Source organism: Pempheris klunzingeri, chromosome 24, assembly GCF_042242105.1.
Source record: "Pempheris klunzingeri isolate RE-2024b chromosome 24, fPemKlu1.hap1, whole genome shotgun sequence".
Classification (NCBI taxonomy): Eukaryota; Metazoa; Chordata; class Actinopteri; order Acropomatiformes; family Pempheridae; genus Pempheris; species Pempheris klunzingeri.
Window position 1 is genome coordinate 13608506 of NC_092035.1, and position 273188 is coordinate 13881693.

Consider the following 273188-nt stretch of genomic DNA (forward strand, 5'->3'; position numbering starts at 1 on the left):
TGTAATCTATTCTGGATTAAAATTCTCTGCAGACCCAATTAAGACTCCTGATAAATAAATACATTATTATTCACAATAATGAGACGTAGTATTTCACAGTACTCAGCGGAGAAAAAGCAGGAGGGGGAGGAGGAGGGGGGGTTATATGGTACAGCTGTTGACTCATTCAGATACATATCTTTGTCAGCCGATAATACAAACACAGTGTGCCTCTATATTTACATATCCAGTACATTCCTATCCCACCATAGCAGGCACAGTCGAGTAGTAATGACATACACGGGACGAAGGGCCGGGCCGTGGAGAGGCTGCCAGCAGCTACACTCAGAGTAATCCGATTACAGCTCACATCCAGATGCGTCGTCAGTCTGGTGCGCTTCTCCGTGCCCGGGGCCCTGCACGCCAGAGGGAGCCCGTCCTGCAGAGGAGGGCGAGGCGAGGCCCCTCTGGACGCGTTTCACAACAACACTGAGCAAGACAGAGGGTGTGGGGGCAATACGGTGACGGTGGGAGGGGAGAGAAAAGAGCTGGGAGAAGGAGGTGGCTGTGATGGAGGTGGAGTAAAAAGGGGATATTTAGAGCAAAGGCTGGCGCTTGGGAAGGAGGGGGGCAAGCAGACACAGGTTGAACACGCTGCACACATCATAGCCCTGGCCTGTGTTTCCCATAGACACACACGAGCCGCCAGGGGACCAGCTCACTGCTACCTGTTGGTGTAGCTAATGACAAAGGCACCCGCTTGTACCAGTTTACAGACAGCTTTCACTGTAAACAGCTGATCAAAGCACAGAACACATGTCTGGATCTAGTTCACAGGTGGTCTGAATATATACTGCATCTCAGAGTGGGCTGTGTATGTCCTCCGCTCGTCCCTGCCTTTCTGTGTGTGTCTATGGCCATCATAGTGCAAACATCATGTGCTACATGAACAAACATGATCAGAGCACTACGCTGGTTTAGCGAAACTGAGCGGTCTAAAATATCAGGCACATTTTTAACTTCTCCTTGTCGCGACCGTTCAAGTTTTGCTACGATATATCTGGCAGCACCAAAAGTAGCCTCCGTGGTCAAACTCTAGGTCGCCAAGGAAACCAGCGGCCTTTTTTTTTTTTTTTTTTTTTCGTAATGGAAGGCATATTTCATATCAAGAGAAATAACTACAGATAGAAAAAGAGATATGTCCGTGGAAAGGCGCCATGGTATAATACGATGAAATAAAAGAGTCTGTCCTTTCGCCACTTTTCCTCCCGACAAACAGGAACATAACCAGCACTAAAGGTGGGAGAAAGCGATGAAATGTTAGCTGCAAACGCCCGTGCGGGGCTGCAGGACTCTCACGTTGTAGTCGTCTGAGGAGGAGAGGCAGTGGGAAGCGCTTTTTCAACAAGATAAGGACATCAGAGAGAGCTTAGCTGGCATGCTGAAGGCATTTTTTTTTTTGGAGCAGAAGGGTTGTTGTTTCCTAGTTTCGAATGTGTGTGTGGGAGTGGGGGTCTTTTAGGGGCCGTGGGGACTTGAAGCCCTCGCGGGCCGTCAGAAGCTCTCGGGCTCCTCCAGGAGGCAGGGCTGGGTGGACAGAGGCACGAGGGACGGGGACAGGCTTCGGAGGCCCACCCCGGAGCGAAAGCTGAGGTCCGGGGCGGGGAGTAAGGGCTTGAGGATGCTGACGAGGCAGAAGGCAGAGCCGCTGTTGGGGATGAAGTTGACCTTGTTGCGGTCGGGACACAGGAAGGGAGGGATCTCCTGCAGAGGTTTGGGCCTGGAAACACGCACGCAAGGCCACATTTAGCCTTCATAACAGAGGCACTAACACCAGTACAAGTGCTTACATCACCTTTACAAGAAATGTTCACTGTAGTCATTTCATCCATTATTCATGTAAAAGTATTGATTAAAGCAGCTTCAAATGTGGTTTATTCATTTTAAGGTCATTTCGGCTGATGTGCTGCAGAATCTAAAACATTTCCAGTCTTGGGGGCTTTTCTACTCACATGGACTCCTCGAACACTTTGACCTTCTCGCAGCCCTCTGGAGGTTCTCTCTTGAACATGTAGCTGTTGTTGGGTCTGGGAGAGGCGGCGTATTTAGGCAGCGGGGAGTAGGGGCCCAGCTCTGAGGACAGGCAGAGGGGGGAGACTGGAGGTCAGAGGTCAGGGTCAGCTCCAGATCAGCCTCAGAGAGACTCTGGCGGCACGTGTACGATGTGTGTGTGTGTGTGTGTGTGTGTGTGTGTGTGTGTGCGTTGGTCACCTTTGTCCTCATAGGGGCTGCCTCCACCCGTGTCGTTGAGGACGGTGAGGTAGGAGGGCGAGATGGAGTCGGGGCGGCTGCTGCAGTTGCTGTGGTTACCACTCAGGCCGCCCCCTGAGGGAGTCTGTGTGTCGATGCTGCGGGTGCTGCTGCTGCGCTGCGGGGGGACGGGTGGGGGTGCACGGTGCCCATCTGGGACATCCTGTGGCTGTTGGACAAAACACACACACACACAAATGAGGTCACAATAACAACCCTGCACCGGGGGCTTAATGCCCGGCCAGTGGTGGGTGGGTGAGTCCTTAAAAAACCATGAATGTTAATTACTTCAGTGAAGAACAAAACGTCTTCAGGAAGGACAAAACATTGAACGGTATATTCTCCGTAACCCAAATCTCTTAGTTAAAACTCACAACGATGGTTTCTTCCTTCTCAGGGGTGTCCTGGATGGTGATGCGTTCAATCTCCTGGTTGAGACCCTCCACGCTGTTGCGGAAACGAGGCGCCGACGACTTGGATATAGGGATGGGGATCAGAATGGTCTTGGGCATAGGTGACTGTGAAACATGAGACACAGCACACACACACACACACACACACACACACACACACACACACACACACACACACACACACACACACACACACACACACGGCTGCGGTTAATACAGAGTCTGCACCACTCTGTTTCCAATGCAGCAGCGAGCAGGGAAACGCTGCCACACACAGAACAAATCTAAATATAAATACACTCTTCATATCTCTGCAGCTGTAGTTTTTCTTGTGCAGCAAACCCAAAGTATCCATTAATCATAAATATTGAAACAAGTCTAAGAAAGCAGAGACTTGGAATCATTAACTCAATGGTGCATTCCTTAGGACAGCCTACTTTGACAAATAACAGAACCATTACCTGATTCTCCTCCTCCCACACATTGACATAAACCTTTCAACACACATTTCACATTTCAAAAGCTCGGCACGTCACAGTTTTAAAGAGGAAGCTCTCGCAGCGTTCCACAGAATGATTTTCTCCTCAGTTATCGGCTTCTTATTTGTAAAGTAATGTTAGAGATCACAAGACGTCCCCCAGTGGGCGTCAACAAGGACTGGCATCCTGACCGGTCACAGTTTATTACTTGGAAAAGTGTGTGAGGAAATACTGCTCCATCCCAAAACTTTCATCCGTAAACGATCCGCTGTGGATTCATGGATGTTTATTCACAGCAGACACCGTGGACGATGATATCTCTGGGATGTGGATCCTGTTTGTGTGCTCAGACACCACTGTGTTGTGACTCAGACGGGGAATGTTTTCTTTTTTTCCCCCTCAGATTGCACAATTCACCTCACGCAGTATCTTTGCCTCTGGTCTCGCTCTCTGGGCCTCCCCTTCAACTCTCCCACCTCACAGTTTGTCTAAAGACTGAAGGGAGCGAGGAAGAGCTTCTCCTCTTCTGATTTATGGTCAGTAACATGTATTTGTAGAGGGACTTATGATGTGATATCTCAGTCTTTCTGTAACTACAAAACAGAAAATGGAAAGTCTTTATCTTCGTGTCACTCCAGGCACATACAGTGAGTGTGTTCCTGCTGTTCTTTGTATCGGTGAATGAGCCTGTGAGAATGAGGTTTTGTGAGAAGCGTTGCCTGACCATCAGCCAGACCTCCTTTCTCTTTGTCTCAGGAGGAGGCCCAGAAAGCAGGACAGCTGCACTCCAGCAGACTCCGCGGGGAGCGCACGGCCGCCTCCGCCGCTGTCGGCGACACACGCACAGCGCGGCAGGAGTGGGCATGGGGAGCGCGTGTGCGTGTGCGTGACTGTCCGCGGCATTCGAGGAACCCACTTTAACTGACTTTCTGTAAACCAGAGGCCGTTTAAAAGCCAACGTCACATTTCAAATTAACAAGAGACACGCGCGTCAGAGCCGAATAGGGACATGAGGAAAAGTGGAACGTCCTCAAAACTGTCAGGGAGCCAGCCTAGTTCCTCTCAGATACTCTCTCACACTCACTCACACACACACACACACACACACACACACACACACACACACACACACACACACACACACACACTCTCCAGCACCGCGTCTCTATTGATCACCTGCGACTGGATGATGGCGTGGCTGCCATTGAAAGGGGACTTGCGGTCTTTATCCCTCCGATGGCGGCTGCTGCGTTTGCTGCGCTGAAGCTGCTGACGCAATTTGGCAATCTGAAGAGTTTCACAGACAGACAGACACTGTAATGTAGATGTATACAGACATATGTTGTTAATGGTGGTGCCTGTGAAGGCTGCAGCACAGTTTACAACACAAGAGACATTTTGCTGTTCATTTTCTGGCTGTTTATGTGGGCTCTGAGTTCAGGAGAGAAACTGACCTCCTTGAGCTGGTCGGTGCTCCCACAGGAGGCCGAGCGTTTGTGAGAGCCCCTCCTCCTCTCATCTGCCCAGGCCCTGGGGGTCTGACACACACACACACACACACTGGTTAGAGCTAAATATCAAACATATGTAGCACAAAACAGTCAAATTAGAAGACGTGGGGAAAAAAAGCAACAAGAACATCAGACTTTGATTAAATAAGCTATAAATAATGCCAATCATAACCTCCTAGAACTCAGTTTCTAAAGTCTTTCTGTCATTTAACGTGACAATATTTTGTGTTATTGGGTTTAAAGTAACAAAAACCAAAGTGTACGCAGTAGGAATGAAGTCTGGTGGGCAAAGATAGGACAGATCCATTTCATTTCTGCAAGCAGCAGCCACTGATGCTGCTTCATGTCCTGATGCCTGCCAGACATCTAACATCCACATATCTGATAGGTGAGAGTAGTGCTTCCCAAACTGGGGGTCAGGGTGCCCTGAGGGCTCCCTAAGATAAATACAATGGGTCACAAGATTACTGCCAAAATGTGCTTCTTACTGAGTCCATTTGATTTGTAAGGGGAGTCTATAAAGTCTAATATTCTGTATTGTGCAATGAGAATATTTCAATTTTTTTTCTTAGATTTCTTGCAAAACATCCAACCTGCCTCGTTCTTTCTTGTTTTCAAGACCACAAGCTTCTATTTTTCACATGCTAAAGCAATATGAGCAGGGAAATGCAAAAGGAAATACTGTTACGGGTATAAAGTAAATGTAATAAAGATGTTAAAGATGTTAAAATGCTAAAGTATATATGGCACGGTGTGTTAGTGAATTATCACATCATATAAAATGCAGAATGTGTCAGAGATGTTAAACTATATGATAAAATGTGTCCATGCTCGGGTGCAAATATGTGTATGTAAATAACAAGACAATTGTCATTGTACTTTCAGTAAATGAGGTTTGTAAGATTTAATTATGAACAGAAAGACAGAGATTAAGATTATTAAAAACATATGCATGCATTATGTATGCAAAAATCCTTCAAATTAAATAATGCAAAGGAGAACTGCTCCTGATGTCCCCTGCACACGCTCTGCACCATAAGCTGTGAGGAGGGGCCACAAGGAGACATTGCTTCATCTTAGGAACCACAAGCCAAAGATGCTGGGAATCACTGCTCTACAGAGACCAAAACAGGCACTAGAATTGTGTCTACAAACAAGTACTGTCAGCAGCACCAAAGAGCCCCTGACACACTGTGAATGTGGTAGAGTATTGTGGGTTTTATATGACAGCAACAATGTGCGTGTACTACGAAATGTTCTCTTCCGCGGTGTAAGAACAGACCAGACCTGAGGCGATTTTGAAACGTCTGTTTCACCACACTAGTTGCTTGACTGAGTTGACCTGCTGTTAATCACATATCTTACAGCTACGGTTTGACCCGAGTCTGGTTCAAAGTCAGTTTGCGAGTGTCAGAGGCAACGCAGCGCGATGATGCAACCGCCTGCAATCTCTCTTCGCCTCTTTGCATTAACTGCCTGCTTTATAAACACAGATGCTTCTCGCAAGCATCTAGTATGGCTTGTAGAAAGCATGAACACACATAAAATAAAGACCTGTCTGACCTGCACAGCTTTGCCCAGCCTGATGGACAAAATCTCAGCAGTAATTTGTACCATATTTCTGGACCTTTTTTGAGGCATTTGATCACTATGATCAATATTTTAGTACAGAAAATGCAGAAATGTGAGCTACACAGCATTTGTGTGGTTAAAAATATATATATTTCAATTGCTAATCACATAAAGTACTATTACACTGTGGTGTGCCCCAGGACTCCATCCTTGGGCCACTATTATTCCTACTTTATTCAATTTACCAAATTTGTGAAACATAGTTGCTCTCATAAAGTTTACCACGTTTTTACTCACTGATTAAAGAAGCTAACTCCAGTTTGAATGTATATTTGTATTTCTATGCAATTTGTTTGATTTTAACCTGTGCATATCAATAAACCTCATGCACCACACACACAGCACACAGCACTCACCTGCGTCGCTTTGTCCCTCATGTAGGGAACGTGTTGGTGCTGGCTGTCGTCCTGAGGCCAGGGACCTGTCAGGTGAGAGCCAGCGAGCGCGCCCTGTGAGGGCCACAGCTGGACGCGATGGCGGGAGACCGAGAGGAGAATAGGGAGCAGAGAGCGCTCGGAGGGAGAAGAGGGGGACGCCGCCGGAGGACGTGGAGGAGAACCGCAGAGAGATGTGGGAGGTTAAGGCCACTGATGCAGTCTGAGGAGGAACAAGAGGGAGGAGTCTAGATGAGTTGGGTCTGCCAGGAGATGTAAACAAGTTATTTGTCAACACATGGTAAACACATCAACAAATCATCAGACACACAGCTGGCCTGCAGGATAAGCTCACGACTGTCTTGCTCTGTCTGTCTAGGCTTGTGTGTGTGTGTGTGTGTGTGTGTGTGAGAGTGCACGTTTGTGTCTATGAGTGTGTGTGTAGCGAGATTGATGTTAATCCGACCCGTGCTGGGCAGAGCGGATATGCCCCCGCCCCCCTAAGTCTCACACAACCCCCTGGTTAATGGCATTAAAACAGCTTAAAGCAAAGGGGGGGTGCAGGTGCTGGCTTTTGCCCGACTGACCCTGATTCAGAGATGCAGCAGCATGTTTTGCACGGGTGCACGGGTTCACCAACACCCATGAGCCCTTGCGGGCTTTCAGCCACCATCAGCAGATTCTGATTCCTAATTTCAAACACCAGTTTTTCACTGGACAACAAACATTTCACCATAGAGCTTTAATGCAAAAACACCCTGGTTTGGGCTTTATGAAGATTTGCTGCTTTTCTTTATTTGATGTGATAATAAATTGGACATTTTATAAAACACACAGAAAATTGATAAACCTTGAAAATAATCACTGGCTTAATAGATGATGAAATCATTGTTTGTTGCAGCCCTAATTCACTACATGAGGCTAATTTACATGTGATTATTAGCTGAGGGATGGCAGTTGTTTGTTTTATGTGAATTGTGGTGCTTAGAATAGAGTCTAAATGAGAGAATATACAGTGAAGATAGTCTGATCATAGGTACCCATAATTATCCATTTTATATCCACATGTACATGTATTTTACGCTAAATGATGCACATTGCATTCAACTGCACTGACATGTTAGCTCAAACAAAACACAACACATTTCAACATTGTTACTCATACGCTATGTACGAACACACAGCTTTGACTGGCACTGCTGGTCCTGGAGCTAAATTTGGCAGGGGCCTTGACCAGCGCACATCGCTGTTGCTAGGGAACGGGGGCCGACTGATCTTCACACAGCCGTGCTTGTATGTGTGTGTGTGTAAGTAAACAGGGGTTTGGGCATCAGCAGTCTGCTAGTGAAATGCTCAGCCTTCTATATTTTGACTGCTGCCTTTCCTGTCTCAGTCTGTGCACAGCGAGCCACTACGATGCACTGCAGGCTGACAGCAGTAGTAACTCTGCTAATAGTAGTAGTATAAAGTCAGGCTTTTGTGATGGTGCTACACCGATTACCACCTCAGGTCACGGACGTTATTGATCAGACAAGAGCATTAGTGGGACAGCGTGTTCAAACATAAAGCAACAAACACAAGATTTAAAAGCATTATTCTCTCTATTCATCCTTTGCTGTGTAAAATATCAGAAAATAGTGAACAATGCCACATTCCAGACCCCCAAAAGCCCAAAGTGATGCTTTCAAATTCGTTATTTTGTCCATCCAACGGCCCAACATCCAAAAGCAGCCAATTTACTGTTGTTGTACTACTTACAATATATCATAGAGGACTAAGAAAACTAGCAAACGTTCACATTTGAGGTCACAACCAGAGAGTTAGCTTTGCAAAATGACTTGAACCGCAATCAACAGAGTTGCCATTTCATTTTTTTGTTGACTAGCTGATCGATGAACTGTTCCACGTCTAGTTTATGTGACTGCATTTGCACATTACTTGCCTTTACTGCCTTATCTGTGCATTTTGGATGTAATGGAACAAAAATGAATGGAACAAGGAGACTTTACAACCACACACAAATACATTTATCTTGCACATTGGATTTATAATGTAAAAATTAGGCTATTATGCTTAAAATACACAATTTTTGGGCCTTAAAATTCTTCCCCACACTATATACTGTAGTTTCATTGGTGAGATTGCTCACTGCATGTCAGATCTCCATTCAGTCTCCTGTGCATTATTATATAGGCCAATTTTGTTTACTGGGACAAGCATGCACCCCCTCCCCGCGCATCACCACCATGATCACAACACACTCCACGCTGGTGCAGACCTCCATCCAAGCTCCACATGACAGAGGAGCATCACCCGGGCTAGTGATGGTGCGGTTATAAATATGTGTGTGTGTGTGTGAAAACAGGGGAAACACGCTCACCTGCAGAGATCGGGGTGATCTAGGTGCGCTGTGTGCAAATAGGCATGGAGCTCCTCAGCACCCCAGCTCCTGCTCATGGACTCGAGGATGCTACAGTGGATACAGGCGGTGCAGAGGGACCAGCGTGCAGGCTACAGGCGAGGACAGCCCTTTTGGATATAAACAAGCAGTCATAGAAAAGAGACTAAAGCGTCTTCGTGGGTGCCGTAGTGACACAGTAGGTGTCAAAATGGGCGTTGCTGTATTCGCACCCTGCCTCCTCCTCGTCGTCGTGGATGGATGTTTTTCTCTCCCGGCTGATGCGGCACGACGGCTGAAGCAGCTGCCGAAGCGCTCTCTGGTCGAAAGGGGGGAAACGAGTAAGAAAAAGGAAGAAAAGGCGTCGGGAAACGACGGGAAAAGATAACAGAAGGACAGAAAATACAGGAGGGGTAGAGAGAAGAAGGCGGTGATGCTGGGCTAGCCTCGGCTGACACGACGGGAGAGGGACCAGTGTGAAGACAGCCGGAATAAACAACTTCACTTCCGCTTGTCCTTTTCAAAGTACAAGCAAAAGCCCCGGATCTCCAAATTTTAACTGGACATTTGTTGGGGAGAATGCATCATTAAAACACATTAAACGATATAGTGGTGGTTTGCTATATTATCTTATCTTTAAATCAATTTGATATAATCAGTAAGTGTTAAAATCTAAATGTAAGACCTTTAGTATTTACATTTTGTTCCATATTGATGAATTAAAATGGTACAACTCAACAAATTTGGGACCATGGAGTATTCTAGCACAAACACAACAGATCACATTGCATGGATGTCGGGGGTAATGTGGGTGTGAGAGTTTACTAGAGGCTCTCCTGCAGGCTGGTGCAGTTACTGGCATCATGAAGCAACACAAAACACTTACCAATATTAATAGGTGTTCATTGTAAGCATACACTAGATTTTCCATTGCATGCAATTACTGCCACATAAACATCAGCTGCATTACTGATAAACAATATTCATCACAAGGTCGCATTTCAACTCTCCAACGACACTTTTATTTTGAAAGCACGTCGGCTAGTTTCCGGTGTCGCCATGGCTACCGCTCGCAAGCTTGACGCAGCAGTGGGAGAGCTGTGACGTAACGTGCCGACGCTGCGCCGCTCGCGCTGATGCTGCAGTTGCTAGGGCGCGTGGAGCAGACGGCGGAGAGGGGTGAGGTAAACAAGCGCGGGGGAGGAAATGTCTCCCTCATGTGTCGATTTCAGCGACTCACGGCGACTCCAGCAGGCTGGTTAAATATGAGGGGGCTCCAGAAATCTACAACGAAACATTTAGAACCATTTAGACTCATGCACAGGTATTAGTGGGAGCTTTTAAAGGAATAGTTCGACAACTATTACTGTTTTAAACTGCATTCAAAACACATTAGGTGCAGAATATAAGGCCTGCATGAGGCACGTCCTTCACTGATGTAACCAACAATTATTTCATACATTTATTGAGAATTTTTTCCTCCATATTGACTTGAAAATGTTTACAGAAACTGCACCGAGCAGACGCATAGCAATGGAATCAAAGGCCATGTCCATTGAATGCAAAACAGAATTCCATAAAAATGATGCAAATATCAATGCAATACACATACATATGTTTTTTTTTCATACAAATTACAGATTACAAAAACATAAATGAGATCTTGTCATATGCCCTGAAGCAGCGCTGAAAATACAGAATGAGTACAATGACATTTCAGCACGCCTGTACAGCGCTAGGCCCCGACAACTCTAATGCTTGCTGACGGAAAGAAACACAACACGTGCACCCTCACACACGCACGCACGCACACACAGAATCAGTCGTTTGAACATCAAGGGATGAGACAACAAGAAGCAGAAATAATATCCAGCGTGCTTCAGAGGGGTTTGGTTTTTTTTTTTTAGGTTTTTTTTTAGACTAGTTTCAGATTTCCAGCGGAGTTCAAAGAGCAGAATCTGGGCTTTGTTTAGTGTTTCTAGTCCTTCAGTCACATACAGACAGCTAAACACAGAGTCCACAGTGAGGTCAGGTGATAGTGGTACAGTGATTGCGTCGGCCACTGTAACAGATCCCTCCGTAGATTTGATTCTGGTGATTGTAGTTTTAAAAGACCCCAGACTTTGAGCTATTCCTGGTGTAATTGTGCAAGCAAGAGGAGTTCCATGAAAACCCACCTTTTCCAGTCAGCTGGGATTGATTGTTAGTGTTTGTGCCCCCTAAAAATAGTCCAGAGAAGAAGGAAAGAGAGGAGGATTGTCATCCATGTTCTCCTCTTGAGTGAGGGGGTGATAGCGCGTAGTGGATTGTTTACAAAAAGATTGTGACTATTCATAAGTGCAACAGAGATTAACATATCAAAATAATGACGGGATAAAACAATGACCAAAATAAAGGAAGCGATAAAAACATCGAAAGCATCTAAAAGCTACATCCTATTGCACAATTAAAAATTATGATACAAAAAATGGATACATAGTCAGAAAAGACAAAAAAAAAAAAAAAATGGTATTGCATACAAATCAAGGGAATAAAAGAAAAGTTAAAGTAGTTTGTTCTGTCTTTTAAGACCGTCAATTCTTTTACGGAGCCTACTCTCGAACGACGACGTACGAGAAAGAGAGCGCTCAAAGTGTTGATTGTTTTTCATCGCCTTTTTAAGTTTAGAGACCACTCCTCGCCGTAGTCACACCAGACAGGACTTCTAAACACTGATTTTAATCGGTTCAAAGTGCACAGAGACAAAAAAAAAAAAAGAAAAGAAATCTGTTCAGAACATTGCTATGCTTTTTGTGGGGGATGAAACGTGAAGCGAACCGACAAAGGGAGGTTAATAAAACGCGGAAACTGTAGCGGGTGAGAATGCTGCATAGCTGGATTCCATTTAAAGCAATGCCGTCATCAGAAAGACACACAGGAGCGAGACAGACCTAATTACTGTACATGATCAGACTCGACTGTTTGTTCACACGACACTCCATAGCTTCCTCTTGCTGATTGAGAGCTCACCAGACTAAACCCAAACGCTCTCTGGTTGTTTTTGTCAGTCCTGTCAGAGGGTCAGTGTTCACACGTGCGTGTCGCTTGGCTCGCTGGCCAAGCTCCCCCCCCTCAGGTAGATAGCTGAACTGGACTTGGGCCGGTTCTGACTGTGACCTTGGCCGCGGGTGGACCCGTTGTTGTTAACCTCTGGCCCCCTGGTGTCTGTGGAGATGACCCATGTGGTGGGTCGCCACTTCTTCAGGGAATACGGTGTTTTGACGCGCTTTTTGATCTTCTCTCCTGTCCCCAGGGCTCCGTCTGGCTGAACCAAGCCCCCCCCTGGAAAACACAGAAGGACACTGATCAGTATCATGTGTCGGTGCCTTAAAATGGGGTCGTGTTTACCATGTTCATGATAAGAGTCCACTTGAAGACCATGTGAGTTCATTATTTGGTGGACGGTAAAGTAATATATTAATATTTTAGTCGCACAGAGTTTTTCTTTTCTAGGAAAATATTCATCTCCTACATTAATGTACGTTACCAGAATAATTGGCCTCTGAACAAAGACTTTTGGCACCCGTGTTGCTTAACAGCGGTGTTCTCATCACATATAACCACCTGAACATGCATATCATGTACATGCATTCCCATGTCATGACTAAGAGCTAAGTGGCTCCATTTGAAGGCAGCAGGTACATTTTTAACACCAGAGAACATGGAACAAATTCAGCACCAGTCCCCTGTAGGGGGCCATGCAGACCACGTGTCCATGAAAAAGGTCTCAATAGCATTTAACTTACTTAAAAAGGAACTCCGGCAACTCTGTATTATGCCTCCAGAAAGTTTCTGGACCCACAAAAAGCAGAATGGTCTGAATGGAAGCAACAGAAGACAACATAATAGCCTTTTAGTCTGTTGCCAAGCTCCCAAAACACTGGAGCCTACATTTCCCATAATGCAACCAATATAATCTCATTAGACAGTCTGGTAATTGAGGGTTTCTGTTTTGTGTAAATTTGTTGTCTCCACGCCGAGATAACCCTGATGACATCACGATGACATGATGACATCAGGGTTATTTTCTTACAGGCTGAGTAGTAAATGGATGTTTCTCTGTAAAACTGGTGTAGTGTCCCTTTAAGGTTACATAGTTGAGTATAGTTGATCTATTTGACAATTAATAATAATGTCATTCAGCCACAGAGATCATAAATTGTCCAAAAACTATAAAAGCACATCAGTGAGCCACACTGTTGCACTGGGTGACATGCTCCTTCATTACCACAATCCCAAACACCGTAGTTTATTTTGACTTGATCCCACACACACCGACCAAATGTGGACTAATCCACCACTGAATATAGTCCCCAACAAATGCGCCATTTCCTCCTTTTTGAGTAGCGTTTGCTAAAAACAACAGTGAGCCACTGTTTTGGGATAATTACTGACCCCTTTTGAAAATAAAACCATATATTTGTGAGCTATTTTCATTTTCAGCAAGAGCCAGCGGGCTTAGGACAGGTCATAATGTGTTCAGAGCCCGATGCGTTTTGGGAGTTGGTCTTATTATAGGATGGTGATGAATAGAGAATATCGCAGACTTAAAATTTTGTTCAGACAGAATAGAAGTGAACTGAAATGTACATCTGACCAACAACAACCAACTGCTCTACTGTTAATTCAGGCAAATACGTTTGGATAGAAGGTTTCACACTCTTTAAATCTCACACTTTAAATGTAGGAATAAAAATGTCAACTAAAGGTTTCCCAGACAAATAAAGTGACCAAATGTGATTGAGCTGACATTAATAGATTCCTGCTGTGGAGTTCTGGACATGACAGCTACTCTTGTGTGAGGTGTGAGTGTATAAAGTCACCTAGTGAGGACAGGTCCTGTGTTGTGAAGGACAGGTCCAGGGAGTTGGGTCTCTCAGGCCTGCGGGCTCTGGGCTGCCTGAGCAGGGCCTCCCCTCTCATGGTGACTGCAGCTTCCCCCTGAGGGGCAGCGGTGCCGGATCCCGAACCCGAGCTTTCACCTGGGGCCCCCGTGGTTTCCCTGCTCCCTCCCTCCCCGCTCCCCTCCTCCTCTCCTCCGTCGCTCTCTCCTCCGCTCTCCCCTTCCCCCCGGCCGTGGCCCGTGTTGCTGTTGTTGTTGTTAGTGTTGGGTCGGGCTGAGCGGAGAGCGGCGACGCTGGAGGACGTGTCTCTTGGATCGGGCTGCTCTCGCTCGCGGCTCAGTAGTGGCTCATGTTCGTCGGGGCTGGCCGTGATGACGCCAAGGCTCAGACGGCTGTCGTCTGACCTCAGGGCTGCGGACCCATTCTGAGTTATGCTGGATCCTCCGAAACCCGTCGCTCCACCTGCAGCCATGGATGACATCCCGGCGCTGGCGTGCCCGTTAACTGCGCCGTTAACACTACCATTAACATGCGTGTCTCGTAGAACAGGTGTGTTGTTTGTGCCTGTGCCTCGATGAGCCTCTCCGGCTGTGTTTGTGCCTGTTACTACACCAATGTTCATCTTTGTTCCCTCCACCTGCCGCAGGTTGGACTTCCCTGAGCGTCCGAACTTGAACCTGAGCGAAGACGACGATGACTCCTTCTTGGTGGGCTTGGTGCGCAGGGGCAGACTGGACGGCCTCTTGGGCAGGTTCTGCTGCTTGGGCAGGGGGAAGATAGTGGTGGGCATGGGGGCAGCGGGGTCCGATGTCCCTGTGGCCTCACTGGCCATCTTGATGAGCGGGTAAAGGAGGCTGGAGCTGCCGGGGCTCAGTGGATCAGGAGAGCAGAACTGCTTCTGTGAGTGCTCCATCAGGTTCTCGTCCGAGCTCTCCTTCAGGTTCTTGTCCACCTCTTTCGGGTCAAGCTTGGTGGTTTCCAAGTCTTCCTGGGTCAGGTGGAGGCAGACGGGGACTGTGGCGACCCCTGCAGGCCCCTCAGACTCAGAGATGATAGTGGTTGTTGTGGTGGAGGCTGAGGGGCTGCCTCTCAGGCCCATGCTGTTGCTGCTGCCCTCTGGGCTGGGCAGCCGGGCGTTGGCTTGCTGCTGGCGCTCCTGGTTGATAGAATTTCTGTTTCTCTCACCGGTTCCGGCCCCAGCTCGACCGCTCACAGAGCTACTGGTGTCAGCCTGCGTGTTCTTGGCCACGCCTTCGTGCTCTTCAATGTAGGTGGAGGGATGGTCTGTGTACGGCCCAGACTTTGGCGTCATGCGATTTCTGGCAGAAAAAATATTGAGAGGCAAACAGTGTTAGAGAGAACGCTGGAGACAAGTACCGCAATGACAGAAGCGGCTCTGAGTGTTTGCCTACCTCTCGTTGTGCAGGGTGGTGGACATGGGGTTCAGAGTAGGGCTGACAGACTTGGAGCGGTCCCATATGAGGAGCAGCTCTGCCAGTCGTTCCTCGGCACACTGTGCCGTGAGACGGGCCTCTGCATCCTGGTCCCAACAGTCCTCCATCGTCTCTTTCAAAGAGCGAACCGCCTGCAGGAGACATCACGACATCACAAAACATTTCCTGGATCTAAATCACTTCTCGTCTGCCAGTATGGACAGAAGGAACAAATACAGTGACCAATAACTGCTTTAATGTGTGGCTGTATTGTTATAAGACAGACTTGAAAAAAGGCAAACGTGTTTCGAACAAAGGGAGCTGCTGTGTATAAATATAATATATATATATATAATATAAGATGTTGTGGCGGTACTTTGGATACTTAGACTTGAATTAATCTCATCCACTGTGTGTCCAACTGTGGCTCTGACATTTCTGGCCAATCACCTTCATTGCACTTTGTACTCCCTTTGCTCTCACTGTTTCCTGTATGAATAGTCACTATTAATAAAGGCAAAATGGCAACAAACTGATCTTTGACCAAAAAAGAAACTCCAGATGTTTCTCAGATAACTGAAAATAACTGAAGTTGTAGTGACTGTTTCCCAGTCTGCTGACATTATCTAACTCTTGGATATATTGTAAATTTCTCCGTCATGGGACTAATAAAGGAATATCTTATCTTATATTGCAGTGTTACAATCCGAACTCTGGCTTTGCTCACACACATACCAAACTGTTCTCTTTCCACGCCTCAGGGAATTTGGGCCGTTGCTTCTCCCTGGATACCAGGACCTGCATGTCCTCAAACGTCGGGTGGTTCCCGGCTTCCGCCTGAAAGGCCATCTGGTACTCTGGCACAGACTCTCCTAGAGGTAGGACAGGAAGAAGGGGGGTATGAGAGATCTTTCATGAGGCAGAAATATTCATGTCAACATTTCCGGCCCTTCTTCCCTCTATGATAAATGTCTATTTAATGGCTCTCTGCTGTATGTGGTGGGCTCGTTCTTGTCTTGATTGCGATGATGATGACACATTAAAACAATACTACAAGCATTTGTGTATTGGAAAAGATGCAGCTCATCTGATCCATACAACAGACTTCACACAGTCCTTCTTGTCTGTCCGTCTCACCAGGGAAAAGGTCGGTGCATCTCATGAAGGTCTCCCAGTAGATCAGGCCCAGGGCGTACATATCAACCTGCTTCAGCGCCGACTCACAGTCCCTCAGGTTCACCGCCCCCTCCAGCACCTCTGGAGCCATGTAGCGGATCGTCCCCACCTGGTAGACACAAGGATAAAAAGGAAGTGTGGTGGATTTAGGAGGGGTGGGTGATGAGAAACAGTATGTGACGAGAGATGAAGGATGAAAGTAAAAAGCGGGCAAGGAATGACTTGATAATACAGCATGCTAAGACCTTGCATTTCCACAGCAAGCTATATTCTCCTGCTTTATCTTTTTCCACATGTTGAGGACATCAGATAAGAGCTTTCCATGGTTTCTTTGAGATATCTACATAACAACACACCACGGATTGATTATGTGCTTAAAATCTATTACTGGGTGTGTAACAGCAAATGTAAGCGACAGATAAGAAATAAAATTAAAAGATAAACTAAATAGGAATCCTGTAGGCCTTCATTGAAAATTGACAGCAACAGTATGATTCTCTAATCCCCCCCCCCCCCCAAACAAACCAATTTCGCATTCTTTTGAGCTCATATTTAGATTCTAAAAGCTCAAATATCACTTCTGCTTCCTCCAGGACACTTACCTCACTTATAGCGGCGTTTTCCTCCTCCCCGTGACGCGCCGGCCTGTTCCCAGTCAGCTTCATGGACAGGCCGAAATCAATGATGACACATGTGCCGTCCGCCTTGACAAGAACATTGCGGCTGTTCAAGTCCCTGTGGGACACCGCAGGCTTGTACAAGTCTAGATGGAGGAAGAAAAGGAAAACAAAAAAGGGAGGCAAACAGATGATCAGAAGAAAACACAAGACAGAGCAATGCTAACTTATCTTCCACTAAAAATCTACATCACTCCCAAAATTCTCTGCTTCCCAGATACAATGTACTCAGGCACTTTTTGTGGTATTTGCTAATGAATGATAACATCCAGGAAATCCCTTCACATTGCTTTCCATTCCCCTCATTAGTCATTGTTCACCAAAGCATGCTGCACTGTCAACAGACAGCTAAACCCCCTAATCTAATCTACAACAATGGGATTAAGACCATATCAGAGTAGCCTCTGCCTGCAGTATTTTACTGGCCAGCAGAGGGCGCACTGAGGCAGAGGGCCACTGGAAATTATGGCAGCCACCACAGTTATCTGCTGCCTGCTATTGATGTGCAGGAGGAGTGGGGGAGGATGACGACTGTGTCAAAGCCTGAGAGATTCTGCTGTTAGCAGCTATGCACACAGCTGACAAACACCAGCCCTCTCCTTCTCTTGTGAGGCCCCGCTTTGCCTTTAGCAATCTTTACATACTACCGCAAGTGCACTTTCTTCCCTCCTCACTTCTCAGCCTGTTTGATGTGTATCTGTGCTGATGAAGAGAAAAGAGTTCAACCGCTGAGGCTGAGATTTGATGACATGAAAAAAGAAGGAAAAAAAAAGTTGCCGCTTGGTTCAGTAGTCACTCCTGCCTCCGAAGACTGATTTCATTGAGCCACAGGGATAGTCACATGTCATCTGAATCCCTAGCTTGCCTCCGCCTTCCTTCCCCTTACTTGTCCCCCTCGCCATTTTTTACTCTCTCTCAGGCTAGCTTGAGGCCAGTCTATAAATATCCCCGGCTGGGCGTGCACGCAGTGTGTACGTGTGTGTTTGTCAAAATGCAGGGATGCAAAGCGCTCCAAGCCAAACAGACCCACGTGGAGCTGCAGTGTGCAGGTCGTAAGAAGGCTCAAGTGCCAGGCAGGCAGACAGGATAGACACGCGCACACACACAAAGCCTTTCTAAACCATCTAACTGGGCTACACAAACACAAAATGTGTTCTAATTTACTACAACAATTCTTTGTATGTGTTTGTGTTTCAGTAACAGATGGAAGCAGCAGCCTTAGAACTTGAGCCTCAGTAAACTGTGAGCAGTTATGTAATTAAGTCTGTGTGTGTGTGTGTGTGTGTGTGTGTGTGTGTGTGTGTGTGTGCGTGCGTGTGTCCTCCAGCTCACCTCCTTTGAAGAGCTCTGTGTGCAGGTACGCCAGGCCACGGGTGACGGAGTGAGCGAGCCGACAGCTGCTGACCCAATCGTTGGTCTGGACGCTCAGGTACCGACTCAGAGAGCCCTGAGGAGGACATGAGGAAAGGGGACAGGGAAGGGAAGAGGGTGCAGAGAGTGAGGGGAAAAAACAGATGGAGAGGGAAGGTAGAGAGTCACTTTAAAGATCTGAAAAACAAGTATTGTAGCCTGTGGAGGGTTCTCTCAGCCAGCAGGCAACAAAAAGTCTCATCATGTCTAACTTATAGGACAAGGCCAGCGGTGATTAAGCTAGCTAACTTGTGCAAAGCCCCATCTCCAGACTGACTGGTCTGGCGATTACAATGATTCTACACATTATATGAAGTCCCTCCACAGCGCTGTGAGCTCAGCTCAACTGCTTCCCACTCCCCCGATGCCTCTGAGGCGTATCTGGTTCAGGAGATTGAAAGTCTGATGATAACTGACCTCTCTGTGGTGAATAATAAAGTAAGTCACCCCGCCAGCTTACAGTCATTCCCAGAGCAATCAGTGATTGATAAGGCAAGGTATCTGTGGGTCTATATTTTGCAATACAGCCTTTGTTGGGCAAATAGCCAATGGCCGGTCACCACTTGTTTAATAATCTACTGGGCATGAGTTAATGTAGTCTCTAAGCTTTGTAGCTTTCCATTTTACAGCTCTGCTCAGTGCTGTTCTGGTGTTACTATTAATAAAGGACTTTGTTTAGAACTACGGCTGTCTGCAAATATTGTCTTGTAATATGCACATGTTTATTTTCTGATTTGTTTTTTTAATTTAAGTACAATTTTGTGAGGATTTTAGTCTGGTGTGTGTGTGCTCAGATCAGTCTTAGTGTAATACCATAAAACCGTTTGTGTTAGTTTATATATATATTTAATAGGACAGCGCTGAGGCATCTTCCAGGATTATGCCAGACTTAATAGATTTACACGAGTACTCTACTGATTTAGTATCGCACTTCTATAACACTGTAAGACTCATAATGGACAGTTAGAGGTCTGGTAGGCTCACTTTTTTCTGACTCCACACCCCTTCATTTGATTCATCTTTAAACATGCACTCTTCAGACGTCACACAGCTCAACCCTACCTCACACACATTCAATTTCACCAGAAACAGAAATCTTTACTTTGGAAATTTAGATTAAATGGCATATTCACCATCAAAAGAGACAATTTGCAGAAAGATTATCTTCACAATCATAACTGGGAGCACTAAAATGTCCAGAAGTTATGAGGTTTTTGCAGGTGAAACACAATGTGGTATTTTGGCTGAAGAATTGTGAGTAAAGATAATGATGCCTTATGAGGAGTACCAACAACTCCACAAAAATGTTTACCAGAAATTACGCTAAATATTATTAATTTCCTTCCTCGATTATCTCCATCAGCCTTGATAATCCATTATAGGCCAGGCCTTGATGCACAAACACACACACAACCCAACACACACATACACACATGCACATACACTTAATCTTTTCTTCCAAAATCAATCACAAGGCAATTCGCGCATCCGCTACTAAAGAAAATTACATTAGCTCTCTTCGTTTTAAATAAATTATATTATCTTTTACTTGAATGCATTATGTGTCCCAGTCTCCTGTCCTGGCTTGCACCGCATTTCCATGACAACATGTATTAGAGAAATGGTTAGGATGCACAATAGGATCCTTTCATAGGCTGGCTGGGGGTCAGCTGACTTGTAATTACAAAGTTGAAGGTTTGGACAGATTAAACGACAAAAAAGGTAGTTAGCTGCAGCCCTATTTATTTTTTGTCTGTTGGCCTTCACCAAAATGTCAAGTGCTTGTTGCCACTGCTTTGCCATGTGCCTGTTCTCCCCCTTGACTACTTCTCTCCAAATCTCTGCGGCACTTGAGAATGACTGTCAGAGAAACTCCAGACACATAACGGCACCTGGAACATGCTCGCATCCTACAGGCACGAGACGAGATGGGGCTGCCCACGGAGCAAATGTGATAAAATTGCTGCTCTTCTGGAGAGTTGAAGTACGCCAAGATGCGACCAAGGTGTGAAAATATACAAAGAAATCACTAGAGGTGGCTATTTCTATGAACATCATACAGTGAAATTGCTCAGAGAGATTGAATAGGGCAGGGCTTTGTTCAAACAATGCATCATGGTCAGTGAATACCCACTGTCGCTGGGCCAAACAAAGCTAAAGTTGGCTCCCTTTGGTAAGTTTGGTACCATTTATGGTCAGTATTTTTTCACCAATGGCCATTTAGTGCATTTGCATGCTGTGATTGGCTCTCTATGTATGCTTGATGCTCTCTTGTTAGTCGTTTTTATTATTCCAGCACTGGATTCAAATTGCCTTCACATGCATGAGGGATTCACAAGAAATAATGCAGGATGTAATTCAGCATTGCTGTTTGTAATTTGATCTCATTGATATCTGCTGCACTGTTCACTGTCCTACCGCCGAAGCAGAGCTGGATTAAATTAGTGTTAATGCTAACCCTACTTTTCCCACTGTTGCTGCTTCACATTGAAAGCACTCAACTGGCTTTAAATGTGACGCAATCACAGGAAACGGGCAATGTATTAACTGCGATCATTCACAAGTCAGTGGATCAGTGTTGAACATTGCAAGGCGGAGAATAAGCAGTCACAGCGAGCTTCACCTCCACCTGCAACTCCTCAGTAAGGTAACAAACTCCTTTCACTGTGTCCTGCTTTGGTGTGCAGATCGAGGTTGCTTATTGCATGATGGGAAAAGGCCAATTGTTGGTTGACTACTTTATTAAAACAACATGAGTTTGTTTGGCTGCACTGTAAATTGATACACCAGTTGTTCATCTGTTTTATTTCTGACAACGTGGCTGCTCAAGGAATAATTGCTGCCACTAGAATTCTGGGACCTGTAGTTTAAACTGTACTTGTGGTCACCACGGTAACCACTGGAGTTGTCCTGTCAATCAGGACTTTAAACAGCAGTATTTCAAACACCAAAGGGCTGATTTGCCCTTTACCCCTGACCTCCCAAACTCATTCAAAGTTGCAAATTTTGCCAAACATTGGTCTGTATATTGAAACACACACTACATATAAAACTACCTTCGCTCCCCACTACTCACATGTGGGTAGTAGTCCATGACCAGCAGGTACTCTGTGCGCCCCTCTGGGCCAGTCCGCTCGTCAGCAGCCACAAACCGTGCGATGTTGTCATGCTCCAGCAGCGGTAGCCGGTAGATGGAGCATTCATTGAGGAAGTTTTGGCGGTTGGCTGCAGTGAACACCTTCACAGCCACAGGCCGCTCATCCAGAGAGCCACAGTAGACAGCGCCATATCTGCCACGCCCAATCAGCTGAAAGAGATAATGGTGGGACAGGGAAAACTATTTATAGACTTTTTTCTGTAACTCTAGACCTTTAGCTCTCGCTTGTTTAAAGAGAAACATTAAAACAGTGTGGATGAAATGATCATTCTGTTTGTGCTGCTTTGAAATGTCACAGGAAAACTGACAAGCCAAGATACAGAAAGAGTCCTTGCCAAATACAAAAACGAGAACCCAAACAGAAACACAAGAAGAGAGGTACAAACACAAAGACAGGGCGGACAGAAGAAAGATAGGAAATAAACTGAATTACAGGCAACCAGCAGGGTTAAACAGTTAAAATGGCTCAAAGTTAGCTGGAAATCATTCAATTAGATTCCTGAATTAGCCAGAGCACAGAGTGCCATTAAGGTCCAAACAGTCTGCTTTTAAAGTCAACAGCATGGGTATGAAATGAATTGAGGCATGCATTTCTTTCTGTGTGATTTCAACCTCCATGTCTGCTCAAAACATTTATCTCCGGCTATGAAATGTACTGTGAAAGCATTGGATTGTTTTGTCTGCGAGAAGCCCCCCTCCCCTCACAATGAGTCTGATGTGAAAGAACGTGTGCCTGCATATGATAACGCACAAGGACAGTGCTCTGAATTCAACTCCTGCCTGAAAAGATATTATTCTCTCACTCTGGTCTGAAATGCACTAAATAGATGCCAAAAGAGGGGAACAAAAACATTGCTGCGTCTCTGAGGTTGGATCATTATGTTCAGTACTGATTGGCTGGCTGGCGTTTTTGTGTTGTCATGAAGCGCAGCAGAGGCATCATTTTCTGAGACATCTAACGTTTCACATAGAAGACATCATACCACCGTAATGCATATTGAGCCAATTTGCTAGAAACCATGTATAGTTAATATTACTGCGAGTTATTTTAAAAGAAAACCAGAGTTTTTGATTTCTATCAGTTTTTCTCTCACTCAGCCAGCCACTGGCACTTGCTTCAGAGTTTTCATTATGATTATGATCATTCCTTATTTAGACAGACCACTCCGTGCTTGCTTCTTGGTTTTGTTAGTACAGTAAAACACCACCATGTTTCTTGAAAAATAAGAAGTAATAAGCAGAGCTTGGCTGTTTGTAAAGATGACACAGTTAGAGGGGAATTCACTCTTGCATGCCCTGATACATGCTATTTTGCTGCTCATACGCTGGTGGAAAAATCCCAGAATTTTCCTTTCAGCAAAAAGAGTCTTATAATGCTGTGGAGTCTTTCAATGATAGAAATCATTACATTATAAATACGTACATAACGTTTAGGAAAAATAGGAGTTAAATGAAAGTTAAATTGTACTTTAAAAAGTTACAGCTGCCATCGTGCCGTCTCCTGTGGCTGGATTTATTTAAATCTGTAGCTGCATTCATTTCCCCTGCTCGCCTTTTAATCCCTCCACCCCGCTTACTGTGGCTGAATATCATTCAGACTCCATTGACTTCCTATCACAATATGAACTCTTCCCACTTCCATATCAGGTTTTCAGGATTCTGTGTCAGTGTAAGCAAAATCCTATTTTCGTTCGCCCTGACCTGTCACTTAATGCATCCTGCCATGATCGGATGATAAAGGTCACATTGAAACGACAAATGTAACCGTAAACCTCAATGTATTTTCGGTGTATTTTTGCCTCTGTGCCTCTGGTTTCTCCTTTCTCTTTCTAACTCTTGTTTCCCAAACACACACACACACACACATCCTGCGTGCAGAGATGCGGAGGCCAGTGATAACACTTCACGTTTCAACCACTAATAGAAGCATTCATCTCCAAAAACAGGTGAGTAGAAATCCGCAGGATTAGAGGTATAAAAGATGCGGTGAGCCACGCTGTTAAGGGGGAATTAACTTTTTTGACATGACAATTAAAACCACATGCAAGTGTGGAACTGTGCCAATAATCTTACTAAATCTTGATTAGTCAAATTGCCGTAAAACAATTTACAATCATTGCTGTTCTGGCCTCCTGTTGGCTCACTTGGTCGGTAAATGTATTGTTACACGGTGTTGTGCTGGTACACTACACTAAATAAATTACACTAAATTTGGGCTCCTGGGCCAGAGCAGTGGTTCAATTGATGTAAAGATCAATGTTTAGTCCCAAATTAAAGATATTCCAAGTTGAAACTAGTCTAGACACAGAGATGGAGACAGACAGAGGAACAGAGAGAGACCCCTGTGGGCACTGACCTCCAGCAGTTTGAGATTGTCTAGGTCCAGGGAGCTCTCAGAGCCAGCAGCCTCCATCATATTCAGGTTGTGCAGGCCTTGCTTACCATCTCCTATTGTCACACAGAAACACATACAAACACAGAGCTCAGAATTTGGAAAATTGTAAAACATGCAGACGCATTCGCACAAAAGATCAGCCATTATCAAATTAATTGAAATTCTACAAAAAACAGTCTTGAATAATGAATGTTCTCTGCTCTTCCTCACAGCATGGCGCCATGGTAACTCACCGTGCATCATGCGATAACCGAAGAAGGCTGCTACAGCGAGCACGGCCAGCACGGAGACTGTTGCCAGGGTGATAATTACGGTCTCTTCGTAGCCCAGTGTGTGAGGGTCTATAAGGGGGGAAGGGGGGGTTGGGGGACATCAAAAACAAAAGTACAAATCAAACAGTGACCTTTATGTGGGAAGAGCAAATGGCTGAAACCATGCGCAGGCCTTTGATTTGTGAGCATGGTGGAAGGCCATGTACCACCGCTGATACACACCATACACTGAGTTTATTAGGTACACCTGTACAATCTGATGCAATCCTATACAATAGACTGGTAATACAGCCTTGTGTAGATTCAGTTCTGTTTATAATTCTGGTATATTCATATAGATAATCAACTTTTGTCGAGAGACACTTGGAATAAAGGTAGATAACCAGATGAACTAAAAAGCATATTATTATTGTGATGATTTTATGTAAAACAGCAAAAAAAAACAAAGGGATGACAGGCAACTTAAAATATATGCTGAAAGTTCAGGAGCAACTATCAAAAACACAGCACAACAGCATATTTAGCAAGTGGTTTGCTCCTGAAATGTGAAGTTTTAAAGGCACCCTGTAGAGGTTTTGACCACTTGTAGTCCCCATTTTGTTTGAATCGTGCATGCACAAAAAGGACACGTGTGGGCATGCAGACAACACGTTGCACGTTCCTGCCACCAGGGAGGGACGACTGCCAGCATTAAACAAGGACGGAGGCAATGTAGGACTTAAAATGCACTTTTAAAAAAGACCCAGCTTTGAAATTGACTTATTAATAAAGAAATTCAATCAATTCATTTGCTAGGCAGAACAAATGCAGTATACAGGAGAATACAAAACTGTAACTGGGGGTTAACACTGAATGTAAACAGAACTCCTTTAATTCTCACGGTGAGCTACACCTCTCAGCAGCTTGAGGCACAAAAGCCTCTTGGCTTTTTGGCACGTACAGTGTGTTGTCGCTGCATAACTCTTGTGTTTCTACTTGTTAAATTCTGCTCTGATTTTACACATTTTTTTCCTCCACTTTGCATTGTGCAAATAAACAAATATTTTTGAGGTCAGAGTGACTGCTGGATAATATTGAAAGGTGTTTCTAACACATTACTGCTGTTGGTCAGGTAAAAACTCCAGCAGCACATGAAAGCTCAAACACTTTTTGCATCTTACATAGACTGGCAAGTGTGCATACAGTATGTTGTAACTTCTTTTGTTTTCCTTCACATCAATAATTGTAGTCAACACCAGCTAACATACGCACAAACATTTAAATGTCTTGAGTGTGCAAGTATGTGTGTTTACGGACAATCAAGCAAGCTGTGACGCACGCGCCGAAGAAGAAAAATAAAACATCAATTAAGCCAAATGACCATGAAGCACGGTCAACAGACTGGAAAGCGGTGCAGGAAGAGAGAAACAGAGCATGTGTGGGAAGTGAGCGGAGAGAAATATGTAAAAACAGAGAAAAGAGAAGAAGCAACTAGCCGAGGAGGCTGCAGTTTTAGCTGTCTGGCCGATGTGATTAATGAAACTGCATCAGCTATAAGTGCTACTCTGGAGACAAACACACACACACCTTACAGTCTATATACCAACACAAGCCCTGCTCCTATATATCACTACTCTATATTCTGCAGAAATAGTATAAAAGTCCAGAGCAGCTGCACAAATGCACACAGAAACACTGCATCCGTTACATCAGTCAACACACTGGTGCTGCCGTGAGACACCAGCTTTATCAATAATTGATGGCTTCGAGAGCCTGAGGCCAACTTTGACTGACATGTTGGCATGAGCATGCATGCACACACGCTCTCGCACCCACGCGTACACACATGGGGGTTGACATAGCTCCCCTCAAATGCCAAGGTCAGCGAGTTCATAATCAACAAGAAGGTAGCGCGGGAAGCCATCTGACAAACACAGACGCACACACCAAGACACCCCAGCATACAGCAAGAAACTCAACTTTTACTAGCAGCTGCAACATAGAAAAGTCATAGTTACACATTCATACATCAATAATTAGTATCTGATTATATAATAAGTAATTCTGCTTAATGAGTACTTTTACTTTTGATACTTAAAGTATATTTTGACATGAATACTTGTGTACTTCTATTTACATAAAGGACTTTTAATTGCAACAGAATATCTGTACATTTTGGTATTGCTTCTTTTACTTCAGAGTACTTCTTTCACCACCTAGCCCTAAATGGCATCATCCATGGTTGACTTGGCTTCAGATCACTTGCACAGCCAAATGACTGAAACGATTTCCTACTGCTAATAACACTGGCATAAATCTGCCCAGACAAGCCAGGAATTAGCAAAACCAGGAACAGAAACAGGACTCCAAGTGAGAATGCAAGCCAAACTTGAACCTCACTGATTAATCAAGACTCCTTCTAACGCAAAATGGTTATTTCCCCCCTAAATCTCTCCTGTCTTTGTCTCGTCATCTGTCTGCTCGGTGGAACAGTCACCGGCACGCCCGCAGACGGGCAGATAGAGCAGACGCCTTGTAATCCATGGAATGCAGAAAGACGACATGGATGGCAGAGAGTGCCTGTTTGTGTTTATGTGTGGGCAGGAGAGATGATGAGCCGCCGCCATCCACCCCCCTCATTCTCCTCGCACCACACACATTGCTTTCATTCACAGCTAAACCTTAAGACGACGGAACAATTAACAATACATCTGTTAGCTTTGTTTGACGCCTTCCTAAGACAACACCATCAACTTGAAAACCGCAAGAACAGACGCACATTGATGCAGACAGAATTAGAAGTCAACCACTTTCCTGGCACTTTAGTGGATATAATCTATACCAGCAGACCAATTCATCTTTGCAATTCACTATTATCAGGGTTCATAATGGATGGCAATCAGGAAACTTAGTTCTAAAGCGTGTGGCTGAATGATGAAGCAGAGGAGGAGGATGTGGAGGATGTGGAGAGAGAAAGCAGCTACAAGTAGGTGTAGGTACAACAGCTCTGATGATATCAAACATCCTTTCATTCTTTTCTGTTAATAGCTTTGTGTTTCATGACTGTGTGGGCCTGCATTTGTACTCTCCCATTCTTTTCTTTGTTAGTCATTTTACTTTCATTCATTCCCCCGCCTAATGCAGCCAATTGTGTAAGAGATGATCGTGACCATGGCAGAAAAAGTTAGATTCTCTGGTGCAAGAAATTGCTCCGTGAGAAGCACAAAATGGTTCAGAGTTGATTTATCTCACCACTTAAAATTCAAATTAAATCACAGTGGCCTTCTTAATACAATACAAGTCCTCCTGGAGGTTAGCCTTGTTGTGGAACTGACATGATGACACAGGTGATCAGTGGTAAAGCGATTTCCTTCACTGTCTCTATTTTCAAAAAAAAAAAAAAAAAAAAAAGGTCTGCACAAAATTCAATACTGAAGTCATAAAAGTATTAGCGTAGGCTGAGATCTGGCTTTGAATCTATCTGGCTGCCTTGCCTCTGTCGGTTCGCTGACCACCAGTCATATAAAAGGAAGATGCATCATGACTAGAAAGGAATCTTTTGGCAAGAAATTAAGTGAAACTCACTGTAGAAAGAAGCATGTATTGGATATCATCAATTGTATATGACATATACAGAGCGTAGCAGTGGCTGATAAACTGTGATTCGACTTTGTGCATGTGCATCCTTACAGATGGGTTGTGCAGTGGTGGGGCTGGGCAGTGGGAAGTCCTCTGTGAAGTTGACATTGCACATGTCGCTGCCGCAGCAGCAGAAGTGGTACGTCCCGTTCTGGATCTGTGGAGGGAGGTTGGTCACCACGCAGCGGTCCACACGGCAACTCTGGTGGTCGCCCAGGTGAGTCCAGCAACCTGAAGAAATAGAAAACGGTTGTGTGTAGGGTTTGAGTCAGTCACCACAGCCTCTCCACGTTCAACAGCCTTCCATAAAACCAAGAGCACAACCAGTGCAGTTAGCAGTCTCCTTTTGATGGAACAAAGGGGTGCATTTTTCCTTTCCTGCTTTGCATCCACATTGCTGTATAATTGCCTAAAAATTCAAATTTAAGTTATATGTCAAGTAGCAACTTAATAGCATTTTAAAGCTCTCCACAGGTGTACACAGTACTGTTGGTGTCCTCTTAGTGAACCCTTAGAAAAGTACAAACGGGCCCATTTGAGCCTCTCCCTGACAGCTATGGCTCAAAAGGTGCATATGTGTGCACAGAAGAGCACTTAAGTGGACATTTATAGTAGCTGTGGAGATTTGTGCATCTTTCCTGTAAAACCATCAGATATGTCCTGCATATTACTGGGAAAAAGTCAGTTTAATAGCTAACAGACATCACTAAGCCAGTTTGCTGACTTTATGACTCTTTTTCACCACCCAATTTCACTACTGTTACAACAGTGAACGCTCAACAAATGGCACATAGTCTCACTTTGAAGGCAGGCTTAGTGTATCACAGGTGAAATTCAAGTGTCTATCAAAAAGACATTTGCTGACATTTGTATTCTTTAAACAAATGGACCTGTCTCTGAAGTTTTGTACCTTGTTTGACTAGTCGAACTTCGCCTGGAGGACTTTTCTCCCACAGGCCAAAACAGTGGCTCCCCTTGGCACATCGGATGGTGGTGTTCTCCGGGGAGACCCGGCCTTCGCCCCCGGCCACTCTCTCCATCTCCCACTGCTGCTGCTGGTCCGTGAAGGCACACTCCCTCTCCTCCCCCTGCGCTGCTGTGAAGATACAGAGGAGGTAGAGCCGAATCGAATTAAAATTTCTTTCAAAACAGAGCTGTGCTTTGCAATAGCAAGCACGAAAAAGGTATGAGATGGATGCAGTTTGTGAGTGTTAATGAGCATGTGTTGTGCTGCGAGAGGGATACAGACAGCGCAACAGCTTAATTAATTTATACCATTTCATCACATATCTTTATCGATTGTCTCATACCACAGACGCATATGCACATTTCAGATGAAAAAACAAACAAAAAAAAGAAGCTTGATGTAGATGAAAATTTCCCATCAACTTTTCACATTATATATTTATTAAAAATGCAGACATTTAGATGCTTCTGCTAAACCAGATAAAGATACAGATTGACACTAGTACTCAGTCAGGCTATACAGGAAGAATCCACAGCTGAAAAATAGCTGTCTGCCTGCGGAGCCCGCTGCCTCTCACAGGCCAAAGATCAATAGAAATACCAATCTAAACTCCAGCCTGGAGGACATAACATGAACCCATACAGAGATGCAGAGGAAAATAGGCATTTGGGCCCAAAACAACGCTCATTATACACATAAACAAAAAACGGCAAGATGACACATTGGTGAGAAAATTAAATGTCAGAAAATGAGAGATGAATGTTCAACACACAGTAAAGCTCCCACGCTGGGCTTAATACATTCAGATGATTTATAGCCTTTGGGCAAAGTTTGATTCCTATGTTGGGTTTACAGAAAATATGGATGAACTTCAGATGGTGTCAAACTGTGTGTTTTGAGTGAAAAGAAATCCAGAATGTGTCCAGTTGCGAAATGGACGGCGTGTTTGTTAACTGGTTTGAGCCAATGTCAGAGCGTGTGTTTGTGTACGTAGCCCGTATTGTGGGTAATAGCAGATAAGGGAAACATGATGTGCCAGTTTGTTTCCCTTACTCCCAGCTCCTCCCTTTCCTCCAGCGGGGAAGGGGGTGGGGGGGTGGGGAGTGTGTTATGGAGGGGTGGAGGGTGACTGTGCCCTGCCCAAGGTCAAGCTAGCCTGTGTGGGCAGAGGGTGACGCGATGGAGTGGTAGCTCTGCTGGGCATGATGCCAACTTTCCTCCTCTGCTCCCATCCACTGATAAAACTATCAACCCTGGCCTACTGTGGGCCTCGGCTGCCTTCAACCTGTGGGCCTTCACTGCCTACTGTTCTGTAGGACTGACTTTGCCTAGAGGGGGAGCGCGCTGTGTGCATACACAGTCGGAAAGCAGTTCAAACTAAGGGTTAAGTATGTGGAGGAATTTTTATTTTGATGAGGAAACTGAATTTCAATGAGCTAACGATGGTACTGCCAGGGTTAGATTCCCAACAGGGCAGACGATTCTCCACTTGAATGTATTTCCAGCACATTAACATTCTCTGAGTTAAAAAGATAACCAAATGGAACATGCGATACATAATACATGTCATACAGTACATGCTCTCATTGTATCAACTAAAAGCTTCAGAAAAACAATACTAACCCTACACAAAGCAGGAGGTACACCAGATAAAAACTGAGCAGATGAACAGACAGAGAGGCAGTCGTCTCCCAGAAATTATTTCAATTCAGCCCAAAGCCAACTCGAGCTTTTTACACAGATAACAGGAAAAATAATTTACTTCAGAGTACGACGATTTCCCCTAAAATGAGCACCAGCTCCACCATTAAACCAGACTATTACAGGGGAGACATAATGGTCAGACATTCAGACATATTTTACCACTTTTTTTTTACTGGTGCGGAGGGAAGATCAGCTCTGATCTATTAGAGTCTGGAAACTGATGATACATTTCAAAAAAGACACCCACAGTCACAACAGGAACTTATTTCAAATAATGAAAAATATCTAACTTCCATTTAAATTAGTTTAAATGAAATGAAATTTTAGTTTTTAGATGTATTGTTCTCTTTTACTTAATAATTTGAAGGGACAGTGGCTAATCTGCAGGAGAATAAGCAGAGCTTTTGTGTGCTCTCTTTATCTTTCTTTCCATTATCTACTTCGGAAAATAAATGTTTTAAGCTGTCCTTGCTACCAGAGGACATTTTAAGAGAAATACTGTAAGGAATTGCTTGAATTGTCGGTTTATCTGTTCTACTTAGGTTAGCATATCTGGCATTACTTCCAAGGCCAGGGCATTTTATGCTATATTATTCTGTGAAATAACAGGTTAAAGTCCAGTTCGTGACTAGCACATCCACTGTGAATGCAGCTTTATCAGAGATCTGAGTTTATCAACATTAGCAGCTCTGTTCTTCTCTTTGGATCAATTGGCTCTTTTGAATTTGGGGAAATTTATTCTCCAGCAAAACCAGCCAAATTAGTTACCCAGGACAGTTATGCTTGCCAAACATAAGGATCAATCCTCGTCCTGAAAGTTTTTTCTCGTGTAATGTTCAAAGTGACAAATATGAACAAGGACACATAAATCCAATGTCTGTCTCATTAGTCCTCATGTGTACGCTAAACAGCTAAACAAGGCAATGTTAGAGTGAAATAACACTAACCTTACAGTTTACCTTATCATACCTACAACAATAGGAATAACTAACTCTGTACAGCAATACGAGACCAATGCTGGTCTTTATTTCCATGTATTCATTTCATGCTGACTTTTTGTCTGCAACCTGTTAGTATCATATTATGTATGTAGCCATCAAGAGCATATGCAAAACTCCTTTCACAAGGTACTCGAGCTGGAAACATTACAAAGTCAGTTGAAGATGGTGTTTTTAAACCAACTCATGAAGCTACTGTTGGCTAGCAGCAGCTGATAAAATCTGCAAGCAACAGCCATCAAAACTGACAATCTGACAATCAGCAGAAGCCTGCTTCCACTGTTCAGACCACTGTCTGAAATCAAGGGATACTGTGCACTTTCCTTGACTATAGAACTTAATCTCTTGTGCTTTTTTTTCACAAATTACTTGATAGCAGCCATTTATAAAACATGTACAACCCAGAACAACTGAGGGCAGTGGGTGGGGGAGGACGGGACTTGAGTTGTAGAGGAGGAATTCTAGTAAAAGGAGGAGAAACATAAAGGAACAATAGAAGGAAGTGCTGAGCCTGTGACAACACCCATAGACAGTTAGACAAACAGATTGACCTTGTACACCAGGACTGGGAGAGCAGAAATCCATAAAGCAGAGTATCTCATGTCTTTCTTCCAAAGCTGGATAGATATTGTATGCCGACATGAATTATTAATACTTTTACTACAATTCAATGCTATGAAATGAAAAACTTATTAATGATCGGTCTACAAGAGCTCTTGGGCATTCAGAATCTGAAAAAGCAGATAAAAGACTGTTCAGAGTCCAATCCATTAATTGATTTGTGGTTTTCATTCACAATTCATATATTTATATTTTTTTGTAGCATTAATACAAAGCATGAACGCAGTGTCTCTATATAAACACTAATAAGCATGTAGGTACCACTATAAATGCAGAGCATGGACTGATCATATAGCAGCAGCAAAAAGGCTGAGACTATTCAGCCTCTAAAACATATATATTGGACTTCAATACACAAGAACATTTAGTTGTTGTTTTTTTTTTAATATTACCACTAATGTTTTACTTGCTCGATAGCCAAACGTACTAATTAACTAACTGAAACAGAAATGCAGGCTTATTCAAAAGAGGACAACAGGATTTGGACAATTATTATTAAGGGGATTGAAGTTGTTAGATGGTTAAATTAGAAACAATATACTTTTTGAGTGTTAGCAAGCTAACACTATGCCACCATCCACTGTCAGAGCAAAGGACGATTTTCCATTTCTGTTATGCTGTTTCTCTGTCATGTCTGACTCCAGCAGAGGCCATGTGTGAACGTAATTTAATCACATTACCCTTTTTTACCCTAACCACCTTCCATAACATGAAAAAAAACAGACTGTGGTGAGACAGGGAGCTCCGCTTCAGTGTTACAGTAGACTGGGCAGTCTAAGCTTAGATAACGTTACATTAAAGATCACATCAGGAAAAGTGATGCAGCAGTGATATAGTATGCAATTTATTTTCAGATGTTACAGCGGAGAGCACATTTATTTTTCTCTTGCTTGATCTGACAACTGCATGAGGCGTTCCACTTGCCTGAGCACAGAGTCAAGTTGCTCTGAGCGAGCAAGCAATGTCGAGCCCTGCAAAAGTGACCAGAAAAGACAGTGTAGCATTGGATGGAGCTCAAACCCCAGCAGTCACATCCAGGCTTTGCTCATTTGCAGTCTGAGCCATGGGAACACTCCTGCAGTCAGATTTCATTGGTTCATCTGCCGCTCATCTTGGCAGTGGTTGGTTGTTTCACTGAATTCTGTCTTTCTGAGCAGCGTTTCTGGTTGGGTGCCAATCTCTGTGTTTATCTGTGATTGGCCGTAGCAGGCTCTGTCCCGGGTTCTGCTCTGTGGAGCTTGCCGTCTGATCTTGGCTCTCACTGCAGTATTGGATTGTGGGTCAGAGTATGCAGGCAAGGCCAGTGGAGCGAGGCAGATGAGAGCGAGAGAGAGGGAAAGAAAGGGAGAGAGAGGGTAGTCATATCAAAAGGCTTCCGAGTAGTTTTCTGCTCCGAGCCTGTTCATTGGATGATGGCGAGCACTGCTGAGTGTTTACCCATGGCCCAGTTATTTGCTAATCTCTCCCCCCCTCTTGCCCTCCTCCCCCAATTGGCCTTCGCTGCACCCTCCCACCCACCCGGACTACCCCCTTCCCCTCAGCCTCGCTGCTAAAAAACAACAGCGATCTAATCTGGCTCTCTCCTTCCTACTGCCAAGGCCCATTGGAGCGATGTAAGACATGGCAGCCTGAGACTTGATTAAAAGTCACCAAGTGCACTGATGTGTTGGCTGTTTTCTCTCCACAACTGGTTCTGAGTTCACATCCACGATTAGAGACAGAAATAGGGGGTGGGAGGGGTGAAAAAAAAGCAGAGGCGGCTTTCTTGACTTAAGGCTGAAACGTACTTGATGCACTCGTGCACACAGCATCTCCTCTGCAGACATGCGTGCACTCTCCGCAGCCACTGAAGTACACAAGTTGTGCTCCCTGGCTCGGGTTTTCATGGGGTGACCTGGTATAATGCTGCCATGTGGAGCCTTTATGCAATACTGATTCTGTGTCGGTATGAAATATGTATGTTTAATATACGTTTAAAAACCTCCTCCTCTCTGTGGTGTTTACTTTTGCCACTGTGTGAAGCAGACGAGCACACCCCGAGAACCAATAATGTGCCATCATGCGTGGCTGGTGCATCCACAGCCAAATGTTTGAAAAGAGAAGGCACCGTCTATGCCCATGTGCACGCCGTTTTCATTATTGCAAAAGCTCCAGACGCTGCACGCCGGCAGCCATCATAATGTATCTGCCCTAATCGTACCTGCTGCTGCTGTTTGGGTGCATGCTTGTTGCTGAGGTAAGATGGATGGATTTCAGGGGCATTTGCTGACACCCCCAATTTTCCAAGTCCCCTGGTTGAGTTTAAAGATGTGGGGGTGGGGGTGAGAGGGCTTTAATCTGTCCCATCTGTTGCCTCGGGACTGCCCACCCCCCTCAAAAACACCACCACTCAGTCTGTGTCTGTCTGGGTCTGGTACAGTTATGCTAATCCTGGGGCTTATACTACCCTCAAAGCTTAGAGGCCTCCAATATTGACCACAATGCATTTATCCCAAAATTCACCCCCCTCCCTGTATACCTTAACTTTCCCGAATATGTGATGAAAACACAGATGACTGAGTGACTGAAGGGGTGTTTGCCACCACATCACGGGGGGTATAATCTCAGATTATTTATGAACAAGCAAAAGTTTGGTGTTAAGCTGCATCTGAATTTAGTCTGTTTGTAACAACAGCTTTTCCTTGTTGAATATATGAACAGCCATTGCAGGCTTGATGGGCTACCGACTAGCTCGACAGGCTGCTTTTCCCTACACTTCCACTCACCACTAGAGGCCTGTGGTTGTCTGGTATGATGGGGTTTTCACCTGCTCTGTGGCGGCTGACTGGTGCTGCAATATCCTCAAACTCAGATCTCATGTTGTTTTTTTCCTAATTGAGTAGTCGATCGAGACAAAATAAAAAATTTTGTGTGACAGTAAATTAAAACGGGCAAAACAAGATGATAAGGTGATACATTTGGTAAAGGTCTTTTTTTTTTAATAATAATTTCAGTTTACATACCAAACGATTACTTGAGAGAATAATCAGTAGATTAACTCAAAATGTCAGATGTCAATATCCAATATATAACAAGGAAATGAAGCCCAGAAAGGTCAAACTAGGCTTCATGTAATTTAGAAAACACCATCTCTGTTACAGTTTGCCTTTTACTGTAAAATGTCTTACTCAGTTTGCATCTTGGTTACAATTAAGAATAAACAGATACGATATAAAAATTGAACACCATTTGTTATACATTCATGTTCAAAAACATTTACTATTAGCTGAATACGCATTTGTTTTTTACACTCTCATATATCATTGTCAGTATAGGCCTCAAAAATCTAGTATCGGTTTGACTCTACTTATAAGCCATCTTCTGCTCTTCTCAGCTGTTTTTTTTTCTTCTTACTGGGATATTTCTCAGAGGAATGCTGTGAGTGCACAATTGGTCTAAAACCTCTACCACTGACCGATGACTGCTTGTAATAGAGGGACCTAATGACTGCACCGTGGATGGAAGCACATAAGACCTTAGGTATAAAGGGAGAGCTGCAGAGACTGAGTAATATCCACAGATGTGATATTTCAGCTATGTGAGATATGAAAAACAAGTCCAGTACCACCTTCAAGCCTTGCAATTGCTCACAAATACACTTATTTATGAAGCTTTTGTCCATTAAAATACCAAACCCCTTAAACTGTTCATCCATACACATTTTTGCGCGCTCTAGACTTATTGTCTCTGCCGGTCAAGAACAACGCTTCATGTTAATCATAGGCTGTCACTCTGAGTTACCATCTCAAGGCTGCACCTTTTGTTTTCTAAAACATCCACTAATTTCTCCTTTTTGCCAAACCAGAAGGTCGCCTGAACACTGTTCTATTGTATCTCACTTTGCTTTTACCTCTGCTCAGAACTTCAACCAAGGTACTAAGAGAGAGAAAGGCATTGATTTTTTCATCTAATAGAGAACAGGACTGGCTGTATTATAGACCAAATGGCCTCCCACCTCATCCATTCCCACTTTCATTGGTCTGTTTCTACCTGCAGTCAGTGTCATCTCCTCTAAAAAAAATGATGTGGACTGAGTGCAAAATGTTATACAGTGAAAGTAAGCACAGTGCTTTTACATCCTTCAGCCTCAGCAACCACTTCCTTATTTTCCTGTCTAAGTTGCATTGCTTCAGTTGTGCAAATACTGCTGCCAAACTGTTGGCTCAAAGCACATATCATTATATTGCCTCTATTTTTGCCTCTACGCACCGGCTGCCTTGCGGTTTTACAACTGATTTTACCATTTTATGATCTACTTTTACCCATTTACTATCCTTGCGTTTGCCTCCAGAGGGATCCTGCATCCACATCTTGAAAAGGACATAATGCACATTCAGCACGCTAGCTTGACAGCCAAAGGTGATGGAGCTTGGTAGCAAGGTCCCCTGGGCTTTGAGCAGAATCGGCGCCATTAATTGAAACACACATATTAACGTCACGCGCGTTTTCACATCACTGACGTGTAAAAATGCGTTTGCCTTGCTTTGTTCTAATTATTGTGCTGCTTTCTTACAGTCTCTGGCTTTCATTATAATAAACCTTTTATAGCAAATGTAAATTGCAGAAATGATTATAGAAATATAAATGTGGTATAAGCTTTAAGTCCTGAAACTATAAGTTGATTAACTGTTTTGCAAACCTAAATGCCAAAAAAGAAGAATAAGATCCCTGAATCTGCCACTTTGGACTTCGGGAAATTGTGATGAACATTTTTCACTATTTTCTGACACTTTATAAAACAAACCATTAACTGAGAGTAATAGTCCAAAGAGTGCTCCTCTGTTTCAGCATTACACTCTTATATCGTCATGATGGCGATGTTAGAAAAAAAAGATATGATATATAATATCACAAGAATCATTACATAAAAAACAGAGATAATTTTTTTTATTCCACACATTCTTCTTCCTTATCAAAACCTGGTGACTACATTACCCACAATGCAACTTTGACAATGATAGTTTGATCAGTTATTGGTGTGGGTTATGCTAGTAGTCTGTAGCCTCGAGGAGCCTCAAGCCTGCAGCAGAGATGAAGAGCGAACTGCAGAGATTGGTAAACTAATTTCTTTCTAAGCCCACTTTTTTTGTGGCCTTCACTGATGCTGACTCAAATGACATCACTTGAGGTCATTTATTAGACTTCCCACAGCTCCCTCTGGACACACTAAAGGCTTTTTAGAGCTTTTTTCTAACATGCAGCAGAACTCTCCAAGACCCTTTAACGTGTAAAGCTGGCAGAGTTCACCTTTTATCAATAATGAAAATAACTGTTAGATGCAGGCTATGAAACATCAACGAGATTTCTTGCATTCTCTCTGCATTCTCAGTCCTACCTATCCTTGTTTTTAAAATGTCTCTGCTGCTATGTCACCGAGGCAAATTGTACTTGGCATTTAAGCAACTCTGATTCATCCTCATTTTAGTCTTCTCCAACCAAACCAACCTTGCCATTAAAATCACCACTTAAATGCCAGAGCTGACACCAGTTCGTCCCTAGCTCAAAAAAATTCTCTAGGCTCCAATCTGAGCTAGCCTGCACGGCAAACAGACTTGCATCCATTCAGTGTCTGTAATCTCGAGCCAATAACTTCACTTTCTGTTGAGCCACTGATGTGACCGCGGGGCCGACAGCTTCAAGAGTCCCCCGTGGCCCGCAGAGGCTGGAGAGACGCGGCCTGGTTGGGGAACAGTGGGCCTGTCAACGCCACAGTATGGGGCCCATGAGACACAGCTACGGAGTTTGGACAAGCGGAGCAAATGAGCAGTCTTTTTTTATGCTATGGTATAATACTCCTGCTCTAATCCTCTTTGGGCCCTCAAACCTCCAGCTTACCTGGAACAACAGTAAAAACAGAGCCTGAATGTGGGTTGTGGCATACATTATGAGAATGCATGTGCTACAAGCTGCACTTAACTCGACAAGAATTTGGGCTAAAGTCTGTCCTGATCTATTGTCACTGCTTAAGAACACCTGTGGTCACGCCGTAGGTAGTGTCTGCAGGCTTTAGCCATGTTTGGAACGGTTTCTACTCCAGATTTTGGAGCAGCAGGCACACGCCCACACGCTGATTAGTCACAGGGGACAGGCAGCGGTAAGGACGACCCAAGCTCAGCTGCAAACAGGTTAAACACATGGCAGGTGGAAGGAAATGAATAATAATGTGAAAAAGAAGTAAAAGAGGTAATAGGTGAGCTGGGAAAAGGGGATGATGGGAGGTAATACTGTTGCAGAGACAGAGGGAACAAAGGGAAAGGCGTTGGGTCAGAGAGATGACTAACATGTTCCTGCAGACTATTAGGCCCACTGCTTCCTCTCTTCAACATCATTACAAGTATCATCCTAGGAAATGGATGCTGGGATATCTCTGTTTTGAATTCATGACCCAAACAGCAGCACAAAGGGAGAGATTGGTTTGTGTCCTATCTCTTCATGCCAACAAACTGACTGCTGCCCTAATTCATTCTGCACAGTGCAACGATTTGGATTTATTGGTTGTTTACATGGCACGCGTGCATATAAGTATCCATTAATCGTCCTTGTGCTGATTATTGAGTGAATATGTCAATCCTCTGCCAGACACTGTAGTCATTAAACAGCTCTAGGGGAATTCTAATTTGCATGTCATGTCTCATAACAGTATTTTGTGGTGATGAGAAATCTTTCAGTGTACATGCTGAAATCATAAATTACAGTTTTACATTTTGCTGAATATTATCATTTGGGACTTGGCTTCTTCCTCCCCCTCTTCCCTCCCGATCCTACGTCACAACTTGACAGCTCATCTCTTCAGGAAATGCTTCATGTCCTGCGCTCACCACTGAATCACCCCTCCTCTAAACCTTACTTATCTACTTACTCCACTGTTTCTTCATCTAAATTAATGCACCAAGCTTTTCTCCTCTATTTGTTTACATATGACCCCATAATCTGGGGATGTCAGCAACACTGTCTGGGCATTGCAACCATTAATTAGAGTCCTTGCCTGTCATTTTATTAAAGTGGCAGTATAAAAAAACAACACACTTAGACTACCACTTGTCTGTTAGATGCAAATGCAAACAGGGATATGGTCTCTGCACTACCAGCTTTCAGTAATAAACAGTCTCTGTGTATTCAACTTATGCTCCTCACTCACATATTTCCCTCTGCAACAGCAGTTATTATTCTAGGCTTCTGATAATACCCTGTCTATGAATGGATGGAGGAGCCTCAACAATAACACACCCTCACAAAAATGATGATACATTATCAAGAAGCTGTTTATACACACATTCACACCCATGCACTCGGCTGTAACATCGGATGAGCAAACCAGGCTGCAAGACCTCCTATTTTCAAACCCACTGCCAAAGCCTAAGCACCATGTTGAACTTCCACCACCCAAATTACCCATCTTGTAAAATACCTTTCCTCTCTTCCCACACATTCCACCTCCCCCCTCCTCCCCTTGCGTGCACTGTTCCCCCATCTCTGTGCAGCCCAGCTACTATCTTATCATGCTCAAGGTCTCACAGAAGCCTGGCTTCAGCCCAAAGTCTTGAACAGGGGGCACAACTTGGCAGACAAGGACTGCGGTATGTTTGGCAGTGTTTTTCCAGGCCTTTGTACACAGAATGATTAAAAGGAGCCAGGGGTGCATTCGCTGATCTGTTCAAGAGGAGATATCTATGAAGGTTTACTTGACTGCAATGAGATGAGCAGCACAGATCACCCCAGACATGAGCCTGGGCAGACAGCAAGATGGGGAAGATAGATAGGGGACAGACAGGCAGGCAGGTCTGCTAGACTCACTGGGAGGATATGATGGTTTAGGTAAATGATGGCTGTATATAAACAAGGTTGCCTGTATTAGAAATAGAAAATAACCACACAAATATAACAACACTTGAGCTGCCCCAGTCCAAAAGACTATAATGTTGGTAGAGGCTGAAGTAGCCTACATTATTCAAGCGAAAACATCTGCAGCAAACCGGCTATGTGGACGAAATACAGGCGGCAGAACCCAAAAGCACAGCATCAAATATTCATGAGAAGCACATTTCCCTCTTTCCAAAAAAATCAATTCATTAATAAGGCACTTACCAGCCACAGAAGTCAGGAGGATCGTCAGGCAAAACCCAAATTTAGCGAGTGATTTCATTGTGATACGGCCCACAGCCATGATGGTGTACATCGACTTTGGTCTCGTAATGTTAGTTGGAGCTCCTCCAAGTCCCGTAATATTTCTTCTGGTCCTCTTTCTTTTTGCAGATACCGCTTAGTTTTCACCCCCTTTTTTTCCTCACGTCAGCTCAATAACTTGAACTGATCTCTCAGGCATGGAGTACATTGAGAAACGCTGCGAAAAAGAGGCGCTGTTGTGTTGGGGGTCGGCTGACGTGATTTGATAACTGACGATCAGTGCCAATAAAAGTTAAGTTAGTCCTGCTATCGACTCCAAACACAGCCCGAGCGGATAAACTGAGCAGCTAACTTCTTTGGCGGATCTGCCATCTACAACTATCCAGCGAACAACGTCCATATCTGCTAGCTAACATGCTAGCTGCTTCGAGCGACTGTCTGGTACTCGAAAACTTAGGCGAAGAGGGTAAATATCGCAAAAATAGCCCACGCACGGCTAATTCGTGCAACTACAGACCATTCTCAGTCGTACACTTTGTAATATCATCCACCCTTTCGACACAACAAGAAACAATTTGGTATATAAACGTTAGCCAATTAGCTCGGTTAGGTTACAAACTGACTGCTATCGACGCTAACCGACGTTAGCCGACAGCTAGCCAGTTAGTTCTCCGCGTCCCGTCTCATTTCACGATCTTCACTGTAGGGAAAAAAAATTCACAAGTGTACAGCGCCCACGGAGAGCTTTTCAGGTTTGCGATAGACGGAGATTATAACTCCCGTGCTGGCAGACGACGGGCTGAAGGGAATGATATCTCTTGGTGTGATCCTCCCCGAGGCAGTCGGCAGCGTTTGGCATTGACGGGTTCGGAGCTCCGCTGGGCAGACAGACAGACAGACAGGGCGGCTGGGAACGCCTCGTTTGCAGGCTTGTCTGGACCGCTCGTCTCCGGTATCAGGTTGCTGTGGGTTGATGTTGGGGGTGGAGGACAGTCCTACACAGTCAGGAGGGGTGCTGCAGCGCCGCTGTGCCGCAGACTACCGGCACAACACCCTGGAAACACACGGTGCCTTCAGGCTCTCAATGCAGTCCTCAGAAATTTTAGTTCCTTTAAACGCTCGGTGTTGAACATATACAACGAAAACGCCCAAATGACAGACACTTAGTTGCACTTAACCCATAAGAACCTACGGTGACACAGGTGTCACAGACCTTTTAAATATTCTGGAAATTTCCCTTGAGTTTAACTCAAGAGGTCCCTCACTGACAGCTACTAAACATCCCGGTGCAGTCATGTGACCCAGTGTCAATTTGTGTTGCCAGGACACAAATTTCCAAAATGGCGGCCTGCCTGATTAACACCTGTGACACATCTAGCTAATTTTAAACAGCATGTTTTTGATGTTAAAAGGTAAGTTTCACACAATGTAACAATTCTAATACTGTACTGTCCTAGATCACAACTAACCTGTTCTCACCATATTATATGAAACAGCTTCTCAAATATAATGCTGTGACATGTATTTAACATTTCAGATCTTGGACAGGAGGGGTAGTAGCTTAAAAATAAGTTCATAAATGTGTTCCCTTTGGTCCATTTAGTCTGTTTTATACCCCCCCAATTTTCCTTAAAGAATAAATATGGCTCTTATGGGTAGATAATATCATTATTATTATTACTATTAAAATCCCCATAGAATCCCCATTTGTGTCAAGGTCTCATCCAATGGCCATCTATAGAAATATACTATTTCCGATGGCTGTTAAATGCATCCCAACTATTAATGTTACTTTACTGCCTCTGTGTGGTCAAATAACTTTATACAGAGTCTGAAGCCTAAAGCATTAGAGCAATAATTATTCCAGCAGATGGCAATGTTAGCTTGTGCCCAGGACAGACCAGTGCGCGGTTAATAGTTATATAACCTGGAAATAGTATTTAATGCCTTTCAAATGCTAAAAACTATTGCATCCGAGGCCTTTAATATCCCTGACTATATATAATAGATTATAGAAACATAATAGTAATGCTGAAGATGCCCTAAAGACACCAAAGTCACTCCTGAGTGTCCCACAGCCACACTAGAAATAATGCAGCCATGTTACACCCAGTGTAAATGCTACACAGTCACACTTATTCGTCCCCAAGCGTCTGAGTATGATGGATGAATTAGTTTACAATGCTGTCCCAAGGGCATTATTACACTGGGGGAGGGGGGCGTGTCAGTTTGCGTAAGGGACCGCCGCTGACGGGACAGGGCATAGCAGGATGTTGGATGTTGCTCACCGATTGCTGCTGACAGGAGAAGTCCCCTCCTACTACACCTGGATTCTGCTTCCACTGTGTGTATATATATATATACATATGATGTGTGTGATGTGTGAAGTTTGAGAGGAGCGCAATGGCAGGATAAAACGGCGCCAGTGCGCATTTACGCACAGCCTGGATCGCAGGATTTCAGCCTTCGCAGCGCCGCTTGGGACAGTTGTCACGGTCCGCCCGTCTCAGTGCCTGTCTGTCTGATGAAAGGTGGGATACGCCATGGCTTCTGCTCCACCTGAGGCGAGGAAGTTTACCAGGGGGCTCAACAAACCCGGCACCGCAGCGGAGCTGAGGCAGAGCGTCTCCGAGGCCGTCAGGACGTCGGTGTTGATGGTAAGATCACGGCTGATAGCACTACTCGCCATTTATGTGAACATTTCTGCAGCCTTGCTGTCACTTGCTTGTGTATGTTCCCCATTTTCGGCTCTGCATGGTGTCTTGTTCTAACTTTCTCAAAGGGGTTGCCAGGTAACTGAAATATACACCTCCAGCTCTAAAGGGACAAGAAAGACGACACATACACACTCACACACACACACACACACACACACACACACACACACACACGAAGGCATGTACACTTCTTTAGTGCATTCTGTCATCTGACCCCCCCCAGGTGCACCTTGCAACCAGATAGGTTAGAAAGAAACAGCTGAGTAATGACACAGGTACAGATTGCCAAAGACTACACATATGTTTTAACTTTGTGTGGCCTGTCTGGCACATGCACTCAGATAACATGTCTAGAATGAGGATGGTGATTGTATTATATAGGCATGACATCTTACCCTATGTTAACAGTCATATTATTTCCTCATAAGTCACTTCTTGAATGCAGATTGTGTTTTACCATGTCTGCAGACTGTACAGTTTGTGGATCAGGTTACTTTTTGCAGTGTCCTCATCTTGAGGGACTCCTCCACAGCACTGACCTGACTAACCCGGGTCTGTTGTTGCATAATGGCGATCAATATGCCATTTTTCTGCAACTAATGGCTTTTGCTGTCAATTATGGCCACTGCCTCTCTGCATGGTCCCAGTGTGCCTCCAGATCTTATAATAAAGTCATCAAAAGGGACAGGCAGTTGAGGTCTGGGTACTGATTTGTTTATTTGTACACATCAAACGCATTCATACATTTTCTCTCCGCTTGAAGCCATGAAATCAACATGAACCAGAGTCTGCACGCTGGAACTGAAGCATTTGCAAAATATGTTTGTATTTTCAGGCACCTACATCAAGCATAAATTCAGGAGCAATATGTTTCTATGGCTGGTATGTTTTCCAATTTTTGCTGAGACGTGCTAATGAGTTTGTATTAGGGTTGGGCATGGGTCATCATGTTACACTCACATACTGTGCATCACTGCCTTCATAGTACAGTGAGGCTATGATTTTTCCTGCCAAGGCACAGTGTGGACAGCACACAGTGTGGACAGAACAACCTGTAGGAATTGCCAGTTTTGTAAGAATCTTATAATCCCTCACCCACCTGCGAACAGTGCAAATTGTGTTCAATAGGGATAAGCTGGAAGCATTGCTAATGAAATACTTAAGTTTTGAGAAATACTTTTACTCACTGTCTTGAATGGAGTAAGTTAGTTCTGTCCAACAAAAAAAAATATGCCTCGTCTAACTTGAATTTGAAGTGAGTCAGTACATAGCACAAAATACCGAATTATTCCTTTAAAGGAGTGCTCCAGCAGTTCAGTATTGCAGTTCCACAAGAGATAGATTAAAAGGAGCAGAGGCCAAGATATTCAGATTTAGAGAGAACTATAGTGGTCAATGTCTAAAAACGCGGTAACCTACATTTCCCATAATGCAGTTAATCACAATGACGTCACCAGGGTTATCACACTAAACATTTGACAAAAACTCCTCCAGAGCCTATTTTCCTAGGCTGGGTAGCACCACCCATGGCAAGTAAGCATATACGCCTTTAACTAACTTTGGCAACTGTGCGTTGAGTTCAAGCTGAATTAGCAGAAATCTGTACTTTAAGGTATCCACTGGATCACAGGGTGTACATGCATCTGGGTCCCATTATGAGCCTATTATAGTACATCAGTGAAAAACACTCTTCTCCTGTACCTCTATTTTTGACTGTGTACTTATGGGGCAGCTGTTTCCACTGCCCATTTGGCATGGAGACTGACATGCTGGTATGGTAAAAGCAAATGTATATACATCTATATATATATGTATGTATAGTATACTGAACATCAAAGAATTTCCTCACCAGCTTAGATTTCACCCAGCGAAGAGGCAGGCCGGCCTTGGAGTGCGCTGTGATGCTTAACTGTAAACTTTGATCTGATCAAACTGTTTTTTTTTAAGTTCAAGCCAAAAGGATGCAGGGAATATTTTGTAGATGAAGCGAATGTGTTTGCATATAAATGTCCCATATCTCTCTTCCTGGTATATGTGGAACACAATCCATTATTTAGTCTTAATCTTCATCTCCACTCTTCACCGTTATGTCATAGTAGCCTATTAATTCTGTACTAGCCCACAGTGTGTAGAGTGGCATAATGGATGTCAGATCAGATCTCTGGGCTGTCTTTAATAATGGATGAGATGATGGTAGGTGTCCTGGCTATTTTTAAACCTGCCCTCTTTCTCCTCTGAAACTTGGTGTAACACTAAGCACCCAGGGGTCCATCAATTATAAATACCTGCATATGGGATAAATCATCTAGATTCAAAGCTGAGGTCAGACGTGGGATTAAGCGGGATGCTCGCACACAGCATAGTTAATGCAGGCGTGGCTGGTTTTCAGCTACACCTTGGTAAACAAAGTGGAGGCCAAGCAGTAGAGCAGTAAAGACAGCCCCTGCAGTTTTAATAATCACTTCCAACTGTGGGAAATGCTTGCTTAGAGCTTTTTATACCTCGTTCTATCCTCTCCTTGCCTTGCAGAATGACTGTCTTTCCATACATACTATAGAAAATACATACAAAGACTCAAATTCTGTCTTTTCATAGTTTTGTTTGTTTGTCGACTCTCTTTTTTCTTCTATCTTTTTTTCTGAGACTGAACTTCCTACTCCTGTACACTATTCCTGCTTAAAATAGACACCCAAACCTTTGAGCATGAGAAACACTGACTCTGTAACGTTGATCCTGATACCTAAACACCACCTCCCGTTTATAGTTGGTTCAGACCAGCAGTCTAAACTGTGGGATTCTACTTAAGAGTGAATTCCTCTCTAGAGGATTTGGTCTGATTAGTGCATAAAAAAACCTGGCAGAGATAATCTGCAGATTTGCAGATACTTTAGCACTGCTGACCTATATCGGAGTCATGATACAGGGGCTGTGATGGAGCGGGGCGTTGGGTCGTCTGCTGGGTTTGTGGTTGTGTCCCAAGTCGCCGTCGCTGATAGCTGAGGCCAGGGCTTTTCTGGCCATGTGGTTTCTTCTTTATTTAGGCTACCTCATACTCTGTGTCGTTACCACCCTTACACTGGCGTAAACACCCGCTGTCTTTCTGCTTTCCTGGCCAGTCTCGCATGTGTGCGTTTTTGTGTGTAGACGGTCTTATATGTCATTTGCCTGTCTGCAAAATTCCGCATCACCATAACACCAAAAACCTACTTCATGACAGTATTTTGAAGTGTTGCCAGTTTCCACCATATCCAGCAAACAAGGCTGTCATCATTCTTTAGAGCCCGCGGGCTCACAAGTGAAAAAGTCTGTTCTTGTTTGAGTGCCACATCATTTTTATTGGATGATTGCTGCATGTTTTTGTTTCTGCTACATGGCCCGCAGTGTTGATTCAAGAGAGCGTGTAAGGGAGATTTCAGCTTATTGCAACATCTTCAGTGAGATCTCATTTTTTCATTGTAGTAATCTGCCTAAGGTTTGACAGAGAATAGCTTTGTAATTCAAGTTAAGCAGACAGTTTCTCAAACTATCGCAATTCCTACAGATTCTTTGTTAATTATTGTCTTGTTGCTGCAGAAAAATGTCTGTCATTAATGTGGAAAAGTAAAGAAACCCAGGCATGATCAGTACTTTAGTGGTTGAATAAATTAAATGTTTGCTTAAAGAACAGTCTGCCAATTTAAATGATATATATTCATATATTCATGAAGTACTTACAATATTAGAGATGGGAACTACATCAGTATGGTGTATGATTGTGCCTGCCAGTATCTGATTTAAGAGCCCAGTTACTCTGGGTTAAAATGATTTAATTTACTGTATTAGTTTATCTTATTTGATTAGCTTCAAGCTTAACCTAAAACAGACCTCCATTCTCATTTTCTCCCTTGTTTGTATTATTATGCACACATTGCAAAGTCTGTGATTCCCACTAAGAGTATAAACTCGGGCATTTTATAAGGAAATGAAAAATAACCGAAAATGGACCGAAGTGGCGAACAGCCCGACAGATATACATTACCATCCACAGAGCCGTGCCGCTAGTGTGGCTAAGAAAGGACATTATATGTCAATAATCTCAGATGTGTTTCAGCTGAAATTACAGTGTATCCTGACCCTTTAGTGCATTCAGTTATGTGTGTGTGCCAGCATATGAAAACGTGCTTACATGCATGCAAATGTTGCCTTTGCGTGAGTCTTTGAATACACACATCGGGTACAAAGTACATGGTTTATTTATGGTCATTCTACAACAAAATCTAAGCTGTAGATCAATTTTAATATTTAAGAAAAATAAGTATATTACCAAGTGAGGGACTTCTACCTGGAATATTTGTGTAAACGTGGTCCAGCGTGTTTCCCCTGGTGGAGATGTGGATACGCTGATGGAATTTAGACGAAACAGTTCTGAGATTTGTTTGAATAAAGAAAACCATCGGTGAATTCTCTGAGCAGATAAAATCTTCTTAAACTTCACATATCCAGTTTGTAACGCAGGATTTTAGTCACAAATGTGTCTCCTCAAGCCGGAATAAACCTGGTGACATCATCCTGTCAGTGTGACATCATCAGGGTTATTTTCTCAGGCTCCCCATGACAAATTAAATTAAATTAAAAATTACCTTTAACTTAACCGAGTGCTCCTTTAACTTTGTGCCATTTATTTTTAACAGCTGTGCGTCTTTAACATTTCCATGAAACAGTTGCTATTTCAATCAGCAGTGCAGCCAGTCCTGTCTGCAAAAATTAGGCAGTGACCATAAAAAATCACTCTGACCCAGTTGACACAATTGCACTTCCAGTTCTCTAGCATGTGTAAAAATAGCCATTTCTCTTTAGTGCGGAAAACATCCACCATCCTTTGGCTGCCTGAGAATCCTTCCATGTGAAAGTTAGTCTGAGATAGGTAGAATTAGAGCACATTAACCAGTGGCCTAGTTACAATATAATACTGCTAAAAGCAACAGCTTTTTTGGTGGTTTCTCTCATTACTGGCTTGTTAGCAGCCATGAAGAGTGTTGAACACAGCCAAAACCTCATGTCAGGACAGACCTTTTTTTTTACTGTGCACAAGTCTGTCCTACCTGCAGGCCTTTCATGTGACACTCAATACCCAAATCACATGAGCATAACCCAGATTCTACGGTAGCATTCATTATTGTCAGTCTGAATTTAGGTCCCTGGTGGAACTATTGGCACGTTTGCCTGAGATGAAGAGAGTAACAGTTGCAACTTGCTCTCTATATATATTAAAACCACAATGAGAGCATGATCTGTGCCACTTTTGAATGAGACAGGGAAAGCAATCCATGAGTGAGAATGTAGCTCTTCTCCCTGTAGTAGACATGGGCTGGATTGAGCAGCATGCTAATTTAACAAAAGCCAATTATTCACAATATATCCAAATTTAGATCCTACTTGTGACAGATATAATTTGTCTGCTGGGGTTCCCTGAGCAATCATCGCAGCCCACTATTTATACCAACTATCCCGCCTTGCATCTCTCACAATCACAGCCTCAAAATCAGAATTTTTACAGCTGTGATTCACTAGTGAGGAATGTGGTGTCTGTCTAAATAGCAAACTTGTTTTTGTGTTAATGCTGTGCAATCGCTTTAGACACACATTCTCTTTATTTGCATTTATAGGGACAAAAAAGTACAAGCAAAAACAAAACCTGGAGCAGATAGAGCCTACCCTACATAGTTTTTCCATGCCCCTTACATCAGACCACTGCAGTGAAAGTTGGCTGTGGTGCCGTCTTGTGAATCATCGGTCTGCCGGCTCTCTGGGTCACATTACAGTACGTCTTGGGCAAGAGCTTTCATGGTTACATGTGCCTAGCCTTTTTGCACAGGCTTGCAGCTTGGCATCATTTTTGTTTGCTTTAATTCATGCGGATGCGGAGAGAGCGTCTTCCAAAATCTGAGGATGAGGTGAAATGCATCGTCCTTGCTTTTTTCCACCCCAGTGCATCAGGCTTCGGTGTTGTTGCAGGGCTAGGAGCGGCCTGTGGGAGGCAGCAGCGATGCACACAGTCTGTCCTAGAGGTGCTGTCAAGACGTGATCACACTGTAAGCATTCAAACATGTGAAGGCTTGTGCTTTCTCAGAGGAGTGAAGAGGAAGCTCCCGTGTGTGCCTTTTACAAAAGTCAGCATTTAGGCACTTTCACATTCAGAGTCATTAAAATAAGGGTCCTTCACCCTATAATTCTTTACACAAGTCTGGGTGGATTTATTAGGCCTGTGCAGCTTGTGCAGTTAGAAAAACGCTGACGTGTATTGGCATGAGTGATGGCTGTCCAACAAAAATATCCCTCATTAATTTCTTTACTTTGGCTAAAGTATCGGCGTCTCGTTGCCAGGAGACCAACCTTAATCTCTCACATTTACTTGTTGTCTAGTTTAGTGGTTGTTGTTCATGGAGTATGTTTATCGAAACAAAGGAAGGATGTACTACTATTCAAAGATGAGCATCTGAGAAGAGCATTATGTTTGCTTTGCTGACTGAGGGGGATTTCATCTTTTCCACTGTGCTCTGCTTTCATTACTACACACCACATGGAAACAACCGATGAATGGCTTTTGTGAACTCTGATAAAATAATTTCATGGTCTGCTACAATGTCTCCCTACTTTGCAGATGACTGTGTGAAAAGGTTATTGGGTGCACTGTGGGGTGTTGTTTGGATTTCATTAGATGAGTGCATCCCCTGAGGAACAGCCCTAATGCAGCGACATTGTAAGAATGCTGCTGAGGCTTTTTTAAAGAGCCTGAAAACACTGCAATGAAACAAACTGGTTAACAACTTTAAAGGGGCATTCCACCAGTTGTACACTTGAGGATCAACCGATGAAAACAGCCTTCTGTGGCTCTGAAGGGTGCACTCTAAAGTCCTAACCCCAAAATAACCCTTATGATGAGATCAGAGTTATCTTGCATTGAGTGCAACTTTTTAACATGAAGCTGTGTTGCAAACTTTAAAACGTGAAGTTTGTCAGATATCAGCATTTATGAGCTGGAGAGAATCTAACCGAAGGCTTTACTAAGTCGCATTGTGGGAATTGTAGGATCCGGTGTTCTTGAAGCTGGTCCATAGGGAGTAAAAGTACTAATGCCTCTACTGATTCGATTGGACACAGATGGACACACACAGGACTCCAAATGAATGATTAAGTCCTCCTTGGCTGCTGAATGTGTAAATAGGCAAAGGTTAGCAAGCAATATGAACTTCAAAGATGATAATATGTCAGTGTTGTGTTTACAGCTTGTTTCTGTTGCCCCATGTGGCCAAAGAAATCAGTTAATGCAAGTTTAATAAATCACTGCAGTGCCCCTGCATTTTCCGAAACTAAGAGATATTTTTTACAGTAGGTTGTCCAAAAAGAGATTTAAAAACTCCAAGTGTGGACCAGCATGCTGCATTATTTTTATGTGTGGTTTTGCATGAAAAACAATTCCTAGTTCTGAGTTTTAGGGGCCTTTTGTTATTTGGAAAGCATGTTCCCCCCAACATTTTCTGTTTGAATCTTAGTGAGACTTTATAACTTTTGAAAGAATAAACAACCTCTTCTTATTTAAAGCGATGAATCGAAGCGAAGACACCCATGATCAGTTTGGTACATGAAGGGCGTTTTGCTGCTGCAGCCTTGTTCCATCTGATATTGCCACTACAGGCTTCACCTCCTCAGCAGGAGATCTTCACAATGACTTCCACTTCAAAGGAGGTTTCAAGCGCTGTCATGACTCACACTCTGTCGCATCAACTGCTTTCATATTCGAGATATTCTCCAGCAGAAGTTTAAAGTACTTGTGTTACACACATGTCAACTGACATTTGAACTTCTTTCGTTTTTCACTTTTAAAACGGACAATTCAGCTGCTTTCATCTCTCGCTCTTCAAACGACACTTCAACTGCTTTCAGTGGCTGCACATGAACTTACAAATTCAGGTCCCAAATTACAGAAGTTCTGGAAATCAGTTATACAAACTTTGTCTAAGATTGTTGGTGTGAGGGTGCCTCTTCACGCAAGGATGTGTGTGTTGGGTATATTTCCAGAGAACTGTATTTTCACTTCAAGTCAGTCAACACTCATCGACTTTGGACTCCTGCAGGCCAGGAGGTCGATATCTTTATACTGGAAGAAAATTGACGTACCCTCAATACATATGTGGGTGGGGGAGTTGGTTGCATAGGCTCACTTTAATGCTAATAGTTTAGGAATCTCCTTAAGCATTCCTAAAACGATTCCCATGATTCCAAACACTGATTCCACTTTGTGCTCTCCCTTAATGTGATTCTCCTTCGTACCCATTTCGCTGCATCATCCACTTAAAAGTAGGTGAGTGTGTCATCAGCTGATGAAATATTTACACCAGCCACCGAAGAGAGGCTGAAGAAAATTCAGAGAATTGTTTGTATGTGCATTTAAATTAGCCTTACATAAACAGGCCTCTATCCTTGAGCTAATCTCCCTGCCTCTGGAGAGAAGATGTTAGAGATGCAGTTAATTACATGGTGATTTACAGAGGGTTGCCAGGTTTGTCCTGGTTGTCCTATGACGCAACCTGCATGATGGATCAGTCCAACTGAGTGTTAATGGCTGTGGGCTCTGCAACAAGGGTCAAGAGAAGTTAAATCATTCCTTTTCATGCCTTAGCGCGCATGTAAATGACATCAGAAAGATGACTGCATCTCTTGTAATTTCATTGCAAGTGGGAGAAAGAGGAAGGAGGGAAAGAGGCAGAGAGAAAGAGTAAAACATTGTCTGCAGCAGCTAGTTTGTGTGTGTGTGTGGGTGTGTGTGTGTGTGTCTTTGTTGGTAACAGTCTGCTTTTACTGTTGACAAAGCATGCAGAGTCAGAGAAATGACTAAGCTGCGAGAGAGAGGGAGGGAGGGAGGAGAGCCTGCTGGGAGAGAGAAGGAGAGGGAAGAGAGGCGAGGAGAAGTGAAAGTGACAGGCGAGGAGTGAGTGATAGAGGGAGATGACAAGGTTGAGAAAAGAGGGAGAGAAAGCAAGCCAGTGGAGAGGAGCCAGCGAGAGGGAGAGAGCAAAGTGAGAGCGTCTGAGCATCCTCGTCCCTCAGCAGAAGGAAGGAAGAGGAGTCGGAGAGTCGACGCCCTGCTCTGACTGAATGAGCAGCTCGGCTCCTCTCCTCCGCACACTCATCCCTCCATCCCCGCTGAGCTGCACACAGGAGGAGACGGCACTTGGGCTGAGATTTGCTTTCGAAGATAGTGGCTGTGTTTCAAGCGGAATGATTTGGAATCCCCCTCGGCTACAGGAGATAAACTGATACCTGAGTGAATTCTATAACCTGCGAGGGCACCTGTAAGTTTTTTCTTAGATGTGGATGAGATCAAGGTTGAGAGATCCAGTTGGGATTGCTGCATCTTACCTGGAGCTGAAATTAAGGCTTTGAGAATTTAGAAATTAGCCTCCAGCAGTGAGATAATTTTTCCCTGCATGGTGGTGGCGAGTGTTTGGTGGCACCATGGGATGCACCACAAGCGTGGTTCTGTTGGAGGGGCTGCGCTCCATCCTTGAGAGGAACTGTGGCTACATCAAGGGGGCGGTGGAGCTGGGGGCTCTGGAGGAGGAAGAGGAAACACTCAGTCTGAGGGGATCTCAACTCTGGATTCCCACCACCGCTCTGGTAAACCCCCTTTGAAATATTACGTCTTACGTTTTTAATTTAATTAAACACCAGCGTGCCTGCAGTGAAGACTTTTTTCCATAATTTCTACAAAATCAAAATTGATTTAAATTTGTAAGTAAGTAGATTTTAGACTCAATCTGATAAAGAGGATTTATCTCCAGAAACACAACACCCCCCAAGGCTTTTATCTCTGAACACAATAGTAATGCAATTAAGTGTTATGGAGAAGAATTCCTTTGCTTTTCTTTCTGTATTGATCAACATATGTACATTTTTTACATTTAACAACGTCTTTGTTGAGAACGGAAAGTAGGTGAAAAATGAATAATTTAAAGATAGAGCGGAGACATGTCGGATTAAATACAAGTTACCGCACAGATCAGCAGAATTTGGGCTAATAATCTTCCTAATAGACTCCCCTGAGGAACTAGATTTAGATGTTGAGTATATCTTTCAGTGCGCCATATCACGCAATTACTGTTGCAGCACATCAAAAGCTCGACATTTGGCTGCAAGGAAACACAAGCTACAGTCTCAGGATTTGCGCGAGTTTGCTTGTACTGAGCAAGGAAAGTGAAATCCCTTGGCCTTGGTCTGTAGCCTTGTTGTCTTCCACTTGGAAATGCACACTGCTACATGAAGCTACTTCTCTGAAGTTAGCTCCATTAGCCAGCATCCTGCCCTGTGTTAAGTCAAAGAGATTTAATGGACAATCAATAGCGAGGAGGTTAAGTAGGATTGCTAGTGCACACTGAGTCAAGGACGTTCGCCATAAACCATTATCACTTTTGGATGCAGCGTTTCCTTTACAACCATTATGCTGTGGTTGGCCTCCTGTAACCCTTCCTATGAAAACAACAGTTACATCTGCAGTTGCAGCGGAATATATCCTCCCATTAATATCCAAATTATAGTTCAGCTGGAAAACACAGGAAGCATCCAGGACCGATCCTCGTTTTCACAACCAATGCAGATTCTGAGCTTTTGAGTTAAAACACTGTATAAATGAAGTATGTGGACAAGATATAATGTCCCCAGTCCAGATCACTTGTATCTGGAAAACATATTATCTTGTTTTCTTCTGCCTTTTATTTCTCCGAGTTAGTAGAGACTCAACCCTCCCTTTGCAATGTTGCTTTCATTTATGTAAAGCCCCAGAAAACATGGTTTCAAACAAGATATCCATAATTTAAAACATTCTTGAATAAATAAGCATCAATTAAAGTTAAAGTTAGGAAAAACATCCTTAGGCATAATTTACTAAAGCTCTGGTCACACCAGCAGAATGAGTCCAACATGGAGGAAACTATCATTTCTTATTAGCTGTCTTGCACCATTTCTTTGTATTTAGCTTCTTCTGTCAAAGCTTAAACTACCCCACTAAATAGAAATGCATTGCAGATAATAAGACATACATTAATGGTACAAATACACCTTTTGAATAAACTGTGTGAATTCATTGTCCAGTTAGTAGTAGTAGTAGTAGTAATAGTAGTTAGTGTCCAGTAACCCTAATCTGAATTGAATGAAAGGATGAAAAATCCTGAAAACAAAATGCAAGTTTGCTAAAAGTTTAGAGAACTATGGGGACTAAGCCTGGCTGGCCACACAGCAGGTAGGAGTGAGTGGTGTTGAATTTGTCATCCATAACACATGAATTTTCACTTTCCCAGTAATGTGATTGTTTGCTGACTAATTTAACAGTAAAAACATTGTATACTGAAATGTCCTCCTTATACATGATCTGGTCCAGTGCAGGCTATGGATCCTAGTGAATGTGACGCTGTGTGTTTTGAATCTACATTTCTTTCCTATGGTCTAATCCCACGCAGGGACTCTGTGTGCCTCGCATGATGTTTCTGTAGAGTCTTGAGCCGAGCTCTCAGCACCTCTGAGAGCTCTGACATCATAGAGACTTAGGGAACTCCCCTCTCTCGTATCATATTTAACTTGTCCCACATGTTTTCCCCTGTACTACCTGGAGCCACATTAATATAATGTTGACCACAAGGCAGACCACTGAGCTGCTCTCTGATTAAGGGACATTCTGCATTTTTTTACTTTGTGTGACAGCCAATTTCTTGTGGCAGATGAGTGAGTTTTAGGTCGGGGATCTAACTTGCATGTGATTACTACGTGTGTGTGTGTGTGTGTGTGTGTGTTTAGGGGGGTGGCTATAGAAGTCAGTCTGGAGGGGAAGTTTCACTTCTTTTCAGGCAACACCCTCACACTTTCTCTCTCCAGGGCGCCGGTTGCGATGGTCGGCTCCCAAACATTATGTCAACCTCCTCTTTTGCAATTCTCCACAGGCTAGTGTGACTACGTCTATATACTGTGTGTGTGTCTGTGTCTGTGTGTCTGTGTGTGTGCAAGCCTCTTGGGAAGGGCGTGGAAGACTCACATGTCCTAATGGGTTCAAGCTGTGTGAAAACAAATGGACGCCATCCCTCTCTTCCTAAGTCTCTTTTTTTTTTACGTCAATCTCTGACGCAGATGGCCTTGTAAACTAATTTGCACTCCCATCACCCATCATGCACATATTCAGACAGAAACTCACACATCCCCGTGGTTGTTGGCATGGTACCAGCGATAACTCCAGGAAGCGTGATGGTGTGAGAGCGCTCCAGAGATGTGGGTGAATGAGGCGCGATGACCTCAGCGCAGCCAGAGTCTTTGACAAGAGGCTGATTATCACGCTGAGCTGGTGACGCCGTCACTGAGGCCTCCGCAGGACGATGGGGACACAGTAGTCAGCAGTCCATTACAGACTGGGGCCAGAGGAAAGTCAAGTCAGGAGCCTGCATTAGATTTGCTTTCAATACTTCACCCAAAATACCCCTGAGAGCACAACACCCTTGAGTTTCCCCATTTAGTTTAATCTGTCGGCTTTCTTCCAGCACTACTGAAATTAATAGGGCTGCTAAAAGGAGACATAAAATGTTTCCAACCAGCTTTGGCCTCAGGATCCATTATGTTGTGGTTTAATAAAACGTACCACCAGCATCTCCAGTATTTCCCACAGAATAGAGAAAACAAAGTGGACACTGACTATCATCTGAACTTACATTTTGGGGTGAGCTTTGCCTTCTGTTAGAGAGGTGCAATATGAATTCTTTTTGCCTTGGTCTGCTTTTTGTCCTTAAGATATTTCAGTCTGCACGGAAAGCGTTGGATCGACCTTGATTGCCATCCCGAGAGGCACGCTGCTAGCATCGCTCTAAAATGGCAAACATTTGCTGATTCCAGCTTTTCAGTGAGGATGAGTTTCCCTTTATTCTGTTATTTATCACATTAAATTGAATATTGTTGGGTTTTGAATGGTTTTGGATCAAATAAGATACTTAAAGACATCACCTTGAGCTCTGGGAAATTGTAATGGACATTTTTCAGTTTTCATTTCTTGGACTAAATGGTTAATTGGCATTAAGTGATGTGAAATGTATCATCAGTGCCGACCCGAGTTCATGATGGTTGTTCCTGTGGCTCATAAAGCTTTTTCCACCCCCCCTCACCTCGTGGATGCCCTGTTGGCTGGGTGGAACAACCTTATCCTACAGCCTCTGTGCTGTTTCCTGTGTTTTTAAAAGAACTTCTGTCTCTGAATGGTACATTTCAGCAAGTCCCTTTGAAGCGAGTTCAGGTAAAACAAGTTATGCTAATTACCCACTGTGCCTCACACATCAGAGAACTGTGCCGTACAAAAAGTGAAACTCATACACGCACACCCCCCGTGCTACATTTAGTTTGGAGTGATGGTGCTGAAACTGAGAGACGCCTTTGAAGTCATTTTGACCCGTGGCATGTCATCCCCTCTCTCTGACACCCTCCCAATCTGTGCGCGCAGGAGAGCCCAGCGTCTCCTCCCATAGATAGACTTGAATGGCTTATTAATCATAGTCATTAAGTCAGAAAGACTCAGTGGCTTGTAAACATCGGTGTGGTTTTGGAGTTGGGTGTAACACAGCATAAGAGAGAAAAGAAAAACTACAAAACAGAGGATTTGCATAAGCAGACCCAGAGTAATTCCTCCCCGAAAACTTTAAATGTCATCATTCTGAAACACACTCCCCGATAGAAAACAGCTGAGCCGAGGCGCCTCCGCTGCTTAAAGATTAAAGGCGAGCGCTTCTCCTCAGAGAGAAGTCTGACTGGATGGAGAAACAAGAGGCAACTCAAACTGTCCCCAGAAGCAGCAGGAGAGTGTGTGTGGTGTGTGTGTGTGTGCTGAGTCTGAGATCCGGATAAGGGGGAAGTGTGTTTTAACTGACCCTGCTGTGGGTGCCCGCAGCATCGGATACAGTGCAGGAACAGTTCAAAGCAGAGCAAAATATCAATGGGCAGTAGAAGTTTATCAGCGCAGACTGTTTAAATACTGTTTCTGTGGCTGGTCATAGTTATTTTTAGTCATTTCAATAGTCAGGCAGAATAGGATCCATCTGACAGTCTAGGCTGGTGTTAGAGAAGAACCTGGGCCATGTTTTCTGTCCCTGTCATCAGATCATGAACGCTTACAAAGCAGGTTATTGGTGTGGAGTCAAAAAAGTGAGCTTTCTAGTTTCAACACACACACACACACACACACACACACACACACACACACACACGTTAGGCAGGTGGAGCAGGCACATGACGACATGATCTCTGGGCCTCGTCTAAGTTTTTAATGGGGGAGTGGTTGGTTTCACCTCCCCTCCTCCTCACACAAATCCCATACTGTACATACACACACTCATATCCACACACACTCCCACAGCTGCACAGCTGTGAGGGTGGGAGGGGCCCTACCCCTCTGATGAGAGACAGAGCGGGAGAGAGGGGGAGAGAGAGGCTGGGCCATTGTGATTGAGCACAGAGGGAATCTCACCAGACGTCGGCAAAGCTCTCCGGACAGTCGCACGCTGCAGGAACTTTGTGCCATGGCAGTGTGTGTGCAGTGAGTCTCGCACCTGGTTTGAGGCTACGCACGGCACAGGCAGGACCGACCACCATGCAGGGCCGGGCCGGCAAAGCCCCCAAAAGGGAGATGGTGATAGAGTCTCCACAGCAGTACAAGAGCCTGGCTGAGATTGAGGCAGAGGTGGAGGCTGGGTCACAGGTGGCAGCGGTAAGTGTGCACTGTGCCATCTTTTACACAGCAGCAAAGTTTTCCTAAAATCCACTCTTGTTCTGGGAGTTGCTAGCTAAAAGGAACTGATGTTATCTGATTGTTTAACCAAGTTTTTTATCACTCGGGTTCCCTTTCAAGAGCAGCTTTGAAGATATTTTAAAAGGGTGAGACGGAAATGGGAAATAGCAGCTTCAGGGTACACCTCTCCAGGGGGCTGAATGCTGATCTTATTTTAGGAAATGGAGCACTTGTGGCTCCTTTTGTTCGTTAACCATCTCTGTGTGTCAGAGTCGGGGAGTTTGGCAAGTTGGCTGCAAAGTTGGTGCAAAGACGCAGGTTCACTAGTAAAAAGCAGCAGAGACTGTATTTTCTTTTTGAGTTTTTATAAAGAATGCTTTCATTTTGAAAGACGTGTATATTTCAGTGGGACTACCACTATTTGTAGTACTGTTTTACTAAATGCTAGAGGTCTTTACTGCTGTATGTCCCTAAATTTGGATTATTTTTGATCAGGGAAGATTATAAACTGTAGTTCTCTTGTTGGGTAAGAGTATTATTTAACTGACAGTATTTGACCTCATATAGCATAATAACTACTACATCTTCGTCAGGTTTGAAGTCGCTAATGTATTCATGTGGGATAATTTCTGACAAGTAACAGTTCACAGCTGCTTGGCGTTATCGTCTGTCTAAATGGCAGTTATCCAGTTGGACATCAAGGCAGACGATTTTCTGCTTATCAGATGATCTTTTACATCCAAAAGGCTGAGAGATATGGAGGGATATTTTCATTACGTCATCAGGAGGATTGGTTGGGCGAATCAACACAAAATCTATGGTCAGACATCTGTTTAATTGGCCTCAGTTTGTTATGTGTTCATTGGACCCAGACCAAGCAGCTAATCCAAATAATCTGGATCACAGCCACGCCAAGTGGCCACATTCACACCGGAAACCTACAGAAAAATGAATAGTTTTTAATATTTTGTCTGGAGGCTGATTTCCTTCAGATTTTTCTGTTTGTTAGTTAATAATTTAATCACAATTGTCACTGCCAGAATGGCTAACGTTCATTGGTTCCAGCCTCTCAGTTGTGAGGATTTTCTGCTTTTCTGTGTTTAACACTGTCGTGAACATCTTGAAGTTATAGTCTGCTGGTCAGAGAATAAGCAACTTGAAGATATCATCTTCAGAAAGTGAAGCAGTGTTGCTTTACTCATTTTTATTCAGAAGTCTGGCCTCTCTGTGATGCTTTGAAGCAAAAGGAAAAGGAGAAGGGAGGAAAGCATTAACAAGGCTGTGTTCAGCTCTCTCTCCATTCTCAGGTTTTGGCTCATAACTTCATGTGCGGTGTCCTCATCCAAACGCACAAAACAAGTCAAGATTTCAGTGTTTAATATCTAAACTATGTCTTAGTTCTGCTTTAAACCGACCGGAGCGTTGTCTCCTTCCCTAAAACCCTAATATGCAGATATATGTGTGTCATATGTGAAGAAGTGTCTCATAATATCCCAGTCAGGCTTGTGGTGGGAGGACATGCAGGAGGAATCCCTTGGGTGTTTTCTGTGGAATGTTAGAGCGAACGTCTGCAGCGCCAGGGGAGTTTAATCTCAGCAAGATCATGACCTAGGCTCCACTATCTCACCTGCTGCCAAGCGTCAACGCTCACAAAGCCCTCTCTGTTATAATGTAGCATAAGGATTTACTGTGGAATGAAGAAGCCTGTTTGGACTGTAGGTCTTCCTTCATTGGTATGAGGAGGTAGCGCTGCAGTGATCGCTACTGACTGATCTAGTTCAGGTTTTGAACATGAGCTCATGACACAGTGACTGGTACAGTGGCACACGCAGACTCGCGCTCATCCATCCATCCCTCGCCTCCCTCATCTGGCGTCTCCTCTTCTGTTAACCCACATTCATCTCTGTCTCTGTGCCAGATCCTGCTGCTGTAGCTGTCATCCAGTAACTCTGTGAGAGGACAATAGCAACTTGTTGTCCAGTCAGATTTCCTTCTGTAACTCACACTGATACCTTTATTATCTGGTCAAATGAAGACAGAACACAAACAAGCTGCCGGTAGTCTGCCTCGCCACATGTGAACACTTGTTGATCCGCTGCTGTAATCTGCTCTTTTAGGTGAAGCCGAAGATCATCGAGCCTCTGGACTACGAGAATGTGCTTCTACAGAGGAAGACTCAGATCATCAGTGACGTTCTGCGGGACATGCTCCAGTTCCCCACCGACGACTTCCAGGTAAGATGTGGAGAGAGCTACAGTGTCGACGGAGCCCTGGAGGGGTATTTTTGATCAGCTTCTCGAGGGTCAGACGTGGTTGCAGGGCAGTGACCTTGAATGTGGCAAACAGTTGTCTATTTATTCATCCAGAATATACAGAGCTCTCACTTAGAGGTGTGTTTTTGTCCCCCTGATTAACATAAGCCCTGTTTTTAGCTCTATTCTGCTCCTGAGAGCTCTGTAGCTGCTAAATTCTCCCACTACCTTCACCAGCTAGACTCTTTACTGAGTCTGCCTGCTGTTCGGTGCCAGGCAGGTGGTGCACAGTCGGGCCTATCAGAGCTCTCTCACCAAAAACAGCTGGCTGCTGCTGCTGCTGCTGAAAATGATGATTAGCGCGGTGAGAATGAAACAAAACGCTGAGTACAAATTGCTGGCCGTAACACCAAAACAATGAACTGAAAAAGGCTAAAACGCTTCATTGATCAGCGTTGGAGGTTATTTGGGTTCATTATTATGAGGAAACTCTAAATCATTTTTGAGTAAATGTACTTTATTACTTTCCTCCATCACTATGCTGCCTCTGTTGTTATCGCTGCCCTCCCCACTCACACCAGCAGCTGGAAACACCACCTGTTCTCAGCAGGTTGTTTGAAGTCATTCTGGGAAATGTAGAAAATCAGTAACTGAGACACAGGCGGGCGAGACATATTGAAATAAAGTAAGGATAGCAATATTTAATCACAAAATAACTCCTGGAATGCTCTGCTCTGCTCTCATATGCCACATGACGGTGGATTTGTGGATTTGGGCTTGTAGCCTCAAAGTTGCAGGTTTTAAATGCTGGGAAAGGTTAAAAGAAGCTGTGCTCAGGACCACAGCTGCACTGTGTGTTATTTTAGTGTCATGATTTGAATTTCCACAGTCAAACAAAGCAAGAGTGGAGTTCAGTAGCGCTGCCTCCATTGGGTGTTACTAGAGGAGACAAACAAATATGATGAGGACAACGGTCATGTGGCTGTGGGGTAGCTAAAGGCCCAGATCATTTCCATTGAAGTTACTCAGTATATTGATATGGATGAATGTGGATGACTGGAGTTGTGTGGCCCAGGATGTTGCTGAGTGAGGTCAAACACACTTGGACTAATTTAAGTTACCTAAATCCTCTCAACCAGTTCCATGGTTCAGCGCTCTTAACAACCAAATGCTCTCACGTGGAGTGGTTTTAAACCTCCCAGGTACCAGTTGCACTAACGGTTCCTGAGACTATGTATCCGTTAAGATGTCTAAATTTGAAGATGCCGTTTCCATTCACATTAGCGCTCCCTGGTCAGACCTTTGTACACGTAGAAACACCAAGCTGCCACATTCAGTGGCACATTCTGGAGTCTGTTTTGGTTCAAACCCCTGTCTTAGGACTGAAACAGACAACTTTAACTGACTCAAGTTCTGACACAAAAATAGTTTTTCACTTAATATTTACCAGCAGTACCTGCAAGGGGAGTTTCTTAGCACAGCTGATTATGGGGACGTAGGCAAATGATGATATAACTTGGTGAACACACGTGAAATCAGTTATAAATCTGACTTCTGCATACTGTATGTAATCACTAGCTCACGGTCGTATAAACATTTACACGCTACATAGATCTAATGCATGTGTTCAATGGAGCTCAAAGACTGTGTCAACATTACGTCAGCTTAGCGCTGAGATGGATCTCAGCGGGGTCCACTCCCTGTTTGAGAGAGGAAGAGAAAACAGGAACAGATTCATGCTCAAATGTTTGGCATTCCTCACGTCTCCTGAATCAGACTTGAAAAGTTGAGTCCGGTCATATTCATTTTTTTCGCTTTCATCAAATCCGGTGTGGTGACCCGAGCGAACAATAGCTGTGTCCTACTAACAACTGTTGTGTGTGTGTATCAAAACCTGATGTATCATCTTCCTCTGTGCCATGGCGCTCCACTTTTGTCCCAAAACTATCAACAAAAACAAATCAATAAGCCACACTGTTGCTCTGGTTTATTTTTTAAGAAATTTTAAACTATGTGTTTGTGACCAGTTTTATAAGATCTTCCCTTTGTCAGTGTGGTTTAGTTGTCGGTCAAATTAAGGCCACAAAACAAGAGAACAGAATACACACTTGTGACCTGAAGGTTATAGCAACAACAGAGTACAGTCTGTGGTGGGAAATCTTCGACGTACAGCCTGCCTCCAAACTATTTCACAATCAGTAGATGATGAGTGGTTTTCATTACAAGGCTGTCTGCAGCGCACAGCCATTAGCAACTGCCCAGGACTCTTTGTGTGAGTGTGTGTGAGTGTGTGTGTGTGTGTGTAAATGGTCCAACCCAGTCTGTCCATCTGTCTAACCTGCCATATGTTTTACATCACTGCACTTCGAGAGGAGAAGGGGGGAGCCCGCCAGACCTATGGGTCTAGCGTGTGCACGTGCTGCACAGACACACACACACACACACACACACACATGCATATGCACTGGGCATGCAGGAGAGAGCGTCAGTGTAGAAGGAGGTAAAGTGTTGAGTTATGGATGAGAAATCGCTGGATGGATATTCGACTAAATGCGATCAATGTGCTTCATAACCAACAAATTATAAGATTCTAATTCACAACATAAGTTCTTATGGATTTCTGATCCTGCACACATTTGACCGTACATATGCGCACATAAAACAGTCACCCAACAGTCTCTTTCATCTTTCAAAGTAGCAAGAGGACCTCAGAAGTCTCACTTCTCGCCTCCCGTCTTCACCCAATCTGCCCAGATAACTCCGCGCTAGAGAATTTAATTCCTGCCTGGCATCACACTATCTGCCCCGCAGTGCCACTGCCTGTGGGAACACGCTCCTCTGGCCCAGTGGAAGCCATCAAAGCTCTGGTGTAATGACTGTGAAAGGAATGTTGTTAATTGGCAGCCAGCAGCTCTTGCTAAAGGTTGACTGACAGCAGTGTGCTTTGGTCAAAGTCGCCCGTGAGTGGCTGGTCAAAGGGACAGGCTGTGTGTGTTGAATGGTTTGTTTTTAGTGAATCTGCAAAAAGTGCAGAGTGAGGAACAGGCTCTAAAGGTTGTGCTTGAGTATAACTGAAGTGTGTGTGAAGTGTCACATTTTTTTCACACTGGGGTATGCTAATTGGTTACGCATTTTAAAATTTGAATTCAGCCATTATCTGCTCACCCTTGAGTTTTTAAGATCACCAAATGCAGGGAAACTTAGCATGATGTGGTGAAACTACAGGGGCTCACATGATGATATGAGAGTGATATAAATCCTCCCATGTTCCTCTATGAAGAAAGTGAATAGACATACTTTAGAGGCTGCTGTGGCTCAAGAGTCCACTTACCTCAGGGTTGGCTTGGTTCGAAGTCAGTGTCCTTGAGCAAGACACTAATCCCTGAGTCACTCCTGATGGGCAGGCCGGCGCCATTGCTGTCCATTGAAAGTATACTTCTTTAAAATGCGATAAAACATGGGGTAGTAAATGCATATATCCTACCTTTTTGACTGAGACGGGCTAGCTGTTCCCTGATAACTCACCATAAGAAAGCAAATAATAGCATTTCCCGAAATGTCAAACATTTCTGTTAACAGGGTCTTATTTTTCCTTTTATGTGGCTAAAACAAAATAGTTCAACAGTTCAAGTGTTGTCGGCTTGAATGACCAATATTTTCCACACTGCAGATGTTAACATATCACTGGTGCCATTGGTTTTTACCACTTATAAGAACTTTATTTGATCTGCATACAGATTATACAGGACTGAAAGTGAACTAGACGAATGAGGGCAGAGGTACGTTGACTGTATATGCTTGCCAGTGTAAGAATGGGAGATTTATGACAAAACTAGGTCAATGTGCCACTGTTTCCTACTCATCTTTGTTGGTTGAGTAGAGAAGCAGAACACTGAGGGGGAGATATGGCGTCCAATAGCTTGGAAGGATTGCCAGCCCAACAGTCTAGGCGCCCCGAGGCGGCTTTTGCTCCTCTTCTATAGATCCTCGCTCTCTTCTCTCATCCATCTAATAAGGCAAGCAGGGGGAAGAATTAGGACTGCAATAATACAGGCTGCAGGACGGAGTTTTTTCCTTTCAGCAACTCAGAAGAACAAAAGTGCAAATTCCTTTCATCTAGTGAGAGGAAGATGATGATGTACTGTATGGATGTAAACATCCATTTGTCTTAACCTTATTTGATTTTTCTTTTCTTTCTGTCCTCACATTCCTCATCAATAATACAGCATGATTAGACAAGATGTATCATCCTAATACTCCGATATGATTTGATCATCTGGATCATCAGACCATCAGAGAGCGAGTCATGTTCCTCTGCTGAAGTGTTCTTGAGCAAAACACTAATCTCCACCAGCCCCAGGAGAAAGTCTGTGGCTCACTTTGATCTCTGATCTGGCATCGAAGGACAGTAACAAAGAGAAACGACCCTATGAGGATCAACACAATTTCATATTATCATGAGGAGCAGTAAAACCAACACTAAACATACACCCAAGACGGGAAATGGGTTTATATATAAACACCATCAGAGTGGATCTATTGTGCCAATCTCTTTTTCATGCCTACTTTCCCTTTTTCCCCTCAGATCTCCACCCTGAGGCGCCAGGGCAGGACTCTGTTCTCCACCGTGCCAGACACTGCTGAGAAAGAAGCTCACTCGCTGTTTGTCCAAGAGGTAAAACTAATACATACCTGGACATAAGCCTGCTTTGTCCATTCTTTATCCCTCCGTCTTGGCCAAAGCCTCGGCCTCTCTGTCGTGACTGAGGCCCCGCTCTATCCTTTAGTTTGGAGAGCGGCCACGTTTTCTCTCCTTTCACCCAAACACAGGTGCCTCGCCTCTGTCCAGATAATGCAACTGGCCCTCACACCCTGAAGACCCATCAGATACCAGAGCTCATGAGTTCAGACATAAAACGAGCCAAGGGTTCAGTCTGTTTTGTTCATGGTGGATGTATAAAGCAGGGCTGATTAGATTTCAGAGAAAGCTAGTGAAAAAGAAAAGCGTTTGTTGACCACTCGCATGATTTAGAGATAAGGGTAAACCGATACAGTGCATGTAAGAAATGTTGCCGTTAGCCTTTAAATGAACTTCTATTTGTGTTCCCCGCCCTCACGTTTCCTGACAATGCAGTGGATCGGCCGCAGATGGAGTCCACAGTTCACTGGTGGTTCACGTCATGTTGTTTCAGAGGAGCCATGTGCAGAGGATGGTTGGGGTGCGGCCTGATAGAGCCTGATAGGGGATAGTCCCCCATGGATGCAGCCAGAAATTACATCATAACCACATCTGGAGCAGCTGTGCAGCCTTACACCAACGGGATGATGTGTTTCTGAATTTATTTTTCCACTTTTTAGTGACCCTTTGCCTCAGTCAACATGTGTATTTTATAAATTCTTAGAATCGGTGAACACATTCATCGTAGTCTGTTCCAAAAGGTCCTGTAATCTACCAGTGACTTTTACTATGCAGAAGGAGCGGAAATGTTTTATTATCCAGCTCCCCCTGTAATATTAATCCTGTCCGAATGGGTCTTCTCATGTAAGGCTTACATGAAATTTGATTTTCTGTTGTGCTTTCCATGCTTGATTTGTGCCAGCATCATTCAGACAGAAACACAGCACTGTTCCAGCGCCTGACATGCAGGAAGATAAATGTTTGTCTTGCTAATTCAGTTGGATGTAATGCATTTTAGTGGTCTCACCATGTTGTGCCTATTAAAGCTCCTTAACATCTGCCTACAACATCCATCCAAGCTAGAAGCCTGAGCCTGTCCGTGCCTGGCCCATGTATTAAAGTACATGTCTTAAATCGCTCCTGTTGAAATGACCCCTCACCTCCCCTTCCCTCTCTGTCTCTGCAGTGTATCAAAACCTACAAGTCCGACTGGCACGTGGTCAATTACAAGTATGAGGAGTATTCTGGAGACTTCCGCCAGCTCCCAAAGTGAGTGAGCGTTATTGAGCTAACTGACCGATGCTGTGAGGTGTAGACATTTTTCCTGACAGGTCTGCCATCAGACTGCAGTCTCTATTACTGTAGAATACAGTCTACCAAGCTGCTTTCATGCATGAAGCAATAATTGAGCCGATGGTCTGAATCAAAGTCCAAAGAATTTAAGAGTATCATTTTTTTAACTGTGAAAAAACAAAGATTCTGGCAGCTAAAGCGAGACATCCGTGCTGCTTCGTCTTTGTGTTAAAGGGGCACTCCACTGATTTTACACATGAAGATCAGTTTATGAGCCTGTGAAATAATGTCGTCTGCGACCCTGAAGGAATCTTTGTCTAGACTGAGAAACTAACCCCGCTGATGTCACACTGAAGTCATCAGCATTAGCTCAGGAGAATACACACCTAGGGCTGAAAGCCTGGGCTAAATGTGTTCATTTTCAAAGCAGCATGCCGCCCAGTTGTTTATATGTAACTTTAAATTGTCTCTTTAGTTTTATATCCATAATTGCATGTGTTGCTTATAGTCTACTGCATAGCACACTATGCTGCAAAGCCCCCCAAGGAATATTGTGGATATTATTGTTGTTCAGTGAAACTGCCCTCTGTTTACAGCCCAGTGAATGTTTTAGCCAGATCTCTAGAAAGAAGGAAATCTGTGCCTTGGAGGCTACAAGCTCTTCCACAGCAACAATAGAGGGCTTCCTATGTTTTCGACCAAAGATAAGCAGAGCTATTCTCGGACTGCTGTTTATTGATATAATTAAAGCTTAAAGGAAATCCCACAATGCCGCATGTGTCCTTGGTTGAGCCACTTTCCTTAATGACAGGAATGTGCTTTGCAGATGTTGTGTGTCCATGTTTAAAGTATCGTAGAGTGAAAACCAGACAAGCCCTGGCCTTGGCCTTGACACTGTTTATGTTAGTAGCTCCCCAGAGCAAGCTGAGTCTTGTAAAGTTCAAAGGGCAAACGGTCCGTCTGGGGTTTGAGCTGTACTTAGAGAACAGCTGCAGTATTTTGAGCTACATCCTGTAATAAAAGCCCTGAAATAAAAAAAAATCTGTTGCTATTTTTTTATTCTAAAACATTGATATTTCTAGAGGTGAGTCAAGAATTTAGGAATAATGTTTGATCCTTCTCTTATCTTTGAACCACACCAGCCACACGCCTTTTTTAATGTATGTAAATAGCCAAGGTCCATCCAAATCTATCCAATAGAGATGCTGACGTCCTTGCACATGCTTTCATCACACTTAGAATGAATTATTCCATTTCATTGTACGTCTCTCTGGCCTGTCCATGACAGCAACATGGAGTCTTTATCAGGTCCAAATCACAGCTGCCAGAAACCTGTCTTGATCTAAGAAGGTTGATCTTATTACACCTGTCCTGATATTTGTGCACTGGCTACCAACACAAGCCAGAGAAGACTTCACAATCCTCTGTCTACTTACTGGGCTTTGCCTTCATCTTTTCAGGGGTAAGGTCTTTGTTCATAGAGCTCTTCTCCTTTAGAAAAAGCTCCCACTTCAAATTCAGGAAGTGAGCTCTGTTGACATTTTCACCACTAGGTTTAAAGCTCTAAAGTAAAACTTAAAACTGAAACTTTAAAGCACATCTTTTGTCGATGTGCTACGCTCCGGCTCTGTGTGTTTTTAAATGGGGTGGGTTATGTGCATCCAGGGTTACTGGTTTTGTGTTTGTGTGAGGTCTAAGCTAGCGTTTCCCTGTGCTTTTAGTAAAGTGTCGAGACCTGAGAAACTGGCAGCTCACCTGTTCGAAGTGGATGAAGACGTGGAAAAAGACGAGGCAAGTCCACCACTCCTGATTGTTCTTCCCTCTTCGTTCGGGGAACCCCATTTGTCCAAAGGTCTTCTCACAATTCACTTCTGCTCAGATGAGGAACACAGTTTGGCTCTTCAATAAACCCTTGAAACCCAGTGACTCTATGAAGGCAACAAGTTTAGCCTTTCTCTAGGCCTCACAAACAAACTGTTCAAACTCGATCACAAGGGAATGCTGCAGAAACATGATCTTTTAATTCATTGCACAACATAGTATTCAGTCCCCTCCTTTGTTACAATGTTCTCACCATTTCCTAGAATAGCTGACATCTTCGTGACATTTGTAGCATTTTAAGAGTACATCCCCTCCCAATAATTGCCTCGCTTCAGGTATTGATTTAACTGAAGGCCAGTGACCTTTAATGGACACGCCGTCATGGCTGAAATCCCCTGAGATGAAACAAGTGCAATGTCGATGTAAATGTTAATCTTAATGAAGAGCATTCTTCTTAAGACTGAACAGACAGTCAATGCAGGCCTCTCCTCCCTCTGGCCTTAAGGGCACTCAGCAGATTTTTAAGCTGTGTTTACTTTATTTTAACGGTAGAATATGTGTATTAATGTGTGTTCTTTGCTTTTCCTCCTGCAGGACACAGCCTCCCTCGGATCTCAGAAGGGAGGAGTGTCTAAACACGGCTGGCTGTACAAAGGCAACATGAACAGTGCAATCAGTGTTACTATGCGGGTGGGTACGGCAACAGCTTGAACCACTAAAGGCAGCGCGGCTTCTCACAACCCCTCCTAATGTTGTCTGTAGTGACTGTGGTGATTTTGACTGTAATTAAGTACACGGTTTTCAGCCAGCGCGGTCAAAGGGGCACGCCACTGAGGTTCAGTTTACTCAGCACGAGGACAAAACATGTGAAAACAGTTGTATAATGTCTTCCGAGGCTTCTGACAAAATAACACTGACGATGCCATAGTGGTGTCATCAGGGTTATATAAGGCTCTGTGCAAAAATATGAAAAAATAACAGTGAACGCACCCATTAAGGCATTAAAAATTACTCATTCATACATCAGAAAACCCTAATACAACATTTGACAAACTAAAATGAAATACATTTTTGTCTGATGAAGATCTGAGGACTGAAACATTGTAAATACACTGAGTGGGCGAAATGTTTCAGGGTTTCTATAAGGATTTACTAAGTGTCTTATTGGGTTAAAAGTGTTTCCAATCCATCATAATTAGACCTTATTTCTTCGTATAACATACTCATTAATGCTAGGTGAGTCATCTTCAGTCTATTTGTCTTTTTCTGTCAGCACATATGGACATCAAATTAGCCGTTACGTTACGGTAGCCCATAACTTGCCGTGCTTTCTCATTTTACCCTTGAGCTTTCCCATGCTCCATCTCCACCCTTGTGGTATTTTTAGAGAGAAAGAGGCCATTTGGGATGTTAGCGTTCTTTATTTTCATCCTCTAGTCCTTCAAGAGGAGGTACTTCCATCTGGCCCAGCTGGGAGATGGATCCTACAACCTCAACTTCTACAAGGATGAGAACACCTCCAAGGAACCCAAAGGAACCATCTTCCTTGACTCGTGCATGGGGGTTGTTCAGGTAAAGGGCTGCACGCAGTGAGGCCTTTAAAACCACTAAATGAATTTAGAACAAACACTCTTGTAGAAAATTGGCCCTGGATTGTAATTTAAAAGTTGAAAGGACCATTATGAATGGAATCAATGCTTTCGTTTGTGTTCTTTCAGAACAGCAAAGTGCGTCGGTTTGCATTTGAGCTGAAGATGCAGGATAAGAGCACGTTCCTGCTGGCTGCAGACAGTGAAGTCGAGATGGAGGAGTGGATCAGCACCCTCAACAAGATTCTCCACAGCAGCTTCGAACAGGCCATGCAGGAGAAGAGGAACGGAGACCTGCACGACGGTGTGTTTTTGTCCATTTTTTAAAATTTCTTTGACATCTTGTTTGTTCTCTCTCTGCAGGTCGGTTATTTTTGCATATATTCATTTATTGCCTGACAGTGCCTTCGTCTGCAGTCGTTTGTCTCCATGGCTTTTGATGCTCGCTGCACCTGTGGGCTTCTTCAATTCTCCTGTAACCCCTGGAATAATTACTGTCTAGGATGTTTCCCTAGGACACTCACTCATGCTTCATAAACAACTCTAACATCGATACTTTTTCTCATGCAATTCTTGTTTTCTCTCCAACAGAGAGGCACAGACCAACATATTACCATATTTTTATCCAGTTGCATCAACTAACAGAGCTCATGTTGATCTTTCCAACAGATGAGGAGCATGGAAAAACAGACCTCTCCTCTGGAAGTTTTCAAGACAGCTTTCAGGTAGCCTGTGTTTTCCATCTATAGTAACATGCTAAAACATTGCTTGCTCTGTTTGACCACACAACAAACCACACCATATGGATTAGTCCACGTATTGTAAAGGTGTTTTGGATGGCTGAAGGTGTGATGTGACTTCACTTGAAAGGACTCTGAACTGTAACTGGAGCTTTGCTTTCAGTGGAATTGCTAAACAGCTGTATTTCCTGTAAGCAGGTCCCCACATTTCCCTGTTGGTGCTAACCAAGCAAACATCTGGTATAGTGTGTATGGTCTCCAAATGTAGAGGCCAGATGAGGCCAACAGTGGTGCAGAACAGGAGTCCGGCAGTGGAACGTGGCAGTCTAAAATCAAACACTTAAAGGAGTAGTCTTTGATTGGCTGTGTTTACCAAGTCAAACATATAGAGGAAAACCTTATTTAACAGTATTTTTATATCAAAACACGATCAAATGTGACTGCATGTAATGTGAAGACCTCACAGATATTTATCAGCTCTACAGGGTTAGTGACCAGCTGATGAACATATTGGAACATTTAGCAGCTAAAGAACCAGATATTTTAATTAGCACTTGGTGGAGACCAAAAGAGAGTCAATACTGGACGTTTGTCATCATTCATCAAACATGGCTGTAAATTGAATGAATTCTAATATTGCTCTGCGACTGCTGGACATAGCCATAGCCATACTTTGAAGGTGATAATGGTTCAGTGTTGTGTTTACAGGTTGTTGTAGTGCCTCCAAGTGGTACAAACAGAGCATATAGAGCAACTAAAGAGTTTGACAAAATACATACTGGCATATAAATACAGTCCTTTAACTTGATAATGTATATCCAGCTAAGGCCTCCGACGTGGACAGCATGATCATATCCATCCCACTTCCTTTTCAAATAACTGGACATGTTTTTTCTTCACAGACTGCCAGAGATATTGAGTCCAAAATGAGGAGTGAAGCTCGCTTGAAGCTATTCACTTTGGACCCCGACACACAGGTGAGTATGATATCTAACCACGCAGCAGTGCATTTTGTATGAGAGCTGTTTTAATTCTCACTTGCACCGCAGTCAGTTTTGCTCCTGTCAGTCAGTGATTTCTTGACCAAAGGTTTCTGTTTTGGCGATTTTGACATCATCTACTGTTTTCACAGAAACTGGACTTCTCTGGCATTGAGCCAGACGTGCGGCAGTTTGAAGAGAAGTTCGGGAAGAGGGTCCTGGTCAGCTGTCACGACCTGTCATTCAACCTGCAGGGCTGTGTAGCAGAAAATGAAGAAGGACCAACAACGAATGTGTGTTTCACTGAAAAACAAACAGTGTCATATATACTTCCATATGTCAGAGGTGTTAATTAGAAACTGCCGAGTGTGTTTTTATTGATGTTGATATAGAAGGCACACTTCACATGCATTTCAAGTACGGACGCACACTTCCAGCATAATTCCAGGAAATGTCCTTCAGCAAACGAGGGCGAGGTTTAAATCAGTTAAGAAGATCACAGACAGTTCAGATGGCCCACTTGGCTGGCCCCTGTCAAAACTGGTGTTGCTGGCACAAGGAATGGCAGCTACCATGGCAACCGGCCTGGGCCTCCCACCATGCATTAGCACCAGTCTGAGGCTGGTTTCCTGCCGTCACTCCTCAAGGTCTCTGTCTCCGTAGGAGGACTCCTTCTACACTCAGCCCTCAGCTGAGAAACCACAGCTATTCGCTCTGCTACTCACACACACATACACACACATACACACACACACAAATGGGTTTGTGTAATGGAAATGCTTGGTGGAAAAAGTGAATGGGAAGATAAATCACATCAATGGTACATTTGGACTTGATGGAAAATGAGAAGTGCATTAGGAAGGATGTGCATCACCTAAATTGTCACTTTCTTTTTTCTTTCCTCCACTCTTTCTTTCTCTCATTTTACTACTCTCATGACAAAAATATTTTCCATCATCTCCTCTTTCATCAAAGGTGGAGCCTTTTTATGTAGTCCTGTCCCTCTTCGACGTCCAGAACAGTAGGAAGATCTCTGCCGACTTCCATGTGGATCTCAACCACCCTTTGGTCCGACAAATGACTTCTGGCTCTAGTAGCGGACAGGACTTGCTCATCAATGGCTGTGGTGATGGACCTGTGGCTGGCCACAGGCAGGCTAGTGGGCTTCCAGAGGGGGCTCTCCAGTACCCCAGACAAGGGGTGTTCTCTGTCACCTGCCCCCATCCAGAGATCTTCCTGGTGGCCAGGATTGAGAAGGTCCTGCAGGGGGGGATCACCCACTGCACCGAACCCTACATGAAGAGCTCAGACTCCACCAAGGTACAGAGATTAGCAGAGACAACAAGGATCAATTAAAGTGTGCTCAAGTCATCTCAAGTGATTAATTACTGAAACGAATCCCGCTCTCCTGCGTACGTGTAGATGGCTCAAAAGGTGCTGAAGAACGCTAAAACAGCCTGCAGCAGACTGGGACAGTACAGGATGCCATTCGCCTGGGCTGCAAGGTATGAAAAGCATTGTGTATTTCTTCATCTTTGTCTCAAAAAAGGTAGACACTTGCTTTGTGGCAGAGAGCTCAGTGAGACTACCACCAGCAGCTTGTTAGCTAAGCTTAGCATAAAGACAGGAAACAGCAGGAAGCAGCTAGCCTGGCTCTGTCCAAAAGCTGCAAAATCCATCTACCAGCACCTCTGGATCTCATTAGTTAACTCAATTCATTTCATTTCTAATCCATACAAAATTTAAAGTGTAAAAACCATTAGCCATTTTTGCTGTTTAGATTGCAAAAATGGCTGGCAGGCACTCCTTCTCTCGGCCCCATCGGACCCATAAATAGACTCATACACTTACTTACTGATGATTACTTGCAGCTTCTAAAGATCAAGGGGACTTATTCTTCTTTGCCACAGTACCACACAGTGATTCAGATTTTGGATACTGCACATAAACTGACTGAAAACTGTCAAAAAAAAAAAGTTAACCCGCTGGGAGTTACAAATCCTTAAACCACTAGAGTGGAACTGAAATGACCTCCTCCTCCAGTAGATTCAATGATTTTTCTTTCTGTCTCTGCAGGCCTGTGTTCAAAGATGCGTCAGGAACTTTGGACAAAAGCGCTCGTTTCTCGGCTCTCTACAGGCAGGACAGCAGCAAGCTGTCAGACGAGGACATGTTCAAACTGCTCACAGACTTCAGAAAGTACGCTTTGTTTCCTCTCTCCAAGATACCACTATTACTGGTTTTTAATACATTTTGTAATTGTTGTTTCTGTCTCTGTTTTCCCGACAGACCAGAGAAAATGGCCAAACTCCCTGTCCTCTTAGGGAACTTAGACGTAACTATTGACAATGTGGCCCCGGATGTAACCAGTAAACCCTCTAAATATTTACAAAATCACCTGTAACCATCTATTTATAATCGCCAGACTGTAACCCTGAACCCTGTAACTCCTCTTGTTTCCTGTCTGCAGACTGTGTCACGTCCTCCTACATCCCTGTGAGGAACTTTGAAGGCAACGGGCCAGGCAGCGCTCTTCTGGAAGTGGAGGAATTTGTCCCCTGCATCGCCAAGTGCTCCCAACCATTCACCATCTATAAAAACCACCTCTATGTGTACCCAAAACACCTCAAATATGACGGACAGAAATCCTTTGCTAAGGTACCGGCAGTATGGATGCTTTCCTGTTGGTGGATACATGATCAGTGTTTTATCCTTTACATGTGAGATACAGTAAAATCCCTCCAAAGCATATGACTTGTCCTATTTGGGAAGTGATGCTCTTGCTTGGCTTGTATTCTCTGATCATCAACATTATGTGCTCCTGTATAGCCAACAAGACAACTGGCAGCTGCCTCAGGCTCGTTCTGCCAAGCAGCAGAGCTGGATAGAATTATCCTTCACAGAGGAGCAGCTTCTGATTAATACATTAATACTGGGTTGATATTTTCGCTAGGTCAGCTCCTTACAGGAAACCAACCTGCCTTCTCTCTGTCCTCCTTATATTAAATGAGAGCTGGCAATCCTTCACCTGAAATATTTCCCCTCTCTTAATACAACTAATGGATATCTGGAATGGACGCAGTAGTCTCTGGCAAAAAGTGGTTCTGGGTCAGTAGAGAGATCTTTGAACTGGTTCTTGCTTTTATAACTGTCTTTAACTTTTGTCTCTCCTGCTCAGGCGAGGAATATCGCCGTTTCCATTGAATTCAAGGATTCTGATGAGGAGGAGGCCCAGCCGCTGAAGGTACGTTTGACTTGGACTCAACTCGAGACTCGAGTGTGGTGAATTCTGACTAAAAGACTTGCGACTCAGCTTTGACTTTAATGCCACTGACTTGTGAAATCACTTTGACTTTTTGATCTGGAACGACTTGATATCTTTCCCGAGCCCAAATAATGAAATTTAAAAGCATGTAGAATGGAAACTTCTGGCTGTTTGTCTGGTTAACGTGGTCTCTGCAGGCTGCAGGTTCACTAGATCATTTTGATTTGAAATGTTAGAAGAGATTTATTTGAAATTAATAAATACACATTTATTGTTTTTGTAAATGTACCTTTAGTGTAGGACGCGTCACTTGTTGGTCTTGGCTTTGGTCTTCACTTCAGACTTCATAGCCAAACCAAGAACTAGCACTGTATTCACTGAACCAGGTAGCCACGACTGTGTTTAGAAACATGCACTCACATCTCTCTCTCCTGCTTTTTGAATTGACTGCAGTGCATCTACGGTCGTCCTGGAGGTCCTCTGTTCAGCAAACAGGCGTGTGCAGCCGTCCTGCACCACCAGCAGAACCCTGAGTTCTATGATGAGGTATTTCTATGCTCATGCTCTTACACGATAATCAAAGTTTCATTGTAATATGCTTATTACTGGCTGAAAGCATTGGTGGAAAGAGCTAGATAACCTAGCTAGATAATGCACTAAGAGATATCCTCAAAGTCAAAAAGTTACAGTTAGTGTGTTTTGAAGTAAAGGGCTCCCGCTCACTGCCTCTCATGTTGTTCGAGCACAGTTCAGTTCTACACTGAATCCTCACTGGAAATGCTCTGCAGGCATTTTTCACTTTCATTTTCCCGAACAAAGCTCCCTCTGTATTAGGGAACCGACCCCAGGATTTTTTTTTTCTCATCCTCAGATAAAGATAGAGCTGCCTACTCAGCTGCATGAGAAGCATCACCTTCTCTTCACCTTCTATCACGTTAGCTGTGACAGCAACAGCAAGAAGAAAGACCTGGTGGAGACTCCGGGTAGGATGTGGCTTTCAGTCATTGGATGTAAACATCATTATCATCATTGGATGTAAACACCATAAACAAAACCATGAATTCATGTAAATATCTGCCACGATAACGTGGGCAGAAGCAGTTTAAAAGAGGTACACTTTACTTCACACACTGTGATGTTGTCAGTCTCCCTATTAGATGGAGATATTTGACATTGTGATGCGAATCCTCATGCTGCAGCCAACCCAGTATCACCACTGCTTTCCAAACACATGGCTGTACCTGTTTTTTACCCACAGTGGGTTCAGCATGGCTGCCTCTGCTAAAGGATGGCAGAGTTATCATGAATGAACAGCAGCTGCCTGTGGCTGCCAATCTGCCTGCCGGGTACCTCGGCTCACTGGACGGTGTCAACAAGGTAAAAAAAGATGATTATTATCAAGGTTTGATTATTTTTTACAATAACTGAAAAAAAGATGGGCTTTCTTACATTACCATAGAGGATCAGATGCAGTTTGTGGCTGGATAAAGATCTTATTAGCTGTGATTGGATTGGGACCTTGCAGAGCTCCAACAGGCTTTCACATCAAATGCCTGTGAAATCTGATCAGCATCAAAATGTAATCCACTTTAAACTAACAATCAATGCCATCTCACCGTTAAGATCCCTCCGTGTTGTTTCTTTTGATGCAGGGCTAATGGCTTTTCTGTAAATTTAATTAAAGCTGTCGTATGTCTACAAAAGTGGCTCATCAAAGAAGCATTTTCTGCATGATGCTTCGTGCTGACTTCACATTCAATGCCCGTGTTTTTAACATTAATCCTATTAAGTGGTCCGTTAGGACATCTGTTGCAAAAAATAAACACACAAAACCACTAAGTCACTCTGGTTTAAGTGTTTAAGGAATTTAAGATTTCTCTCAGGGTGGCTTATTTTGAAATTCTATTCTAATTGTCATTTCTTGCTGCAGCCAGTTTATCAATTGAAATGAAAATGAACCTCTGTCTGTAGCCAAGCTTTTTGTGAGGGAAACACTTCTAAAATTAATATCAATATTTTCACTCTCAGCCTATGTGAGGAGAGGCTGGTGAAGAGAAACCTGCTGGCTCCCTAAAGGTGCTTTAAGGAACTGGCAAACCTAATTAATGTGCAAGACCATCTTATATACTGAGGAGATAATTAGTGGAGTGACTAACAGCAGGCAGGGGATGAGTTACACCTCTGTATACCCATATGTGCAGCGACATGTGTGGTATGATAAGATCAAGACAAAAAAACAGACAGAAGGCTAAGTGGATAGTTTATATTATATAATGATAGATTCATAGTTATATCATGTTGTCTGTGCATTTTAGAAATGCTCCAATGCATAAACACATTCAACACATTGTCATTCAGTATGCAGAGCAGGAACTATTATTTTATCCATTATTTTTGCAGCACTCTGGCTCGGAGATCAAATGGGTAGATGGAGGAAAGCCCCTGTTCAAAGTCTCATCTCATCTTGTTTCCACAGTTTACACTCAGGTATATACGCACTGTTAATCCTTGTTAGTGGATAAAAGCATCATCTCAATGCCTTTTACGTGTAATCAAATAATATGTTTCCTTTAGGACCAGCACTTGCACAACTTCTTCCACCACTGTCAAAGCATGGAGGTGTCAGAACAAGCTTTAGAGGGGGAGCTGGTGAAATACCTGAAGGTATTGTTCATTTCTAATGCCCCCAGGAAAAATGAGCACACCCCTTTGTTCATGCCTTAACAAATACCATCTTGTAACATGGCATTTTAAAGGAACATTTCAACATTCTACATTCATTTATTTCTTGTCTTACTTCCGCCACCTCCCTCCCAGAGTCTCCACGCGATGGAGGGTCACGTGATGGTCAACTTTCTGCCCACCATCCTCAACCAGCTGTTCTGCGTCCTGACCAGAGCCACACACGAGGATGTGGCTGTCAACGTGACCAGGCAAGCCCAAAACACACACACTTACGCACATGTGTGTGATATCCCTGGTTTCCACCAGCAGAAAGCTGTCTCAGAGCAATACTTTGGTCTTTTTCTTTTTCTTTTTCTCTTGACAAACGTCATCCATAGAAAATGATAACAACAGCACGTTCATCTGGTTTTCATTCCATAGTGTATTTCCCGGTTCATCTTTAATAACCCAATCCTTATTCTCATCAGGCACTCACCTATGGCTCGTATACTTACATCGCTTTGTGTTTAGTATCTCCAGTGGGTTTGTGACTAGTCTTTGAAGCTCTGTACGCAGTGTGGAAATGAGGCGTCGCTGCCTTTGAATGCATAAATGTATTTTCTTTTCTTTGATTTATTCCTTCTAGAGCGCTTCACTTTCTCCTTTCTTATTCTTTCATATCTTTATGTCATTATCTGTCTCTTTCTCTTCAGGGTGATGGTTCATGTTGTAGCACAGTGCCACGAAGAAGGGCTGGAACACTACTTGAGATCTTATGTCAAGGTGTGGTCTTTTCTCACTACATTCATGCTGACGACCCACAGCGCTGACAACATATTCATGCTCCTATAGAAATTGAAGTTGACACAATGTGATTTTCTCCTCTCAGTTCGTGTTTAAGCCAGAGCCTTATTCCTCCACCAATGTGAAAACAGTTCACGAAGAGCTGGCTAAAGCCATGACGGCCATCCTCAAACCGTCCACAGACTTCCTCACCAGCAACAAGCTGCTGAAGGTATCCCATGTTCAGGCAGAGTATTTAACATGCCAGAAAGAAATATGTGAAATACACATTTTGTTTCAGAAAAGCACAGGGAAGACACAGTATCTGTACACACTTCATCAGTTTCATTTACAGACAATAAGAGACCTTCCACTCACTCCTAATATCTGTATTTAAATCTATATAACAAAGAAAGGTACGATTTATTACAGTAAAGGTAGCTTACCCAAAGTGCATCACCTTTTTTTCATTTCACACAAAGAAGCATTTTCCTACAAGAGGTTGACAGAAATCTTAAGTGTTCTGTAAATCAATCCTTCCATGGTGTTTGTGTTGCAGCACTCGTGGTACTTCTTTGAAGCTCTGGTGAAATCAATGGCTCATTATCTCATAGAGAGCGGGAAGGTCAAGGTAGGCCTTGTTTTATCCTTCTCTTCTTTTCTTTAACCCCTTGCCCCCCCCCCGAAGCCTGAATCCCCTTTTCTTTTTTCTTTCCCTCGTCCAGCTCTCCAGGAACCAGCGCTTTTCTGCGTCCTTCTACCACGCAGTGGAGACTCTGGTGAACATGCTGATGCCACACATCACCCAGAAGTACAAGGACAACCTGGACGCAGCCCGCAATGCCAACCACAGCCTGGCAGTCTTCATCAAGGTTGGCGCTCCTCCCAGTTCCTGCAGTGCCTTTTTGTCCTTTATTACGCAGATGAGTGTGGAAAAATCGCCCTTTGGTTTGGGGCAAACATGAAATTGTCAGGGAATGTAGAGTTAGATTGTTTATGTTTAATGATTGATATAATTAAAGAAATAAAGATGGGAGACAGAAACCTAAAGAAATCACCTTTTTGTGATTCTAACTCTTTACTTACGTCTTCACTCAGCGCTGCTTCACCTTCATGGACAGAGGCTTCGTATTCAAGCAGATCAACAACTACATGAACTGCTTTATGCCTGGAGACCCCAAGGTTAAAAGGCTCACCTGCCGCCACCTTTTAATGATTTCATCCAAGTTATTAAACGTGAAGTTAAAGCTGATTTGAAGCCACAGACGTGTCACTGAAATGTGTTTTCTCTTGTGTTCCTACCAGACTTTGTATGAGTTTAAGTTTGAGTTCCTGCGGGTTGTTTGCAGCCATGAACACTTCGTCCCTCTGAATCTGCCCATGCCATTTGGAAAAGGCAGAATTCAAAGGTTCCAAGGTAAACGACACACACTTAATGTCACTGTCATTTAGACAGAGCGCAGTTCTGCTTCTCCTCTACATCCTGGTTTTTCTGTCCATCGATGCCTGCTACAGATCTTCAGCTGGACTACTCTCTGACCGATGACTTCTGTCGAAACCACTTCCTGGTGGGGCTGCTGATGAGGGAGGTGGGCGGCGCTCTTCAGGAGTTCCGAGAGATCCGCCAGATCGCCATCCAGGTGCTCAAGGGGTTGATGATCAAACACACGTTCGACGACCGCTACGCTGCGAAAGTGAGTCCTTCAGCTTGACCTTGACTATCATTTGAACATCCCGTACATTTTGTTTAATTAAAGAATCAACCTGACAATCTTTTTACAGCCTAGTTCTCTTCTTAATTTTTATTTTGCAGTGCTTTTGGTTTTAAAAGGAACTGGGTCTGCTAAATACTTTATTAGTGGTTTGACTTAAGCGTGAATTCTGTCTGATTTGTGTTGTCCCAGAGCCAGCAGGCCAGACTGGCCACCCTCTACCTCCCTCTGTTTGGGCTGCTCCAGGAGAACGTCTACAGACTGGACACCAAGGAGTCAGCCACCCTCAGCAACCACAACGTAAGCCTGACACCTAGTGGCAGGAAACCAAATAGCAGCTTGTGTCTCTAATTCCCTCTTCAAAACATTTATCACTGGGTTAATGTCAGTTTAACGCGTCGCTCTCCTGAATATTTATTTGTTAATGTTGGTGTTGTCTCTGCAGCTGAAAGCATGCTTCTGTTGTGACCAGCTCATTTTGTTGCTCTCTTTTCCCAGAATGCACGGGAGGACTCTCTGGTGCCCAACTCCATGGTGACCCCACAGAAACCCGGGAGCTGTATAGAAAATGCTCTGCACAAAGATGTGTTTGGAGTCATCTCTGGAACAGGTAAGTCCTCACTCCGCTATCGCACCATTGATACGTGTACAAGTCCGAGCTAATGCAGCTGGAGTTCCTCTCATAATGAATCTTAATACGGAGGAAAATGTTTCACCTTAAAGTGGATCATAAACCTGATTTCTTTCTACTTTGCCTTACCTCATTTTCCATGTTGGACCCAAACTTGCTTTATCCCTGCAGCCTCCCCCCACAGCTCCACCCCCAATGTCAGCTCAGTTCACCACGCAGACTCCAGAGGCTCTCTGGTCTCCACCGACTCAGGAAACAGCCTGCTGGACAAAAGCAGCGACAAGACCAACTCATTGGAGAAGGTAGATGCATACTTGAATGGGTGTCTTTTTTTAAGGTCATTGATTCTAGTACAATGAACCAAACTGAATGTGTACATAGATCCTTTATAGGAGCTCTAGCTTTAGCTTGACAGTTTGCACAGAGCTCCTGTGACTTTATTTAATTTTACATTATCTTGGACACCTACGCTCTCCTCCCACCCCTTCCTCCAGCGCTCCCACGCCCCTTCTCCTTGCACTGTACCTTCTCAAACTCAACAAAAGGACAAATTTACCAGGAGGCACTCGATCAACGTGCCCCCTCTCCCCCTGGGCCCCGAGGACAGAGCTCCACCTTTGAACCGCGCTACCAAGCGGGTCACCATGGACTTCTCCCTCCTCTCTGTGCCCCTGCCTGACCTGCTGCAGGACAGTGACACTGATAATGACAAACAGGCTGCAGGCCAGAGGGTGGATGGAAATCATGAGGAAAACATACCTATACAAGTATACTGTTTGACCTTTGACCTCTCCACCAGAGACCTTTGGCTACAATGTACAGAGTCCAGCAAATTTAGGATTTGTAATGATTCTGTAAATCAGATGCTTTTGGTACTTTTTGTGTCACTGAAATCCAGTTTAGAGACCAAAACTATACAGCAGATATCTGTACAATACGTCAAAATTGTCTCCCAACCTTCCTCTCTTCTGAGTGTCCCACATCAGGGAGTGTGTGTGCTTTTACCAGTGCAGAGGCTGAACTGACCTTGCAGCCTTTTTCAATATTTCCTCTCCTGCGCTGTCAAACTTACAATTGATGTTGCTATCTCAAAGCACAGAGCTGCAAATGTGCTTTTATTTGGTCTTGCGTACCCCCTCCACCTCCCCCCTCCCCCACCGACAAGGAAGATATGTGACATTTCTCATGTCTGAAGCTTGGGTTGTTTGAGTGATGTTCTTTATCTACTGGAAGTTTCAATTTTCCTGCAAATCTGCCGTCTGCGCCTGATAACAAAAACTTTTCCTCTTTGTTCTCTCTCTCTCTCTCTCTCTCCCTTCTTTCTTCCTGTGCGTCAGAACCAGTGTGCGTCGGCCCTGGGCAGCACGGTGCTGCGATGCGACAAACTGGACCGGGACGAGATCAAAAACCTGCTCATGTGCTTTCTGCATATCCTCAAGAGCATGTCAGAAGGTAGGGTAGCCTGGCTGAGTCATTGGACTTGACTGTGACACGAGCTGATATAAGCAGCCATTGCAATCTTTTCTGACTATTTTCTTACCATTTCATCACCTCAGAGGCCCTTTTTGCATATTGGAACAAAGCAGCTCCCTCAGAACTAATGGACTTCTTTACATTGATAGAGTGAGTACAGAATTAAACAAGCTTTTTATGATCATGTGCACGTGAAGTTGAGAGTGACACTTCAGTCAAATCAAAAAAAGAGCTATTAGCATTTGTTTTAACTCAGCTATGATACAATACTGATATTGTTGGAAAAATAAGATTAGTGTTGAAATATAAACCTAAAACACAACGACCGAACGTGGAGGGCAAACAGCTGGTGTGGCTCCGTCCAAAGGTTAAAAAAATCCTCCTCAGCTCACTCATTAACATGTTGTATGTTTGATGTGGACACAAACAGAAATGTAAGCATGTGAACTTTATTTCTCTTTGATGCTGTATACCTTTGTTGGAAGTAGGAATTTGTGCTAAAGTACAATAAAAGCCAGTATTACTGCAGCCAGGGGGTGTGATGTGAAAGCACGGTGTGGAGTCCAGTAACGGTCTGACTGATCTTCAGCTCTCGTGTCTGTGCTGTCTGTCCTGCAGAGTCTGCCTCCACCAGTTTAGATACATGGGGAAGAGATTCATCGTCAGGTAGAGTGTTCATGGAAATTAATTACTCGTCGGAGCACATAGTTCACCTGACACTTCATTTGTGAATTGACTCTTGAAGTGAAATGGATCAGATTATGAACTAATCAATGCAATTCTATGGCTCACACCCACGCACAGACTAACAAAGTCCTTACTGAATCCTTTAACCCCTTCCCTCTGGTTTGTTGTCTCTTCTGTAACGCTACTGGCAAGTTGCTTTGCGGTTAATATCGCGGCCCCAGGCCCCTCCTGCATGGGTAAGCGATTGCTGTCTGACTTTGCTTACTTAAATGCATGAGACTGCCATTTGTGTGTGCAGTTTTAAAGTCACATAACAATGTAGCCACTCGTTCACCTGCTGTGTTCCCATCCATCACTTCTTCCTCTGTACACCACCACTGAGACATTTCCTCATTTGATTTATGTTCATTTGATCCTTTTGCGCCTCTTGTACCATCTTTGTGTTACCTTTGTTGTTGTTACCTGTATACCTGATGGTACTGGTATTTCTCTTCTCCCACCAGGAGCCAGGAGGGGGCAGGGCCTGTAGCTCCAGACAGGAAGTCTCTGACTCTGCCTGTGTCTCGTAACAGGGCGGGGATCCTGCATGCCCGCCTTCAGCAGCTGGGAACTCTTGAAAATGCTCACACCTTCAACAACAGTAAGACAAATAGAAATACATTAAGTGGTACAAACAGCATCCCAATCTTTGCAGGAAAATGTTTTTTTCCCCGAGAATTCACACAATGCATCACCCTACTTTATCGCATTGTACAGTGTTGCAGATGCCCATAAGTCTGTTTAAAATGAATAGAAACGAGCTCCTTATAACTTCAGATCTTGGCTCATAATCATCAGATTCAGGTTTTTTTATTTTGTAGCTTTTTAGTTTTTAGTTTTTCTTTATTTTGATCTGGAAGCTTGGCCCAATGGAGTTATTGCAAGTATTGGCAGCCATTAAGAACACTTATCTCCTTCCATAAACATACAGAAGTACTTGTCGAATGTCTGTTTAGTCATTATAACTGATCAGCAACATCATCAAGTATATAATGTTCTATGTTTCTGCACAAGTCCTATTTATTGCTCCAATAAAGCCGTATCTGTAACCGTGCCCTTGTGGGTGTGCTCTCTGCGCAGTGTACTCTCATACAGAAGCAGATGTGAGCAGCCAGTGTCTGCTGGAGGCCAATGTGTCCACAGAAGTCTGTATGACTGTGCTGGACACGCTCAGCATCTTCATCATGGGTTTCAAGGTGCTAATGCAAACCACCACAATGCTCGACATTTTGCATCCTAACAGTCCTCACATTGTGGTTGTCTGGTCCTGAACGTCCTCCTGTGCCCTCAGACCCAGCTGACTTCAGATCTCGGTCACAACCCCCTGATGAAGAAAGTGTTCCAGGTCCATCTGTGCTTCCTGCAGATCCCTCAGTCTGAGGTCGCCCTCAAACAGGTCTTCACCTCACTCAGGACCTTCATCTACAAGGTGAAGAAGTCTCCCTTTCTTGGTTGGTTCTAGGCTGGTGATTTAAACTCAGGGTGGCTTAAGAAACTAGAGCTTCATATTATCATTTTTTCTTGATAGCGCCATTTTTCACACATTACCTCCTCTCTCTCTCTCCACATGTGTCCTCCAGTTCCCCTGCACCTTCTTCGACGGCCGGGCTGACATGTGCGCCTCTCTATGCTACGAAATCCTCAAGTGCTGTAACTCCAAGCTGAGCTCTATCCGCAACGACGCCGCCCACCTTCTCTACTTCCTCATGAAGAGCAACTTTGACTACACTGGACGCAAGTCTTTCGTCCGAACACACCTGCAGGTGTGTGTGTTTGCTCCGTCTGTCCAAGTCTGGATGTCAGTGTTTGGTCTGATGTGCCTTAAGTATGCTGACCACGTTCTTGTAAGTCATGCTCTATTGATTTTGTTCTTCCTTTCTGTTCGCCCAGGTGGTCATTGCTGTCAGTCAGCTGATTGCTGATGTCATCGGTATCGGGGGTACCCGTTTCCAGCAGTCTCTCTCCATCATTAACAACTGTGCCAACAGTGACAAGACCATCAAGGTGCATACGCAATCATGTTAAGAACCACTGCCTTATTTAAAGTGCCAGTCCTGTTAACTTTGTTTTTATTGCATCAATACAGGATTGGGAGGGATTGTGAAAGGTTTAACCTCACAACTTTGAATATTGATGTTTTTCAAATTCTTATTAGTATTTTGCCTATACTTTAGAAGATTTGGGAAAATATACGGGTAAAGTCCCTTAAAAAAGCTGCAGCATAAGTCAGATGAATCACTATATAATGTTAATAATGATAATTCAAAAGCAATATTATATATTACATATATATTTGCTTTTCATTGATAGTTGGTTGAAGTGACTCCTGTAGCATTGGGCGGGAATTCTGGATCAGACAAATTCAAACCTTCCTCATATTTTCGGCAGAAACATTTTTTACTTAATTAATTCTTTCTTTTTGTATTTTTCCATAGAAGAAACCTTATCTGTTGCTTTATACTACTGTAGCACACAGCATTTCCGGCAGATGTGAAGGACTTGACAAAGCGCATCCGGACGGTCCTGATGGCCACCGAGCAGATGAAGGAGCACGAGAACGACCCAGAGATGCTGGTGGACCTCCAGTACAGCTTGGCCAAGTCCTACACCAGCACGCCCGAGCTCCGCAAGACCTGGCTGGACAGCATGGCTCGCATCCACAACAAGAACGGAGATCTCTCAGAGGTATTTTGAAAGTATTTTGTTCTTAAATCACACGTTTAATTTCACTTTAGTTTTGCACAGATTTGAAGGAAGCTGTTTTTGTTCCTTGTCTCTGTATGTCCTCCTCGCCTGCAGGCAGCCATGTGTTACGTACACGTTGCTGCCCTGGTAGCTGAGTACCTGTGGAGAAAAGGTTAGTGGACGGTATAGGAGTGTGTGTCTCCTTGTAACGGTATGCTTCCTTTTACAGTAAATAACTGCTGACCATTTGAACTCCAACACTTTTACAATCTAGCTTTATAGAGGCCATATAATGACTAACAGGTAAAGGTGAACACAAGGAGGTTAGTAGGAAGAAGATTATCCCGCAGTGACTGTTAAATAATCTGAATAAAATGGATTTGATTCACTAGAGAAAGATTATGGACAGTAATAAAATGTTTGATATCTTACACTGTTCCCTATACTACAGTAAATCAGTACACCACCAATTATTAGACAAATCACAAGGACTGATTTGCAGGTGAAGGGTGAGCTAAAATATTTCTATTGAGCACACTTTTTACCCTTTACACACCTACACATATACCAATCGATCAATCAATCAATCTTTATTTATATAGCGCCAATTCATAACAGCGTTATCTCCAGACTCTTCCCATAAAGAGCAGGTCTAGACTAAACTCTTTAATTAGAGAGAGACCCAACGATTCAGGAATTCAACATTAAGGATTCAAGAATCCCCACATGAGCAGCATCAGATATTATATTAGGAAACAGTGGCAGGAAGAACTCCCCTTTAACAGGAAGAAACCTCGAGCAGACACCCATACAGACAGGAACATGCACCTTCATCCTCCACATGAGCGCTCGTCCAAGGGTCATCTGCTCATTCCCATGTTAAAAACACCACGTTAACAACACTGCATTCCCCAGATAAGATTCCCTCTCACGTGCTGTTCACATATCAAGTAAGTAGGAAGTGGCAGCTGAGAATGACAGGTAGCAGTTGTATGGAACACACAATAGTGGGTTATAAAATGCAAAATACATTACGCCACCCTGTAAAAGTTTCAGCAAGAAAACTGGAGTGACGCTGAGTTGATCACTGACATGCTGATTCTTTGAGCTTATGACCCTTATAAACAGTATGTCAGTTATGTGATTGCCGCATACTCCTTCCTACTAGAACCTAGTAATGCTCATTAACGTATGCTACTGCTACAGTAAATATTGCTGCTGCTCTGTGTGAAATGTCTGGCAGATGCAGATGATGCCTCTCTATTGATTTAGTGTCAGATCTTAGTGGTATGTCAGTTTGACTAGAGACATGCTGCTCCGAATGGCACATGGCCCATGATATCAGCACATGACTGGCACAAACAACTTTCCATTGGCCTACGATGATTCTTTCCTGCACATGCCACTGCTGACCTGTTAGCATTTCACTGCACATTAAAAGTATGACACTACTGTTCCACTGACGGGCGCTACCAGGCGCTAGAGCTAACGTGCCATGCGTGAGGCATACTGTTACCGCAGCAGTTGATTCCATCAGGTTATCACCGTCCCTCTTCTTTCTTGTTGCCTTATTGAGGGAATAACTCAAATTAAATGAAAATAATGTCCATTGTTTTCATTCCACTCATGTTGCCTCTACATCTGTATGGTAGGCATGTTCAGGCAGGGCTGCTCCTCTTTCCGCGTCATCACTCCAAACATCGATGAGGAGGCAGCGATGATGGAGGACGTAGGGATGCAGGATGTTCACTTCAATGAGGTAAGACTTCCTATTGAAATGTCCGTGCTGTGAGTATCTGCCAGCCACACGGTGTTGATCAGGCATTTAGGATATTTTTTTAAGTCCCTCAGTGGCAGCACGTGTCACATTATGACTAGGAGAGCTTTTATCTCTGTTAAGAGTATCAATTGCTCTGCGAGGTGAAAATGCTGTAGACTTTGACACAGGGCTTGGTACAAGAAAATCACCGGGAAGATCTGACGAGCGTTCAGGGATTCAGTGTCCTGCCCAAGGTCAGTCCAGCTTGGGCAGAGGCTTGTTGACACAGAGGCCTGAGACCAGCTCCTCTGTTAAACTGATAACCCGGTGAAATTGAAAGTGATGTCTGGAGAATGTGTGAGCTTTTATGAGTAGGTCAACAGATCTGCGGGCTGTGAAAAGCACTTTTACCTCCCATCTGCTCCGAAAACCCTTTTTTCTTTATGAGCTGGGCTCATCCCGGTATCATCCTTCAATAAAAAGAAAGGAGATAATAGATCTATTTCCTCCCATGTCTGCTCTCTCTACAGGAAGACGACGCTTGGTTTAAGTTCACTGTAGCCTCGTAAACAAATAAGAGCAAACAGAAATGTCCCTCTTTGCAACAATTAGATATTCAAGGCTGAGGCTGCAGGGAGGAGGGGGAAGTTTACATGTGTTTACCTGTGTGTGTGTGTGTGTGTGTGTGTGTGTGTGCGTGTGTGTACAGGAGGTGCTGATGGAGCTGCTGGAGGAGTGTGCTGATGGCCTTTGGAAGGCGGAGCGTTATGAGCTCATAGCTGATGTTTACAGGCTCATCATTCCCATCTACGAACAGCGCAGAGACTTTGAGGTAAGCCGCACAGTGAGCACAGTTACACAACAGTGTTCACATGGCAGGAGTCGTGTTATCTTTGCATAAAGCTGCAAGAAAACATGGCCAACAGCTACTGCAGCTTTAAAATAAACTGCCACTAGAACAATTGTCCGACAATGCACAACTTATTTGACTTTAAAGTTGTTCAAACTTTTCTCTCTTTGTGTTTTTTGGTTGATTTCTGAGAAAATGTTTGAGATTTTTGTATTTTTGTTGAACAGAAACTGACACACCTGTACGATACCCTCCACCGTGCTTATACTAAAGTGATGGAGGTGATGCATACGGGCAAAAGACTGCTGGGCACATACTTCAGAGTGGCCTTTTTTGGACAGGTAAGGGCCTGAGTGTCCAAAACGAATAAAAAAAGCACAAACAAAATAAGCTAACCATAAATGTCATACAGTAACCAACCACTTTTCCTGAGCATGAATGCTAACTTAATCCAAAAGCACGACAGTCATCTTACCTCTTGCCAACAGGAACACCTCTTAACACACACTAATACACACACAAACCCCACACTCAGGAAGTTTGGAGCTAAAACTCTCTTCTTAATAAAGATTTCTCTTCTTTCCTCCTCCCCCACCAAGGCTGCGGTAAGTGTGTAACTGTGTGTGTTGGCCTGCTGTGTTTTCCTACGCCCGTGCATCACTGTATTTTTTGGTGGCCGATGTTTTTCAATTAAATTTAGCAGCTAAATGTAGTTCTAGATGTAGCTCTGTAATGGTTTGTTATCACTGATCAGTAGTGGAGAAGAACTTGGGAGCCAAAGGTGGGAGATATTGTGGCAAATGCCTGTTCTTAGCGGAACAAACCTGTTATCTGAGCCAGCTGTATTTACAACAACATAGCTGTAACTTAATGTGTTGCTTTGGGTCCCCATTAACCTTTCCCGTGATCAGCCATTTAACCTTTTAGTCATCATACTGGCCTGTTTCCTGACTGAGTAGCTGTTACGTATGCTAGAGTGTCGCTCTAAATAGACTGTGTTTGTGAAGTGACTAGCTGAAGTTTGCATGTTTGGTGTTTTCATACTTTTTTACCCTAATTGCTTTATTGTTGGGTATTTTTTATTACCAAATGTTATGCTTCTGTCTTTGGCTGGTTGCCCCTTTAGTGGAGTTTGTGTATAGTACTTCATCTCATTTTTTTAGTTTTCATATATTTAAAACAAAAAAAATGAAACCTGTGGAATACAATGACATGCAGGTGATAAAGGGTGCTAATTGCCAGGCTCTTGGCGTCCTTCCTCTCCTCCGCAGGGCTTCTTTGAGGATGAAGATGGAAAGGAATACATCTACAAGGAGCCAAAGTTCACTCCGCTGTCTGAGATTTCCCAGAGGCTCCTGAAGCTCTACTCTGACAAGTTTGGTCAGGAGAACGTTAAGATCATTCAGGACTCTGGAAAGGTGCGATCACATTGTGTGTGTTTATGTGGCCTTAATGGTAAATAGTAGACCCTGACAGCTGTGTCCTGGGAGAGCATGTTATTGTGGCTTTGTAGTACAGAGTTTAGGACCTGAGTCAGTCATGGTTACAACTCCATTGAAATTAAAAGCTTGGTTTTTCTTTTTCATTTGTGATATACCTCCTCAAACACATGTTCTTGTGTTAAATCTTTCCCTATTACTTACTTTAGTATTTTTTCACATCTGACTATGCATGTGAACACATTAAAGCTGCTATAGTTGATATTTTTATATTAGCAATGGATCAAATGACTGTATATAATGTGAAAGGGGTCACTCATAGTTACAACCCTACAGAGAATCACCACCCAATTTTCAGACTTAGTCAGTGTCTCTCGGCTCATTGTTTTGGTTTCCCGTCCTGCAGCTTTGCTCTCATCAGCACTGTTTCCACACCCAGCAGGCAGCTGTTTTCAGACCTGATAAACCCACCGATCTGCTCAGCACCAAAACACAGCTAGACACAGTTAGTGACTAGATGGTGCTCATAGCTTACATTAGAGCAGATAATCACACTAGTTCTTCACACATGTGCTCTTGCTCTGCTTGTGTTTTTGGCTTTGGAAGTGCACAAAAAAACGCCACTACCTTCCAAACTCTAGATGTAATTCACTGTTTGTGAGACAGCTTCAGAGAACGGCTGATTACCATGTTGTATTTAAAGAAATTGCATAGTTACAGGCTAGCTGTTTCCCCCTGTTTCCAGTCTTTATGCTAAGCTAAGCTAATCATCTCCTGGCTCTCGCTCCATCTTTAATGCACACACATGAGAGTGGTATCGATCTTCTCACGTGCACCCACAGGTGAACCCGAAGGACCTAGACTCCAAGTACGCCTACATTCAGGTGACCCATGTCACACCCTACCTAGATGACAAGGAGCTTGAGGACAGGAAGACCGACTTCGAGAAGAGCCACAACATCCGGCGCTTTGTGTTTGAGACGCCGTTCACGGTGTCGGGCAAGAAGCAGGGTGGGGTGGAGGAGCAGTGTAAACGGCGGACTGTTCTCACCAGTAGGTGGAGGAAAATGATTTGTTATCACAGCAGTTTAGACACCAATTTCACTCAATCTAATGTGGATTTGATATGGAAAAAACAAACAAAACAAGTCTCTCTAGCCAGTCTAGTCACAGTAGCAGTGTCAGGAAGTAAAAAACAAGACTATGTTCCTGGTTGCCTGTTATTGTTGTTGTTCCCAGATGTCTGGACTCAGCATCAGTCACCTGAAGTGTTACTAAGATAAGGCCAGCGGAGGTTTATTACTGTACTGTCCACTTTATCCCAAAGTTCAGGTGTTATCTCGCCTTGTTAACAATCACTGCTGACTGGTGCATTATACTTTTTGTATGATTTATATGACATTTGGAAGCAATTAATATCCTCACCATTGTCATTTTTTCTCCCCTAATCCCACTCCTGTCCAGCCACCCACTGTTTCCCGTACGTGAAGAAGCGTATAGCGGTCATGTACCAACACCAGACCGACCTGAGCCCCATCGAGGTGGCCATAGACGAGATGAGTGCCAAGGTGGCCGAGCTGCGACTGCTGTGCTCGGCCTCTGAGGTGGACATGATCCGGCTGCAGCTCAAACTGCAAGGCAGCATCAGCGTTCAGGTACAGACGACGAGGCCACGCCGTTATGTTAACGGCTGTAAATCATTGTGCTTCTCAAGAATGGCCCCAGTGTCATTTCTGATCTTTGACCTCCATTGATTCTCAGGTCAATGCCGGTCCTCTCGCCTACGCCAGAGCCTTCCTCGACGACACTAGTGCCAAGAAATATCCTGACAACAAGGTCAAGCAGCTCAAAGAGGTGTTCAGGTACTTATCAGTCACACAAACATTCACATTTATATAAAACTTCAGCTTGAACTTTTCTCCCCTCTTTGGCAGATCCTTGCTGTTGTCAAGTTAAAGTGACACATCACATTTCACTTCAATTCAACAAAATTAAGAATGGAGCAATACATACAATTCCCAAAGTGAGCATGCACTAGGGCTTAACTGCATGGTATGAACTGCATTGCACCACAACATAGATATGGGCCAATATTATTATCACATGCAAGAAAAGGGAAGCACAAGAAAACAACAGCGTGACAATGAACAGAGGACGGCATTCAGAGTTATAGGATATACTGTAGTTATGTACATGTCTACAAAAAAGTCCAAATGAATGTCTATCCACTACTGTTATATTGAATATTGGATATCAAGATTAACAGTAGGTGGCACTAGATGTCCAGATGGGTATAATAAACCACAGCAGAAGAAGAGGACACAGACAATGGGAAACACTGTGGAAACATGACATTTCTAATTCTTTCATACAGTGGGTTGGGTGGGTTTTGTTTGCTGCCCGTGTTCGTCTCTTAGTGAAGTCACGTGCTTCATGTATATTGTTATTTATCCCCAAAATGTGCTTCCATCGCAATTTGTCCCTATTTTGTGATATTCAGGCCAGTTTTCAGGTTTGCACCCAGGTGGTTTTATGAGCAAATTGAAAATGCACATAAGGTAGCGGGCGGATGGAAATGCACTTTGTCACAACATGCAGAGAAGATTGGGGCGGTTGGAGGTGTCAGGAATCTGATTGAAAGTGCAATTATAGCTTCACAAGAGTTTTGTATCTGTCCTCAGGCAGTTTGTGGACGCCTGCGGTCAGGCGCTGGGAGTGAACGAGCGGCTGATCAAAGAGGACCAGCAGGAGTATCACGATGAGATGAAGGCAAACTACAGGGACCTGACCAGGGAGCTGTCAAACATCATGCACGAACAGGTAGGAGCCCCAGTGACGCCGAGGGGGTGCGTGCAATATCATCCAGACGATGATGACACATAACGGGCTTCTCACTTTGTCAGACAAGCTCCAGCTACAGAAGAGTGTGATAAGTTACCTGATGACATTTTATTGTCCACTGACACAAATCCCACCCATCAAGAACCCAGCTAGAGAGCACTGAAGTGAATTTATAGGTTTTTCCGGGTCTTCAAAAGGATCATGTAGCTTCCTTTAACACACCTCTGCTAATATTTAGCAGCCAAGTGACACCAAACAGACAGAATTCTTATGTCTTGTGTTATTTGTATTAGCTTTAAGTGCCTGTGACAGTTTTGGCTTACTCTAAGATGAGGTCTTATTTATACATTATGGTCTTTACATGTTGGAAAAGCTCATGAAACGCACAGCCAGGAAAACATAAAAATACATAAAAACATAAAATACAAAAATAAACTTTGACTTTTGTGGCTCTTGATTTGTAAAATGTGATCCCACAGCTCTGTGAGGTACGGAGGGTTTAAGGTGTCCACCAGATGGCATGTGGAAATATTTCAAGATGTGTCTGCTAACTTCACTCTTCTGCTTGTTTACTAACCATGTCTCCCATCTCCTGGTCTCTTTGTGCTGGCCTGAGCAGATTGGATGGTAAATGCTGCTTTTGTCATTTAATGAAGTTACTGTCACGCCTTACAGAGGAATAGTAAGAGACTGTATGAAAATGATTAGAGTGGGGAGTGAGGCTGGATCTTTTACTTAACACCATTAATATGTTTTGGACCCTTCCTTTGACTCAAACAAAAGCAATACCATCCCCAGAATATCTCAAAGTAATATTACTTATTCTGGCAAACATAATGATGCATTTTCTGTCACTAACAGCCACTAATTTTCCTACAGTCCCTGAGCATAAATTAACATGCATGTGTGTGTTTCTCTTTCAAACAGGATAAAATCCAGATATCCTGTCTAATCTCCCCGACTGACCTTCTTTTCTAGATAAACCCAGTGGAGGACGGCACAAGGAGCGCTCTGTCCGACTCTATGGGCATCTTCAACGCCATCAGTGGCACACCAACCGGTGCCAGCACACATGGCTCCACCACTATACTCTGATATGACTGTTTCCCACCGGACTCTTGCTTTCTTCGCCACTGACGACTGATCGAACCGTCTACCAGTCATGAGGAAACAATTCGGACTCGTTTTAAGTACCTAAACACAACCTGAAGCCATCATGCATTAGTATTTCCTCTCTGGCTTTTTCTGTACACGTCATGAGCTGGAAAATGTGACGCTGGCCCTCTGTTACCAGTAGGCCCGTTGTTCTTGTTTCCTATGGAGACTCCAGTCAATGCTGTTGACTTTCACACAGTGATTCTATCAACTTATTGCCAGATTTGGGTCAGTTATCCTTTTGTATAGTTTGTTTTATCCACCGTAAGATGGGCTTAGGCGCATGTTATGACACAGCGAGTGTGTGATTGGCAGCACAGTGTTATCTTAATTGTCCTGGTGTCTTAAGCTCCACCTGAGGGATGTTGTAACAAACACAAGTGGACTTCAGTATTTTCATTCGACTCAAGTCTGCATACAGCTTATGTTTTTTAACTGTAGGGCTCCCACTTATGTACAGTGTTTGTAAGAGAGTGCTTCAAGGACGTTTTTAAAGGAAATAGATAAATAAATGCCACTGCTGTAACCGGACATGCATTCTTCAGCTGATGCACAGTATTTTTACATTTCCCTTTTCTATTCTTTTCCATTCATGCCCTGTTACAGTAGCAGCGCAGAGGCTTCAGAGTTTATCTTTTGTCTTACCTGGGACGTTTGAAAGAATCCTTCGCTCTATTTTAGGCCAATGGACGTGTATAGACTGTCTAAAGCCAAGTGAACCACAACGTTTTAACCTATTTTCTGTAAAAGAAAAGTGCGTGCAATATTTTCTATTGTTACCAAGGCAACCTACTGCACAGAAAACCACTCTTGCCAAAGACATTAGAAAAAAAACGAGTGTGCAATGCAAGACAAGGGTGCGACAATTTGTAATCTACCCCCTTTGTTTCTTTGTCTGTCCTGTAGATGCCTTTTATTATCTGTGAGGTAAAGATTGAAGAAAAACATTTTTACTTTATGACTGCTCGTGTAAATATGTTTAAGACATATAAATAAATAAAATCTGTAATAATACCTTCTACCGTGCCTTGCTTCTATATGTTCACTGTAAAGTCTTTCTGCTGTAACACCTTAAACACATTCTCACCCTCTAAGCCCTCTGTCTTACTGCAGATGGAACTCAAAGCTGTCTCTTCTCTGTGAAGCAGAGGCTCCAGGCTCCCAACCATCGCTAAAGCTTAAGTCTGGCTGGACCGTAAGCAAAACATTCATGAATGATTATGAGCTCAATGGTTAAAATAGAGTGTAAAAAGAGATTCAGGTGTTTTAAGGCTGCAGCTTTACTGCAGGTCTGATATGACCAGTAGCTTATGGGCGCTAAATGTCAGCTGGTGTCAGCTTTAACAGATTTATTTATCGATGCACTCAGTGAGATCTTTGACTGACAGTGGCTGATAATGTGTCATAATGAGATGTGGTAATCTACTCATGTCACTGCATTATCAGTAAAGAATAAATGTTTGTGTATTGTTTGTGTGTGTGTGGTTAAGAGTGACTGGAGCTCTCTGCGCTGTGTGTAGTGATCGCACGGACATTCACTGAAGAGAAACGGGAATGAAATCGGGATGCTGACTCCTGTAAAAACCCCCAGTGTGCTCATGTAAAAGAGCAGCTAATCCCACCTCTGACAGATCACCGACAGAGCCCCTCTACCCCCCTCCACACACACACACACACACACGAACAAACACACACCCATGTTGCTGTGTCGCTGTTGGGTTACCGGACAAACAGCCCAACTGAGTCACTGTTTCAGAGGCTGGGGCCGCTAAGCATCATGTGCCTGGCGTGAGTCCTGCTAGTGTTTCACGGTGTGTGTTTGGGTGTGTCTACGACTGTAAGCTTGACCTTTTTATATGTTTTACGTTATGATGTTTTAGCCATTGCTATTATCATGTGAGTACAAATATAGTCATTACACTGCAGTCACAGCTGAACTTCAGATTATCAGAAAAAAAGGAGTTTAAAGGACCTAAAGATATGTACTGTATACACATTACATATACATAAACAGAACTTTATTTGGGAGGAATTCATCACTTCAAATAGTTTGTGTTCAGTGCATCCAGTGCTACAACTACTACAGTAGTATTCACAATTAAACTGGTGTTAGAATCATTCTGGAAAAGAAAAAGAAATACTGTTAACCTTTATCAGCAGACCTGACCGATCCTCTTTATCTGTAAGGCAAGACCTGCTCATTGCACCTCAGTTTCCTGACTCATAAAGTAATTACTGACACACACACTTGTGATTATGGGAGCAGGGAATAGCGGTGACTTTGGGAGGTGCTGGACGAGATGTTCCCGGTGTGTGTGTGTGTGTGTGATCCACAGTCCAGCATCAGTGGGCGTTGCAGGAGGGCTGATGGGAGTTTACATAAGAAGCTGGCCAGGCCTGGGCTCAGTCTTCATGTCGTGGATCTGGACGGGGGTCACTAGTCTCTGTCTGTTTGTTTTTTCTTGCTGAAGGGTTCACTTGGAGAGGGGACTCAAAGTCCACACACTGAGCAGCCATGGCAGGTGAGTCCTGGTCTGGACGGGAACCCTGAACTGGGTCCTTACATTATGAGATTTCTCTTCTTGACACTTTCTACACTTTTCACACAATGAAGTTTTATTTGTGTCACGTATATGAACTTCAAATTCAGCAATATTTGACAAACATTTGCACCATGATAACAAAATATCACTTTACATAATGTGTGACCTCTGACCACTTCTTTCTGCAGACAAAGAAGGGAAGAAGCCCAAGCGAAAAAGTGTAAGTCCAACTGTTACTGTACGCTCTAGTGTTTATAAAAATGCAGATATTCATAGTGCACTTATCTGATGCCTAACGGGACTGAATTTTAAAGAGGAAAAATATAAACCCACCTATCTTCTTCCTTAAATCTACTGTCTGTTATCAGCACTGTCACTGTGACACAGTTTGTGATATTAAATGCTCATTTTTTATCTTTACCGCTAACAGGCTACTATCTGTGGCTTCCCAGTGAGCATCTTTTTCATTGTGGTCAATGAGTTCTGTGAGCGTTTCTCCTACTATGGCATGCGGGGTGAGTTGGTTTGTTCTTCTACATTTTCTTTTAAGTCATGAAACTGTTTCAATCATATTTTGAGAGGCTCTTTGCCCGGAAGGTAGAACTGAAGTACTTAAACTTTACCTGACTATTTCCATTTTATTCTACTTCATACAGTACATTTATTTGGCAGCTGTACTTTGCAGATTAAGAGTTTACATAAAAAAATGTATGATCAGTGGTGGGAGAATAATCCAAAAATACTGCATTACAAGTAAAAGATCTCCACTTAAGTAAAAGTAGAAAAGTATTATTAGATAAATGTATAGAAAGTGTTCAAAGTAAAAGTATTGTGAGTTTTTAACTACTCTATGCGCCGGTAGCTACGTTGGTCCGGTGGCTCTGGTCCAGGGTCACCGGCCAAACCTGAGGGGGCATGAGATGATTAATGGGACACAAATGAAGAAAAAAGAAACATCTACCACAGCAATGAATGTTTTTCTCTAATCTTTGCTTCTTTGTGAGATATTGGAGCATTTTACCATTGCGGGTGTCAAACAGTTGAAATGAGGGAAAATGTTTCTTTGGAGCCTGTTTTTCCTTAAAGGTGTGTGAAGTAACAGCACCTCCAGCTGCCAGATAAATGTGCTGATAACAATATTATGGAAATAAGGCTTTGGATGCACTTTTACATTTCATGAAGTATTCTTTAAACTGTTGTATTGCTACTTTTACATGTTAAATATGTGCACACTTCCTCCTGCACCACCATCCACCTCATTTCTCCCATTTTTCTCATCCTCCCTCCCCGTCTGCAGCCGTGCTGGTGCTGTACTTCAAGTACTTCCTGAGGTGGGACGACAACTTCGCCACCACCATCTACCACACCTTTGTGGCTCTCTGCTACCTGACGCCCATCCTGGGAGCCATCGTGGCTGATTCGTGGCTCGGCAAGTTCAAGTGAGTTTCAAATCCTGCAAATCTTCACTTGCAACCAAATAAAAAAAACATTTTCCCCTGCAGTTTGCATGTAAAAATAATACATACGTCCAAACATGTCAATGTAGCTGGGGTTAAAGTATATCTCACAGAATCAGCTGTTAAATTTCATCCTTGGATTTTTGACCCTTGCCTATCTTATCTCTATTTGAACCTTTTCTTACCCCTGTTTAACCCTTCGCTCGTTCCTCCTCCTTCTCCTCCCTCTGCACAGGACTATAGTCTACCTGTCCATCGTTTATGCGCTGGGGCAGGTCGTCATGGCAATAAGTGCTATCCATGACATCACAGACACAAACAAAGACGGCAACCCCGACAACATGGCGTTCCACGTGTGAGTTGACAACTGAGACGCAGCAGGTACGCAGAGACAGGCGGCGTGCGGACTAACACTGTGTCTGTGCCCTGTTCTGCCCACAGCGCTCTGTCCATGGTGGGGCTGCTCCTCATCGCCCTGGGGACAGGAGGCATCAAACCCTGCGTGGCCGCTTTCGGTGGAGACCAGTTTGATGACGAGCAGGTTAGATGTGGCTCAAGCACATGAACACACACACAAAATATATAATAGAACAATAATAAAAAGACATCTGGATCTTGTCATTAAGAGACAACTATCTAAGTAGGGAGTACTAAGTAGAGAATTTCCTCATTATTATAAGAAACATTCTTTTTTTTGGTGAATGCAAAAAATTTGGAAATACATCTTCTGGTGTGATTAGCACCAAAGTAAGTCTTTTTCAGGACACTTCCTGGGAGATTACTTGGAACATTTTCAAAAGAAATTGAGACCTGATTTTGACAAAAGCATAGATATTAACACAGAAGCACCACTCGATAAAGCATGCTGATATTTACTGTACACACACTTAACATGCATTCACGTTATGTATATTCATCCACATGCACGTACACTTATACTCACTGACATGAAACAGGTGCAAGACATAAATATATACATAGACATTGACCTTCCCCTTATGTAGATGCATGCATGCACACACCACATGCAGGACACGGGTATTATCTCTCTGTCTTTGTTGCACACACACACACACAAGCACACACACTAGCACACGCAGTAATTAAAAAGACAACTCACTCAGCTATCAATCTCGTCAGCACTTCTTGTATCTCTGTTTCATCCGAGCTAGTTGTTTATTAACTAATAACCACGGGTATGTCTGCTACAGTGACTTTATTACACTGTTCAAGGCCGGGGACAAAGACTATCCCATAATATTAATGACTCTGGTGAAATGAGATGTGTTAGAATTTGGGGAAATGCAGCGAGTATAATCTTGGAGGATGTGCGTCTTGTTTCACCTCCTGTGTCCAACAGGAGAAGCAGAGGAGCACCTTCTTCTCCGTCTTCTATCTGTCCATCAATGCTGGCAGTCTGCTGTCCACTGTCATCACCCCCATGCTCAGAGGTGCGCCAGCGTCGATCTCAGAGCCTAAAATACACAAATGACGCACAAATTCAATTTAAAAAAACGTGTGTGTGTGTGTGTGTGTGTGTGCTGTGGTTTCCAGCTCAGGAGTGTGGTATTTACAAGATGAAGTGCTACCCGCTGGCCTTCGGTGTCCCCGCTGCTCTAATGGTGGTGGCTCTGAGTAAGAACTGTTTTATTAATTATATTCACTACACATGTAGGCCAGCTTGTCTGCACTACTCAGCCCATCAAAAGCAGTCGTACGTTTTGTGGAGGAGCTTCGTCAAATGAATATCTGGTGTATGTGTGTGTCTTCAGTCGTGTTCATTGCCGGAAGTGGTATGTACAATAAGAACGCCCCTCAAGGCAACATCATGGTCAAAGTCTGCAAATGCATCTGGGTAAGTAGCTCCACAGACAAACGACAGTTTCTTCAAAAGGTTTTCAGCTTCAAATGTGATCCTTTAACACTACACATCCCAGTTAGAGGCAAAATCACATGGACATGTCCTCTCTAATATCTGTAGTTTGCCATCTCCAACCGCATAAGCCATCGCGCTCCTCAATACCCAAAGAGAGCCCACTGGATGGACTGGGCTGAGGAAAAATACGATGTAAGTGCAGTGTACTGTGTTTACGCAAGTACATGCAAATACACACAGTACAACGGGTGGTGTCAAAATTAGAATGACCTTTCTGTGTTTGGCTCCAGAAACTCCTGATTGCCCAGGTGAAGATGGTGCTGAAGGTGCTGTTCCTCTACATCCCTCTGCCCATGTTCTGGGCTCTCTTTGACCAGCAGGTAATTATCAGTTTTCTTCCTTTATACTTGCTCTTTGGGATTGTAATTAAAAGCCAATTTCATTAGAAAAAGATACAGATAATATCAATCAATCAAGAAAGATGAGGAAGATAGCAAGTTAGAGGCAGACATTTGGCTGACATGGGACATAATGATGGAGAGGAAGAGGAGGATAGAGAATAGAGAGGAGCCCAGTGCATCATGGGAGTCCCCTGGCAGTCTGAACCTATAGCAGCATCACTAGGGGCTGGTCTAAGGCCTGATCCAGCCCTTAAATATATGCTTTGTCAAAAAGGAAGGTTTTTAGTCTACTCTTAAATGTAGAGAGGGTGTCTGCCCCCCGAACCCAAACTGGAAGGAGGTTCCACAGGAGAGGAGCCTGATAGCTGAAGGCTCTGCCTCCTGAACTACTTTTGGAGACTTTAGGAACCACCAGTAGGCCTGCATTCTGGGAGCGCAGTGCTCTAGTGGGGTAGTACGGTACTATAAGATCTTTAAGATATGATGGGGCCTGACCCTTAAGAACCTTGTAAGTGAGGAGAAGGATTTTAAACTCTATTCTAGATTTTACTGGAAGCCAATGAAGAGAAGCCAGTACAGGAGAAATATGATCTCTTCCTTTAGTTCTCATCAGAACAGGAGCAGCAGTGTTCTGGACCAGCTGGAGAGTCTTTAACGACTTATTGGGGCAGCCTGATAATAAAGAGTTACAATAGTCCAACCTAGAAGTGACAAATGCGTGTACTAATTTTTCTGCATCATCAGTGGATATGATAGGCCTGTGGAGCTGGAGGCCAGATTAATGCCGTCCAGAGCAGTTATGTTGGTAGAAAAGGTGTCTCTGAGGTAATAATACACACCAAAGACAGACTAAAGAGGAGCTGTGCTTCCTCCACAGGGCTCCAGATGGACCCTCCAGGCGACCACCATGAACGGCGACTTTGTGAGTGTTTTATCTTCAGCACTTTTTCCACACAATGTCTCACACAAAAATCTGTGTTTTAAATGAGATTCTCTCTCTCTTTCTCTTTTTTCCTTCCACAGGGACTTCTCATAATCCAGCCCGATCAGATGCAGGTAAGACTCTTGTGTTTGTCACATGTGTTTGCTGACTTTGCTGAAGTGTTCGTTTTGCTGACGTGAACCGATGAGAACTGGCTTTACAAGGGTGACTCACCTTCCTCCCACCAGACTGTCAACCCCATCCTGATCCTGATTTTGGTGCCAATCATGGACAGTGTGGTCTACAGACTGATCTCCAAGTGCAATCTAGACTTCACGTGAGTTCAGTTTGGTTGAGTCGTATTACAAACTCTCCTTTAAGGCCGACTTGTTTGAATCATTTAAAGTTATATCTCTTAAATCTCTTTAGAAATAAAATCACTTACTAGATTTCTTCAGCGTCTGTCAGCCACATCTCATGGCTTTCATCAGTGTTTAAGTGTAAAGAAGTTAATATGTCTTCGTATGAACATATTTATTTATTCTAACTGTTTTTGCTTATTATATTTGTAATTAAGTATTCATAAATGATATGCAGGTCTATGTTAATTACATTGTCAATCATTCGTTATCTGTTTAATTATAACCAGGAGCTCTCATTATTGAGAAATACATAAACACAGTGCTGCTGGCCTCATGAAGCCAGTGTTTTATGTGACTGAATGTGTGTGTGTGTGTGTGTGTGTGTGTGTGTGTGTGTGTGTGTGTGTGTGTGTGTGTCCTGCAGTCCTTTGAAGAGGATGACTGTGGGGATGTTCCTTGCCGCCCTGGCGTTCATCGCTGCCGCTCTGGTCCAGATACAGATCGATGTAAGTGTAACACACGTGAAAACACACGTCACACACATTTCATTCCCACACACACACACACACCCACACACAAATCCATTTCTCTTCCAGACAACGCTGCCCAAGTTCCCATCAGGCACCGAAAGCCAAGCAAAGTTCATCAACATGATCAACCAAACGCTGGACATCAAAGCTGGAGACAACGAGCTCACCCTGCCGGCTTTCCAGGTGCCCGAGTCAACACAGGACACAGCACTCAGACACTAACTGTCCACATGTTCTAAAGCCAAGCAGGTCTGTTTAAAGTCACTATGCACTGAGAGCTGGAGGACATATTGATAGTGATTCCTCTTTTCTCCTGCAGGCCAATAGCGATTACCTGCCCTTTGATGGAACCTTTGAATTGAGTATGGGGCCTACTGTCTCTAGTGCCGTCACTTTAATAAATGGCACTCGGGCCACAGTTGTCATCACTCAGGACGGGCACGTACTCAAATACGAACAGGTGAGCACACCTGCACAAAAAAAACAGGGTGCTTAAATGTGATTTCAGCTGGACTTTTCTTTTTACTGTATGTTTCTTTTATCCGTGGATTACATCAGCGTTTCTTTCTATCTCCAGTTCACTGACCTCAAATCAAAGCCGGAAGAGGGCGCTAATGCTATCAGGCAAGTTTCAAATTGTTCTGAAGCTCATGAAGAACGAGAGGCCATGTGATCCCCAAAATAATGATTTCAGCTCTGCTTTCTTATGAACAAAGTGACATCCAAAGTTTTGCGCTGCCTGTGTTGCTCTCATATAGGAGCTTTATTAAATCACTGTCATTTATTTGAATGGACAGTGATGACAAGCTTGTGTAGCTGTGTAATATGCAGCTCTGTTTTCTCACCTGTTCTGTGCTGAATTCTCCTTCCCCAGATTTTTGAATGGTTATCACTCAGTTATGAACATAACAGTGGGTGAAGACACATTCACTGACATCACCACCAACAACATGTCGATCTATAATCTGGTACCACGTGGACTGTAAGTCACAGCGAGCTTTTTCTTTCTAAATGTATAAATGCAGCAACAGCGGAGGAAGACTTTGCTCTGACCTGTGTTCTGCCTCGTTATATCAGTGCAAGTTTCAGCATCAAGGATGAAGCTGGAAATGAGTGTGTCTTCAAGTACACACTGGGCTTTGGCAGCTCTTTCACCTACATCATCCCGCCAACTTTCATGTTTGGACCAAATGTAAGTTGTGAATAGAGTTTGAGTCACATCTTAGCTCTAATGTAACTTTTGAGGTGAGCTGACACATGTCTGTGTCCCATAGTGCGAGCAGTCCATCATACCAGTGTTGGACATCCAGCCTAACAGCTTCCACATGGCCTGGCAGATTCCTCAGTACTTCCTCATCACGGCAGGAGAGGTGGTCTTCTCTGTCACCGGCCTGGAGTTCTCCTACTCACAGGTAGAGGGCGACTGTGTCACATGTCTCGCACTGCAAACAACTGAAAAGACAGTTAATAGAAGTCGCACTGGATAATAAAATCCATCCTGATGCTAATTTGGACAGAGACTCAAACTACAGAGAGACGTTATTTGAATCTCCTTTTGATCTCCAGGCGCCCAGCAACATGAAATCTGTGCTGCAGGCTGGTTGGCTGTTAACTGTTGCTGTAGGGAACATCATTGTGCTCATTGTCGCTGAGGCTATAAAGCTCCCAGATCAGGTGGGTGGATTTCATTTAACTCTCACTGTCCTCACCGAAATTGGGGCCTGGTCTTTGTACGAGACATGAACGGCTTTAATGTTTGAAACTGGATGTAAATGCTTTTGATTGAACAGATTTTTAAGGATTTTTTTTTTTTTTTTACATTAGTCATCAAGGTCTTTCTTCTTTCAGTTTAAAAGTTTAAAAACCTCTGACATTAGCAAAATATCTTTCACAAGGTTTTCATCTGTATGACATAAAGCATATTATTGATGCTGAACTTCAGTGAAAACAAAAGACAGATTATTATTAAAATATACAAGTAGAAATGAATATAATAAAAATGTCAAAAAAAATGATAGGTAAAGCCTAGCATTAAAAATCATATTTCACACAGCTGTAATCATTATATTTATTATAATGGATCACATGACTATCTGCAGGTGTTACTTCTGTGTGACTGAGATGATGATGAACTGTGTGTGCTTCTGTTGACTAGTGGGCCGAGTACATCCTTTTTGCCTCTCTGCTGCTGCTGGTGTGCATCGTGTTCGCCATCATGGCCTGGTTCTACACCTACACCGACCCGGCCAAGGTAGAAGCCCAGTTTGCCCAGAAGGAGCCCGAAGACAAGGAGAAGAAGAAGAAGTCTTTGGAGATGGCCAAGAAGGAGCGCCCCAACGACCAGAGGAGGAGCTCTGACTCCAGCTCTGACGAGGAGCAAGTCAAACAGACCAGGATCTAAAGCGACGCGCCTCTACGGCTCTTCCCTCCGTCGCATATGAATGCCGCTTGGTTGTGTGTCTGAGAGTGCCTGTGCCATTAAGGTTCTTGGTCGTTTTGTCCATGCAGTGTGGTGCACTGCTGGACTTGTAGTGGTTAGAATGAAGGGATGATCAGAGTGAAATGGTGCTGAAGTTAGAAGAACACAGAAACAGGGCTTTTAAGCTCCTGGTGGACAGTGATGGAGCTTGGCAGGGAAAATCCAAACACTATCACCAAACTCTTGAGAGAATATTCCTTTTTTAGAGGTTACTCATGTAATTAAAATCCCTGGATTTGTATTGATTAGTAATTTGTGCTTTCACTGTTGTAAATTAGTTTTTACAATGATTTATTTTGCACTGTATAGCAACATCTTCATGTGATCCTTGTTTCGTAGGCTTTTATAATGTACTGGAGTACACATAGAAAGACACCATTCCAACATTTGTATTTATTTCCAAGCACAGTGTTGTATGTATTGTAAAATATTGTCGCTGTTTTATATATATATGATGTTCTCATCTGCTCCAGGGTAAAATCTAACACCAAAGACTGCTCATTCAGTCAGAAAATGTTTAATCGTACTCCATTTACAAACTCAGATTATACTGTGACCTGCTCACCGAGGTTTTCAATAAAGATGCCTGCAACCTGTTGTTGCCCATAAACACACGTATAGTTTCTCCAAACCCTAACAATGGCGTTATGTCAGATACATTTCTTTTGCATTTACAGCGAACAGTTGACACAAGAATGAGGACTGCCCCGAACTAAATATTTAATGGACGCTGCTAAGATTTAGTAAATTATAGGAGTTTTCTAATGAAATCTTATCATGTTTCTGTGGCTTATGTTGACCTTTCACACACACCTGGGACTCCAGTTGTTTTATTTTCTAATTTACTAAAATAGAGGACCCGTTCACATTTGAGGAAGTGGATCCAGAGATTTTTTTGGCATTAATACAAGAGGCTCTGCGAGGCTGCACTTAGGCACACTAACAATGTTAACATGCTGATGTTACCAGGTGTAACATTCACCGTGTTCTGAGCTTCGACTGTTAGCCTGCTAACATTTACTAATAGGCTCTAAACACAGAGTACAGATAGTTTTAGTTTTAATGGATGTTTAAGAGAATTTACCAGGACTGGGTAAATTAAAATGTTGATCCGATGGTGCTGCGTGAAAAGTCACCCACCTCCAGGAAATGAGACGTGTGTGACACAAAGTTCTCAGTTAGCATTAGATCTTTATTTCTCATGTCACTTTGAAAGCTTACAAGGAGCTTACATTTAACTTGGGAATTCTCAAATGACACAAGCAAAGATTATATACAGTACTATAAACTGTCAGCTATGATAAAGGAGACCAAATGTACACATTTTGTAGTTATTTCCGTAGCATATGTTTTCTGTAAGGTATAGATATTTTTTGCCGGAGGCAGGTGCCCATATCCATAAAGCATTCCATATTTCCATACTTAACTCTTTGCAGTTATAAAAATATCAGATATTTCTTAATTTCTTTCAATCCCTGTGTTGACAAGTGCGTCTTGATGCAACTCCTCAACATTATTGCTGCATTAGCACAGTAGTAAATTCTGGAACCCTTAAGTAAACATATATAGTAAAACATGGCTATTAGCGACTTTTTTCATTTTTGTTTTTGTTTTCCCCTCTTACAGGTTTATTTAAATACTTGACACACTTTCAAAGTGCAAAAAACTGATCCGAAATGTTTTTAAAAAACAAAACAAAAAAAAAAAGGTGCAAATCATACTACAAACATCTGGTGAAAGCGTAAAAGAGGACATGGCACTTCTAGCGTGGTGTGGAAGTGAGAACAGAAATGTCTGGAGCGGGGAAATAAGGATGGCGTTGATTTCTGCAGCTTGGCTCGTCCTGATCTACGGTTTTGTTTGGCTGTGAGCGAGTGTCATGTGCGATGATGGCGTCACTACGATGGTCCTCGCCAGTTGTTCCTCTGCCTCCACTTTCGTTTTTTGAAGTAATGCTAAGGATAAGTTACAAGCCGAGGAAAAATAATACTTCACGTGACATCGGCATTCAGCCGCCCGTAGTGGTTCCCACTCGTGACTGTCCACGGCTCCGCTGAACGATTCTCATTCAGGAGCCACTGTCGACACAGATCCACCTTCATTCTTGTCCTAAACAATTTCAAAATTGTCTTAACATAAGCACAGGAGAGAGCTTTCCCCCCCGACTACAAAAACAAAGGAAAAGCTTCTGTCTCTAAACAAAGTAAGCTTAGTAACGTGGTTAGTTCGATGATTCAGCAGCTGACTGAAATGGAAGATTGGAGCTCAGCCACTTAGAAAGAAAACACTGATGAATACTGAATTTCACTCACTGACAAGTAAAAGAAAACTAACCCTTCGATGAAATGCCACAACGTAGATGCGTGTATCTCAAAAAGGCAAGGCATTTTCTGTTCCGTCTCTTGGAGTAACTTTTGAAATATTTAAATATCTACTTTTAAACATTATCAGTATCTACAAAATGTGCATGACCATTTTGTACACAGTGATTCATTTCCCGCAAATGACAACTCGTGATGATGTACAGCATGGCGACCCCCCCACCCCCACCCCGCCCACCCCACCCCCTCCTCCCACTGCCTCGGAGGACAAAGTCCACTTAAAGCACTTTACCTGAGGTTTCATTAAGAATGCTGCAATTTGCCTTAACAGGGAGTCTTACATACGCGAGAGCACACGTGCACGCACACACAGAACACGCTCGCAGGTGCCCGCACATGTAGTGCACACACACACGCAGCTTGCACACTGAAATAATATCCCTGCAGGTTCATCAAGCATGCTTTCAGAGGTTCTGGGGATATGACGCCTGCATTAAGAGGGGGACTGAAGTCTTGTCTGGGATTTGGGAGGGGAGGGGGGGGGAGACTTTCGGCTCCTCGTCGAGCAAATCCCACGTGGAGACTCCGTGGTGTGAGGCTGGAGAGGCCTCGCACGTACAGAGCCCGGAGTCCGACGTGGCTGCTGCTGTTTTTCTGGTGGGCTGCTCTGACTTTGAGTCTTGTCCCGTCACAGCCGATCCCTCGGGCTCTGCTGCCCCCCGAACTTCTCCTCTCATATGTGGCTAAAAGAAGCTCTCCAGAGTTTCTCTGCTATCCTCCGCTTTGGAGTCCAGTAATTTGTACAGGCTGTGTAAGCCCCACCCCCCGCGCCGGAGGTCAAACGTGGTCAGCTGGTATTGAATGACTTGACCCCCGGCTTTTAACCCTCTGATGTGGCTGTGGTGTTGGGAGGGGTGGGGGCCTGGGAGAGCAGGGCTGGGGCAGAGAGCAAATCACTAGGGGGAGGAGGAGGACGTCCTGCTTGTGGAGAAACTGCAGAAGAGAACAAGAAAGGCAGATTATTATCATCTACTGCATGAAAACATTACGGTGGTAAGGGTTCTGAGTCAGAGTCAGGTGTCACCTCTGGAGCCTGTGGACCATGTGAGCCACCAGGGAGTCGGAGATGCCGGGGTAGGCCTCCTCAGCCAGCAGGATGGCCTCCCTCAGCTCATCCAGGACCATGGGGTTCCCATTCACCTGCTCCTGCCTCGCCTTCAGCTGGGAGCGAGCAGGAAGGCGCAGAGATTTGGTTGAAATGATAAGAGGCAGACAAGATGTGAGATCTAATTTGATCCTCCGGTCCAGTGTCCAATCAGAGTACAATAGTGTGATTGCTTCTGCAGGTGATCCAGATGGAGCTTCTTACCTCAGCTAACGCAGGAGAGATGACTGTGCCCAGGCTCTGTGAATAAGGCCTCTTTGGAATGTCTTTTGTCTGTGGAGAAAGTAGTGCACATTATCTGAACATGTGTTCTCTCTTCATCAATTCAGAATCCAGAGCCTAAATAATGATGCAATTGCGATGCACAAATGTCTCACCTGGTCTGCTGCCCCCGACTGGCCCTCCCCGTTCTGCAGCTTCTTGGGGTCCTTCTCTCGGATGGTGAAGATCCAGTCGTCGCTGCCAAAGTCGTTCCCGCCTGACGCCTGGCCGTCCTGCTCTCTGATTGGACAGATATTGAAGAGTCTTGGAACATTTATCGGGGTGAGCAATGCAGTCGCGCATGTGAAACGCTCAGAGCTCGTCATAGCAAACGTGGGAGGAGGAGGAGGAGGAGGAGGAGGAGGAGGAGCGGCACAGAGGAAGCTCCTCTCCCTCGGCTCAATGTGTTTGTGTCAGATCTACTGAGGCACTGGCATCATAGTAGGCAGTGAAAACAAAAGGAGAATATACATGAGTAGCTTAAAGTGAGGAAGATGGTATCAGACTTACGAGTCGGACTCATCAGAGCTGGACTCTGTGGTTCTAGACTGCTCTGCCTTCCACCTCTTGTACTTGTCCACCAGCTCTGTAAGGTAGGAGGTCTTTTTCGCATGGCGAACGATTAGCTTATGCTTCAGCAGCTCTTTGGCAGTTGGCCTCTGTGGGAAATGTGGGTGAGATGAGCACGTGATGGAGTCGGGGGAAGCGCTCTCAAAGTCTGAGTCACCCGCGCAGACATAAAACAAATCCTTAAATGTATAAAAGCTACTTACAAAACTGGGCTCTTTGTTGAGACAGGCCTCGATGAACTCCTTGAGCGGTTTGCTGTAGTTGCCCTCCAGCGTGGGCGGGTTGTTCTTTGGGATGAGGAATAAAACTTTCATGGGGTGGAGCTCTGAGTGGGGGGGCTCGCCTTTTGTCAGCTCGATGGCTGTGATGCCCAGAGACCAGATATCGGCCTGGAATGCACAGAGAGACAACTTTCAGAATACCATAAATCATATTCATACAAAAACAGAAGCTCATCGACTATCCTCAGTGATCCACTCCCTCTTCTATCATTCTGACCTCCCTCAGCCATATCCTCCTAAATCTATATTGTTTTTTACTTCAAATTCTGCTTTTAACGCTGAAACTTGTTGAGAGGCACTTGTTTTAAGTGCAGCAAATGAATCTGAGCAGAACCTCTGTCGAAATCCTTGACCTTCACCAGAGGTGGCAACTGTGCTCAAAATAACTACCTGACTAAGCGCAGGAAAGCAGCCAAAAAATAGACTGACTTCATTCTAAAAGTCAGTCACAGGCTGCCAGAAATGACTGCCCCTCAACAGAAAAGGGCACGCTGAAGATCGGTGGTTCCCAAAGTGAGTGCTGAGGCACCCTGGGGTGCCTTACAGGTGCCGAGTGGAGTTTCTCACAGCTTCTGAGAAAGGCTCATTGAGTGTGTCCATTTCCTTCCTCACTGAACATTTGCGGCTGATTTGTTTACATCCGTGGTTTCTTGCTGGCACATTCCTGCATTTCTTGCAGCATCACCACCACGTGTGCATCAGTGTGAACACAGTGAGGCCACTGGCAGGACCAACACTCCCTTTAAAGACGGGCCAGTACTGCTCTCTTTGCACTCTGATTATGTCTCAGCACATCAAAATATGTGACAACAATTATGTTAACTGCATCTTTAAGTTGTTTAAAATGTGAGAGATGAGCAATGAGCATCAAAATCAGGATGATGAATGATGATGGTGAACACGACACACTTTCCAGGTCCACAGTGATGAGAAAAGACTCGTCGCTGTAGATAGACCTCAAAGAAATGCTGATACATCTCGGTCCTTAACAACCCTCTGAGCTGGCCAAAGGACTGAAACGTGTCTGCAAAGTGAAAGCGACTTGGCTTCTGCCAGGTGTGTGTGGTGTCCCACAGCTGAACACCTCATCTGCAGTGAAAACAGTGTCAAACGAAGCCAAGTGAGCTCAAGAGACACCTTGAGACAAAGCGGCCCTCGTTAGCCAGCTGGATGCTTGCTAGATAATGAATACTTGAAGCGACTAAGAGAGGTAATGGGAATGTTGCAACAACATTTACGGATCCCTTCAGTATCAATTACTTTCTGATTTCTCTATCACAGTTCAACTAGAAAAGAATTCTCTGAAGTTCTTGCGTGGGTCCTGGATAATAATATTGGACAGAAAACAGCACAGAACCACTGTAGTAAATCATGTTCAGTAGTCAGTTCATGCTGAAATCATCCATTCACTCATTTTAAAATAAGGCAGAGTGAGCTTTCACCTTTCAGGTCCTCGCTGTCCACTGACCAGACCCATTCTCTCTCTGTCTTTATTGTATCCTCATACATGGATGGATGCCCTAATTTCAAGGCCATATGCAGTATTTTAAAGGGAGAGTTTGTGCTCTGAAGCTGCTCATGTGGGGACTCTTGGATCTTTAATGTTGAATTCCTGAATCGTTGGGTCTCTCTCTTAATCAAAGAGTTTGGTCTAGACCTGCTCTTTATGGAAAGCATCTTGAGTTCAATTGATTGTTATTTTAATGCACATGTGCAGCCGATGTGTGTGGGTGTAGCGTAAATATACAGAGGCTCCTGCTTTCTGTCCTACTCAGTGTCAACAACATAACTTGAGCAGGGTGTTGCCCACAGTTTCAAAGTGCTTTTCTGCCAGAGGAAAGCAAATCGATTTAACGGAGTGCAGAGCGTAAATGAATACGACACGTCTTTGACCGTACCTTCGAGTCATAGGCCGACTGTTTGATGACCTCGGGGGCCATCCAGAAGGGCGTGCCCACAAAGGTGTTGCGTTTGATCTGCGTGTCGGTGAGCTGTCCCGCCACACCGAAGTCTGCCAGCTTCACCTCTCCTTGCTCGGACAGCAGCACGTTGGCAGCTGTGGGGGGGGATGGGAGAGAACACAGAGTGAGAAACTCATCTTCCGACATGTCTGTCAAAGCCATTTATCTGCTATCTATTTAATAAAGAGGGAACGACTGTCAGAAGCCTTTTAGCTGCAGTGTTCGGCTCAGCTTCCCGATGAAATACAAACTATATAATGAATGAAACCATAAGTGGATGTCAATACCATTAACGTGCTATGTGATATTTGTGTGTGTGCACACTGACGCCATTTAGTCAGCTGAAACCTGCGTCCTCTAATAGCTCAGCTACCTTTGATATCCCTGTGGATCTTCTTCTCGGAGTGCAGATACTCCAGCCCCTTGAGGATCTCTCTCAGGATCGTGGCGATCTGGGTCTCATCCAGAGCTCCAGGCTCCATCTTTAGAAGGACAAACAAACACAGGCCATGAGCTGTGGGGGTCTGCTGAGCCTCAGGGTAGATGATTATTACTACTACAGGGCTGACAGCAGAGCAATAGCAATGACTAACTCATCCAGCGCCTAAAACACAACTTTGACTCAGATTAAAGGAGCACTTCACCTAAAATATACTATACTTTTCTTGGTCATTGGCACTGAAAGCACCTACAACTCATATTTAAAAGACACAACAACCAATAACAATGCCCTCATGGTTACTCACAACTTTGCTATGAACAATCTTTTCTCCCTTCTCTCTTCCTTTCTGTTTTTCTATTGAATATGCCTACCAGGTGCATCCCCTTGTGAAAAAAGAAACTGTTCCTAGTTTTTTTTGGCGCTCTGAGCACCACAAACTAAATCCCACAGACCTTGGTTAAATAGAGTGTGTGGGTATTCCCGAAACTAATCAAATCACACAATAATCCAGGAACAGGAAACGCAAATTCAGCATTTCTCGTCATGTTTTTGCAAAATAAGGTCAAAGAACTTCAGGGAAAATTAGCAGAGATACTTCATCACACAGTAAAGGTCAAGTGTTTAAGGAGTGAGGAGATTACGTGAATTATGTCATCGAGAAAATACATTTAATCGATCCATTGATCCAAGACGAGAGGGTGTCTGATTCAGCTGAGCAGGTGACCATGATCAGACCATGTCCTGGTTTAGTCAGGACATGTGTCCCTGCGGGGAGGGGGGACTGACCCAGGAACTGAGGTTAAGAGTCAGCAACATCAAGTGAAAAATTCACTAAAGACAGCGAAAACAACAACACGAAGCAGAACTCACTTACCAAATCTAACGCCGAGCCTCCTCCTAAGTACTCCATGATGATCCATAACTTTGTGTCCTGGAACAGTGGAGACGGACAAAAGACAAGAGCGTGAGCTGCCGCTGATGAGCAGAAGTACAGGTATTGACAGCTTGTTGATTTAAATGGTTATTGGCTTATTGTGAGGAGCCAAGAGCTAGGTGCATTCCCAAACAAGACATGATGATACTAATGAGGGCTTGGTGGGCGTCTGAAGTCATCTGGGGCTAATCCCTCTTTAATTTAGGATTATGCAGAGAAAAAGTGGGTAGAGGAAGAGAAATCCTTTTATGTCTCATACCATTTGCTGATTTGGAGGTTTGAATAAATACTGATCTTAAAACTCTTAATGATGACTACATTGCCTATGGCCTTACCTTCAGGTATGAGCCATAGTACTTGGTGACAAAGGGGCTGTCACACTGGCTCAGCACTGTGATCTCCTGCTGAATGTCCTCGATCTCGTCCTCCGCTTCCTCCAGGTCTATGATCTTGATGGCAACTACTTTCTGGGTGCGATTGTCGATGCCTTTGAACACCTCGCCAAACGAACCCTTGCCAATGCGCTCCAACTTGGTGAACAGCTCCTCCGGGTCCACTTTGGCATTCTGGCGGTGATGGGAGGGGGGGGGACAAAGCAGGGGAGGAAAGGGAAGGCGGATTTAAAAAAAAAAAAAAAAAAGAAAGAAAAAAGGAATGTTTGAAAAGAAACTGAATGTTGGGAGCAAATAGGAAACACCAGCAGGGTGCCATTCTTCCAGGAAACATTAATTCATTCATTTCAACACCTTGTGTTTGTGTACACAGAGAGAAAGACACAGGAGAATGAAAGGGAAAGAGTGCAACATTGGATAACATGCAGGTTAAAAAGAATTTAAATAACAAAAAGTATGCTCCTAAAATAACATTTTCAATTTTTGGATTTCTTTGTCTGCTGATCATTTTCTCCACTGATCAATTAGTCTACGAAAAGTCTTTGTCAGAATCCAACCGCAAGTCTTCCAAAGTCTCATTTTGCTTAACCTACAGGCCACAACTGAGATAATTCCAATAATATAAACAGATAGAAGCATAGTGGGGGAAAGCAAAGCGGATATTGTTTATATGACTTCAAGATTTCCATAAAGAAGCTAAAAGTAACTTTTACCAGCTTTCCCGGTGTGATTCTTTAGTATCGACTGCAGCGACGCCTCAGTGTTGTAGTACAGTTCTGTCTGACCACAATGCCCACCTTCAAATACCGACTCTGCCAACAGCAGGCCTGCAAAGGGCTGATGCAGCTTCATACACACCTTGTTGTGACGTACGATATTACTGTTATGCTGACAATATCAATATTAACTATTTGGGTATTCTGCAAAAAAAATAATAAGGAAATTAAACTATAGTTTACCCGTACCTACGCCCTCTGTCCTGGTTATTTCCTACTGGGTTTGGACAGATTAGGTGGTGGAGGTAAGTGAGCCAGTTTGTGCTGGGATGCAATGATGAAAAATCTAACATCATATTCCTGTTACAGCCAAAAAGGGCTGTTGGCACTCTGCAACATAATTATGACTCCTTCTGAGGCCGTAAGGACAGGAGAGACAAACTAAGTACTATTGCATGATTTCACACTTTGTTAGGATAGTCAGTAATTAGAAAAAAAAAAAAAAACCTCAGACGGACCTTTGAGGTGTTTATTAATCAGGGAAAATGCTGACAGGGAGTTCAGTGAATCCAAGGACAAGCCGAAATTGCACCTTTTCTGGGGTAACACACTGTAGCATGTGTATCCGAGCGTTGAATGAAAGCAACCTACTTGAGCTCTGCAGGAAGTGAAGTAAAATGACTGAACTCTCCAGAGGCTGTTATGTGGAAAACACAAGAGCAGGCGCTGACAAAAACAACTTCCTTTTATGACCTCTTTTTCGAGCAGAGAAAGGGTCAATATGCCCATTTTGAGATGGCTAAAAATGTACCGGCTGCCTTACGCAAGAAGCGATCCTTATGTCACCGGTGGAGATCCATGAAAGAGATTTATTCAAGAAATGAAACAGTGATTCCCCTTAACAGAAAGTGTGGTGCAGGAAAGACGAAGGAGCGACAAAGTGATGAGTCATAATTCATTAAAACAATTAGAAGCTTTGATTTGGGAACAAGAGCTTCCAGTGAGATGTTGCTGCCAGCTTTATATCTTAAATTGGTAGCTGTAGCCTTAAACCAGTCTTTCGAATGTGAACATATTGCTAGAAAATTCACCTGACAAGCTAAGCCTTTGAATGCACTTTCCTCTGAGGCCTGCAATTTAATTTAAGAACAATCACTGGGAGCAATCTTCACCTGACTGGCAGCAAAACTCCTTTACACCTTAGCATGAGTTATTATGCTCTAAATGGACTCCTTTAATAGGTGCCAAAATCCCAGCAGCTTCTCCGCCTCTGAGATACTGAATCTGCATGCATTTACTTCCAGACCGGAGAAATCGGCTGCACAGGGAATATAATCTGGTGCATGAGGCAGTTTACATTAGGAACACTTATCTCCTCCAGTTATCTACCCAACACAATTATCCCCTATAGGCAAAATCCTAAAGATAGCAGCAGAGGCAAGAACAAGGCTCATGTGTGCATAATAGTTTCTTTGTACAGGAGGCCCAGAGAGCTCTACTGCTTTCAAGTCATGGTTGAAAAATCGGAATTTAGTGCTCAATGCGCAAATAACTAACTAACGTCCCGTACATAGCAACTATGTTTAGCTTGCTTCATAATTAATGTATTTCTATCAGTTGTGACATCAGTTACACGCCGGGCACTGATTCGCCCTCCTCACTTTGCAGCAATGAGCGCCAGCTGGGTGCATCATGATCTTGGAGATCCTTGATTTTACGAGGTGTGCTTTGAGTCCCAAACGCCCCAGAGTTGGATAGGTGTGCAGAGCACAAGCCCGCAGCAGGGAGCCACAGGGTGAACATTTTGTTCTGGCACTGACCTCAACTATTCACTGCAGAGTGAACTCAAAAGACATTTGTCTTACCTGCATCCCCGGCAGGTTACCCTGAACGGGAGAGTGGGCCATGGTGATGCTGGCTGGATAGGGCTGAGGTCTCCCCGGCTTCACTGGTGTTTACAGTCCCGGCTGTGGTGCCGTCGGTGTGAGCACTCCTCCAGGACGCCTGGGTACACTGGGCCTACTGGGAACCGACTCAGGTACCGTTATGTAGAGAGGAAAACGTCCTCCCACACACGCTGGTGTACCTTTCCTGTGTCGGAGCAACCCCAAGTCATCCAAAACAGCTGAGCAAGCTAACAGCCGTCTGCTAATGCTAACTCAGGAGCTGCAAACAAGAAATCCGCAATGTTAGTTTGCTAGCTGGCTAAGCGTTTACTACTGCGTTAAATCCGATTTCCCGCTCAAGGAAGTTTATGCTGCTGCGACAAATTTAAATTCTCAGACACGAAGAAGTAGCAACGCCTATTTATTGTCAGAATCACCTTACTGTCACTTTCTCAAAGCGTATTCTCTCGCTAACGGTGTTGTCAGCTAGCTAACATGGTTAGCTCGCTAGCTAGCTAGCCAACGCAGACAACCCGACAATCGTTCCGTCAGCGCGGAGCCTCTGAGCACAATCTGTCTGCATGCCGCGAATGTCACCCGCACGACTGAGCCGCCAACACACCGATCACCGGGCTTTTATCGTTGCTTTCACTTGTCTTCTGCCGCCCCACACGTCTGGCATCCGCGGCAAGGATAGCTCGCCAGTGTTTTTGTTTCCTCCCTCACTTTCGTCCCGTACTCTCGGCCATCTTGTCGGTGCTGTGACGCCTGGCTGGGCGGATCCGGATCCGGATCAACAACAACATCCTGACTCCTCTCTCACCAGGTGCCGGTGCCAGGTGGATGGACCGAGGTGTTCCCCCCCCACCCAAAAGTCTTTAAGTCAGTGATCCGTGTTGTTGTGGCCGTGAGCCACGCAGTCCCATCTTCCACTTGGTGACTGTGATCTGGTGATTGGGTCCAGATTGCAGGAGAAAGCGCTATAAAGCTAATTAATAAGCCATGTTGTACTTTACACAGTTACACAGAGAGTAAAATGATCACCTCTCAGTTTTCTATGGTGAAGCCTGTGCACCCTGGAGGCTCTGCGGACCATCTTGGGGAATCTCTGCCCTTGACTTATTGGTAATCAGGCTAAAATCCACTTAATCATTACTCTGGTAACTTAATCACATTAACACATTTATATTGCAGCATCTTTGTCTGCTATCTCACTGATATTAATCTATTCTTGTTATACAGTTATAACACAGTTGCATTGTGATTAAATCAAATTCTAATGATTTTTCAGCCATTGCTATTTGCAGTGCGGCACTAATTGCACTTAGTCTAATTGACACTTCCTGTGTTTCACCACAGGGGGGCGCCAGTGTATAAACATCTCCGCTGCAGCATCCTTGTGTAATGTGGATGCTGATGCCGGCGCATCATCGCGTGCCGCAGCTAGAAATAACGTTGGGCTGGCCAGCGCGTTACTGCGGCGTGCATTTGTCACCAATAACACCAGATGCAATGTCATACATTATGGATTTGCAGCTGATGCGAGCACAGATTCAGATCATAATGATGGCTGCTGATTTCAGCCTGCTCTAACAGAGAGGCCTGTGTGGCGCAGGCCAGTGTTTGAGAGACTCCACATGGGTAGCTGCCTTCATTCAGGAGGCACTGCAACATGGTTGTATGGCTACTGCTGCTTTCTATCAGGAGGGATCTGACCTCATATACTAAGGGACCCTATAGTGTTTAGATTGTGGCACATGATGGAGAGACCCTATGGATGAAACGCCAGGTCGCTTTAAATTCACAATTAAGTGGCACTCATATTACCCATTCCATGATATTCTGATGTGAGAGCGTACACTCCTTTGACCCTAAACTATATCCACGTATGTCTGTTTATGTGGCTGTAAATACGCGTTTAGTGGGGATTAATCCTCAGAACTGAATTCCTGGGTGCACACAGCTCCGCGTCTCACTTGTGCGCCTCATCGCCGCCGCGTCCGGGGCTGAACGCGTGTCATGGGAAGCGCTGCCTCCCTCCTCCATGCGTAAATTATGTAGGGCAGGACGGGAATGCTGTGCTGCCACCTCCATTTGTAAGAACCCGGCCGGTGAATGTGAGCGGTGGAGGGGGGGAGAAGAGGAAAAAAAAAAAAGAGGAAATCACAACCTTGTTTTCAACCAGCGTTTGACTGAAGCGGAGTAGCGCATCACGACTTGCCTATTGTGAAGCCAAGGAGAAGAAAAGATGGACATCACGGATCAAGGAGCTCAAATGGAGCCGCTCTTACCAACGGTAAGGCTCAAGAGACAGTGTTGTATTCATGTCCAATTTCATATACTGTTGAATCTAAGCTGAATGGACTGCCGGTCTGTCACCTAATGTTATTTCTCTTTAGAATAAATCGGGCACAGTTAGGACGACATAGTATGATTCATGTTCAATACCTCCGTTTTTCAAAATGACCCACATTTTGACTGATTCAGTGGTCGTGTGTCGCATGGACATCTTGGACATGGATGTTGCGCACCGCAAATTGACAAAATTAATATTTTCACCGTGTGCACAGTCCAGATTACACGTCTGTCAATACAAAGACATGAGCAGCTATGTGCATCCTGTCCTACCCTACTGCCTGCACGGAGATGCTCCTTAATATGTTGCCTCTCCGCCAAATCATATGGCTTACCAGTCGACCCAATTTTTGTACTCTTTATGAAACCTGCTGTCAAGCTGTTGCTTTAAGTATACAGCCTAAGATGTTACACTGAGATGAGAGCATAAAGTGTTTGATCCTTGCAGTGAGGAGACAGAGGGAGGTATATACCTCATCAGTTGGGATCTAACAGGCTTACTGTCTTTCCATCTTCTCATTAGGAGCTTCACTGGATTATTATTTGTAACCCCTCTGGCCTATTTGTAATCTTTTTGAGAGCTTAACACACAAATTTTAACAAAAATTCCTCTCTGAGATATATTCTCTTCAGCGAGGGAGCAGGTTGCATCACATGCTGGTGGAGACAGCGGGGAACAAACGGGTCCAGTATGTGTCCCCATCGGGTCAGAGCTCAATGAACCCACTGGCAGAATTTCAAAGGAGCATGTCTCCAACATAACACATTGGCCCACTTGAAGGCAGAGCCCACTTCTGCGGTCAGCCTCTGCTCATTAGCATTCAGGTGAGACTGTGCAGAGAAGGGAAAAAAAAATGTCTGCTGCCTCGGATGCGCTGTCAATGCCAGAGGAGAGACATGAAATATATTGGTTAGTGCTCACCGTTTTTTCAAAGCAACGAATGCTTCCGGAGGCAAATCAATACTCCCCTTGTTTGTTCTATTTGTGGGACGTGTTACACGAGGACTTAGTTTTCCAGAGCTGACAGTGTACAGTGAGGCCTGACTGGACTGATGTGGCGTGGGATGGCTGTTCTGTTTTTCCCCTGCAGTCTCAGTGCAGTGTGGTAGTGTTCCTGTTATTGTAACTCATCACCGCTTCCCCTGTCCCTCTGCCTACACAGCAAGCGAATGCGTTGTCATGGTTTCACCAGGATGTGTACGGGTATGTGAGGTGTTAGTATGGTGAGAATCTCAGTGACTTCTCAGTATGTGACAACACAAAATAGCTAGAAAAACTATCCTATTGTAGCCCATTCTACTAGGTTACCAGGTTCCCAAGGTCAAGCATGAGAGTATGCTGATTTACAGCAGAAGAGACTGCATTTGAATGCATCATTGCTAGTGCCATCTCTCTGTTGATTTGAACTAGGATACTTGAATTTACCACATATGTTGAGGGATTTCTTAACACATCTGGTGTGACTGCAAAGTATCTACATGCTTTGCTTTTGTCCTGTCCACTGATTTCTTGATTGTCTTTGTCTCGCAGGAACAAAGTTCCCAAGAAAATAAAGATGTGGTGAGTACATTTTCAGTCTCTTCATCTGAGCTGCAAAAATGTCATAGTGAAACAGAAACAACAGTGACTCAATTGAATGCACTTCTTAAGGACTAGCTTTAAAACTTGGGGATACAATCAGAAAATCAATAGTGAAAGCAATGAAATAAAAAACCATAAAGGGCAAGGCAAGAAAAATAACAGGGAGGCAACAAAGAATTTACTGACTGTTGCATTAAAGCAAGTCTGTGAGGGGGTTTGAGAAGCACAGCGCTTGGAAGCAATTAAGTATATTAACTCAAGTTTTATACTTAAGAACAGTTTTGAGATACTTGTACTTAATTAAGAATACGACTTCAACTCCACTACATTTTAGAGATCAATATTTAGCTTTTTACTCTACAGCTGTTGCTTTGCAGATTTGCCACGTATTTTCTACAGAATACATATGATCATCTTATTACAATTATTACTTATTATTACTTAATACAATGTCTTGTTAAAGTGGCTATAATCAGTATATTTATGCCAACAATGACTCCCATGGCTACGTTTGTGTAAAGGGTGTTGCCCATAGTGAAAAAGAAACCGAAATGATCCCCCGGCTCAGGTCCTCTCAGCTCTGCAGAGAGTTCTAGCATCATTCAGCTTGTTGTTTTGGTTTCATAGCTAAAATGTGATAGTTGTGGCCCATTTTCACCACTCATCACTGCCCAACACCAAACAGAAGCTGGTGATCATAGTGGAGCATTTAGTTACTAAAGACTTAATGCAGAGCAAACTAAATTTAAAGTGAAGTAAATTTCTGCAGCAGAACTTAATTTTATCTTGCTTTCTCTCCCATTAACCGTCTGAGACCCCTCAGGTTGGTCTTGTTAGCTTTTGGAGGAGTCCGACCCCTAGGTTGGAAACCTTGGGACTGAATTAGCTAATTATACATGAAGTAGTTCAAGCTAGCTCCACCTTGAGCAGCCACAACATGCTGCTCCAGGTGGATTGATCCAGTTTGAATGCAGAACATTACTTGGAATTTAGTATTTGTCTTTGTTGTACTGGTACTTTTGCTTGAGTAAAGAATCTGAATAGTTCTTCCAAGTAATTCAAACTTTAAAAAGTTGAAGATTAATCAGATTTCAGGTACACTGTTCTGTTTTCCCAAATATTGTTGCCACAAAGGTGTGATCACATTTTGCTGTTAATCCATGTTTCCTATAATCTACAGTAATATTACACAGCTGTATTTGTTTAGAATTGGCATGTTGTTAATAGGCCAGCTTGTTTAGCAGATGTCATGTCTTTCTTTTGAGCACACATGTCACTGTGCATCTGCTAGCCACGCATGGCTGAGGACACGCTGGGTAAATAAATAACAATAGCTAATGAGAATTAAGTGAAATGGCTTAGGATACAAGTGTAAGCAGAGGGCTGAGCTTGAGAAGAGTTTTGATGCAGGCATGTCATCTGCTCTGACAGAATATAGCTTATGCAACTGTGGGCTGTGAGCCAGACTGAGGACAAAGTGCCCGTCGGTGGTCAAACTGTGCATCCTCCCCTTACTACTGCATAGGACTTCCACATTCCTAGATGTTGTCATGACGCAGGGATATTTGCTACTTTTGTTGTTTGGTCACTACAGTGATAACCCTTATGCTCTTTAGAAACATTTTTATGAGAGATTAGATATGGTAGTTGTGGAGTCACAAAAAGACTTGGTGAGCAATAGAGGATAAAGCCAGACTAGCTGTTCCCACCTGTTTCCAGTCTTTATGCTATGCTAACCCAACTCTAGCTACATAGTCAACGTAGAGAGATATAAATCTTGATCCAAGTCTCAGCAAGAAAGTCAGTAAGTGTGTTCCCCAAAAGGTTCAAACTATTCCTTTAATCTTAAGAACTCTGCCTTTACAGTTTGTACTTGTCCCTTCTTCTAGTATCTGGTTTAATGTGAACTTATTTGAGTGTGCACAACTTAATCTAAAACAGTTTTTAAAAATGGGTCATTTTATTGAGGTTTTGTTTAACGTTGCACCAATAGTGACAGCAGAATGACCTGTCAGTACTTGAGTAATACTGCAATACGGTAGTCCTGAACTTCTATGCACCAACTGATTAGTCAGTATCTTATGCACTAATAATGCACAACAAGGTGTTCCTGAATAACAAAACAATGATAAATCTTTTATGACATCATTTTTTGTCATGCCTCAGCCATTGTTGCTCAGTAAGGCAAAGAAAGGGCAATAGTATTTTAATAGTTGACTTTGGTTGTTTACGTCCTTTTTTTCCCCTCACCTGTGTGTTGCCTGTGAGTCAGCTGGTAAAGCATCATTAACACTGCAGCGATGCACCTGCAGTGATTAGACTCAGATTACAGTATGATCTCTCTGTTTCAGTCCTCAGTCTGACTATGGTATAATTCCTTGTATAGTTAAGGTTACAGAGATGGGTCTCCATGCTGGTCTTGAAACCCTGTCTGCCACTTCTTGACTTGAGTGGGCTCGGTCCTGGATTTGGCTTGGACTTGACTGGTGTGGTCCTAATTACAACCCTGACATAACAGCGGGCTCTGCTGCCAGGCTGTCTACTTAGGGCTGGTTGATTGGCCGGGTTGGAGAAGATGAACGGGAACAGACGGAGGAAGTCTGCTGGAGTTGTTCGGGCTTGTTCTTTTGAGCGTGGTTTTCTTGGATCAGTGTGAAATCTGTTTGAATTGGTGATCCAACTGTGTGAAACTGGCAGGCAGGCAGGAAGGCAGGAAGCCTCCCCACCGCAGCTAGGAGCCTGGACCGGCTGTGCCCCTTTTTATGGTTAATTATAGCAGTGTCAGTGGAGGGGATGATGAAGATAGGTAGAGGACACAGAGCTGGAGATGGAGAACATGAGGGACAGATAGTAAGATGAGGAGAGAGAGGCATAAATGAGATTGTGAGGGGTTAAGTTGAGATTTAGCTGTCTAATCATCACCTGTGAATATAAAGTGTCTTTGCCATTAAAAACCCTAAGAAACATCAGATAACATAAACCACAAAGACAGCATTATTGTAATTTGACATCTGTCATCTCAGACAGCAGAGCAGAAATAGTTGCTTGTTCCTGCGGATCTGTTTCTAGAACACCATGCCTCGATCACAGTTTCGCTGACAGTGCAGTACAGCCAGAGAGCAGCTTCTTTGCCTCAGGTAGGATGTGCACGCGCACACACACACACACACACACACACACGGACGCCTGCACTTGAAGATGCAAATACTGTATACAATAAGACTGCAACACCAGCTCACTGCTCGCTGCTTCTCCAGTTGAGGTGTGTAGTGACCGTGGCACATATAGCTGGGAGGTGCAACTCGTGCAGGATGGTGCTGTTTGACTCCCAGCGACCTAAGGCTTCTCTTAGGTAACAGAGCTACAGAGCTTGGAGGCTCAGCAGTGCACAGCATCGGTGATGTCAGAGCGCTAATCTCTCTGGGGGGATTGGCGGATGGACGCTTGTCAGAAACATTTGATGCTACCCTGGATGAAAGCCGTTGGAGGCAGAGGGAGAGACGGACTCGGACAGAGCTCTGTGCTGAGCTCCCTGCTTTTGTTTTTATGTTGTGCTTGCGGAGCTTTCGGAGTGAGGTTGCTGCCATATTCCAGCATGGGAAGAGCAGCTGAGGAGAGCGGCTGAGGAGAGGAGAGGGTTTGACTAATAGCCCAACAGAAGAGCTGACTCTGGTTTGGCTGCTTTTCTCTCCTACACAATCACAGACGCACACTCTGAGTCCAGAGTGGGGCTCAGGCCCTGAGCCTTAGCCTCTCATCTTACCATTGCCGCAAGCACAAGGGGAGTTAGCGGGCATCCTGCCCCAACCTTATAGGAGGCACAACATGCTCTCAGTGGACCACAGTAAAGGATTTATTTATCAGGTAGGTCACTTTGATCTTTCACTCAGAAATATTGAAGCTTTAAAGTGAGCATTTTTTTTAAGGCTTTGCTGTAATTCCAATTTGAAATACTAGCCACCACTGACTTTGGTTGACTTAAGCAAGATGCAAAGGTATAGATTCGTTGACCACTTATGGTTAAGACTGATGTGGATGTACTATTGTTGTGACATTTAGGATAAACAGTAGATGAACAATATTAGTGAACAAAAGCATGCATGTGACCTTACTGCATTACTAACAGAATGCAGAATGTGTAAGTATGTGCAGTTGATGGGCTGTGGGAGGCTTGCCTCCCGTGCTGCAGAGAGGGCCAGTTGTGCTGATGTGCATGCGAAAGGTCCCGCGGAGGATGGCTGACAGATGGGACTGTCATTCTGGGGCGAGAGAGGAGCTTATACCCGCTGTACTGACCCTGGTGATCTCTGAGGGAGAAACGGGAGGAAAAAAGCCCGGAACATTGGATCTGTTTGTTTGTTTGAGCACTTGGTGACTTATATACATTTTTCAGATCTTTTTCTTTCTGTACTTCAAAGACATGCAGAAACTTTTACGACCTCCCAGTTGAAATCCGAGCAGCCTTTAATAATCTCACCCTCTCTTGCTGTTTTTGGAGGGCGAGCGCTCACACTTCATATGTCCCTATGTTCCGACAAGGTTAGAGAGAAGTGACGATGTAGAGACGCTCCCACTGTACTTAGCATATTCTTCCCTGTGATGCTGCCAATGCTGATCCCGCAGCCATTGCCACGGTAACCATGGCCATCTGTAGGGCTGAAAACCATGACAACAGAGGCTGTCAGCCAATCACAGGACCTGCTTATAATCCATCTCCCCTCTTTGCTAGCTACAAGCTATAGAATCACTCTGGCTCTTAGCACATGTAACAGATTGAAAGTAAATAGATGGATTTACATTAAGACCCAGTGTTATGGATTTTGCATGAAACGCCACCTGCTTGGATAATATTTTGGCATACTGCAGAGAATGACTGCAATCTACAAGAGATGAATATGATCTTTAGAGTACACCTCCTGGCCTAGATCTCAAGGTATAGTAAAGTAAACATTCATCATCCCTGCTGTTGTGAAAGCCTCAGGAGAGATCCCTGAAGAACACAGAAATGAGGTCACATATCTGCTTCCCTGAGAGCGCTGTGATAACCTACACAGATTCCTGGAAAGGATCCTGTGTGAATCAATAGGTCTGTGATTTAAACTGGCTGAGAAAATGGAATATAAGCTCTCAGACAAATCTGGGGCCACTTGAAGACATCTTCTCTGTTGTTTTGTAACCAGTTACGTATGAAAGATAATGTCAGATAGATAATATGCCCAGCTAGTGTTGCATTTACTGACGTTATACTTTTTCCCATTACGTCTTGCGTTTTCTAATTCTTATTCCAAATACCATGACTGCTGTGTCTCTGACAGTGAAAGCCAAAGCATTAGTTTGAAAGCAGTTTTCATCCTTACATCAATTGGACAAAATAAATGTGTGGCGCCTGAGAGCTAAATGTGAAGCAGCAATATTTCTTGCTCGTCTTTGTAGAACAGTCATGTTTTTTAATTCTGTAGTTTGCTTGCATCCATAATTGGAATACTCTAAATGCTCACTAAATGTGTCTTTTAAAGAATGTGGTAAAAATCAGATCATCAGATATCCTGATGTTTAGTTCCTAGTATGGTTCAAACACTGTACCCTACATTTCCCATAATGCAATTCGATTGTCACACACCTTAAATCTTTTTTTTCTTCATTCATACAGAATATCCTCAGTGAGAAGTTCTTTTGTAATGAACAGTATAAATCAGGGTCAGCTGAAGTGACTGTACTTTATTAACTCTAAAAAGTTGGTATATAGTTAGCTTCTTTAGCTTCTGCCCACCATTAGTGACCTGACAGAATCATCAGCTCAGTGATTGAATGTTTCTTGCCGAAACACATTTTAGGATCCAAATATTTTCTTGCGCAGTTATTCACCTTTTGGACTGATGATTCAGCCAGGAGAGTTTCACGCCAAAGAATCGCTCCAGCTGTGACTCACATAACATGATCTATGGAAAAAATGAACTGTGTTAGACTCTCACTGATGACATGGTCAGGATTATTTTTTTAAGACTCCTCCCAGAGCCACAGGAGACATTATACAACTGTTTATATAGGCTAAGCAGTGCACCTCATGACAAGCAAGCTGAACATCACATGTAAAATTGATGGAGCACTCCACTAAATGAAAATGCCGTTGATGGTCGGTAAAAGTACCCTCCAACAATTCCTGCATTCATACAAACAGCATTAGTCAACAAAGTCAGTCTCCCGTTGATTCCCACTACAGTAGCTCCAGGCTTTTCACTGCTATGACAAGACGAATTACAGTCTTACATTCAGGCTTACAGCTGTGGCAGGGCGGTATACATACAACGAATGCTGACTGGGCTGTCACTTTGTAAGGGCTGCAATTGAGTGGCATACACCTTTAACTGCATGATCACAGAGAGGTCGGCCTCGTGAGGAAACTGGAGCACACTATCGAGGATCTTTAGCGGTGTAACTGTGAGATGTGGTGAAATGAGTCTTGTTAGAGCGCTGTTTTTGGAGCAGAATGTTCAGAAAGCATCCTCTGAGTTCAAGCAGACACATTTGAGGTCACTTTCACTGTTGGCTGGGTTTATTTTTGGACTGTAGCAGATGAAAATACACCATAAGATCTTGTGCATAGGATTAATGGTGAGGATACAGCCAAAGTTTTTGTCATCCTTTGTCTCATGTCGGGTCAAAAAAGCTATACTGAATATTCAGTCACTCTAACTGCAGGTGTTTCTGCAGGTAAAAAGACAGACTGACGGATATTTTTTCCAGTTCTCACTTTCCCACGATAGTTGGTCCTTTTTCCGCTCACCAGTGGTCACCAGATGTGTTTACAAAAGCGAGGGTGGTGGCTGCCTGGTGATCCCGAGGACACGCTGGCTTTGTTGGCCCTTTTGGGTCAATCACTCGATCCCCTGCAGGCACAGTTTAACAATGCCAGACATGAAACTCATTAGGAAGAGTGGTCGGGACACGGCCAGCACGTGTAGCTGCCTGAGGTGTGGAATCAGGTGTTCAGAGGCGGCAAATGAATTGGTTTGGGAATGCCTCCAGTGTTTCCTGTGTATAGAATTTATCTGGGCGTGCATTTTCTGATAAGCACATTTTTATGGTGCTTTTGTGTGAATTTAGTGCTTTTTGCAGCACCACCATATAAGTCCCAGTCACGACTATAACAAATAATTTATCAACCTGTGGGGAAACGTGTGCATAGCCTCACCTGCTTGGAAACTTGTAACTCTAGATCCGGTACTTACAGGGACACCTGTTATTCAGAGGGGAACACTGGTGGTAATCCTCTGAGGGATTTCCGCATTCAGGCTATTGTGTAGATTTTTTTCTTGTTGTCACTTAATGTATCATGTGGCTGTACTCTGTAGTAGTGCTCCCCAGCACCTGTAAGCAGACTGTAAAATCACTGATACCAGTTTATGTTGTACATTTAGGGACTCAAGTGTCACCAACTTTTGTCCACTGACTGCTGGACACATCATGCAGCGCTCATTCAAATAAACTTTTTCTCAGCCTTTTGTATTAGGAACCTTTTTTAACACTAGTCATTGCTAACAGCTAGCTATTTGGGACCAGCCTAATTCCAGGCACAAAAGCGTTCATTTCAAAAGTTACAAGGCTGATGTTCGGAGAAACCAGAGATGTTACATTGTAGCAGTCTCTCTGTCTTCATCTGTTCTTGAATGTACTGCAGCGAGTGATGGAGAGCGAGCTGTACCGCATGGCCTTCAGTGGTGTCACAGTTAATAGGGGTCCTCTAATAACACACTACTAATAAATATTTCCCATAGGTCTCAGGAGCTCACACTCGACACTGCACCTCCTTAGGCCCTCAGCAATACACTGGCCAAGTGTGACGTCGATTGGATGAATGGTTATCAAGAAAACCGAAGGACAGACATAGAAAGACTCAAAGTCATATGGCAATGCAATGTCAAATGTTTCCCTCATGAAGGTCATGATGCTCTACCTACCATCACTGCACAAATGCCTGCACTGTACATGAACACACACACGCACGCTTAACACTGTGTGACATTAGAACATCCTCTGGTCCTCGGCTCGTTCCAAGGCCTGAAGCCTTTTGCTCCTCTTCCCCTGTGCTCATTCATCCACATCACACCACTGCCTGCAAAGGGACTGTAGGCATCAGCAGGCCAATGCATGCTGTGTGTCCCTGTGCACACAGTACATGTGCAGCATGGATTATATGAGACTTTGCATGCTACTTGCTGTGCATATATTTAATGTGTGTAGGACTATGTACATACAGAAACAAATTGATTAACCTTTTAAAGGAACAAAAACCTTCCTGGGGAACAAATCTAGGCATAATATATGTTCGTGGTAGATTGTCTATTCATCATGCTGGTCACATGTCTACCCCTCCTCCACCTCTCCCATCCTGACTCCCCTGGGGTCTAGGTCACGTGCTCTCTGCTCCCTTTCCCCCTGAAGCCTTCATCACCGACCAGCGGACCAACCAAAAACGGCTGATTTAATTCTCTCTACCACGCAGGGCCTTCCATCACTGATCCCATGGTCAGAGACAAGGTTTTATCCTGCCGTAAAGGCTGTCAGATTAATCTCAACCCAGATTGGTGAGCGGGGATGTGAATCTCTGGGCTGGTCTGGGGTCAGCAGCATGAGGTAGAGAAACCAGCATCTATAAATAGAAGCAGGGACCTGCAGACAGGAGATTCTGGCTCATCTGTCATACCGAGCAGGGTATAGCTTTGTTTGGGACAGAGCTGAGAAAGGCATAGCATCAGGCCTCAGTGAGTCATTATTTCAGATAAACTGTTACTACCAGGGAGGGTAAAACATACAGAAATAAAGCCATTAGGATTTTAACGGATTTTATTCTTTCTTTTCAATTTGTTACAGGAAAAGGGCCAACATTGGAAGTACATCTCCATAGTTGGAGGCAAATATGTAAAAGGAAAAAATGTAATATGTACATGGCAGAAAAATGTATTCTTGCAGACTTTTTATCAGCAGATGCATAGATTGGGGTGGAAAATGGTATCATTATAGTTATGAGGATGAACGCATGTGTACATGCACATTAGTACCCTCTAATGAGTCTTTTCTTGCTTTTTGTTATATTAGTCCATATTTACATTTATTTCATCTGATCAACTACTCATACTACTACTCAACCTGAGTTGATGATGCCCCTGCGAGCATGGCAGAGAGTGATCAGGAACAGATAAATGTGCTACAGTCTGCCTGTCGTATACAGTGGTGCAGTGACCACTGCAGTGCTAATGCAGGGGAGGTGTAGGATAGATATAGGGGACGACTGAGAGATGGCTATCACAGTCCTTCTACTATGTATATGTATTAAATGGCCAGAGGATGTTACACACAGTTAGTTTGATTCAATATAACGCAACTGTGGCTTTAAAATCCTCCTCCTGTTGCCATCAGGTGGTTCTCATGCTGGGGCTTTGAACTGCATACTAGCTGTATTTAGATGTGTGTGTGTGTGTGTGGGGTTCTCATGGGTCAGGGACCGGGAGACACAGTGTGTTACTGAGACTGAGAGAGTTTCCCCGGGGACCTGCAGGGCCACCCAGCACTGCCAACCCCCTGCTCCTCTCCCAGGCTTGTCACAAACGCACACGTTTGTTGCCGTCATTACCATGAGGGCAGAAAAAAAGAGTTTGTCATTGGGATGTTACTGTATCTCTCTGTCCTGAGTGTGTGTCTGTGATTCCTCTCACAGAAGATGATGTGCAGTGGTCAGCCTAAGTCTGTGCAGGGTTGAATCAGAGTAGATTGGGATGCAGAGGCGTAGACAATGATGAAATTAAGACATAGAGAAAATGTCAAAGTCTTTCAGATTACCATCTGTCAGGGGAAATCTAGGGTAGGCTGTCTATAGGGACTTGATAATGAATCCTCATCTGGGCCTGTGTTTGTCTGCTTGCATGTCTGTGAGAGCATGAGTACTTGTTCTGTTAATGTCCCTCTATACAGTAAGCCCACCATGTCAGCTCTGGGCATCTGTCCACACACTCCTGCTTTGGCTTGTTCCTCACATGCTTGTCCATGTGTGTGTGTGAGTGAGGGTGTTGTACTACCAGTTCTCTTGCTTAATCTCTCAGGATCAGAGAATACAGTGAAGTATAGTTTTTGAAGAGAGCTTTACATTTCTGCTAATCACATTTTTAAGAGGCATTTGTTGTAGCAATGCTAACTTGTTGAGAAAAGCTGTGCGGTGATGAATGATTTTATTTGTGTGACAGATGTTTCATCCACATTTATTTTTCATGGCAAGGGCCAGATACAGCCTTAAATATACACATACCACCCAGTGATACTGACCAGTTAAAGACACACCTGAGTTTGTTTGAAAAAATCAGCATTAAAAAAAAGGTGAAATGGTACATCAAAATCCATGCTTATTTTGACAACATGACCCAGCATGAAAAATGTTGCTCTGCTCCCCTCTGTCACATCAAAAGCAGCACAGCTCTACACGAAATATGTAGTTCCACAAGTAGCCCAAGGGCAATTGGTGAGCTACTGTAGCTGGCATGCTAATGATTTACATGCTAATAAGCTGGGGCATCCCAGTGTATAACCTTTACTTTTAGAGGCATAGTTTTCATATTATGTCTCAGGTGCACCTTTTATCTCTGCGGTCATGTCTGACTGATTGTAGATGGCCACTGGGGAGACAATGTGAAAAATAACTGCTACAACAACACTAATGACCTCTGCAGGACAGTTGCACGGTCAGCCACGGTCAGGAGACCTGCAGCAAATTCACTGAGGACGTCTAGAGGGCAGAGAACATATGCTCTAAATAATTAACACTAGACTCCCAACACACCCACACACACAGACATAACCTGGACGGAGACAGAGTCAGAGGCAGTCTGAGAGGAGGGAGAAGGTGATGGAGGAGGCGTGTTCACAGTCTGAAGGTGTTAGCGTGCAGCTCTCAGGACAGCAAGGTTTTGATGATATGAGCCACAGGAAGCCATCTCGATACTGAGGTTAAAACTGACAATATCACTGTCCACTGGCTTAAATGATCATGATACAGTCTGTTATTACTAAACCAGTGATAACGGGCTGTTAATAAGGTTTTGCTTTTCAGTGACACACACTTTTCAGTTGATAAATGTTGATTGGAGAGTTGTTGGTCCATTCATACAGTTAATATGGCTCGAGGGCGTCTCCCCAAAATGATCAGAAAGAGCGAGAGTAACTCTGATTCAGATATGTTTGATTCAGACACACAGTGTTGACTTTTAACAGTATCAGAACTGACAATTAAACTGTGTAGCAGTATTCCTGTGTGGACATTTTAATCTTTCAGCATCTGTCCCAGGATCAGACAGTGCGTAAGTTTCCATCCTGGAGAAAAACAATTGCAAACACCATGAATAACAAGTCAGTGTTTTTCATTAACTATGAAGAAGCAGAGTACGCATTCAAAGACCAATCCCTTTTTTATTTTTCAGGGTCAGAGCCATTTATAGCATGGAGTAGCCACGAAAGCACTATGTTGCATCCATTAGCACCAGTCCTTGTTCTCTCCACTTGTCCAGCGTCTGCAGTTGCTCCAGTTCCCGAGAAATTCTTCCTGCCAGATGTGTGGGTGGTGGGGCATTGACATGACTTGAGGCTTACGCACAGTGATGCATTCTCGTTGAAACCATGACTCAAAAACTATGTAATATCTGGCACTCAGCAGATGAGCGTTGCTTTTGTCAAATTGCGATTGGATGCCTTTTGTTGCCATGGTGACAGTCAGTGGAAATTAGCCTCATAATGCTGAGTTTCCTTGCGTGTGTGTGTGTGTTTTCAGGACACATCCTCCCACTAGGCGGGGGGTGGGGGTGGGGAGGGTGCTCTCAGTGTGCACTTACATAACAACTTGTAGCATTTAGATGAAATATGGATTTTGCTTCAGTAAGGACACAGAGGCCCCTTAGACGGATGTGTGCCATGAAGACTGTCAAGTCAGAGATGAGCACTGGGAAATGTGAAATGTACTTACAATCATTATCAGCAATTATTAAGTGGCATCTTATGTGGTACATCTGTCTTTGTTAACCTTTTCTATGCTTCATATCTAAATAAATGTGTGTGAATCTGTATGAGAATAACATCAACAATGTGGGTGTTGCATGCGGAATGTTCATACTCCCTGTCTGTGTGTGTCCCTTCTAGAGAACTGATGAAGAGGCAGTGGTGGACCGCGGTGGCACACGCTCCATGCTCAACACCAACTTTGAGAAGGAAGAACTAGAAGGTAGCACCCATAAGTAATGATTCACATTTACATTTAGCAGTAGCAGTAGAGTTGCACGTCCAGAAAGTTACGAGACAGCAAGTGAAACATAAAAAAACATGGACAAACACAAAAGTGAAATGTATGTGTACTGTACAGTATGTGCAAAACACAAAAATACCACTTACAAAAAGCTATTGTTGGGCTTCTTTGTATCTATTTTTTTCCTTTTGTTGTCAAGTTTAACTAACAGGATGTCACAATATATTTCCAGCTAAGCAATAGCAAAGTGTGATAGCAGAAAATGTGTCTGACATAGCAGATTTCCTGACAGCAGAGCTTACTGATAGCAGCAGACTTGATCTGTCCACCTGTCTAAATCATTACAAACGGATATTAGGTTTTGATGCAAGTGCTGCAGCATCAAAGAGCGAGGACTTTATTCTCTGCACATACGTTTGCATCAGCATTTCATTCATCGTGAAAGAGACAGAGATGGCAATTTCTGCACCAACAGTATCCTGAATTGACACGGAGCCTGTTCCAAAACCTTGCTGAGTAAAACTCCTCTCAAATGCAAAACATAAATTGATGCAAAAAGGTCTGGATCAAGGTTTACTTATCCAGATATTTTTTTAAAATTCGTTAAAAGGTTCTATAAATATGAAAATGCATAGAAAAATATAAAAAAAACAAAGGTAAATGGATGCAGCAGAACCAGAGAATTTATTTTATTCCACATTTATTCCTCGTCCTTGTCAAAACCTGGCTTGGTAAACTTGCCTCTTGGATCAGACCCCAGGATGCAGTGCAGCCACATGGCATGTTGTTTGGGTTATGCTACAGTACAGTATAAGTGTCTCTTATCTTAGCTGTGTGTATTGTTTGGGTTTACTATTGTCTCCCCACCTACGTGTGTAACCCAGCAGAACTGAAGCTCAGGCACATTGTCTGGGCGCTCTTTAAAGGAAATGATAAACAGAAGCAGAGGGAAAGACTGTACATTTCAATGCTTCATTAGAAAATAACTCCAGGAATGCTGAGGATGATGGGTGTATCACTGATAATGTAGATATCATGTAACTTGGGTTCATTAGGGGTACCTTTTTCTTTTTTCAGGATGGGAGAAAAAGAAAATAAGAAAGCACCATAAATTGTAGAATCAGAGGGCAAAATTTAAAGTAAAGGCTATAATTATTTCCCATTTAATAAATATAAAAAATGTTGGTTTCTCTGTCAGTATCCGCTGAATTTTTGTTGCCAGGCAACGTTTTCTGAGGCAGCCGGCAAAGATGTCACTCTTTGATTCTGACAGTGCTGGTGAGGTGGTGCTTTCATCTCAAGGGCCCTCATCCTCGGATGATTGTGGCTGTAATGACTAGCTCTGTCTGGCGCTGAGGCAACGCTGACACTGCGTCAGCACCACGCAGGAGAAGGAGATCCTCTGAAGTTATCTCACCCCAAACTACACAGCCCCAGCACTGCTGCTTCCTCATCCTCACACACACTCACATTTGGGATATAAAGGAAAAGGTTCGCATGACATGATCTGCTCCCACTGTGATTCTGTGAAGTCTCAGTCTCAGCTGTTTTTGTCCTGCAACTGCAAGTGGTAGCCACTTTCCAGAGATCAAAATATACGTATTGTATGATCTTTGAATAGATATTTTGTTTCAGCACCATAATAATAAATTAAGTAATAAATTAAACTTTACACCCCAACAAGTGGAAGAAGTCATAGCCCAGGAAGGGCAGCCATGAGAAATACTTTAGAACAGCGATGGCGCTGCTCCGTCAGAGCTGAATAGTCAGAGCCAGTTGTATGAGGAGAATGCACAACCTCTAGCCGAGCTTCGTGAAGCAGTACATATATGAATTCACACACGCCACGCACACCACACACAGCACTGCATGAATTCAAACCCTGGCTGACTGAAAGCCACTGAGATGTGGCGACAGAAGAAAAGAGACTTGGATATACTGTGACATCAGCAGTAGTTCAGGCCTGGGGGAGGTGAGCTATTTTTGTTAAGTCCTCCACTTGTGAGTCTTGACTCATGAACTTTAAAGCTCCAGCGCTCCATCCTTATGTTTTCCTCCGATACCATATAGTTCCTGTCTGCTGGAATGTGCTGTTTATTGTGAAATTCGCTTCACGTGCAAAGCCAGTCTCTTCTCTTTCCTCTGGCTCTGACATGAATAATTTACACGCTGCTAACAGAAATTTGCTCCGGGTGAATGCGTCTACAGTAGCACACACTCAAGTCGAGTCAAATACACTCACAAACGGCGAGTACATTTTGACATATAGTTAAATCTCTCATTACATGCTCCCCGAGTCCTCACTTTACCTCTATCCTGGATTCCTATTGGTGGCTCTTTTCAAATGCTGTGATGTCATTCTGCTCTTTAGGTGATTCACCTCTGCGCTTTCATTAAATCTGATTAGTGCCCTATGATGTAATTAGTCATATCTCCAAGCAAGTGAAAACAGTTGAAAGCATTCAGGTGGAATATTTTCCCCTCAGACGAGATGAAAATGTTTTATGTTTCTCAGTAATAACTCTGACAGTAATAAACAGAATAATCATTTATTTCTGAACCTGCACAAATGACTCAGCTTGAGCTTGGATGTAACTTGCACAAAACGTACAAAACTGTAGATATTATCGAAGTATATACATGTATGTCATTTTCTTTGTCTCTTTAACATGTACATCTCGTAAATGATCAATTCTGATTAAACTGGTCAAAATCAGGTTTTCCAGATTAGTGTTGTAATACATCAAGAAAAGCTACATACATTTCTACATTATAATGCACTAACTCAATAGTCACTTATAACGTCCTGATAAATGTAGTAAAGACAGAAATTAGTAAAAGGGTCATTGTTGAGGTTGGAAATGGTAGTTTTAGTTTTTTGTCCAACACAGTTTTTAAAATATTATAGCAAAAAGCTGTTTTACTACAATATCTTTGATCAGTTCAAGCATCCTCTCAGGAGAACTATCAGTGAATTTGAACAAACGTTTTGATAACTTTGTACACTATAACTGCACTGCCTGTGCTGTAGCTCTGATAATACCAGCAGTGAAGAGATGAAAATGTATTTTTAACAGTGATCCCTTTGCAATATGTCTTTGTGCTTTCTCCATGGTAAAAATAGAAGTAAACATGAAATGATGAACCAATTTGTTATCCTCTGATGGACCCCACTTTGTGGCTACCAAGCATCAAATTGCCCTTGGTGTCACACTATACTCGACACTGTGGCGCCTCACTTGGTGCAGGAGGCAGATAAAGAGAACATGGTGTCCAATAGTCTTGTCTGTGTCCGGCCACTGAGCTGAGGCCCGAAGGAAGCAGCAGCCAGGCAGCTCGACCGCAATAAAGGAGGAGAAAGTCGGCTCACATTAGCTTCACGCTGACCCCGTGGATGCACGCTCATGTGTGCATGTACATGCACGGACGCACACATCAGAGAAAGGCCTCTGTGCTCACATTGCACAATATCCTTTCTGAATCCCAATCTCATTATTTTATTTTTGTTTATGTACTGGATTAAAATGCTTCTAATACTCCTAATTGTAAAAGTCAACCAATTTCAAAATGGATTTCTGCATCCTCAAAGAAGACAATAGCTTTTTATTCAAGGCACACAGGCACAGGAGGACCCAGAGACACCACTTGACTCATTAAATGCTGCTAGTCTGGTTCCACTCTAACTGATTACATGGCTTGATACTGTCTATTGCTGGGTGATTCGATAGTTGCTTCACTGCGTGTTTAAATTCTCTAATAAAAAGGAAGACGCTTGTACCATACAGCTGCAGACGGTGGTCCAGTGAAATAAATAACCTGGAGCTGCACTCAGTTCATGCAAGGTATGATGAGACTCCAAACTTAAGGACATGCAGAAGTGTTCAACCGCCACTTCCTGTCCACGGGGTACTGTAGACTGGTGCTGCAGATATTGGACAGGTCGTTACATCACTACTTGTTTTGCATCATGGCCGTTGGCAACAAGAATACAGCTGGGGCTGTTTGCAGTCACCGACCATACATATTCAGTGTCTGCAGTTTATCTTTGAAATACAATAACAGCAATCAAATCTATTAGTTTCTTACGTAGTTAATAAAGATTTTACACAAATGAAAATAAGAAATCTAAATCAAATATGCTTTTGCAGAGTATCACTGATAAATATGTATTTTGTATTCTTTTATTAGAGCAATGGTTCCCAAACTTTTCATCTGCTCTACCCTCAAGCTCTTTTGATTACATTAAGCGCCAATTTCAGAGTAACAAAGACGTGTTTATCAGCTCACTTACTTGTACATACAGCAAAGTTGCCTTCTTACAGTATGAATTTTATTTCCAATCATTTTTTCATACAATGGAAGTCATTAAGTGTCAGAAGTTTAATGTTACAGCCATTTCTAAATTCCTGTTATTAGTTTCAACAGTGTATCTGTTATTTAAGCAAAGTCAACTATTTATCCAGCACTTTTAACCTTTTCGTCATTCATCAAGTACTTTGCCTTTGCTTTTACTATGTCAACTGATTATCCATTACTTTTAGCGAATTATTTAGACCTACCTGCTCACTTGTTAACTTGTTTTCACACACTCTCCATCTAGCATGTAGTGTTCAGGTGTTACAGCAAACTCAATATGCAAATATTTCTCTTAAATCATAAAAATGTCTATTGTTTCAAATTAATTGAGCTGCTCAACAATCTTTCAAAGTACCCGTGGCAACTGCAGAAGTACCCACAGGGCTACAAATAGCCCTTGTTGGGAATCAGAGAATTTTTAAGTTTAGTTTTTAGAAGTTTAATAAGTATGATTTCACTCCTATTATGTGTTCTGTATAGGTTTCGCTGACCCTAATAATAAAAGTCAAGAGCTGATTTGTTCTTCCTCCAAGAAACTATGAATTTGATCATGCTGTAAAAAGGTGGGGACAAAAAACCCTCTTTTAATCTTTATTTTAAAGGACAGACCAAAGACTCTAATGCTGTCTGCCGCATGTTGTCTCTAGGTCATCGCACTCTCTACATTGGGGTTCATGTTCCCCTGGGCAGGAGGTCGCACAGACGTCACCGTCACCATGGACACAGACACAGGAAGAGGTCCAAGGAGAGGGACTCTACAGCTGATGATGGAAGAGAATCCCCCTCACACAGTAGGTTTTCTAAATGGACTGAGGCAATCTCTAATAATGATGATATGATATGATTTACTTTGATATGAGATCACAAACAGTTTCACCAATGCACATCACATTTGGTTTTTATACTTCAAATGTTTCCTGTTGCATACTTTGTTCTTTTCCTCCTCTTTTCTCTAATTCCACTCCTCCCGTTTGCTGCAGCAGACACACCAGCTCAGAGGGTGCAGTTTCTGTTGGGGACCGAGGACGGCGACGAGGAACACATCCCCCACGCCCTGTTCACTGAGCTGGACGAGATCTGCCTCAGGGAGGGTGAGGACGCCGAATGGAAAGAGACAGCCAGGTACACCGCTGCAGTTGGCCACATGGGCTGGGTCTGACCAGCTGCGTTTTTCCTCTGTTGCACCTGGGGGTTTGATCTTGTTGTGATGCCATACCTTTCAGGATGCCCACACTTTAGTTTGTCAGTTACCACTGTACACTGTTTAACTTCATAATTTACAGCAGTTAAGAAAAACACATTTCTATCCTTACTTGAGCAGCATGTCAAATGCTCTGGGCTGCATTGGGACGGGAAATGATAAAATCTGTGTTTTGAGCTCCTGTCAAATAGAAACGTATTGTATCTTGTCTCTATGTATTAACCAAGTTGTGTTTTTAATGTGTGCAGGTGGCTTAAGTTTGAGGAGGACGTTGAGGATGGTGGTGAGCGGTGGAGTAAACCCTACGTAGCCACTCTGTCTCTACACAGTCTCTTTGAGCTTCGCAGCTGCATCATGAACGGCACTGTGATGCTGGACATGCGGGCCAACTCACTGGAGGAGATTGCAGGTGAGCACTTGGGGTTGAGTTGATTCTTTTTAGACCATTTCTAACAGGAGAAAGGCAAGATTAACAAGGTAAACATGACGTTTTAGCAGAGGCCCATCCTGAAATTTGTTTTAAAACGCCTCACTTCTTCATGGACAAACCCATTTGACCCTGCGTAGGATGGGATAAGGGAACGGTGTTTTAGTTTTTGAGGGCAGCAAAGAGTGTTTATCTGATTGTGGGAAAAACTATGCTGCTGAAGAGAGCTGTTGAACTTAACCTGGTTTTGTGCGATTAAATCAGCAGCAGTGGGTCGTTTTTTGTCGGAGTAATCAGCTTAGCCTCGCTGGCTGCCATGTAGGGACAGACACCATGAGGAGTAGCCTTTGTGAATTTCAAATGTTCAAAGAGTAACCTCAAAGTGGAAACCTACATTTGTGTGTTCCCTTGTTTGTTTTCACTTCTCAGACATGGTTCTGGATCAGCACGAGATGTCAGGCCCGGTAGGTCAGGATGCTAGAAAGAAGATCCGTGAGGCCCTGCTCAAACAGCACCACCACCAAAACCACAAGAAACTGGCCAACCGCATACCTATTGTACGCTCCTTTGCTGATATTGGCAAGAAGCAGTCTGAGCCTCATTCAATGGACAAGAATGGTGAGCAAATGGTCCGAACACACATACACTCCTTCACACACACTTGTGAATTACCAAAATTACAGTATTTTCTACACCCTGTATTATTCTCTGCTTTTTCCATGGTGATCTTATATGTTGTTGGATGTAAATATAGAAGCCTACAGTGTGTTTTTATGTGTAATAATTTTTATGTGTAATGCTTTGCATGTATTTTTCCAAAGTGTGTCCATCTGTTACTTGCTGTTTTGCTGCTGTTTGATATCTCATTTTCTCCTCTTGTTTGTGTTTCTCCATGTTTGTGTATGTTTGTTCTTGTCTGGTGTATTTTGCATGCGCGTGTGCATGTGTGTCATTCACTCAACCAGTAAATGTCCTTTATTATCAAACTATTAAGTGTTTGCCTGAAAAAAACCTCCTCAAGAGGGCCTTACAAAGAAAATCCTTTTCCTGTACGGCATGGCCGTGGTGTGTGTGTTGCGTGTCATGTCTATCCACCTCTCCATCACCTTTGAGCTCCTCCAAGAGCCGAGGCTGCTTGACCCCAGACACGAGCTTTGGCAATGCCAAGACCAAACGTCTTAGTGTTCTTCAGGCAGTTGCACAAGGCTACTATCCCATCGCTCAGGAAGACACAGAGCAGGAAATCTGCAGAGGCAACCAGAGCGCCTGAACTGATACTAAACACTAAAAGTTTAGAGATAGTAGTAGTAGTAGTAGTAATAGCATAAAAAGGAATTTAAAGTGGAGAGTGTGATCATGAAAGGTTAGAAATGGGTAATGTGTGGTCAAGAAAACCTCTGCATTCATAAGCTTATGCAGCTTTCTTTTTATGTAGTGCTCACAGTTGGTGAGGCCTCTTGCTGTTCTATTTTTGAGAATTAAACAGGAGGCAATAAAAAGAAAAGTACATAGTACGGAAGTTTTTCTATACTTTAAACATTTGGAAAAACTTTTGGTACGTGGTAGTCATTCTGCAGAATCATTTATTTGTAAGGCCAAACAGGACATGTGCAATGTTCTAGTTTTCATGGTAACACTCTCTGCTTTTTGTCATCGTCAACAATGTGGTTGACGACTTGAAACCATGGGAGATTTGTGACTCATGTTCTACAGACATAACCCTCACTAATTACTAATAGTGGTAACTCCCTGATTAAACATTTTGGGAAATATGCCTGTTCACTTTCTTGCGAAGAATTCGTCATACCACCCTCATGTGTTTAGGGCAAATATGATGCCAATTAGTTTAGCTTAGCATAAAGACTCAACAGGGGAAATGGCTGCCCTGGCTTTTTCCAGGAGTTACAAAATCTGTCGATGAGCATCACTCAAGGTCACTAATTAACACGTAACTAGTTTGTCTAATCTGTACAAAAGGGTAAAAATGAAAATGACTATTTGGGGTTTCACACAGTAGGTCACGTTATGAGTTTTTATGCTGAGCTAAACTAACCGCCCACTGGTTTCAACTTGTTTGAAAGAGTGCTCTCAATCCTCTCATCCAACTCTTTGCAAGAAAGTATATAAGAGTATTTCCTAAATTGTCAAACAATTCCTTTTAGTAGCATCACACCTTCACTGCAACAGGTGACATTTTGAGCCAGTCACATGTAATGTTCCCTTCAAGTGCTGTGATTTGCTCAAAAATCACATCACAAACTGCTTGAAAAAGAAATTTAAAAGGAGCAATCTTCGGCTTTGTTTCAGCAAAAGTAAAACAAAACCATTTTAAATGAGCACTTCTTAGTTGATACACTTGAATTTGAAACGGAAGTTAAAGATTGTTCCTCCTTTACTTGATTTGTAAGGAGCCTGAGGTCCAGCTAAAGATAAAATCTCCACAGCGCCACAGCATTCATTAGACGATCTTGATATTAAGCTTACTCACAAGGTACGCTCTGAAACAAGGTACAATATTGTATCTTTTGTCACTAGGGCTGAACCTTTTGATCAATACAGGTACAGCACCTTCAACAAAAGAGTGCACTGTTGTATATTTTTCAGAGAATGTAACTGTACCCTCTAATCAGTCACTGGAGACCTTCGTCTTTGTGTGGGAAAGTAACATTGTGATCGGCTGAGCCTCCGTGAAAATTGACATGTTGTTTCCTGCTCTGCCTGACAGGCCAAACAGTCTCACCTCAGTCCCAGCCTGCTAACAATGAGGGCAAGCAGGACGTCAGCCGAGAAAACAGTGCTGTCGACTTCAGCAAGGTGAGCAACCAGACCCACCACTGAGCCTGCTGTTTATCTATGGGTAGTGATAGCTGGACACGTTACTAGCACTGTATATTTAATCAAGATGGAGTTACGTGTGAAATGGTCACCGTTATCCTCTTGCCCTGGGAAACCGAGTGGAATTTAACAGGAGTAAAGCTTGTTTTCTCTTGTAGTGTGGACCACCAGAGCCAGATCTAGCCATTATTCCAGTAGATGATTTACTGTAATAACAATCGACCTACCTCAAGCCATATTTTATATTTGAGATCAAAACAGAATAAAACATTTATACTAAGCTTTCTTTATGTCTCACAGATTGACCTCCACTTCATGAAGAAGATCCCTCCGGGTGCCGAGGCATCCAACGTCCTGGTGGGGGAGCTGGAATTCCTAGACCGCCCTGTGGTGGCCTTCATCCGCCTGTCTCCTGCTGTGCTGCTCAACGGGCTGGCTGAGGTTCCCATCACCACCAGGTTATACACAAACTGCTTAGAAGCTCCCTGTTTCTATTCTGTGTCCGGTCTAGATAGATGAGTTGATAATTCCCTGGATGCTTCGTCAGGAAAAGGATTTGACTTTTACACGAGACCTCTTGTCCTTTATGTTGCACAGGTTTCTTTTCATCCTGCTTGGCCCTCTGGGAAAAGGTCCACAGTATCATGAAATTGGCCGATCTATTGCTACCCTGATGACTGACGAGGTGAGGCCTGAGCACAACAGTATCAAGGTTCAAACTCTAGCTGAAGTAATGATGCTAACAGGGGCAGAAGGAGTATTCAAATCTTTTACACAAAGATTTATGACAGTGAACTACAAGTAAAAGTATTCTTTATATGAAATGGATATATGTATGTATTTTATCACTGATGCATCCATGTGGAAGCAGCATTTTGTTGTGGTTAGCTGTGGGAGACTTGGACTCGTCTGTGAGAATCACATGTCTAAAAACTCAGCTTGGTTTGAGACTTGAAGGCAAAAAGCTGAGGAGTCTTTTCTTGGTGACCCATAAATATCGACAAATGCTCTACTGAATGTACTTTTGGAGCCCTGCCAAACTGTCATGTATAATAAATCACATAACCAGGATTGACATCCTCTCCATAACTTGACACACACCTTCAATTACAGCTACTGCCATCAAAGTAAAATGAAGAAAACTTTAAATTCAGATGAGAGGAGTTAACCTTTCACTATGAAATTAGTCTGTACATATAAATGAGCTAGTTTGTATCCCAGCCATAAAATCCTCATGCAGTAGGCAGTCGCCCTGACTGCCTACTGTCTAATTACTTTTACGTAAATGCTCCTAATGGTAAACAATTTGAACTGCTATATTGAATTACAATAATGAAAAATGATGTGTTACAGTAGAATGTAATGAAATAAAATGTAGAATATTTCCGCCTGAAATGTAGTGATCCACTTACCAGCTCCACAGTTGTTTTTCTATAGCTGAAGCTGGCCTTTAACCTCAGGAGAAGGTTTTTGGGATCATCAGCGTATGACATGAATACCGTGACAGCTTTTCCCACAGTGCAGCTATGAGCTAATGTTACTGACCATCATCAGAACCAGATGTTGCCTTTTTTTTTTCGTTGGCTACAGTCCTCTGGGATGTATGAAAATAGAAGCACGCGGCTGTCAACCTACTTCATCATATACAGAAATGAATAGCACCCATCACTGCCGAATGGAAGAATCATTTTCTGTATTATATGTCATTTTGATTAGGAAACACTAATAGGATACTTTAAACAGAGAGTGAGGCATGAATACATGTGAATCCACCGTAGATTCACTTGGTATGATAATTTGGAGATGTGTATGGTTACTGGAGATAAAAATAATCCCCTGCTGAATAAACCTTTTAATGGTGCTGGTATATATTTCTGTCTGTAAATCTGCTGAAATGCACTCAGTGATTCAGCATAATACAGCCGAGCAGACTACTGAAAGAAATATTTTAAATCATATTTGCGTCACACACACGTCCTTTTATTTATATATTTAGCCTCGCTTCATCTGCTCCACAGATTTTCCATGATGTCGCATACAAGGCCAAAGACAGGAACGACCTGGTGGCAGGTATCGATGAGTTTCTGGACCAGGTGACAGTGCTGCCTCCTGGAGAGTGGGACCCCTCCATCAGAATAGAGCCTCCCAAAAATGTGCCCTCTCAGGTAAACTCCCTATTTACGTAATAAAAATACACATTTATATATTTGTTGTTTGTAACATGAGGTAAAAAAGACGTCCGGTTCCATTTTTGAAAGAATCTTCTCTGTTGCTGCTCAACCACTAAACTGTTTGGGAGTTCGAGTTAGAGTTTGAGAGTTTCTGTATATGTTACCGTTCTTTCGCCTGTGAGTCCCCTCTGCTACGTGCTGCCTGCTGAGATTTTTTTTAAAAACATCTGCGTTCTCCTCTAATCTCAACTGCGTTGTACTGCGTGCTTTGATGCCTCTCCCCTGGGTTCTGCTCTCAATCCTCTCCAAAACATTAGTTATTTTTCCTCCATTGGTTATTTTGGTCGACTTTGAAAAGCGATCCGCCATCTTGTATGGGAGGGAAAAACAGAAAGCTGCTCCAGTTGATGAAGAAAAGTATTGTTTTTCTTTTCTTCTTTGTCATTAGGCTCCTGTAGTGAGCTAATGACACACCACTGTGCAATTAGATTGTTATGCCGATGAACTATGAATATGTTAGATTCAGGCATAAGAGATCATTCCTTTGGGATTTATGCTTGGTTGAATGTAGGGTGGAATCACTGTAACATCCCGTGTACAAATGTCAGCGGAGGTTCAAGTGCAACTGATGCTTCTCATGATGGTGGCCAGTAACAGACAGTTGACTGACAGTGATCTCAACCACACAGGAAAAGCGGAAGATTCCCCCTGTTCCCAACGGAGTGACCGATCTTGGAGAGCTGGAGGAACATGGAGGGCACGGTGGCCCTGAGCTCCAGCGCACTGGGAGGTGAGCGTGACAGAGGAACAGCGTGATTTGTGATGTGCAGCCTTGAGCACTTGAAGCTCGTCTTTGTCCCCGTCTTCCTGTCGCCTGTCCGTTGCCTCGCGGTGTCCAAACCCATAAATTTAGCTCTCTTAAGAGGCAGACTACCCTACTGGCCCATTATCATTCCTCACACTTCAACTCCACAAAGACCTTTTGTTTAAGTGTGATTTCATTATGAGTTTAGAGATGTCCCAGCACTCTATCCCACGCATAAAGTCACACAGTCTTCAATACTGTAACATGTGTACACACTGCTCCTCACATTGCATATCAATTACACCACAGACACATTTCCCCTCTAAGTATATACACTACTTCCATCACTGCATTGACTTGCCGTATTACATTGTGTTGAATCATGACACACATGTTGTCACTGTGTGTGTTGTGTGTTTACACTCCCGTTACTACTGCTTTCCTCACTGTCACCAGTGCCAATAAGAGGGAAATGATGTGCTCTGAAACTGAATTTCTAACACCTCTAATTGATAAATAAACAGTTGACTTGAATGACAACTAGAGAGAGAGAGAGTGCTACTACAGCTGCATCATGGTGTTAGCTTTTTTTATGTTACTTAACCCTTAAACGTATACCTGTGGTCTGGTTAAACCACATTACAACTTACATTTGTCTTTAAATAAGCCCTTCTCCTCAAGCTTTCAATAACTTTTTTCTCATAGTTTTCTGCACTATATACTCAGTAACCCAGGTTGCTGGTAATATCATGTTATGTTTTCCTGTTTTATCTGCATTAGTCTATAGTGTCAGTGATGCAAAATGAGGCCAAAGGGATAAGTAAGTTTCTTTATACTGGCTCATAATCAGGGAATGGTGTTGGTGCAGTGCTGATGATTGAAGCAACAGATAATGATGATGATTGTATTTTTGTGCCAAGTGATGGATCAGATCCTTTAGAAGCAGAATTGCAGCCTGAGTACAAGCACAGAGAATATGAATTTACAATAGTCTATGTGTAAACCAATATAAACAAACTATAATAGGGTACATACTGAAGTAAAAAAAAGTCTTCTTTTTTTTTGTATTAGAAAGCAACAATGAAAAATGTATTTAAGGGTTCAAACTCAAAGTGTTGCTTTACTCTCTTTGATGAAGGCACGTGAAAAAAGTCTTGACACCAAGAATTTCATTTTCATGTAATGATGATTTCACAAGGCGAGTATTGGAGATGAAATATGATCATGTTTGATCACCTAATGACGACCAGAGGATTCTTGAGCCCCAGACTGAAACAATAAAATGGTAGAGGCTGTTAGCGTACATCTCTGTGGTTTAATAGCAGAGGAGTGAGAATGTGCTGCTGCTGAGCTGTGGTATGCTGCGGTGCAGCCTCTTATCCCAGCTGAGTGTTCAAACCGACTCCCTCCTTTCCTCCTCCACCACCAGCACCTCTTGGGACATGGCATGGCTGCCTACCACTCTGAAATAACACACTGAAATAAGCATAACGTCCCTCCCCCTGTTGCCATAGCAACCACCTCCAGCTAGTTCACCATGGTCCTGGCTTGCTGCAGCAAAAGAGCCTGCTTGCTGTGGCTGAGGGTCGTACAAAGATAGATGCATGAGTCAGCAAATGTACACACGCACTTGCATGGATATAAAGACATTCAACAAGCGGGCTCAGCCTTAGGGGAACTATGTCCCTTTTCAATACTTTGTCTTGTGCATTACATTAGTAACAGTAAATACACTGAAAACAGAGGGGCTTGTACTCTCTAAGTGCTAAGCTCAGACAGAGAGAGGGGCCATCATACTGCCCTCTGTTCCAAACTTTGCAAATAAAATGTGCAATAAAATCGGTTCCCTTCCTAAAACACAGTTTTCCTTCATTATCATCCATCATTCTGTGACTTTCTGATAAAACCCCTGTTTCACCACAGGTTATTTGGCGGGCTCATCTTGGACATCAAGCGAAAGGCTCCTCACTACGTGTCGGACTACACGGATGCCGTCAGTCTGCAGTGTCTGGCCTCCTTCCTCTTCCTCTACTGCGCCTGCATGTCACCTGTCATCACCTTTGGAGGACTCCTGGGCGAGGCCACAGAGGGACGTGTGGTAAGAAACTACATCTCTGTTGCACTTGAGAGACTCTATGATCACACTTAAAAGTTTTGTCTTAAACCTGCAAGAACTGATTTTGTAGGCCACATGGGGGCTCTGGAAACAAGTTGACCTATCATCACCCTTTAATCTTATATGTTGACTTGTCAGTTGTGTTTATACATCCAATTGTTACAGAAGAACATTAGCATTCATTTGGAGTCACTCAACCGTTAGCACTGTTTTGGTCTCCACCAACTTCTGAGAAAAATATCTGGCTCTTTACCTGCTAAATGCTCCAGTATGTTCACTTGCTCATCTCTGACTGAGCAGTAGTGTACAGTGGGTTTTTAGAGTTTAAAGTTAATAAAGGGGTTTACCTTAACATTAATGAAGGAAGTTAATATATACTTAAATATAGAGTTTAAGTTTCTTCAAATATTACAGATCAAAACTTTTAAAACTAACCTAAATGTTACAAAAGCAAAATGTGTTTGACTGAGTGAAGTAACAGCAGTTACATATTTCCTGTGTTTCCAGAGTGCTATTGAGTCCCTGTTTGGGGCTTCCATGACTGGAATAGCCTACTCTCTGTTTGCCGGTCAGCCCCTCACCATCCTGGGCAGCACGGGGCCTGTTCTTGTCTTTGAGAAAATCCTATTCAAGTTCTGCAAGTAGGTTATCTTCTTTTAAGTACAAATTGCATCTTTGTTACAGTAGGCTATTTCAATGTTACTGGTGTGTGTGTGTGTGTGTGTACTTTCTGCATGAGTGGGGATGCCATATCTAATTGCTTATCCCTTCACTCCTGTGTACGTGTGTGTGTGTGTGTGTCCTGTCTCTCTCAGGGAATATGGCCTCTCCTACCTCTCCCTGAGGGCCTGTATTGGCCTGTGGACGGCCTTCTTCTGTCTACTGCTGGTGGCCACGGATGCCAGCTCGCTTGTCTGTTACATCACACGCTTCACTGAGGAAGCTTTTGCTGCACTGATCTGCATCATCTTCATCTATGAGGCCCTGGAGAAGCTGATCCACCTGGGAGTACACTACCCCATCAACAAAAACAACAACCTTCAGAAACTCACGCAGTACTCGTAAGTTCTGCTTTTAGATCCCCATATGCTGCTTTTTTGTGTTTGCTCACTTGTAATAATGTAAGATTTTAATTGTTAAAATTGGTAGCTGCTTCTTGGCATGTTTCCTTTTTGTCTGACAATAGGAAGGGAGAGTTAGGGGGAGTGTGGAGGGAGAGATGTCAGGCATATTTTTGTATCAAACTCTGCACATTCTACACATTTTTAGATTCAGTGTGATTTACACTTCCTTGGGATATTATTATCTCAGATGTTGATCTTGAATGAACATCAATAAATCCTAATAAATTATAGAAAAATATACTTCTTGGAATGCCAGAACTTGCCTCATGTATTTGAGTTTTCTTCAGCATCAAAGTAATCCAGTGATGACTGTCTGTACATCCATCAGTATGCTGCAAACAGGACCCACTAATGGCTAATTCGGCATGCTTTTAATGGTGTCAATTTGTCTGCGTTTAAGCAAAAATAGCCCTCAGCTAACTCACTGGGAGGGTAATGGAAGAGTTGTAAAATAATTTCTTTTAAGGAGCTGCAGTTAAATATTTGAAAATATCTATTATTTTAAATATCTGCTGTTTAGAAGCTATTTACACAATAATGAATTTAGGAGGGCAGTCAACAAATGACCTGCTCACACTAATGAAAAAAGGGACAGGACAAGGCAAACCAACATAACATAGGATGAGGAGAAGGGATGGGAAGAAGAACATCAAGGAATCAGCCATTAGAGGAGATATACTGTATGTGCAATAACACACACAACTTCTGCATCCAGTTTCTAGAGAGCATATACATGGAAAATACAAATGCACTATGTTATCACACTCGACAATATGAGTTATCTGTTTCATCCAAAGGCTTTGGAGCAGTTGTGGTGAGAACCATGCTTTGTTTAGTCCTAGTTTAGGTTGTACCAATGTTGAAGACACCCTTGGACAAAATTTGAGCTGAAACAATTACTTGATTAATTAGTTGATTGACAGAAAATGAATCGGCAGCAATTTTTAAATTGATTAATTCTTAAGGTAATCCTAAAACAGCTTATTATCTTTGTCTATAACAAGACATTTGAATGGGCATTTTGAATTAATACCATTTTATGGATGAAGCAATTTATTAACTAAAACAATGGACTGCGTAATTAATAATGAAAATAAATGTTACTTGGACCCCTAAAAACAATTATTTTAGAAATTGAAGAAAATAAAGCACAACGCCTTCAGATTTCATTTCTTATTTTTAAAGTATGGTTACATAAATCACATCCATGCATCCACAACAGCACAATTAAATGTTTATTTTGACAATAAAAAGCTGATTAGAGAAAACCATAATTTGTTTCAAATGGTTTTTGGCTCCTGAAAGTGTTCTGTACTGATGATGTTGTTGTTGCAGCCTCTCTTGCATGCTGAGTTTATCCAGCTAAGCACATTTTCACACACGTGCTCAAGTGTTTTGCTGTATCATCAACCAACAGTGACATACTGTAGTAGACACGTTGTCCAGTTTTTCTGTAATGGATTTTGCTTTATGGTGAATAATCCCATGTTGAGTGTGTGTCAGGAGCATCATGTATTATCCTCCTACATAAGCTGGCTAGTGGCTATGTAAAGCCAAGGGCTCCTTCTGTGGTTTTCTATTCTGGTGGAGTGGACAGCAGGGGATGCTGACATTTAGTTTTCTAAAATGTCGGCAGAATAAGTCATCTAGTGTTGATGGCTGAACATTTCAGAAGTGGTGCGTCATGTAGAGTGGGACACTGTGGGACTGCAGTTGACAATTATTGATTAACCGGTCCAGTAATTACAAAAGCTCAAGTAGACATATTGAACTTGCTTGTTTGGTCCCACCAACGGTCCAAAATCCTGTGATGTTCATTCTAATATCCTAGAAGATATATTATTTTTCTATTATATATATTTATGCCTGCGCTGCAGTTATATTTACATGATCTAAAAGTATACAGCTCAGGGACTTCTATGGAGATTTAATTTGGTAATTGAGCTGATATGCTGCCCTATGTGGGCCTGTGTAATATCTAAATTACCAAGGAGGTAATTTCCACAGGGCATGGAGGGACATGCCCCTCTCAGCTCTCTCACCTATTGTTTCAGGTTGATTATCTTACTCAGGTCTCTCTGAACTGTATTTTCTTACTGTCCACCCAACATTGTACAGATGAGAGAAAATCTGAGTGGATAAAAACGTGGACGGCTCATCGGAGTTGTTACTGTGTGTTCTATGGCTCAAAGCAATGAGCTTAACAAGCAAGAGTAAGTGGTGAGGCCAGTGCTTAGTGGAATCGGTCATGTTTTGCCACACGACTTAAATTACACTGGCATTGGTTTCTGTGCCATAGCTTTGCACTTGTGTCATTTTAGATCATGCTGCCATCTATTGGTTGTTCTATGACACAGCAAAAATCCTGCAGTCTGCGTTGTAACCTCACAACAAGGTTCTGGGTTCTGTGTAGAATTTGCATGCTCTCTCCATGCTTTTGCAGGTTTTCTGTGGCTGCTCAGATTTCCTACCACAGTCTATAAACATGCAGTTTGGCTACACTCAATTGCCTGTAGGTGTGAAAGCGGTTATGAGGAGTTGTGTCAGCCCTGTGATCGACTGCTGACCTGTCCCAGTGTCAGCCGGGATCGGCTCTAATTCCCAAAGACTCTCTAAAGGATAAGTCGGTGTAGCTATTTGATGTATGAACATATTTTAGTGTGTGTATATACATATATATGTATGGAGAGAGCAAAAAGAAATATTCTGCTCATTGCATGTCTGGTCATTTTGACGTCTTTTATCAAAGAGAAGAGAGAAGAAAGGAAATCTAAAATTGACATCCATATGAGCCGTAGAATCCAGTATGTGTTAAGCTCTTCCAAATTCCTGTTAGTTTGACTTTGTTTTGTTGGTTTGTTTTTATTTTTAATCGGTATATCCACCTTGTTCTGTTATGGTTAAGAAAAAAATACTCAATAAAAATGTCCTCCACAGGTGTGTGTGTGCGGAGCCCAGAGACCCCAGCAATGAGACTCTGCGGTTCTGGGAGGAGAGAAACATCACGGCCTCCCAGGTCAACTGGACCATGCTTGAGGTCAAGGTAAGGAACCCTTGACATTTGGACTGAATCACAGCAACGTAGCTGTACATAAGTAACGTGGGAATAAGGCTTATCTGTGACCTACAGATCCTTTCTTTGGTTTAAGTAGACTTCTAATGATGGCTAAAGAACCCAAAGAAGATCTGCATCTGTAAGCTGTTACGAAATAGCAATCAAAGTGTGATCCTGAGAGAGAGAAGAGGAAAGGCTAACACAGACAGAAATAGCACATCTGATCCCCGTTGCTCACCCAACCTTCAAACTTTAACCTACAAACAAAATACCCTGGAAAGTTGGGGACGTATCTTAGAGTCTCTGGCACCGTGCTGTGTCTCGTTTAGCCCACGCTTTGATTCATCAAGAAGTGCCATAAGTCTAGGCGGGGATTAAGCACATGTGGGCAGGATTTCACAGGATTTAGCCGTGCAGAATAAACATGGAGATGCACCGAGAAAAGTGGATTCTGTTACTGAGACACAAATCAGTCATGCCAGTGGCGGCACGCTGAGTCACTCCTACACATGCTTCTTAGACATGTAGCATATAGTTTGGGAGACAGGGTAACGGGGGACCTTAGTACATTTATCATGTTCTATATACACATTTAATAATATTGAATGTATCAGATCATATGTCTGTATATATAAGGTTTCACTAATTCACCACCGACATCCACCATCGCCATTATCTCCACTGCCACTCAAATCATTTCTATTGGCATCATTATCTCCGACCTCCTCATCCTGATTAACATCGCCGTCATCATCATTATCATCACTGTGTCCTCTGGTGCCAGTAGGAGTGCGAGATGTTCCACGGGGAGTTCGAGGGCAGCGCCTGTGGCCCCCACGGCCCCTACATCCCAGACGTCCTCTTCTGGTGCGTGGTCCTCTTTTTCTCCACCGTCTTCATGTCCGCTTTCCTCAAGGAGTTCAAGACAAGCCGCTACTTCCCCACCAAGGTACGCATCACACTACAGTTGTCTCTAAATAACACGCAAACACGTATATACTTGGTACCATTTTACCATTTAGTGTTTTGACGTAGACACACATTTTGAGTTAATTCCTGCTGTGGGAGCTGCAAAATTGAATCAGCTTCATTAACTTAATAGTCCTCCATTTACTTCTCATTTTGCCATGGGACTGAAATGACACCAGAAGTGGTTTCCATGCATGTCATTTTAGATCATGCTGCCATCTATTGGCTGTTTTATGTCACAGCAAAAATCCTGCAGTCTGTGTAGCTGCTCTATATGTGCAATTTCTATGATTTATCATTGAGATGACACTCACAAGCGTGGTGTGTGGCGTGATGCTGACAGACTAATCTGTGGTATACTGGTGCCACCATGTGGGGATGAATAGCAACACCCAAAAGAGTAACACAAGTAACAAACTAGCAATGGGCTAATATTTGTATCAATTCCCACAACAAGGAAATAAGCCCAAACAAAAGAATGTGCTGGGAGCTGTCAGTGTAGAGTGCAGACCTTTTGTCGGACTTTCTGATCCAGCACCTGTGGAAGTGGGCTCTGTCTGAGGTGTACATCCCTTTGTTCCCCCCAGGTGCGGGCCAGCATCAGTGACTTTGCTGTCTTCATCACCATCCTCACCATGGTCCTTGTAGATTATGCCTTGGGGATCCCCTCTCCGAAATTACAGGTCCCCAGCAATTTCAAAGTAAGTCCACTCGAAAGCCTCTCATAAAAAAATACATTACTATACATCGTCTTTTACTTTAATTTTGGGACTATTGCAAACTAATCTGCATACCTTTATATATCTTTAATAATTTTGTCAAATCTTTGGTCGCTGGAGCCCGTTTCTGGAGCCCCTTTCATGTTTGTCTTAAAACATCAGTAAATAAGAATCCTCCTCCTAGCTAGCTTTTTTTCCCATCCTGACGACAGAGATGACAATTATTAGAGAACTTCTGTTCCTAACTGCCAAGATTTTTAATCAGATTAATTTTGTTTATAACTTTACTCAGTACGGTAGTAGATCTGATCGGTGTGATCTGATGTGTCAAAGCCATGTAATTCCTAAAAAAAAGAAGTCTATGCCATATATTTGTCTGAGCTCAGGGGGCTAGTTAAAGGCTGACATGCAGATTGCAGCCGTGTGTGGATATTCTCTACATATTTTTGAATGTCCTTTCACATTGTTTTTCTCATTTCTGCCCTTCCGTTCGCTCATCCCAGCCAACCAGGGATGATCGTGGCTGGCTCATTAACCCTGTAGGGCCCAACCCCTGGTGGACCACCATCATCACCTTCGTCCCTGCTCTGCTCTGCACCATCCTCATCTTCATGGACCAGCAGATCACAGCCGTCATTATCAACAGGAAGGAGCACAAACTGAAGGTATTTGGTGTTCTTGCTTACTTATGCAAGAAATGTTTAGGAATCTCCCTCAGCCTTTAGAAAATGTAATTCCTGCAAACTCCAGGGCTGCTCCTCTGTTCTGACACCCTGCTGTGTCTAAAACCTTACTGTCTCTTCTCCTGCAGAAAGGCTGTGGCTACCACCTGGACCTGTTCGTGGTGGGAGTGATGCTTGGCGTGTGCTCTGTGATGGGCCTGCCGTGGTTCGTGGCTGCCACAGTGCTCTCCATCTCCCACGTAAATAGCCTGAAGCTGGAGTCTGAGTGCTCGGCCCCCGGAGAGCAGCCCAAGTTCCTGGGCATCCGAGAGCAGCGCTTCACTGGCCTCATGATCTTCACCCTGATGGGCTGCTCTGTCTTCATGACCTCTGTGCTGAAGGTTGGGAGACAATATAACTCCACATTCACACAAGAATTACACACAGTTGTATCAAAGTGTTGGAGAGGATGGGATGAAAACATCGTGCTGTCATAATTTGTCGTTTCTGGGACAAAATATTTATAGAAATTGAAGAAAATATCATATTTACTTAATTTTAAGGATTTCCACTCTGAATTTATATTGAAATTATGGTTGCAGAACTCAAGTCCATGCAACCAATACGGAGAATAAGTAATATGGAAAATTCAAGCCATGTATCAATACATTTAAGTTAAGAGGGAACGTAGAACTACATGAAAGATGAAATTAATTGTTTTTATTATGAACATGTGCCTGAACTTAAAGTGAGTTTATGTAATGTTCAAGATTTATACCTACCTAATCCTAATCACCTAATCACGGCTCTGTCTTTCTCCAGTTTATCCCCATGCCTGTGCTCTACGGAGTCTTTCTGTACATGGGGGCTTCCTCTCTCAGAGGCATTCAGGTGAGCTCTGGTTTTGCCTGCTGATATTTTATTAGAGGAACCAATTGAGAAAAGATGCAGGATGAATTTTTAAATGGATGCCTCTTTGTATCCGTGCAGTTCTTTGACCGTCTAAGACTGTTCGGAATGCCGGCCAAACATCAGCCAGACTTCATCTACCTTCGCCACGTCCCACTGAGGAAGGTGCACCTCTTCACCATCGTCCAGCTCAGCTGCTTGGTCCTGCTGTGGGTCATCAAGACCTCCAAGGCTGCCATCGTCTTCCCCATGATGGTAATCAGAGTGTATTTGTGTACGCGTGTATACTCTGTGTGTGCTGACTGCATATGACCGGTTGATATCCGTTTGCTCTGCGCTGCGTCAGGTCTTGGCCCTGGTGTTCATTCGTAAGCTGCTCGACTTCATCTTCAGCAAGAGAGAACTGAGCTGGCTGGACGACCTGATGCCAGAGTGGAAGAAGAAGAAGCTGGAGGATGCAGCACAGGAGGTGCAGTAACAGACTACAGAGTAGATGACCTAATGCCAACTCTGAGTTTCCACCACCGCAGTGCTTAAATGCAGTGTTTTTTACATTTTCTGTTTTCTCTCTCACTTCAGGAGGAGCACAGTATTATTGCAGAGGAAGAAGGCATTGTACAGGTGCCACTGGAGGGAAACTACAAGTAAGTCATTTTGATCTTCAATCATGCTCTGCATTTCAGATGCCCAACCCTCCTACAAAAGCAATTTGTCAGTGCTGGAAGAAGTATTCAAATCTTTTGATTAAGTAAAAGCAGTACGACAGTGTAAGAATGCTTAAGGTTTATCAGCAAAATATACTTATAGCCACAGTAATCAATGTTTGTATATCAACAGTGGCTCAAAAGTCTTGCAGGTAGTAACATTTATCCAACTCCTCAATTCCCCTCAGCTATTCAGAGCATTTTGGCCTCTTTCAGCTCATTGTTTTGGTTTTACAGTCCACAGCTTTACTGTTTTGGATTGGTCTCACCTCTCTCAGCATCATTTTCAGCACAAAGTTCTAGAAACCCCCTGCTCGCTCCGCTCCAAACAGAAATGTTAGATAGAGGAATATAGAGGAGGATGTAGCAGCTAAAGAGACAGATATATCCATCAGGACTTAAACCCTAAAGGAGAGTACACATTGGATTTAGATTCATCAGATGTGCTCCAAATGAATCATTGTCTGCTGGATGTGCTTTAGCTTCCCTGAAAGTGACCAAAAATCACATATCACACTTTGAAAGTGTCCAAAGTAACTCAGCTCATAATGCAGCAGAATGACCCCGTTAGTCTTTTGTTGTTATATATTTTATTAACTGATTAATGTTACTAATGCATGGACATATCAGCAACATTTAACTGTTGTAGCATTTATGGTGAAGCTAATCTCAACTACTTTATTAGGTAGTTTAATCTACAACAAGGCATCACATCGCATAAGAGGATCACATTTCTGTCTAAATCTTAATCTGCAAAGTAATTAGATTGGATTAGAAAATTGAATATTTCCTTCTAAAATTTGGTGGAGTATAAGTATTAAGTTAAATAAAATGGAAACACTCATGTAAGCCTGTACAGTACTTGAATGAATGTACCTGGAAGGTTGCCATATGTAGATCTAGTGGTACTTCAAGACATTAAGTGGCAGAACCATCTAAAAGTCATTAAATTAACAAGGATTGATTATATGGTAAAACAATGAATTAAAAGAAAAAGAGGGGTATTTCTCAAAAATGTGGAACCATTTCTTTAAAAATCCCACTTTGATGCAAGCAGCTGTGTGTTTATTTCTAAAGGTGTGACCCAGCCACAGTGAACATCACTGATGAGATGTCCAAAGGATCTTTCGGGAATGTGTGGAAGAGTGTCAGCCCTGCTGAGAGCACCAAGAAGGAACCAAGCACCAAAAGGTGAGTCTCCTTATCTACAGTACTCCATGATATCCAGTTCAGCAAGGCTTAAAAACCAAATGGTGCATACATTTACTGATTCCAAATCCTGTGCATTTTCACAGGCCAAAGATCTATTTCATGGAGAAGATTGTGCTTTTAGGTGTTGAAACAGTAGCGGATGTTTATTATTGAAAAGTTATGGAACTTTTACTTTGTATTATTCCAGAAGACTGAGGAGCTTGGATGTTTAGATAAAAATGTGTTTATGTAAGAGCAGCCCTGCCCTCACAGATTTCCCACAGAGTAGACTAACATAGTGCCTGCCTCTCTCATTCCATCCCACCCCTAAGCTCCCCTTCCTAACCTCTCAGAAGCTGATATCCCAAAGGTAAGTTGTTCCCCGTCCCTGCCAGCATGGAGAGTCTCGTTCTGTATAAACTGCTGTTGGCTGATTGTTGCATGATGAATACAGTGTTGGTCTTTCCTGCAAGTGATTGGAGTTGGTTCAATAAAGGAGATCAGTCCATAATGAATGGATGTTGGTGGGTTGACAACGCAGCATGGCCTGGGTGTGCACGTTACCTCAAGGACACATTTTATGGTGTCCTTTGCATGTTGTAAAGCTGCTAAATTTATAGCACTATATCTCACTCACTAATAGCCCTGTTGTATATCTTAATGTCACAGGATATTAGGGCATATAAATTAAGCTTAATTAGACATATTTGCATGCTGTGTGATCTGGATTGATTGTCAGCCAGCTGGCACCTGCACTCTGCACTTGTGTTTAATTTTAGAAAATTCAGTCTTTGTACAGAAAATGAACATCGACACGTTTTTTTCCCCTTTTTTAATACTCTGCCTGGTTTAATTTATTTTTTTTTATGCAGTTGTTCCAGTGGCGGCGAAAAGCGACACAAGCGCCGGAAGCATGAGAAGAGCTTGGACAGGGAGACAAGTTTGTGATGACACATACTGGTGGTGCCACTGTGCTGTCAGTCAATAGATCAAAAAACAAAAAAAACTATACCGTGCCACACTCAGCCACCTTTGTACTGTGCTACACTGTGTTCTTGTCATGTAAGTCTGTGTGCAAGTTGTGTAAAACAAAGAAAAATTTGTTAGAAACAGTATTAACACAAGGAACCAAGACACATTTGTGTTCTTTTTCTATGTATTACAATGTTTGGTGATACCAGCAACAGAAGGAAGCCAGAATGATACTTACAGTAACTGCTGTGTCAATGGGCCAATTAAGTAAAAATTTTAAACAGTTTTTAAATCTACTTTATTTGTATTTTGTATGTTTTTATATTTTTCCAACAACAACAATTGCCAGTTGTCCTTTTAAAAACCTGCCATAGAAAACCGCAAATGTGTGGATTTTGCGTGCAGTATTTAATGCCGCTATTGACTTGATGCGCCTCACAATAGAAAACCTAAAGAGTAGACATTTGCCAATACTAATCTATGTCACTGGTATCTAAAAAAGTTGGCTACATAGCGAATCTAGTAATTTTTTGAAAGTATTAAATATACATTTTATATATTCTGTATATCTAAATGTTTTTGTGACAGTGACATCTCATATCACTCCAGATTCTTCTCCATTGCTATTTTACACAAGTGTCTCCTCCAGAAAAGCATTTTTCCCCGAACCAGTTAAGGGAATAGTTTGACTTTATGAGGAAATGCATTTGTTTTCTTGCTGAGAGGTAGACGAGAAGATTGATATCACTCATGCCTGCAAACTAAATATAGAGCTACAAGCAACAGCCAGCTAGCTTAGCTTAGCACAAAGGGTGAAACAGCCAGCTAGCTCTGTCCAAATGGGAAAAAAATAGCCAAAAGCTCACTAATTAAAAGTTGTTTGTATAATTTGTACAAAAACTAAAATGTAATGTTGAAAATGATATCAGTCTTCTTGTTTAACTCGGAAAGAAAGTGAATAATCTATTTCCCAAAATGAACTACTCCTTTGAGACCAGTATATTTCGGGGGCAGCTTATCGGGAAATGACATTTTCAAGCTAGCATGGCAGCATAGTTTGGGAACTTTCAGTATCTCTAGCGTCTTGGCCTTGGCTTTTTCAGATCTCATTAAATTTGCAAACGCTGAACTTTAGGGTGACTGTACAGAAAGCTCTGTGTTTTCCACCCTCACACTCTTTGTCATCTTGTCAGTAAGTGTCATCCATGGACATGTGATCTCCTATCCAAATGACCCTCAGTGTGTTAGCATCTGAAGCTAACTGTTTTTAAAAAAAAATACACCTGCATGGAAGGTGAAACAGACTTGACTGTCTGTCTGCAGGACCATGGTTACTTCTAGAGATGCAATAATACCCTTTTTCTGGGAAGGGCAACATGTAATAAACGGTAAAGTCTTAACAATGTATAATACATAGTATATTTTATTCATGTAAAATGTTACTAATATATTACTAACATGAAGTCAGTGTTGAAGGCAGGTTTTGTTGTAGATGTTCTTTTCCCATTGTCTAATTGATGGTTCTTAGTTGATTAGAGAAACTAATAATGGGTCAAAATTATATCAATATCAAATATTTTGACCACTTCTGTGTGGAATTCTGCCTTAAATTTGGTAGTGATAGCTGTACACTTTCTGTTGAATAATTTAAGTCACTTGTATAGAGAACCTATCAGTTCAGATCTGTTGTCATATTGTGATTTGTTTCATGAGAATGACAGAGTGAGTGAGTGAGAGCATAAATAAAGATGTTGACAAAAAAAACATGCTGAAATGATGTGGTACTTTACTGATCCCTGTACTTCCTCCTGTCCACAGGGGGGTTCACAGGTCAGCCAGGCAGCAGCACCTCAAGGACATTTGAGCTCATCTTGTATCTCCTGGCGTGGGATAGTCCATCCTCATTGTACTATCATATTTTTTCCTGTATTCCCCAGACTTCATTTTATACAACTACACTGTCGGTAGTGCTTGGTTACTGCTTCCTTGTCTCCACCTTTGACCTCAGGAGCTCCATGTCTTTGGCCACATGGGAGACAGAGAGCAGAGAGCACCTGCACCCTCAGGCTGTGGATCCAGGAGGTACCTGGATCTCTGACCCATCATGCTGCTGTAGATGCTCCCTGAGGGACCGCTATCCTTCTTTACAGTAACTACACCAGAACCAGTAGGAGGAAGCTGCAAAGCACTGTTTCACATTTGTTTTTTAATGGTTATTAAAAACGTTTCATTTAGGCCCAAGTGCGTAATTATGCTTTATCTGTATACAAAAAAGCAAATCTGGCCACTTATATGTAGTATTATGACTGTGTCATAAGGTCAAAGCAAGTCACTCAAATGCACATTATTCTTTAAAGTTTAGTGAATATGGAGAGGTCTTGGCTGTGCGCCTCAGCCAAAAAGCAATTCAAATAACGAGTTATGAGCGGGTGGAAACACAATCCTACAGAGGCAAAGATCATAATCACACACAAGTCCAATAATCCATATCATCCATTTGCTCTTAATCATCTCAGTAAAAGTCATGGAAACAGTGAGGTGACGTGACCGGAGACTTTGTAAGAGCCAGCAGGCCTCCAAAACGTCCCTTTGTACCTGGACTTGACACGAGATTTGTTGAAGATTTGTTGAAGTCTAGCGGAGGAAACCCGAGAGGAACATTTTACTGAAAAGTGACCGACGGCTGGGAAAAAGGCTTTTAATGGGCGCCCCGTGGAGCAGCAGCGGCTCACTAACTACTTCTAACGATGCTGGTAAGACATCTTTAAATATATTCAGCTAATTCATTCATTCATCTTCCCGAGATCCTTAAAAACCTTTCTCATATTCCTACTCCTCCAGGCTACATTTAAATAGTGTACTGTTTACCCCATTACATTTAGTTGATAACTTTAGTTACTTTGTAGATTCAGATTAAAATTTGAAATGTAATTAACAAATGAATTATTATGTGAGAATATAAATTAGGATGAGACTTTATAATGCATGTCATGCACTATAAATGCAGCTGTTTTAGGAAACTGAACCTTGAAAAACAAAGTCTAAAAATGATGCCACAAACACACGCTGAAAAACTTTATTTTGCAGAGCGGATTAACAATATGCAATGAAAACCAACTACACTACGACATGTGTTTTCTATAGGCCCACCTGAGATTTAACTTTCTGTGTTCTTGTTTTCACCTTAAAAATATAGAAAATAATTTAAATTTGTAGAAAAAATATGCCCTCAATTCCATTTCTTCTTTCTGGTGCACCATAAAAATTATGGAAGAGTAGTAGTTTTTGTGTCTTTGCATCACATCACATAAGTAAAATTTAAATATAGTGACATAAGAACATGCAAAGCAGTATGGCTTCATTCCTCCTGTATATGGCTTAGTGTGCAGCACACAGAGGGCGATCCTGGGGGGCGTCTCATTGGTCCTCTTGTCTTTTCTTACTGTAAAGGAGAGAAAATCACAATCACACCAAGCCGATCATTTCTAGAATATATCAGATCAGCTACGTGACTTGGCGTTACCTCTCTCCTGACGGCTTGGAGGTCATGACCCAGAGCAAATATTCCTTGGCTGCCATGGAGTCCAGCACCTTGTTCACATCACTGGTGAAGCTTCCATCTACATGCCTCCTCCTGTCCGTTTCAGATCTGAGTGTGTACACAGGCACAATGTAAACACTGCCCGTCCAGGGTCGGCAGCCACACTATGTGGAAACCTCCCATTTGAACTCTGATATTTGACCTGCAGTGCATTGTTCCTCAGGGAAATCATCACGTTTATGATCATCGTCTGAAGACGCTGCGGCTGTGATCATTTCGTGATTGGTTTTCTCGACCGCTTGCATGTTTCGTGTCGAAAGTCACACAATGTTCACACAGTGTAGTAAGATCAATCACACAGTGCAAAAGTTCAGGTGATTTATTTTAGCACAACACACACAAGGAACATCGAGAATAAAAGCAAAGAAAGGAAAAAGGTGAGGTGGACACAAGAAGCAGATGATTAGCTCTTTCTCTCTGACTCAACATCTCTGTCTCTTGTCACGGTGGAATCAGACACAGGCAGGAGGGGCTTTGGTACTGCAGAAGGAGGAGAGGGAAGGAGGAACAGCCTACTCTCTTCTGACTTGTCCAGACTTGAGCTTGGCAACAAAGTCTTTGATTGCCTGGTTCTTGAGGTAGGAGCTCACGTCGCTGGTGAAGGTCCCATCTGCGTGGCGCTTTTCTGCAGCACTAAAGACACACAGCGAGACTCATTGAGGTAAAACAAACTGTTCTCTCCCTTGAAGGCTTAGTTGCACCTCAGAGTTTAGGAACATTTGGAGTCTGACAGTGTGTTTGGTCACTATCAATCAAATGTGATCAAGCCACACCTACACAGTCATGTTGAAGCTGATTTTGTGACTGTGAAACTCTTTATCAATAATAGCTGGTGCTTTTTTTTTAACTTTTATCCATCATCAATCATTACTATAGGAGAAATATGTAATATTTGAAGCCAGGTTTTCAGGAGCTTTACCGATTAGATAAACCAGTGCTTTCCAGCCTTCTGATACCTCAGTTTCTTTTGTCACGTTTCAGATGAGTTGCTCCACCAAAGACACATTTGCAGCCTCGACGTGTCAAATGGTTTCATTGAAATTTCTGTTTGACACCCAAAGAGGTCAAACGCTCTGGTAATTCTCATAAACTGCAATGATTGGGGGGAAAAGTCCAAGAAATGAATTTAAATTTCCCCCATTAACCATCTTATGACTACTCAGATTTATCATGAGACCCCTTGGACTGAACAACAGTAACAGAGGACATTTTACAGGAGTTATGAGTGCTTTCACTTTCACTTTTGATACTTTAAGTATTTTTAGCTTAAAACACTTCTGATCTCATGTTCGGTTTGAATGCAGGACTTCTACCTGCTGTTTAGCCTGTTGAAGGTTAATTCTATCATGAATATAACTGGTGTTTCAGTCAGACATTATTGTGATCACTTCGTGAAAGGATCCACCACTGACCCGCTCCTCTTGTTGTTCATCAGCCACCGAACGAAGTCCTGTGCCTTCCTGTCCTCCAGGTATTTGCTGTAGTCGTTGGAGAAAGTTCCCTCCGAGTGTCTCTTTGTGTTCACCAGCTCCCTCGGCTCCTCCGCTAATGTGTCATCTGCCTCGAAACTACAGGACAGACAACATAGTAAAACGTAATCACCATGTTGAGTTTAAAGATTGTAAAAGGTTGTAAAACAGTTACTAGATGCTCTCTGTCCTGCACTGACACACGTTAACATTTGCTGCCAATATGGTACACAGAGTGCACTATAAAAAGCACTAACATTTACCTGCTGGACAAAATAAGCATCTTATGCAAAAGATATTTTTTCAGTGACAAATTTTTTATTCCTTTTTATTTTTAGTCCTCATTGGGTTCATAACCTCCAATTCAATTCTTTTGAACAGTTGTAGATGCTAAAGTGCCGACTTAAATAATACAACTAGATTACAACTAATAATAGAAATAAAATAAAATCTGGATCCATAGAAATTTCTATTCTATTTCCCTCTTAACTCAAAACTTAAGTGAGAAATGCAAAGCAATATTCTTAGGCCATGTGACATGATTAAATCAAAAGGGTTTTATTAGATTTCTCACTTAAGATGATGCATGATGCAAACCCACGGGTGTGAAGCCGCATTAAGTTCTCCCTTTTTATTTCATTTTATTTTTGCTATATTTTTCTCTTTTAAATGAAAACTGTAATTCTCCACAATAATGGCATCATAATTCTTTAAGGTTTTCAAAAGATCTTATCCTCGGCTGAAATATTTCATCCTCTTAATAAACACATCTTTTTGCAGATTCTGGATCAGTGCGCCTGCAGTTTGGCCACCGCTGATTTGAATTCTCTGGGACTTCATACATGTTAAGCTGTCTAATGTTTCTTTGAACACTCTTTATTTCTTTCTTTTATTTAATTAATGTTGCTACTTGGAAATCAGTTAGTATTCCCCCACTTTTACTGCAATCATGATTCAGACAGATTCAGGTAGAGAATTGTCTATTCCTCTAATCTGTGTACTGTAAAAAGTATTATGTTTTAATACAAAGGTATTAAAAGTAGCTAGATATGTGGCTACTTTAAGAGAAAACCTCATTAGTTTAGAAGTGACTTCTGTACCTTGAGCTGTCATCAGCCTCCTGCAGAGGAACCTGCCAGCTGCTCTGGACAAAGCAGAGGACCAGAAGGACACCAGCCAGGGAGTGGATGCTTTTCATGGTTAAATCCTAAGCCGCAGAACAGCACACACACACACACACACACACAGTTTGCACTCTGGATCAGAAATCTTAAAGCTAAAGTTGTTTCACCACTGCAACAAAAATCAACTCACCTTTTCTTCTTCCTCTCCAAAGAGCAGCGATGCTGTAAGTTCCTCTGTGTGTTCCTGGTGTGTGTATCTGACCCTCCTCTCTTACTTATATACTGTCCCAGGAGGAGGAGGAGGATGGCTCTGCTCAGGTGGGACAATTTTACCACTCTGCCAGGTTCACCTGTTACTCTCAACCCATTAGACACGGGCCCGTCACATCGGTCGATCAACGAGCCGAGCATTTGTTCAGAAAGGAAAGATGCCACTCATGCGTGATGACAGCTGGTACTTAGGTGTTAAGATCAACAACCACAGCTCATCCTGTCAAACAGAAAGTAGGGAAGACGCTTTTATGTGCTACTGTGTCATCACGATGGAAAGTGATGTGTGTGCTGTCATATCTGGAGGGTGAGTCAGTATTTGATTGTTTCCGATCAAATTTAAAAGATGGGAAATATTGACTGCTTTTTGCATCAGTGGCAACTATCTCCATTTTACAAGGGCCGTTGCTCAACAGATTGGTGTCCTATGAAAATACGCGTTCATGTAGGCCTAAACGACTCTTCCATTCAGCTCCATGTCATTTATTTGTTGAAAAAGACAGATATGTCTGCAAATTTGACTCCATGGAAAGTGAAGGATACAAGTACTGTACTTAAGTACAAACTTGTATACAAAGTACAAACTTGACTGAGTCTTTTCTTTTCTCGACACTTTATACTTCTTTGTGCTGACATTCCAGAGGGAAATACCGTACTTTTTTACTCCGCTATATTTCTCTGACAGCTTTAGTTACTCAACATATTTTTTTTTAACAGTTATGGATTTTTTTATGGTGAAATGTGACAAACACAAAAGGGTGAAATAAGAGAAAATGGGAGATTGAATGGACATACATATAGACAATAACACAAAGCAGTTAAAATATAGGAGATGATAGAGATTAAATTGGATTCATTTGTGTAATGTGTGTTTGGGTGTTTGTATGAGCGGCAGCAAAATCTGTGTTTATTGATCCAGAGAGGTTGGTTTATGGAGTGCAATCCCATACACCTACTAAAAACACTTTGGTTTATGACCAAATACCTGCAGAACTAATTAAATTCCCATCAGCCTCCTTTATACTTTGTATTAACGCTAACTGGCTAACATGCTGAACACCAGCATGCTTCATTGTGAGTGTGGTGCCATAGTGACACTAGAGTTTGGCTCAAAGACTTTTTGTTAAGTTAGAAAGGCTGTCGTCACCATAGTGATGTCCCCCTAAAACCAAATGACATTTCAAACAAAGAGTTCTCATTATTTAATTCTTTATTATTTTACAAAACATTTATTTCATCAAACAGTCAACAGTCTCATAAATTTAGTAAAACGATCTAAAATTACCGTGGTGCATTATGTTTCTGTGATAATTTAATACAATAATGAAAAAACTCTGATGTCCAAGTGGTACAAGTACAGTTACACATCCATGTTCTTCCCTGGGTCAACTAATGACCTATTTAAAAGTTAAAATCATGAAACAAAATCACATTTTACATGAGTGTGTGTTACAAGCTGTTTTTTTTTCTGACAGAAAATGCAAGACCACATTTCACAGACAAAAACGGCATTATGACTTGGACCACTTTGTACTCATTAAGTTTCCGCTCCAGACTTTTCCCCGACATTGGGAGCATGAATAATCAACCCTGCATTTACAATCGAAGTCTTCATCCCAGACATGATTTGTTTTATTCACAGGAGGGAATGAAAAGATATCTTGGCGATCCAGTGGACTTTATGCAAAGCACCTTTGCAGGAAGTGACTCATGTGGGTGTAGACGTGTTGGTAAGCCGAGCCGGTGAGCCCATGATCCTTGTCTGTGTACCACTGGAAGGAGAAAAATGTACGTATTTAGTGACACTTCACCACGTTATTCACCATGGCGTGGATTTTTACAGATCAACACGACATCTGCAGTGCCTTGGATTTTCCAGATGACTCACCATGGCCTCAAAGTCCACCTGCTCCTCCACCAGAGCTTCAGAGATCTCTGCCGCCTGCTGGAAATGAACATTGTCTAGAAAACAAAGTAAAAAAAAAAAAGTAAGTAACAAGGCTTTCAGTGCAATCTGATCCCTGATTATCTACTGCATATTAAACACTTGGTCAACCATTACTTCCACCTCTACCACCACGTCACGGCCAAGGAGAGAGTTGGATCTGATGGTGGTGCTAGACTAAACATCAATACCATAACAAATCATTCTCTGGATTAGTATCTGTGCCAGATTTTTAAGGAATAGTCCAACATTTTTGAGGAATAGGCTCATTTGTTTTCCTGCTGAATGTCATGAGAAGATAAATAGATAGCCTACCACTCTCATATCTGTACAGTAAATATGAAGCTACTGCCAACAGCCTCGCTCTGTGTGAAGGCAGCAAAATCTGCCTAGTGGCCCTCTAAAGCCTGCTAATTAACTCTTGCAACTATCTCTTGGCTGTGAGCAGTGACTTAACTTCACACACACACGTTTAATCATTTAATTAGAGAAAACATTACCCTGTTTTTTCATGCGTGAAACATTATTAAAATGTACAAATAAAGACCCAATTAGACCCCAATTAAAAATAAATGCATAAATAAATAAAGTCCCTGTGTAACTCACCGTCAGCTGTTCCATGAATGAGAAGATAGTTCACTGAATGGAAGTTCTTGGCTCTCTCAGTTACGGTTGAGTTCTGCACATAATCAGATCATATATTGGTGAAAACAGACCACAGATAATGAGCATCAGATAGAAGATGTGAGAGTTTGTTCTGATCCTGATATCACTGAGTGTGAACTTACACCGTAGAGAGGATTCTGTGAGGGTTCCATCATGTAACGCTCGGTGTAGATGGAATCTGGAATAAACAGACAGATGACAGTGAGTGTACGAGGTCAGTTAGCACCAAGAGCTTGCTTAAAGAGACAACAACAAAAACATTACCGTAATATTCCCATTTGGAGACCGGAGCGACCGCCATTCCACATTTGAAGACTCCACTACCAGATCCCAAGGCCATTGACGTCACGTATCCACCGTAAGACTGTGAAATGAGCAGATAAACATGACTGGAGCTCACGTTGACCCTGACTGTTTGGACCAATCACACTGACAGCAGGGCCAAACATTAAAGCATTGAAAGAACACATAGAAACTGCAGGTTTCTTAAGGAACATGCAAATAGTATCAATGCACTTTTTTGTTTTAAACACACTCTTTAATAAATCTAATTTAATACAAAGTCTTACCCAGCCCCAAATAGCAACTCTGTCTTTGTCAATGAAGCCCTTTTTGATGAATTCCCTAAAATACAAAGAAGAGAATTATCTCAAGTGAGCAGAGTAAATTAAGATGGACAAAGACCCTGTAATCATCATCGTCGTCTCTCTGTGGTGCTCATCACACTTCCTGTGTGTGTGTGTGTTTGTGTGTGTACATTTGGGAGCATTACAAGCGCAGAAACAAGTCAAACCCAGTTTTATCAAGCTTTCCCGGGAGACAGAGAGGGTGAAGCTGTTTGTTTGACGGAAAGACGCTCTTCGCTTTCCTTACCTGGCTGCTGTTATCTGATCTTCCACCTCATAGGTCCCCAGACGTTTGTAGATTGCATGCATTATTTCGTCGCCTTGGTAACCGCTTCCTCTTCCGTCAAAGCTGGCGACGATGATTTTCTCAGTGCTGGCCAGGTAGGTGGACCAGCTCACCCTGTAGATGAAGTCTGCTTTCTGACTGCAGGGACCAGCGTACCTGGAAGGTGGGGCAGAATCAGTTTATGAGCCCTCTTTTAAGAAGCATTTAAACTTTTAGAATTAGCTATATTATCATATTATTTTATTTCTTTTTATGAGAAGTTCTTACACATCTATTAGTAAAGGGTACTTCTTGGATTCATCGAAGCCTGGAGGTAAAAACATCTGGTACCAGAGCTCTGCCAAAAACATGAACATCCACAGAAAGATGGGAACAGATTATTCATGGTTAGTTAAAAACAGTAGGAGCATGCAGTCTAAAGCATCACAAGATGAATCTGAAGGGTCATAAGACCACAGCCTGTTAACACATTTCTCCCTGGAAAACTAAATAAGATGGGAGCGCTTAAGTAGCGCGAATGTACTTAGTTACTTTCCACCACTAGTTTAACAAAAACATTAGCTATTGGGTTCACTTACTGTAGCCTCCGAGTGTGATGGTGTCTCTTCTCATGGTGGGCATCTGGAAGTCAGATATCAGGCTGCTAAATGCGTCATTGTCCTCCAAAACCTTCATCTCTATAGCTGTAACAACAGAGAGGCTCAGTTAGAAAGAACAATTAGATTAATAATCAGATTTTCTGCTCTTTGATATTATTTGGATTTAGTTAAAGTTTGTGGATTACCTTTATCATTCCTGTTATCCATCAGAGAATGGTAAGGAACGCCAGGACCTTTGTATAAAAATTACAGTATTAGTGTTTTTGCAAAAATCAGAGAGGGAAAGAAAAAACTAGAGAAACAAAGTATAACTGACCGCTGCAGCTCATACGGTAGAATGTGGCACTGTGGCTGAAGTAGGCTGAGTTATACTGACAGTTGTCTCCGCGAATCGCACAAGTCAGACACTTGATCCCTTGTTTGGTCCACCTGACACACACAAGTGCACACAAAACAGTCTGACGACAAGCTTTTTAATCAAAAATGATGTCGTCCAATAACAAAGAAGAAGAGTAAAGCAGTGAAACAGAGCTCCCTCACTTGTAAACATTCCTTCCTCCTGGCTTGTCGCCCTCTTGGTTACTTGAATAATATCTGTGGAGTAATTGGCATGAATGAGAAGGGAGGAAGAATTCAGATTGTCATAAGGGAGGAATTCTGCTTATAGGACATGAGAATATCTGCATCAAATGATGAATTAGAGGTGCAGCGTTAAGAGAGCATTGTAACAAGCAGCTGCAGAGTATGGAAATTAAAAAATCTATTATGCACGTTTTAGCAACTTACACACTATTTGCAGTTACTTTCAGAATATCAATGACTTCCCATCGACCGGAGGTGATTGCTGTCGCCTTGCCCTGCACGAATGAATGTAAATATTCATGAGATTTTTTTATGCAATCTACATACGTGATATTGATAAGACTCCACAGCTGATTTTACAGATGTGGTACGGACTTCTGATTAAAATGTAAAAAAATCAATGCACCTACCCCGACCACATGATGGATGTGCTTGTATAATTTGTCGTCGCTCATCAACAGGTAATAGGTGTTCTTATCTGCAGCAAAAACTGGTTCTGGTGGGGAGAACTAGGAAGGACAAGTTTATTAGCAAACACTCAGCTCAGCCCACTGGTTCACTCAGAGCACATAAATCTTTAAGAAGAGCTGACAAATGTATACTTTCATTTTCTAAAAGGACCAAATACCTTCCTAAAACAGCTGCTCACTGTAGTTTTTAGCAAATGTTACTCAAACAAGAGAAAATAGTGAATTGGTGGGGGACTATTTTCATTGGCAGATTGGTAGGTATTTGGGAAAATAATGGGACTTAACACTGTACATACCCGTCCAATCCAACCTTTGGCACTGTTCACCTCCAGATGCTGTATAAAGAAATTGAATTTTATAGCTGCACTAAGTAACATTTCACAATGATAAAACCAGCGTTGTTACACCATTCTTAGGAATGTCATCCAAGCTGTGCTGCTGCAGTTAACTGAGATGCTTTGTGAAGCTTTGTTGCTTTAAGCTGAAAATATTTGCTCTTCAAGAACTGATCATGATGCGACTTTCAGTAGGGAAACTTACTATTGCCATTAGGCAATTTAGACTTAGAATAAACCATGTCCAGGCCTAGAAAACCTTCACAGTACTCTGTCTTTGTAAAACCTGTTGCTGCATGTAGGTTTTATTGACGTTTAGATGGTTTGTGTATTTAAACCTTCTCACGAGAAGCTGCTTGTGTTTTTCTGCCAGTGTGATGTTTCATGTCATATATTGTTCTAATGTAGACAAAACAATAATCCATGTTCATAACATCATGTTTTACCTCAATGGGATCCCATAAGGATTCAGCGAAGTTGTAGATTTGAAGGATGAGGTGGTTCTGTACTCTCTTCAGCCATTGGACAGCGATACGCTCATCCGTTACCCAAGTAACAGTGGCCAAGTAGTGCTCACTGAGGGCAAGAACAACACAAAGTCTGGTAAGCTCCTATTTGTTTCTGATACCCGGCGAGACTGACCTACTACAAAGTCTATCATTATAAATGGAGGTATTTCATTACCTCAAGCTGAATGAGGCTGGAACAACAACCTCAGTAATTTTTGTCATGTTGTCGGTGTCCACAACAAACAGTTTGACAGAAGGGTTGGGAGTACCTGGCTGCACAAGAAATAAATGTTGGATACACCAGATGATAATAATAATAATAATAATAATGCCAAGCAAGTCTGAGCACAGAATACATAGTTTGTTGACATACTACAATACAGTACAACCTTGTTAAAGTCAAACCAGCTTTGTGGTCACCCACCTTTGGATATGGGATGTAGACGGTGCTTGGGTACTGATCCTGGCCGTACCAGGAGTACTCTATGGTGTGGACCCCTGTGTCGTTGGTCTCAACATAAGCCACGTACTTCCCTCCAGGGGACCACCAGAAGCCTTGACCGGATGAGAACATCTCCTCTGGAAAGTGTGAAACTGCGTTAGGATTCAGGACTTACAGTTAACTTAAGTTCAAATACTTAAAAATAATGATTCTTCTCTTAAAGATTCACAGGAACATGAATGAAACATTTACTGAAATGAAACTATTCCAACAAATATAATTTATTCTACAAAGTAACTTAAGCACATGTAATGGAGTAAATGTAAGTAATTACTGCCCATCTCTGCATCTCAGAGGCTTTAAGGAAAAGTCTCTTATTTTGATGGAGCGGTTCATAGATATAAAACAACTGACCGGAGAACATCTAATCACAATGTAGGCACAATGGAGATAACAAGGACTCGTATTAATGCCGGGTTTAAATGCAAAGGCAGTGGATCAGATGTCTTTATTGGGATAATGTATCCAGGACTTCAGCTCATATGTTAAAGGATGTCTATGGTTTTTTAAACCTGAGTCATGTTTTTACATATTTTGGGTTAATTCCAATAAATCGAGTCCGTCTGCAGCTGAGAACATGCAGTGAATGAGGTGTAATGTAGTGCATCAGGGCAACTACACCCAATCACCCAAGTACTTCCACTAAAAGTTCTTGTTTATGGCACTGACATGCTCAGGTTGTATAATCCTTTTTGTTTAATCAGAGACAGCCAATATATTGCTCTATTCTAAGCCACCAAAAGGAACCAGTTGATCTGAGTATTTCTGTAATACCAGGTGGGAATAAGCTCTTATTGTTTGACATGCAAACATGTTCCACTTACCCTCATACACCCAGTCTGGGATTCCATTCAAAATCTTATTCTTCTCGCCGTTGAAAGTGACTTGCTGTGGTGACGATGCCGGGCTGGTCTTTATATACACATTATTTTCCCAAACATAGGCCTGAAAATACAATAAAAATCCAAATAGAAAATACATTCTGGCTTGTTTTCTTAACCCTCACAAACTCATTTTGATCCCTTTTTGCTCGGTGTAAGTGTTTGGGAAAGGCTGTGCTTGATCGCCCCATCTATCACCAACAAAGCAGAACTGTCACTTAAACTTATGTACATATAACCAATCAACTGTCAGTCCAGGCTTACCAGTTTGTTGCCTTCAGGAGCCCAGGCTAAGTACTGGACTTCATGAGGAATGTCAGAGGGCTCCATGAATGTGCTGAAATGAAGTGGTAGGAAAAAATACCTCAGAGATTTCAAATGTATTTCAAAAGAAGTATTCTAGACTAATTTGCATGTGCAACATGGGCTGTTTGGTGGATGCATTGTAATATCATAAATGTAACTGTCCATAGTTATGGTACTTACCCTAAAGCCACATCATAAAGTGAATATGAAGCTGTAAAAGAATGTCTCCACAGCTAATGGGACAAAAAAAAACGAAATAAAGGGTGAGATCATCTCCTAGGCACGCATCAGAATAATATGAAGAAGAAAAAACTTGGCGTACCTTGGAATGGTTGCTCATGAATGCAACATATTTGCGGTCAGCAGACAGCTGGTAATCATAAGCGCTTTTTTCATTCTGTGTTGGAAAAACAGAAAACTGCTGTGAGAGTTTGACAGAAGTGCTGCTCCCAACCTCACTGACAACAGTGCATTTGTTTGGACGGGTATGTGCTTTTCATGCTCATATCATGTGGTTTATGTTGCTCACACAAAAGAGGCCCACAGATGCACGTGAGGAAGACGACTTACAAACTTGTCTCGGCTCAAGAACTCAGATGACTTTCCTGTGAGCACGTCGTAGAGGAAGACCGAGCCCTGGGACTTGGTCAGATACTCATGATCTGTAGAGGAAGATGAGAGCAATGAATGTAAAATAGAGGAAGACATTTTATTTAAGACAGAGGACAAGTATGCAAATCCCTAAAGACATGAACTTACCAGTAACAAATGCATGAGTCACGACTTTATACTGCATGAATGAATCCAGGATGTAAGAAATCAGTCAAGTCACTCTGAGTTTATGTGATCACAAACACAAAGTTTACTGAGGCTCTGAGGAGCATAGTGATGTCACTCGGGTTTTCTCAGCGTGGGCTAGAGACCAAACACTTTCACCAGTGAACTTTTAGCAGAGGCAAAGGCATTTAGTAGGCAACAGGATCTGCATTATGGGGATTGTAGGATTCAGCTCAACCCATTCTGGGAACTAAAAGTCAGGATATCTTCCTGCTGCACAAATTCTGACCAAGCTTTGTTTCATCTGTCTATTGTGTGTCCATTCTACTCTTAATTTTATTGAAAGGATAATGATAACTGAAAATTTTGTAGCGGCGCTACAGGAAAAGTCAGAATATCAGTAAAGTCGTGAGGGTTCATCCTCTGCAGACCATGATTCTCTATACCATTCCAGTCACTGCTCTACTTCATATGTTAATCTCTATCTGTATGAATCTATATGCTACCAAATTAGGTAAACATGAATGAGTCATGAATGAGGAGGATCAATATAAGTGAATTAGTAACTAGAACAAAGAAGAATACCATAGCTGATGGATGAGAAAGCTTCTGCAGTGACACAGTTACAGTGGCTGTAATCACCCTGTTCCACTTCCTCCGCCATCACTCTTTTTCACAGGTTTAATTCTGGTGACAAACTGCCTCCCACCTGAGATCCACCTCATGCTGTAGGACTTAGGTTTCAGTGAATTGTTGAAGACATCTTCCAGGGTGAAAGTCCTCTGCTTCTTGTTCCCACCCTGCTCCTCTGAAACACATTTTAGAAAGTCAGAAGGTCACAGGTTGCAGATATGATATCATACACACACCTCAGGATCATCATCGTAAAAAGTCAACACAAGTGCTGTAAAGGCTGTAACTGATAAGATGAATATTACCTACGTCAGTGTGCGTTTGGGGGTAGTTATGTGAATTGTCATAATGCGTACTGAGTGAGCATGAACCTACTTAAACACCCTCATTTACGCCATAAGTAGAATAAAATAAAAAATAATCTCTAAGACTTTTCCTAGATTGAAATATAAATAATCATAGTTGAATTTCTTCACATCTCCTATCAGTATTTGAAGGGTTGCCATTTAAGAGCGGTCCAAACGGATCGTGCGTAATGACGCGTGCGTAAACTCCTGTCTTTGGCATGTGTTTACGGTGCGCCGGACCACGCGGCGCATTAATGCCAACATGTGAATCACTTAATAGGAATGTCTCACCTTTCAGATGCAAAGCCGTGGGTACTGCTATCAAAATGATGACCACTGCTGCCCCAAAGACTCCGAGGAGCACCTTGGCGATGGAAACCTGTTGAGAGGTGAACGGTCAGAAAACTGCTCCAAAAGGCTTGTTGTGAAGCACACCCCAACATACCATCGATATGTGAGTACAAACGAACCACCAACCATTGTTTCTGCGCTTAGATGAGGCGTATAAGCGATATCCAACTCACAGCTCCATCGGTCCACACGCGCGGAGAACACCTAAGTTATGCGACACTCTGGCTTTGCTGTTAAATATTATCTCAACTGAAGTTTCAAAGGTGGGACAATAAATGTCCAGCGGAGTAAAGTTCGTCGGGTTTGATGGTGTCCTAGTGTTTTGAGGAAGTGTTGCTTGTTGCTTGTCAGGGTGTTCCCCAAACTCTCCTCCGCTGTCCTTCACAAGTCATTCATTCATACGTCGATGCGATGCGCCATTTCTCTGAGACTGTTACCAAAACACTTTGACACCGACTTTATTTATGAATATGAACCATCATTCTACTTGTTAATAGCAATTAAAATATAATAAATTGCGTTTTTGTTCCAAACTGCAGCACAGAGACAGCCTGCAGCTCACCAGGAAGTTTATTCTTTATATTAACAAATGCATTAGTCTTGTCTAACAGGGAGTTCGAGTGTTTACTGAGTGAATAGCATGACATAGTATTGGTGTGGCCGCTCAGTGAGCAGCCCCAGATTTGAAACAGGTTTCCCCAGTGACTCCTGATACTGTGTTTGTTCACTGTCATACAGCTGGTTTGAATGTAGACCAAAGGAAAACAACACTGGGCCTCTGTAAGCAGAGAAGTGTTCAGAGGACAGGAAATACTACTTTGGAATATGTAATTAATAACAAATATAGATAATAATATAGACAATAAAGACTTCCATGTCCAAATTTGCAAATCTAAGGTTACAGTGTGTTGAATGTCTTTTTTTTTGTTTGTCTTTGCTTTCATTAGCTTTTTTCTTTTTTAATACAATTTTAGGCTTAGAGAAATTATGAAAAACATTTAAGGGATTAAAACATCAGTTTAAAAGTGAAATCCTGGCAGAGTGGAGAGCATTCATTGAATACAGCTTATAGTTGCATGTAGGGAAACTGGATATAGAATTGAATTTGAAAAATAGACGTATAGTATGAAAGAATACCCACTTTAATCGAAAATGTAACAAAATTCACGTTAGGGGTGTTTTCAGGAGGTTGAGATGTGTCTTGGACTCATTACCTTGGTATTTCTAAAACTCCTGGTTACAGCCCTGCCTGCAATCTTTAACACATTTAACATTATCCCATGATTGGCAAAATTAAAATAGGCTTCAACTGCTGTAGCTTAACACACTCACCTCTCCAAACTCACCTCCAAGTATTTTGCAAATTCCATGTGCTGACATATTTATGATTGGCTGATTTGCAGGTACTTTAGCTGTGACTCAGACGTCTCTTTCTCCACATTTCTCACTCCTCACGTCTCGTGGTGGCAATTTGTCTCGGGACCACGTCCACCAGTGCCTCAGATGACTTCACATAACTGTTGGATGACTGATAACATAACAGCTGTACAGCTGGGATGAAGGCTAATTAACTGGCCATAAATGCCATTCAGTGCATACAATGTATTTACATAACTGGAAATTGACCATCACATCCTGTTACAGAGATTGGAACAGTTCATGGGTATAAAAGGAACTGCATTAAGCTGGTTTAAGTCCTATTTATTAGATCAATTTCAGTTTGTTACACGTTAACAACGAATCCTCTGTCCACACTAAAGTTAGACATGGAGTTCCACAAGGTTCAGTGCTTGGACCAATACTCTTTATCTTATATATGCTTCCTCTGGGTAATATTATCAGGAAGCACTCCATTAATATCCACTGTTGTGCAGATGATACACAATTATATTTATCAATAAAGCCAGATGAACACAATCAGCTGAGTAAACTTCAAATCTGCCTTAAGGACATTAAGTCCTGGATGAGCAGCAACTTTCTGCTGCTAAATTCAGATAAAACTGATTTTACTGTTATTCTGCTTGGCCCCAGACACCTCAGAGACACCTTTTCTACCAACATAACTGCTCTGGATGACATTACTCTGGCCTCCAGCTCCACTGTCTTATTTGATCAAGATTTGTCCTTTAACTCCCACATTAAACAGATTTCTAGAACTGCCTTTTTCCATCTACGTAATATTACTAAAATCAGGCCCATCATATCCACTGATGATGCAGAAAAATTAGTCCATGCATTTGTCACTTCTAGGTTGGACTATTGTAACTCATTATTATCAGGCTGCCCCAATAAGTCCTTAAAGACTCTCCAGCTGGTCCAGAATGCTGCTGCTCGTGTTCTGACGAGAACTAAAAGAAGAGACCATATTTCTCCTGTACTGGCTTCTCTTCACTGGCTTCCAGTAAAATCTAGAATAGAGTTTCTCTCTAATTAAAGAGTTTGGTCTAGACCTGCTCTTTATGTAAAGCGTCTTGAGATAACGCTGTTGTGAATTGGCACTATATAGATAAAGATTGATTGATTGATTGATTATTATTATTGGGCTTCCTGTTTCAGTCGAGGGAATTTTGTCACTGACTGTGGGGTGCGAGAATGGAGAACTTCTAATATGAAAACTTTATAAACAGTATTATTTTTTTATTAGAATAATATACATATTTCTGATAAAACTACATGACAGCGTCGAACACACTTCAGATAATGGCGTCTCTGAAATAAAAGTCTATTTTAGTCCATGTTGCAACAGACTGGTTTTCCTCTTGGTACATATTGTAAGTGCTGACCAGTCACAGTAAGTGCTAAAAGCCTGTTAAAAGCTTAACAAATATAAAGCTGTGCCTTTATGAGGAATAGACATCATTTTCTGTGCTCAATCCCCTCACACCGGACATCCTCAGCAAACAACCACACAGTGGATGTCTTCCCTAATGCAGCACGACTTGTTTGAAAAGCACTGCTTCATGGACGCCTCCATTTCCCTGACACTAAAATCCAGGACTAAAATCATTTATAGGTGTCACTTTGAACACATTTGGCCTTATTGGACACGTAGAGTGTCGGTGTGTGGAGACATGGAGGGAGAGAACACAGTGGCAGAATAAAAGAAGGGAAGGGAAACATTTATGCATTATGAGACTGAGAGACCTGTGATTGAATGGTCACTTAAATGTGTGTGTAATTGCTTCTTAGTACTTAATGTCTTGTGCATAAAATGATAAAAGTAACGTTCATTCCAGGAACATTTTAGCTGTACCATACATGTCTTCTTGCCTACTGTTATCCTGTACAGCAAAACTTTTGTTCATAACTGAAAAATGAGGAAACACATTGTAATTATATATGGTTTAAATCAATGTTAAAATTACACACGGATACTTGTAATGTGAAATTGGCCTTCAGATAACAATTATTGAATCATTTCTTTCAGAAAAAGAAAAACAGAAAATCTTCACATTTCAGAAGCTGTAAGCAGCAAATATTTCTGGTTTGTGCTTCATAAAACAACTGAAACAATTAATCCAGTTGTGAAAATTGTTGTCAGTTAACTAACTGATTAACTGACGTTGTTTCAGTTGATGTATTATGATGGGAAACAGTGCAAAAATTGAATTACAAACATTTCTGTGATTTTCCTGACAAAGACCTACACTGAGCTAAATGTTGCATAACCTTAATAGATTAAAGTTAAGTGTACAATCATTTGTCATAGCTACAGCACATGGTACTGTTTATATCTTACAATGGATGCTGGGCATTTGCACTTTTGAAAACCTCCGACTGTGACCAGCTCCCCAAAGGGAAACATCCAGTGTTTATTCACGGGGATAAACAGAGATGGTTGGTTTTGATTTCACCAGCTGTGGTGTAAGTGTCAGTACTGTAATTGCATTCTTGGCTGGAGGTTGAATAGCGTTCAAGTTTGGCAATCATTGTTTGGAGAACTATGAAGGAATCGCTGGTGTTAGAAACGGGTCAGTGACGCTTTTCTTAACATCCTTATATCACGGTGTGCATCTGCTCAATGTAGTGCAGCAGCACAAACACACTTTAACCACTGTGCTGCACCACATTTTAGAAGCTTAGCACATGTTTATATGCACCTTTACACACTCAAGTAAAGTTGTTTTTCAGTACAGTAATTGAATAAATACTTAGGTACTTTCTACTATTGCTGTTACTTGAGTAAAGGATTTAATATTTCTCCCACTTTCAGCTCACCTGTATAAAATGCTATATTTTACATTAATTAACAGATCCACACATTGTGGTTGGTTGTTAGTTGTATCATAAAGTCCAGCTTCTGTGATTTGACCACCCTTTCTATTCTTATGATAACTATAAAAACAAATTAGGACTGACTGTAAACATTTCTTTTCTTTTTTTGAATTTTAGAATGAAAACACTCTGTTTTAAGGAGCTTTCAGAATAACCTAAAATGCAAGTGCACAGTCGGGATTGAATTGTTTCCCAATGATTATACTGAATGAAATATTTCTCACATTTGTAGCAAATACCTGAAATTGATAGGAAGATCCTATGAAGTCTGGTATTTGAAAAATGAAAGCATCTACAAATTGGGGGAGAGACCAAATTTGGGCTGCGGCCAGCTGATTATCTCTGATGGCAGATAAGCCCTTCCTGGCCAAGGAGGCCTAAACGTGCTGTTATAGTACAGGCTAGTCCCTGACCTGCCGGGGGATTCTAAGTGTATCTCTAAAAATAAAATTGTTGAATAGCAATATGGGTCAACTTTGGAAAATAATAGTCTGATTTGCCACGACTTTACCTGTTGTGGAGCAGAAAAACTGGTAGCACCAGAGACGTCTCTGCTTAAGAGTACAAATGAAAGTCATGCGACGTAAATGAAACCATGTTGGTGTTACACAAAAACTTGACATTATATCTACAAGCCGTCACATCTCCACATGGTCAGGAGTATTACAACATTCATAGCTTCCAGTGTGTTCTCACATGAACCTGCTGCATTATCAGACACCACTCACACTAATGTGACTGTCCCTGTGGTTAGACGGTTGACAACACCCATCCCACCCACCCCAACAGGAAGTAAGGACATTCAATAGTGTCACAGTTCACAGTACATTTGCTTTACAGTTTTACTGAAGGGTGAAAAATAGAAATACAGTGCAGATGTGGCTCCTCCAGTCTCCTTCAGGGCTGTGGATTCTCACCTTGTAACTTTGGATACATTTCTATCACAGATGACTGTCTTTGACGTAGAAATCATGCATGAACATTTGTGAACATCTCATGCTTTTGTCAACCATCAAGGTTGATGAAACAGACTGATAGATGAAGACACAGAATGATATTCCCTATCAAGCGTAATAAAGTGAAAAATAGAAATTCCCCTGCAAGTTTATTTTATCCTATTAAATTGTATGTACTTCTAATTAGGGCCCGAGCACCAAGCGGTGCGACCTGGCTGCTGAACTTCAAGGAGCCAGAGGGACAGCTCGCTAGGTGGCTGGGAATCCTGCAGGACTACCAGTTCGAGATTCGTTCAGTTCAGTGTGCCAGGGTTGTCATCCAGAATGGTCTTCTGTAACGCCGGTGGACATTGCCTGGGGGGCAGATGGAGATCCTGCAGTCCCTGATCCCTGTCCCGGTCTGTGGGGCTGTGTTCTCCAGCTAGTCCATGGTTCGGTGGGGTCTGGACACTTTGGAGTAGCCATCCTCACTGATTGTCGACAGCGAGATTGGGACTGCCACCAACCTCTGGTCCTGTAGTCCTATCCCACCGCAGTGCAGGAGTTGACTAAATGTACCCCAGCAGCGCTGATGTTTGGCCACGAGTTACGCACCCCCCCGGTGGACTTGGTGTTTGGGACTCCGCCTGAGCCGGAGGTGAAAGGAGAGCCAAGGATGGACTATTTTTGCAATCTCTGTGAGTGGCTACAGGAGACCCATGAACTGGCCAGGCAGTCACTGACTGAAGCTGGAGTTCAGCAGAAGAAGGCCTATGACCTGCGGTGTCGGGGGGAGGACCTTGTACCTGGATCTCAGGTGTGGGTCTACAACCCGGTGAAGAAGAAAGGGCTGTCCCATTGGGTTCAATTACATGCTCTGATTTGTTCTGTTATTGTGTGTTCAATAAAAATGGTATTCTGAAGCAATACTTGCAGTTATTGCATAAGAGTCAACGATCCCAACGGTCGCTACAATATGATTGTCTCCTCTGCTGCAGCTGCATCATCATGTACAAACACGGACTCTCCAGACTCCTCAGCTCTTGTGAGACAGGACCACAACATGCAGCGCAGTCAGCAGTCAGGCCTGCACACAGAGTAAGTGGAGCAAACTTAATCTAAACTTTACTTAACTGTTAGAGTACAAGTGGAGGACTCAGTAGGCCCCTGTTACTTGACTGTATTATATTGTAAACACTAGCAGTTACACCTGGGATATAATAAATCTTAAGGTAGTAACATTTCAGTACAATATCTCCAATGTGAAAAATAAAGATGCAATAAATGACAAAAAAAACACTAACAACTGTGTTTATTTCCCTACAGGACACAAGGGGGCGCTGTGGTTCCTGCCTGGGTGTTGTCAGGATGCTAGTGATGGGAAGTCCAGCTCTTTACAAAGATTCTGCTCTTACGGCTCCTCCTTTAATATCGGAGCCTTCTGTTTTAGCCTGATTTAGCAAAGACTGGTTTGTGTGTTGGCAAGCAATTTTTTATTCAGTGTTTTCATAAAAGCCTTATTTTTATGCATTTCTTTTCATTACAAAAGAAATACAGTTACTATTGTTTAACATTTTAATCAAACCTTTAAATGAACAACTGAACACAGAACCACAGCAAACAAATGAAATAAATAAATAAAGGCCAGATGCTGCTTCTTTTAGGGTTTTCACTCATTTCTTGAACTAAAAGTCAAGTGTTCGCATTTAAATCTGTCTCTCTGTGGCTCTGTACCTGGACTGTACCACCTGTCTTCGGCGCGTCTGCCACCCTTCCTACTTTCACATAATGGTATGATCCTACTCTGTTCTCACATGTGATTGGCCGCACGGTGGGCGGGGGTAGGATCAGTTTCACCATGTGGCTGTGACATTGCTCCCTGTAGTGTCACCTGGAGCTCAGGTGAGTCCGCTCTGCTGCGCCCTTTGAGGTAAAAAGTCATCACTTGGTGCCGTGAATCTTACATCTATAATGTCATTCATTTTGAGTTGAGTAAAAAGCTGTAGTTTTATTGTGAACATCTCTTCTCGTTGCAGGTGGCTCCTCAGTCTGGGCTGAAGAACCTGTGGGACACTAACAGCTTTTTTTTGTGGTCAAAAACACTCAACTTTACATCACTTTCATCCACATCAAACTCTGATTTCTTCTTGAACTACTTGTTGGTCCACTTTTCTAATATGATTTCCAGGTAGAAAACAGTTCTATAATGTCACTAAATGTTGGAATTGGAGCACAATAAACATTTAAGATTTGTGAATTGTTGGAGTAGATAATTATCTCTCTTGGTGCTTGTTTGTAAAGGGAGAATCTAAAATAAAAGTATCTGGGGGGGAGAGTAGAGGAATCAGTAAATATGAACACAGGATCATTGTTAGAAACTTTTTCGTCCGGTTCTTATATTGGCAGCTCAAGAACTCAACAGAGGTTTTCAGTCTGGTCTCACAAGCAGTTTATTCTGGTCACAGGTCACAGGTAAAGTACTCACAGCGCTGGGCTCATGACGGACCCCGAGGGGCCGGTCAGAGGAGCCCCCTCTCGTGTGTGTGTCCCTCTGGTGTGTCCTGTCCTGTTCTGTTTCTAAACATCTCATGTTTAAATGCTTGTTGGATATCATAAAGTACGTAACCATTTCTGACTAACTGTTTAGGTTCGTGCGTCACAGATAGCACGTTCCTGTAGTGATGTTATGGTAATCTAACAGTTGGATGTTGGTTGCAAGACGTGTATCTATAATCTAACTTCAGAATATGTTTTGCACAACAAAAGCACTACAATCAAGGTCTGTCTGGTACATTCTGGAGGTCAGATTGACATATTCTGTTCACTCTCATGAGGAGAGAGTAACTTTATTTGAGAAGGCCTGAAACATTCTATGGTCATATTAAATTCTAATTCAACATCATTCTTTATTTGAAATTAAGAGAACAATTTCCAAATGATCCATGAACAGATCACAAGTTTAACCTTCTGTGTGGTCACTCTTTGCGTTTTCCCAGGATGCAGCAGGAGAACCTGAATCAGCCGTGGATCCTGTGGAAATGTAGCAGACTGTAGTTACCGCTCTTGCAGGAGGCCCCCATTAGCAGCAAAGTCTTGATGCATTCAACATATGATTGTCTCCTCTGCAGCATCATCATGTACAAACAAAAGATAAAAGTTGTCTTTGTGGTTTCCCAGGATGCAACAGGATAACCTGACTCAGCCGTGGATCCAAACAGAACTGTGTTTGTATGAGAGCCTCAGTTTAGCACAGATTTCTACATAAAGACATAAAATGAAGTGGAAGTAGTTGTGTTTTACTTTTATGCTGCTGCTGCTCTTTATGGGAAGAGTTTGCAGATAATTGTCAAACTGATTGGAGGTAAAAGTAGACCAGCAGCTCCTCTCTGACATGTTTGTATGATTAAGAAATCATTGTCTTCCTCTGTCTGACAGGATCTGCCTCCATGTTCCTGCTGGATGTCCAGTGAGCAAAGCAGCACCTTCACTGTGTCATATCTTAAATTAAAAGAGGTCTCTCTCTAATTAAAGAGTTTGGTCTAGACCTGCTCTTTATGGGAAGAGTCTTGAGATAACGCTGTTGTGGATTGGCGCTCTGTTAAGTGTGGACAGGGAGGAGGAGACAGAGACAGGCAGAGTGTGTTCGCAGAGCTTCAGATAACGGTGATGGAGCGGTGAGATAGCATCACACCGCCACTTTCTCCAATGAACACCGAGGAAGTCACTTAAGAAGAGAAACAACCTGGTCCCACCACAAGCATTCACATTCACACTATGCTATTAATCCCAAAGGGCAATTCATTGTACAATCAACCCATCTATAACAGACACTTAAACAGAATAAATGAAAACAATAGAGTAGAATGAATAGAGCACATCACAGTGTTCCACACAAAACCACACCAAGGAACAAGAAAATGGGATGCTACAGCAGAACATTTCACAGCCGGATGATGCATATGGAGCGCTGAGCAGCCCGATGGAAGAAGGAATAAAGGAGTTTGCAAATCTGTTTCTTTTTTTGTGTGTGTTGGCACATAATAGCACCAGCCTGAGGGCATAACCAAGAAGAAGTCTCCAAGTCGTTTGGGTCGAACCGCAGCGGCTTCAGTGTGGTGAACACACATTGTTTCACACATTATTCCAATGTTCACCACACTCTCCACTTTACTGAAGTATTCCCATTTTCTGCTACTTTATAACTCCACTCCAGGACATTTCAGAGGGAAATATGGTGCTTTACCCTACTACGTTATGTTTACCCAACTACGACATGCAGAATTACTCATTCCTTTACAGTTTGAGATTTTACGTAAAGCACACAGTAGAATCATCTCAGGAAATATGTTGCATTGTTAAGGATTAACAGCATATACAATAGTTAAAATAATATCTTCACTGACCAGCTACTTAATCGGTAATGATAATCCATTTATATATACAATAATACTGTTAAAGGGGCCATTCTATAATAAAAACATTCACACTGATGCATTGGGAATCATGTTCCTGTTGTGTGTCTGACACACACACCATCCTGCTGCCCCAAACACTCACTAGAGCACCACATGTGGATGCATCCACTAAAAACTGTTCAGAGAGTAAGCACTGGACTTCCATGAGGCGGGCACAATGGATTAGGATTTTGCTCTATCTGCTGATGTCAGTTTAAGTTGGCCACATGAATTAAAAGATGATAATGTCTCCATGATCCATGTCATGTCAGACCCCCCCCCCTTATGTATAACAAACAGCCTGTCCACAGGCTGGAGGTGTGTGAGTTTGAGTGTCCTCTTATTAAAAACAAGAACGCCTTTTCCAAGGGGGTTAAAACAACCATTGCTTACGTGGGCGGCCTCTAGTGGCCATAGACATTATAACAGGAGCGAAAAAGTCTACATGGGGAGGGCAGGAGAAAGCTGGGGGACACAGCCTGGTGGATGGACGGATGGATGTGTGTGTGTGTGTGTCCCGTTCAGTAACCCACTGTGGGATAAATAAAGGCTCCATGTGTACATGCTGGACTTCTATTATTACCCAGACCATTCAGTCAGGCAGATTTTCCTAAATAATCTTTCTTCCTTTATGTACAAGCAGGGTCCTGAATGCTCACCCAGCACACCCTGCTGCTGGATCCCACCAGTGCTCCAGCTTTCACCCACACACTTTCAGCTCACACCTGTGCAGCAAACACTGGCATAAAAGCCCCATGGCAATAAGCCAGGCCCGCCACAAATGCAATAGGAGTGCGCTGAGCACCCATCACCCACCCTGTGACATCACAGCTCCAGAGCTGAGGCGGGAAGGAGCAGAACTACTATGCTGATACACTAATGGAAATGAAAAGCACTGCAGGAACCATTAATTATACAATTAAAGTTGTGGAAATAAAGGACAGATGCATTTAAATCATTTGAATTGACATCTTCATGCTGTATCACACAGCAGGATCACAGTCTGATGCACTGATGATTCACACACGGCCACCACCACAAGGTACATGTACATATTCTCATTACCTCTGAACACATCCATCACAAGAGGGCAGCAGTACTCCAGCAGCATGTGGGAAGAGTCACCTCAGCAGCTGGAGGGATGTTCAAATCCATGAGCAGCAAAGTCAAACTCCTGGTTCATCCTGTGTGTCACGTCTGATTTGTTTAATGGAGCAGTCAAGGCAGCTTTTGTAAAAGATTTAGACAGAAAATATAATGTGAGTGCTTCATATTAGCAAGTATTGGCATCAGTCTTCAATTATTCAGAAATATCAGTAGAATGACATTAATAAAAGATCACTGTAGGATGTGAACAATTCAAAATTCAATACTTTATTTCCGTTTAAATGCATTTACATGAAACACTGAGGACATCAAACATGTGACCACAGTCAGTCCTGTACAACCTTTGTACACAAACTACTACAGCCTCTTAGATATTAGAACATATTATCATCTTGGTGCTACAGTAGCTCTTGGCTGTGCACAGCTTGAATTTCCCCACCATTTCCAAGTAGGTGACCACTGTGGCTCCGACTGGAAGCCGAGAATCAAACCAAAGATGCGCAGAACAAACACACAGACACACATTCATCTCAGGTGACTGTGAGTCAGTCGACAAGTTGGGGTTCAGTGTTTTGCCCGAGGACACTTCGACATGCTGACTCAGAGGAGCGGGGGGTTAAACTGTGGAGCTTTCATTGATGTGTGGTCCACTTCACCTCTAAGCCACAGCTGCAGACTATAGGAAGCAGTGTTATCATTCAGACATTCATCTCCAGATTTCCTGTGTTGCTTGTTTGTGTGTAATATGCCTGTCTAATATTGATCATGATGTTTCTAGTTGTTTGGCTCTTTTTATAGAGGCATGCTCTGTGGGAGTATCAGTCGGTGTTGCTCAGCTCTCTCTGGCCCAGCTGGAGTGTGGATTGACTCTCAGTCATGTATCTCACACCTGAGATGACTCTGTGTGTGTGTGTGTGTGTGTGTGTGTGTGTGAATATACACATACATACATCTGTTCTCTTCTGCTTCATGATAACAACGCCTGATGAAGATCTCTGCTGAGAGCTGTTAGTACAGTGAGCAGCTTTTGGATCCAGCACCTGTAAACGTGTCAGTAGATGTGTGCACCCTACACCCTGTTTGCTGTCAGGCATAAACTGATGAAGCCATCACTGTTTACCTCCAGTGTTTCCACATTGTCAGCTAAACAGGGCGTTGCCCTGGTGTTGACTTTTTCATCAGTTTACAGGCTGATGATGAGCACCTGAGACCCAGTCTGGTCTCTGTGAAGCCAGTGGAGGTGAACTGAGCTGACCCGACCTGGGGCACAGCATGTGTCTGGGCCAAAGGGGGAAGCGGAGGTGGGTGGTGCAGAGACAGAGCTGTAATGACTTAATTGGTGTGTTGGATCACTGCTGGCTGTCAGCAGCTCATTAACGCAGCAGCAGCAGTGGGATATGATAACATATTGATGTCACAGTTGTATGAACCTCTGGCAGTCAGTCCGAAGATATCACATTACCACAAACTGTATGTGGGCACGTTGATTACTTTCATGTTCCCCCCTCAGCCTGTCGAAAGGAACACTTCTGCTCCGTGGATGATGCAGTTTCCATTTCATCTGCCCACACTATTCTATTCAGTTTTCTGAGGAGAGGTGCTTAAGGTCTCATAGGTCAAAGAAGTGAATTGTTCTTTTGAATTACCAAATGATAAAATCCAACAGCGGCACGATTCAATGAGCAGTGCAACCTGGGAGACACTGGCAAAACAAGCTGAATGCAAGCAGCTTAGCAATTATAAATGCACAAGGGGCCAGTGATTATCTAGTGTCATAAATGAGTGCTGCAGCACCAACAGATCGGATCCCCGCAGGGAGACTCACTGAGGCTGCAGTGTGAGCAGCACACCAGCATTCATCAAGTCCACGATTTACTAAATGTTTTCAGAAAACACTTGTCAAGAGTTGATATGTGGAATTTCTTGCCTTCAGAAGGAGGAAGCCCTATTTGACTACTATTCTAATCCATATCATAGCAAGAACCACTCAACGAAGAGAAATGACGTTACTTTAAGACATGAAGGTCAGTCAATCTGGAAAATTTCAAGAACTTTGTATGTATCCTCAAGTGCAGTCGTGAAAACCAACAAACCCTGTGATGAGACTGGGGACCCCCCCAGGAAAGGAAGACCAAGAGTTAGCTCTGTTACAGAGGATAAGTTCATCAGTTACCAGCCTCAATTGAACAGCACCTCAGATTAGAGCCACATAAATGCTTCACATAGTTCAAGTAGCAGAGACACCTCAGCATCAGCCGTCCAGAGGAGACGGAGTGAATCAGACTGATGAGTCCAAATGTGAGATTTTTGGCTCCACCACCATGTCTTTGTGAGAGTAGATGGTTTCTACATGTGTGGTTTCCACCATGAAGCATGAAGGAGGAGGTGTGATGGTGGGGGGGGGCACTGGTTACTAGCTGTAACTGATTTCCCTCCACACCAGCGACACAAACACGTGCTCGTCACTGTGAATTGTGATCCTTCACTTCTTCTCTCTCTCTGCTCAGCAGAAAGCACCAACAGATTAACTCTAATCTCATTTACGGCGGGTAATCGGACTCCGCTGTGTGGCCGCGGGCCAATCTCACCAGCACACACACAACATGAAGACAAGCTGCTCTCCCACACACACACACACACACACACACACACACACACTATAATTTCTAATGTTTTAAATCAGTTTGAATCAGTATTGATTATAGATATGAGTGAACAGATATTCAGGGAGGCTGTCACATGCTCTTTTAGGTTTAGCTGACTACCTCAGTGATCTGCTCCTGCTGGACTCCAGCCTCTGGAAGGGGGGGTCTCACTGATGGACACTGTGTACAAAACCAAAGCTCACATTCTCTGCACTTCCCCATGACCACTGGGCTACTTGATTCTTTTTGACCTTTGCACTTAGAGTGGCATTTTTCGCTGGCATGTGACTGTTTTTGTATATTTTGGTATAATTTCACATGAACAAGTAGTTTTTACAACTTTTTCTGATCACTTAACCAAACTAGCGTTCCCCTGAGGGTAGCTTTGCTGTGGTTCAGCTTCTTCCAGAGCAAAGTAAACGGTATCCATCTCCAGTTAGGACTGACTGATGAATCCTGCACCTCCGCTGATCAGCTGCCCCCACTTTTACTGTAGCGAGGGCTCTCTGAGCTCCCAGCTGTCACTCGCTGGGGGCTGAGGGAAGCAGTGGAAGCAGAACTGAGATTAGCTCGGGCTGCTGGGGGATTGTCCTGCTCCTCTCTGAGGGTGGAGGTGGAGTCTGATGTCTCACTTTAGCTGTCCACACACTAAGAGGATTGGCTCAGACTGGAAGGGATATAAATAAAGTCCTGTTTATCTACCCAGTGATACTTATAATAAAAAAAGGAGATATTTATAAATGAGAGGACATGACATGCCCGTAAAGTTATTCCTCATCTAAGATAATGATATCAGACAAATGTTTTCTTGTAGTTTTAAGAGTTAGGAGGTCTACATGGTCCGTTTGTGGAGGAGTCCAAATACCTTGATAACAAAATGAAGACAAACTACAATACAATTTATTATGAAATCCTTTTTTTTAAAGACTTTAAAAAAAAAACATTCAACCAATCAATCAATTAAACTTTATTTATATAGCATCTTTCAAACAAGTCAAAATGCATTTTAAAGTGCATCCCAAAACATAACATTGTACATTAAAAATGGATTTAGAGACTAATACAAATCAAAACAACAAAAGAAGTTAATTGAATAAGACAATAAAGGATGGATAGTTAGTTAGTTAGTTAGTTACAATACAAATATAAAAGAATCATGTCAAGACATCTACCTTAACTTACTGCAGCATCAGTTTCTGTTAGTTTTACTTTCTTATGAAATTAGACTTGAAACCTGTTTGAGTGGCAGTAATGATATTTTTTTACACAGAAAATAATACTATTATCATTTTGTTGCGGAGACATTCTGCAGGAAGATAGAGGGAGGTTTAGTTTTTACAAACAATTTGGAGATTGAGACGTGACTAATCTTCACAGCACATCTATATGCTATATTAAAAATCACAGATCATAAGGCAGCACCCATCTACTAATCTCTGGGATGGTGGCTCAATCCCCAGCACGTCCTGTTTATACGTCAGAGTGACTTTAGGCAATACACTGATGGGACTGTTGCTCCTGATGGACAAGCCAGTGGTTTGCGTGGCAGCTCCATTACTATCAGTGTGAATGAGGGACCAATTAAAGTGGTGTATTCTGTAGAACTAGGAGCTATTCCCCAGTCTACTGACACTGGCTGATTCTCAGGTACTTCCGTTTAAATTATTTTCCCTCCCCTCGCCCTGCCCCTCCTCCCCCCCTCATCCTCTGTTGGGAGGTGGCGTGCAGTGGATGAAGGGAAGGAGCTCCCTCCACAGCAGGAGAAGCTCTTGTTCAAGCCTGAATGTTGTTTGTTTCTGTGTCATGCTTCAGAAGACAGACCGTAGCTCCTTTACAGCAGGATCTATATATGTGGACACGAGTCCTCAGCTCTCTTCTCTGATGTAAAGGAGGAAGAACGAACAAGGAGCAACATGGGATTCATCCGGAGCTCACCCAGACTGCTCCTCACTGCCTGATCTGCTCATCATCATCATCATCATCACTCACATTCAGGTAAAATTAAGTTTCCACAGTAGATAGTGATTGTTGTTAGAGTTACTGTGTGTTTGCAAGAAAAACCTGCTCTGAAGTCATCAGCTTAGCAAGTCACACCGGGTTGAAAATCTAATTTTAGCCGATGTAATCTGGGAGAAAAGGATTTGAGTTAACAGTGCTAAAGAAGAAACATGAGCTAACGGGACTGAACACTCACAGAAGCTCTTTTTCTGTCTGTCAGTCTTCATCACAGCTCATAAAGAATCATATTGAAGTCATTTCCTACACATTTACATGGAAAACTTGACCAAGTCAGCAGCACTGATATTTAGTTATAGACAGGGGTTTCATCAGAATATAAAAGTGAAACAACACAATGGGAATGGAACCACTGCATCTTTACTTAGATATTTGACTTTCTACAAACATACACAGCCACACACACCTCAATCACAAGCCAGCTTCTCTAATCTTTGCTGCGCCTGTACGTATGTATCATCCGTCTGGTTACAGCATCTACTTCTTCACTTTTAAGCTCATGTGTACACACTCTTTCAGTCTTCTTATGAGTGAAACAGCAATCAAGATGCATTTCAGTATACATTACTAGTTCATGCAGTCTACAAATAAAGCTACTTTGGGTATGGGTACTTCAGAGAGGATGATTCCATGTTTTTGTACCTCTGCACATTCAAATGTGACTTTTTTGAGTCCCAATAAATGAATAACATTTCCAAAATGTTCCTCATTAAGTCTTTGTGCATTAAAGTACTTGGACTTTTCATTTATTTCTTAAATGTTAGCTACAGCTCTGCTTGTGAAATCCCAACTACCTGGCTAAAACTTTTAATTTGTAGGCCCCCTGCTTTTCGGGCTCGCTGTTTTAGTTCATGCATTTTGAGTCAACGTAAGTTAGGAAGATGTGAGCACAATAAAAAGTAAAACATAAAACAGTGACAGTGGCTGTGGACTCCTCATGATCTCCTGCTCCATGTCTCCAGACTGATGGACAGCCAGGATCAGACATCTTTAGTGGGAACGAGACTGCTGTCCAGGTGAGTCCTACTAATTAATCACTGTGTGCAGAGACACCAGAATGTACATCAGAGAAGGTCTCCATTCACTGCAGATATTGTAGAGTAGCAGTAATAGTAACAAATGAGAGAGTGACACATCCCTGGTGTTACTTCGGCATGTGTGTATGCTGATAAACAACTTCTGCCGTTTTGATCTCTTTTCCAAGGCTGTCGGACATGATGCGCTTTGGGAGGAGCAGCGTTGGCCCCGAAGAGCCCAGCCTCAGCAAGCAGAGCACAGAGGAGAGCATGAAGAGCAGGAGCAGGTGAGCCGAGCCACTCCCCAGACCGTGGAGGACCACAGTCCTGAACAACCGAAGTACCTGAATGTTACAAACCTGGCAAGCTTGTTTAGCATTTGTATTTATGCAAGTGGAATATTTATTCCAGGTATCCAGGATGTGAATCTTTCTTACATTCCTCTGATACTGAGTATCTTGCGACCAAGATATGCAGCAACTTGGTTCCTTGTTACAATGCAGATATGTTACTTGCTTATTTGCTCCTCTTCCAGTGATGGCCGGTGGCCCCTGGCTGCACAAAACATGAACAACAGCAACAACAATGATGGGTAAGATGATGGATGGATCCTCTCACACAGCCTTAATCAGACTACTTACAGTACTGTGCAAAAGTCTTAGGCAGGTATGAAGAAATGCTGTAAAGGAAGAATGCTTTCAAGAATTTGACTGCCTATTTTTATCGATTTACAAAATGCAAAGTGAGCAAACAGACATGAATTGCGGCCAAAATGGCATTATCCCAGTGTGGCAACAAGGCCAAGCGACTCAACTGTGCATGAAAACAGGAACTGGGCAGCAGGTGCTCTGGACTGATGAGTCAAAATCTGAAATATGTGGCTGCAGCAGGAGGCAGTTTGTTCACCGAAGGGCTGGAGAGCAGAACAATAATGAGTGTGTGCAGGCAGCAGTGAAGCTGGTGGAGGTTCTCTGCAAGTTTGGGGCTGCATTTCTGCAGATGGAGTTGGGGATTTGGTCAGAGTTAATGATGTCTTCAATGCTGAGAAATACAGGCAGAAACTTATCCATCATCAATACCATCAGGGAGGCGTCTGATTGGCCCCAAATGTATTCTGCAGCAGGACAAGTCCAAACATACAGCCAATGTCATCAGGAACTATCTTCAGCGTAAAGAAGAACAAGGAGTCCTGGAAGTGATGGTGTGGCCCCCACAGAGCACTGATCATCAAGACTGTCTGGAATTACATGAAGAAACAGAAGGATCTGAGGCAGCCGACATCCACAGAAGATCTGTGGTTTGTTCTCCAACATGTTTGGAACAACCTTCCTGCTGAGTTCCTTCAAAAACTGTGTGCAAGTGTACCTGAAGAACTGAAGGAGGTCGCATCAAATATTGATTCGATTTAGATTTTTCTTCAGTTTGCTCACTTTTCATTTTGTAAACTGATAAAGACAAACAATTCATGTTATACTTCTGAAAGCATTCTTACTTTACAGCATTTCTTCACACCTGCCTAAAACGTTTGCACAGTACTGTACATCCAAAGAGACATTTTGTCATGGGACATTTAAACCTCATACTACATAGTAAAGGTCATAGGGTAGCATCTAAACTGTTATCAAGATCAAACTTCCATTGTAATCTGTTCAGTAGTTGCCATAGTATCTCACTCCAGACCAAAGTGATTGACAGAGTTTCAGAGTGACTTTGTCAATAGTGCATTCAAATTCAACTCTGCTGGTTTAAGCTCACTTTACGAGTAATAAAGCAGTTGTATAATATCTTCTATAGCTCTGGACCATCTTCCTTGATGATCATCAGCTTTCACTCTGATTGGCCTTGAGTCCTCAAATTTGTAACAGAAAACCTGCATTACAAAATGTATGTGTGGAGCTGGAAAGAAGTGGGCATTTACCAAGCAGAAAGAAAATGTACTTATAAGTTGTACTGTGAAACAGCAGTTCACCCTCGCTGCTTTTATTGTGACACTTCCTTTATCCTTTTCCTTCGTTACCAAATCTTTCAGCTGTGCAGAAGTGCAACATTAAATTGTTGCAGTACTTGGAGTTTCATACATGTTACTGATGCAGTGAAAAAGATAAGGGAACACTTCATCATCATAGTATAACACCAAGTCAATTAAACTTCAGGGATATCAGCCTGTCCAGTTAGGAAGCATAAGTGACTGTGAATCAATTTCACCTGTTTTGAAGCCAATGAAGTTGACAACAGGTGCACTGGAGAGGCAACAGCAAGACAACCCTCCCAAAGGGAATGGTTTTGTAGGTGGTGGCCTCAGACAGTCGCTCTCTCCTCATCCTTCCTGACTGATTCTTCTCTAGTTTTGTGTTTGCTAGTGTCCTTGTCACTACTGGCAGCATGAGGTGGTACCTGCTGCCCATTCAGGCTGCACAGGTAGTCCAGCTCCTCCAGGAAGGCACATCTGTACGTGATGTCGCCAGAAGGTTTGCAGCACAGTCTCAAGACCACGGAGGAGGTACCAGAAGACGGGCCGTTACACGAGGAGAGCTGGACAGGGTTGTAGAAGGACATCAACAGCAGCAGGACCAGTATCTGCTCCTTTGTGTGAGGAGGAACAGGAGGAGCACAGCCAGAGCCCTACAGAATGACCTCCAGCAGGCTACTGGTGTGCATGTTTCTGACCAAGCTGCCAGAAACAGACTCCATGAGGTGGCATGAGGGCCCAGCGTCCTCTAGTGGGACCTGTGCTCACATCCCAGCACCGTATAGCTCGACTGGCATTCACCAGAGAACACCAGAATTGGCAGGTCCACCACTGGTGCCTCGTTCTCCTCACAGATGAGAGCAGGTTCACACTGAGCACATGTGACAGACATGAAAGAGTCTAACTGCTATTAGGTATCAGGATGAAATCCTCAGAGCCATTGTTAGACCTCATGCTGGTGCAGTGGGCTCTGGGTTCCTCCTGGTGCAGGACGACGCCTTTGAACTTGATTATTTAGTTCATCAAGATTTAAGTATTCCTTTATTTTTTTTGAGCAGTGTGCGTGAACAGGGGAGTTCACAGAAATCAGTTCTGTTACCTCAGACCTAAGCAGGACAATTAATCCACCTGGGCCCTGTCCCACTGTCAACACATGTTCCTGATTGGTCCATATGGATCTGTCCCACAGTGAAACCACCAACATGAGCAATTTTCTCATCATTCATAATGTTCATGTTAAAAATAGGAATGACTGGGGAAACAGAGAGCTGGCTAAAATTCTCACATAGTACTGTCTAGTTCTTTGTTTTATGGTTGTATTGATTTGGATTGTTTTAAGTGATATTTACTCCTTATTCTAATCAAACAAATTAGCAAACAACACTTGCCCTACACTTCACTGGCTACAGAAATGACTCTTTCCTGGTGATGAGACTTGAGTAAAAGCTGTCCCAGTCCTGACACAGCTGATGTCAGCTAAAGTCAGGTATGACAGCGCTCAGAGCATTGGGACCGATCCTTATTTTAACATCTTAGTGTGCATTAACATGACTGGACTGTGCCACAGCACCTCCCTCAGGCTCTCTCACACTACTGCATGACAACGAGACAATAGATTTACCTCACCTGCCTTTGTTTATGGATATCTGCAGAAAAAAAGACGACAAGAAAGATGATAAAAAGGACACCAAGAAAGATGATAAAAAGGACGACAAGAAAGATGATAAAAAGGACGACAAGAAGGATGATAAAAAGGATGACAAAAAAGAAGAACCGTAAGTACCACTTACCTTTTTCTATGGCTGCAACTTTCCATCAAATGGAAATATTCTGACACATGATGTGGCACATTTGGTATCACTGCAAAATTTTAAATCACCATTCCCATTTAAAATATAGTTCATATATGTAACATCTGCATGAATGTTACCTGAAATTCATTAGCCAATATCTAAAATACTCAAAAATGAAAAATGTTCAGGTCTAAATTCTCTCTCATTCTTTCTCATTCAGAAAGGAGGTGTGGATCATGGACCCCGCCACTGATCTGTACTATTACTGGCTGAGCATAATATCCATCCCAGTGTTCTACAACCTGATGTTACTGGTGGCCAGGTCTGAATTCATTGCACTTTGCATTTTCTCCTTACCTTATTGTTGTTTCAGAGGTCTTGCAATGATTTTGCTTGCCTGCAGGTCTTGTTTTAATGAACTGCAGTATGCAAATACATCACTGTGGATGGGTTTGGACTACACTTCAGATGTCCTTTATGCCATGGACACCTTTGTGAGGACCAGGACAGGTCAGTGAAAAGAACTGCTGAATTTGTAGTTAAAGGAAACTTTGAGTATATGATAATGCTGATCATATTCTAATGTCAACAGGATTTTTGGAGCAAGGACTCCTTGTAAAGGATGAGAAGATCCTGAAAGAAAAGTACATGAAGACACGACAGTTCAGATTAGATGTCATGTCACTCATTCCCACGGATATTGTATTCGTCAAAATTGGAATCAACAACCCAGAGTGGAGGTTCAACCGCCTCTTTAGGTTAGCACGACTCTTTGAGTTCTTTGACCGGACAGAAACTCGAACCAATTTCCCCAACATCTTCAGAATTGCTAATCTTGTACTTTACATCATCATCATTATCCACTGGAATGCTTGCCTCTACTTTGCCATCTCCAAGGTGATCGGCTTTGGCTCAGACACCTGGGTATATCCAAGCATGATAAATAATCCTGAGTTTGCTCGCCTAGCCAGGCAGTACATCTACTGCTTTTACTGGTCCACTCTTACTCTGACTACTATTGGTGAGACACCACCCCCAGTCCGAGACGTTGAATACTTTTTTGTGGTAGCTGATTTCCTCACTGGGGTTCTGATCTTTGCTACGATTGTAGGCAATGTTGGTGCCATGATATCCAATATGAGTGCTGCACGTGTAGAGTTCCAGGCTAAGATTGACTCTATCAAGCAGTACATGCATTTTCGGAAGGTCACTAAAGACCTGGAGACAAGGGTGGTGAAGTGGTTTGACTACCTGTGGACAGAGGAGAAAACCTGTGACGAGAAGTTGGTGCTGAAGAACCTGCCAGACAAGCTAAAGGCTGAGATAGCCATCAACGTACATCTAGAGACTCTACGAAAAGTGCGTATCTTTCAAGACTGTGAAGCAGGTTTGCTTGTTGAGTTGGTCCTTAAGCTTCAGCCTCAAGTTTTCAGTCCTGGTGACTTCATCTGTAAGAAGGGGGACATTGGCAGGGAAATGTATATCATTAAAGCAGGAAAGCTGGCTGTAGTAGCAGATGATGGAGTTACCCAGTTTGTGGTCCTCAGTGATGGGGCATACTTTGGAGAAATCAGCATCCTCGGTATCAAAGGTAGTAAGGCAGGAAACAGAAGAACAGCCAACATCCGAAGTGTGGGCTACTCTGATCTGTTTGCCCTGTCCAAAGATGATCTGATGGAGGCACTCACTGAGTATCCCGATGCTAAATATGCGCTGGAGGAGAAGGGAAGGGCCATCCTGATGAAAGACAATCTCATAGATGAGTCGCTGGTAGCTGCTACTGACGCCAAAGACTTGGAAAACAAGGTCAACCAGATTGAAGCCAGTTTCGAAGTCATGTCGGCCAAATTTCGAAAAGCGACAGCCCAGTATGAATCCTCACAGTGTAAACTCAAGCAACGGCTCACTAATATGACAAACCAGGTCCGAACCCTCAGATGAGGCAATGAGTAGAGCTTGGCTTGGCACTACTGCTGCAAGGCTTAGGGACATCCACTTCAGGTAATTGCTACCGAGGTCATCCCACAGTACTGTAGGACTCTATTGACTCTTTATACATGCCAAATGGCATATGACCAGCAGCTGGACTATGGTTGTCTCTATTCATTGTACCTTTGTCTGGTAAAATAGTAAAGTTGCCTTGAAAGTTGACCATTCTCATAAAAACTTAGTACTGAGTAACAAAAGGCATGAAAAGGGTATAATTTTGGTCTCAGAATGAAAATTTGTGTCATATTTGCGCCTATAATTAAGTGACTGGAATGGTGCCCAGCTATAGCAATGCACTATTGTGCATCAGTTATAAAAGCACTTATCAATGCTAAACGTTTCCCTGGTAATATCACTACCACTTTCCGTAGATCTTACAATGCAATCCCCTCTGTATATTATCCAAATTTAAGTATATTCACGTGATTAAAAATGTATTTTCAATTTTCCTTTTCATTTGTGATATTTGTAGAATAATTAGACATGCAACACTATTACCAGAAGCATTGTCTCCTGGGCCTGTTTTTCATATAATGTCTAAAACTGAAATAAACAGATTTGAAGCCACAGTAAAAAGGCAAAAAGCTCTTTGCAGTTAGAACATGCTTCTGCTGATGACATGTAACAATTCTTAGGTATAAAATGATTTCCCACTGGTCTTAAAAATACTTGCATGAATGTTTTTACTATGTACTAACGGTCTTGTTAGACACTGACACAAGGCATTGGATTACTTTCAGGATGGGTGATAATCAGCTAATGGCAATTTTACAGTCACTTATCAACCTAATGTCTTTGGATTGTGAGAGGAAGCTGGAGAACCCGGAGAGAACCCATGCAAGCACGGGAAGAACATGCAGACTCCACACAGAAAGGTTCAAACCTGGATTCGAACCTGGAACTTTCTTGCTGTGAGGCAACAGTGCTAACAGTGATAATTTCTATGTGGTATGTCGCCAATAATAATAATAATTTGGTCTGTTTGCCTGTCAGTTAAGACGTTGCAACATTAAATCTTGTCTAAAGTCTAAGTGTGAGGACTGCCTCTCCATTTGCTTCGTATGCTGCTTATCAATCTTGCTTGGTTGGTCCAGATATCTCAACAAATTGCTATGAAATTTAGTACAAATATTCAAGGTCCCTTGTGAATAAACCCTAATGACTTTGGTAATCCCCCAACCTCTTATCTAGTGCCACCAGCAGGTCAGCTTTCACTTATCCACGGTTAAGATGGCAACATCAGTTAGATAGGCTGGCACACAATTTTGTATCGACAGCTGTGGTTCGGAGGATGAATTTGAGGGGGGTGTCTCTCGCACTGCCTGCAAGTTAACACTGCTGGATGGACTGCTATGGAATTGGGTACGAGTATTCATGCCCCCCTGTAATTTAATATTGCATGTGAAGCCAGTGAACCCCTGGCTTTTCGTAAAGTGCCATCATCAGGTCAAAAAATTCAAGGTCCGTGTCTGAGCATGACATATATTTAATGTTCCTGATGTTAATATCTGAGTGGACTTCACAGGAAGGATTCAGTGACAGATATGTGTGAAGTGCCTGGAGATTCAAGTCAGGATAAGAAGGCAATACAAGTTGGAAAAAGCAGTCATCTTTATTTAGCATGTTTTCACAACACTGAATACTTTTAGCCTTTCATCAGTTTGTATCTTTTAGACTGTAACTGTGGAGTCAAACCAATCGATGAAAATTGCTTCGCTTTCCAAGATTAGGTCGAGCTTTTACCTTTTACCTTCACTGGGCTCTAGAGCCCTTTCACATGTCCAGGTGAGCAGCATCTTCAGCATTACAAAACAGAGGTACAGAGTAATGTTAGAGCTGAAACCAGACCTAGGCTCAATAACAGTTGTAAGTAATCCTTAACCTTTTGTTTTAACCTACAGAGTGTTTCACATAATCGAGGCTTACTGCAGTATACCTGTGCCAGCTAAGTTCGTACAAACATACTGTCTGCTGTAGGGACTCTCCTACATGCCCACATTTTCAGGCACTCTATGAACTGTCCAATGTGACTCCAATGAAAGCTAAAACCACCAATGAAAGGCATACTCCAACATCATTTTGCCCAAGTCTGGCTGAAACCATGAAGATGAGGAAGTAAGAGCAATGGAGCAGAACGCATGGCTCACGGCCGTTGTGTACTGCCGTGGTCTGAGCACCACGGTTCAGTGAGATTTTGTGGGCGCCATTAGGCTCACAGGCTGAGCAGCGTTTCCAAAAGATCTGTCGTCTCGCAGACACATCACTAGGACAGCAGGAGCCTCACAGGTAGACACGCCGGTGTCCGAGTGAGGATTCACAAATTGAACCAACAGCAGCCACCACTGTTGTTCCCAAGACAACACAGAATGACAGAATCAGCTCTGATCAACTTGTCAGCAGAGATTTGTAGCCCGACACCTTGCAGTTCTATGCAGATAAACCTCTCGCTACGTCACTGCTCCCCTACGTGGTTACTTTCAGCAACAATAGAATCTGACTGTATTTGTCCTGAATTATGGAAAACAGTTTTGACAAGCAAATCTTAAACCAAGGTCCACTTACTAGTTTGGGGGCTTTTAGCCACATCTCTTGGTTTTCACTAGTGGATGGAGTTTATTCAACGGACATGACGCTGGCTCAGGTCTTATCACATGGCCAATGATTACACAAAGAGAGATGGTAACCCCTGTCTTTGCTCCAAAATGTTCTCTGGTATCACATGTAAATGTCCTTCCTTGATGTTTCTCCAGTCGTCCACTGAATTCTGGTTCATGACCTTCGACCGCTTCCCAGTGGATGCTGTGAGCGGTTCTAGTCTGGTGTTCACAGATAGGTGATCTGGACTTTACTGTGTCTTTTGACTGAACTGAAACTGAAAAAGCCAAATAAAGATCAAGGAGCACATTTGCATTCGATGCCACAGACCATCTTTGCATACAGACAAGGATTAACATTAACTCGCCTTTGTGTGACCACTTCTTATCCTGTGACTGAAGCTTCATATGTAGGTCATGTGATGACACCTGACCCAGCCCCACTTACTGCTAACAGATGTTATATGATGTGGTTGAAAGCTTCACAATGCTAGTGATCAGACCTCAACACAAATGCCAGAACATTTAATACCAAATTGACGAGTGGTCAAACAAGCTTTTCTCCACAGTTCACCTAAATTATCTGAACCACTTATTTCGGGGTAAAACAAAAAGATGAATGTTAAAGGACCAGTGTGTTTGCAAGTGTTTCTGTATACTAGTTGGTTTAGCTTTTTACTTTGGAATGCATCTTTTCCCCCCCACACAGTTCAAAGTGGCCATTAGCTCCCATTCATTTCCATTCAGTAGGAAAATCTGTAAGCAGACTTTTGAAATGTGTTCCAGTTGTCTGATCCACCACAATGAACATCAAGTCTGTGTTAAAATGTCTATGTGCGGTTGAGAAGGTTAAGTAATCTGCATATATGTATATTCTTTAGTAGATGCACTAAACCCACTGGTGTGTCCTGGATGGTAAACATCCTCTAACCTTTGCAGAGGTCCTTCTTAAATTACTTATGACCTACATACTTACCAAACGTGCAGAATGTGCACGATGCAATGGACTGCTAATAGTGACATTTCAGGTGTGTTCATTCTATTTTCATTTGCAATAAGTGGTTTAAATAATTTGGCTAAACTGTGGGTGTGTTTAAAACCTGCCTGGGTGTCTTGTGCTGCTTGCCCATAAAGCACACTAATGACAGTGTCAAAGTATAAAATGAGAGGAAACGTGGCCAAAACTACCGACCCAGGTTGTTCAAAGAAATCATTCAAACCAGTGAATTGAGTCTGTGTGCAAGAACATCATGCAAATATCGCTCAAATCCGTTGGTACAGCCTTTTCAACTTAACAAAAACAAAACTATCAAAAATACAAAAGATCTACCTATTCTGAGGGGAGATGATTTCATAGCTGATATTCCAATTAATGTTGTCGGGGAAAAAAAAAGTGCTAATGAGCACTTTGTGATTTTTCCATAGATAGTGGTTACACCTGTTTTCATTTTCACTGAACGTTATGATCACAGTGATGCGACCACACTGTACCACATACCCGAGAATCAGGAGACAATCAGTGCCTGTGTGTATATGCAAACTAATATTCCACTACTATTCAGAATATGACAATATTCCAAATTTGTTACAGGTAAACAGTTATTCTGTGTGGATATTCCAGATTAGATGTTACTCTGAGTGCAGCATTTTCCTATCAAGGCGTGGCATGTGCTGATATTACTGTGTTAGGAGCATTCTTTGGACATACATGCAGCACGTTTGGAATATGCATCCCAGCTGGGGTTTTTACTACAGTTTCCAACACACAGCCTCTCGCCTCTTAACGGAACAAGCCGACTAGGCAACAGTTTGCAGGGCTGTCGGAGGGAGAAACACACCTTCTTTCAGACATTTTTAGATTTGAGCAAACATCACAACACCAACTTTTTCAAGAAGATAGTTGAAGGAATGAAATAGGGAGGCTGTGATCACGCAGCTCGCCGCCGCACGGCTGTGTGTGAACAGGAATACTAGTGGAATATTCATTTTCATTAGCCATGAACAGCTTAGTCGTAATATTGTCTTTTTCGGAATAGTGGCAAAAACAGAATGTTTTGTGCATGGGAGTTTTTGGTGGATTCTTTTTTTGTTCTACGAGCTAAGTAATTGTTTCTGCTTGCTTCCAGTCATTTGGATGCAATTGAGATAACATTTAAATCCATCTTTGTGTTGCTAAATAGGGAACAAACACATTTCTCTACTGTTCATTTAAATGTTGTTTTACCTCCCATAAACAGATATTAATGAGAGATAAGATCAAACTACAGATTGACACTGATATTATTCTCCATGATGGGTCTATTAGCAAGGAGGGATGAAAGTAACATATCAGTGGCTTCTGAATTGACTGACTCTGGGTTGCAGCTTGGACAAATTCAGTTTAAGATTGTGTTAAGGACTGTGTCGTCACAGCCCGGCATCCAATCACAGTGCCAGCCTGCCCTCGCTGACATCTAGCGTGGCACCGTGAATTCAAAACACTTGTCAGGCCGATTGTCAAGGTGTAAGAGGATACATGTTGTATTCAAATGACAGGTGTAAGCACAGCCAGAGATTTGGGTCCAGTGGTGTAAAGATCACAAGGTACTAAAGCTTTGTCAGTCACAATGAAACACTGCTTTCTTGACTCTACGTGTGGAGGTTCCACATAAAATGGGGTTATATTGAGCAGAAACTATGCAATGTGAGCTGTCTATTCATACAAGACTAAGCCAGAAATAGACAACACAGAGTGCGTACTGGGACTTCACTTATCAACTGACTGTATAGGTTGGCACAAGAGGAGCTCTATGTCTGTATCTGAGAACATCATCAGTGACTGGTCTACATGTGTACATCCTCCAAAACGTGCACAATACGGCGTCGTAGTTCCAACCGCACTGATATATAAATACTGTTTTTATTTAGAATTGTCAACACAGGAAGACATGGAAATAAAATGCTTGAAACAATCATGGCAACCTGTGGCCAAAAAAACAAACATTCTGAAAATGTCTAAGTGCACTTACACAGCTCTGACAAGATTTTAGTCTAACCTGCGGTGTACCCCCCCCTCCCCCCCAAAAAAGAAAAAAAAAAGGCCCAAAATCAAAAGAGAAAAATGGCTATTTGATGTGCCATTTTGGACCACACAACAGTAACCTTCCAGATGCTCCCCTTGACCAACTGACTTAGTAGAAACAATAACCGATGGCTGTGGGTGGAATGGTCAGCAAGAGCTCCTTTCTTCAGTAGGGAATACAATATTTTGCAGTAAAGACTACTCTAAGACAAGATTCTCTCTTGTCAACTGTCTGTGAACAAGAGTTCAGGGCTACTTAAACACATTTTTGTTCAATAAATGGAGTTTATATTGACTTTAATATTAACCCTCCCCCTTTCCCTAAGTAGGGAAACTATCCCAACAGGCAGGCATGAAAAATAACCAATTTTAACCTTAAAATAAATAATAAGGAAAATGATCCTCTCTGTACAAAGAAAAAAAGATGTGGAGGCTGCGGCACATTCACATAATGTGGATGTGGGTTTGGGTACTTTGATCAGGAGGTCCTGTGCTTACACTGACTTATGTGGGATGATGCAGGCACAGTAGAAGAACTACTAGAGCGCTCTAATGGAACCATTGCTCCTCTTTCACCATTGACTTGCTTTTCTTCAAAACATACTCTGGTCGGTCTTTTGTCACCTTTTAGATTGTGTCTGATAAAGGAAGGGCAGGGCAGGGTTTGATGGGCTTTCTGTGAAGGAGTCCGTCCATGTGTTTGGCGCAGGGGCTCAGAGCATGCCAAACCCTTTGGCATAGGTGATGGCTTTCAGCAGTCTCTCCCTCAGCTTCTCCTTGTTGCTGTACTCAGGCAGCAGCAGCACATTAAAGCAGGTGTGAGACGTCGGTAACCTGCCAAGACACAACAACAACCAGCTGGTCAGTTTTCCTCCAATTGTCCACACACAACCAGCATCAAACAGAAAGGCTTTAGGAAACATGTATTTATACATGTGAGATGATGAGTGAGTGATCAGCTCTCTTCTGAATTTGATTACTCTCTGTATCAGCATCATTGTGAAATAGTTTCAATTAAACTGAAAATGAATATTGAAAATATACATTTCAGACAAGAAAACAGGGGTTTAAAGTTCAAACACTTAAGTCAGAAGAGAACACATAACTCCCACTGTCTGATGGCAAAAATGTCTACAGACGCAGAAAATAGAGCCAGAGAACAGTGTGATCCCACAAGGCATGTTGTCTTGTTTTTCCGAATGCCAAGCTGACATGTTCAGACTGCTTATTCTCTCTGACCAACAGACTAGAACCACATTACTTCAGTTTAGACTGAGCGAAGCAGAAAATATTCACATTTGAGGAACTGAAACTTTCCTTAATAAAATGGCTTAAAAACAATTAACCGATTATAAAATAATCAACAGTATTGAGTATCCAATTGTTAAAAGGCCGTCATTGTACCAACAGCAGCCATGTGCCAAACCTGCGACGCTACACCACAGGTGACATGCACCTCCTCAAAACTGTAAAAGTAGGTTAACTTTTAACTAAAACAGCAACCACAGGTACTGCATTAGCAGTACATTTACACAAGTACTGTACATAAGTACAAAATTGAGGTACTTGTACTTATCTTCAGTATGACAGAGTTATTACATGATCCATTACCTTATACTTCTACTCGACTTTGTGTTAACAATACAGAATTATAATTACTAAATACATTATATTATTATATCATTAAGACTTTATTGGTTCCCAGTATGAGTATGTAAACAGCTGTATGTAAACTAATATATCAAATATGTATAAATACATTAAGATGAGCTCCACTTTTACCAGATGCAGCATTAAAGTGATGCACTGATACTGATTAATGCCTCAATAATCATAATCCATCCATATAATGTATATTATTCTGCAATGACATAAATTGCTGCGTAATAAGCATGTGTTCTTTTGGTACGTTAAGTTTATATTTGTACTACTACTACTTTTGTACTTTTAAATGCAGGATTTTTACTCATAACTGAGTGTTTACCATAGTAAGTATTAGGCCCTTTTCTTGAGTAAAAGTCATGACTACTTCTCTCACCGCTGTGTATTAGCCTTTGTGGTTGAAAGTGGAGCTTTTTCTTCTTCTCTGGCTCTCTCCCTCTCTCTCTCTCCCTGCCTGTACTTTCATCATCAGTGGCATCTGAGCTAGAACATCTTGTTGACTCTCCCTCCCGACCAGCCTCCTCCCCTCGCTCCTCAGTTTGCGTTTTAAAGTGATCGGCAACAACAGCGAAGTAGATGATTTCGTTAAGTTCTACATCACTACGCATGCCCACCTTATTCACTCTGCACTACAATGTACGCACTCATCATTCTCAGTGCAGGTGGCACCAAGCGCCCGCGGATCATCGTGCACTTGCATGAATGCGACCACGTGAAATTTTAACTTTAATATAAACTCACAAAAAAGTGAGGTCTCAGTCTAGAGCCCTGTTCTACTCACGTGACCTTTGATGTCTACAGTGGATGAAAACAGACTGGTACTGCACAGCAGTTCCCTCCATTACAAGTTAAACAAAGTGAATGAGATAAGCCTGGACACTCAGATCTCACCCATACTTCATCAAAAAGTGTTGCACAGGTGTTAGCTGCACCTGTGAAAGAGCACCAACTGGGTATGTGCGCCTCAGGTCGGACTGATTTTCAGACTTGGAAGTTAAAAAACATGTATCCTCCTCATTGATTTCAATGTTAACACTATGTTGGCACAGTGGTAAGCTACCACAGCAAGCCCAAGAAAAAAGGAAAAGGTCCATTTTCATAGCTTGCTACTCTTTCCTAAAGCATAGTGGTCAACCAGGTTCACTTGCCCAAACACCATTTGTGAAACGGTTCCAGTCATGTTTAACACAGTCCAATGACGGGACTATGACACTTTGATACACTCACATAGGGGACATCCCTATTCTAAAACCATTGGAAGAGAGTGACAGCAAAAGAGACGTGGTTGATTTAAAAATTGAATTGATCACTTTAAGGAACAGAAAGTCATTTAAATCTGAAGTAACAAAACGAATACGCAACCTAGGTCAAGCTGAAATGGAGAGACTGCATTACAGGCAGCGCCCAGGAGCAGCAGTGTGTCAAGAGCTGGCTCACCTGTCAGTGTCAGGGCCGTTCTTGGCAATGATCATCTTCAGCTTGCCCAGGCCACCCACAGGTGCTCTGTCAGTGCCGGTGGTGAACTGCAGGAAAAGGCGCTTCTGCTCCTCGCCAAACGAGTGCAACGTCTCCCAAAACTCCCTTGGATGCAAGCAAATATTCCGACAGTGAGAACGTGTGCAGTGTTGACTTTTCAAAATACAAAGGACTCAGTTGGAATTGAAATTGGAATTATTACTAATCCTATCATCAAACATCATTAACAATGATGTACAGTTGCAGGAAACCTGTTTTTATGTCAGCAGGGCCTTGGACATTCAGAACTTGTGCACTACGCACACACACAGACACACACACACTTACTTGATGATTCGAGAATCTCTGTTGTAACCTCCATCATATTCTGTTGTTTCTTCAAGTGCTAGGAAGTCCAGGTTCTACAGTTTGTGACAAAGGCAACACAAAGATGGAAACTGAGCATTTAGGCACATTTAAATGGCTTCCTGACATTTTCAAATGCCTGGTGACAAATCTCACCCTGCTTCCACAGATCAGGAGCTCGATTTCCTCTGGTCTGAACAGGTATTTGAGTGGTGACTCATTGGTGACCATGTGGAAACCTCTCCTGAACGCTTTGAACTGCTTCTCCACACTTTTGTTCAGCATATACTCTGCATACTGGGCCACAAACTCCTGCACAAGCACACATCAGCAGAGAGAATTACTTCAGCAAAAGCAGTAATACCACACCATTGAAAATATGTTAAGTATTAGCATCATCACATACTTCAAGTACCATAAGAAAAAGTATTCATTATGATCATCTCAGAATAATATATATAGCATTACTGGATTATAATTATACATGCAGTAATATGTTCATTACTTCAATGCTGCCTGCAGCTGGTAAAGGTGGAACTCTAACTGATGCTATCTTATTGATATAATATGATAATTCACGTCTTAATTATTATACTTAATACTGTTAATTTGATTCTGCAAAGTAACAATAGCTGTCAGAAAAAAAAAGTGGAGTAAAATGTATAATATTTGTCTCTGAAATGTAGTGGAGCAGAAGCAGACGAGGTAGCAGAAAATAGAAATACTCAAGTAAAGTACAATTACCTCAAATGTGTCCTTAAGTACAGTACTTGAGTACATGTACTGGTAACACAGTACTCATGATTGCTGTTTTCTTTGAAAATCATATAATAGAGGATAACCCATTATTATTATAGTGTCAGCCACTGCTTGTGGCACAAAATCTTTGTATTTAGATTAAAATATTTTTGCACATATCAAGCCTAGAGTCAATCAATGCATCAATACAAAACTAGATCAACCAAATAAAAACAACTATTCCTCAGCATGCAAGGTCAATGATTAACACCATGCTGTCTGAAAAAAGGCTGGGAACCGCACTACCAGAGGACAAGTTAGTCTGGAGTCCTGTAGTAGTATCCAGCTGTGAAGATAGCTTTGTTTTCATTTGCCACGGTTTGTACATCCACCACTGAAACATGTGCTGCCACACCAACACATTGCAGACAGCAAGGCGTTAATGAAGGAATAGCTCTTTTTCAGCACTGACACATCCAACAGCAACATGCCTCAACAAAAACAACATCCCTGTGACTGAGGATGGTCTGCACGCCTCACCAGTCATTCCATAAATAAAATAACTGAAAACTGAAGTTGTGGCTTATTGTAAGTGATGCACCTTTATCAAGTCCAAGACTCATTTTGATGTCAATACAGCAAACCAGTAGAGCTGGCCAACAAGGCATAATATTCATTCTGTCAGAAATAATGACGAGCAGCTAGGAACAGGACAGACACCCTGCATCATGTATTGTAATACTACAGTGGATAACAACTGTAGCCAGTTTTATGATGAACTGTTTAAATACACAGACCACCTCTCTTTTACTTCCTCTTCCATTTTTGATGTGTCAGGGTAAACACCCACATTCACATGATGACCCACGTATGTGATTGTTTTCTGAACAGTTCAGTAGAGGACGGATTTAGTAGTTTAGCTTTTCAATTCTTGCTAAACTCGCACGTCTACAACAAGACAGTCCTGTGGTGGTCTGCTTAACTTTCACACCACAAGCAAACCACAGCAGCGTTCAGCTGGCTGCAGACCAAGACTTTTAAAGGGCTGACAGAAACGGAACCAAATGTACAAATACAACAGAAGCTGTGATAGCCACGTTTAACTATACTCAAATGTTTTATTGCCCACACAATACAATTTCAAGTAAGAAATTAAGTATGGCCACAGCCATAGTCCTCTTGACGGAATGGCAATATAAAAAGTTTGAACCCTTACGACAAGGCCTCAAGAATAAGTTTTAAATACAGTTTGAAAATGTTTGATGCTTTCTGTTAACTCACCTTTCTGTTTTCATTCGTGACTGGAATCTTGTCACCATTTTCCCTTAAATCGTACATGAGTGGGTTCCCGAACAGGTCTGTCTGGGAAATCTGGAAAGTGATCATCATGTCTTCCTCCACACTGCCCTCGTACTCCAGCAGCTCCTTCAGGCTCTGGTACAGAACCTTTCAAACACAGTCCACAGTCAGATCACATATTGCATTGTTCATCATGTAGCATGCATGGCTGTTCAACAAAATGCACTTACAGTCCAAAAATCGGATTAGTGTTGAAAGCTACACTGTATTAGACGTATAGTTAGCTTAACTGTCTAGCTAAAGAGCAATTAGGATGTTTACTGAAGTAGTTCTTACCGGGTTGGCATCGGCCAAGTCCCTGAAAGTTCCTTTCTTGCCCATCAGCTTCCTGTAGACCACCATGGGAAAGTGGACGTCCAGGATGCAGTTGTTATAGATGGCGAGGCCGAGAACAATGCCTATCAGAGTGTACTGGCCCTCATTTTCAAATGATGACGGGTTGAACCAAAACAGTTTGGTGCGCTCGTCGTATGTGAACATGCCTGCAGGAGAGAAAGAGAACAAGAGTTTAAGTTTGGACATTTTTCCAACACACCTAATTTGGTTGAATAATTTTGAGTGCAACTGCATTCACTGGTGAAAAATAAATATGAAAAATAAACAGCAATTAATTAATCCTCCTGCATCCTTTTCATTTAAAAAAAATTAATAGCATTAATTAATGGATCAATTAATGTGAAAGCATCTAACAGTCGGCTGCCTATATGTGAATAACTAAATGGGGGGGGGGATGTGCTGCGCTGTGTATATCTCCAGCAGCAGAGAACTAGCAGCCTCTCTGCTGCACCGTGAGCTCTGAGGAAAGCCATCGTAGTAAGAAATGCTGAGAGGCTGCAGACTTATTTTCTTCCTCTCAGGTTTAAGCTGTTTGGTCAGCTGGTCTCACTGGAAACTGCTTGTTCCTGCTCCGCTAATGTCTGCCTTTGAGTGATGGCTTAGAAAGTCCACAATTTACTTCACGCTGATCTCACAAAGGTCATTTTTAGTAATTAAATCAATAAATGTGGCAACCTCTGCCTTTTTAGAAGATATATTACAAGATCACTGTAGCGTGCAGGTTGTAGACTCTCCTCAATGTCCTCGCAATTGAGTTCTGCCTTTGTTTAGTCAACATCCTGTCATTAACTAACAATTAGAAAATGTATTTTTTGCTAATTGTTTCATTGAGTCAGAATCGTAGGAGACTCTTGAATATTAATATATATTTCGACCTGGGAGTGTTGATGCATTATTCCAAGATGGTTACCACCACAGCACCCTGTAAATGTAACCTGCCTTGTAATATCAGTTTATTTCACTCAATCGTCATCTATACACTTGGCACTGGCACTTTCATTCATAAAAGAGCTGGTCCAGACCAAACTCTTTCATTAAGAGTGACGATTCAAGAATTCAAAATTAAGGATTCAAGAAGCTCCACATTATTTAGATTTAGAGGTCAGCAATGGTGGCGTCACAGCTATTTTGCACCATGTCTGTTAACACTTGGGACTATTTGTTACCAAGTGGAATACATCATAGCGGTCAGAAACTCCAGATATCCAACAAGGAGGCTGACATGAACAGTTTTTTTCCTACTCTACTTGTAATCACAGTCTGAGTGATATGACATGAACATGCCATGAACATCAAGCACCCACAATAGCTCTATCTATAGAGGCCTTTCTATTGTGTTTGGAGTATCGGAATATTACAATGAAATGTCTTATGTAAGCACCAACTGGGGCATTCTAAATAAAATGTCATTCTTTTTCAATTAGATGAACCTTTTCTAATCTGATGTAAAAATCTAATTTTGTGGAGTGTCACAGTAGCATAGCGATCTAAAACACAGAATCTATCTGCTGAGGACCTTTGTTGCACATCTCACACTCTCTCTGTTGTCTTTGCTTGGACTACTTTGGATATTAAAGAATTAAGGCCAAAACATAATCTTAGAAATAAAACATAAATTACATTTACATATGAATTGTTGTCCTGATAGTGCTCTATAATGCTCTCTGTGCATACTTGCAAAACATGAGGAAACTCCACGCAAAATGATGTACCACTCAACTATTCATTTTTGACTAAATAATATTCACTCTGCACACACAATGTTAGAGTGCAATGGAACACTTGTACAAGACATTTCAGGTGAAACCAGCTTTGTGCTCACTCCTCAATAAGAGGCTTAGGTTATTTGATTAAACTAGTCTGGTAATGCCCCATAGATTCTGTTAAAAAGCTGTGTCCTTCCTGCCCCTTATAGATAATTTAGTTAGTTAGTAAAACTTAAACATACCAACTTCAACTGTTTGTTCTCTTACCAATATCTGGGTTGAAGATCTCCTCCACAACCAGCTGAAAGAACTCTTTGGAAACACCTCCTTCATCAACACCTTGCTCTCCTTCAAACTCCACATACAGCTGCTTCTTCAAGTCTGCAGGATTCTCCATTGCTATCATTTCCAACTACAGAACCACAGGAGGGAACAGATCAGTGTAATGTGTCCCAAACTAAACCAAATGTATTAAAAAGGTGCATCAAATTGTATGTAGTGAACTGGCGCATGCATACCCTGACCAGAGCGTCATCAATGATGTGGTCTCGGCGCACTTTGAGCCTCAGGTAGGGGTTGAGCTGCTGACCCTGCACCAAGCTGTAGAGTACAGTAATGCGCCGCTCACTGTACATGCGGATGCGGTTGTCATAGTACAGCCCCAGATTCTTGGTGACGGCATTGAGGATGAAGGGGCAGGTCATAAAGGAGAACTTGTTTTCTGTTTCAACCTTAAAGAAAGTGTAGTCCTTGTCCATCTCAAGCACCTCGTTCAGAGGCTCATTGACAAACTCCTCAAACTGAATGAGCGGCCGCCGGCAATCGTTGGTTCGGATCCCCAACTCCGTTTCCAGTGGGTCCACCCGAGGACCTTTCTTGTTCCGTCGCTCCTCACCGAGCAGCTCCTGCAGAGTGAGCTCGCTGGACTCAGGGATGGGCTCCTCGTCCTCTTCCTCGTTGTGCTCCACATCGAGGTCGCCACCCAGCACGTTTGCATAGTAAACGATCTTCAAGCACTTGGTGGCCGCCACCACTGCGTCGTCGTCGTTGACCAGGTTGCGGCTGTTGAACTCATTACTGATCACCTTGTAGGTAATCAGCTGCTGGAAGGTCTCCACCATGCGCCGGATCTGCTCTGCGCTGTAGTGCGACCACAAGCGTGCCAGCTTGGCCTGAGCTGCCAGTGGGAGTTTGCTCATGGCCTTGCAGAATTGTGGGAGGGCAATCTCAAGATATTCTGGGCTGTGGAGGTTACTGTTTTCCATCACTATAACAAACAGGTTCAGGTAGTTTGGGTCTCGTGAATACACATTGTGGTACGTCAGGTCACACTCCACATTAGGTGAGAGGTAGACCAGTGCATTCAGGAAGGCGGCTTCTATCTTCTCATTGGACAACAGGCGCTCATAGACTCGCCGCACAGCTTCAATGTCCACAGACACCTCATCAGGGGCCAGCTTTTGGACATCATTTTCCCCTGAGGAGCCCTCTCCGAGCCTTGAAGAGGAGGCGGGGGAATCCTCCTCCATAGCTGAAGCAGAGCAGGCGGCTGCCTCCTTCTCATCCTCGTCTTTGTCCTCATCCTTACCTTGAAGGGACTTGAGCTCCTCCTTGGTGTGAGGTTTGGACCTCCGGAAGCTTTGCACCAAGCCATCAGCACTGGAGAATACCCGGCCTATTACCCTGATCAGAGGCGAGTAATCTTCCTTCTCTCCACAGATGTCCAAGATCTCATACACTTTCTCCTCTGTTAGGTAATTTACATCTACGTACAGAATCAAACATTACATGGATAAAATTAGAAGAAAAACAACATTAATCAAACTAAACTCTGTATGAACATAACTGTATGCTCTGCTATATTTCATTCAATATCTGAATATCTGGCAACTCACCTTTGAAATTGTCCCGTACAGAGTGGACATCCTTGTGGTTCACCTTCCTGTTGCTGCAGGCTGAGTTGCTGCTCTCCAGGTAGGCTGAGGCAGTGCCTTTCTTTGAGGGGTGGGGGTCACATAGTTTAGCATTGACCTTGTAGAGCTCCAGGGCTTTGACCGCCGCCGTGTTGTTATCCATGCGGTTGAAGCCGACTGATGAGGCACACCATGAGTTGGAGCACGACTCATTCCCACAGCCCTCCGTTAACTGGTGGTAATAGCGCTCTATTAGATGCTTGGCAGCTGCTCGCTTCCTGCGTTTAGAGGTAAGGCACAGCAGGTTATAAGTACAGCATGAATCCAATTTATTCATCATTAACAGCAGTTAGTATGACATGGGGTGAATAGTAGAGATCAAAATGATTCCCGTGTTAACTTATTCGAAATCGTTCATTTCATCGGACAACTCAAGACAGTTATGTGACTGCAGTGTGGTCAGGTGGCTGTTAGAAATACAGTGTACTGACAATATATTGCCACGATTATCAAATTTAGATCTAATCTTTTGGAGAGGCTGACAAGAAGCATCTACACTTTGCCTCCTCTGGAATTTCCATACCACCAAGAGCCAAGTCAGATATATTGGATCTTTCAGAGTAACGTTTTATTTACAGGTTTTAAACTGGTATTTAAGATAACAACACATAACATAATGGCTGGAATAGAGCCCGGCCAATACTGGATTTTTCAGCACAATACGTGCAGCTATACAAACTTCTTAATTTAAACATAGAACTCACACAAGCACAACATAAAAACACTGACTTGGCTCTCTTGAATTTCAGCACAAGTCATTTCTTGACCTTGTGAATAGTTGTTTAACAAAATAAGTTTGATTCAAAGTCTAATCAAAGCCATATCTATCAAACCATGTGTTTTAAAGACACAGAACTGTGCTCATTGAATCATTCTAATGATCAATGGTCGTCAAGCATTGCAACAGGGGTGACCTGGAGGAGCTTATTAGCATGCTAGTGTCACTTTTTTGGGTTCGATCACTATAATTCACTATGTACATGTACATCATCACGTGGTTATAACGACGACTGGAGGGCTTCTTCACAGGTAAGAGACGAACACAAGAAGTGAGGAGAGACAAAAACACGAGTGGTGTGACCCATATGTCTGATCATCTGTGGTGTAAAATGAGGTGGACTTACATTCGGCTTGCTTCGGGGTTGTCTATTTCAGGCTCCTCGTATTCTCTGATTGAACAACAAACAATAACGATGAGAAATACAGCAGAGGTCACGATGTGCTGCATTAACATAACCATTACAACCAACACTGCTGGCTCTTTGCTGCTTCACTACTGAGGCAGTATGTTGGACATATTCTGGTTTAGAATTGGCGCATGCCTCAGGGAGGATGAGAAAATGACCTGCTAGCTACAAAGCAACATTACAGTCGGTGTCTTGTAGCTGGAAGCAAGCGGGTTAGCCTTACAGTGATTAGGGTCACAGCCAGTGTATTCTGCTGTGTGGAGCCATTAATACGGCCAATAACCGCACACTGTTGGTGATTGTTAAAATAAGCTTCACACAAAACCCAAAGCACCGACAGAGGGGCAATGGGGCAACTGAAGCAGGGGAAATGTCAGGAACCTGGACATCCTGACGCTGACTTAGCAAGCTAATGTAGCAAACACTAGCTAGCCCGCTGGCCTTATTTCAACTCTTATTCATGCACAACTGGCTGCATTTCCATCTTTAATCAGCCCATGCGAGCGGCAAACTTCATCTAAATATACGGAGAAATAAAACAACACAGCAATAGCATTCATAAATCTACCAGCTGCAGCTAGCTAGCGACCACTTTCAGTGTTTCTCCTAGCATTCCCGGCATCCCCGGCTCTTTCCTCCTGGCGTGCCCACCTATATGGTCCTCCTGCGGGGCTAGTCTCGGCCTGTGGTGGCGCACACTCACAGTCCTCCTTCTCGTCGGAATTCATACGAGACTTTATCCTCAGTTGTTTGTTATTCTTTTGCTGTTTGTGAATGTATCAAGTTCTCCACAGGTAGATTACAACTTCAACAGCACGACGGTTTGAGTCTACTCGGACAGCGACGAAGGATTTTGTGTTCCAAACTTCATTCACGGCCTCCCTACAGCAGGCTCTTTCCCCTGCCTGAGGTTCTCAGCCATCTTGACTTCACCATCAGCCTGCGTCCCACAATGCACTGCGTTGTAGCGACAAAACCTGCTGGAATGGATCGTAATGCTGCAAGGACCCGGACTCATTCAGTCCATCACCACAGCGCTGGTGCAACTATGCACAGCTCAACAGTGTTCACATTAGAATACAAATGATTTATTTACACATTTGTAGTGTTATAACGTGAAGTAGTTTTTACTCCAGTGGTGAAAGAAGTACTCAGATCTTTTATTTTAGTATGTAGCAATATCACAGTGTAAAAATAGGCTGTCACAAATACAAGTTCTGCGTTTAGGTAAAACTACATAAGTACTAGCATCGTAATATACTTTAAGTACCAAAGTAAAGCACTCATGCAATATGAGTTACTTTCACACACTATTTTAGATTCTTCAAAGTAGCACCCTTTTTGCTTTGCTCACTCTCGGCTTTCTCTCAGTCAGCTTCATGAGAACCCGGATGGTTTTCCAACAGTCCTGAAGGAGCTCCCAGAGGTGCTGAGCACTCTCCGTTTCCTTCACTCCGCGGTCCAACTCCTCCCAAACCATCTCAGCTGGGCTCAGGTCAGCTGAATGTGGAGCACTCCATCCCTCTCCTGGAGGTGTGTTTGGGCTCATTGTCCTGTTGAACAACAAGTGATGGTCCCACTAAGCACAAACCAGATGGGATGGCGTGTTGCTGCAGAATGCTGTGGTAGCCATGCTTCATGGTGGGAATCACACATGTAGAAACCATCTGCTCACCCACTTCAGTTTGCCTACCAACCTGGCATCGGGGTGGACGACGCTGTCATCCTCCTTCTACACCGAGCTCTCTCTCACCTGGAGAAGGCTGGAAGCACTGTGAGGATCTCATTTCTTGATTTCTCCAGTGCCTTCAACACGATACAGCCAGCACTTCTAAGGGACAAGCAGGAGAACACCGGTGTGGGCCATCACCTCACATCCTGGATTCTGGACTACCTCACCAACCGTCCACAGTATGTGAGGACAAGGGACTGTGTGTACGACATGGTTGTCTGCAGTACAGGGGCCCCGGCAGGGAACGGTCCTTACTCCGTTTCTCTTCACCCTCCACACTGCAGACTTCTCTTACAACTCACACACCTGCCACCTGCAAAAGTTCTCTGATGATTCTGCCATCACCGATGGAGATGACAGGGAGTACAGAGAACTAATGCAGGACTTTGTGGACTGGTGCCAGAGGAACCACCTCCAGATCCATGCGGGGAAAACCAAAGAACTGGTGGTGGATTTCTGTAGATGCACACACTCCCCCCCCCCCCAACACCGGTGAGTATCAAGGGAATAGGCATCGAGATGGTGACATCATATAAGTACCTGGGTGTTCACCTAAGCAATAAACTGGACTGGACTGACAACTCAGAACAGAGCAGACTCAGGAGGCTGAGGTCTTTTGGACTGCAGGGGGCAGAGTGAGTGAAAGAACTGTCTCCTCCAACTTAAATTGAATGAATGATGTGTGAATGGGTGAATGAGGATGTGATGTAAAAAAAAAACTTTGAGAAGTCGAAATGACTAGAAAGGTGCTGTACAAATACAAACCATTTACCAGGACTCTTTAAGACCTTCTATGACTCTGCTGTGCCATCAGCCATTTCATATGGAGTGGTCTGCTGGGGGGAGCAGCATCACAGCTGTGGACAGGAAGAGACTGGACATGCTCATCAAGAAGGCCGGCTCTGTCCTGGGTCGCCCCCTCGACCCAGTTGAGGTGGTGGGAGAGCGGAGGATGATGGCAAAGCTATCATCCAAGAGACAGAACAACTCCCACCTCATGAAGGACACACTGACAGCATAATTCTATGTCGGTTGATGTCTTCAATATTAATCCACAATGTAGAAAAACGATAATAATAAAGAAAAAACAGAAAACAACCAGTGTTCCTATGCTTCCAATTAAAGGTTTAAAAGGGCTAAACCTTTAGATATATGTATATATACAGGATGCAGGACCCCTTTACTGGACTAGGTTTGTAGTTAGTATTGTGCTCTAGTGTCTTCTATCAAGTTTGCATTTTGTCCAGTGAAAATTTCAGATCCAGCACAGAGGAAGTGCATTCCAGAAGGGTTCCAGAAGGTGTGTTCATTCTGAATGAAAAATGAATGTTTATCTAGCTTGATTCTAACAGATTTGAACACTGAGAGTTGACTGTTTGCTTACTGGCCACACAAGTGGAAGTGGCAGTGCATATGGTACCTGCGGCTCCCCTGTATGTTTGTGTGTGGAGTGACTGCTACCACTCAGACTCAGACTGATGTCAAAAGACTAGAGTCAAATTGTTACTGAACAGATGTAAACAACTTGATTTTTGTCATGTTTTGTCCTCCTGAGAGTAAAACACACTGCAGGTTCAATGGGAGGGAATAATCAAATGTAACCAGGGCAGCTTTATTCTTTACTTCTAATTCATATTTCTCATTTGGTTGGGGCGTCCGCACCAGCTATATTTTCTATTCTCTGCAATTTCGCTTTGTTTCTATTACAAATACAGGGAGTATATGTGAGTCAAGCTTTTGTCATACAGTATCAAACAGTGCCAGAAACTCCCTTGGCTCTGTTTTAAAGCTGGGGGTGGCAGAAATCTGGAAAAGGACAAAAAGCTAGAATTTGAAAAATGCAGCTCTCCAATCCCCCCCTCTCTGTCCTAAGCCCACCCCACCAGATGAGAATAGGACAATATGCACAGGCTTCATACATGCAGGAAAATGTTACCATTATCCCAACCACAGCAATTCTATGAGAATTATCATCTTATTTTCTTTGCCAGCGTGTGGACCTAATGTTAGCTACATAAACATCAGCTGAAATCAGCTGCAGCCTCTGGATACAGTTAGCAGGAGTCCAATCAAACTTCAAATTATTGTGCAGCAAATTGGAAGAGTGCATATAGAGTTGAAATAAAACAAGTAATCATTCAAAATGTTCACTGGTTATGTCCATGATATTTCACTTCATGCCCCTTTATTGCACAGAAGAGCCATGAAGTCCCATAAATTAGAGAGTTGTGATGACTGTGATTCAGAGAGAAAAAGAGAGATGGAAACAGAGCAGAACAGAGCTGGAGATGGAGGCTGGACCACCTCAGCACCCAACGCCTCTGCTGTCCGTCTCTGTCTGAGGTTGATGAGTTGTACGGGAAGAAAGGACTTCCTGTGTCATTCTGTTGAAGGTGCCACTGTGGGGATGGTGAGGGTCCTTGTCCTCCTCTCCAACACCACCCCCAGGACAGAGCCAGCCTTCCTGAAAGTAAAAAAATAGTATAGCACTGAGCTGGACTCAACGATGAGTCCACGACACTCCTGTACTCAGCCTCCATCACCTCTCTGATGCAGCAATAGCATAGAACCACTGACATACCAACCAGTCTGGTAGTCCACAATCCAAAACACCAGGAGAACATTAAGTTGTCAGCTTGCACCCCAGCACAGAAAGCTGGATGGTGTTGAATGCACTGGACAAATCAAAGAACGTGACTTTCACAGAGCAAGTGTATCTAGGGGTATAGCAGATTGTTCACAAATCACAATTTTCACCACAAACCACGGTATTTACGTGTGTTCCCTAACTCCTATCCTCTTCATATGACACATTAACCCTAACTTAATTTAATCCCCCACCCACTAGCCTAACCCTAACAACTCCTGTACCTAAACGTAACCACACCCCCACCCTAATACCTGACCCGTACCTCACCCTAATCCCTATGTCTACTCTTACCCAATTTTCCCATTGTATGGGACCAGATCTAAGACACATTGAGCCTGGTCACAACCTGGAGGAGAAACCATGCAAAGAAAAAGGAGGACTCTTTATTAGATTGTTGTTCGCTTACACTTGTTTATTTCAGTGAACTTTGTAAAGCACTATGAGACTCTGTTGTGATATTGGGCTATACAAATAAAACTGAATTGAATTGAATTGAATTGAAATTGAATTGAATTGAGGAGAGGCTGGGATCTGATTTTACAGTTCTTTATTTAGAGGAGTCATAATTCACCAATAGTACATCAATTTAGCAAATCAATAATCACATGTAAAGTGTGTTATGGGAATATAGAGCTGGGGAACATATGATCTATGGAAATAGGACCCTGGGAACATAGAGCACATATGACAACCTGGGGAAGGTAGATCCCATTATGTGCAGCATATAGTAAATCTGGGGAACATGGATCATCGGGAACATGGAGCATGGTGAGACAAGGGGGGTGATAGCATCCTCCACTCCCACCTTTGGCTAGTAGGCCAACTGAGGGGGTCCAGGACTGGTTTTACCAGACTGGTCTCTACAGGGAGCTATAAGGACCATGAACCTGAGACAATGAACACCTAAGTGCACGAGCTAGTTTCAGCGTTGCCACCCATTTTGACCAACAACTCAATGATAGACTAGCCAGTTTACAACGACACAGTTGAGTCACAAATGAACTTTAGATCCAGTTTTTAAATGTGTCTTGTTCAAAAACAAGTGCAGTTCAGTGTTCAGTGAGCCTACAGGGGTCCGACTGTCCATCCCTAACTCTGCATCACCAGATCTCTGTCTCATCAAGCTTCAGTCTGGGTTTGCTTTTGAAAATAAATACCTCACTTCTGAAAGTTCGGTCTTTTCTGCTGTATAGCCTATGTGACTGTACAATGACTGGTTTGAAGTGTCGCAATGCACTTCCATCCTCTTCTAGCTTACTTTTGTGCTTCATTTTCTCCAGACGTTTATTATCTTAATGTTACAGAAGTCGTCTGTGTGAAAGTATCATGATGCCCACCTCTTCACAGCCCTCAGTTCACAGTAACAAACACAAATCTACTTATTCTCACAGCTGACCAACCTATTAAACCCATTACATGTGTTTATCTAATAAACAACATAACGAGGTAATATATCAGTATCAGTATCAGCTTCAATAGTATTGGTTGGCAATTAGGAAATATAATAAAAGGATGTTAACAGAAGATCAGAGGGCTGGGTGATGGTGAAAGAATGATAAGCCCTATGTTATTCTAGTGACATGCAGAATTTGAACAAATGGAAGAGGAAAATGAGGATGGCGTAGTTAAAAGCAAGAAGACTAAAGATGAGATCGCCCTCCTTTTCCGGCTCCACACTCAAATTCACACCCGGAACATACCCAGTATACGTCAGGGCACAGCTCCACTGGAGCTAAGGGGTTCAGGAGTTCAGTGCCAGGCTCAAAGGCACCTTGATAAGTAGGTCATCTGTAGGTCACTGCTGCGCCACCGAAACCACCGTGGTAAATCTGGAATGAATCCAAGTAAGGCTTTGAAATGAAAATGCTGATTTCTGAAAGGAGTATAACTATTTACTATAGGCTATATGTTATTACAGATGTGTCAGAGGATTCGGTAACCACAAGGGTTGACGTTTTTCATACTCATAAAGCTGACATTTGTTCGTTTGCACATTTTAAAATGCAGTTATTATAAAAGACGTTACATACACAGTCACTTTTTTGTTCACACTTCTGCTCAGAAATACAATATACAAGAATCAACAGGTGCAAGCCAGTCTGCATGAAATCTTGCCAATTTTAACATTCAAAAGTAAAAAGGCCAAGATGTAAGAAAATGTGGACATCACAGACTTTAGAGGTCACATGAGCTCTTGTCTCAGCAGTCTGGAGAAAACCAGGGCCCTGCAGGGCTCTCTGCCTCTGGTGCTTGTGGCATGAAGCTCCCAGTGGAGATAGACAGATCATAGCAATTAATTCATAGAGTCATTACTTTCTTTGTTTTATTCTGGTAGTTTAGGAACCCCCACCACACACACACACACACACACACACACACACACACACACACACACACACACACACACACACACACACACACACACGACACGACACGATTTCCTGAGAACACACTTAAACCTCTCACCACAGTCATTCACTTCCCACGTTGTACTTTGAAATGAACCCAGTTGGGCGGGAAAACAGCAGAACTGGCAACCCTGACGCGCTGGCCCGCCCGGTGAGTTCACTGCGCGCACGAGCCCGACGGAGAGGTGAGCCGCCGAGGGGAAGGTGCACCACAGCGGAGAGCACTACTGGAGAAGCTTTTCACAAAGTAACGCCAGGGTTATGCACATGAGCCTTACATGCCGCCATCACTCCGTAGACCTTTATCAAGAGAGCGGAACCAAATTTAATCAATAATACATATTTTGTTCTACGTTGGTATTAATGGCGAGTTAGCTCATGCTAGCTAGCGTTAGCGTAACTGGTTTCGATTTTCGTCGATACCTTCGAAGTTCGCCATGATAAAATAGGTTGTAAACGGAAACTTTTTAATGAGTAATAAACACAAGTCAACAACCGGGTGGATATAATTCAGTTCTGACATTTGTCCGTAACACCTCGCCGTCAAGATGTGGTGTTTTAAGCTAATGTTAGCTTAACGTATCATTTGGAAAAACACGCGATGCAAGCCTGACAACGTGCTTTGACGACATCCTTTGAATGTTTGACTGTAACAGTCAAGTGGTTTGCTTTGCTCCATACTTCAGTCAGATTTGTGTGAGGAACACATACCGCTTATTGTGGCAGAATAATCTATATCCAGTCTAATGCATGCTAATCCAGCCTATGAATGCTGACTCCTCTTTTGTCTGAATTTGTTAGGTGAACAAAAATGGATGAATGGGAAGAAGGGGTAAGCTAGTTTACTGTCAAATAGCCAATAACGAGTCATTCGCTAATTACGTCCAGTTGTGCTGTTCCTGCCATGGAGCCAGACCTTCAACACCTGTTTTCAATCTTTACAGGACACTGCTGCAAGTACTATTATGCTAACCAGCCACACCCCAAGTGAAGGTAGGTGAACTGCCCTATTGCATATTATCCAGTGATAATGTGCCTCTACACTTTAATCTTTTGTTCATCCATGGTAAGCACATGAAAGATCATCCTGTTCTTTAGCATCTGCTGAAATCACCTGTTGCATTAGTGGAAATAAGGGAATTAAGATGATGTATGCATCAAGTATAGAAAGGATGAGGTTTCTGCCCTAGAAATTGAGGAACGTTTTTCTGTTTCTCTCCAGATTTTGGTGGACGAGGCAGAGGCAGAGGCAGACAAGGAGGTTTTAAAAGTTCATTCTCCGCAGGTGCCCACTCATCTTATTATTAAACCAGTAGTAGAATTATTAATTTAATGACTGAACATTTATGAATGACAAGATTAGTTTATCACGTTGGTCCCTTATTAATCAATCAGTCTTTATTTATATAGTGCCAACTCATAACAGTGTTATCTCAAGACACTCTCCATAAAGAGCAGGTCTAGACCAAACTCTTTAATTAAGAGAGAGACCCAACGATTCATCAGATGTGAGACTAAAGAGCAATGAAACTATTAAATTATCAATAGTTTTAATTAATAGTATTAACAATGTACTCTGGTCCAAGTTTGGCAAAATAAATGCATCAGTAAGTGCCTGCCAAGTGTGAGAAACTATACGAACTATAGTGCTGTACTGAAGTGCCGTTACTGAACTGATTCTACGCTGAAGAAGCAGTTCAGCTGCTTCCAGCCACTCCAAACCAGTAGGTATGTGTGGTTTGGTGTAGAGTAGTGCAGACCTGACATGACACCCCTGAATAGGAGTAAAATGGTTAGATGGGAATAATTTCAACTCCATAAGCAGAAGAAGGAATGTAACTTTTGTGCTTTCACCTTTTGCTTTGTTGGTGGTGACGAGAAATGGTAAGCTGTGGAAGTATTACCTTATTGTCGATAGGTGCTGAGTCTTGGGGCTACTGACCCTCCAATTTGTTCTTTATAGATGGGGACAACTGGAACAATACAGGAGGAGAAAGAGGCGGTTTCAGAGGTAGAGGAGGCAGAGGTTAGACATGAACTCACTCACCCACCCGCACAGACACAAAATGTATTATTGCACTATAGATCTGAATAGCAGTGTGCGAGTTAAAAGGATATTGTGTGTGGTAATGTTTTGATTCTGTCTTGACTGTAGAGTAGGGATGTACGTTATATTGGTGGCTAGCATATTCTTGGCTGATGAGTAAGAAAATTAATTTGTTATTAAAAGGGAACTGAAGCAGATAATTGCATTCGATGATGTGGAGCATGGCTGCGTACGGGACGCCACTTAAGACCCAGTCCTGAGAGGGGATTTCCTCTTCCTCCCTCTCCTCTTTCCTGTTTGGATGCCTGTGTTTGCACTGTGGCAGGGCAGAGCTCCCTACACACAGAGCAGACATCGGAGTATACAGCAGAGAGACTGAAACAGACTTAGTTATATCTTACCTGAGTGAAAGGCAACAGTGCTCATTATCCACAACTGCAACCAAATCCTCAAGTAAGGGTGTGATCAATTTATCAAACACCTGTTGAACAAGCGGAACATTAACTTGCAGGAATGCAACATTGTCAACAGCTCTGCCTGCAGTCACAACTGTACCCTCTCAGTCCATAGACACACTGAACCTAGTATGTTGATTAATAATTGTTATGAACAAGCTAAAAACAACCACTATTTGTATTTAACGATTGAACCAAACTGGCTCTGTATTGAGAGAAGCTGAATTGTGTAGACTTGGAGGCTGAGACCAACCAGCCTGTCCTCTGTATCAGCTGTAGCTGTCCAGTAGGAAGTGTCTTCATGTCAGCAGCAGAGGGAGGAGGACGGGATGGAGGATGAAACAGGGTTGTTGGTCTGTGTATAGGAAAAGGCTTGTGGCCTTTCCAAACAATCATGCCCAAGGGCTTAAGGTACAAATGAAATAGTTCAAGACTATGTAAAGTTATTGTAATTGTTGATGTAGCCAGTATCTGCTTATCAACAAGTAGATGATGTGTGGCATTTGCATATTAAAATATGTTACGGAAATGTATTAAAAAGTTTTCCTCTCACATCTTTACATTGATAAGATTGCTATGATGGTCTTATTATTGTCTCAGTATTGGCCACAACAAGCTGATGATTTATTTATTTTATTTTAGTTACTGTTAAGGACCATGAAATTCTATATCGTGCATCTCTATTTCAAAGGTTTCAGACGTGAAGGAATATTCCCTGAACACTTGTTTTGTGTATCATTCACTAGTCCCCTGTTTGCGTCAGCGGTGGCTCCAAGAGTTTGTAGTTTACTTTGACAAAGTCAGGTCACAATTACAAAGGATTCCAAGAGTTCCAGAGGTAAAACATTTGCAGAAACTTTTCTGACCACAAACGTTACAGGAAGCATCCTGGATGAGATGGGTAGGCCAAAGATAGATGTAGGCTGCCAGGGACAAGTGTGGTATTATGATGTGGCCCAATAAGGTGAAGAACAAAGGCTGTATTAGCAGATAATAATGAGGAAAGTTGGTAGATGTGGTATAATGCTTCGAACTGAGTTTCTGCGATGGTTTCCTGATGGCATGTTTGTTCTAACAGGGTGTGGCAGAGGATTTGACAGAAGGGATTGCAGTGATTCCAATGGTAAAGTTTTCATGTGCTTACTTGTGAGACGGCTGAAATTAGATCTACTCTGAGTGCAACTGACCTAAACATTTTGGTTGACTTAATGTGACCTGCCTTGATTTAACAGAAGACGGCAATGGAGTGTGTGAAAATGGTAGGTGCTCTTTTTTTTGTTACACACACACACTTGAGTACAAAATCAGGTTTGGTTGTAGTTTGACTGTTTCTAACAAGTTTTTCTTCCTTTTTTACTTTGATGTGCTGGATTTAAATCTTTGTCTCTGATGTTCTGAACAGGGTTTAGGGGAGGCAGCAGAGGAGGAAGAGGTAGCAGAGGAGGAGGTTTCAGACAAGGTATTTAGTGATCGAGTACTGTCATAGTGAAGCCGGGCTGCCTTTGCTTGATGCTGTTTTCTAAAATGCAAAGAAATGTATTGCTATTTTAGTAATCAATAGTCTTCATTTGAGATCAAAGAGCAGATCATTAATAACAGATAATATATTGAAGGTGGTGACCAGGATGGCAGAAGAGGCTTTGGAGGAGGTAAAAGAGCAACCATTAACCCTTCTAGAGGACTCATTATTTCATATTAAATTTCAATTGTCTTGTGTCGTGGCAGGCTATCGTGGAAAAGATGAAGACGTCTTTGCTCAATCTGGTAATTGTTTGTTTTGATAATTAACAGTGATTTCAGCCATTCAGTGTAGAATTGAAATATTTCACTCACTGACACCTGTGTCTAATACAGGGGAAGATAAAGAAAATAAAGACGCATGTGATGGCGACAGTAAGTTAATGAACTATGGAGAGTAAAAGTCAGCAGTTCTGCAGTGTCACGCTTGTCCCACTCCTGCACAACAAAGAGTTTCTGTTCTGACCCACAGGGCCAAAGGTCACATATGTTCCCCCAACCCTCCCTGAAGATGAAGACTCCATTTTTTCCCACTATGAATCGGGCATCAACTTTGACAAGTATGATGAAATCATGGTGGATGTCAGTGGAACCAACCCACCACAGGCTATCATGGTAAAAAGTGCTGAAATAAGTTCGTTTACCAATTAGTTGAGAAACAAGCTTTCTATTTGTAGTAGCTGGTTTGTGAGATTAAATAATTCTACCTTGATTGGATGGTTTGTCTGCATTTTTACACATACAGCAAGGATTGGAGTAGTTGAGTTTTTGGTTCACATTTGTAAACATTTGTCAGACTACACAGTCTGTGGCTACTGTGATATCAGAAATGACAGCTTGTCAGACACAAATGAAAGGTGGGGAGCTGAAATCACAACCCTCAAAATATTTTAACATAATATGATTTCTAATTCAATATTTGTTTCAAAATAATTGGGGGTGGACAGTTAAAAATAAGTGCTATGTTGTGTTTGAAGCTGTATAAACTTGCCTGATCTACCAGCTCACTGTGATGTCGCTAACAACAAGATGGTGTAAACACCTTAACCCAGACCACCTCATGGCAACAAATGTGACCTTTCTTCTGAAGGTGGTTTTTGTTTCATCTGTTGTATAAGTCTGCTGAATCAGCAATTTAAACCTTTCTCCTCCAGACTTTTGATGAGGCAGCATTGTGCGAGTCCTTGAGAAAAAACATCAGCAAGTCTGGTTATGTGAAGCCGACTCCTGTGCAGAAGCACGGCATCCCAATCATCTCTGCTGGAAGAGATCTCATGGCCTGTGCTCAGACTGGATCTGGTAAAACGGTGGGAGAATCAACTGACCTGTAACAAATGGAGGGAGAATCAACTGACCTGTAAGTTTCCTTGTGAACAGAATTTAAATAGTTCTCTGCTCTTCCAGGCTGCTTTCCTGCTCCCTATTCTGCAGCAGCTGATGGCAGACGGTGTGGCAGCCAGTCGCTTCAGTGAGGTGCAGGAGCCTGAAGCCATCATCGTGGCACCAACTAGGGAGCTCATCAACCAGATTTACTTGGAGGCCAGGAAGTTTGCCTTCGGGTATGTTAAGACTGTGATAAAATGTTACACAAACAAAGATGACATGTATGACGTTGCACGTTCTGATTTCTAATCTTAGTTTCCCTGGGCTGTTGTAGGACATGTGTGCGTCCTGTAGTGGTTTATGGTGGAGTCAGCACTGGACACCAAATAAGAGAGGTCTTAAAGGGATGTAATGTGCTTTGTGGAACACCAGGGAGAATGTTGGATATGCTTGGAAGAGGAAAGGTCAGAATATTCAGTCAGACAATGATTAGTCTATAGTCAAAGGCTTAGACATGTAACTAAATGATGTGTGTGCTCTAGGTTGGGTTGAGTAAATTGCGGTACTTTGTCCTGGATGAGGCCGACCGAATGTTGGATATGGGTTTTGAGCCTGACATGCGCCGCCTGGTGGGCTCCCCTGGAATGCCATCTAAGGAGAACCGTCAGACACTGATGTTCAGCGCCACCTACCCTGAGGACATCCAGAGGTCGGCTCCTTGATCAACCACAGCTTTTGCTCTTAATGTGGACAACTGTCATAAGTGAGCTTGGCATGTCTGAATATGGCAATGTTTTTACAGGATGGCGGCTGACTTCCTCAAGACGGACTATTTATTCTTGGCAGTGGGTGTGGTGGGTGGAGCCTGCAGTGATGTGGAGCAGACATTTATCCAAGTCACCAAGTTCTCGAAGAGAGAGCAGCTCCTTGACCTCCTCAAGACAACTGGTAAGTTATTTTTGCGGCTGTTTCCAGTGTTCAGAAAAAAACATCTATACACACTGTACCCTTCACCTCTTCTAGGACTGAATAACATTACAGGAGCTGCTGTCGATTGTCTTCCAGTGTTGATTTTGATGGCTGGTGTTGGTTGCAGGAACGGAGCGCACCATGGTGTTTGTAGAGACCAAGAGACAAGCTGACTTTATTGCCACTTACTTGTGCCAGGAGAAGGTCCCAACTACCAGCATCCATGGGTAAGTGGTGCGTCCAGGAATGAAGAGTTCCACTTTGCTTTAATGCACATATTAATGTGTTGTGTTGTCTGGCAGTGACCGTGAACAGCGGGAGCGAGAGCAGGCTCTGGCAGACTTCCGCTTTGGCAAATGTCCAGTCCTGGTGGCAACATCTGTAGCTGCCCGCGGTCTTGATATCCCAGATGTACAGCATGTGGTGAACTTTGACCTTCCCAACAACATCGACGAATATGTCCACCGTATTGGGAGAACTGGCCGCTGTGGTAACACCGGGAGAGCGGTGTCTTTCTATGACCCAGATGCTGATGGCCAGTTGGCTCGCTCGCTGGTCACAGTCCTGTCTAAGGTGAGAGAGATGTCTGCTTTAGAGAGACATTTGGATAACACCACCCTAACAGTAAGCATTCACATTCTGAGCCCTTTATTCCACTGAGCAGAAATTGGAATGTTTATACCGCACAGCCCCCCTGCATGACTTATTCCTCCTTAGAAGATTCTATTGGTCGGTCCTTATACAGTCCAGGTGCTGTATCACTAGGATGGACCCAAAGCACTGTCAGTATCTGACTTTATTGTTTCCATATGTTGACTGGGATTGACAGGCTCAGCAGGAAGTGCCCTCATGGTTAGAGGAGTCAGCCTTCAGCGGCCCTGCTGCCATGGGCTTGTACCCCCCCGCCAGGAAGACCTTTGCTTCCTTAGACTCCAGGAAGGTAACTGGAATGACTTCTTCGTAGTATGGTGCTTTTTCTTCTTTGGAGTCTTTGTCAGTGTAGCTGCCTGTCCTCACTGTGACCTCACTGTGACCTCACTGTGACCTCACTGTGTCCCCACTGTGTCCCCACTGTGTCCTCAGGGAGGAACTTTCCAAGACAACAGTGTGCAGAGCCAACCGGCTGCTCCAACTGCAGCTGAAGATGAGGAATGGGAGTAGAGAGAATATTGGAACAGCACACACACAGCATTGATCTAAGTTATTTTTCTTTAAAGCTGTTCAGCTAGTTTGTAGTTTTATCACAATATTTTTGTTTGAAGGGAAAAAAGTGTTCAAAGTTAAAAATGTGAAGTGAGATGTTAACAAGAACCAAGTCTTTTGTAAGATGTGACAAATCAGTCTTCACTGACTGGCATGTTATGTAAAGATTTAAATTTAAATTTGCATTTAAGATGGTTAATTAGGACCATGTGTCTGACCAGAAGTCAAAACTTAAATGCCATTGTGACTATAATTTGTTTCCTAATAGGATCACCAATAAATAAATATTTGTTCAGATTAAAGTCTACATTTATTGTAACATGTTGCATTTAATTACTTGGTTAAATGATTTCAATAATTTGAAGGGAGTCCTGAAAAACCAAAGTGGATGTGTAAATCGAGTGTCCAATGTGAATGGTCTGAAGATGGATGGATGAACTGACTGCATCTGATTTAGAAAGATAGAATCCCTGTGTATAAAAGATTGAGGGTATTGAAATGTATTTTGCGCTAAGGTCCATAATAAGGACAAGGGCTAGTGGTGATGCTGTAGAGGGTTGTTCTCCCAGGATTTACACATCAGACAGGTCTTCACCTGCACCACAAAGTTTAAATCCGGGGGGGGGGCTGGTGGAGGTGGAGTCCCTGTTTGGTCCTCATACTAAAAATGAGACGAAGTTGTGTTGGAGTCAGTGAACCACCAGAGATCTCCAGGCTGTCAGCCCAGGGTGCCAGCAGGGTGTCAGTTAAAGGTGAGTCACTGGGAGAGGAAGCTGATGCTCTTCGAAGAATCACTTCATAGTAACTCCACCACCGACAAGTACTCCAAGAGTTGACGTCGGCTCCATACTGTTCAAAGAGCAGGTCAGGGGAACTCTGCTTAACGCTGAATTTGAGCCTTTTTACACTAAACGACCACAGATTGTGTTCTGCTGTAAGTGTGTACACCAGCCGGGGATGGACGCTGTTTATCCTTTGGCAGCGAGCTGAACTCACTTCCTGCTTCTGAGCTGGCGGGTGTCTCTATGGCAACGGTCAACACGGAGCACCGTTACCGTAGTAGTCACAATCACGGTCTATGGTGGTAATTAGTCCCGTCCGCCAGACAGAGAGAGGCGAGGTGAGCTGTTTCTGCTCTAACAGACCGATGTGTGTCTGCGGCTGTTAACATGGACTCACCCTTACTCACCCATACTCACCCTCACACACACACACACACACACACACACACACACACACACACACACACACACACACACACACACACACACACACACACACACACACACACACACACACACACACACACACACACACACACACACACACAGGCTAACTATGACGTTACCCTACTTTTGAAAGGGAGAAGTACTTCCGGGTCCTGCAGCTTTCCGTAGGCGTTTTGATTGGTCAGCTGTGCGGCTCCCGTTTCAAACTTTAGCCGGAAACCAGACGGTGGAGTAAACAGAGCAGAGAGGACGGAAGTGTGTGACAGCAGCACAGGAGAAGCAGGCTGAGTGTTTCAGCTGACAATCTGTTGTTAATCATGAAAGGAACAGCGAAAAGCAAGGTAAGACACACTAAACCTGACTTAACTCACACTAAACCTGACCTCACACACACTAAACCTGACCTCACACACTAAACCTGACCTCACAGATCCAGTGTAGGGTGGGTGACACACTGCTGTCAGGTAGCAGTGGGTTTACTGACTCCAAGACACTGAAGTTGCTGATCTGTACATTTTTCATTGATATTTCCAAATGTTTATGAAGACAAGCTATAGTGCTGTTTGACCTCGCTATATGACAGAAGTCCAGTCCAGATTCAACATGAGTAAAGGGGTTCTATCAGCATCATGTTGTAAACATTACATTTATTCAGTGGTGATATGGACATTTACTCAGGTACTGATTCAGTAGTGTGTGTGTGTGTGTGTGTGTGTGTGTGACTGGCAGGCAGTGACATCAGGCAGGTTGACAGGAGGAGTCAACGTGCAGCCACCCAGGAGACGGTGACTACACCTTTTTTAAGCTTGTTACAGCACCGCCTTCTAATATCCTGTCACTCACTCCCTGTGTCCTCCTCTAACTTGTGTCGTCAGAGTGACTCCAGGACCGGCAGCTTGTCCTGAGCCGGCCTACTCTCTGTACTCCACTGACTCCGAAGATCAGGTAAGGAAGTGAGCTGGATTACAATCAGAGGACGGTGTGAGCAGGATTAATGATGCACATGAGCACAGCCGTTCTCGGCAGGGTTCTTGGCAGAGTGACGATGGCAGCGTTCTACGTGAGTCCCTGACTTGTTCCAGAGGAGCTGAACGTGTTGGTGCCGCTCACAGCTGTGCTCTGTCCTCTCAGGTCGCCTCTCTCCATAAGGGGCTGGACCGGTGCGCTGCCTTGCTCGGTGGCATCCTTCAGGCTGAGAGGGCAGGTCAGATGAGCTTCCTTACATAACGGCCATGAATAGAGCAGCCACTAGTTTGTTACGTTTCCAGCATTAATCGATTAGTTGTTTGGTCTACAGGATAATTCAAATAATAAATAAAATAGTGTGTGTGTGTGTGTGTGTGTTTGCAGAAGCCTCGCCAAGCATTCCCAGAGCAGTGAAGGCTCGAGGGGCCAAATCAAGACCATCTATCTCACTGGGGAAGAAAATGATCAAGAAACGTCCTACAAGGGCCGGTAGGTGTGTGTGTGTGTGTGTGTGTGTGTGTGTGTCCATTCCATCTGGTATTATCCTTCCCTTTTTTCTCTTATTCTATATTTCTATCTTATGTCAGCGGTCAGGTAGTTAAAGCTCAGATATCAGAAACCAGTCTGGCAGTTCTTCATTGCCTAATTTTACGCCGTCTTCCCTTCATCTCCACCTGCAGAGCAGAAGGCTTCTCCATCAGTCCAGTGTGGAGCGAGCAGCACACCTCCAAGGACAACACATCCAGCAGCTCACTCCGGAGTGAAGCTCCACCCACCTCAGAGACGCCCCCACACCCTGCTGCAGTCTCACGTCCCTCCTTCACACAGTCAGAAAACACTGCTACACCTCTCCAACACCACCCCTCCACCCCAGGCCTCCATCTCTCCGGCCCAGCCCTCTATCCATCCACTCCAGCCCTCCATCCCTCCGCCCCAGCCCTCCATCCCTCCGCCCCAGCCCTCCATCTCTCCGCCCCAGCCCTCCATCCCTCCGCCCCAGCCCTCCATCCCTCCGCCCCAGCCCTCCATCCCTCCGCCCCAGCCCTCCATCCCTCCGCCCCAGCCCTCCATCTCTCCGCCCCAGCCCTCCATCCCTCCGCCCCAGCCCTCCATCCCTCCACCCCAGCCCTCCATCCCTCCGCCCCAGCCCTCCCCTCACTCAGGCCTACTGCCTGTCCTTCAGACTGACTGCAAGTCCTACTCTAAAGCTCCACACACACTCTGTACGGGGGAGTGTGATGAAGAGCAGGAACTTGTTCCTGTGAGAGACATCAGCACCCAAAGCAACGCCACAGTCACACACACAGCTGTGGAACACACACACTCACACAGCGGCGAGGACTGCAGCGCAGAGACAGGAGTTAGAGTGAGGACAGTTCAGTATCTCCTGGGGGAGCTGAAGGCTGTGATCGCTGGACAAGGTAACTGAATGTCAGGACACAGTGTCTGTCTGTCTGTCTGTCTGTCTGTCTGTCCTGTGTCTGGTTCCACCCTGTTCTTAGTGCTGCTTTGTATCTGGGTGCTACAGTGTGTGCTTCACTTATTACATTTGAGTCTGCAGATTAGTGTCAGAAGACTTACTGACACATGGAACTTGGAAAATGGCAACATCATTCGTTTGGAAGTGACGGAAAGCTGTTGTAGGGTCAGATCAGTGGAAACTTTACGTCTCATACGCGTGTGTGTGTGTGTGTGTGTGTGTGTGTGTGTGTGTGTGTGTGTGTGTGTGTGTGTGTGTGTGTGTGTGTGTGTGTGTGTGTGTGTGTGTGTGTGTGTGTGTGTGTGTGTGTGTGTGTGTGTGTGTGTGTGTGTGTGTGTGTGTGTGTGTGTGTGTGTGTGTGTGTGTGTGTGCAGGCAGTGTAGCAGAGACGCTGCTCAGTCACCTGGATCAGACTCTGTCTTCACCACTGACTGTTGGTAGTTCAAACATCCTGACTGATCCAGACCTATTGTCACTACACAGCCAGAGCACTCAGCTCCACAGGTAACACACACACACGCACACACACACTGTCTTGGGGTTTCACTCCAAACGTGGGCCTGCACTAATTGATGTCTGTGACCACTCTGTGAACCACATTAGTGGGTGAGAATTGATTTGTGTGTGTGTGTGTGTGTGTGTCAGGCATGTGAGAATTCCGAACCAGCAGTTGAAGAAGAGGGAAAAAACGGAGAGACAAGAAAATATGGAGACACTCTGTACATCAGAAGGTGAAGTGTGTGTGTGTGTGTGTGTGTGTACCTTCAGAACTAAAGGAACGTGAACAGTCTGAATGTGGTGTCTCTCTCCACAGCTCTGCCACTCAAACAGCAGCTCATCACTGCTCAGTCCCAGCTGCAGGAAGTCCAGGATGACCTCACAGAACTACGGAAAGCCCTCCAGGACACACAGAGCCAGCTGAGAGATACTGAGGCAAAGAATGCACTCCTCATGACAGGTTCAGACTTTACTGCCATCTGTGATCTACTGTTTGATCGTGGAGCACACAGACCTGCTGAGAGCACTACTTGCTCCGCCCGCGTCACCTTTTAACATGAACAAACATTTTTCACAAGGGTTCCTTCAATTTGGTTATCAATGAATTGGGATGAAAATCCCAAACAAAATGCGACACTAACGGCAAATCTAACATTGTAAACCTCCATGGAGCACCAGTGATGAATATATAACAGATACATAGATGCGGTGCGGTGGTTAGCACTGTTGCCTCACAGCAAGAAAGTTCCAGGTTCGAGTCCAAGCTGGGATCGGCTCCAGCCCCCCCTACAACCCTGATGGATAAGCGGTGTAGATAATGGATGGATGGATAGACATAGATACAGTAAAGCACGTTTAATTTAAAGGTTCAAACAAATAAAATGCAGCCTGTAGAAATAAGAACTACAGGGAACACTTCATGATCACAGTATAACACCAAGTTAATTAAACTTCAGGGATATCAGTCTGTCCTGAGCTGTCAGTAGTCCAGCTCCTCCAGGAAGGCACGTCCTCCATGCTCTTGAGACTGTGCTGTGTCTCCCAGCACAGGAGGAGATACCAGGAGATGGAGAGCTGGACAGGTGGGTCAGTAATGGTCTGGGGAGGACACACAGACCTCCAGGTGCTACCCAACAGTCCCCTGACTGCTGTTAGGTACCAGGATGAAATCCTCAGAGCCACTGTCAGACCTTACAGCGGTGCAGTGGGCTCTGGTTCCTCCTGGTGCAGGACGATGCCGGCCTCATGTGGCCAGAGTGTGGAGGCAGTTCCTGGATGATGAAGACGTTGATGCCACTGACTGATCCACATGTTCCCCAGACCTGAATCCAAGCATGCCCGGATGTTGTCTGGAGTGCATACAGGCACGTGGGGGCCAAACACACTACTGAGCCACATTATGAGTTGCTGTGATTTCAATTTTTTACTTAGATTTTCTGTGTGATTTTGAAGAATTAGTTTTCAACGAGATCCGATGTGTGATTGAAGTGTTCCCTTAATAATTTTGAGCAGTGTGTATTGAAGTAGATGTGATCCGTCCGTAAGTGATCGTAGGTTCCCTGTGGTGCATTGAACGGTTGTGACACTGTTTCTAAATGGCCTCAGATTGATCTTTGACATGGCTGTAATCCTTTGAGCTGCTGTTGAAACCAGTCACAATGTGTGTATATTTGCCATATTTATCGTAATATATGTGTGTTTGCGCACACTCACAGACTTGGAGACCACTAGGAGGAGGCTGCTGGACAGTGAGCGAGAGAAGAGTGAGTTGGCCTCACTCGCCCAGCAAAGACTGGAAGAGCTCGGACACCTGAACAGGTAGGATGCTGTGTGTGTGTGTGTGTGTGTGTGAGAAGTTCAAAATATTAGTCCTGAAAGTGCCTCGACCACAAGAATTCTCTTGATCGTGCAAGTTTAAGTGTGTCTTAAGTCTTAAATTCCCCATGAAGCTCACTCTGTCTCTCTGTCTGTCAGGGCTCTTTGGAGTCGGGGTTCATCAGTTGTTGGCAGCTCAGTGTCCAACATTCTGCCAACAAAACATTTTGATCGGCACCAGCACAGGCAGGATCCAGCAGAGCCGCCCTCCGATCGTGTTACCCAGTACCTGAGCTCTCTGGGTCAGCTGGAGCCCACACACGCTGAGCATGTGCGCGGGGCTACAGAGAGAGATGGAAACATCCTACTGACCTCAGTCCAGCTGAGAGATGATGTCAGACCTCAGCAAGATGACAAACCTGCAGAGACTTCAGCCGGTCCCCAAAACCCGTCGACTCGGCGGCGACTCTTTGACTCCACAGTGTCCCAGTGTGACGTGGGATCTGTAATGTCTGACTGGAGCATGAAGTCGGGATCGACTTTTGACACTAGAGACGAGGCAGCGTTTAGAGACGGCCTGGCAGCTCTGGACGCCAGCATATCCAGTCTGCAGAGGACGATCCAGCTAGACCTGGGGAGGTGACACACACTCACTCACAGCTCCTCTCTGTCGTGTTTTCACCCTCTATTGTTTGTGTTGATTTTAATAAGTGACATTTCAGATTAGAAATAAATGATTTTTTCCTGGTTGTGATGGAAACACAGGTCAGACAAACAGCGCCCTGTTTTATTCCCCCAATGATTCCTTTTTAAAAACCTTTCCTGTTTTCATTCAGAAGTCATGTAGCACTATAGAGAAAATCCTAATACAACAGAGGTGAATGGAATGCTGGGAGAAGGTGGAGTGTGTTTTCAGAATATTTAAGCTTAAACCAGAATCTTGGTGGTTTCCTGAAATACTTCAGGGGTTTATCAAAGGATTAAATGATAGAAAAAATATATTAACAGCAGCTAGGCTAAAAAGCTGGTGTTTATTGTGTCAGGATGATTTTAGAGACACTTTTTATTCCAACATAAAGAATGAAAAGATACTGAAGTCTCAGCTGATTAAAAAAAAAAGAGTCGTCATTTTGTACCATTTTTAGGAAACTGCAAAACATGTTTAATACGAAGAGGCAAAACCTGAACAAGTATAAAAACGGTTGTCAGAAGCAGCAGTGCCTGGTTGGTGAAAGCTACTTTTTTGGCACATTCTCACACAGCTGACATAGTGTTTACAAAAAGAGGCAGCATGTCTTCAGCACACTGGCTATATGTTACAATATCCAAAGATTCCAAAAAAAAAGCTTACAGTATGCTTTAGAAAATTACAGTACAGTACACTCATCTGCTCTAACACATAATTAACAAGTGATTTCTAACTAAGAGACAAAAAAACCCAAAAATCTTTTCCCTTTGGTAGATGAAGGCTAACAAGGTGTTTTGCATGTCGAGGACGGCCTCTTACCAACACACACCTCAGCTACACACAAGATAATACACCACACAACCCCATCTGACAGCCTGGACTTGTGCAAAACCACCCAGCAGCAGCAGGAGACTAACAAAGATCAACCATGTAAATACAGAAGCACTGTACACCGAGAGAAATATGTGTGTGTTTCTTTATACTCGACTTCAGTGAGGATATGAGATTAGAAGGTGACTCAGAAAAATGATGGAACCCTGGCCTTGTGGAAACTGTCTGATGGTTCCACAGGTGCACACCTCCAGCTGGTCCTTTTGAAGAACTGGACTCGCATTACATGTGAGCTGGGAACAAAAGCCAAACATCCTTTCTAAAGCAGCACGAGCAGCGGGGGCATCGGCCGATTACAGATGTAGACGCGCTGGTCGGTGGAGAATTTAAAAACCTGTTGCCATGGCATCCAGAGCCAGAGAGCCACAAATGTGACCAACTGTGACTGGTGAGCCTGCATCCACAATGCTGCGGCCTTAAAGGAGCAGTCTGACGTTGTGACGTTATTAGTATGATCATTGTTTTGGTTTGTCGATAGGAGGTGTGGAACTGGGGAGCTCCAATACTGAACTCCCCCTACAGCACCCTCCTTTACAGTTTTATTTCTACAATATGTGCAGACTATACTGACATACTATATGTTAAGTTGTTTAAGGGCAGATTTCTCTCTCCCTAGTGAAGCTAGGCTAGACAGGTGAAAGCTCAAAAAGGCCAATGAGTGGATCCCTACATAGACCTGTGCGATCAGTTTAGTTAAGTTAGTTATGTTGGATCCAACATAGTATAACACAAACAAACTGATCGATAGCTGATCTACAGGCCAGTTCCAAAACGTTTCATTATTGTTATTTAGAGAAAGCATATGAGCGAGTGATCGTTCCCGTCTTCAGCAGGCTGGCTGTGAGGGTGCCTCCTGTCTTTATGAGCCATGGTAGAGGTGGATAGAGCTGGACACAGCCTGCTTGTATCTGTGCTCAGCCTGGATGCTGCTGCTGTAGTCGAGGCGGCTGCTGTCACTCAGCTCCTCTGCCGTGTCTCCAAAGCCATGGTAGTGTCCGTAATGCAAGAATTCCCCGCAGTCTGCTCCCATGAGCCCTCGCCAGGCCGGCCGGTGGGACACGCAGCTGCTGGGACTGCCGGTCAGATGCAGCGAACCGCACATGTCAGCAAAGTGTTGCTGAGCAGGCGCTGCTGCCTGCTGATTGGCAGGAGGGGGGGGCGGCGAGGAAAGGCTTTCAGTTGGCTCAGGCTCATGCTGGTCAGCCAAAGGCAGCGTGTGCTGAGGGGGGCCGCTGGTGATGGCTTTGTCGTCATCATCTCCTTTTTTAAAGAGAAAGTTTTAAAGTTTAGCTCTTCATAATGCAACATTACACTTTATTCTACTTTGTTTGATCCAAGCTCCAGTCCCACCTGAGTTGAGCTCCTGTGCAGGCTCTATGTTCATGCTCTCCAACTCCTCACTTCCACTGCTCTGCATCTGCATCAGCACATCTGCAGCAGGAGGCAGTGAGAGAAGTAGAGAAGCAGAGTCCATACTTTCAATCACATTTTGTTTTAGTTTGAAATCTATAAAAGCAGGACGAGATGAGTGGCTCTGGGAAATTCTTATGGGCATGTTCCACTGTTTCCTGAGAATCTTTATATTTCATATTAGACTCTTGTTCACACAGGGGCTCCACAGGGTTGTGAGTCTGGGACTGTTTGATTTTCTCTGTACCTTACAGATTGGATCTTCTCTACTATGACTGATGATCTGAGATCACCAGAAACAATTTGGCCTTAGTATTTCTAGAAGCTACCTGGCACCACTCCAGCTGGTGTGCTCCCATAAATTCTGACCAGATCCATGCTGATTTTGTTTTGTAGTTTTGTTACACTGTGACCAATACAAACTTGAAACCCTGCCTCCAAGAAAGGTACAACAGGAGTGCATTAACAATTAGATCAACTCAGCACTACCAGACAAAATATGACCTAGAAATGTACAAGTATTTTTTACAATTGGAATTAAGATGCTCTAAAACACAACAACAGATATCTTACTATCAGCTCTCCTGGCTTTCTTCCTGTGATCAGTGTCCACAGCCGTCAGGAGCCTCTTCCTGCTGTGCAGGCCCGGACCACACCGGCCACCGTTTCCATTCTGCACCCCGTTCCCTCCATTGAGGCCATTGAGTTGCAGCAGGTAGTTCTGGGTTTTGGAAATGAAGCGGGAACAGTCGTGGAAGCCGTAAGCTTGGGCCAGATCTGCTGCTGTCTGCCCACTGGCGTTCCTTAAACTGGACAGGAGGAGGGAAGGGTGAGGCACACTGCTCCCTGGAACACATCACAATGTTTCATCTCTTAACAGCCTAACTGCATCCTGCACTCACCGCTGACTGGCTGACAGTAGAGGGCTTTAAGACAGCAGGGAGAGATCATATCGACTCATTTACATTTATCATGGCATCACAAGAGCCAACGGAGAATCAAATAAAGCTGTCATCTCCAGAGCTGACAATATGTCATGCTCTCCTAAATGTGTTCTGGTCCTTACAATCTCCCCCTGCAGCACATTCATTTGACTAAATCACTAAAATCATGCTGGAATGTGGCCATATAATATATTTCTAAAACAAGACTACAATTTCTCATATCTTTGAAATTCTAGGTTCTAATTTAATGTTATTTTAAACTATTTTGGCCAAAATAAAAAAAGATGGACTCTGGATCAAAGCTAACATCAGAAGCTCTATCATATGTAGTAGAGAAAATACATTTCTGATGAATCTACAGCTTAAAAAATACTGAAGTGCTGGTTAGGTCATCTAATCTCTAGCTCTACATCTTTTACATGAAACCAAGTGTCTCCTAACTAGGCTCCGAAATAATCCCTGAGCAGCAACAAAGGGTTTTTACTAAATTCATCTGGATTAAAAGGTTTAGCAAACATTTCCTGTACTGTCAGAAAATAAATCAATAAATTGATTTGATCACCTTCTACAGAAGTCTAAAAATGAGTCTTGTCTGGTGTTGAGGGAAGCTTCTCGTATCAGAGCTTTTACAGTTTCACTTTCAACCTTCCACACAGATTTTGAGCGTGGAGGCTTGTTGACTTAGGGATCAGCACGAGTGACAGCAAATCTCAATTTAAGGTCAGCTGACTCGTGCTTTAATGGATGCTGTTACAAACGGGGCTATCACTCATCGGCACGAGAACATGTAATAATCTTGAATCTGAACCAGAAACTGTGTTCTCGTTGCCAAGCCTGTGTAGAAACCCTGCATTAAAGGATAACTCTATTTTAACCCTGAGCCCTATTTTTACATAGTTTGGGTTTGAAATGACTGGTAGGTATAAATTCTTTTGGAACAGGTCCAGTAGATTGTTTAAAAATACTGAAGTTATCCTCTAACAAATATAAAAGCCAGTCATATTGTTATATTTAGTTTAGTCTAGCACTTCATTGATCAGTCTTCTAACATGCTCTGACCCTTCACAAATAGCACTGTATACTCTGCTCCTTTCCCTCCACTACAGCACAATAATACCTCAGCAGAGACTGAGCTTCCTAGGATTTCAACAGTAGCTCCTGAGATGTGTCCACTAAGCTCAGTTTGTTAGCAGTGTCTAAAAACAGTTAGTTGTAAGCTAAGCATGCAAGTCTAGACATGACTATCATCATCAGTGTTTTCTTAGCATTGAAACCAATCACTGCAGGAAATACCTCGCCAGTTTGCCAGCTGCAGAAACTGTAGGAAGCGATAGTGAACAACTGTAAGATGCTCGCTGATGCACATGAGGCAGATTCTGCAGTGCCTATTTGGACTGCTCCCTCTTTCTGGCATTATTCAAGAAAACCCGTGTTCAAATTCAATAGCTGTAAAACATCAGAACGTGCAGGGTGTTTGTCTCTTCCAGCTTGAAAATAATACAGCATATTATCCAAAAGCAAATCTGAATACTGAGTTCAAAACGTAACACATGTTAGGACCAAACAGTTCAAAGTAACAGGTACAAGTTTCTACATCCCCTTTTTCGCTGACTGTGAAATCCCCAAAGGGTGAAAAGCTCATGGTGTTTATTTACTGGCACTGTCCAAATCAGCCACAACTCATCTGATTTCTCTTGAAGGTAGATCCAGTGCAAACTGAAGTGAAAACACTAGACAGCATGCTGCAAAGAGGTGTTAAAGTAATGAAATATTTAAGCTGCATTTATTGATTATTTGTCCAGTTTGGGACGAAACAATCACAATACTGACATATTATCAGCTTATGAAGCTGAAAAGGTGAAAGTGTTGCCGAGAAGTTGCTTATTTTCACATCCAGTAAACACAAAGCAACACCATCATTCATGTACGGCTCTGTTTGAGTCCACCTGCTGAATCTAGGTCCAATATTCACTGTCTTTTAGCTCTGGTTTGGTCTCCACCACCTGCTGAGAGAAATATCTCTCACCAGATGTGTCTCTAGTTCCATGTTCGCTTGACAGTTCATTAAATGTACATTAAATAAACACAGAATGAAATTAATGAATAAAGCCGATATCATGCACTAAGGGTAAAACTACCATCACTATTCTATCTATTCCATTTTGACTTTCCTCCAGGTGAGAGCAGTAACTTTCTGTCAGTGTGCCAAACGTAAATAGAAACTCATGAGCTTTTCTGCTTTTGCATAATATCATATACTCATTCCTATCTCTATCATATAACATGTAAGAGCATTTCACCTGAGCAGCTGTTGGAGATAATACAACACACACAAATAACAACTAATCACTTTCAGTCCACTTGAAATCAGCTGAGTTGGAAGAGAACCGCCAGTAAAACATCTGGAATAATTCGACACTTAAAATGTTTAGGGAGGAGATAACTGATGGCACTACATTTTGGTGTGGGGTCATTTCGTATTAGATCCAACAAGGTCTGTCAGTGGGGAGGGATAATTCCACCTGTAGAACTCCACCTGTTCTTAAAAAACTCTCTAGAACAGAGTGTAAGTGCCTCAACGCAAGACAGAATAAAGACCTATTTCCACTTACAGCATCATGTTGCACTGTGTGGGGTGATCTGATCAAATCTTGGTGTCAGTCTGTGTCAGACTGCACAATATCAATGTCTGCTGTACTATAATGGATAAAATATACAAGGAGAGACGTGCCGTCAGCTCCCATCATTCATCTGTTCTGCTCTCATGGCAGACAGCCTTTGGTCTCCATCACAATGTTAACAATCACAATGCTGTTTGATGGTTAAAACTACACTGATTAAATAATCTAGACCATTATGAAGAATGCTTCTAAAATTGTTGATGACTATAAAAGAAATGACAGCAGACCCGTGTGGCCTGTTCCCTCCCAAACAGCTGATGTGGCATTAGGAATATACTCGGACTTCATGACAACAGAAACACATTAACATCACAGCAGCAGAGCTTCTACAATGTTAGGAAATATGTCTGCATTTAAAGAAATGCACAGAACTGGTGGCCAAACCCAGTTTGTTGTTTATTCAGCATTTTTAACGTTCATTTCTGATTAAACTACACAGAAAATAAAGAAATGGAAGAAATTATGTGGCAAATTGCAAATCATTTGGATTCACTGTCACTGTAGACAGCCTCCTGCTGCATTATGGCTGTGTGACATTTGAAGAGTGGCTGGCACTAGCAGTGAGGACTTCTCACCGAAACCGAGTGAGTTTATCTTTACACAGTGAAAATAGGATGCAAGCTGTGGTTGTTATTACCAAACCTGGCGAGTAGATTTGGCCTAAGTGACTCAAAGAAGACTTGAGCTGGGAGATGTGTAGCTGCTGCTGTGTTTCACACTCGGCATGGCAGAGCTGCTGCGTTGCTGCACAGAGGTCAGACAGCAGGATACTTACTGTGGTTTAGCACCTGCTATCAACAGGGCCTGGATACACTCCAGGCTACCTGACCGAGCCGCCTTGTGGATGGGAGCCTCGCCTACAAAATCCTGAAGACACAATGTAAAACTCAAGGAATAACTATTAATGAAGACTATCACAAACACAACCTTGCATATTTAAACACTTCCACTTCCACCACTACCTACACTTTATCACCACTTATTTTCTGTTTCTGTTTTCTTACTACTGTGCGACACTCGCAATATCCTGTGCAATACACACATGTATATATTTTATATGTTTTTTTCTCTCATATTCTTATTCATTTGTAGATTTTGTAATATACCTTGTTTTTGCACCAATTCTGCAACTGACACTTTATTTCTGCACCTTCTCTGTCTCCTCTGTTGCTGTAGTGTGGGATAAATAAAGTCTCTCTAATCTTATCTCATCTTACTTCTAGCATGTTCATGAGAGAGCACTACAAGTACATTAAAGACTTGTTAAAATGCTGAGTGGGAAATCTGAATACAAAGACAACCATCTAAAAGGTGTGCGCTCTGTCTCAGTATACTGAAAGAACTTTCACATTTAGCTCATTTGCTTGATGAGGACACACTCAGTCAAAACATTACAATGACACGCAGTGTTTAAAATAGTTAAAACCAGCCAAAAATTAACATAACATTGTTAGTGTTACTGCTTTACTCAAGATGATAAACTCATGAAAAGGTATGAGCAGTAATACACTGAACAGTTTATTCACCAGTCAGAACCTGGGAGTGGATATAACAAACACAAGCGTAGGATTGCACTGCCACGTTTCTTTTAGAAGTGTACATTCACACTTTGTAAAGAGAACAGAACGGGAGCAAAATGAATGTGTATATTCTGAAACAGATCTCAGCCTGCCAAAGACACACTCTAAAATGAGACATGTGGGTGAGTGATGTTGCCCTGAAGGAGGAGCTAGACAGGCCAAGCTTATCCCCTACTTATCCATTTAAAATAATGTAAGAGCTAATCTAAGGGTTGGGCAATGTGAAAGTATGTACTGTGCGATGGTAGAAATGTGTCCACCTGCAGAGATTTGGCTATACTGTTTCCACCGCGGTAGCTAGAGGAGTGATCTTGCGTGATCTCGATACCATTGATTCTCACATAATCTCATAAATTCTGCCGCCTGGCGAGGTAATGTGATTTGGGCAGACATGGAGGAGGAGAGTGCAACTGTGAACACAAAGCAGGAGGAGGAGGCATCTAACTGACTGAAGTCAGGCTGGTAATTATGGGCACCTTTTCACCTTAAATATTGTTCTCACTTTGCTGCTTTTGAGTCTTTTGTTTGTGTTGCCTCATGTGATGCAGGTGTCTGTTTGTATGGAAGGTCCAGATAAAGAAGAATATCAAATATGATGAAGACAGTATGATTATTTAGGCCACTTCTTAATTGAATTTGGTGATCAATCACTGTATTATGATACAGATACAGTTACTGTGACAGAAAATGACGTATTCTGCGATAGAAGATATGTTTTACATGCTATCGTTATTTTCAGAACATGCCTCCGATAGTGGTCAAAGGCTGCCCACCCTCCCCCGGTAACATGGTGATGTACATCACTGCTTTGCACCAAGAGAGGAAGTCTGGCGTTTGTAGTATTACCCTCCAACTATTTCATCATCCACTCTGTAAATCCACCAGCAGACCGCCCAGGCCGTCCATCCCTGGGTTATAGATGTTTAATAGTCGCAAGAGGCATGACTTCACTTTGTTTTCATTGGCCAGTATTTGTATAGCTACATTTGAATTTATGGGCTATCCCAATAAAAGTACTACATTTGAATATACTTCCTTAGTATAGTAGTGTGTATACTAATAGATGGCTTTCATATATTGGACTGATGTTGATGCATTCACACTTGTTACATGTGGTCACACTGGAGGGCGTAGAGTGACTGACCTGTCTGTTGACGTCAGCTCCAGCCTCGGTCAGCCACACCACACAGCGAGGATGTCCTCCGAACGCAGCAGTGTGTGCTGGTGTCTGGTTGAAGCGGCTGGTCACCATGTTCACCTCACAGCCCATCTGCACCAGGCGCGCCACACACTCCAGCTGTGAGCACAAAATAAAGGTCAGTAACGAGACCGCTGAAAACATCTGTTAGCAAATAAAGGATTGGGACGCTCATACCAATGAACTATTGAAGAACACCTCGTGTGCACTGACTCACTTTTACTGTGAAGAATCTCCTACAATCCACATTTGAATATCAAGTGGCTCCGTAGGGTCGACCCTTTTTAGCTGAGTTTTAATGCTGAAAATGTTGCGTTTTTACAAAATAATCACTGGTGATCACATTTAACCTGAGATTATTTATTTATTTCCATTTCTATACTTACATTTGGCTAATTTTGGCTATTTTTAGGTGAAAGTTCTAAATGGCCAGTTTCACTTCCATGTACACAACAGACAGACATGTCTTCCTGTTTTCCTGCACTTGTTTTGGCGCCTGCACAGCCATTGGCTCCCCTGGAACCAATCAAAAGGCTGCAACCCGTTACTTTATTTAAATATTTCTTTTAATTTTTTTGATCAACAAAACTTTATTGTACAGTAAGAGTTAGACATAACTGTTTTATGGCGGCATTACAGTCTAAAAAGAAAAACGGCGGTTGTTTATGGCGCAGCAGACTGTACTCACAGCACGTCATTTCCACAAAATAGCACCTTTTGAAATGTATAAGGCCTCTCGCTCCAGCCCACCGCCATATTACAGCTGAAAATATCAGGAGAACAATCAGCAAAGCCGTGATTCAAGTTGACTGCAGTTCAATGAAGTACTGTATGATTTACTGTACGGTACATTATGCAGGACGAATGTAAGTAAAATGGTCCAGGGCAGAGTTTTACCCTTAATGTAGAGGAGACTACCTCGGTAGCTAAATCTCTTAATCTAGCTGGTAACTTAATCCCCACCTGTCCATAATGAGCAGCCCAGTGAATGGGGGTCCATCCGTAGTAGGAGTCCTCAGCAGTCAGAGGAGCCTGGTTTGAGAGTTGCTCAACGAGTAGGACCAAAGCTCCAACATCTCCATCCCGACAGGCACGGTGGAGAGGAAACCGGCTCATGAAGCCCTCATCACTGGAGAAGTCGGCTTCTAGTGCCACAGACATGAGTAAACTATGAAAGTAGTAGAAGGAGACGTTCCTCTCGGCTCCCGGTCCCTCAGGGAAGACTAAAACGGTTCAATCACAAAGGAAGAGGAGATGAGCTGCTCTGCGTGGCTGAGAGTCACAAAACCCGGACTGGAGTATGGCGGCGGGGCCGGTTCTTACTGCCGGCTTTGGCTAAATACCGGTCAGGAACGTCACCGGCCGTTTGCCTCCTACAGGTCAAGCTGAAATTATACTTACAACTAAGAAACACATGAATGTAATTATGTTTGAAAATATTCTTTTAGCTGGGCAGACAGCTCGTCCTGTCTTAGCTAATTGTGTAATGGCGCCGCTGTAGACGAGCACAGAGGGGCTGGACAGTTTATTACTGGAGCCCCAATGCTAACAGTCCGGCAGGAGACGAAGACAAGATGTCAGCGTCAGGAAGCGGGAAATCTCCGGCTTCGTGTCATGGAGCGAAGGTAAATACAGAAAACAGGTAAAGACTTAGCGTAGCTCACATCCAATGAGCATTAATAAAAGATTAATTGTTTGAGTAATATTTAGTTAGTATTTAGCATATAATATTTAGTAAAATTCAGTATCTTAAAAGTGGATATTTTTGGTTGCATTACTCTTCTATGACAGTAAACTGAATATTTTGGGTAAAACATTGAGAAACATGACACTTTTCCTCGTTTTCTGACACATTACAGACAAAACAACAAAATCCATTGATCAAGAAACTAGTCAACAGGTTAATTGACACTGAAAATTATTTTTAGTTGCAACTTAGTACATGCCATGGTAAGCAAAGAACTGAAAGCTGCCAGACTCCATTGAAAAAAACAGTAATTTTACTTTGCAGAAAATGGGTATTACTAGTCTAGCACTGCCACATCAAACGATGCAAATATGAATCACAGTTGTTGCCCTAGGTGTAAACAGGGGTCAGTATTTGCCACTGTGGCTCAGAGAATTCTTTGATTATTTTCACATGTGGGTATGGATTACTGAAAACCAGCAAAACCAAATAATATGTTGTTTCACCTCATGTTCCCCCTGTGTTGTGTGTAGATGAGTTATCTTATGTGATCAGTTATTCTAACATCTATCTTAACATCTTTTCAGATCCATGTCTGCACTGAGGTTGATCTTTTTTCTTTCAGGATGGTTTTGTCAGAGTGAGGAAAAGAGATTTAGAGAAGTTAACCACAGAAGTCATGCAGCTGAGGGAGTTCCTGCCCAGAGTTCTGAACAGGCATCTGATTGAAATGCTGCACAAAGCTCAAGGAGCTCAGAGAAGTACGCTTCCATTAAACTTAACCTTGGGGCAGAATAAACTTTAATAAGGTTAATAAGACAACAGTAATGAGATTTACTACAAAGGTATGAACTGATGACAGCTGGAGACATTTGACCAGTTAGCTGAGAGGCACCCTCATATTACAGCTGTACATTTGATACTTTTCATCAATAGTGAAGCTCAAGTTTTATTCTAATCTAGGATTCATCAGTTCACCCCTTCTCTCCCGACCTCTGTGTCCAGTGGCATGTGGGGAGACCAGCTCAGTAAGCACTAGCCAGTAGGATAGCCAGATGTGCTTGTAAAGAATCTAATTTTAGAAAAGACTAATGCCACACTCACATTTTGTGTACACATAAAGCACAAAGCTAAGGGGCCGTATTCACGAGGGATTTCTTCTTACCACTCGGAGAGAATGGGACTAAAAGTACAGCTGCCATTAAAAGCCTTTCACACTTTCACACACGCTAAAGAACTCAGAGAACTGATGCGAACTTGTATACGTAAGCATAAGGAACAAATTAGTATATTAGTATATTTTGGAGGAATTAGAATTAAATTTCTTGTCAAGTAGATTGCATCTGGCATCAAACGTGTGTGTGTGTGTGTGTGTGTGTAGTGAAGGAGCACCATGAGCAGGAACAGGAGCGGCTGCGACAGGAGTGCCTCCACCTTCAGTCCCGTCTGGATGCAGTGCAGACTGAATGTCAGAAAGAGAGAGAGGTCAGCGTGGGAGGGCTACATAATAACTCACTGGAGATACTGTAGGAGGTTCACACTGTGTTCGTGCCATGTGAAATGGACTCATATTTCCTATGCACAAAAATAAGATCAATAATCTTTAAAGGGCAGTTTCAGTTATATAGATATATATAACAGTAACATTGAAAAATGTAGAAAATAGTTCACTTGGTGGAGGAACTCGTCTCTATGTAGCAAAATGGTGTTTTCCATTATTTTGTTATGTTAGGACACCCTGCTGTGCATTGTGTGTGTTTAGGAGAAGCTGCTGTTGCGTGAGCAGCTGTGGCAGAGTGGAGCAGAGCTGGAGCAGCAGGCAGACTTCTGCTCTGGTCTGGGATCTGCAGCCTGCAGTCTGCTATGGAGCTGCTCTGCCGGGGAGCACACAGTCACACAGTGGCTGGCTGATGTGAGTCATCTCCACAAGTCTGTGTGTGTGTGTGTGTGTGTGTGTGTGTGTGTGTGTCTGTGTGTGTGTGCGTGTCTGTGTGTGTGTGTGTGCGTGTGTGCGTGCGCATTTTCTATCCTTTTTGGGACCACCAAAACAACATGCTTGAGGTCAGGTTAAGGTTAGGATTGGGCATCAACTGGTTCTGGTTATGGGTAAAGTCGAGGTTTGGATTAGGCTGTCATGTCCACAATAATTGGAAGACTGTGTGTGTGTGGGTGTGCACTGATGGTGTAGGGGAAGCTGCAGTCCTTCCTGACGGTAGCTGCTCAGACTCTGGAGAGCTTTGTCAGGTCTCTGGATGAAGAAGTGAAGACTCAAACTGAGGACCACAACTCCCAGGAGCACCAGTTTGTGCTGGCTCTGGCTGGTACCATTACCAGTGAGTTCACAGCTCCTGTACAGCAACACATTGGAGCCTTCACACATAACTTAAGATTTATAGTTTGCACCACTTTCAGTCAGTCATTTAACTAGGTTTTATAGCACATAAACTGAAAATGTGTCAGTGGCTCACAGTGACTCCAGACCAGGCTCCCCCTAATCACCAGTCTTGGCTTTATTTCCCATCAATCAGACATAGCAGCAGTAATGTGTGGGCGGGACTTCCTGTCCAGCTCGGCTCATGGCCTACTGGACACTCTGATGAATCTCCTGGAACTGATGAAGCCTGGTGTCTTCCCCAAACTGAAAGTGTACGTGGAGCTGCGGTAGAATATCTGATCTGATCATCTGATCCATAAATCACCATAAAATGAGGTCTTCTGTACACAATAACTGTGATTTCTTCTGAATTCATTATCATTGTTAAAACCATGTTGTTTTCATTGTAACATGACATTGACGTTGTTGCTTAGTCAGGGTTAGTGTGTATCCTCAATCAATAAATGTGTAGATTTTGCTAATATAAACAGACTTATTGATGCTTCAAGCTCAGAACTCAGTCTGAACTTGTCTACACAGCCAGCAGAGATTAGGATTGTTTGTGGCTTTCTCTTGCGTGTATTGTACCATGAGTCATGTCTGAGCTGACAGCTGTGATTCAGTCGGGTCAACATGTTTAAGATTCGGTGTTAAAGATTAGTTAACACATACACTCAGTGCCCCTGACCAGGAATGATCACAGAGACCAATAACTCTCACTGTTCTTAATGCATGAGGGTTGGTAGACGTGAACTCACAGTTAAGTAAATGCTCTGACCTCTTAAAGTTAAAACCTTATAGCTGTAATTGCAACAGCGTTTATGCAAAAACTCATATAACCAGAATAAAGAAACACGGTCACTTACTATTTACTATTTGTGTGCACATCCACCACATCCAAGCCTCAGTCAGGCATGTCAGTATTAGATGTGGACAGTAGGTGTCAGTGTTGTATTTGTACAGTACATGGTAGTGTTTTAGTGTAACGGACTGTGCTTGTGTTTTGTGTAGGCTGATGCTGATGGCTCTGTATAATGTCAGTATCAGTGTAAAAGGACTGAGGTACATCAGTGAGAACCCAGGACTCCTGTCTCTCATCTGGACCCTGCTGGACGGTACGAGACCATTAGGAAACACTCCAGCCTCATTCACAACGACCCAACTGGAGATCACACACACTAATGTTATGTAGTTATGTACAAAATGATTAGGCATCCTGCCTCCACAATACAGGGACCAGCATCCCTCAGGCTATGGAAGGCCTTTAACAGGCCTTAAACAGAATGCACCACAGGTACCATTGACAAAGGGACACTGAAAAGCTGCTGTGTACGGTTGTGGTCAAACATTCATAAGAAATTTGTAAGGGACATTAATGCTATGACAGTTTCAATTTCAAATTTGATTTCAATAATTTCTGCAGTGAAGATCTGAGAAAGTGCAAACTAGATAGTTTTTTAGAAGAAAGTTTGTTCTTGAGCCCCTTTATGACCTGACGATAGTCATGTTCTCCCAAGCTGTGCACCATTTTCTTAAAAAAAGCACAATTATATGCTGTTTATTGTTGGTCAATTTTAGAAAAAAGCTCATCCGCATAATACACAAAAGGCGGATGACACATGGTCTATAATGTATGTCAATAGTGTTAATTCATGAGACCTAACATGGGAACACCTTTCTGCCACCCAAATGTGAAACAGTGAGACAGAAGGCCGGTACCAGTCATGCCAACGATGGTGGCCCTGCTAGTCACACCAGATTCAACATCAGCAGCCCTGCAGAAGAGTGCTGCAGGGTAGCGAGGTGGCCTCACTTCCACTGAACATGTCATGAAAAAAGTTACATGACTCGATAAGTTGATTCTTCCTCATTCGTGCAATTTGAAGTTTGATTTAAAGTTTAAAGGTTAAAGTAGGCAATATGGAGGTCAATACTCTTTTTCCCTGTCTAGTATATTTCATGGATTCTTAGAACTGCACTGACACCACCAACAAGCCAAGACTGCTGTGCATTAAGATGGTCAATATGGTGACAGTTTCTTATCCAGGTTGTCTTGATTTCTTCCTCCCAAGATCTTGCAGCATCGTTAAACTTCCCTTTGCCTGCTGCTTTAGTGAACAGTGTAACATGTTGTAACAGGGGGGGGGGGGTGCAGATGTCGCAGGGGGCCTGTAACTGTTACTGAGGGTAGGGCCTGTTTTTGTCTGGGTGGGGATTGTCTGGGTTTAGCTGCATTTTAGCTGCAGCTCAGCTGAACCTGGGCTCATTTTCACACAGCTGCACACACACACACACACACACCCCTTCCATTGATGCAACACTGCAGGTGTCTGGGGCTAAGGGAAGTAACATACAGCCGTTGTAGTAAGGCACTACCTGCCGTGTATTTTAAGTGCACCCACAATCAAATAAAAGCTCTCTGCTCACACAAAACAACAGAAAATGAGTGAGATGGGCTTAGGAACAAAGAGAGGGGGCTGCAGGTGGGGCGAAATCATGAAGCACACTTCTAACCCAGCAGACGCACTACAGTTGAAAACAGAAAGAAGCTAAACAAACTGCACTAAACTTTCCTGCTGAAATAAAACACCTTAAAGCAGCTTCAGTCTTCAGTTAGTCAGATACACTGTGTGGTGCTGAAATAATGAATGTATGAAAATAACAAAGCCTCGATCCTGAAACTTGTGTGTCAGTTAGCTTGTGTGATGTCACACAATGGCTGGAACGAGTGGACCAGCCATGACAGGGACAACGCAGGTGGGGCGGTCCAGAGGTGACCGGGGGGGGGGGGATCCTTCCAGAAGAGTGGAAGACGTCCTAATTGACGGGGGAAGAATCGAACGATAATGAGCTGTCACCTGAAGACCAACTGTAGCCAAGCGAGCTAGCTCATCAGATGCTAAGTGACACGATAATGGGAACACAGCTGGAGGAGGCTGCTAGTCTGCTGTGAAAGAGGTCTGTGTGATGGCTGTGTGTAAATGATCCTGCAGACACCAAAATCAAAAACCGCACTTCTCCTGATACTGTTTTTTAGGGATCACTGCCAGACTCACTGTCCTTTTCCCCTCTACGTTAGCCAGGTGCTTTACCTCCTCTCATTCAAGCCAGTTTGCAGCAGCAAAGGTGTGACTGCCGGCGTGCTTCTCCACCTGTAAAATATGGGGTCATGAAGATTTCCTGAGTTATTATGGCTGGAAGCAATACAGACTGAATCTCTGTAAACAGTTAAGGCATCAACCTTCTCTCTTCCTCTGATCTGTTTGCCTGACAGATGGAGACTGGGAGGTATGTCTCCATGCCCTGCGCCTCCTGCAGTCTGTGCTGCTGGAGGAGGAGGTGCCGCTCGTGCTGGGCTCCTCTTTGCAGGACCCAGACCTTCAGGCTCGTGTCAGCCGGCTCACCAGCGCGGCGCAGCCTAGCCTGAGACTGGCTGCCCAGCAGACCCTGGAGGACCTGCTGGCCCTTCAATAGGTACCACAGTCACAACATACCACTGTCTTTGTGTTTCAACATGTGCAGACATGAATTAGGGCTTCAGTTTTTCTTCCCCTGTATGTTGGTCTGTGTTAGAGCTCCTATAGGCACCACAGGCAGTTGCCAAACCTGTGCAGCCACTTCATTTGATACATGCATGATGAAGTATTAGTTTGTCTGTTACATGTGGGTTGGTGGCACTGACAACCCTCCAGTTACTGTAATGTCTATAATATATACAGTGCTTAACAGATGTATCAGACCTCTGACCTCAATACTGTTAATTTAGGGCAGCGGGGGCAAACACCTTACACTGGGTGGTGGTCTAATACATTTGTTAAGCACTGTATATATATATATATATATAATATGTCTTTTTATTGTTCAAGAATCTGACAATTACTGTAAAATGTCACAGTCAGTGTTGTACTCAGTAAAACGTAGGAGCGATGAAACGAGCGTTTGTGTGTTTTCAGGGTGGAGGATGTAAACAGAACAGCATGTGATGTGGATTCGGTATCTTCAGTCCAGTCCTGCTGCAATGTTCAGTTCCCTTTATGTCTGAAAAGTTTTTCATCAACGTTAAACCAACATTTTAAAGGAACAACCTTTTATATCTTAAGTTTTGTAACTTTTTTACTGGCACTCTTCACTGTTGAGCCTTCACACACAGGTTTGTTCAAAGGTGATGTGAAGATGATGTGTGCATACTTTCAGAGCACATTCTGTCTGTTTTCATAGGATCATCCTATGACAGTGACTCATACACTAATGTTTGTTTAATTTAATTCATGTATTTGAAATCATTTATGATCCATGTGGAGTTCCCACCATGCTCTTGAAAACAACTCACATTATCTGCTCCAATTCCAAACTCATTCATTCTGGTTTATACATATCCTAAAGCTAAAAATCGTCAATGAAGTTAGGTTTAGTTATTTAGTTGCAAGTTTTGGCCCAGAATATTAAACATAAAATTAAAATGTATGATAAAAATGCATGTAAGTACAGTGTTTAAAATGAAGACGATGGAATGTACAAATGTTCTTGTTATAAAGAATATGTGCAATAAAGATTTGTGTTACTGCAATGCATCACGATAGATATTTATCATCTGTTATTTATGTTAATTAACGTGCCGTGTCCATGTGGCAGGAGGGGAGTGCTCTTCAGGACACAGCCTTTAGGGGAACTGGCGCTGGTCACAGATGTATTTCCTCAGCCTCACGTGTCGCCTCCTGGCAGACCAGGAGTCTGTGATCCTGACCTGCAGGAGCAGTCAGGCACATCGATCTGGGGGAGCCTATCCTGCAGCAGAGCCAAGAAGAGGGTGAGCTCCTGGTGTAGGTTCCCGAAGAACCCAGGTGGTGGAGGGCCAAGCTGACGACTCTGACGGGCCCGTTGGCTCTACAAGGGGCTCATGCTATGGTGCAAGCTGGCACATGGTATGTCTGTGAGGTGTTGAAGATGCAGACAGCTGGTCAGCACAGTGCTTCAGGGTGAAGGAGGCAGGTTCTGGTCCAGCTACCTTGTGGGGGTTCTGTTTCCTGAACTGTTACCTGGCCTTATTTCATCTTCAGGCTTCCCTCAGCACTGAGCATTAGAAAATGAGCCACTCTTTTTTTAATAGCATTTAAGCAGTCATGTAATGTAGACAGTTTTGTGATCTGAGGGTTAAAAGAGATGTAAATTTGAATATCATCTGCATAGCAGTAGTAGAAGATACCTTTAAAGTTGCAGTCTATAAGATTTCATTCAGTTGGTGACACCGATGGTTACTATGGTAACAGTGAGTGCAGTTTAATATAGTTTCTCAAATCCGGGGGCAGCAAACAAGCAGCTGGTGTATGTTTTTACAGTTCAACCGAACAGACTCACAGTGTTTTAGAAATGTGAGACAGTAAATCAATAATAATACCATCAATGGAACGAGCAGCAGAAAATGACTTCCAGCTCTTCATCTGACCGCTGTGGCTGCTCCCACACGTTCCAAGAAAATGATCCCCAAACAATAAGCTCAATAACAAAGGAACTGCTTCACAACAAAACCACTCCATGTTTCACTAGATGAGTGCTTCTAATGTGAAGCAGCAGCTGTAATCCACTTTGGGTTGTTCAGTCCAGCTCTGATGAGTGTATAACTTTAAAACTCTTCATATTGTTCCAAAGTAGAAGCGTGTTAAAAACTCTTGTCAAGCCCAGAAACAAACCCGTCTGACAGTTGAACTGGTCAGTTAGCAATTAGCACCACATTGATTGAACTGAAACCTAATGCGAAGAATTAAGAATACACCCACACAGGAGTTGCCTTTTGTTAATTGTACAGCTTTATTGTATGCTTCTTTAGTATGGACTTCTCAGTAATGAGCAGGTATCCATTGAACAAGGCCTAGACTACATTACAGGATATATTAAGACAAGAGAGGAGAGGGTTCAAAGAGTCAGCACAAGAATGGAAGCAGCCAGGGCCTCAGAGAACTTCACTGATGGAAAATCTGGGACAAGACGTGTGTGACATTTATCTCCAAGCTTAACCCCAACCTTCTGTACTGTCAGAGGGCTCACCCTGACACAGATCAACACAAATCAGCAGAATGAAGCATCAGGTCATGTGAATGTCTCGTCCTTAGATGACTTTTCTCCTTAAAAACTCCAGCTGCCGCTCACTTAACCATCCTCATGGGGAGATTTTTGTTAAGCTCAAAACAATGATACTAATAATACTGTAAGAGTGGTCTAAGAAGAACCTGCAGAGGAGAAAGTGAAGTTAGGAGGACACAGATATCCTCTAAGGGAAAGGGAGTAGAAGAAGAAGAAGAAGCCAAGGGGTGGAGGATAGAGATTCTATAGTCGTCCATCGCAGTCGATGCAGGTCGTAAGGGCTGAGCCCCTCCACTGCCCCCGGTCAACCCCCACCACTCGGCCTCTAGGAAGATGCAGCAGCATTGGGCTTGTCATCACGGGTGACGGGGATGCTGCGCTCGCTGCGGCCAGATTCGCTCCCCCCCATGACCTTTGGCCCGGTCAGGGTCAGCAGACCATCACTTGACAGGCTGCAGGTAATTGCTGATTGCTCAACGCTGGAGGGGAGGCGGTAGCGGCGGTGGAACTCACGAGAGATGTAACCATGGTCATCCTGAAAAACAGCAGCATTAATGCCATGATGGCAGGATAGGAGCAGGGAAAGACTCACCAGGATGCTCACTTCAACTAAGGACATGGAAATACAGTCTTGTAGCTACTAGCTGCTGCTAACCAGACTCTGGACTGAACAGAAGGTTGATGGGTGGTCGCTGCCTGATGTGTCAGAAGGTTAGATGACTATTTCGTTGACTGAGAATGAGCAGATAATGGTGGACTTGTTCTTTCCTAATTTGAATACTGCTGTTAATGGAAGATTCTTGAATGTACTAAAGATTGACAAAATGAATTTGGGTCCTTCTCGCTGTCTATTAAACGTACCAGCCTGGGACTTCATCTAATCATCTGTTTCCACCCACAACGCAAAATAAAATGCTCAAGGGGAGAGTCGAGTTATTATTGTGTGTAGTTAACATGAATTTACACACACAGCCCCCCTCCTAGAATATATTCTGCTGAACATGAAACCATGCCTCTTATTACCTGTACGTTATGTTACTTTTTGTAAGACTTTTTAAAAAACTGAAACACAGTGCTCTCCCAGCTTTCACTTGAGGCGTCATAGCTGAAACTGTAACCTGATTCAAGTCACTTTGGTGGGAAATAAACCAAAATAATACTGTACGCTGATTCCATGACTTGTTTAACAGTCTTACCAACCATTTTTAAAGTGAAGTGTGTAAAAGAGAGAGAGAAGAGGCCCACCTGTCTTTCTCCATGCTTGCCCTGGATCTCCACGTAGTCCTCGGTGACCTTCACACTGAGCTCATCAGGGGAGAAGTGCTTGACGTCCAGGTAGACTGTGAACTTATCTCTGTCAGACCTCACCTGAGGGAGACACACACACATAGAGAGGGTGTACAGAGGCTTCAAACAAACTCTGGAAGCTCTTGAATTTTACAAAATGTAATTTCTTGATTTTAAATTGTGCTGAGCACAGTAGAAGCTATGTATGCATGTAGAGCAACTTACTGTCTCAGGATACCAAACCAGACATACAAATATAATAACTGAAGGTCAGGACAGTGAATTTACACTGATAAATCCTGATTAAAAGGCTACGATGAAATCCACTTAGAGAGAATATTGTGCTACATTCTATTGGACTAAGCATTAAGACCAAAGTGTAACAATATCTGTATCTGATCTCCCATGAACAAATAAATAAAGCAAACTTTGTCTACATGTTTCTCCAAAGGACTAATGGTGTTTGCTTCCTGACATGAAGGAGCCTAAGTCTGCTCTTGTTACCTCAGAAATGCCAGAGTTAGAAGAATCCAAAAAGTTGCGGAACAGCGACTGTCTGTAATAGGGGCTGATGGTGGAGGCGGCGTAGGGGAAGAGGTCGTAGTCAAAGATGCCCTCTCCAAAAAACTGGTCAAAGACGCGGGCAGGGTAGACAGAGCCCAGGGCGCGTCTGAACCAGGGGTGCTGGATGGCAATATCCATAGTGACTGTTTGGTCTAGCTTGGCTTGGCTTGGCTCAGGTTGGCAGATGTACCTGCTCAGCTCAGGGTCCAGCAGGTGAAGAACGGGAGGTAAGGCAAGATAGAGAGAAGAGAATGTTGAGGAGAAGCAATGAGTAAAGAATGTTTCCAGAGTGCTTGGTCCTCTCCTACGGCTGCCCCCTCTTTATATACCTGAGAGCCAGAAAGAGAGGCTTTAGCCACGATCCCTCTGGAATGGCATTATCTCATGGTGGGTTGGGCTCTGTCAGCAGAATCAGGGTTGAGGATGGGGGGGCACCGCTGGGTCCAGACCCTGGTGCGACCCAGTGCCACCCACACACCAGACACCCAGGGCTGCCAAAACAAACCCTCCTGGCCAGAGAGGAGGGAGGAGGAGGGCATGACAGAGACAGTGAGGTCAGGAAGCAAACCAAAGACACAGAGGGATTTTACCTGAGTGATAATGCATCAAACAGATACACACACATCTATTCTGTCAGTCAGTCAGTGACATAATGCTGCCGTATTGTTCTGCCTGTGTGGCTGGACGGGGGGCAGATTTAGAAACAATGCAGCCCTGAGTCAATGGCACAACAACACTGGTCACAGACAGATGAGAACAGCTGGTTTGGAGTGCAAATACATTACTAATGTACTCAAGTCGAGAGAACAACTACCAATAACATTTTCAAATAGAAATCAAGAGTGCTATTTCAAATGGCAGAAATGGAAATAGTTTATTGATGTGCTCAATGAAAGGGAGAGAAGTAGGAGGCCCTCTTGCTGCAGACTCTGGAATAATTACTCCACTCATTTATTTAGTCATCTGTATCCAATTTACATGATCTAAAGAGGCTGTCCTGAACAGCTGTACACAGTGTTGGCCCCTTAACAATTCTCATGATGTCTTCCAGCCCGGATCATGACAATTTGACAGCAATGAAGATGGAGACGGAGAAGGAGAGTTAATGGACTGAAGGAATTAGAGATTGGCTGTACCAAAATGTCCTCCGATTACGCAAAGTTAGACCGGAGATTGTTGTTTTCGGTGCCAAAGAAGAAGAAGAATGAGTAAAAGTTGGTGCTTCCGCTGAATCCACGAAGTTAAAGACCGTCCCGGTGGTGGACTCAGGTGGTTAGGCACAGATTTGCAGTCCTTGTGCTTTCACTTGAGTCTTCTCTTTATGTACTTGAAACACTTCCTACTTCTCAGCTACATTTCATTCACTTATCCGACAGCTTTAGCTGCTTTACAAATCAAGATTTTTGTGCACAGTTAATAAAATAGGATGTTTTGTTAAACTGAACTACCCAACAGTTTATACAAGTAGAGTTCAAACATCCATCCATCATCTATACTGCTTATCCTTCAGGGTCACGTGGGGGGGGGGGGCAATCCCAGCTGTCATTGGGCGAGAGGCAGGGTACACCCTGGACTGGTGGCCAGTCAACCACAGGGACAGACAACCACTCACACTCACACCTACAGGCTGTTTAGAGCCAGGTGCCTTCAACCTTCTTCTTGGAACCCTCTTGCTGTTGTATATACATATACAATTTAAGCAAGTGGGATGTAAACAGGTATAAACAGTGAGTTAGCAGGTGGAACCAGTGCAGTAGAATATATACAGTAGTACTGGTAAGAACAGTAGAAGTCTGGCAGTAGTATAAAGTAGTAGAAACTCTTGGCGATGGCCTCCTTCTCGCACTGCTAGGTGCGGAGACCCTCCACGGATGGCATCTCCATCGAGGCGACCTTCTCACCACCCTCTGTGGAGCCTAATGGTTCGGTACAGTTGCCGTCGCAGGCGTTGATGCAGCCACCCAGGACCCTCTCAGTGGAGCACCTGTAGAAGCTGCAGAGCATCCTGGAGTCCATGTTGAGCCTCTGAAGAAGTGCTGCCGTCTCACTGACTTTGTGATGTGTCGGTGTAGTGAGTCTAAGTCAGGTCCTGGAGGTCGTTATGTTTAATGATAAACCACTAAGAATGCAATGAAAGAGTTGATTGTTGTCATTTTTATGTGTATCCTGACTTTTTTACTCTTCACAAAATAAATGAATAGAATTGAAATGTTGAATGAATAAAAAACCTTGAGTATCTCGTCTCAGTGTTCTACTGATAAATACAGGCTGTTCGAAACCTCAGGAAGTCTTTTACAACACAAATATGCATAGATACAATAACATGAGCACTTGCTAATGCAATTAAAGACATCAGGTCATAGTGCGTGGCTAAGAGTCCATTTTAATGTAAAGATAATGGTCACTTCCCATGCCTGTTGTTTCACCACCAGTGGCTTCCCGCCGCCTGCATTAGTCTAATCCCACAGGGCTTTGGCCAGCCAGCACAGGGGCTTAGCTGCTCCATGTACCCACAGGCCAAGAGCAACTGGGCCGGGCAGCTGGGGCTGGGGCTGTTTTAGGTGCAGTTTGGGGAAGTTGTTGGGGTTTGGGGTTGTTAGCTGCTGCAGACCGGACATAGATGCCGTTATACTGGCTGGAGTTCAGCAGAGTCAGCATTCTGAGTTTTTATCAATGGGAGAGACAATGCCAGTGTGCTCTGTGTTTCCACAGCTCTGAAAAGCTGTTTTGGCTGACAACCTGGCAACCTGGTGGGGTGGACATGCTGATATTCATTCACTGATTTTCGCTCTTTATAAAGAGCAACTTTGGCATCTCCCACCGCAGCCATCAGATATCACCACATCACGTCCACACATGGTAACAGTTTTGAGACCTGAGCTTTCTGTGTGACTCTGACTTTAATATAAATCATAGATCATTGAATTTCACACCAACAACTTTGTGGAACATCTTTCCCACTGCACTGCAGTCAGTCGCTGTAACCACACCTCCTGTTCACACTGTCTCCTTCCAATTAGCTTCACATTAGTTGTGGCTGAACTTCTCGCACAGAATGTTTTGTCTTCCATTACGTTCGCCAGCATTGCATTGGGGGAGGATCTCTTCCTGGCTGTTATGGACAGGAGCAACAATTACAGCGACCAAAAACTTTATTGTACATTTGATTGTGACACATCGAATCATTTTTTTTATTCTTTCTTCAACTGCTCCGGTGGTGCAAGAGGGAAATAGAGTGTGAGGAGTGATACATTTCTACTGCATCAACAATGGTGAAGCAGGTGATCCATGCTGTGTATGGTAATGAAAAAGTATCTGAGCATGGTGTTGCTGCTCTGTGTGAGTTTCTCTCCGCGGTCAGAGAGGCTGAGCTCTGCTGCCTCCTGCTGGACCGACGTCACATCACCTTCCTCACCTCGTGAACTCAGAACTCTCCCCTGACCCAGATGCAGATCCTTATAGATCAGCACCCATCACCTCTGATATGCAGTTGAATGGCACAATGTGACTTGAAATGGACAACAGTTAATATCTGCTGAATCAGAGCTGTGTTCCATCAGTCATTTCATTATATGCATGTGTGTTTGTATGTGCATGTGTGCAACACAGTCAAGCACTTAAAGAGCTCAAAGATTCACCCAGAAGTTTGAACAGGTGTGACTTGACCACAGCACAAAAACATAGTTCCTGTCTGTCACTCTTAACTCTAACTTCTGTGTTATTTCCCACATTTATAGATTGAAACGATATCATCCCAGGACAGTATGTGCTAGTTGTAGAGGACGATGATTTCTTTACTTTATTTAGCATTTTGAGAATATAGTTGAAATAAGAATAAATGTGATAGTTCAAGATCAGAGCTAAACTTTTGTGAACAAACTACTAGCATATAATTTCAACTAGAATCTTGAGATGTCAAGTTAATTCCATTAACATGCCTGGCACTGATACTGGCAACTCATTTCCCCCCTCATGTCTGGCCCGAGTCCTCCTCTCTGCCTTCTACACTACCTGGTTTGTAGGTACATACTGGGCTAAATGTGTGAAACATCTGGGTGATTGCACTCTGAAATTGTATTTTCTAGCGCTTGCTTCAGGCCCGGCGGCTGAGAGACGAGCTGTGGGTGGATTCCTGGTGGTGTCCTGGATCGTGAGCAGGCTGCTTGTTAAGAGAAGTGCGTGGTGGTAGCACATCTCAGACTGAAGGTAAAAATAGCTGCTGTTTCTTGCATTGGTTTTCTCTGAGCTATGTGACGACTGCATCAGCTGGGATGTTGTTTTGTTCAGCTGAGCCTGAGAGATTAGACGTGTCAGTTAGTGCCTCATACTCACAGTATTCTACAATATCTGTGACTTACCACTTCATTTATGCGGCGGCAAAAGTTTCCAATATATGGTACCCCACGTGTGAAACATTAGTGAATCCTTAATGACAGAACACTTTGAAGAGGATAATAATACATCATTCCTCACCATTATTAGGAGTTCTTTTGTTGAACGGATGACAAGAGAACAGAAGAGAGAGAGAGAGAGAGAGATTGGATTTTTTAAAAAGTCATTTTATTTTATGAATCTCTCAATAAGTAACGTACAAAAATACAACCATCTGAGAAGGCAAATAAATAAATAGATAGATGAATAAATAAATAAATAGATAGATAAATAATAAATAAATAGATAGATAAATAAATAAATAGATAGATAAATAAATAAATAGATGAATAAATATATAAATAGATAAATGGATAAATAGATGAATAAATAAATAGATAAATAAATAAATAGATAAATAAATATATAAATAGATAAATGGATAAATAAATAGATGAATAAATAAATAGATAAATAAATAAATAGATGAATAAATAAATAGATAAATAAATAGATGAATAAATACTCAAGAATAAACTCCAGAATAAATAAGTTGCTCATCTTTCACAGACCACAGCTCCTCCATCCTTTGGTGAGAGCTAATTAAAGCTCCACCTCAGTGAACAGTGATTTCACATCAGCCAACAGTCTTCCTCCTCCTCCTGCTCACACTAACAGCCATCTTTGTTTGTCCAGGGTGAAATTCACCAGCTGACATTTGTGTTTTGCAGACTTTAGTGTTTCTAACAGAGAGAGAGGGAGGGAGGGAGGGAGAGAGGGGGAGGAGGAGGGAGGGAGAGCTCAGAGCTGGTTTCCTGCAACACTCAGGAAGACGACAGAAGAGAACACCTCCCACCTGCCGCAGACTTCTTGGACTTGTACCATTACCGTGGCTGCGTGGGGAGCGCGAGGACTCTCCGTGGGGCTGTCACGGCGGGCTGCTGTCCTCACTGACCGGCAACTCTGCGCTGTTGTTCCGGATTATTAACGGGAGAGCGCTGGGTCCACGGAGGATGGGGGCACACACGAGCTTCATTTAAATACGCACCAAAATAGTAACTTCTAAAAATACAGGAACACAGCCGGAAGCAGCTCAGTCTACTGACAGGGGCCATTCTTTCCCGCCAAACTACGGGGACAGACCGCAGGGATGATGGGAGACTCCGCTGCTCCGGCTGTGGAGCGGCCTGGGCTGGAGGATGTGGCCGAGGAGGAGGACGTGTTCGCCGCGGAGGGGAGCAAGATCCCGCGCACCTGTCGGGTAGGTGGGGGCGGGCAAGGGGGGGGGAGGGGGGAGCCAGTCCATCATTATAGTAGGAAAACTAAAATCCACCGTCCTCATCTGCTCGGCTTAAGAAGTTCCCTGTGCGAGTGGATTCAGAGTCAGCCTGCTTTGGAAGTCTGTCAGTGTCCATCTGTGTGTTTCTAGGCAGCAGGTGAGAAGGAGGTGGAGGGGGCAGAGCAGGGGGGCGGCCACTCAGCCTCCCAGATGGAGGCAGAGTTTGTGCAGCTGACCTTCAGGAAGCAGGTGTCCTACAGGTAGGGAACACACTTCCTGCTAATGTGCCTTACCTTGATGTTAAACTGGATGTTCCTGACTCAGATGTCACACGTCTCTATGTATTCACCCACACAGAAAAGGTTAAAGTCCCATCTTTACATATTTTGGATTTGAGATGACTAGTAGGACCCAGGCACAAAAAGGTTTGGAATCAGTCCAGAAGGTCTCCTCAACCGGGCAACTGTGAATCAGGCTGTAATATTCTTTCGGGGCAACTGCGCCCAATCACAGCAGGTCCACTGAAAGTGCTTATTTTTCTCAGATTGTTATTCTACATGCCTGATAACATTATGGAAAGGATCCCTTGCGAGACAGACCTGGATCGATCGCTTCAAAACCACCAGACTCCCTTGACAAAAACAGCAATTTTACTGCGGAGAACACAGGGATTTTGTCTGCCATTGTCTTGATCTAATAGTTTGTTAGTTACACAAATCTTGTGTTGGATCTGAACTAACCTGTGAAAACACCCAAGTCACGCATTTTAAAGCAGCTGCCAGCTGAGGTGATCAACTGGACCAATGCCAAAACTTTTTGTACCCACCGATCATTTTGAAAATACGTAAAAACAGGGCCCAGGTTTAAAAACTCTAAGTTTCCCTTAGAGCTCAGGTGGATCATCAGGTGTTAAAACATCTCTACAGTAAACAAGAACCAGGTCATTTTGGATGCACATGAACATAAACAAAATATGACAGATGTTGCAAATGATGTGAGCTCAGAGGTCATCATCAGTGTCGGTATATATTCAGCCACATGATAACAGGCGGTTGGGAGGACTCTGCTGTTGGGGTTCAGTGATCACCTTGATCTGTGTCTGTCCATTCATTGACTCCTGGACCAGCTGTGGGACAGATGTGGATACACACACATCTGTTTGACAGTGCTGTAAACTAAATGATTCTTTATTTTTGAAATATTGAATGTAAGTAGCTGATTTGAAGGCGTCTCCATCCATTTATGGCTAACAGAAGTGGACATGAGGCTTGTGCACGAGCCCAGTTTCATGATGACTGATATATTTGAAAGAGAATTACAGGAACAATGTGGCTTCATAAATCCGATGACGTCTTTTCATACTTCTGCCTTGTGTGCACACAAATGAGTTCTAGTTGTGAACCTGCACAGCTCCTGGTGTGTGACCTTTGCCCAAAGTCTGAATGCACATGGGAGCGTCCACTTGTGTTATCACCAGACCAATGTTTTATTTCAAGTGACGGCACCAGGACTCCATTTTGCCCCCTGAATGGTGACTGAAACATTCACTGATGGCAGCCATGATATGACATGCAGCTGAAATCCCAGGGGAATCCTCTAGTAGCTTCCTGTTAAAGATGCTGAGCGCTCATTCAGCTCAAAATGTGTGACACTGTTGAGGAGTGCTATGAGACAAGTTTGTGAATGGTATTCAGTAGTGATGCTGAATGGCTTTCAGTGGAGTGATTCCCTGGGACCTACACCTGATTAATTGAAAGGGAATTGAGTATGTCCCTCATAAATTTTTACAAAATGTAGTCTTAAACTCATGCTTAATGTTATATGGTTATAATTATGGTTATTACAAGGTTCCAGACTTTTTTCCCCACTTCTATCCAGGAATATTTAGTTTTTCTCCAAAAAATAGGTTTAAAACAAAACTGAAAAGTTATCAGTAAATAAAAAACAAAAAAACAGAACTAAGTGGAAAAGCCACAGTAAAAGATTAGAGTGGTCACCTTAAAATAATTATATCTAAATGAACTGTTTCTTATATTTTTATATTTAGTTCATGTTAAGGTTTTTGCACTTCTTGTTATGAAAGTACAAATACCTCAGAAGTGTAGGCCTACTTGGAAGTGTACTGAATTTTGATAAACTGTGAAAACACTGATGTACAGTAGTTGTGATGATAAAGTTTTTGTAACTCCAGCACAAAAGTACTTTTACCTCTAAACAGTAATTATGTACATTTTACTGTAAACTTGTGTTGTTACATTAAAGTACAGTTTACTGTTTAATGCTTCATGTTCCTCTGGACAGAAACTCTCAATCCTGTTGTGTGTTTTAGCTGTTAGCCATTAGCCTTGTTAGCTGTTAGCCCTGTTAGTTGTTAGTTCCATTTGCTGTTAGCTCTGTGAGCCGTTAGCCCTGTTAGCTGTTAGCCCCGTTAGCTGTTAGCTCCGTCAGCTGTTAGCCGTTAGCCCTGTTAGCTGTTAGCCCTGTTAGTTGTTAGCTCCATTTGCTGTTAGCTCCGTGAGCCGTTAGCCCTGTTAGCTGTTAGCTCGTTAGCTGTTAGCATTTAGCCCTGTTAGTTAGTTCCATTTGCTGTTAGCTCTGTGCCCTGTTAGCTGTTAGCTCCGTTAGCTGTTAGCCGTTAGCCCTGTTAGTTAGTCCCATTGCTGTTAGCTCTGCTAGTTGTTACATTCCTCCTGAATGAATGATGCGTGAATGGGTGAATGAGGATGTGGTGTAAAGCGCTTTGAGTGGTCAGAACAACTAGAAAGGTGCTATACCAGGTGGTGTACCATTTACACGGCGACATGTTGATGCTTCCTTTTGTTGTGGTTTTATTTAATAGTTCGATCATATTACAATATTATATGACTACTGTCAGTAGTAATATACACATTTCCAAAGTGAGCGAGCAACTGAAGCGGGATCTTCTCCTGGCGTTGTAGTGGGTCCTAGCCAAGTCTGAGATATGAAGTCAGTTTGTCTGGCAGGATAGAAGATTAAATACATTTTACAGATTGTTCCTGCTTCATTCTTTCAGGATACTTGAACGTTACAGTCCATTGTATTGTCAATATGAACACTGTTGCAGTTGCTTTCTCCATGGCTGAAATATTGGCCTGTCTGTTGCCGTAGAAACTGTTGATGTGTGACAGTCTCTAATCTGATTGTAGTCCCTCCACCTCCGTAAACAGGCCTCTCCCTTAGCAGCTGCCTTCTCACTGCTCCAGGCAACCTGCTGAATGACGTTTGCCCTGCTATATCTTGATCTTTTCTATTATTTCTTGTTGTCACAAATATACAAACCCAGATGGTGACGAACACACACACTAAATTATTTATAGCGTAACTTAACACCAAGCTGGACACCACGGATTTATTGACCTCTGTTGCCTCTGAACGTCCGGCATTAATGGGTACACTTCTACATCGTCTCGTCAAGTTTGCTATGTCTAGCTCATGTGTTTTCTGTTATTTTCTGTTTTATTGTGGCATTCAACGTTTCTCGTTTCAGGTCCCTTCACTTCCTGCCCTTGTGTGTGTCCTGCTGCTGTGTTGTCTGCCCCGCCCTGATTGTTTCCACCTGTGCTCTCTTCTCTGGTGTGTATATTGCCTGTGTTTTCCTGTCCTGTGCCAGATCGTCCTCTACCCTTGTGTGGAGAGTTCCACTATCTTTAGTCAGCGTTAGTGAGTGTTCTGAGTCTAGTCAGGTTTGTGTCTGTTAGTAAGTATTTTTTGATGCCTTGCCCTGAATTAACCTCGTGCCTTTTGAGCCAGTGCCACTGGAGGCGAGTGAAAACCTCCAGCTGGTATTAAAGTCATAGCTGGTAGAATACTGGAATGTAATTGTCCACAGTGACAGATCCATGACATGCTGCAGGGACATTTCATCTGAACATTCAGCAGTGGACTACCTGACCGTTTCATCTGTATTTTTAATCTAGTAACCAATATATGAAGTAAAAATCCCATCACAAGGTCTTACTTATTTGTTGTTTCAGGAGCCTCCATCAGCAGATGGAGTTGTGCAGTTGCCATGGTTATGGTTTAGTTGTTGATTAGTTAGAGCCTCAGGCAGGTGGTTGTAGTATTATACTGAATTTCTCAAGATTGGGTACTTGTTGGTAAAATGTGTGTCCAATAAGTGATCAAGAGGATGAAATATATCATAGCAACACTGTGGTCAGGGGATGCGTGCCTGTGTATTCCCCCGAGGTAATGGTTCTGCTTCAACATGCTTACTGACTACAACAGTACGTCATCTTCAAAAGTAACACCTCCACACTGCACTGGTTAACAAAACTGGTGGCGGAAGTCTACTGTGGGACTATTCGCTGAAATAACTCAGCCTGTATGCAAAAGCTGGAAGGAAGCCTTCACACTTCTAAACTAAAGTGAGAGAGGAAGAAACAGAAAGTACAGGACATGATTTTAGAACAGACATGTGAGCCCACTTTTGCTCCTCAGAGGAAGAAGCGAAACAATTTCACTATAGAAAACAAACATTTGATAGAGGCACTTTTCTAATGTGAGTCTACAATAGAAGACTTATAATACATGGGAAGTGTATTTGTGAACTGCTAGTGAACTGAATCATGACAAATGGATGCATACAAAGCGCTGAATGTCATCATACATGATGGGGGGAGGGGGGATTTTTCCCTGCCCTATTTAGGATGTTTAATTTGTGTCGTCTGTCTATCAAATGTCAGCGGATGTTTTCTGACACTGTGTTGGAGGTCACATAGTAAGACACAGTGAAGCCATCCGCCGGCTTCTTCTGTCGCCACCAGCATGAGACATAATCTCAACATAATTTAGTATAATCAGTAATCCAGATGGGATTTTATGTGCATGCTTGTGTGTGAGTGGTGGGGGTGGGGCAGGCTGGCACGGCGGGCATTTGTCCTGAATCACCAGAGGAGTTGTGTAAGGATCATCTGTGGTACTGCAGCCCCGTGTGTGTTTGTGTGCGCCTGCGTCTGTGTACCCCATCTTCTTAAAATCACCCGATGCACAGAGCAGCTGGACGTTCCGTCAGCTTTAGAGGAGTACTGTGTAAAAAGCTAGTTTGCTGCGTGAAGCTTGGGAAATAGAGAGAATAGAGAAGTCGTGATTCTGCTCTGATGCATCATATTGCTCACTGCAGCCACAAGTTCTAAGAAATGTCCGTGATGAAAGAGGAAAGGGAGGGTGAGTTTTGTTGTGGTACTGAGTGAAATGTGTGTATCCAGTACGGCCTTCCACAAATGCAGTGTCTGCGAAGCCTCAGCATGTCAGAGTTGTATGTATGTACTTGTGTGATTTGTTTGGTGAGTTTGACCAGTAGGACACCCATTATCAGCTAACTGAATGGATCATTAGCAGTTGTAAACGCCATCAATACCACCAGAATGCTTCAGATGAGGCCTGCTGCACTGCACTGCACCATTAGGCCAGAAGGTGCTTATCATCTGCTATTATCCACACTCCCAAAATGACATATCACCTTCGCTGTCATGGTAATAATTAGGATTAACTATTTAATTGTTAACTGAATTTTGGCCTGTCGGTTAATCGGATAAAAAAAATACATTTAAAAAAATTGTTGCAAAATTTGTTGCACAGTGTAAGAAAAATAGGCTTTACAATATATTTCTGAAATACATCTCATGGGGGGCAGCACGTGAAAATGCAGCCATGCATTAATGTGGTATTGAAATATAGCACACAGAACATATACAAGCATCAACTGAAGGAGGACAACCAGCTCTACCCTTCATGTTAGCAGGGAGAAGGTGTGATGCATGGCGATCTGAGGAGATGAGAATCTTTTTTTTTAATGGTATAGAAAGAGATTTTGCCCATCGGCATGGTCAGAGGCGAAGGGTGTTCACGATCAATAAAAGACCATCATGACAGACTGTCACCAGTCGAATAGAAGCCTGTTCTGCAGTGGCTCTGTTATCACGCTGCTGAATAGTATCTAAACAATCACAGCTTCATCTGGACAGGCTGCCATATGTTAGAGAATTATTTTCTGTAGCCCCTCATTAAGACATATTGAATTCTAATGATGTGATTGCTTGTAATATTTCTTGGATTAATATTTGCTTGTTTTTTACATATTATAATTCCAAATAATGTCTTCCCTTTTCAGCTGAACGTTTGTGTATGTATCTATATATGTATTTCTATTCATATTGTTCAGTGTTTTTAAATACACTGACTCCTGGTTGTTGAGTGTAATATCACTTCTTGTTATGCACTATTGGTTTTGGCCCCGGTGCCAAGTTTGAATTCATGAAAGGCAAAGTGGCCCTGCCCTAAAAATGAGTTAATTCCAGGCCTGATATTATTATTATTATTCCTAATGTGTATTGTTACTTTTTGATTTTACAATCAGTATCATTGACACGTTAACCTGCTTTCTTATGAATTAAGAGGGACATTAGGATTCAAGGAACCAGCACAGATTTACACGTGAGGTGGTACGAAGTTTCGCTCTCAGGTTTAAGCCACAATAAATATAAAAATAGAAGTACAGTATAAACATCTGTTCAACAATATTGTTCAACAGGGATGAGTTGGTCGTCACACCATCTCGTTGTTCTTCGCCAAGGTAGAGAGAAGCCACAGAAGAAAAACTGTGGAAGTGGCTACTGATGAAGATGAGGCTGCCACTGGTGCTTTTTGGGGAGATGATGAGGCGGCATTGTCTGCTGCCTGGGCTAGACAAAGCCACAATGTTACTCCTGGGAGTTAGATCAGGGAGGAGATGATGGTGGTGTGTGACTGAATGGTTGCGGAAGTTGGCTACAGTGCATACCACGTGGCTGCATAGCTATCAAACTGTACTGTCACCAGTTTGATTCAAGCTGGTGACCTTTGTCGCATGTCGTACCCCTCTGTCTCTCCAATTTCTGGTCTTTCACACAGGTTGGGAAGGAGGGCGAGCTAGTCTCGCATGTCTCATGGCCAAGTAACAGCCATTTGTCTGATCTGACACACTACATAGGACCTCTATTTTCTATATTTTATTTGTTATATTGATATTTATCTTGGCTTAAAACGGGACCTGAGAACATCATTTTGTACCTCCCCATGTGTAAACGTGTGTTGGTATGACAAATAAAGTTCCTTGAATCCTTGAATCCTTGAAAAATAACAATATCATTTAGTCGTGGTAATGTTACTGCATAAACTGGAAGGCGGTAGTAGAATACCAAAATCTGACCGATGAGCCTTACGTGACAAGGGTACAGGTGGTGTTTGTACAAAATGTAATCAAGGTTACCGCCGCATCTGGTATTTGTAATCTCACTCTGAGAATGGTTATCACTGACAATAGAGCCTGCAGATGGAACAGACGCGCTGCCTTCAGATGGCTGTAAAGACCGTTAATTAGCTGAAAGGAAAGACTTCATACATGTTGTGTTATTGCAGCTGACAGATGCTGATAAGAGTCGGGCATTAAACGCTGCTTTCCTGGCAATGATAATACTAACGGGAATAAAATTGTGTTTATTCTGTATAATTAGATATATCCAGTGTTTGAAGGATGTTTAATGGCAACAAAATCAAACAGGACAAACATGAGTAAAGAGGATTGGTGATGCCTGGCGTGCCGCAGTAGTGACACAAGGCTGAGGTCAACTTACTCGTGTTTCGTGCTGCCTTCAGGTCTAAATATTCATCTGTACAAAAGAAATAAAATCCAATCATCAAAAATCATTCGGGGCATTCATGCTCCCAGAAGATGAACTCTTTTAATTTTGCCCAGCTCCTCTCCAGCACCGTTATTTGCCTGAAATGTCTTCTTTGTACACAAGCTATCAGCCAGCCTGAGTTGGTATCTGTGTTCGCCATCTGATGCTGCGTTGCCGTGGTTGTGCCTCGGCCTCAAGCGAGACGTTTTGCAATCATACCGATGATTGTGATTGGCAAGTGCTGACCAGCTGAGGGTGTAGGAGGTGAACAACGATGCGCCTCAAGCCAAAAAGTTGCATAATGCGCAGCACAAAAGTACACCAGATGGAGGCAAACACAAGAACTCAGAGAGAGTAGCCTGCATGACTCCTTCTATTCTTTGTGTAGTTTACTCTTATCTGTGAATGAAACAACATGCACTCATACTGAATTCAAAAGTCAGGTCAAGTTGGGTTTAGGCACCAAAACTACTTGGTCAGATTCAGGAAGAGACGATTTGGGTTGGTTTAGGTGAAAATAAGTTCAGTCGTTGCAGAAATGAGGCGTGCCATGTGATATGGAAGCTGTCTTTGACCTCGGGCTTCACACAGGACACCAACAGCGGTCTGCTGGGTGAAAGCCAATCAATCAATAACCAGAATTCAAGATGCTTCTAATATAGAGTTAAGGGGTAAGGTTGAGAATGAGCAAGGGGCCTGAAACGAAAGGGAAAAGCTGAACGCCACAATAAAACAGAAGATAACAGAAAACACATGGACTAAACGTAACAAACTTGCAGAAACATGAACTAAACGTAAGGTAGAACTCGATGTGCACACATTGTGTTCCCCTTTTAATCAGTGGTGTCAATTATTAACCCTATGAAAGATCTATATTTGTTAAAGAACAATCTCGTCCTCCATGCAGATGAGTGGAAATAAGAGGCAGCACTAGATTAGATATGCATAGAAAGAGAAAGAGAAAGAGAGAGAGTGTCTCGTTACGCCTTCTAAGACCACTCTAATTGATTTATTATCTCAATCAGCATCCTCTCTGCACCGCAACACTGTAAAAGAAGTGGTAAGCAGCATAGAAACACAAATGCTTATTCATCAGTTACTTCCAGTCCATCCGCTCTACAGTTTTTCTTGTTAGACGGGAAACAAGTTGGGAAACCTGGAGGCAGTTGTGCCTGGTAGTCATGGTAGTCGGATTGCCGCTCTTTGAAGCTGGAGTCTTTGTGGTGGAGGCCAGATTCACGTTACCATTCCTTTCTTGCATGGATCCTCCCTTTTAGTCATCATTGTCAAATGTCTCATGCACACAGATGCTTATCATTTTTTAACAAATTACATTTTTATGTTGCCTATTTAAAGATGAACCACGCTTTAGAGCATTGTACTTTTTATTTGTATTATCCAGGACGCCCATGGCTTCCATCCAGTGGTGGTACAGGCTGCACTTTTATTTGAAAAGTCTGCATTACTTGACTTTAACAGTAGAAAATGCTGTTGTTGGTTAGTCGCCATTTAGCCGTGGTGTTGTGCATTATTCAGGGTTCTGACAGTAAAGCCACACAGTCAGATGTGCTCACATTCACACTCAGACAGCAGCTAATGGTCACATAGCGTTACCGCACTGTTCTTCTCCGTCCCTGGCACAGGACAGCTGCTCCAGTTAGCTGAAAGAAGCCTATCAGTTAGCATTAGATGTCCATTTGCAGGGTCACACACAGTAAGTAGGTTAATCAATGTCACTGATCACTGCTGTCCGCCCACAGTGGAGAGGAGATGGACTCATAACAGAATGGACAAGGCTCAAACAGAACTAATTTCCAGGACTGATTTTGAACATTAAATGGTCATTGTGTTAGAAATAACATCATATCTGCTGTGTAACTATGTCGTACAAATGTATCCTGACTCACTGGTGTAGTTGGCTCTAACATGGGTCCATGAGGCGCTCCACAGATGGAGCTGACACAGTCAGCAGACAGATGGTGCAGATCAGTGCTGGTGACTCATCAACCTCTCTCCTTGTCTTCTACATGCACATCACCATGAGCATCCACACTGCTGGATTCTTCAGTCAAACTCACATGTCATAGTAAAGCACTGACCATGCAGTTCTAAGCAAAGATTGTTTGGAAGATAGTTAATCACCTCAACAGGCTGCTTCATCGGTGACTTTGGTGTTTCAGAGAGTTAGTTCAGATCCAACACAACATTTGTGTAATACACAATAACACTAACTGATTGATTCAGCAGTGTTCTGTGAGTTACCGTTAATGCTTTTGTCAGTTGAGTGTGGTGGCTTTACAGAGAGCGATCTAACGGCTGTTTGTGGTTAAACCAAAAGGATCTTCCAGGTCTCTCTCTGTAGGGATCCTTTCCATGATGCTGTCATTCCAAATTTTTTTTGTTTTTTTTAAAAGTCAAAATATATAAGAATGAGGCCAAGATTTAAAAATACCGTAATAGCCCTTTAAGATTGCTGCATTTATATTGCACATTTATCCAAATTAACAATTTGCCTTTCATTCATGCACTCACTGAGGGCAGTAGGGAGCTGCCATAGAAAACCTTTTAATGCAATGAATGTATGGCAGCGTAATGCCTCTAATTTAATGTGGGAGACTGAGGGCAACCTTCAAACATTTGCTTTTTAAAACATCTGGTGTGGGTGCCAGACCTTGCAGGTACTGTAAATTCATTACTACTCTTTTTTTAACACTGCTACTCTAACAAATAATATTCCTTCTATCACAATCACAACAACTACGTCTGCAAATTCACTTGATGCCACTTACTATTGAGTACAACTCTGAGTTTAATACGTAAAGAAAAGCTTAAGTGTTTTATACATTATTACCATAATTTGAATCCCCATTGCTATAAGTGGAGAACTGGACCTTGTAATTCATGTCATACATTCCCACTGTACTTTCAGACATAGATTTCCCTTCAAAAAATAGAGAGGAGAGATTACTGCAGCGGACCTTTTTCTGTTTGTCATCAGGAAAATGGTTTGCTTTGGGGTCAGGTGTAGGATTAATGTTATAATTTATAATCAGAGTCCTTCCTTAGAGAAAGGCAGAAAAAATAGGTCAGCAGTGGGTGTTGGCAAGTTAAAAGGATCTCTTTGAATTGTATGTCGTGCTTTTGAGTGGCATTTTATTTGTCATGGAAATACTGAGTGGGCGATGGATAAGAGGGAACAGTGATAACAGAGAGGAGCAGGTGTGTGTGTGTGTGTGTGTGTGTGTGTGTGTGTGTGTGTGTGTGCGTGTGCATATATGCATCTGTCTGTAAGAGGAACTGGATTCATAATCACATCGCACCATAAAAACAAGAGCTTTCGTTTCATCCTATGCTGCTTTTCTTCCCTCTCCTACACACCATATATAGATGATTTATTGCTAAACCAAACATTTTTATATAACAATCAGGGCAGGGTACAGTTAAGTAATGCTGGCATCAATAAAGATGTTGTTTCTACTGAATTCCAGAAAGGAATTTGTGATTCTGTCTGAGAAAGAATTGAGATATCCCCCACATGTTTGGTGAGATCCAACAATTTCACCCAATCCTTGTAAAATATCAAAAAAATGCCAGTAAGTGTGAGCAATCACTGCCCTTTACTGCATGTTCCAAATTCAATTCTGTGCTGTCCCAGGCTATATCTCACCCCAACACACTGCACCAACTCAAATTTCTGATATTAACCCTTTCATGCATAGAGGTCTCTACAGTGTGCAGCTCTTCAGAAGCTGTTTTCTTGAATACACATGAGTTTTGATGGCATAGTTGCACATCAGCCACTACAGTGGATGCTACTGCATCATCTCATCCACTGCTACCCAGTGGGAAGCCACTGCAAGTGAAAAAAAAAGAGTGAAACCAAGATGGTCATTTCTTTCTGTTCAAACCTTCTATAAAAAGAAACCCTTGCAGGTAAGAAAAATGTGGGGACATGAAGTAACATCTAAGGAGTCATGCAATTGCTAAATTTTCCAAGTATTGATTTTATATTGGGAGGAAATTATGATTTATCACATGTCCACTGAATTGTACATCATGCATCACTAGCTAGATTTCAACTACTGGACATGTAAATATATCTTTATAAAATATGGGTTGAAAAAAAGAGTTTTTCAGCCTGAGGATGAATAAAAACACTGACTGAGGTTATCATAACTCATGCATGAAAGGGTTAAATACATTAATCATGTGATTTATGGAGGACACAGAAGGATTATACTACCTGAAAGGTCAAATCCAGGACAGGTTCCCTGAATAAAGTTCAACATCCTGGCTGTGTGCACAGACTAATCTCATTTTTTAAAAATGTAGCAAACACCACAACAGCTTTGGTCATTTTGGGCTGAGGTAAGAACTGCTGCGACTGTCTAGGAACTCATTAGTTTCCAGTCTTCTTCTTGGATCTTCTAGTCGATGTACGCAGTGTTATGATGAGAAGCTCACGCAAGAAGACAGACTCAAATGCTTGACGCCAACAGATGGTGAAAAGGAGCGGGGAGCACACAAGGGCAGGAAGTCAGGAAAAGCTGAACGCCACAAACAGGAAATGCATAAAACATGAACTAAACGTAATAAACTTTTCTCCAGCAAATGTGCCAAGCCAGTGTGAGACAGTGTGAGACAGTGTGAGACAGTGTGAGACAGTGTGAGACCGTGTGAGACAGTGTGAGACAGTGTGAGATTATGCTCTACTATTTCAGGTTGAATAAAGGACTGTGATGGCTAATTCTTAAAATTGACATTTCCCCTTGATGTGTCACCCCTGAGGTGACCCAGAATATAATAGACTCAACTGTTTCTTTGAGGCACAGTAACACATAGGTACAAGCAGACACAAGCCTGTTGATTTGTACAGATGTGTTTCTATAAATAAAATCAAATGTAAAAGTGCTTTGAGTGGTCTAGAAAGGCACTTGTACAAATACAGAGCATTTACCAATCAGCTGATAGAAATCACCTAACAATATTCAAGCAGCAAAGAAAAACTCTTAACAGATGAATTGTGATCATTTAATCCATATTATTAGAGGGTTCAATCAAGAACCTGTCTGAAGCAGCTGTATTTGTGCTGTACACACACACACAATGCTAAAAAAAAGAAAAAAGCTATTTTGAAGTAGGAGATTATCCATGAGTATTATCATCTTTTTATACTCATTATCCATGAGTATAAAAAGATTTCATTTCTTCCAGTTGTACTTCAGTGAGTGTCTGTGACCACACACACGTTCTAGCTGTTTCTTGGTGTAGCCACTTTATCTTCATCTTTATCTTTATCTTAAGTCTGGCTCCCACTTTTCCACAACTTTAAGAGGTGAGGTCAGACTTTTGGGCCTTAAACTGCCTGACTTTTATATTAGCTGTGTTGAAAAGCATCTGATGCACTGAATGAGAGGTGACTGTGTGGAATACACTTCTTAACAGGAACAATAATTCCACTATGAGACACTCTGTTGTGATATTGGGCTATACAAATAAAATTGAATTGAATTGAATTGAATTAATTCCATAAAGGGAACTGTGTCAATGGATGCTGAATTTTGAAGGAAATGACTATTAGACAGCGCCATCGTGTGGTCATTTACAGCAGTACACACAGAGAGGGAGAAGGCCAGATGTTAGTGTTGAGGGTGTGTGTGTGTGTGTGTGTGTGTGACAGTAAAACAGTCAGTGAGGAGGGTTGTTGATGATCCCGTGTGATTCCCCCCCTTTAAATTCATTAAATAGAATCTGGATGTGCTCCAACTGAGTCGTGCTGTTAATGATCATTTGGATTTGGGCCACACTTATATCTACTACATCTGATATATCTGACTTGTGGCCCGGTTGTGAGTTGATATTCTGTGTTGTTCTACTAAGAAGTATTTGAGTATCTATGAGCCAAAAGGGCCAGTGAATGAAATATGATGGAGGGAGCACATCTAGTATCCAATGGCAACAGGTTCCACAATGGTGGAGCAGCACCTACAAAGGCTCTGTCACTTTTTAGTTTTTGTCGTGACTGTGGGACATTCAATAGAGATTTGCTGTTAGATCTAAGAGACCTGTGAGCTAGCTGCCAGGGAATCAGGTCTGTGATTTAAGATCAGGCATTGAAAGCAATCAGCAAGGGTCCTAAATTGAATTTTAAAATGAAGAGAGAGCTCGTGGGATGATGTCCTCATGCTTTTTAGCATCAGTCATTATCCTTATCCTTTTCTTTGGAAATGATTTTTTAACAACAGAATTGATCTTTTTGTCATGACAGAGCTCAGACCAAAGATGTTACCGAGGTTTTTTGCAGTTTACTGGCGATATGACATAGAGGGACAAAGATAATTACTTCTACTTAATTACAGTTCAGCTGAAGGAAATGATCTACCATCCAGCCTTACATGTGTAGGTGGGACTCTTGGGAATCCCCAGATGTCAGTGGGAGTTACAGCTGTGAATCATCATCAGAGAAATGGCAGGAGATGCTGTACCTCCTCATAATGATGCGCTCATAAGATCACCAAATGTTCACCAGCTGGTCTCCAACCGTCTCTCTGCTGAGCCATTCCTTCTGAAAATAGCTGCTGAACAAGAAAATGACAGCATGTCAGTTCTCTGTCCGTACTGAAGACAATGATGGAGCACTTCTACACCTCCATCACCAGCTCCTGCATCTCCAGGACACTGTGGCTGGTCCCCTCATGGCCGAACATAAACTTTTTGAAACTCGACTTTTTGGCCCATCAATACTTTCTTTTTCACGAACATCAAACATTTTAAATGATGTTCTAAAATGTCACAGGTATTGAGAAACTTTAACCCTTTAACAGGTGAGGGACCACATCTGGTAACTTAAGTGGGAGTTCAAAATGCCCCCCCCCCCTTGCCTCACCATGAGGCAGTAGAACTACCAGATTTCTCCAAGCCAATCAGCGACAATCAGGCTACATGACACACCGGCAAGAAACCATATATGGTGACTTCACTGACCCTGATTTTCACCATAAAGGGTTGAAGTTTTGAATTTCTAAGTATTTCAATGAGTGCCATATAAAGGGTTAATGCAGCAACAATTCACAAGTCATAAAACTACTTTGCAGAAGTGAAAGAGAAGAAGAAAAAAGGCTGTGGCTGGTTAATGTGTATGTGTTCGTAGTTAGATGTGGTCATTTATGTGATAAAACCCCCACTGCTGTATTCTGACTGATTTCATTTGTGTCTGCAGTAACAGCTCGTGGTCTCTGCCTTCACACACTTGGGTCAGCGTGACTTGTTCAGACTGGTGTCACATATTGGCCACATTCAGAACGTAATCTAACTACTGCAACCAAACTAGCAGTCAGTCAGAAGCGAGGAGCGGTTAGTCAGTAAGAGTTTCAGTCAGGCATGTGACAGGGCAGCTAACAGTGAGGCCCTGATTGCTGTCATTATCTACTTCCTGGTTTTAGCCGGGTGAGTAGTAGAGGATCAGTGTAGTGTGTGTAGCAGCATGTGACTCAGTTGTGTGTGTGTTTGTGTGTGTGTGTGTGTGTGTCAGTGTGCGCCTCACATTGAGTGTAATTAAAGTCAGCAAGAAAGAAGAAGAGAGGGAGGAGGAGGAGCAGCAGGAGGAGGAAGAGGAAACCATCTAAACTTGGGGTGAAGAAGGGACAAGAAGAAGAAGAAGAAGAGGAGAGGGAGGAGGAAAAAGCTGAAGAGGACTAAAGAGAAGCAGAAGCACTGTGGCAGTGATAGGAACTGGACTACTACAGCACTGATACTGACAGCACCACTACTGAGTGGGAGACGTGGAGAGGAATGCTGGGAAGGATTATCTCCCTCAGTACTCAACACTAATCTCTCAACACACACACACACTCACGCACACACACACACACACACCTTGTGTGTCTTGTAAAAGACCTTTGGCATGTGGATTATTGACTTTGTAGC

General features: G+C 43.1%; 15 protein-coding genes and 2 long non-coding RNA genes across 20 annotated transcripts; 8 read left to right on the top strand and 9 right to left on the bottom strand.

Annotated features, from left to right (window-relative positions):
- Positions 1 to 1289: 1289 nt before the first annotated feature.
- fam117ba (family with sequence similarity 117 member Ba) lies at positions 1290 to 7344 on the bottom strand. The gene is made up of 8 exons (XM_070855337.1): positions 7327 to 7344; positions 6681 to 6836; positions 4636 to 4719; positions 4358 to 4468; positions 2664 to 2807; positions 2251 to 2458; positions 1992 to 2112; positions 1290 to 1759 (listed from the first exon to the last, which is right to left on the bottom strand). The coding sequence occupies exons 1-8, from the start codon at positions 7342 to 7344 to the stop codon at positions 1534 to 1536; spliced, it is 1068 nt and encodes a 355-aa protein (XP_070711438.1). The 3' UTR covers positions 1290 to 1533.
- A 3200-nt stretch (positions 7345 to 10544) lies between these two features.
- Positions 10545 to 41505, bottom strand: LOC139223430 (bone morphogenetic protein receptor type-2-like). The gene is made up of 13 exons (XM_070855343.1): positions 40532 to 41505; positions 29028 to 29213; positions 28169 to 28348; positions 24461 to 24568; positions 24189 to 24280; positions 21752 to 21982; positions 18598 to 18712; positions 17191 to 17351; positions 16550 to 16697; positions 16148 to 16284; positions 15392 to 15564; positions 13959 to 15298; positions 10545 to 12417 (listed from the first exon to the last, which is right to left on the bottom strand). The coding sequence occupies exons 1-13, from the start codon at positions 40620 to 40622 to the stop codon at positions 12164 to 12166; spliced, it is 3216 nt and encodes a 1071-aa protein (XP_070711444.1). The 5' UTR covers positions 40623 to 41505; the 3' UTR covers positions 10545 to 12163.
- A 16330-nt stretch (positions 41506 to 57835) lies between these two features.
- Positions 57836 to 94344, top strand: dock9b (dedicator of cytokinesis 9b). The gene is made up of 52 exons (XM_070855421.1): positions 57836 to 58051; positions 60190 to 60306; positions 64910 to 64999; positions 66189 to 66271; positions 68017 to 68086; positions 68711 to 68806; positions 69554 to 69688; positions 69835 to 70009; positions 70375 to 70430; positions 71348 to 71422; positions 71578 to 71718; positions 72401 to 72745; positions 72848 to 72930; positions 73502 to 73624; positions 73715 to 73794; positions 73896 to 74083; positions 74604 to 74669; positions 75144 to 75236; positions 75562 to 75673; positions 75949 to 76067; positions 77091 to 77177; positions 77265 to 77354; positions 77508 to 77623; positions 78068 to 78137; positions 78244 to 78369; positions 78697 to 78768; positions 78863 to 79009; positions 79236 to 79319; positions 79443 to 79554; positions 79653 to 79831; positions 80042 to 80149; positions 80348 to 80459; positions 80652 to 80782; positions 81818 to 81932; positions 82037 to 82103; positions 82572 to 82619; positions 83144 to 83280; positions 83760 to 83875; positions 83971 to 84108; positions 84260 to 84442; positions 84570 to 84683; positions 85149 to 85364; positions 85479 to 85536; positions 87017 to 87123; positions 87833 to 87955; positions 88201 to 88314; positions 89245 to 89391; positions 90255 to 90465; positions 90877 to 91067; positions 91174 to 91274; positions 92094 to 92232; positions 93232 to 94344. Exons 1-52 carry the CDS (start codon positions 57935 to 57937, stop codon positions 93346 to 93348), a joined length of 6240 nt encoding a protein of 2079 aa, XP_070711522.1. The 5' UTR covers positions 57836 to 57934; the 3' UTR covers positions 93349 to 94344.
- A 1484-nt stretch (positions 94345 to 95828) lies between these two features.
- On the top strand, positions 95829 to 104362 carry slc15a1b (solute carrier family 15 member 1b). The gene is made up of 23 exons (XM_070855422.1): positions 95829 to 95930; positions 96140 to 96171; positions 96382 to 96466; positions 97249 to 97390; positions 97644 to 97763; positions 97850 to 97949; positions 98769 to 98859; positions 98963 to 99043; positions 99181 to 99263; positions 99390 to 99476; positions 99575 to 99664; positions 100563 to 100607; positions 100709 to 100741; positions 100856 to 100944; positions 101394 to 101475; positions 101566 to 101682; positions 101819 to 101959; positions 102077 to 102123; positions 102374 to 102481; positions 102577 to 102691; positions 102774 to 102911; positions 103066 to 103173; positions 103655 to 104362. Exons 1-23 carry the CDS (start codon positions 95924 to 95926, stop codon positions 103898 to 103900), a joined length of 2187 nt encoding a protein of 728 aa, XP_070711523.1. The 5' UTR covers positions 95829 to 95923; the 3' UTR covers positions 103901 to 104362.
- Positions 104363 to 104386: 24 nt separating this feature from the next.
- Positions 104387 to 105004, bottom strand: LOC139223496 (uncharacterized). Its single transcript, XR_011586009.1, has 3 exons — positions 104945 to 105004; positions 104515 to 104907; positions 104387 to 104472 (listed from the first exon to the last, which is right to left on the bottom strand). It is a non-coding gene; the product is annotated as an uncharacterized lncRNA (long non-coding RNA).
- Positions 105005 to 106551: 1547 nt separating this feature from the next.
- On the bottom strand, positions 106552 to 115660 carry stk24b (serine/threonine kinase 24b (STE20 homolog, yeast)). 2 transcript variants are annotated; one of them, XM_070855420.1, is made up of 12 exons: positions 115530 to 115660; positions 114887 to 115112; positions 112249 to 112479; positions 111854 to 111910; positions 110911 to 111019; positions 110475 to 110632; positions 108499 to 108684; positions 108236 to 108384; positions 107842 to 107965; positions 107669 to 107737; positions 107384 to 107520; positions 106552 to 107292 (listed from the first exon to the last, which is right to left on the bottom strand). In XM_070855420.1, the coding sequence occupies exons 2-12, from the start codon at positions 114926 to 114928 to the stop codon at positions 107256 to 107258; spliced, it is 1299 nt and encodes a 432-aa protein (XP_070711521.1). In that variant the 5' UTR covers positions 114929 to 115112; positions 115530 to 115660; the 3' UTR covers positions 106552 to 107255. The 2 variants fall into 2 exon arrangements, with proteins under 2 accessions (XP_070711521.1, XP_070711520.1); XM_070855419.1 differs by having other exon boundaries at positions 114887 to 115660.
- A 15367-nt stretch (positions 115661 to 131027) lies between these two features.
- Positions 131028 to 156165, top strand: LOC139223561 (sodium-driven chloride bicarbonate exchanger-like). The gene is made up of 24 exons (XM_070855501.1): positions 131028 to 131103; positions 136128 to 136271; positions 136461 to 136602; positions 136930 to 137090; positions 137538 to 137726; positions 139834 to 139922; positions 140244 to 140401; positions 140541 to 140628; positions 141962 to 142108; positions 142804 to 142904; positions 144843 to 145017; positions 145543 to 145676; positions 145851 to 146096; positions 149097 to 149202; positions 150002 to 150163; positions 150771 to 150884; positions 151406 to 151567; positions 151714 to 151965; positions 152387 to 152455; positions 152555 to 152728; positions 152820 to 152942; positions 153053 to 153117; positions 154255 to 154368; positions 155241 to 156165. Exons 1-24 carry the CDS (start codon positions 131067 to 131069, stop codon positions 155314 to 155316), a joined length of 3228 nt encoding a protein of 1075 aa, XP_070711602.1. The 5' UTR covers positions 131028 to 131066; the 3' UTR covers positions 155317 to 156165.
- Positions 156166 to 158660: 2495 nt separating this feature from the next.
- LOC139223677 (glucagon-1-like) lies at positions 158661 to 161774 on the bottom strand. 2 transcript variants are annotated; one of them, XM_070855648.1, is made up of 6 exons: positions 161725 to 161774; positions 161511 to 161622; positions 160354 to 160509; positions 159458 to 159574; positions 158864 to 158989; positions 158661 to 158782 (listed from the first exon to the last, which is right to left on the bottom strand). In XM_070855648.1, the coding sequence occupies exons 2-6, from the start codon at positions 161606 to 161608 to the stop codon at positions 158758 to 158760; spliced, it is 522 nt and encodes a 173-aa protein (XP_070711749.1). In that variant the 5' UTR covers positions 161609 to 161622; positions 161725 to 161774; the 3' UTR covers positions 158661 to 158757. The 2 variants fall into 2 exon arrangements, with proteins under 2 accessions (XP_070711749.1, XP_070711750.1); XM_070855649.1 differs by having other exon boundaries at positions 161511 to 161617; positions 161725 to 161749.
- Positions 161775 to 163288: 1514 nt separating this feature from the next.
- LOC139223431 (dipeptidyl peptidase 4-like) lies at positions 163289 to 171868 on the bottom strand. The gene is made up of 26 exons (XM_070855344.1): positions 171746 to 171868; positions 171560 to 171647; positions 170998 to 171096; positions 170082 to 170173; positions 169834 to 169908; positions 169692 to 169744; positions 169470 to 169542; positions 169149 to 169269; positions 168247 to 168401; positions 167998 to 168095; positions 167760 to 167889; positions 167275 to 167313; positions 166919 to 167017; positions 166713 to 166783; positions 166467 to 166520; positions 166243 to 166355; positions 166112 to 166159; positions 165906 to 166010; positions 165595 to 165664; positions 165289 to 165483; positions 164985 to 165039; positions 164680 to 164779; positions 164538 to 164593; positions 164356 to 164428; positions 163693 to 163766; positions 163289 to 163576 (listed from the first exon to the last, which is right to left on the bottom strand). Exons 1-26 carry the CDS (start codon positions 171746 to 171748, stop codon positions 163484 to 163486), a joined length of 2232 nt encoding a protein of 743 aa, XP_070711445.1. The 5' UTR covers positions 171749 to 171868; the 3' UTR covers positions 163289 to 163483.
- LOC139223432 (uncharacterized) lies at positions 171504 to 178415 on the top strand. 2 transcript variants are annotated; one of them, XR_011585991.1, is made up of 4 exons: positions 171504 to 171722; positions 177038 to 177664; positions 177828 to 177927; positions 178156 to 178415. It is a non-coding gene; the product is annotated as an uncharacterized lncRNA (long non-coding RNA). The 2 variants fall into 2 exon arrangements; XR_011585990.1 differs by having other exon boundaries at positions 177038 to 177646.
- A 10209-nt stretch (positions 178416 to 188624) lies between these two features.
- Positions 188625 to 193910, top strand: LOC139223659 (cyclic nucleotide-gated channel cone photoreceptor subunit alpha-like). Its single transcript, XM_070855630.1, has 5 exons — positions 188625 to 188659; positions 191689 to 191811; positions 192050 to 192151; positions 192233 to 192339; positions 192422 to 193910. The coding sequence occupies exons 1-5, from the start codon at positions 188634 to 188636 to the stop codon at positions 193768 to 193770; spliced, it is 1707 nt and encodes a 568-aa protein (XP_070711731.1). The 5' UTR covers positions 188625 to 188633; the 3' UTR covers positions 193771 to 193910.
- A 5382-nt stretch (positions 193911 to 199292) lies between these two features.
- LOC139223506 (ubiquitin-protein ligase E3A) lies at positions 199293 to 211194 on the bottom strand. Its single transcript, XM_070855431.1, has 11 exons — positions 210907 to 211194; positions 210193 to 210237; positions 208991 to 209286; positions 207614 to 208860; positions 207363 to 207507; positions 205330 to 205535; positions 204976 to 205140; positions 203113 to 203268; positions 202939 to 203012; positions 202573 to 202716; positions 199293 to 200307 (listed from the first exon to the last, which is right to left on the bottom strand). The coding sequence occupies exons 1-11, from the start codon at positions 210981 to 210983 to the stop codon at positions 200187 to 200189; spliced, it is 2676 nt and encodes an 891-aa protein (XP_070711532.1). The 5' UTR covers positions 210984 to 211194; the 3' UTR covers positions 199293 to 200186.
- Positions 211195 to 217856: 6662 nt separating this feature from the next.
- On the top strand, positions 217857 to 224518 carry ddx4 (DEAD (Asp-Glu-Ala-Asp) box polypeptide 4). The gene is given in 20 exon segments (XM_070855727.1): positions 217857 to 217877; positions 217990 to 218038; positions 218283 to 218360; positions 219009 to 219071; positions 220626 to 220670; positions 220780 to 220806; positions 220950 to 221006; positions 221161 to 221196; positions 221273 to 221311; positions 221402 to 221440; positions 221538 to 221680; positions 222220 to 222372; positions 222470 to 222624; positions 222723 to 222852; positions 222931 to 223097; positions 223191 to 223336; positions 223485 to 223584; positions 223660 to 223930; positions 224187 to 224297; positions 224441 to 224518. Coding segments are annotated over 20 exon segments (1908 nt in total).
- A 1535-nt stretch (positions 224519 to 226053) lies between these two features.
- ccdc14 (coiled-coil domain containing 14) lies at positions 226054 to 231294 on the top strand. The gene is made up of 11 exons (XM_070855338.1): positions 226054 to 226130; positions 226519 to 226574; positions 226665 to 226734; positions 226921 to 226993; positions 227140 to 227244; positions 227436 to 228176; positions 228610 to 228739; positions 228881 to 228966; positions 229050 to 229193; positions 230449 to 230551; positions 230708 to 231294. Exons 1-11 carry the CDS (start codon positions 226107 to 226109, stop codon positions 231189 to 231191), a joined length of 2016 nt encoding a protein of 671 aa, XP_070711439.1. The 5' UTR covers positions 226054 to 226106; the 3' UTR covers positions 231192 to 231294.
- Positions 231295 to 231691: 397 nt separating this feature from the next.
- On the bottom strand, positions 231692 to 241167 carry LOC139223641 (ankyrin repeat domain-containing protein 10-like). Its single transcript, XM_070855606.1, has 6 exons — positions 240904 to 241167; positions 239887 to 240039; positions 237938 to 238029; positions 234111 to 234346; positions 233478 to 233558; positions 231692 to 233387 (listed from the first exon to the last, which is right to left on the bottom strand). Exons 1-6 carry the CDS (start codon positions 241099 to 241101, stop codon positions 232987 to 232989), a joined length of 1161 nt encoding a protein of 386 aa, XP_070711707.1. The 5' UTR covers positions 241102 to 241167; the 3' UTR covers positions 231692 to 232986.
- A 347-nt stretch (positions 241168 to 241514) lies between these two features.
- On the top strand, positions 241515 to 247475 carry hsf2bp (heat shock transcription factor 2 binding protein). The gene is made up of 8 exons (XM_070855339.1): positions 241515 to 241565; positions 242253 to 242388; positions 243009 to 243112; positions 243390 to 243539; positions 243816 to 243960; positions 244156 to 244273; positions 245013 to 245116; positions 247276 to 247475. Exons 1-8 carry the CDS (start codon positions 241515 to 241517, stop codon positions 247473 to 247475), a joined length of 1008 nt encoding a protein of 335 aa, XP_070711440.1.
- Positions 247476 to 250404: 2929 nt separating this feature from the next.
- On the bottom strand, positions 250405 to 252068 carry cryaa (crystallin, alpha A). The gene is made up of 3 exons (XM_070855834.1): positions 251871 to 252068; positions 251325 to 251447; positions 250405 to 250614 (listed from the first exon to the last, which is right to left on the bottom strand). The coding sequence occupies exons 1-3, from the start codon at positions 252066 to 252068 to the stop codon at positions 250405 to 250407; spliced, it is 531 nt and encodes a 176-aa protein (XP_070711935.1).
- Between the last annotated feature and the right edge of the window lie 21120 nt (positions 252069 to 273188).

Excerpts from the sequence above, each read along its gene's own strand:
- fam117ba (XM_070855337.1), bottom strand. Across the intron at positions 4,720-6,680 it reads TGAGGGACAAAGCGACGCAG|ACCCCCAGGGCCTGGGCAGA; the intron begins GTGAGTGCTGTG and ends TGTGTGTGTCAG. Across the intron at positions 2,459-2,663 it reads AGAAGGAAGAAACCATCGTT|CCACAGGATGTCCCAGATGG; the intron begins GTGAGTTTTAAC and ends TTTGTCCAACAG.
- LOC139223430 (XM_070855343.1), bottom strand. The coding sequence starts at position 40,622 with ATGTACACCATCATGGCTGTGGGCCGTATCACAATGAAATCACTCGCT. Across the intron at positions 29,214-40,531 it reads CCTCCTGACTTCTGTGGCTG|CAGCGCAGGGGGAGGAGAGG; the intron begins GTAAGTGCCTTA and ends GTATCTTCACAG. Across the intron at positions 15,565-16,147 it reads CGTGGAAAGAGAACAGTTTG|GCGGTTCGCTCTTTGAAAGA; the intron begins GTATGTGTGTGA and ends TGTCTCCTGCAG.
- dock9b (XM_070855421.1), top strand. The coding sequence starts at position 57,935 with ATGCAGGGCCGGGCCGGCAAAGCCCCCAAAAGGGAGATGGTGATAGAG. Across the intron at positions 66,272-68,016 it reads GACTTCCGCCAGCTCCCAAA|TAAAGTGTCGAGACCTGAGA; the intron begins GTGAGTGAGCGT and ends CTGTGCTTTTAG. Across the intron at positions 83,281-83,759 it reads TGCTCACACCTTCAACAACA|TGTACTCTCATACAGAAGCA; the intron begins GTAAGACAAATA and ends CTCTCTGCGCAG.
- slc15a1b (XM_070855422.1), top strand. Across the intron at positions 97,764-97,849 it reads GACAACATGGCGTTCCACGT|CGCTCTGTCCATGGTGGGGC; the intron begins GTGAGTTGACAA and ends TTCTGCCCACAG. Across the intron at positions 101,476-101,565 it reads TGGTCCAGATACAGATCGAT|ACAACGCTGCCCAAGTTCCC; the intron begins GTAAGTGTAACA and ends TTTCTCTTCCAG.
- stk24b (XM_070855420.1), bottom strand. The coding sequence starts at position 114,928 with ATGGCCCACTCTCCCGTTCAGGGTAACCTGCCGGGGATGCAG. Across the intron at positions 111,911-112,248 it reads ACTATGGCTCATACCTGAAG|GACACAAAGTTATGGATCAT; the intron begins GTAAGGCCATAG and ends CCACTGTTCCAG. Across the intron at positions 107,966-108,235 it reads AGCTCTGATGAGTCCGACTC|AGAGCAGGACGGCCAGGCGT; the intron begins GTAAGTCTGATA and ends CTGTCCAATCAG.
- LOC139223561 (XM_070855501.1), top strand. The coding sequence starts at position 131,067 with ATGCTCAACACCAACTTTGAGAAGGAAGAACTAGAAG. Across the intron at positions 151,568-151,713 it reads GGAAGGAGCACAAACTGAAG|AAAGGCTGTGGCTACCACCT; the intron begins GTATTTGGTGTT and ends CTTCTCCTGCAG. Across the intron at positions 153,118-154,254 it reads CCACTGGAGGGAAACTACAA|GTGTGACCCAGCCACAGTGA; the intron begins GTAAGTCATTTT and ends TTATTTCTAAAG.
- LOC139223677 (XM_070855648.1), bottom strand. The coding sequence starts at position 161,608 with ATGAAAAGCATCCACTCCCTGGCTGGTGTCCTTCTGGTCCTCTGCTTT. Across the intron at positions 159,575-160,353 it reads ATGAACAACAAGAGGAGCGG|TGCTGCAGAAAAGCGCCACG; the intron begins GTCAGTGGTGGA and ends GTGTGTCTTTAG. Across the intron at positions 158,783-158,863 it reads TCCAAGCCGTCAGGAGAGAG|TAAGAAAAGACAAGAGGACC; the intron begins GTAACGCCAAGT and ends TCTCCTTTACAG.
- LOC139223431 (XM_070855344.1), bottom strand. Across the intron at positions 167,018-167,274 it reads CCAAAGGTTGGATTGGACGG|TTCTCCCCACCAGAACCAGT; the intron begins GTATGTACAGTG and ends TGTCCTTCCTAG. Across the intron at positions 166,011-166,111 it reads GGATAACAGGAATGATAAAG|CTATAGAGATGAAGGTTTTG; the intron begins GTAATCCACAAA and ends CTGTTGTTACAG.
- LOC139223659 (XM_070855630.1), top strand. The coding sequence starts at position 188,634 with ATGAACAACAGCAACAACAATGATGG. Across the intron at positions 188,660-191,688 it reads AACAGCAACAACAATGATGG|AAAAAAAGACGACAAGAAAG; the intron begins GTAAGATGATGG and ends GGATATCTGCAG. Across the intron at positions 192,340-192,421 it reads CTTTGTGAGGACCAGGACAG|GATTTTTGGAGCAAGGACTC; the intron begins GTCAGTGAAAAG and ends TAATGTCAACAG.
- LOC139223506 (XM_070855431.1), bottom strand. The coding sequence starts at position 210,983 with ATGAATTCCGACGAGAAGGAGGACTGTGAGTGTGCGCCACCACAGGCC. Across the intron at positions 210,238-210,906 it reads CCCGCAGGAGGACCATATAG|AGAATACGAGGAGCCTGAAA; the intron begins GTGGGCACGCCA and ends TTGTTCAATCAG. Across the intron at positions 205,141-205,329 it reads ACTTGGCCGATGCCAACCCG|GTTCTGTACCAGAGCCTGAA; the intron begins GTAAGAACTACT and ends TGTGTTTGAAAG.
- ccdc14 (XM_070855338.1), top strand. The coding sequence starts at position 226,107 with ATGAAAGGAACAGCGAAAAGCAAG. Across the intron at positions 228,740-228,880 it reads CAGAGCACTCAGCTCCACAG|GCATGTGAGAATTCCGAACC; the intron begins GTAACACACACA and ends TGTGTGTGTCAG. Across the intron at positions 228,967-229,049 it reads GACACTCTGTACATCAGAAG|CTCTGCCACTCAAACAGCAG; the intron begins GTGAAGTGTGTG and ends CTCTCTCCACAG.
- LOC139223641 (XM_070855606.1), bottom strand. The coding sequence starts at position 241,101 with ATGTCTGTGGCACTAGAAGCCGACTTCTCCAGTGATGAGGGCTTCATG. Across the intron at positions 234,347-237,937 it reads ATAGCAGGTGCTAAACCACA|TTTAAGGAACGCCAGTGGGC; the intron begins GTAAGTATCCTG and ends CCTCCTGTCCAG. Across the intron at positions 233,559-234,110 it reads GAAAGCCAGGAGAGCTGATA|ATGTGCTGATGCAGATGCAG; the intron begins GTAAGATATCTG and ends CTCCTGCTGCAG.
- hsf2bp (XM_070855339.1), top strand. The coding sequence starts at position 241,515 with ATGTCAGCGTCAGGAAGCGGGAAATCTCCGGCTTCGTGTCATGGAGCG. Across the intron at positions 243,113-243,389 it reads AATGTCAGAAAGAGAGAGAG|GAGAAGCTGCTGTTGCGTGA; the intron begins GTCAGCGTGGGA and ends GTGTGTGTTTAG. Across the intron at positions 243,961-244,155 it reads TCTGGCTGGTACCATTACCA|ACATAGCAGCAGTAATGTGT; the intron begins GTGAGTTCACAG and ends CCCATCAATCAG.
- cryaa (XM_070855834.1), bottom strand. The coding sequence starts at position 252,068 with ATGGATATTGCCATCCAGCACCCCTGGTTCAGACGCGCCCTGGGCTCT. Across the intron at positions 251,448-251,870 it reads CTAACTCTGGCATTTCTGAG|GTGAGGTCTGACAGAGATAA; the intron begins GTAACAAGAGCA and ends TGTCTCCCTCAG. Across the intron at positions 250,615-251,324 it reads GCAAGCATGGAGAAAGACAG|GATGACCATGGTTACATCTC; the intron begins GTGGGCCTCTTC and ends GCTGTTTTTCAG.